A 288,358-nucleotide genomic window follows, 5' to 3' on the forward strand; every position below is an offset into this window, starting at 1 on the left:
GCTCATCCTCAGATGGTCCTGAGATGATCTAAGCCTGTCTACCTGGATTCCCTCGACCTACAAAAAGACCAGTTTGCTGTGTGTTCACTTCTCAGTAACTCCTTACTTTTATTCTTTCCAAAGTTATCTTTCAAGACTATCTTCCTACACTCTGGGGTACATTAAAATAGTTCCCCTCTCTAGGAGAGATTCTCTAACTGCAACAAGTCTCCACTTCGTGTCCCGTTTAGCAGGAAGTAGTAAATGATCTGATGTCTTCGACCCAGTCCCCTAAAGCAGTTAGAGTGTCTTCTCATGAGAAGGAGAAATAAAAGGGAAATAGACTGTCTATACCATACGTTCCTGTTGTCATAGATAAAGTTTCTATTATCAATGACTCCTTTATATATACTAAAGCCCCTAGTAACTCCTATCTTGCTTGTTCCATGGGGCTGACTCCCTTTATTGTCAACAAGGACTTTTTACAGACTAAGGACTATTGTGTTGTAGTTATAGTTTTGCCACGATTTTTCATTCATGATTCTGAAAGTTTTACATCTACTATAGATTAAGGCATTGCCTCGCTGGTAACCTCCCAACAGCATTTTTCACAACTCAGTGCCTTAGTGGACAGAGATCTTAACCTCATACATGAGGGGATAAAAGATCTCAAAGATTCTTTGGCCTCGCTCTCTGAGGTTGTACTTCAAAACCGGAGAGGGCTAAATTTGGTATTCTTAAAGGAAGGGGGACTCTGTGTAGCCCTCAAAGAAGAATGTTGTTTTACTTAGATAAGACTGGGCTAATACAAAATAGCCTTGATAAAGTTAAAAAAAAAAAATCTAGAGGAAAAATTGGTTTTCCACATCTCCCTGGCTAACTACTTTGCTTCCCAGTCTTTTATGCCCTTTTGTTGGATTCCTTTTGCTTATCTCCTTTGGCCCCTGGGACTTCAGATGACTAACCAGTTTCATTAAGAGTCAGGTAGATTCTGCAATCAAGCTGGTTACTACCATCGCCTCGCACAGAAGAAACATCTGCCGCTGACCTGCCAAAAGAACAAGACAACCCCCCATCTCGACCCTTAATGATGGGGTTGGGTGTTGCAGGAGCAGGCACCGGCATAGCTTCCCTTGTCACCTCCAACCACTCAGCTTAGCAATAGACAAGGATCTACAAGAGTTACAGTCAGGAGTGCAGAACCTAAAGGACTCGGTTTCTTCACTTTCAGAGGTTGTGTTACAGAATAGAAGAGGCCTAGATTTATTATTTTTACAACAGGGGGGACTCTGTGCAGCTCTAAAAGAAGAGTGCTGCTTCTATGCAGACAAGACTGGATTAGTAGAAAACAGCTTGCAGAAAGTACGAGGAAGCCTAGAACAACGCAAACGGGAGAGACAACAGAACCAGTGTTGGTATGAATCTTGGTTCACCAGGTCCCCCTGGATGACTACTTTGATCTCCACCTTGCTAGGGCCACTTATCATCTTAATTCTCCTCTTCACCTTTGGTCCATGCATAATAAATAGATTAGTTACCTTTATTAGAGAAAGGATCAGCACTGTCCAAGTCATGATACTTAAACAACAGTACCAGTCTCTTGCAGAAACTGAAATTCCATGATTGGAATTATGACAAAGAAAAGGGGGAAATGAAAGGATAAAAGTTGCCCTATTTCTGCTGCTCTGTTTTCTAGCTGCTTTGCTAACTTGCCTTTTTAAGCTTCTGTAATATGGCTTGCTTGCTACTGCACTGAATCACAGAACTGCCATTTTGCAACTGCCTCCATTTTGTAAAAAGTATGCAACTACCTCCATTTTGTAAAAAGTATACCATGAGGACCTGGCCCTTTGTATGCCCTACCCAATCAGAGGGACGCTCACGAGCCAACCTCGTGGGCCCCACCCAATCAGGGGAACCCACGACTGAAAAGCCCCTATGACTCTGCATACCTATAGTTTTCAGCCTTTATAAGCTGACCAAACACGTGGCGAGGGGCTCTTCACCTTTCCTCCTGCGAGAGGAATCTGTGTTGAGCCCCGATGCATCGGAATCAATAAACCTCGTGCGGTTTGCATTGAGAGCGTCCTGCGTGAGTGTTCTTGGGGTCCCGTAGACAGCCCTGAGCGGGGACCCCTCCGGGGAACCCCACAAGCTAACCCTATGGTGGCCATCAGCAGCCAGGGTAACGGAAAATATAAGTATAAAAACTCCAGCAAAAGAAGCCTAAGGACTCAGGTTCGATTCTCCAGTACCCACATAAGCCAGACCAGATGCACAAGGTGGTGCATGTATCTAGAGTTTGTTTGCAGTGGCTAGAGGACCTGGCGTACCCATTCTCTCTGCCTCTCTCTCAAAAAAAAAAAAAAAGAAATATATATATATATATATTGCTCAGAACCCTGTCACTCAACTCAGAGAAGCAGATTCCACATCCCTCTGTGTTGATACCAGCCACAAGTAGGAGCAGCTCAGGGGACCCCTAACAGGGAGTAGAGCAGACCGAGCAGACCCGGGCGCCCCTCCCCCGGCCAAGTGCATGTGAGTGCCCCAAGGGTTTAGGTTACTTGAGAGAATAAGGAAGGGACATGTGTGAAGAGTGAATAAAGTGTGGCAACTGAATTAACATAATCTACCTCTTTTTTTGTTTGTTTGTTTTTTCGAGGTAGGGTCTCACTCTGGTCCAGGCTGACCTGGAATTAACTCTGTCATCTCAGGGTGGCCTTGAACTCACGGCAATCCTTCTACCTCTGCCTCCTGAGTACTGGGATTAAAGGTGTGCGCCACCACGCCTGGCTCATAATCTACCTCTTGATTGAGTTTAGCACAGTTTTAATCCCTGCAGAGGAAGGAGGATCACTGTGAGTTTGAGGCCACAACCTTGGGTTACACAGTGAATTCCAGGTCAGTCTAGGCTATAGTGAGACCCTAAAAAACAAAACAAAACTGGGTATGGTGGCGCACGCACTTGGGAGGCAGAGGTAGGAGGATCACCATGAGTTCGAGGCCACCCTGAGACTCCATAGTGAATTCCAGGTCAGCTTGGACTAGAGTGAAATCCTACCTCGAAAAAAAAAAAAAAAAAAGTCCCTCAGGCTGGATGGATGGCTTAACAGTTAGTTAAGGCATTTGCCTGCAAGGCCAAAGGACCCAGGTTTGATTCCCCAGGACCCATGTTAACCAGATGCACAAGGGGGCACATGCATCTGGAGTTCTTTTGCAGTGGCTGGAGGCTCTGACACGCCCATTCTCTCTCTCCTTCTTTGTCAAATAAATAGGTAAATAAAGTAAAATATTTTTTTAGAAAGTCCCTCATGGTGAAGGCTGGGCAAAGCCACACTGTGGTGGCAGGAGTGGGAGGTGAGGGCTTGTCCACAGGGCAGCACCCAGGACACAGGGTGCCAGACAGGCGCCAGAGACAGGTCCCTTCAAAGGCCCATCCGTAGTGACTTCCTTCCACCAGCTAGGGCCCCTGTCTTTATTTTGTTGTCGTTATTTTTTGAGGTAGGGTCTCACCCTAGCCCAGGCTGACCTGGAATTCACTATGGAGTCTCAGGGTGGCCTCGAACTCACTATGTAGCTCTGACTGGCCAGGTACTTGCTATATAGCTTAGGGTGGGCTCAAACTCTTGGCAATCCCCTTGCCTCAGCCTCCAGAGTGTCGGGATTACAGGCATGCACCACCACACCCTGGCTCTATTAAATAATCTTGACGTGTAGTTCAGAATAACTTTATAATTATTCCCCAGTTACCTTTGTACTTCAGTCTGTGGCTCAGCTGGGAACCCATTATGTTGAGACACCTTCCATCATTTTGAATCCCACCCAGTTTGGTGAGTAACTCATCACAAATAGTTAATGCATAGCTTTCTCACACATTCCTATAGAGTAGTATATCTTTCTATATCATTATATTGTGACTTTACAATGTCTTGAGATTCAACTTGGTTAAACATTGTACTAAAACGTTAAAATTTGTTTCAATGAATGGTGACCTTCTGGGCCAGACACTGAGGCAGGAGACAAAGACAACCACAGTGTATGCCAAGCTGAAGCTGCAGTTTGGGGGATGGGGCCTTAAGTGGCATGGAAGTATGCAAAATAAACAAAGTTGGAGCCTCTAACATGTACCCTTCCCGCACCCCTAAGCATCCCAGGTCTTGATCTACACAGGTATGGAATTTCCTGTTCTAAAAAACCCTGGAGATATAGTTGAAATCTTTCCTTTTTCTGGTTTACTTAATCTCCAGATGGTGGCGTTGTTTGGAAGCCTGTCAAACCTTTAGGAAGTAGATCCTTGCTAGAGGAAGTGCGTCATTGAGGGGCAAGATTTGAGTTTGCAGTTCTCTCCTTTCTATTATTGATGTAACTATGTGACAGTGGCTTTCTGCCATGATGGATTCTGTCCCCTGAAACTGTAAGCCAAGATAAGCCCTTTCCTTCCTTAAGCTGCTTCTGGTTAGGAATTTTTGTCCCAATAATGAGAAAGTACATCTTGCTTGGGTCTCAGAACTCCTACCTCAGCCTCCCCAGTGCTGGGATTAAACGTTTGGGCTACCATGTCCAGCCCCTGCTTGGACCTTTTTGTTTTTGCTTTGACTCAGGGTCTCATTCTAGCCCAGGCTGACCTGGAATTTACTCTGTAGCCCCAGGCTGGCCTCAAATTTATGGCAATCCTCTTACCTCAGCTCCCAAGGGCAGGAACTAAAGGCATGCGCCACCTCAACTGGATTTAGACATATTTTATTTGGCTGGGTGTTTAGAGAAAACTTTGTCTTTGAAATTTCTTTTTCTTGTCGCAATTAAGGCAAAGGCTGTAAAGATAGTTTATTATAACATTTGGTGTTCCAGTAAACAAATATGTTCTAATGCTCTAAAAATGTAAATAGCTGTGTTAAAGTAAAACATGTGCCCCAAATTCACATTAATTATATGCAAATTAATAAAAACTTGGTGAGAAAATAAACTCTTGGGGATGTATTGCTGTTATCTGGGTGCTAAAAATATAATATCTATTATACATAAATATCTGACTCCATGGGATCACAAATTAATTAATCACTTATGTGAATTTGGATATAAATAAGCTGATGCTCAATGTGTTCTCCAGTGAGCCCATATATTCTTCTTATGTTTGGAGACTTTATTCAGGAGCAGTGAAATGTGTACAACTTTATGCAATATTAGCAGCAGCATTTAAATGACGAGAAGTGGAGGTGTTACTGGTACAGAGTCAATCTATGCTTGAGGTGATTTGACCCTGCAGAACTTTTTTTTTTTTTTTTTTTTCCCCTTTTTTCAAGGTAGGCTCTCATTCTAGTGAAGGCTGACCTGGAATTGTTTGTTTTGAGGTAGTGTCTCACTCTAGTCTGGGCTGATCTGGAATTCACTATGTATTCTCAGGGTAGCCTTGAACTCAGTGATCCTCCTACCTCTGCCTCCCAAGTGCTGGGATTAAGGCCATGCACCACCCCTCCCTAGAAACCCTGGGGAACTCTTTTTTTTTTTGTGGTAGTGGGGATTGAACCCTGGGCCCTTGCCCACACCAGGTAAATACTCTACCACTGGACCACATTCTCAGTCCCTAGAGAATTCTTTGCTCAAGACACTCAGGGGCTGGGAAGATGGCTTGTCATTTATTTGTTTATTTAAAAAAAAATTTTAGGGGGCTAAAGAGATGGCTTAGTGGCTAAGGCACTTGCCTGCAAAGGTTCCACTCTCCAGGACCCATGTAAACCAGATGCACAAGGGGGTGCATGCATCTGGAGTTCATTTCTAGTGGCTGGAGGCCCTGACATGTTCTCTCTCTCTCTGCTTCTGCTTCTATCTCACTCTCAAATAAATAAAAACTATATATATATATATATATATATATATATATATATATATATATATATATGTATACATATATATATATATAATTTAAAAATATTTTATTTAATTATTTGAGAAAGAGAGAGAAAAAAGAGAGGCAGATGCAGAGAGAATGAGTATGGGCACACCAGGGCTTCCTGCCACTGCAAATGTGGCTCACCATTTGAAGATACTTGCTTGCAAAGCTTGCTAGCCTGGGTTTGATTGTCTAGGACCCATGCAAAGCCAGATGCACAAAGTGGCACATGCATCCATGCATCTGGAGTTTGTTTGCAGTGGCAGGAGGCCCTGGCATGCCTCATACTCTTGTACTGTCTCCTTGCAGATAAGTAAACAAATAAACTATTATTTAAAAAATTATTTATTGCCAGGCGTGGTGGCACACGCCTTTAATCCCAGCACTCGGGAGGCAGAGGTAGGAGGATTGCTGTGTGTTCAAGGCCACCCTGAGACTACAGAGTTAATTCCAGGTCAGCCTGGACCAGAGTGAGACCTTATCTCAAAAAACCAAAAAAAAAAAAATTATTTATTTATTTATTTATTTATTTGAGAGAAAGAAGCAGACAAAGGAGAAAACGGGCACACTAGGACCTCTAGCTACTGCAAATGAATTCCATATACATGCGCCCCCTTGTGCATCTGGCTTAAGTAGGATCTGGAGAATCGAGGAAGGGTCTTTAGGCTTCACAGACTAGTAGCTTAGCTGGTAACCCATGTCTCTAGACCTAAAATTATTCTTTTTAAGTTCTTTGGTTTTTCAAGGTAGGGTCTCACTCTAAACCAGGCCAACCTGGAATTTACTATGTAGTCTCAGGGTGGCCTTGAACTCATGATGATCTTCCTTCCTCTGCCTCCCAAATTCTGGGATTAAAGGCATGTGCCACCACACCCAGCCTTCGAAATTTATTTTATTAAATATATTTTATTTATTTATTTGAGGGAGTGAGAGAATGAATGGGCACGCTACAGCCTCCAGCCACTGCAAATGAACTCCAGATGCATGCACCCCCTTGTGCATCTGGCTTACGTGGGTCCTAGAGAGTCAAACCAGGATCCTCTGGCTTTGCAGGCAAAGGCCTTAACTACTAAGCCATCTCTGCAGCCCCTCTAAAATTATTTTTAGAAATCCCAGTACACTTAGAAGTTAACCATCTAGGAGGAACGGCCTCCTTGGTAGCCAGCCACTGCCTGTTCTCATGAAGGATCACAGAGTGCATGACAGTCACAGGTGCTGACATTTGAGAAGATGACATGTTCAAGGACCCATGAACCCATGCCCTGGGTTGAGGGTGACATTTTATGACCACTGAGACCCCTCCCTAGAAATGCTGTATGACAACAGCCAGAGACGATGTTGTCTCCTGGAGGAAGCTTTTCCTCAGGCATTCTGTTGGGCAGAGGAACTTGGCAGAGGAAGCGGCTGCTCTGTGGAGAACAACTTCTCTCATTTCCCCTTCTTCTGGTTCTTCAGGACCCCAGGGTTAGGCTTTCTGAGCCCTGTATGATCAGTTTTGACCTGTGCTTAGGTAGTTTTGGGTGTGAGGCAGAGTTTTACCCTACTCCTCCAGACCGTCCGGGAGGTGGTGGTGTCCCCTGACTGAGGCTCAGTCCTTCCTCCTATTCTGGTCACAAGGCTTCAACCCTGGTGTACCCAGGCCAGAGCTCTTGGCCCGTGTGTCCTAGGCTCCTGCTGTGGTCTCCACCCAAGTTCTTTTCTGGTGAATTCTAGTTGTCTGGACTCATTTTGTGACTCCAGACTAATCAGAACTGGGGCTCCCTCCAAGATTCCTGTGGGCTTATTTACATGGCCCCACCTCCGTGTCCACTGCCCGCATGCTAGATGCCTTCGCCGGAGTCTTCTGCACCTCACCCAAGATGCCTCAAAGTCCCTCCCCCCATTCAGTAGCTCGTAGTTTCATTGGAACTCTGGCATCGGCATTCCCCGTCTCCAGTGACCAGTGCAGCACTGTGCATAAGAACCTGTGCTCTGGCATCAAGCTGCTTGAGCTTCAGCTGCCCGTTGCCACTTGGTGACCATGGCAACACACTTGCTCCCTTCCTGCCATTGGTAAGATGCACTTAACAATAATACCTCCAGGGATATTATGAGGACCTAGAAAGTGAGGGTTGGCCCCAGTAAGCTCCCTGATGGAGATCTGATTATTGTCTGTTTCCTAGGGCGGCCATAAGAAGGTGCCTGCAATGGTGTGGCTTAAACTGCAGGAGTTATTTCCTCAGAGGATGGAGGTTAGACGTTCAACCTTAAGGTGCCCATAGGGCTGGCTCCTTTTAAGGACTCCTCTTGGCCTATAGATGGCTATCTTCTCCTGATGTCGTCATACAGTTGACAGCGTGTGTGTGTGTGTGTGTGTGTGTGTGTGTGTGTGTGTGTGTGTGTGTCCTAACCTCATCTTCATATAAAGACCCTAGTCAGATTGGACGATAGTTCAACCATTTGAACTCATTTAAAACAAATGATCTCTTCAACAGCCCTACTTTATCTCTGTACTTGTTTTTGAGACAGGGTCTTGCATTGTGGCCTAGGTTGGCCTTGAACATGATCTTGGGCTCCTCCTGCCACAACATCTGAAGTGCTGGAATCATAGGCATGAGCCACTGCCCAATCCTGCCCCTCACTCCCTTCCTGCCCTCTGGTTCCTGTGATGGGACTGGGGCTCAGCCTTCTGTGTGGTCACCACATGCTTTACCTTTGGGCCACCTACTTACCAAGCCCTATTTTCAGATACAGCCATATCACGAGGTTCTGAGGGCAAGAAAATCAACATGTGAGTTGGGATGGGGGACAGGTCTGCTCAGAACAACTGGGCAAATAACACGTGCCTGGATACTGTCAAGCTCCACTAGCACAGACTGCATGCCTGTGATCCCCAGCCTCAGGCTGAAGCCCTGCCCGCACCCCATCACATGAAGGCATCACGAGGTGAGGCTTTGCTTGGTAGCTGGGGCTAAAGGGGATTACTGTCCTTTAGTATCCTGAGAAAGAAGACAAGGGCCATGCACATGCTCGGAGGACCCTCGCCAGAGTCTGGCCACACTTCTATTTGCTCTTTGATTTCCAAATTCCAGAACTGTGAGGAAGAACTTTCTGTTCTGTATTAGGCACCCAGTCTATGGTAGTTTGTTACAGCACTCTTAATTGGCTAAGGTGGCCATACCATTGGATTACCCTGGATGGACCCATTCACCTGCCAGGCCCAACGCATCCTGAGGCGCAGTGGCCTTCCCCATCTACCCTCCCCTTCTCTTGGCCCCGCATGGATGGCCATTGCAGAAAATGGTCCAACATTTGGTCTCTTGATGTCACAGGGAACCCAGAAGGTATCAAATAGAGAAGTCAGTCCAGCATGGGACTCCTGGTGGGTGGGTGGAAACAGTAAAGGCCTAGCCACCAGAGACATGTTGTGGCTTGTTCCCTTGGGTGCAAACAGAGATCCCTAAATAGACCCTGACAAGTACCTCCTTCAAAGACTTTTATCACCACCCTTGTAACTAGCACTTCTGAAGTTTGCAGTCTTTTCTTTTTGGTTCTTTGAGATAGGGTTTTGCTCTAGTCCAGGCTGACCTGAAATTCACTATGTAGTCTCAGGGTAGCCTCGAACTCATGGCAATCCTCCTATCTCTGCCTCCCTAGTGCTGGGATTAAAGGCGTGTGTCACCACACCCAGTTCTGAAGTTTGCAATCTGATAAGCACAGGCTTGACCATGCCCTCTGATCCCCAACATGATAAGGCTTTGTCTTCCCCGTGGGTCACAAGGTGCCTTCCCCACAGGGAAATGCCTTTATGTGGGTACCCTCTGTTGTACTAGTGTACAAAAAAAGCTGTGGTTTCAAGACATTATGGAGTCAGATGGGTGCCAGCTACCATCTGGTATATGTCTGCTTTTCTTTCTCTTCAGTACATCTTTGCCAGGTGGCACAGTCTTGCTCCAAATTTCACATCCCCATGTGATCTTGTTTCTACAAGAATCATCACAGATGCAGCCATAGTTGATGTCTGCTTACTGAACACCATGTATGTCAGGCGATGCTACCCATTTGTGGCATTTTACTGAACATTCGCAGGCCCTTACAAAAGAGCTGCTGTCCTTGGTGACTCAGGAGGACATGGAAGCTTTGAGCAGAGGTCAAGCAAGACCACACCTCTCTTAGTTCCTAGGCTGAGACTCCACCACTCTTGTTTTTTCAGTCTTCTAAATATTCCTGGCACAATCATTTGTCCACCAAGCAGGTGTGCTTGTCCTGTGTCATTTTTGGTAGCTGGGGAAGGAACCGGGGCCTCTCACAGGCCAGGCAGGTGCTTGGCCACAGAAACACGTTCCCAGTTCTTTTCTGTCCCTTTCAGCGTCACTTCCTATGTGACTTAAACTAATGTACAATGTGCCCAGGTGGACCTGCATGTCCAAACGATTGAGGCGGTGCTGGGCTAAGACAAAGCCACCAATTACTGGATCCAAAAACAGGTACTGGGAAAGTGGCATTCAGGACAATGGGATCCTTTATTTCGTTCCAGGGATTGGTTTATGCTCAGAACTGAATTGAATAAAGTCTAATTAAACTTGAAAGCAAACAATGAAATAAAATATGTAGTAAAAGTATAAAAGGCTCCAAGTAAATTATAAGGCTTTTGCCCAAAGATTTGGAAAAAGCTGGGTATGGTGGCACACACATATATTCCCAGCACTTGGAAGACGGAGGCAGGCAGATGGCCATAAGTTTAAAGCCAGCCTGTGTTTGCATCAAGTTCAGGACAGCTGTGGAATGAGACCCTGCCTCAAAGACCACGGCAACAACAGAAAGATCAGGAAAGAAAAGCCAGAGAAGGAACACTTGCCCAGACAGCTGTGCTGACAACAGCAGACACACTCTGATAGCCCCCCACCCCAAGTCATGTGCTAGCCTGGCCTTTGTGATTCTCTGCAGGATACTTTCCCATTCTAGTTATTCTTTCATTCCTTACTCAGAGGCAGCCCTCCCCTGGCTTAATCACCATAGTTAAACTCGAGCTCAGCTGCACAGTGTGAGGGTGCGTTCACAGCATGCAGGTGGTTTATGGAAAGGGCAACATGACTATGAAGCCCATAGCATGCTTTCTTGATTTCTTAGTAGCCTTTTGCTGTTTTTTTTTTTCTTTTTTAAGGTAGGATTTCACTCTAGTCCAGGCTGACCTGGAATTCATTCACTCCTACCTCTGCCTTCCGAGTACTATGATTAAAGGCATATGCCACCATGCCCGGCCTCAAATATTTCATTTTTATTTACTCATTTAGAGAAAGTCAGGGAAAGAGAAAGAGGCAGACAGAGAGAGTGAAGGTGTGTGCCAGGGTCTCCAATTAGTGCAAACAAACTCCAGACATATGTGCCACCTTGTGCATCTGGCTTACGGGTCCTGGGGAATCAAACCTGGGTCCTTAGGCTTCGCAGGCAAGTGCCTTAACCTCTAAGCCATCTCTCCAGCCCCTTTTGCTGCTTTTTAATGGGCTGGGGAAGAGATGAAGACCTTTCATTAAGTGTGTGCATGCACGCACGCGTGCGTGCGTGCGTGTGTGTGTATGAGTGCACATGCACATGTTCATGTGTGTGGGAGTGCACATGCCACAAAACACATGTGGAAGTCAGAGGACCGCTTTCAGGTCATTGGAGGCAGGGCTTCTCACTCTGGGCTCTTGTTCTGCTGCTGTTTCTTGCTGCGCTTGCCCCCATGGGCTTCTGGGAGTCTCTGCCTCCGCTTTTCACCAGCGTCAGCTTGCTGGGATTACAGAAGCCTGCCCTAGCTGCTGGCTTTAAAAAAATATTTTTTTTTTATTTTTATTTAATTAAAATATATTTATTTATTTGAGAGAGGGAAAGAGGCAGGGAGAGAGAGAAAAAAAGAGAATGGGTACTCCAGGGTTTCCAGCCACTGCAAACGAACTCCAAATATATGCACCACCTTGTGCATTTGGCTTACATGGGTCCTGGGGAATAGAACTGATGTCCTTTAGCTTTGCAGGCAAGCACCTTAACCACTAAGCCATTTCTCCAGCCCCTTTAAAAAATATTTTTAATTTTTATTTATTTGAGAGAGAGAGAAGCAGAGATGGAGAGAGAGAATGGGCACACTAGGGCCTCCAGCCACTGCAAACTCCTGATGCAGCCATCACCTTCTGCATCTGGCTTACGTGGGTACTGAGGAATCACACCTGGGTCTTTAGCCTTTGCAGGCAAACACCTTAACCACTGAGAAATTTCTCCAGCCCAGTCTTTTGATTTTTAAAGTCCTGTGTGGGGGTTAGGGTGATAGCTCAGTTAGTTAAGTGCTTGACTCACACACATGAGGACCCGAGTTCAGTCCTCAGAGCCAATTTTTAAAAATGCTAGGTAAGCTCAGCATGATGGTTCATGCCTTTAATCCCAGCACTCGGGAGGCAAAGGTAGGAGGATCGCTCTGAGTTCAAGACCACCCTGAGACTACATAGTGAATTCCAGGTCAGCCTGGGCTAGAGTGAGACCCTACCTTAAAAACAACAACAACAACAAAAATGCTAGGTAAGGTGGCATGTGCTTATATTTCCCCTGTTGGGGTGCAGACAGGAGGATCCTGGGGCTTGCTGGACAGTCAGTCCAGCCTAGGTGAGTTTCAGACTCTGAGAGACCCTGTCTTAAAAAAAGCGAATGGGGGCTGGAGAGATGGCTTAGCGGTTAAGCACTTGCCTGTGAAGCCTAAGGACCCTGGCTCGAGGCTTGGTTCCCTAGGTCCCACGTTAGCCAGATGCACAAGGGGGCGCACGCGTCTGGAGTTCGTTTGCAGAGGCTGGAAGCCCTGGCGTCCCATTCTCTCTCTCTCCCTCTATCTGTCTTTCTCTCTGTGTCTGTCGCTCTCAAATAAATAAATGAATAAAAATAAAAATAAATAAAAATAAAAATAAAAGCGAATGGTTGAGCCAGGCATGGTGGTGCACACCTTTAATCCCAGCACTCGGAAGGCAGAGTTAGGAGGATTGCCATGAGTTCGAGGCCACCCTGAGATTCCATAGTGAATTCCAGGTCAGCCTGGGCTAGAATGAAATCCTACTTTAAAAAAACAAAAAACAAACAAACAAAAAAAGCGGATGGCGCCAGGCATGGTGGTGCGTACCTTTAGTCCCAGCATTCAGGAGGCAGAGGTAGGAGGATCACCATGAGTTCAAGGCCACCCTGAGACCACATAGTAAATTCCAGGTCAGCCTGAGCCAAAGTGAGACCCTACCTCGATGCCCCCCCGCAAAAAAAAGTGGATGGTACCTGAGGAACAACACCTGACACTGTCCCCTGACCTCCACATGCACATGTGCACACACATGTGTAAGTTCACCCACACACATGTACCTGCACATATATGAATGAACACACACACACACTCTCCTGAGTGGGACAACAGGCAGTGTATTGTCAGGTAGACACACTTGGATTCAAATCCAGGTAGCTGGTGGTAGTGACAATGGACAGGTTACTTGATTTGTACTTTGTGACTTGAATTAGAAGTAACCTCACATATTTTAGGCAAGCACTATCAATATTTCATCTCAAATTCAATCAGTCATCAGAACAAGCCCCTTTGCACTTTGTCTCTCTCCCCGCGTGGCACCTCAGAGCGGGGCTGCTTCCCTGTGGAGCCCTTGTGGGGCGCGGGGATCTCAGCATCAAAGGCAAGACCTTCGCTGGGTCTAGAAACAGCCCAGCAGGAAACAGTTCTGTGATCACCCCAGTTCTCTACTGTGAAAGCAAGAACAGTCAAGGCCCCATGGAGCTGACAGAAGGGGGGCTGTACTGAGACTCAGGGCTGGGGGTGCGCCGGGCGGGGCGGGGGTGGTGGAGCAGAGTGAACCAGCATGTCCCACCTGCTGCTCCAGTGGGTCACCACAGGGTCTTGTGGTGCCTTGGATTCTTCTTGCAAAGGTGATGTCTAGTGATGGGGTTTCCTGACAGGCCACCCAGCCCCTGGGAGGGTGCAACACTTCTTCACAAACATCACAGCATGGTGTTTGCTTGGGGAAGCACCGCATGGTGCCCCAGCCTGTTCTCCACAACTGGGGATAGGAAGCGCTTCATCATCCAGGGTGTTTCCAAACACGCCCCACTAGAGGAGTGAGTTCTTAACGTCATGTTAATGATATCTAGAGTAGTCAAACATTGAGCCAATGCCAAAAAAAAAGAGGGAAAAATAACAGGGGTATTCATGATTGGTAGTCACACAACCAAACTTTTTATTGAAGTGGAACACACATACAGAAAAGCACCCAAAAGTGTGCACAGGTGGGGGGATTCTCACAAGTTAAACACATGCAGGGACCAGTAGCCAGACCCAGAGACAGAACATCCCAGAAGCCCAGCCGGGTCTCACCTCTGCACTGCCGCTTTGGGTGGAGCCCCGGTCTCTCCTCCTCGCAAGAGCTGGGATCAGTCCTGCTTGGCTTTGCACCGGAGAAGAACAGAATCGAGTGGTGGGACTTTCTCACCTCAGTCACCACAGGCTTGTGAGCAGCGCAGCACACTGTGGGTGGAGGCCAAGACCCTCTTTCTCCTGCCTTACAGTGGCCTTTCATCGAATTACCTTCACTTGCTTATCCTTTCGACCTGGGTATCTGGGGTTCTTTCTGGTACACAGGCACTAAGAACAATGGTTCAATTCCATTCTAGTGTGTTTCTTTTGGTGATTATATGTAGACATTTCTGTTGGGTATAACTCAGGAGTAGAATTGTCCGGTCACATGGTATTTACATCCAGGGGAAGGTATTTCATGGAATAATGAGCTTACTGGACCTAGCTCAGAGACTCAAGGAATTTAAAGAAAGCTAGAAGGGAGATGTACAAATGTGGGTCTCCCAGGACATTGTTACCACTGGGTATACTGTTCCTGCAGCCTGTCACCCTAGATAGTTCCCTTCTTACTATGGCCCTCCCCTGGGACCACTTCAGCTTCTGAGAAATGATTATAAACATCTCTTCTCCTGTGTTACTTTCTCCAGGCTCAAAGCACTAATCTTGGGGACCCGAGTAATCTGCCTGAGTCCGACTACTCCCTTGCAGGAATGGAGCTGGAAATGGGGCATCTGAGAAGGAGCCGATCCTACTTTAGCTTACTCAGTGGGAGGTGGGTGCCACATCTCACTAAATTCACACATGGGGAGTGGCGTCACATACAAATGTAGTGATAAAGGGACCACAGCTAGTGACCAGGATGGAACTATGAAATGACAGTGTCTAGTACAGGTACAGTCCGTGACATCAGCTGACTTTTCCTATCCACCTTAACTGACAGATGGAATGTGGTTCTCGTAGCCCAGGGGCATGCAGGTGCCTTTAAGGTAAGGATCGGAGTTCAAGTACAGTAAGGAGGAGCAATCCACAAAACAATGCCCGAGGTTTGGGAGGAAGGGGTACCGTGAGGAGAGAGAGCAGCGTGCCTCAGTGGATGTGAGGATGATAAATGGAAAATGGAGGGGTAGTAAAACAAAAACAAGGAGCAATAAAGTTTCGTGGGAGGTTAGAAGCATGTTTTTCTCCTGACCCAGTTTTGCCACCGCCAGGGCTATCCTGCTTCCTCGGCCTCTCTCACGTGTTCTGTAGCTTGCGCTCTGCTGCCTCAGGTTAATGACGCTGCCACGGACCACAGAGCGAGGGGATCCTTGTCACAGCCCAGACCACAGAGGGGCTGACGTCTTAGTCTCATGCCCCGAGCACAGCTCTGTTACCCTCTGCACTTTAAAGAGACAAAGAGCAATGTCCATGAAGGCTGCACGGGGTGGCAGTCCACCAAGGCTGTCAACGAGGGGAGCAAACCACGAGTTGCTGTGAACACTGTCATTGCCTCCAGGGAGGCATTCTTCATTCCTCTACGAAGCTACTCATCTCTTCTAACACTACAGCTTGTCCTCTGACACATGTTGGATTTAAGTGATAATCAGAGCCTCCTTGAGTTCCTCCCAGACAGAAAAGCAGGAGAAGTAATTAACATTGTCTCCAACTGGCAGGCTAGAACAGCTCAGACACACCATGGCTTGCCCTGCCGCAGACAGAAAGACTCTTCTGGAGCCAGAGAAGTGGCAGTTTCCAAATATACACAACAGGCCAAGCCACAGCTGTGGTCTGCCCTCTCCATCAGAAGGGTGTGAGTGTGCTCTGGTCATGACCTACAGGAACGTCTTGGCAAACTCCAGGACGAAATGCTGTCTAGTCTTCCTCCAGGCATCTACAGATCACATTCCACAAAAGCTGGAACCTGGGCAAAGGTGGGAGACAGGTGTGCAACCGTTGCAGCACATGTATTTGCTTCCTGATGTGCAGTTAGCATTGTGCCCGAGCACCTGCAAACATGCTCACCTGGCAGGTGTCACAGTCTAGGGGTGCAGGGAGGTCTCTGGGGCTGGCCCACCTGCATGGAAATCCTGGTTTGCCCACTTCCTGTCTGTAGCCTTGGATGGATGACATCACCATGCTGTGCCTCCAGTTCTCTAAAACAGACTGTCGCTCACAGTGTTGATTGTTAGAGGGTCAAACATGTCAACTCCATCAATGCTCACTCAGTGGATGGCACTATAAACCGCTCTAATTCACTCTTGCAACACAGGGACTAACCCTGTTGGGGCCCCAGAAGGCGGCACGATGCCCTCCATTAGAATACCAAGTAGGAGCCAGCAGGCAGGGAGAGGGGCATTTGGAATCCGTGAACATCTACAGTCAAGTCTGCCCAGTGTCTATCCCATGTGCCCTTTCCGAGGAGCACCAGCTCCAGAAAAGTCAGTAATAAGCAATTGAGACAATGGCTGTCTACAGAGCTGGGCCAAACTGCCCTGAAGACACTCATGAAGACGTCATTCCAGCCCCGTGTGGTGAAGCCCAGGCAGGAGACAGAAGCCTCCCCTGCACATTTCTTTTAGTTGAGCTGCTCTCATTTCATCCTGAATTATTGTACATGGGAGGACACTTGGGCACAAGTTTTTTGTTTTTATTTCTGTAAGCTTGGGAATTGATCTTTCAAAATTATAAACCTGTAAATCCATAATTTTACATGGAACATTTGTAATTTGGCCATAGAAATGTTTGTTTCTTTCCCTATGGATGAAGGTCACAAAAATGAAAACAGAACAGGAGAAGAAATTGAATGTCATGAGGAAAACATGATCAAATAGGACGAGCCCAGGCCATGGTTAGTTGATCAGGTATGGAAGCGGTGAGGATGGCTCTCCACAGCCTGCATGCAGTCCCTACAAGGAATTTTCTTTTACAACAGGAAAGGATGTACTTCATCACTACGGGCATTAGAGAATGGTGCAAAAGAACTTCTTCTCCCGGAAAGGGTTTTCTGATGCAGGCACTGGGATGAGGAGGGGGTCCTCCCGAACGTGGGCTTCACAGTAGGCCAGGAGGTCCGCGGCGGCCTGGGAGACCTGCAGGGACATAGCACAGGTGTGCAGTTAAGGGCAGATCAAAGAACAGGTCCACTGAGGAAGTCCATGTAGGGAGTGGCCACGCCAAAACGCAGCTGTGTGGTGGGCTTGGCCGGCAGCAAGGCCAGAAGCCTGCGGCTGGGGCTGCTCTGGAGTGCTAGGTGAGCATTCTGAGAAGTCCAAAGGCTGTGCTTGGGATGTGGCTCAGGGATAGGCTTTCTGCCTAATATGCACAAGGCTGTGGGTTCAAGCCCCATCAGTGCCAGAAAGCAAACAAACAGAGTGTGGAGGGCTGGCAAGAAGCTTCAGATGTTCTTGTCACACTCACAGATGGGGAAGAAAGACAGTAATCTCATAGTGAATAACACGGAAGCAGTACCAGGCCAAGCCCGGGGCTCATACTCAGTATTAATGGTTTTATTGCAGTTCATCCTCATGATTAAACCAAGAGAGAGAGTTTGTCCCCTTCAATAAGACTACAGTTAGCTCTTTTTTTTTTTTTTTTTTGTGGTAGCTCAGGCTGACCTGGAATTAATTAACTATGTAGTCTTAGGGTGGTCTTGAACTCATGATGATCTTCCTACCTCTGCCTTTGCCTCCCGAGTGCTGGGATTAAAGGTGTGTGCCACCATGCCGGCTTAAAAATATATATTTTATCGTGGGCTGGAGGAATGGCTTAACGGTTAAGGCATTTGCCTGCAAAGCCAAAGGCCTGAGGTTTGATTCCTTAGGACCCACATTAGCCAGATGCACAAGGGGGTACATGCATCTGGAGTTCATTTTCAGTGGCTGGAGGCCCTGGCGTGCCCATTCTCTCTCTCTTTCTGTCAAATAAATAAAAATAAATAAATAATTTTTTTTAAAATAAACTTTAGTGGGCTGGAGATGGCTTACCGGTTAAGGCATTTGCCCACAAAACCAAAGGACCTCAGTTAAATTCCTCAGTTCCCACATAAGCCAGATATACAAGGTGGCACATGTGTCTGGAGTTCGTTTGCAGTGGCTGGAGGCCCATTCTCTTTCAATCTCTGTCTCTCTCTCTCACTCTTTTAAATAAACAAAAATTTAAAAAATATTAAAAATATATTTTATTAATTTATTTGTGAGGAGAGGAGAGACAGAATGGGTGCACCCTGCCACTCTAAAAAAGTCTAGACACATGCACCACTTTGTGCATCTGGCTTTACATGGGTACCAGGGAATCAAACCAAGGCCGTCAGGATTTGCAAGCAAGCACCTTGAATGCTGAGCCATCTTTCCAGCCCTTAGCTATGTTGCACATGCTCAGGTCTTTTAATGTCTGGTGACCACTGTAAAGAGCTGCTGGTTCACACCAGGAGTCCTTTTCCTTGCATTTTCCTTCCAGACTTCCTCTTTACTTTCTTTCTTTAATTTTTTTTGTTTTTAATTAATTAATTACTTTTTTTTTGAAGTAGGTTCTTACTCTATCCCAGGCTGATCTGGAACTCACTATGTAGCTCCAGGCTGGCCTGGAACTCACAGCAATCCCTCTACCTCTGACTCCCAAGTGCTGGGATTAAAGGTGTGCACCACCACACCCAGCTCTCTGTTTTTTCAAGGTAGGGTCTCACTCTAGCCCAGGCTGACCTGGAATTCACTATGTAGTCCCAGGCTGGCCTCAAATTCATGGCAATCCTCCTACCTCTGCCTCCCCACTGCTGGGATTAAAGGTGTGTGTCACCATGGCAGGCTCCTCTCTCATTCTTATATCCTTCTCTCTCTATATATATATACAATAAAGACTAGGGCAGAAATTAATGAGATAGAACCCCCCCCCCAAAAAATACAAAGAATCAATGAAACAAAGAGTTGGTTCTTTGAAAGGATAAACAAGATTGATATACCTTTAGCAAACCTGACCAAAAGAAAGAGAGAAGAGGGGGCTGGAGACATGGCTTAGCGGTTAAGGCATTTGCCTGCAAAGCCAGAAAATCCCGGTTTGACTCTTCAAGACCCACATAAGCCAGATGCACAAGGGGCGCATGCATCTGGAGTTTGTTTACAGTGGCTGGAGACCCTGGAATGCCCATTCTCTCTCTTTCTCCTTCCCTCTGCCCCTCCCTCTCTCTGCTTCTTTCTCCCTCTCAAATAAATAAATAAATAAATAAATAAATAAATAAATAAAAATATTAAACAAAAAAAAAAAAGAAAGAGAGGAAGCCAGGCATGGTGACGCATGCCTTTAATTCCAGCACTTGGGAGGTGGAGGTAGGAGGATCGCCGTGAGTTCGAGGCCACCCTGAGACTATGTAGTTAGTTCCAGGTCAGCCTGGACCAGAGTGAGACCCTACCTCAAGAGAACACACACACACACACACACACACACACACACAGACAAAAAATTAAATAAATAAAGAGAGAAGAGACACAAATTAATAAAATTAGAGTTGAAAAGGCATCATCACAACAGATATCAGAGAAATTCAAAAATCTTAGGGACATACTATAAGAGCATATACTCTACTAGGTTTGAAAATCTGAAAGAAGTGGATGATTTCCTTGATTTATATGCCCTACCTAAATTAAATCAAGATGAAATTAGTCACTTAAATAGACCTATAACAAGTATGTAGATCCAAGCAGTTAACAAAAATCTCCCAACTAAAAAATTCCAGGCCCAGATGGATTCACTAGTGAATTTTACCAGACCTTCAAGGAAGAACTAACACCAATGCTTCTTAAGCTCTTCCATAAAATAGAAAAAGAAGGAATCCTACTAAACTCCTTCTACAAAGCCAGCATCACCCTGATACCAAAACCAGGCAAAGATAAAACAAAAATAAGAAAATGACAGACCAATTTCCCTCATGAACGTAGATGCAACAATTCTCCCTTTCTTCCTTCTTCTTTCATTATTTTTGTTTTTCTTTCATCTGCGTGTGTTTGCATGTGTACGTAGGGGTGTGTGTGCATGCATGTAGAGGCCAGAGAACAAACTTGGTGTTGTTCCTCAGGAAATGTCCACCTCTTTTGACACAGGGGCTCTCAGTGGTCCGTAGTTCACCAAGTAGCGCAGACTGGCTATCCAGCAAGCGTGAGCGACCTGCCCTTCTCCACCTCTCCAGTGACATGGGCTCCTGGGATCGAACTCAGGTGCTCATGCTAACAAAGCAAGCCCTCTACCAGCTGAGTTCAACCCAAGACTTCACTGAATGTTCACACTCCGCAATGATTCGTCAAACTGCTTCCAGAGCCCAGAGAAAGAAAGAGCTGGGGGGAGAGGATAGCATGTGAGAGGGAGATGGGGGGACCAGCTCTTCCTGCCATGGGCCTGTGTCATATGCTCAATGGATGAATGGCCCATGAGTTCACTCAGCCTCCAATTATGCTGTTCCCCAGCGAATTCTCACTGGAGGCTTGCAGGCAGGGGCATGATATGCATGCCAGGCGGCCTCAAGCCATCCACAGTACGTTCCATGGCTACATCTTCTCTGAATGATGAACATGTTTCACAGTGACCGGGGAAATACTCAAAAGGTCACACCCACACAATCTGCTTTTGAGTTTTTCATTTTCCAACGACTTGTAGACATTTTTCTGATTTCCAACTCAGAGCTGCTTGTGTTAGCAGTGGACACGATGCTACAGCTGTCAGTAGGGATATAAGAAGACTTTTTTTTTTTCCTTCTAAATAAATTAACCAGAACTGAAATGGAGAGATCAACCTGAATCAGGACAAAGCCAACATTGGCTGGGAGTGCAGGACGGAGAAATGAATCCCGGAGGGAGCTGCTTCCTGGGGTGCTGGGTCTGCGTCTCTGACACAGGATTCTTGTCCCATCGCCGTCCCTAAAGTAGCTGTGTGACCTTTGACAAGGTGACATGTTCTCTGGGCTTCACCTCTCTGGAGTGGCAGATCTCTCCGCACGTGCTGTCAGTCAGCTTGTCCGTGGTCCTGTCTTCAATAGGGTCACAGCCAGGATTTCACGTGATGTGGAATGGGAGTGTTTGAAGTTTGCAAGGTTTACAAAGACGCCCACATAGGGGCTTCCCAGGGGAAGGTCCAGTGACTTGAGAAACTGTGACAAGGGATGAGAGCACGGAGCACAGACATGAGATGACCCTGAGGCCACAGTCTCGGTGGACACGTAGGAGACACGCCGCGTGGTGGGAGGGGAGCAGTGGGGCACAGCCATGGGCTGGGGAGGAGCGGCCCGTATGCGCTTATTTGCTGCCATCTTGGGGTGAAAGCCTAGGACTCCCTGACTGCCTCAGGCATACCCCCCCACCCCACAGCTCACTCACCAGGCTCAGACACATAGAGGCTACATCATTCTCCCTCGACCACCTGGATGAGTGGTTTGACCTCACCCTGCAGCCTGCTTGGCACCCCTTAGGAGTAAGTCAATACCCACAAGTGGCCATACTGGAGCCTCTGCTTCCTCCTGGGCTGACATTGGGAGCTTCCAGCAGGAGCCAGGGAGCAATGAGCTCCCTCGCACTCCAGTTTTAATTTTCCTGTCTGTGTCCCCACTGCGACGGACTGCACCTTCAAACGGTGAGCCCAGGTACGCCCTTCCTTCCTTCATTTGCTTTTCTCAGGTGCTTCGTCACAATAGGAAGAAAACCAACCAATACACTAACATATGGGCATTAACTAACTTAAACTTCTCTTGGGGATGAATGGGAAGGTTTTCTTAGTCAGCCTTAAATTGATTTTTGTGATCGAAAGTTTTCTTTTTTCTTTGTTCCTAGAAAATATAGGCAGCAGACATGTCTAGAGCTCAAAACATCTGCTGTCTTTGAAATATAAAATAGACAATTTTGTAGACAAAATTATATCATGGTAAGAAGCTGACAGCAGCCTTGATGGTTTCTCACCAGATTTCAAATTCACTGTGATCGGATTCTCTGAGCACCCCTGCCCCTCACCTCAGTATCCAGCTGCTAGGGTTACAAGGCAGCAGATGCTGAGGGAAATTGGTAGGCTGGGAACAACTGTGGAATTTTCCCATTGCATTTCAGAGTCAAAGAGGTGATTAAAACAGCCCAAGTTAGCACATAGTCCTGTTAGTTGCACCATAATTACAAGCTTCAATGATGGGAGAAAATGCTGCAATTACTATAGTCACATTCCATGACAAGACAGATGACATAATTGCTACTCTCGCTGTGACGCCCACCACACGCGTCCTGTGTATCTGAAGTCCAGAGAGCCACACCCACCTGAACAATGTAACTTGGAATCAATTAGAGGCATCTTAGTTCCTTTCACCTGTCTCTCCCTCCACCCCAGACAACAAAGCAGCACTGTGGTGAGGGGCACAGCCGGGGGTGCCACAGAAAACAAACTCCCGAAGGAATCTTATAAGAACACAGGAATGCAACTTAATGAAATAAGAACATGAGTAAGGAAAGAGAAATAATGAAGAAACACCAAACAGAAATACTAGAAATGCAAAGCAGAGTAAGTCAAATAGAAAACTCTGTAGAAAGTCTCAGCAGCACAATGGATCAAGTAGAAGACAGAATATCTAAACTAGAAGACCAGGTGGCAGATCTAATACAGGCCAACAGAGAGAAAGACGAACTAATAGGAAGGCATGAATGGGAGTTTTAAGACATTTGGGACACTATGAGGAGATCAAACATAAGAATGTGATTCAGCATGAGACAACCATATCTTCCATAAGATCAGGCTTAGTGCACCCTCCAACAGAGGCCACCATGTGACCTTCACTCCAGCAGTACCCTCAGGACATCACAACAGCGTGCCTCACCTCTAAATTCTGGGCAGAAGTTGAAGGGGAAATTCTTCTGAATTCTTCTTCCTTCTAACACAGAAAGTATTTGAGACCAACTATTGTTACCTTCACGTTGCTGACACAAAAAACAGCACAAGGGAGGAAAAGATTTGTTATGTTGGTTCCCAGTCTCAAGGGGAAGCTCCATGATGGCAGGGGAAAGTATGGCATGAGCAGACGCTGCACGTCACCTCTGCCACAGCAGGTGGACAACAGCCCAGAGCCCATCCTAGCAACACACCTCCTCCAGCAAGGCTCCACCTCCTAAATTTCCACCAGCTGGGGATCAAGCATTCAGAACACATGAGTTTATGGGGACATCTGATTTCACATCAACATTCCAGTTCCACAGAGCAATCTCCAGATACTTATGTATCATGCCTCTCAGTGCATTCCTGATCAATAGCGGCACTGCTTAGTCATTGAGAGATGGCTTGTGTGGGGAGGGGCTCCTGTTTCCCTGATGGTCCCCAGTCACAGAGAGCCTCGAGTGGGGGATGGTATCTGGAGGTGGGTGTCATTAGGGTAATGAGGCAGATGAAAGAGCAGAACAACAGAAAGCCCCTATCTACCCTGTGAAGTTTCTCACAGTGCTTCTTCCCTCCTACCAGAGTTGACTGCACACGAGGAGGTAGATCTAAGTGCCAGGAGAGAAAGGGGTGGAAGAGGCTACACCTCTGCCTAAGGAGCTAATCACAGTGAATGGCTGCAATTTTCCTCAATGGTACAGTCATTGGTAAGTTGACCACACTCGGTAAATAGTCCATCAAGTTCACCTTAGTGACAGCTGTTATTACATGGCTACCACAGGGCCGACAGTGCCCAGCTTGTAAAACCTACACCTGACCTGCATCCACCCTGACTCAACCAAGCCCTTTCCATAGGTCAGCAGAAGTCTCAGCTGAGCAGCTGCTGAAGGAGGAGACAAACTGGGCCAGCTGAGCAGCTCCAGTACAACTCCAGGTGCCTGCCACAGCCTCCCCTCCCCCAACCGCCAGAGCTGGGGAGCCGCTGGAGAACCACCCCCACCCACATAGCACCCAGCACAGCTGATGGGAACAGCAGATCCACCAACCCAGCCTGCCTAGCCGAGCTCACAGCACAACAAGAAGAGACCCAGGGGACACGCAGCATAGGTGAGACCTGGGGCCATCCCAAAAGATGACAGGCCTCCTTACACCGGGTCGATCCCTGCCCCAAAGCCTGGTGCACAGGCCTGCAGTGGAAGTGCCACCCACACCTTCCATGTCAGGGAAGGTTATGTGCTAGATCTGACTGATGGTCAGCTTTGCCAAAACCCAAGCATCAAATTAATTCAAGATGCAAAATCTCCACATTACGTTACAAAACCCACAAACTATCAAGACAATTCCACCAAAACTTATAAATCCACCAGAAATGAACTCCAGTGAAACTGATTTAGATGAAATACCTGACAAAAATTCAAAAGAATGATTATATCTATGTTCAAAGAAATCAAAGAAGAAAACAAACTCCTGAAGGAATCTTACAAGAACACAGGAATGCAACTTAATGAAATAAGAACATGAGTAAGGAAAGAGAAATAATGAAGAAATACCAAACAGAAATACTAGAAATGCAATGCAGAGTAAGTCAAATAGAAAATTCTATAGAAAGTCTCAGCAGCACAATGGATCAAGGAGAAGACAGAATATCTAAACTAGAAGACCAGGTGGCAGATCTACTACAGGCCAACAAAGAGAAAGATGAACTAATAGGAAGGCATGAATGGGAGTTTTAAGACATTTGGGACACTATGAAGAGATCAAACATAAGAATTCAGGGTATAGAAGAAGGAGAAGAATTTCACTCCAAAGGCATAATAGGTATCTTCTTCCTCTTCTTCTTCTTTTTTGGTTTTTCAAGGTAGGGTCTCACTCTAGTTCAGGCTGACCTGGAATTCACTATGTAGTCTCAGGGTGGCCTGGAACTCATGGTGATCCTCCTACTTCTGCCTCCCAAGTGCTGGGATTAAAGGCACGTGCCACCATGCCTGGCCATGGTATGTATTTTCAGCAAAATCATAGAAGGAAAATTTCCCCCAAATAGGAAAGAGATGTCAATACAGATACAGCCTTAAGAACACCAAACAGATAAAACTAGGAAAGAACCTCTCATCATTATATTATAATTAAACTACTAAACACACAAACCAAAGAAAATATGTTGAAAGCAGTTAGAGAGAAGCATTAAGTCACATACAAAGGCAAGCCCATAAGGATCACAGCAGATTATTCAACACAAACTTTAAAAGCCAGAGGGGCTTGGAGTGATATATTCCAAGTTCTGAAAAATAACAACTGTCAACCAAGGTTGCTTTATCCTGAAAAGCTATTCTTTCAAATTGATGGGAAAATAAGAACATTCCACAACAAAACAGGCTAAAGGAATATATGACCACGAAGCAAGCTCTACTGAAAATACTTGAAGGAATCCTTCACACTGAAGAGACAGTAAAGCACACATGAGGAAACGGGAAAATAAACCATACTCAAACAGTATGTAATACAAGCGAGTAAAGGGAAAACAGGAAGCGCTACAAAACAAGAAGGATGGTGAGCACAAATACACACCTTTCAAAAACAACTTAATATCAAAGGCCTCAATGCCCCAACCAAAAGACACAGGTTTGCAGACAGGATTAAAAGGCAGTGTCCCTTTGATTAAAGGAACCATTCCAAAGGAAGACTGCAATTCTAAACATATATGCACCTAACATGGGTGCTCCTAATTTCATCAAACAAGCACTATTAGACTTAAAGACACAGATAACAGCAAGCACAATTGTAGTGGGTGACTTTAATACCCAACTCTCATTAATTGACAGGTCATCCTGGCAAAAAAAAAAAAAAAAAAAACACAGAAACATCTGGATTAAATGATGTCATAGAACAAATGGAGCTAACAGATATCTACAGGACATTTCATCCACATGCTGCAGAACACATTCTTTTCAGCAGCACATGGAACTTCTCTAAAATAGACCATATATTAGGACACAAAGCAAATCTTAACAAATACAGAAAAGGTGAAATAATTCCGTGTATTCCATCTGACCACAAAAGTCATTCTCCTTCTATCTGGTCTTGGTTCCAGAACTGCTGATCACCCTGCCCCTCTGTTGTAACAACTACCATATTTGGCTTTAGAATTTTCTAGGTGGCTTCATCAGTGTAACCATGTGTGTGTTTTATCTGCTGGAAAAGAAAATAAAAGAAAACACATTTTTTTAATTTCAAAATAATTCACACCCTAGTGGCCGTGCTTACAACACTTACGGAAAGTGCTAGAAAAAAAATAAGGGCAAGAAGTGTTAGAAGAAGTGTCAGGAAAACGTCTGAACCAAATAACTGTACAAAAAAATCATAAGCCTGATGCTCATAAACTTCACTCAGAAAACTGGATATTTCCATTTGGTTCTACCAGACAGAGACAATCCTAATATAATTGATGCTTAAATTTTTTCTTTTTTTGAGGTAGGGTCTTGCTTTTAGTCTAGGCTGACCTGGAATTCACTATGCAGTCTCAGGGTGGCCTCGAACTCATGGTGATCCTCCTACCTCTGCTTCCCAAGTGCGGGGATTAAAGGCGTGCACCACCACGCCCAACTTGCTTAATTTTTGAATGTAATTTCTTTTGAAGCAGGGTCTCACTCTAGCCCAGGCTGACCTAGAGCTCATTTTGTAGCCAAGGCTGGCCTCAAACTCATGGCAATCCTCCTACCTCAGCTTCACAAGTACTGGGATTAAAGGTATATGTCACCATACCTGGCTTGAATAGGATATTAAAAATATTATTTATTTATTTATTTTCAAGCAAAGAGAGACAGATACACACAGAAAGACATAGAGGCAATGGACACACCAGGGCCTGCAGCCACTGCAAACGAACTCCATATGCATGGGCCACTTTATGCATCTGACTTTATGTGGGTACTGGGGAATTGAACTTGTGTCATTAGGTTTTACAGGCAAGTGCCTTAACCACTGAGCCTCTCTCCAGCCCTTGAATATGATTTTGAAAGATATTTTTATTTATTTGCAAGCAGGGAAAGAGAGAATGGCCATGTTAGGACCTCTTGCCACTGCAAATGAACTTCAGATGCATGTGCCACGTTGTGTATCTGGCTTTATGTGGGTACTAGAAAACTGAACTGCTGAGCCATCTCTCCAGCCCCAATATGATTTTTGATTTTTTCTGTTTTCAATGTAGGGTCCCACTTGAGCCCAGGCTGACCTGGAATGCACTATGTAGTCTCAGGCTAGCTTCGAACTCACAGAGTTCCTCCTACTTCTGCCTCCAGAGTGCTGGGGTTAAAGGCGTGCCCAAGGATGATTTTTTTTTTTTTTTTTTTTTTAGCTTTTCGAGGTAGGCTCTTTTTTTTTTTTCTTGTTTTTTTTGAGGTAGGGTCTCACTCTGGCCTAGGCTGACCTGGAATTCACTATGTAGTCTCAGGGTGGCCTCGAACTCATGGTGATCCTCCTACCTCTGCCTCCCAAGTGCTGGGATTAAAGGCGTGCGCCACCACACCCGGCTTCAAGGTAGGCTCTTGCTCTAGCCCAGGCTGACCTGGAATTCACTATGTAGTCTCAGGGTGGCCTTGAACCCATGGCGATCCTCTGCCTCCAAAGTGCTGGGTTAAAGGCATGTGACACCATGCCCGGCTCCAAATATGATTTTTTCTTAAAAAACTATCATTTATTTGTAAGCAGAGAGAGATAGAGAGAGAGAAGAGAGACAGACAGGAAGAATGGGTTTACCAGGGATTCTAGCCACTGCAAAAGGAACTGCAAATGCATGCCATCTTGTGCATGTGGCTTTACATGAGCACTGGGGTGTTAAGCCTGGGTTAGGTTTTGGAGGCAGTCCCCTTAACTGATGAGCCATATCTCCAGCCCCCAGATATGATTGTTTTTTTTTTTTTGATTTTTCGAAGTAGGGTCTCACTCTAGCTCAGACTGACTTGGAATTCACTCTGTAGTTTCAGGGTGGCCTTGAACTCATGGCAAGCCTCCTACCTCTGTCTCCCAGGTACTGGGATTAAAGGTGTGTGCCACACACCTGGATCCATATATGATGTTTTTTTGTTTTTTTTTTTTTTAATTTTTATTAACATTTTCCATGATTATAAAATATATCCCATGGTAATTCCCTCCCTCCCCACCCCCACACTTTCCCGTTTGAAATTCCATTCTCAATCATATTACCTCCCCATTACAATCATTGTAATTACATATATACAATATCAACCTATTAAGTATCCTCCTCCCTTCCTTTCTCCACCCTTTATGTCTCCTTTTCAACTTACTGGCCTCTGCTACTAAGTATTTTCATTCTCACACAGAAGCCCAGTCATCTGTAGCTAGGATCCCCATATGAGGGAGAACATGTGGCGCTTGGCTTTCTGGGCCTGGGTTACCTGACTTAGTATAATACTTTCCAGGTCCATCCATTTTTCTGCAAATTTCATAACTTCATTTTTCTTTACCGCTGAGTAGAACTCCATTGTATAAATGTACCACATCTTCATTATCCACTCATCTGTTGAGGGACAACTAGGCTGGTTCCATTTCCCAGCTATTATAAATTGAGCAGCAATAAACATGGTTGAGCATGTACTTCTAAGGAAATGAGATGAATCCTTTGGATATATGCCTAGGAGTGCTATAGCTGGGTCATATGGTAGATCAATCTCTAGCTGCTTTAGGAACCTCCACACTGTTTTCCACAATGGCTGGACCAGATTGCATTCCCACCAGCACTGCAGAAGGGTTCCTTTTTTTCCACATCCCCGCCAACATTTATGATCATTTGTTTTCATGATGGTGGCCAATCTGACAGGAGTGAGATGGAATCTCAATGTAGTTTTAATCTGCATTTCCCTGATGACTAGTGACGTAGAACATTTTTTTAGGTGCTTATATGCCATTCGTATTTCTTCCTTTGAGAACTCTCTATTTAGCTCCTTAGCCCATTTTTTGATTGGCCTGTTTGATTCCTTATTAGTTAACTTTTTGAGTTCTTTGTATATCCTAGATATTAATCCTTTATCAGATATATAGCTGGCGAAGATTTTTTCCCATTCTGTAGGTTGCCTCTTTGCTTTTTTCACTGTGTCCTTTGCGGTGCAGAATCTTTGTAATTTCATTAGGTCCCAGTGGTTAATCTGTGGTTTTATTGCCTGAGCAATTGGGGTTGTATTTAGAAAGTCTTTGCCAAGACCAATATGTTGGAGGGTTTCCCCTACTTTTTCCTCTAGCAGTTTCAAAGTTTCCGGTCTGATGTTAAGGTCTTTAATCCATTTGGACTTAATTCTTGTGCATGGCGAGAGAGAAGAATCTATTTTCATCCTTCTGCAGATATTTATCCAGTTTTCAAAACACCATTTGCTGAAGAGGCTGTCTCTTCTCCAATGAGTATTTTTGGCATTTTTATCGAATATCAGGTGGCTATAGCTACTTGGGCTTACATCTGGGTCCTCTATTCTGTTCCACTGATCTACATGTCTGTTTTTGTGCCAGTACCATGCTGTTTTTGTTACTATGGCTCTGTAGTATAGGTTAAAATCAGGTATGGTGATACCACCAGCCTCTTTTTTGTTGCTCAGTATTATTTTAGATATTCGAGGTTTTTTATGATTCCAAATGAATTTTTGGATTGTTTTTTCTATTTCCATGAAGAAAGCCTTTGGAATTTTGATAGGGATTGCATTAAATGTGTAGATTGCTTTAGGTAAGATTGCCATTTTCACGATATTGATTCTTCCAAGCCAGGAACAAGGGATGTTTCTCCACTTTCTAGTGTCTTCTGCAATTTCTCGCTTGAGTGTCTTAAAGTTCTCATTGTATAGATTCTTTACTTCCTTAGTTAGGTTTATTCCAAGGTATTTTATTTTTTTTGATGCAATTGTGAATGGGAGTGATTCTCTGATTTCATCCTCTGTGTGTTTGTTGTTAGCATATATGAAGGCTACTGATTTCTGTGTATTTATTTTGTATCCTGCTACATTGCTGTAGGTTTTGATTAGGTCTAACAGCTTGCTAGTAGAGTCTTTAGGGTCCTTTATGTATAGAATCATGTCATCTGCAAATAATGATAGCTTGATTTCTTCCTTTCCAATTTGTATCCCTTTTATGTGTGTCTCTTGCCTTATTGCTATGGCTAAGACTTCTAGAACTATATTAAATAGAAGTGGAGACAGTGGACACCCTTGTCTTGTTCCTGATTTTAGTGAAAAAGCTTCCAGTTTTTCCCCATTTAGTAATATGTTGGCTGTAGGCTTGTCATAAATAGCCTTTATTATATTGAGATATGTTCCTTCTATTCCCAGTCTCTGTAGGACTTTTATCATGAAGGGATGTTGGATTTTGTCAAATGCTTTCTCTGCATCTAATGAGATGATCATGTGATTTTTGTCCTTCAACCCATTTATGTAATGTATTACATTTATAGATTTGCGTATGTTGAACCATCCCTGCATCTCTGGGATAAAGCCTACTTGGTCAGGGTGAATGATCTTTTTGATATACTCTTGTATTCTGTTTGCCAATATTTTGTTGAGAATTTTTGCATCTATGTTCATGAGGGAGATTGGTCTGTAATTTTCTTTTTTTGTTCTATCTTTGCCTGGTTTTGGTATCAGGGTGATGCTGGCCTCATAGAAGGAGTTTGGTAGGATTCCTTCTTTTTCTATTTCCTGGAAAAGCTTAAGAAGCAATGGTGTTAGCTCTTCCTTAAAAGTCTGGTAAAATTCAGCAGTGAATCCATCCGGGCCTGGGCTTTTTTTAGTTGGGAGATTATTGATAACTGCTCGGATCTCCATGTTTGTTATAGGTCTATTTAAGTGATTAATCTCGTTTTGATTTAATTTAGGTAGGTCATATAGATCAAGGAAATCATCCATTTCTTTCAGATTTTCATACTTTGTGGAGTATATGCTTTTATAGTATGTCCCTATAATTTTTTGAATTTCTCTGGAATCTGTTGTGATGTTACCTTGTTCATCTCTGATTTTATTAATTTGTGTCTCTTCTCTCTTTCTTTTGGTCAGATTTGCTAAGGGTTTATCAATCTTGTTTATCCTTTCAAAGAACCAACTCTTTGTTTCATTAATTCTTTGGATTGTTCTTTTTGTTTCTATTTCATTAATTTCTGCCCTAATCTTTATTATTTCTTCCCGTCTACTACTTTTTGGTTTGCCTTGTTCTTCTTTTTCCAAGGCTTTAAGGCGAAGCATTAGGTCGTTTACTTGCGACCTTTCTAATTTCTTAATATAGGCACTTAAGGCTATAAATTTACCTCTTAGAACTGCCTTCATTGTGTCCCAGAGATTTTGGTATGTTGTGTTCTCATTATCATTTGACTCTATAAATTTTTTGATTTCCTTTTTGATTTCTTCATTGACCCACTCATCATTTAGTAGTGTATTGTTTAGCTTCCATGATTTTGTGTATGCTCTATAGCCTTTCTTGCTACTGATTTGTAGTTTAATTCCATTGTGGTCAGATAGAATGCAAGGAATTATTTCAATTTTCCTGAATTTGTTAAGATTTGCTTTGTGTCCTAATATATGGTCTATTTTAGAGAATGTTCCATGTGCTGCTGAAAAGAATGTATATTCTGCAGCCTTTGGATGAAATGTCCTGTATATATCTGTTAGGTCCATATCTTCTATGACCTCATTTAGTCCAGATGCCTCTCTGTTTATTCTTTCCCTGGATGACCTGTCAATTGATGAGAGTGGGGTGTTAAAGTCACCCACCACCACCGTGTTTGGTGTTATCTGTGACCTTAGTTCTAATAGTGTTTGTTTGACGAATTTGGGAGCCCCCATGTTAGGTGCATATATGTTTAGGATTGTAATGTCCTCCTGTTGGAGTGTGCCCTTAATCAATATAAAGTGACCTTCCTTATCTTTTTTGACTAACTTCGGACTAAAGTCCACCCTGTCTGATATTAGGATAGCAACCCCTGCTTGTTTTCTAGGCCCATTTGCTTGAAACACCGTCTTCCAACCTTTCACCCTAAGATAATGTCTATCCTTTGTAGAAAGGTGAGTTTCTTGAAGACAACAAATTGTAGGATCCTGCTTTTTAACCCAGTCTGCAAATCTATGTCTTTTCGTTGGGGCATTGAGACCGTTGATATTAAGAGATATTATTGAAAGGTGTGTATTTATGTTTGCCATTTTTGTGTGTGTGTGTGTGTGTTACTGGTTCTACCTGTGCTCTCTTCTGTTAACTGGTATTTGAGTATGGCTGGTTTTTTCTAGGTTCCTTATATGTGTGCTTTTCCTTTTGTTCAGCATGGAGGATTCTATCAAGTATTTTCTGTAGAGCTGGTTTTGTCTTCAGATATTCCTTTAACCTGCTTTTGTCATGGAATGTCTTTATTTCTCCATCTATTTGGATGGATAACTTTGCAGGATAAAGTAACCTTGGTTGACAGTTGTTATCTTTCAGAACTTGGAATATATCACTCCAGGCCCTTCTGGCTTTAAAAGTTTGTGTTGAATAATCTGCTGTAATCCTGATGGGCTTGCTTTTGTAGGTAACTTGATTTTTCTCTCTAACTGCTTTCAATATTTTTTCTTTGGTTTATGTGTTTGGAAGTTTGAGTATAATGTGGCGAGGAGAGTTTCTTTCTGGGTTTTGTCTGGCTGGGGTTCTAAAGGCTTCCTGTATCTGTATTGGCACCTCTTTCCCAATTTGGGGAAAATTTTCCTCTATGATTTTGTTGAAGATGCCTACTATGCCTCTGGAGTGGAATTCTTCTCCTTCTACTATGCCCTGAATTCTTATATTGGATCTTTTCATAGTGTCCCGAATATCTTGAAATTCCCACTCATACTTTTCTATAAGTTTGTCTTTCTCTTTGTTGGACTGCATTAGGTCTGCCACCTGATCTTCTAGCTTAGATATTCTGTCCTCTCCCTCATCCATCCTACTGGTGAGATTTTCTACAGAGTTTTTTATTTCATTAACTGTGTTCTTCATTGCTAGTAATTCTGACTGGTTTTTCTTTATTATTTCTATTTCTCTATTTATGTCTTGTATTGCCTTCTTTATTTCATTAAATTGGTGTCCTGCCTCTTCTTTGATTCCTTTGATTTCCTCTTTGATTTCCTCTTTGATTTCTTCTTTGATTGTTTTCATGTGTTCTTTGACCTCTTTGAACATATTTATAATTATTCTTTTGAACTCTTTCTCAGGCATTTCCTCTAACTCTTTCTCACTGGAGGACATTTCTGATGCATTAATACTTTTAGGTGGATTTATATCGTCTTGCTTTTTAGTGTTTCTTGTGTTATAATGTCATATATGATGTTTTTATGTAGACTATTTATATAAAAATATAGTCGCTGGGCATGATGGTGCACGCCTTTAATCCCAGCACTTGGGAGGCAGAGGTAGGAGGATCGCTGTGAGTTCAAGGCCACCCTGAGACTCCATAGTCAATTCCAATTCCAGGTCAGTCTGGGCCAGAGTGAGACCCTACCTTGAAAAACCAAAAAAAAAAAAAAAAAAATATATATATATATATATATATATATATATATATATATATATATATATATATATGTATATATATTGTTATAAAATGCTGTGATTTTTTGTTTTTGTTTTTTCAAGGTAGGCTCTCACTCTAGCCCAGGCTGACCTGGAATTCACTATGGAGTCTCAGGGTAGCCTCAAACTCATGGCGATCCCCCTACCTCTGCCTCCCAAGTGCTGGGATTACAGGCGAGTGCCACTATGTCTGGCTAAAATGCTGTAAGATTTTTTTAAATTTTTTTTGTTATTTTATTTATTTTAGAGACAGACAGAGAGAAAGAGACAGAGATAGAGAGAGTGGGTGCACCAGGGCCTCCAGCCACTGCAAACGAACTCCAGACGCGTGCGCCCCCTTGTGCATCTGGCTAACGTGGGTCCTGGGGAATCGAGCCTCAAACCGGGGTCCTTAGGCTTCACAGACAAGCCCTTAACTGCTAAGCCATCTCTCCAGCCTGCTATAAGATTTTTTTTTTTATGTGAACTATTTATATGGCCATGTTTTGTGTTAGGCTTTCAGCACCTGAGAGAATGCAGTCTACGCTAGCACTGAACTCATGGTAATTCTCCTGCCTCAGCCTCCTGAGTGTGGGATTACAGGTGTCTATCACCATACCCAGTTTAAATCTGTGATCTATTACAGACAGAATCACGATTACCCGACTTCAAAGGTGGAAATTGTGAATCCAGTGAAACTGGGTTTGGAGACAGGGCCTCTGGGGTCATAAGGGTGGGGTCCTAGTCTGACAGAACCTGTGTCCTTGCAGAAGAAGAAACCCCAGGGGGCTGTTCTCCACCTCACTCTGTCTCTCCAGGCAAGCACAAGCCCAGGAGCACATGGGGACGTGATGAGAAGGCAGCTATCTGCCCTGCAGGGAGAGACCTCAACACACGCACACCACACTGGCATGCTGACCTTGGGCTTACAGCCTTCAGAACCTTGAGAAAAGAAACATGTTGCTTAAGTCCCGGTTTTGTGGTTCTCTGACGGCTGAGGGTTCTATTTACATCTGCAATCCATTTGGATAAAATGAGTGAAGCAGGCAGCTTTGTTTATTTTCCAGACTACCAGCAACATTTATTAACAACATTTAACAACATTTCCTAAAAATATGTTCTTCACTAATCCAAGACACCATCTGGATTGTACTCTAGATTCCCAATATACTTGGGTTTATTTTTGAGACTTTTTATTCTATTTCATTGATCTATTTCCAAAGAGGTATTAGAAGCTGTTGTACACCCTCATTTTATATGCTTTACGAAGTAGGAATCTTTTATTCAAATATAGACACACACTTAAAAAAATTAATTTCCTAGGGCTGGAGAGATGGCTTAGTGGCTAAGGCATTTGCCTACAAAGCCAAAGGACCCCAGTTCCACTCCCCAGGACCCATATAAGCCAGATGCACAAGGGAGCGCATGCATCTAGAGTTCGTTTGCAGTGATTGGAGGCTCTGGCATGCCCATTCTCTCTCCCCCGCCCCCGTCTCTCTCACTGCCTCTTTCTCTCTCTCTCAAATAAATAAATAAATAAATAAATAAATAAATAAATAAATAAAATATATTTTTAAAAATCCTGGATATTTGCACACATTTTTCCATCTAATTGAACTTTAGGATAATTTTAGGCTTGCTTTCCTCAAAATCCAGAATAGGTTTTTGACTACACTGAATCTAAATATCAACATAGAGACAATATTTTCAATGCTATCTGCTTGTTCTAGAATAAGGTATCCTGTTACTCAAATCTTCTTCTAGTGTCCTTTACGATAAATGCATTTACATATGGCATTCTCAAAGTCATTTTACTTCTATTAGTTGCTTGTTAGTTAGGCCTAGCATAAAAGTATCTTAAAGGGAGGCTGGGCGTGGTAGCGCACACCTTTAATCCCAGCACTCGGGAGGCAGAGGTAGGAGGATTGCCATGAGTTGGAGGCCACCCAGAGACTACATAGTGAATTCCAGGTCAGTCTAGACTAGAATGAGACCCTACCTTGAAAAAAAAAAAATTTATATATATATATATATATATATATATATTGGTTAAGCAACATGTTTCTTAAAGGAGGAAAGCTTAGTTTTGGCTCACAGTTCCAGAGGAGTTAGTCCACGGTCACGTGCCCCACATGCCTGGGCACAACAGCATGCATCACGGAGGCAGGGGTGTGTAGCGCGGGGCGTTCTCCACTTCATGGAGGACAGGAAGCGCAGAGCAAGGGCGCCCCCACTGACCCACTTCCTCCGGCGAGGCCTCGCCTCCCAGCTCTCTACAGCCTTCTAACAAAGCACTGCTGCCTGGTGACCAAGCACTCAAACCATGGGCCTGTGGGACACGGGACACCCGGGCCATGGCAGCAGCACTCAGGGGATTCGCGACGGGTCCTGAGGCTGACGCTTGCTCCCACTAAGCATGTTGCACTGAACGTGACCTGAACTCCCATTGCCTCATGGGATGTGCTGGGGCTCCATGAAGGACGCTCACGAGAAGTAGCCTTGCTATGTTCTGGATAAGGAATTTTGCATCTTCCCCGCCCCCCCCCCCCACCAAGGTAGGGTCTCTAGTGCAGGCTGACCTGGAATTCACTATGTATTGTCAGGCTGGCCTCGAACTCATGGTGATCCTCCTACCTCTGCCTCCTGGTGGTGCATGCATCTATCTATAGGCAATGGTGGCTTCGTCTCCCTGCAGAACTCCCAGTGGGAAGAGGCCCGAAACACTATTTGACACGTAGGCTTGTCTCCATATTTCCCCCCAGCAATGTCCCTGCAATGATGTACATGATGTCTGTTGTCAAACTCACTGTACCACGAGAAACACTGTGACTGATCGCATGGCTTGACTTTCTCATTTCTAGGCATGACAACACAGGTCACTAGAGCTGGGGTAGGCAGGGGTCTGTTGCTGGTGCCTCCTTGTGGAGTCCATGTACACTGTGTGCTCTGAGATTTCTGAACCCTTGGGCAGGCTCAGAACTTGTGAGCCTACCAGCTGTGTGATGAACTCAGCGTCGTCAGTCTCCCCTGGGCCTGCGAGGAGTGTGCTGGCGCGCTTACCTTCACCCTGTCCATGCAGGCTTCCATCTTCAGCTGCTCCACGGCTTTCCTGGCCTGGGAGATGCTGGTGGTGCTGTTGTTAGACATGCCTTCCTTCATCCTGCGCTCCCTGCAAGCAAGCCCAGGGGAAGGCTGGAAGCACTGTGATCCCCACGGTGGCAGCAAGGCAGGCCCCTCCCACCTGTGCCGCCTGCCTCCTGTAGCTTCTGCTTTCCAGAAGGGGGAAGAACTTCTCCCTGACCTGACTCAGGCTTATGCCAGATGGGCAAGACAAGATACTGTGTCCCGAGAAAGTGCATGACGTAGACTGGAGTCACCCATGCAATGAGAAACTGGGTGCTTGGCCTTCAGGAAGATAAGACAATAGGAAAAAAAATGAGCCAACGCCCAGAGCCATCCCAATATCACAAGGCCAATCTCTTTCTGGGACACAGAGGGGCATATTTATAAAGAAGAGGTCACCAGGGGGCCTCTGGCAGGCTGCGTCTGTGGACCCCAACTCAGTAAGTGCCAAGTTGGGATGGGAGCCAGGACAAGATGGTTCCATCCCAAGGTGATCTGACTCTGGAGAGGGTTAAGATTTCTGGAAGGGTGGGCACCATCACACCTACGACCACCAAGGCTTAACAGTGGTCCCAGGTCTGCTATGGGAAAGGAAGGAGGAGACAGACAGCAATGGTGTAAGGATCTGGCCTAATCTCAGGGGCCCTGAGTCTCTTCCTCCTCTGCAAAGACCCTGTTCCTGGGCAGGATAAGCCCACCCCCTCGCCCTTACCTGCTGAAAGGTGGCACAGGGACAGGCTGGGCAGGAGACACAGGCTGGAAGCAGTGGCCACTAGCTGTCAGAAGAGGCTCACTCAAGGTCTTGCTGTGGGGCTGACCTGAAACACAGGCGGATGTGTTGTCAGCAGGGTGTCCAGTGGGTCCCTTGGGTGCCCTGGCCTGAGCTCAGTGGCTCTCCCTGCGAGTCTGAGGACTCTCACATTGGCCTCTAGAGAAGATGGCGAGCAAGAGAGGACCTCCGAGACGGCACCGAGCAGACCTGAGACACAGCCTGCAGTCAAGGGCAGTGTAGCCTCACCAGACGGACCACTCCCTGACCACTGCGGGCCCCGTTGCTCTGCCCCCCCTTCTCTTGCTGTTCTAGCTGCAGCCTATGCCTGGCACATGGAAACAGCAGGTCTTTCCTTCTTGTGTGTGAGTGTGCGTGCATGTGTCTATGCATGTATGTGCTCCACGTGTGTGGGTACACACATGTATATGCATGTTCCATGTGTGTGGACACATGTGTGTATATGTGTGCTCCACGTGTGTGGGTACATGCATGCATGTTTGTTCCATGTATGTGGGCACATGTGTGTCTATGCATGCTCCATGTGTGGGCACATGCACGTGTGCATGTTTCATTTGTGTGGGTACATGTGTGTATGTGTGTTCCGTGTGTGTCGGCACATGTGTCTATACGTGTTCCACGCGTGTGGACACATGTGTCTATGCATGCTCCATGTATGGGTGCATGTGTGTGTGTGTTCCATGTGTGTGGGTACATGTGTGTATGTGCTTGTTCCACATGTGTGGGCACATGCGTGTATATGCATGTTCCACGTGTGTGGGCACGTATGTGTCCTTATGAATATGGATGCTAGAGGACGATGATGCCAGGTGTCTTCCTTGATTATTTTCTCCCTTATTTTTTAAAAATATTTTTTATTTTTGGGCTGGGGAAATGGCTTAGAGGTTAAGGCGTTTGCCTTCAAAGCCTAAGTACCCCCGTTTGATTCCGCAGGACCCACGAAAGCCATATGCACAAGGGGGCACACGTGTCAGTGGCTGGACGCCCTGGTGTGCCCATGCTCTCTTTCTCTCTACCTCTTCCTCTGTCTCTCTCTCAAATAAATAAATTTTAAAAAAATTAAATATTTTTTACTTTTATTTATATATTTAAGAGAGGGGGAAAGAGGCAGGTAGAGAGAGAGAAAGAATGGGTGTGTCAGGGCATCCAGCCACTGCAAATGAACTCCAGCCATGTGCGCCACCTTGTGCATCTGGCTTTTGTGGATTGTGGGTCACGTATTGTGGGGGCAGCAGTCAGTTATGGGGGAGTGGTAATGTCTCTGTGCATAATGTTCCAACTTGTAGCTCTAATAGAGTTGAGGTCTTTCTATATAAAGATAACCTGTAAACTTATCATCCCCCTGATACAGCCTCCAAAATTCTGGGATTATAGGTCAATGCCAACATGTCTAGCTCATATATCTTTATAACAAGAAGAAAACATGTGATGTATGAAAATATCACAGTGAAATTCTATTAATTTGTACAATTGACATGTATTGATAAATTTTTAATTTAAAAAATTTAAATCTTATTTATTTGCACATATGAGTGTGCATGAATAGATGTCAGAGAAAGGTAATCATACACTGCAGGCTTCATGGCTTCTGAATGTGAGGTGGGGGTGGAGGCCCCTGGGCCTTCACTGTTTAGGCCTGACTGTAATGAAGCCACTGTAAATGAACTCCAGATGCATGTGCCACTTTGTGTATCTGGTTTTATGTGGATAGTGGGGAATTAAACTCAGCTCATTAGGGTTTGCAAGCAAGCTCCTTAACTGGTGAGCCATCTCTCTAGCTCTAGACTTAATTTTTTGTTTTTCAAGGTAGGGTCTCACTCTAGCTCAGGCTGACCTGGAATTCACTACGTAGTTTCAGGGTGGCCTTGAACTCATGGCAATACTCCTACCTCTGCCTCGTAGGTGCTGGGATTAAAGGTGTGTGCCATCACGCCTGGCTCCACATATGCTTTTTTTTTTTTAATTTTTATTAACATTTTCCATGATTATAAAATATATCCCATGGTAATTCCCTCCCTCCCCACCCCCCCACTTTCCCATTTGCACATATGCTTTTTTATGTAGACTATCCTGACATTGCAGTTGGTCAAGCTTAGACTCCAGAACTTGACGTCATGGTCTCCTCCTGAGACAACCCGTAGCCAGACCAATCATCTGTCTCTCTTGCTTACTGGATCTGGAAGGTAGAGCCCACCACCATAAGATTATAAATACAATTGTGAGGGTAAAACAAGGTCTCTGGGCTGCCTGACTGCTAGTGAACCTCCAGCTTCTGGTGAGTTCCTCCTCAGCTCAGCCTGACTGAGCCCGACCGGGCTGAGCTGAGGGGAGAGCCCCCAGCCCTCACTCTCCACATGGGCTCTTCACCCCTCCTGCTCTCCACATGGCGGGAGCTCTTTGGACGTTTTCCCCTGTTCTCTCCATGGTTATTTCAGGCCCTCCATGTGGGTTCTCAAGCCACAAGGGTACCCTTCCCTTGGCTCTGTACTTCCTTAAATAAAAATAATAATTTCATAATTATCCTTGTGTCTTATTTTATTCAATTCTTTGGTTAAAAGTATACACAAGGGCTGGAGAGATGGCTTAGCAGTAAAGGTGTTTGCCTGAGAAGCCTAAGAACTCATGTTCGAATCTCCAGGTCCCACATAGCCAGATACAATGATATAAGCATGCCATGTTGCACATGTGCCATAAGGGGGCACAGGTGTCTCACATGTGCCATAAGGGGGCACAGGTGTCTGGAGTTTGTTCACAGTGGCTGAAGGCCCTAGTGTGCCCATTCTCTCTCTCTCTGTAAAATAAAAATAAATGAATTTTAAAAAGTAGACACAAGGGTTGGAGAGATGGCTTAGTAGTTAAGGCACTTGCCTGCAAAGCCTAAGGACCCATGTTCGGCTCCCCAGAACCCATGTAAGCCAGATGCATGTGGTGGCGCATAAGTCTGGAGTTTGTTTGCATTGGTGCATCCATTCATTCTTTCCCTCTCTGTCTTCAAATAAATAAATAAAATATTAAAAAGAGAGAGAGAGACAAATGATCCTGTTTCCATTTAAAAAGAAGTACACATGAACCCAGGGCTTGGGGTTCAAGGACCTTCCTAGACCCCAGCACCCCGTTACAAGATGACAATGAAGTGATAAATGGGCAGGTAGCATAGACAGCGTGGAGAAGCTGGGTGAGGGCGTGTTCATTCTCCAGGTGGGACACCGCAGGGTGGAGATCAAGGGAACAACCTGAGGTGGTTTGAATGTGAAAGGTCCCCCATGGCCTCATGTGTTTGTGATTAAGCCTCATACCCCATCCCCAGCTAGTGGCAGTTTGGGAGGTGGAACCTCGCTGCAGGAGATGTGTTACTGTGTTACAGGAAACTGAATCACACAGAGAGGGCACCAGAGAGTGTGGAGAATCAGAAAATGTATTCATGTTGACAAAGACTCAGGGGAATAACTTCCAAAACCTGAGCTCTGATAGCTTGAGGTTTTATAGACGGTACGGCAGGCAGTCTGACGTCACCTTGAATTCTTTACACTATTGGTAGGTTACCTGATTTTGGAGGCACAAACAAAAAATTCCTTAGCAATAAATCAGTGCTAACAACTGGTGGTTGACTTTGAGGCTTATTAGCTTATTACCAGTGTTAGCTAGCTCCCATTCTTGGTGCTACCTGCCAGCTGCTGTGGCAAGATGTGATGCCCAGCCTCTGCTCTGCCATGTTTTCTCCACCGTGATGAAGCTTCCTCTCCAAACCGTAAGCCTGAGCAAACCCTCTCCTCTCGCCAGCTGCTTCCTGCCAGGCATTTTGTCCTGGCAACAGAAGGGAAATGATATACGACTAAATGCTGAGGGAAAACCACCGCAGTGTAGTTTTCATTCAGTATTCAAAGAATTGATAGCACTAAACGACAACTTAAAGACAGCTATCTTAGCAGAGTGCCGTCCAGCACTGTGAGTCACCTGTTACACATGTAGCAAAAGAGCTGTCAAAGGTGGCTACCCTATCTGAAAATAGTCATTTGTGTTGTTCTAATCTACCACGCATGGAGAGGAAATTTTAACAGGGGGGGAAAAACAGGATACATGGACTAAGCCTAAAAATCATCTGGATATTTCCCAGAAATGATGTAGAAACTGACATTATTGTTTCTTTAAGGTGTGGACAGCCCGATTCAGGTTGTGTGACAAGGCTGTTCACAGTGACTTGTCCCTGAGTAGAATGGATGGTGGCCAATGGCAGGCTGGGCCACAGGCAAGCAAGGACAAATCCCAGCCCCTCCCAGCAGCCAGCAGAGTCATAGATGGCCACAGCATCTGGCCTCCGTGCCAGCACCTGAGTGTCACAGCCATGCTGCCGAGCAAGCAGCTGGCCAGGTGGCCTTCCTCTTCTGACCAGGTGTTAGTCTGTGTATCATTCCCGTGGTTAAACACCCAAGGGAAACAGCTTATTCCATTTAGCTCAGAGTTCAGTTCATCATGGCAGGGAGGGTGGAGAGAAGCAGACCACATCATGGCAGAAAGGAAGCAGAGAGGGAATTTATGAAGGGATCAGAGCCAAGATGTACCCCCAAAGAAACATTCCCCAAGTGGCTTACTTCCCCACCTAGGCCCTTCTGCCTAGCTTTACCACACCCCGATAATCCATCATTTTATGAATCTTTAAAGGGATCAATCCACTGATTAGCTCAGCGCCCTCAAGATCTAATTGTCTCCGAAATGCCCACGGGGACAAACCCAGAGATGCGCTTCACTAATCCCCTAGGCATCCTTAATCCAAGCAGGTTGATAACCAGCATTAACCCTTTAGCACCATGTGGCAGTCAAATGTCTCATGGGTGACTGATGACTAGTTGTGATTCTGTGTCCCTCCACTAAGCCTGGTGGGGAGGACTGCATCTGGAGTCCCCAGCAGGCAGAGCCCCGCTGGAGGAGGTCCATCCCTAGGGCCTTGAGTCCAGCCACTGCGTGTTCACAGCCAGCTGCGTTTGCTCTTCTCTCTCTGCTGTGGACGTGGGGTGAAGTGAGCCAGCTTCCTCCCAAAACTGCACACCGAAAAAATTCCTTTCCTTCCATAAGCTTCTTTTGGTTGGATGTACTAGGAAGGTAACTGCTACACCACACATGTGCACGACATCTTCAAAAGACCTCAGCTTTACTATAATAGTGTTTGTACTGTGGTGGGTGTGTGTACGTGTGTGCTCAATGCATGAGGCGGTCAGAGGGCAACTCAGAGTGTCAGTCCTATCCTTTCCCCCTTGCTTTTGAGACATGGTCTCTCTTGTTTTGCATACTGGAAAGGCCAGTCTAGCTGGCCCATGAGCTTCAGGATTTTACTGGCTCTGCCTCCCCTTGTTATAGGCACGCTGGGATTGTAGATGTGTGTGCCACTTTTGTGTCTGGCTTTATGTGCGCACTAGGGATCAAACACCAGTCAGCAGGCTTGTAGGACAAGTGCTTTCAGCCCCCGAGACAGCTCCCTTACCCTTAGCTGTAGTGGAACCTCCTTGTTGGCTTTTGAAGAGGGGCACAGGAGGTCATGCCTGAAAGGGAAGATCCAATCCACCATGATTTGAGAGAGAAAAAAAGTCACCTCGCCCTCATGAATACGCCACCACTTTATACATGTGTTCAAGAACTTCTTAAAAATCTACCATGAAGGGGCCTGGAGAGATAACTTAGTGGTTAAGGTGCTTGCCTGCCAAGCCAAAGGACCTCGGTTCGATTCCCCAGGACGCACGTTAGCCAGATGCACAAGGTGGCGCATGAATCTGGAGTTCATTTGCAGTGGCTGGAGGCCCTGGTGTGTCCATTCTCTCTCAATCTCTCTCTTTCTCAAAAGAAAAAGAAAGAAAGGAAATCCACAGTGCAGAATCGAGGGGGCTGCTCCCCGTCTTGGGTTAGCCTTCTGTAACCACACTCTGCACATACTTTAGCTTATACTGTTTCTCAGCTGACCTTTCCTCTGAGAGGAAATAGCAGTAACAGGAGGAACCTTCAATTCCTCTCTAAAATGCAGTCCTAGCTCAACTGGGCATGGTGGCACACCCCTGAAATCCCAGTGCTGAGGTGGTGGAGACTAAAGGATCCCTCGGGCTCACTGACCAGCCAGTCTAGCCGACTTGACAAGCTCCAGACCCACGAGAGACCAGCCTCAGAGAACAAACAGGGCTGAAGAGATTGCTCAGTGGTTAAAGGTGCTTGATGGCAAAGCCTGTTGACCCAGGTTCCATTCCCCAGTATTCCCCAGTATTCACATAAAGCTGCATACACAATGTGGCCCATGTGTCTGGTGTTGTTTGCAGTGGCAGGAAGCCCTGGCATGCCAAGACTTTCTCTGTGTCTCTTCCTCAAATACATAAAATATTTAAAAAAAAAAAAAAAGAACAAACAGGGCTGGAGAGATGGCTTAGCAGTTAAGCGCTTGCCTGTGAAGCCTAAGGACCCCGGTTCGAGGCTTGATTCCCCAGGACCCACGTTAGCCAAATACACAAGGGGGCGCACGCGTCTGGAGTTCATTTGCAGTGGCTGGAGGCCCTGGCGCGCCCATTCTCTCTCTCTGTCACTTTCAAATAAGTAAATTAAAATAATTTTTTTAAAAGAACAAACAAATAACTTCTCCTCTCCCAAAACCGTGGGCGGCACTCCCAAGGCTAGCGCCTGAGGCTGCTCTCTGGCCTCCACATGCACACGCATGAACAAGCGCGCGCGTAGATATACACGTAGAAGTAAACAAATTAATTGCACGTCCTGAAGGCAGGGGTTTTGCTTCCTCCTCCATTGCCTACTCTTTGGCCCCTGCAGCGTCACTGAGTTTTCGAAATGGGAGCATGGGCTGGCCCGAGACGCGGGCATTGCATTTCACACCACTTCACGACAACCACAGGGCTCCACGAGCGTGGCGGGGATCAGGAGGTCTGTGTACAATGCACACTGAAAACTCCCGACATGCGCACCCTCAAGGTCAATAAACTAATTCCCCACCATACAAATGAAGTGAGAGAGACCAGTGCTAGCAACATGGAGCCAATTCCAGGAGCATGAAGGGGCCAAGGGAGTCACAACCTGAGGCTGAAGTGCCACTGCCTGGACACACAGAGTGGGTCATCCAGGAGAGCGTGCCTGGCGGGGCGGCTGTGATTTGCAGAAGCTGGTGGCGTGGGAAGGGAATGCCAGGCTCCGCTCCCTTCTAAAGGAATCCAATGGGAGAAAGCCAGGCTGGGGAGAAGCAGGCATTTCACAGACTATTTATTCATTTTCAAGTAGAGAGAAAGACATGCACAGAGAGAGAGAGAGAGAGAGAGAGAGAATGGATACGAGAATGGGCATGCCAGGGCCTCCAGCTGCTGCAAACCAACTCCAGATGCATGTGCCCCTTTGTGCAGCTGGCTTTACATGGGTGCTGGGGGATCAATCCCGGGTTGTTAAGCTTTGCACCTTAACCACTGAACAATCTCCCCAGCCCTCACAAGACTTTTGATCTACCCTAGGCTCCGTATCTGTGTAGGGCTGATGTGCAGTGTACCAGGTGCAGGCTCTCTGGATAATCTCATGCAGTGTGGCCTCACCTGGCACCCACTGTTCCCTCCTCCACTCTGTCCAGCCAGGCCTCAGCTGAGCTCTGGAGGACTCATATGACCCATGGATACCACCGGTTCCCTTGGCAAGTCATAAAACCCGGACACACTGTCATTTGGCCCAAACGGGAAACCCTTGTCTCCGGAAGCCAGTGGTTGTCGACTCTCCATTTTTGACCAGACAGAGCCAATGGTGAGGTGGTAGAGCATTCTCAGGTCCTCCTCCCCACCTCACCCCTCATCCTGAGCTGTCGCACACAGTAGCAAGCAGGCACATCCAGCACTTGCCCATTCTTCACCCAGTGAGTAGACATTTTGCATGCCATGGAAGACTTCATGGTGTGGCTTAGATCCACCTTCCCACTCAGAAGGCTCAGAGCCCGGGCACATGCTGACCACCCCCTGCACAGAGAGGCACACTGCTTTCATATACCACTTGCCTGTGAGTTATGCATTGATGGGGTAATGGAGGTGTGGTCATACCACCTTCTTCATCTTTCTGTTTGTGCATAGGCATGTGGAGGCCAGAGCATACCTCAAGTGTCAGTCCTCAGGAATGCTATCTCTCTGCAAACAAACTCCAGATGTACGTGCCACTTTGTGCATCTGGCTTATGTGGGTCCTGGGGAATCGAACCTAGGTCCTTTGGCTTTTAGTGCTGTAAGTGCTAAGCCACTTCTCCAGCCTCCACCTGGTCTTGTTTGGAGTGCAGTCTCTTCACTGATTCCAGAGGTTGCAGGGCTCTGATGTTCTCGGGCCTCTGCTCCCTTGTAGGCCTGGATTTGCAGGCACATGTGGCCATGCCCAGCTGTCAGTGTGGGATTTAGAGATTTAAACTGTAGTGGGCTCAGGACCCCTCAGCCCTCGTGGTTACACAGGAAGCACTTTAACCACTACACCTTATCTCCAGCTCAAGCATCCATGCCCCACCCCCTTTTTTTTTCCGAGGTAAGAGTTTCACTCGAGCCCAGGCTGATCTGGAATTCACTATACAGTCTCAGGGTGGCCTCAAATTCACAGTGACTCTCCTGCTTCTGCCCCCCAAGTACTGGGATCTAAGGTTGTGCCACCACACTAGGCATCCACCCTCTTTTTTTTTATTTTTATTTTCATTTTTATTTATTTATTTGAGAGTAACAGAGAGAGAAAGAGGCAGGTAGAGATAGAATGGGCGCGCCAGGGCTTCCAGCCACTGCAAATGAACTCCAGATGCATGCACCCCCTTGTGCATCTGGCTAACACGTGGGTCCCGGAGAATCGAGCCTCGAACTGGGGTCCTTAGGCTTCACAGGCAGGCGCTTAACCGCTAAGCCATCTCTCTAGCCCATCCACCCTCTTTTTTGAGGCATGGTTTCTCTGTCTTGGGCCTCAAGTAGGCTAGACAGGCTGTCCAGCAAGACTCAGGGATCCACTTGTTTTTGCCTCCCCCATATTGGGACTACAAATGCACATGACCATGTCTGCCATTTTTTTTTTTTGTATTTTTTTATGAGAAAAGAGAGAGACAGAGAGTGAGAGAGTGAGAGAATTGGTGCACCAGGGCCTCCAGTCATTGCAATCAAACTCCAAACACGTGCACCACCTTGTCTTGTACACATAACTTTGTGTGCTTGCATCACCTTGTGCGTCTGGCTTATGTGGGATCTGGAGAGTTGAACATGGGCCTAAGGGCTTTGCAGGCAAGTGCCTTAACTGCTAAGCCATCTCTCCAGCCCCTGTCTTTTTTTGTTTTTTAACATGTGGACCAGGGGTTGAACTAGTATGGCAAGCACATTAGCACCTTACCATCTCCCAGCCCATGCCATTCCATCACTTAGAACACCTGGTGAGAATAGCGTAGGGTTTCAGCACAGCAGCAGTTAACACCCTACCACGGTGTGGTCCTCACCCAGCCTTCTAGAAATTCAGCTATTGCTTCCAGCAATGTGAAGGTATAGAGAAAGTCTGTCACAGCACCCAGCAATTGACATGAACACGCTCAGAGCTGTAACGTGGAGGAGAGGTGGCAAGGCCAGGCAACTGGGAAGACAGACAGCAAAGGTGGAATGGGCCCCTGAGACCAAAGCCTGGGACAAAGAAAATTCTGTTTAACAAAAACAGACTGCATGCCAGCTTCCTGCAGACACTGTGCTGTGGACCGTACTAAGGAGTGGGTTTGGAAAGACAGGACTGGCCACAGCAATCTGATCCATTTTCTTTTGTTTTTCAAGGTTGAGCCTCACTCCAGCACAGGGTGACCCGGAACTCACTCTGTAGTCCCAGATTGGCCTCGAACTCACAGCAATCTTTGTATCTTGGCCTCCTGAGTGCTGGGATTACATGTGTGCACCATCCTGCCTGGCTGATCTGGTCCAACTGGAGCAGAGTGGAGACGGTGGGCATGGCTGGAAGGGAGAGTGGAGACGGTGGGCATGGCTGGAAGGGAGAGTGGAGACGGTGGGCATGGCTGGAAGGGAGAGTGGAGATGGAGGGCATGGCTGGAAGGGAGAGTGGAGATGGAGGGCATGCTTAGTGGGTTTTAACCTAGTGTGCATGGGAAGGACTTTCCTTGGATAGGTACAAAGACCACTTGGCAAGAGGGGAAGGTGGTGAAATACTAATTGCAATTGGGGGCTGAGGTGGTTTGATTCAAGTATCCTCAAAAAATTAGGCATTCTGAATGCTAGGTTCCCAGCTGATAGAGAGTTGGAAATTAATGCTTCCTGGAGGCAGTGTATTGTTGGGGGCGGGCTTATGGGTGTTATAGCCAGCTTCCCCTTGCCAGTGTTTGGCACACTCTCAGGTTGCTATGGTCCATCTATTGTTGGCCAGGGGGTGATGTCCACCCTCTCTGCTCACGCCTTTATTTATACCTGCCATCATGGAGCTTCCCTTCGGGTCTATAAGCCAAAATAACCCTTTTCTCCCACAAGCTGCTCTTGCTTGGGTGATTTCTGCCAGCAGTGCGACAGGGGCTCATAGGTGTGGCCAGCCGAGGACTGGGGTCTGGTGGGAGTGGGTTCCCAGGAGGTGCCAGCACCTTTGTCCACAGTAGCTGAAGAGGGAGGAATTAAGTGGCACTGAGGAAGGGCAATTTGTGGATCTAAACCTTCCCCTGTCCCAGAAATAAGTCTGAGGACAGCACCCCTTTGTGGATTCTTTTGCTATTTCTCTTGAGTTCTCTTGGGGTTTCTACTCATGGCCCCCTCGCCCTCCCATCCCCCCCCATGCCACTCCCGCACTGCCCTGCATAGCTAGGGCTCCTGACCGCATCGCGCCACCAGGGTAACATTTGCTGCCCTCTCATGCCACCAAATACACCTGCAGGGCTTGTTGGCCACACCGCTGTGACTGCAGCCCCCCACTCCCCATTCCCCAATAAGGGCAGTGACCCAGCCCCTGCAGACCCAGGGGGCCAGGGGCTGAGAGCCCACAGCTGAGCACAGACGGAAGGGGATCTCCCAAGATTGCTGATCAGAGCCTAAAGCCGCATGGGACTGACTCACACCTGCCTAGCGTGTCACAGGCTGTGGTCCTTCTGGATGTTTCCACCCAGCACTTGTCTGGCAGAGTGCAGGGCTACAGGGAGGGATTCCCAACCAGGCTGGGAAGACCGCAGGGAACACCAGCTCTGCGCATGTCTGGACTCCCACACAGATCGGGAATGGGGAAGGGGGGGGCACTGTCAGGTGGGCACACATAGGAAGAGGCGTGCAAACGGCGGTGCACGCAGGCCGTGGCCGCAAGAGCCCCCCGGCGGTGGAGGGTTACGAGGTGTGCACAGTTCTTTCCCAGGAGAGCCAGATCACACTGGAAGCAAGTAGCTCCATGCTGTGTGGCCATGAACAGAGCAGCCAATGTTCTTGCCTGACTCTGTGCCAAGCGTCCAAGTGCCTGACCCCTGAGAATGCGGTTTTCACAAGGGGCATGGCCACCCCTCTGCCACCTCTGTCCTGGCTTGTTCAACAGCTTCTGAGGGTGGTGGAACCACCGACCTTGGCTTTGTTTCCCACCCTGATCCATTTTCCCCTGGCTCCTCCTTTCTGTCTCCTAAGCCCAACCCCCCCCCCCCATTTGGACCTCCATCCTCGGGTGCTCTGGGGGCAGAAATCTGTTTTGCATATCTGTGTGACACAGCCTCAGAAGCAGTATATGAGGGTGAACTTGGCTGCGGGGGAGTGTGGGATGTTAGCATTTTCTCAGGTTGACCTGGAATCCCTCCCATCCTTGTGCCTCAGCCTCCCAAGTGCTGGGACCACAGGCACTTGACCCTAAGCCTGGCAGTGAACACCTTCCCAAGCAGGTGGAGAAGCACCTCCTCAACCGCACTCAGGAACTCACCGTGACTTCTCTCCTCCCCTGCTGCCCGAGCCTGTCTCCTGGAGAGTGACCCAGGCGAGGCGAGGCGAGAGAAAAGGCTCAAAGCCGCACCTCCCCTCCAGCCACCATCACAGCGGTGCCTCAGGGGCCAGACACCATTTCCAGGAGGACGCACAGCAGGAAGGGCAGAGGCCCAGACAGTTAAAAGCCTGCGGGAATTGTGCCCGTGTGTTGGGGGGAGACAGTCTCTCGGGCCCCAGAGAGACACTTAAAGCATCTCTCTTATCTCTGGGGCCCCTTCACCCAGGAGGAGCATCTTCCCCTTTGGGAAAGGGCCATTTCCAGCCCGGGGTGGGGTCACCACCCAGTTGCTGGCTGTTTTCTACAGCTCCATCAAGTCCGCTTGCTTTAGTAAGCATCGAGGCCGGACACCCCGCGCTGCCCGAGGACCCAGCCAGCCTGCCCCCGTCCGGCTCCCGCGCCTGGTTTCTCAAAACTGAAAATGTCTGTCGCCTCAGGTGGCCCCACAGTAGCCGCTTCCCGGGGAACGGGACAAGATCAGATGGCAGCTGCCGCCTGCAGACAACGCGGGGGGGGGGGGGGCGGAGGGGCCGCCCCGGGAGGAGGAAGCCCGGCCGCCGGGCGCCCTGCCTGGCCGCAGCCGTTCGATCCTGCGTGGGAGCATCACACGTCGTCCAGGAGCCACGGCAGGATCCCGGCCGAGCCCCCGGCTGCTCCCACCCAGCCGGTCCGCTCCCGGCCTTGCGAGACCCGGACGCGACCCCGGGGTCGCGCGACCCGCTCCCGGCGACGCCAAACTTTCCCGTTTTGAGGTTTCCTAACACCTGAGCTCAGGATGCGCGAAGCGGGATGCGAGCGCAGGCGTCTCCCGCAGCCACAGCTCCCGTCCGGTCCCCTCTTCAGTTCCCAGGCGACGACGGAAAACAATGAGCGCGCAGCCCGCCCGGGTCGGGCGGATTCCAGCGCCGCCCCGGGGACACATCGGGGTGCCCGGCGGGGGGGGGGGGGCGCGGACCCTCGCCCACACCCCGGCTCACACCGATGCTCTGCCGGTCCCGCGCAGGGGACGTGCCCGGGGCGACGAGCGGGGTCTCCCCAGCCGCACCCCCGGCCTCCCGCCCCGAGGGTCCCCGACGCGCCGCCGCCCTCCGGGGCTCGGGCCGGACTCACCGCGGCCGAGGTGCCCGGGCCCAGCGGCATCGCGCGCCGGGCGGGGGACGCGGCTCCGGCTCCGGCTCGGCGAGCGCGGCCGTCCGTGCGGCCCCGGTGCAGCGGCGACCCCGGCCTCTGGCCGCGCCCACCCGCCCGGGAGGGGCCGGGAAATCCCGCCCGCCGCCGCCCACGTCACCCGCGCGTCACCGGGGCTCCCGCGCCCAGCCCGGCGCGCACCGCAGCTCGGGGACGCCGGGCCTCATCGGAGCCGTGCGACCACGGGGAGGGGCCGCGACCCCACCCCCCGGGGCCCCACCACCCCCAACACCTGGGACCCCCGGGACCCCCACACCCCGGGACCCCCGCGTCCTCGGGATCCCACGGCTTCCCAGGGAACCCTGGCGATCCCCAGCGGGAGCAGCCGCCGGCCACGCCCCTCGGGAGCCGCTGAACGACCGAGATTTCCCGCTTGTCCTCCAACTCTTTTTAAATTTAATTTTTGTTTATTAAAGATATTTTATGTATTTGCAAGTAGAGAGAGAATGAGAGAGAGAGCGGGAATGGACATCAGATCTGCAGGTGCATGCGGACAAGCGGCGCGCTCGCGGTCAGCAGTGGAAAGGAGCCCGCGCGAGCTCCCCACGGAACAGCGCATCAGCCCCGCCCACCGGAGACATCCTGAGCGCCGGCCACCGCCTTGGGACCCCTCAGTCGACCCTGTCCCTGGACAATGGGGAGCTCAAGTGCCTCCTAGGATGCAAACGCACGGGGGCCGGAAACTCTCACTGATTTTTATTATTTTTCCCCATTTTTTGACATTTTCAAATACATGTATATAGGACGTATTTTGATATTATTCCTAGTGGCTCTTTTTCTCTTTCTCTTTTTTTCTAGGTAGGGTCTGGAGATAGGGTTTCCAGGTAGCTGACCTGGAACTCACTCTAGTTCTAGGCTGGCCTGAACCTCACAGCCATCCTCCTGCCTCAGCCTCCCCAGTGCTGGGATTAAAGGTGTGGGCCACCACATCTCCCCTAGCTCTAATGCTCCTCCCTTATTCCTCTCCCATTAAATATCGCTTTTCCCTTTCAATCCGTATCTTATTTTTGATGCCTTAAAAAAATATTTACTTTTGCGTGCGAGACCACGTGTGTGCATGTGTTTGGGTGTGCCAGGGCCTCTTCCTTCAAGTGACACATTTTGCACCTGGCTTAAGTGGGTGGCTTGGGAATTAGACTCCAAGGCCCAACAGGCTTTACAAGCAAACGTCTTTACCCAACCCTCACCTTTAAAAACATCTATTGACTTAAATTGGGGTTGCTTGCATGATCATAGGTGGAAGGTTATTGTCCCCAAATTAAACTATGGCAAAATGGCAACAACAACAAAACAAACAAACAAAACACACACTCGCCCCCCCACGGTAAATGACTATAGCAGCGGGGGAGGCAGGAAACAAGAGGAGGAGGTGTCTTCCATGTCAGGGTTGACCCTGGTCCTCACCCCACAGCACCCCTGGAGGAGTAAGCTCACCGCCCATGCGGAGCACACTGCCTGAGCTGTACCCAAGAAGCGCGCCTTGTGCGGGGAGGTCCCAGGGCCGTGGGGAACAAAGGCAGGAGAGAGGGGTGATGCTCATCTGTCCCATACAGCTGGGTTAAAAAAAAAAAATTTGCTGGCGGGGAGGGGAGATGCCCGGACTCCAGATGCATGCACCACCTTGTTTGTGTATCTGGCTCCACGTGAGCAATGGAACCCTGGTCACGCGGCTCTGCAGGCAAGGGCTTTATGGGCCGAGCTATCTCTCCATCACCCCTTCTGTAGCCCCCAGCTCTTATGGTCATGTCAGATGTATCTACAACAGAGCAAAGGTTTGAACCCTTTGGGGTCATGACTGCTTAGCGTGGCAAGAAACCCACCTATTTACGTATCTTGTCCTGTTCAAGCCCATGACTTGCAAGATATGTGAGTCAGTAAGAACTAGTGTTCCGTGCCATGAAGGTCTCGAGGCACTTATTGAATGCCCCATAGCAGTAGCAGCAGCCAGTGGGGGTTGCAGGGGGAGGGGAGATAAAGAGAAGCCAGGCTACTGCCAGGAAGCAGTTTAATTGTGTTAACACAGACTCAGCTGTTCTTAGCTAAAGGCTGAGCCCCAAACTCTGAGGGACATTGCCTTATATACATTTTAATCTGTGTCTCACATTCAGGGTGATAGTCATATATTTTTTTTTAATTTTAATTTTTTTGTTGAGAGGGTGATAGAGAATTGGCACAGTAAGGCCTCAACCCTTGCAATTGAATTCCAGATGCTTGCACCACCTAGCAGGCATGTGCGACCTTGCGCTTGCCTCACCTTTGTGTGTCTGGCTTACATGGGATCTGGAGAGAGACGGAATATGGGTCCTTAGGCTTCGCAAGCGAGCGCCTTGAGTGCTAACCATTTCCACAGCCCTGACACTTATACATTTTATTTATTTATTATTTATTTGAAAGTGACAGAGAAAGAGGCACACACAGAGAGAGAGAGAATGGGCACGCCAGGGCCTCCAGCCACTACAAACGAACTCCAGACATGTGCGCCCCCTTGTGCATCTGGCTAATGTGGGTCGTGGGGAATTGAGCCTTGAACCATGGTGCTTAGGCTTCACAGGCAAGCGCTTAACCGCTAAGCCATCTCTCCAGCCTGACACTTATATTTGGATTGATTACTTTGAACTTAAGCAGTTTCCTAAAAAAGGATGTATCATCATTGCTGACAGGGGAGGGAGGTAGGCTCAAGGATGCTGACCAGCGTGCTTCAGATGTTTCTTATTTTTCTTTTCTTCAGTTCCTCGTGCCCTGCCCACCCCTGGCACAACACAGTGACATACTATTCTAAACTTCCGGACTTCAAGGTTGCTGACATGCACACCCCCACAGCTGTCTTCTCTGTCCAGTGAGGGTCCGGGCCATCGGAAGACCAGACTGCACTGAATGTCACCTCCAAAGTTCATACGAGAGTCAGGGTTTTTGAAGCTAGGTAAAGACTCTGCACTGGTCATAGCTTCCTTTGAGTAGCTTACAATAATCACATTTTAAGAGAAATAAATCAGATAAAATGAAAACAGTGTCATGTTTCACATACATTAACACTGAGAAAAGATATGCAATATCTTTATAATGCAATAGAAAATTCAACCAGTCAAACTAGACTCATTATTTTCACTCCCAAATCGAGTTCTCTGCAATTCTTGCCCCAGTGGCACGCCTTTCCCCCAAACTGGTTGGATAAAGCAAGTCCTGTTTCCTTTTATCTCAAACCTGAATCTCAGCGGCAGGTGTTCAGTGGTGAGGGAAATAACTGTGTGTTCACATGTGTGTGCAGGCGCATGTGTGAAGCCTCCTGCAATACCTGGCTTTGTGTTTGGGTTCTGGTCTACTAACTCAGGCCCTCAGGCTTGTGTGACAAGTGCTTTTTCACTGAGCATCTCCTCATGTTCCACTTCTCCGTTTATCTTTCTAGCTATTTCCCCGTCTAGTCACCTCTGTGGCAGACCAGGTAGCACAGGCTTCTGGCGGGCCCCGACCTTGAACGCTGTCAGCTCCGCGTTCAGCCTCCAGGGACCCGTGCTGAAGGAGCGGAAGCCTTTGGGCCACATTGTGACAAAGATTCCACCACCGCCCAGTAGCAGCCACTCTGAGACTCAAGCTCTTAAGACCTGGACCTTTAGGGACACTCGTCCTCAATGTCACAGCAGGATAATTTGAAGCTGTGAAGAACTGCCTTAGAGTGATGCAAGTGCCCAGAAAATACAGGGTTACCAGACTGAAAGAGACAGGTGGCTTTTGCACATTGAACTTTTGGCCTTCAGTGGGGAACAAAGAAAGATGTTTTTCAGTGGAAACTGAAAGACATGTGCATACAACTCTACCATGCTCACTCCTCTCTTAATATCTTCACAAGAATTACTGAGATGAGTGCGGAGGAAGTGTGATCCGGCTAACACAAGAAAGGGTGTGAGAAACTGGGGGAGACAGCCTCAGTGGGGCGGGGCAGGGCTCTTCCAGGGAAGCCCAGGGAGTGTGTGGGTGAGTGCAGTTTCATACCTTGTTTTCCAAGAGAAAGGGCACCCAGGACCTGGTACTTCATTTTCAGTTGTAAGCCTTCTTATTATCTGTCTAGAATAGATCAAGACATCATATCCACACTCCCACCCCACCACCTTCCTTAGTTTAGTATGCACATAGATTATTCCAGCAATTCTGTGAATTACTCAAAACATTTTGAAATTTTCTTCTTTGGAATCACATGCAGAATCAGTTTTTCTTAACTATCTCACAATCGTGTTCTTTAGACCATTCTAGAGGATAAAACAGATGTCTAATTCTTACCCAAGTAGGAGCACGCATTACTACATTCCTACTTGGTTGTAAAAAATACTATGCAGACATTTGTGTTTGGAAACTACATTGTGAGGTTAGAGAATAAGTCATCGGCCAGGTGTGGAGGCACACGCCTTTAACCCCCACTCAGAGGCAGAGGTAGGAGGGTTGCTGAAATTCAAGGCTGACCGGGGACTACAGAGTGAGTGCCAGGTCAGCCTGGCTACAGTGAGACCATACCTTGAAAAAGAAAAAGAGTAAGTCACTTACGCTAAGGCTAATGAACCACTGTTAAAACTACATCTTAATTTTTACTAAAAACTCAAAACACACTACACCCCCCCCCAATATATTATTGGTTGTTTGAGGTAGGGTTTTACTCTAGCCCAGGCTGACCTGGAATTCACTCTGTAGTTTCAGGGTGGCCTCAAACTCACTACAATCCTCCTACCTCTGCCTCCCAAGTGCTGGGATTAATGGCATGTACAACCATGCCCGGCTACTATATGTATTTTATATGTTAAAAAATATAGATTTATATTCAATTTGGGCTCTGTGGATAAGATTAAAACTTGGGAATGAAAGAATGGCTTCTTTTCTTAATCACAAGTCTTCAGAAATTGGGGTCACACCAGTATGATCCACATTGGGAGCGGACCAGACTTTGCCACAGGACCATCTTTAAAACCCCATCTCTCATTAGCTCTTTTGAGGACACAAGATGAGCAGGGCTGGAGGCCGGGTGCCACAGTCCAATTTTTGTTTTCTTTTGCCTTGAAAGACAGTGTCTTATTACCTGTATGTACAGAGGGCTCAGTGGTATACACTCAGCCCAGCTTGGTGACAAGGTCTTTGGTCTTTTTTGCCTTTTTCCAGCTTGGCAATGTGAGCCACAGATTTTGGACCCAGGGCACTGCGCTCCCCCTTCCCCCAACACCAGTTGTTTGGAGGGAGCTATGAGCCAAACCTCGGCCATGTTGACAGAGACTGCTATATAGCAAGTTAAGTTTCTTCTTCCTCACCTAATACTCAACTACCAGAAACAATGGGATTGTACACCTGGCTAAACACTCCCCCATCCTGTGGGTAGCTGATGAAGAAACAAAGGCACTGCGGTTTAACCAGTAACTCTGTGATCTTTGCCTTAACCACGTCCCCTTCCCCCTACAACTCCTTGCCCTGACCACATCCCCTTCCCCCTATAACCTTATATAAACCTACGTGGAAAAAATAAACTCTTGAGGCTGTGACAAACACCTAGCATGGTCTCCTTCTTGTGTCTGTTTGCCTTTTCCCACCCAGGTTAGCTTCTCCTGAGTCCTTGTTCAACTCCCCGCTGGCCGGGGCAACCAGTGGTGAATTTCATCATATGTCATTGGAATTGGTCCCCACAGCTTCCTCCAGTTTATCCAGGGCTCCTTTGTCTTCCGAGGTGACTTTTGAAAGCAACAGTGGTATGTGTCTTCCTCTGGAGCAGCTGCCCCAGCCTGGCCTACCCCTAGATGATGCCGTACGGAAGCCCCATCTTGGGACACGGGGCAGGCGGCAACACTGCCAGCTCCACGGGATCCACCTCACGTGCGATCACCCCCAGCGGAGACTACTTGTTCTCCACCAAAGTCATGACAGGGTTGACCCCTGCTCGAAGGACGGGGGACGCTTATTTGGAATGTCCTCTTTGCCAGCGGGTTTTCCTCAGCCCTGGCAGCCAGCCTCCCCACCCCCCCCCCGCCTACACTGTGGGTGAGCTGCAGCGGCCCGTAGCTGCTTGGTGGTCCAAAGCTGGGTGCACTGGCTGTTGCAGGAGGCACTTTCAGCCCTTTGCCATGGCTGCCACATGTAACGGGCCATTTTGCAAAGTGGATGAGGTCCCTTGGGGGCGGAATGTCCTGTCCCATGCCAAAATTCTTGGGCCTTTCCTTGAGCAGAGGACTTCCAAGCTCTTTGGCTTCCTGTGTGTATCTCAGTAGGTGTGTCTTGTATCCAAGCCCGTAGGTACTTCCGTAACTTGTGGTTTGGAACTGGACCAGTTGGGAGGAATATCTGCTAGATACATGGCACAGAGTTATAGTCTGGGGTGCTTCTCCCGACCCATAGACCTCTCTGGCTTCCCTTTGACCTCAATGCCCAGCTGTCCTTTCCAAGGGCGACCCGAGTCCCTCTTACTGCTGATGCCTTTCTGGTGGACGGTGTTGAGCATGTCCGATTGTGAAGTGTTTTGGTTTCATAGTCCATGGATTAGAGCAATCCTCTGAAAAGAATTATATAGCTGTCCAAAAGATGTGACAAGTTGGGAACAAATTGGGACATTTTTGTCCCCCATGTGGGATCAACTGGCAACCACTGAAGGGTTAATAGCAACGGAAGGAGGACCCTGAGACAGATAGACTTTAGTCCCAACCTGGTGGTGGTTTGAAAGTTTGGCCCCACAGACTCAGGCAGATTTTATTAAGATCCAGCTTGCAGCGTGAATCTCCAGTGCGCAGAGCCCTTTGGGGAGGAGGTGTCACTGGGCCCACATCCATCCCTGCGAGGTGTGAACACAGCAGTTTGAGCTCTGGCTTCCCGTTTGCTGACATGGGGTGGTGTCTCTCTGCTATCGATCTATGGAAGTGGGCTAGCCTCTTGTGCCAAGATGGTTTCCCCTAGACTCTGTAAGCCTGAAATAAACTGTTTCCTCCCATAAGCTGCTTCAGGTCAGGTGTTTGTCCAGCAACAGAAAAGTAACTTCAATAAACCTCAACATAAATCATGCATGACTCACTTTTCTGAACACCTGCACTGTAGCTTTTTGTATCAGGATTTTAGCAAGTAAAGCAACGTAATGGGAATGGATGGCCAGGAACAGCAATAAAGGGCAGGGATGCGTCCCACCTTTTCCCTTCTCCATCAACAGCAATGGTAAACAGCCTGCAGGCAGAGAGGGGCCCCTTGGGTGGCCAGGCTTACACTGATGAAATCCTGCTCCTGAAGTCTCCTGGGGACCAGACACCATCAGTTCATCCTGAGAAGCCATGAAGGGGCACAGACGGAAGGTGAGCCATGCCAGCCAAGCTGTGGTTGGTGGAAGCGCCTGCCACTCTGCAGCCGTGCTGCCCCAAAGGCTGGGGTGTGGGCAGCCACTCCTTCCCACCCTAGGCCCGGGCCTGCTGGCATTTCAACCCAGGACACTGCACCATCTACATGTCTGCCCCTGTCTGCTCTTAGATTTCCGGTCCTCTGTAGCATAGCAAATTCCTCTGACTTAAAATTCTCCCTCCTGGAGAGAGAAGGGAGGTGCTGCAGACTCAGGTGGTCAAGTCTGGGACAACTAAAACTTCAAGGTCACATGACCATGCCCTAAGGTTATAGGAGCTGTGAACAACTGCTGAGGGTGGATTGACCAGTGTTATGAAGCAACTAAAAGATTCCCTGGGGTGGGGCAGGGAACTCAGGAGACTCAGGAAGTCCCTGCCCTACGGATAGATATATAAAGGGAAAACAAGTGCTTGGGGAGAGACTCTGACCAGCCAAGACACCTGTGGGCCATGCAGTGAGCTCCAGAGATCAGCTTCCGTGAGTTGTCCCCCGGGCTGGGCTAGGCTGTGCGGAGACACAGCTGTCTTTGAGTCTCCCATGCTCCTGTAAGCAACCCGTCCCCCTGCTCTGTGAGTGACCCCAAAAACTCATGGCTCACCAAAACTGGTTTGGTACAGTCATAGTTTGGTCTGTCATTTGAGCCTTATCTGGGGTGAGGATATGTGTTCATGTCTCCCCACAGAGTTCGCGTGACATAATTCACTAGGTTGCAAGAAAACCTTCAGTCATTGAAGAGGCTGTCTAGCTGGGTGTAGTGGTACATGCATGTAATTTCAGCCTCTGGAGGTGGAGACAAGATTGGGTGTTGTAGTCTAGACTGGAATACACAGAGAGACCTTATCTCAAAAAGCCCAGGGTGATAATGTAGCTCAGTGGTAGGAGGCTCTCTAGATCATTCCCACATAAACTAATTCTTTTTTTGTTTTCCCAAATATTTTATTTATTTAACAGACAGAGACAGGCAGATAGAATGGGTGCACCAGGGCCTTCAGTGGCTTTAAACAAACACCGTTATGCATGCACCACCTTGTGTATCTGGCTTACATAGGTACTGGGGAATCAAACCTGGGCCCTTTAGCTTTGCAGGCAAGCGCCGTAACTGCTAAGCCATTTCTCCAGCCCTAAACTGTAGTTCTGTGGTAGTCTCCCTCCCCAGTACTAGCTGCAGATTGTAACCTGCACACACTCTGTGAGCCGCCTGTAGTCCCTGCAGTGCTTCCAGGGGACAGGGACTGCGGGGTAACCTGCACACACGCTGTGTACTACCTAAAGTGGCTTTTCACCAGCCTGTACTGCTGGGGGACAGAGAACAGCTGGCTGGAGTGATGTCATATTCTTACAATAGTTTGGCACATGGCCCTAATTCTCAATGCAGATCTGCCAAAGTGGGTAGATTGGGTGCTATTCTTTTTCAGGGAGTATCTGATGGGCTAGGAAGGGGGTTCATGGGTTAAAGGCACTTCTGGAAAGCCTGCTGATACAATGTGGCACGGCCTTAGAAATCCTACCTTGCCTGCTCTGATGGGAAGACGAAAGATGGAAAGAGAGACGCCCTGAAGTTGTCCTGACTTCCACATACACAGATGCTGTAGCAAGCGTGTGTGTGTGTGTGTGTGTGTGTGCACGCACACAATAAAAATGGAAAAAATTTTAAATGAGCAGCTGATCTTGGCCAAGGTTGTTGTGTCAACTTGATTTAAGGAAAGGTTGAAACGCAAAAACCTAAGTTAAGGAGTAATAATCTTCCAGATGGCAGCTACCACCAGGGAAGCTCAAAACTCACCAAGGCTCTGGAAATGATGTGGAGTGTTCAGTACTGAGACATCTCTGTCATACTCTCCAAGATGGTGGAAAGAATTAAAAGCCACAGAAAGGGGGAGTGTCTACAATACTAAAGCAGCCATGGTATTCATGACCTCACAGTGGCTGACACTACCTGCACAAGACCTGCATAATAGCAGGAATAAATGATCAAATCAAAATAGAAGAGAGGGGCTGGAGAGATGGCTTAACAGTTAAGGCACTTATCTATAAAGCCTAAGGACCCAGGTTTGGTTCTCCAGGACCCATGTAAGCCAGATGCACAAGGTGGCACATGCCTCTGGAGTTGGTTTGCAGTGGCTGGATACTCTGGTGTAGCCATTCTCTCTATCTGCCTCTTTTTCTCACTCAAATAAAATTTTGAAAAACTTTATTTTTTTTTGGTATTTTTATTTATTTATTTGAGAGTGACAGTGAGAGAAAGAGGCATGGGGGGGGGAAGTGAGAGAATGGGCGTGCCAGGGCCTCCAGCCACTGCAATTGAACTCCAGACACGTGTGCCCCCTTGTGCATGTGGCTAACGTGGGTCCTGGGGAAATCGAGCCTCCAACTGGGGTCCTTAGGTTGCATAGGCAAGCGCTTAACCACTAAGCCATCTCTCCAGCCCTCGCTCAAATAAATTTAAAAAAAAATTTAAAAATAGGAGGAAGACTAGTTGGAAAGAAGGGGTTCAGTGGAGAGGGGAGACTTGGGAGGGGAGAGGTGAGGGGAGGGGAGGGTTGTGGGAGAGGATTACGATCACAATACACTGTGTATATATTGGAGGTTATCAATACCTTTTATTGAGGTAGGGTCTAGCTCCACCCCAAGCTGACCTTGAAGGGGGGCAGAGATGTTCCACTTAGGGCTAAACATTCAACAAACACTACTCTCAGCCCTCTGAGCAGCTGTGGTTCTCTGCAGTAAGTGCTCCCATTGCAGAGAAGCCCCTCTGATCATGACCGACGACAGCGCTTATCTACAGGTGTATGCACACTTGCTTAGAAGGCAGCTGAACGGTCCACTCAGCAAAGCAATAGCAGGTGCTTTGAGATTAGGCCTGTCAACCCCCTCTCCCCCACCCCACCACCACAGGCTTCTGACCGAGCTTAGTTACTGATGTGAACCCGCTCCTCGGAGCAGGACTAACATCCATATGGAAAGTAGTTCACTGCACCCATGATGGTTGTATCCTTACTGCGCCAGTGGACACCTCGCTGGCCTGTTGGTAGTATAGCATGGATGGTTCACAAACAAGAAAGACCACTGGAGACAGTTTTCCCTCAGCAGAGTTGTGCCTTCTGGCACTATGAGGACAAGGCAGCTTCCAGCCCAGTCTGCGCTTGACTTCTCCACGTCCTAGAGCCAAAGTGTGTGATGTCCTTGGCAATGGGGTCTTACCACCTAATTCTGGTAACTAACAGCAATGGCAATAGCCTACTGTTCTGGGGATGGCCCTGGCCAACTCCTAATGAGGCTGCCCACCTCCAAGACTGGGGTTTTGTTTTAATGACCATATGGCTTCTGAAACTGTCCTTTTTCACCCTTGCAGAATACCTTTGTTCAAATTCCTGTGTGTGTGTGAGGGCGGGCAGTGAGGGAGGGAGATATTCATATGATATGGGGTACATACATGTGTGTGCAGAGGCATGTGCCCTATGGCAGACAGAACATCAACTGTCCTCCTCTATTGTTCACCCCTGAGAGCTGCTATCCTCACCAGCTGCAACTATTCTCCAGTCTCTGGCGCCCAAGGGGTCACAGGCGCTCATGGCCATGCCCGGCTGTTTACATGGTTTCTGGGGAAGAGAGCTCTGGCAGTCTCAGGCTTCACACTTGCCTGGCAAGAGCTTAGTGCTGAATCATCTTCTCAGCCCATCTTTGTTCAAATTATTTAACTGATGCTTAGCAAAGCGTTCTTCCTGTCAGTGAACCCGGCTCCCGTGGGAGTATGGTGCAAGTGGAAGCTATCACTGGACCTGGCTTTCCTCAGCCTGGTTCTGCGCGTCACTGTTCAGGAATGAGTTCCCGTCAGCCATCCAGCCTGTCAATCAGTCCGCTGGGGGGACCCATGCGTGACACTGAGTTGGGCGAGGCTCTTGACGGCAGCCTCACCTGCTGCTCACTTGCAGGGAAGCGTCTGCAGAAGGCCTAGACAATGTCAACACAGGTAAGGGCAGGTCTGCACCGCTCACTGACAGGTACAGACCTCTGTCCGGTTTCACTCAGGACAGGTAGCTTCATGTCCTGGTCACATCAGAGCATCTATGTGCCATGGCTGTAACAGAACTGGCCTCACGTGCTACGATAACTTGTAATGTTTCATGGGCATGCGGGTGGTCTTAGCTGTTTTTAGACTGTGTTGGCTCTCCTGGGGCAGGCTTTACAAGAAGCCAGTGAGCAGCCTCCTGGGGTGCCCAAGGACAGATGCCTGGATTTTGGTAAGGGTATCTGATTCTTGGTTTCCATGGACTGCCACATGGAAAATGACCAAGGTCTCTGGGTCCCATTGAGGTGTTAGAGATTTCCTTCTACATCTGCTGTCTTCACAGTGGCTGGGCCAGCACCTGCCACTTCTCCTTTTCTCATCCAGCCAGCCACAAAGTCAGGCCTCTGAACAAAGCCAACTGCCAGGCAAGGGCAGATCGTCCCAGACCAAGGTACTGTGGTAACCAGTGCTCTTTCCTTCTCTCAGTGAGCCACAGTGGCCTCTGTCTGTCTGCACTGCTGCAGGCACCTGCTCCCGTCTGGGGCTCTTGCTTCTGCCGTACGTGCCCCAGGTGTCTACAGTGATGGACAGCGACCCTTTCGTACCTGGTCTGCTTTGCTTGCTGGTTCAGTGACTACAGAAGGAAGCTCAGTGGCTTGAGAGGACATTGTTTCTAGCACAGGCCGCATGGCCTATGGACAACAATCTCATTCTGTGACAGCTATCCGTGTGTGAGCTGGTCATAATATTGAAGCCATACAAAAGACACATGTTAAGATCTATTTTTACAAAATTTATTTCCAAACTGAAATGGCAGCATGTACAAAGGTAAGAGGGCATCTGGTATACAGGAATGTTTGCTGCAATGTGTATAGCATGATGGGTTTCTAACATGATGTACATATTAGGTCTCATGCTCAATAAATAATCCCAAGTTAATTTTTATTTTTACATAAAAATAGAATATTGCACTCATTCTAATACCAGTTATTTTGCATATTTTCAGGTAAATGATATTCATTGCCCCCATGAGGCTAGGACTGCGTAGTAAACCTAACAGGTGGCGAACATGAAGTTCTTAATAAAAAATGGAAACTGAGTAATAGCTGACAAAGTTTTTGAACAAAGCCAATCACTGAAATATGAACAGAAGCAATAGCATCTCTGGCCTTAGTGGGCCTGGGGGAACACACAGGCCATGGGAACGTGATACGAAGTCGCCCACGTGTGCACCAGGTTAAGAGCCATGTGACCCCTTGCTCCCTGTGCGTGTCCCCACATCAGAGACTCTGGAATTGCATTTGACAGGTTTTAAACAGAATGTGTTAGAAATTCTGGAAGTTACAAAAGCAGTTCTGTAAACATCGTGTGAGTTTCGCTGCCATAAGTGTTCACACGCTCCTCTTGGGCAGGAGGACATCTGCGTCCTGTGGTACGCATTCCTGAGCCTACCTGATGGTTCAGAGCCACCACAGCAGTGCCCCAGGCAAAACCCCCGCTGCCTCCTGGGCTCTAGGGTGGTCTTCCATACAGCAGCGACATGTCAGACTTCTCCACTGTCCCTAGGATTCTCTGGAGGGTGGTAGAGCAGAGTGAACATGGCCTCCTTCAAAGAGCCTTCCTGCCTTTCATGCCCGTCTCTGTCCTAGTTCTCTGGGACCGGCGCTTTGCCTCTGCTGTATTAACACTGTGCAGCCTCCTGGCTGTGGAGGGTTTTGTGGCGAAGGTTAGTGCGTTCGATGCTGCATAAAGTGGCATTATTAGTGCGGGATGCTAAAAGATTTACCATTTTGTTTAAACATTAGTCACTCAGGCAAGGTTATGCAGTACCTAGTGTTATGGATCTTAAGTGAAATTTTCATGAGGAAATAGGGTGCGTCTGAAATCCCCAGTACCTGCATTCTGGCCCATCGCTGTCAAAATTCTGGTTCTCCTTTGAGCTGAGAAGGCAAGTGGCAACAATGGCCTAATGCTGAGACGCAGCAGCAGTTTATTTTCAGTGTTCAGAAGTTCCACAAAGTATGTGGTGCAGAGGCACCTACTGAATAATCTGTTTCTCAAAAAAAGCAATTACTGAGTCCTGAAAATGCTTGTTTTTTCTTTTTGAGTATAGGTATGGGGGTATCTCAGAGCAAAAACTTGTAAGATATCATTTCTATTATTTTGTACAAATAAATAGCTAGCAATTTAAATGCTACCATTTCTTTTGGAAGAAGAGTTTAGAAAAAGGAAGGAAGGAAGGAAGGAAGGAAGGAAGGAAGAAAGAAAGGAAGAAAGACACCTTTGAAAACTATGAGTTCACTACGCCCTGTGAGGCCTGAAGCTTCTGGCTGGTGCCCATGATCAGGTAGGTCTTCCTCATCTTCGTGCATGAGGGCAGGCTGTCCTCTCAAGACCGTGGGCACTGTGGGAGGGAGGGCAGGCGCCGTCATGGCCAGGCGTGGGCACTGTGGGAGGGAGGGCAGGCGCCGTCACGGCCGGGCATCTGCTTACTCGTCTGTCTCTGCAGAGGCTCGAGCGGGCTCCGCTGCCCCCGCGCTCAGCCCGCCGCGTAGCTGCTGAGGAAGGAGAAGAACATGGGCTGCTTCAGGCGCTGCTGGTCCTTCCGACACCAAGCGATCACCGTCCCATCACTGTTGGCTGTGTACAAATGGTGGCCGTCGCAAGAAAACGTAAGGCTGTGGAAAGCAAACCCATTTGTTCGTTTTAGCTTTTAAACTGTTTCAGCAGACTGCCATGGTACTGAAGTTAAGGTCTCGTCACTAGAGCAGCTCCAAGTTTCAGGACTAGAGACAACCGCTGGTGGCTGGTGCAGACGCAGCCGCTCTCCTGACAAGGCTTGGGCTCACTTTATCTGGTAGTAACCAACTCAAGCAAGATGCAAGTGCATAGAACCTGGGCATGCAAACTAAAAAATACAGTAATGTGGTTTTTCCTTAAAAGATAATGACAATTATTTTAAAGATACAATTTATTACTGTTAGATTGTGTTATCAAGTTCGGTTCATTCTATCTTAAACAGAACCCAGTGGAAATGAAGTGATTTTTGTTGGCATGTGCATGGCACACGTATGGACACGGGTCCATGAGGGGCCTGGGCTGCTCTGTGGTGGCTGCAGACATCAGGGTCCTGCTCTACTGCTCTTCTGCCCATTCTCATTTCAGTTGCAGTCTCTTACGAACCCTGGATGTGGAGTTTTGTTTTTTTCTTTTAAAAACAAGCTCTGGCAATTCTCAGGTCTCTACTTCCTTATGGGGCCGGGGTTACTGATGTGTATGGCCATGCCCAGCTGTCTCTGTGGGTCCTGGAAAATGAACTGAAGCTATTTATCAGGCCTTCTCCGACCCTCATGTATGTATAAGAAGTACTTTCTTTTTTCAAGGTAGAGTCTCACTCTAGGTCATGCTGACCTGCAATTCACTATGGAGTGTCAGAGTGGCCTTGAACTCACAGCGATCCTCCAACCATCTGTCTCTTGAGGGCTGGGATTAAAGGTGTGTGCCACCATGCCCAGCTTCAAGGAAGTACTTTTAATTGCTGAGCCCTCTCTCAAGCTGGAAAATGAAGTTATTTTAATGAAGTGTAATTTGAATATCTATGTGGTAGAAGAAATTTAACAAAGAAACCAGGCCCAGATGATAATTTAAGACACAGTTTCTATTGTACAAGCTTCACCAGGGAGACAGCATGACCCTGAGTCTCCTCCCTGTCTGTGCAGCTGCACCCTGCTTGTATGTGATCTGGTTAGTGCAGCCACAGACACAAACACCCCTGAACAAACAGTTTTCTGTTCTACATTTTTATTTTACTTATTTGAGAGAGAGAAAAAGAGACGGAGGATGAGAGAGAAAGAATATGGGTGGCGCCAGGGCCTCTAGCCACTGAAAACAAACTCCAGACACATGAGCCACCTTGTGCATCTGGCTTTAATTTGGATCCTTTGGTTTTTCTGGAAGTGCCTTAACTGCTAAGCCATCTCTCCAGCCCTGATCTACATCTGTACTTTCTTATCACTGACTGATTGTTAAGGAATATCCTGTATGTAACCTTAGAAACTTGTAACCCACCAAAGGTATGAAGAACTTAAGGTGATGTCAAACTGCCTGCCATATTGTGTATAAAAACTCTATGTTGTCAGAGCTCAGCACTAGGGCTTTGGAAGTTATTCCCCTGAGCCCATGTTGACATGAATACATTTTCTGATTCTCCACTTATCTCTGGTGCCATCTCTGTGTGATTCAGTTTCCTGTAACATCTTCACTGAGTTTTTAAAAAATATTTATTTATTTACTTGAGAGAGTGAGGGAAAGAGGCAGACTGAGAGAAAGAGAATGGGCACACCAGGGCCTCTAGCAAATGACCTATGCAGCCCCTGTGCATCTGGTTTATATGGGTCCTGAGGAATTGAACCGGGAGCCTTAGGATTCACAGGCAAATGCCTTAACCGCTAAGGCATTTCCCCAGACTCTTCACTGAGCTTTTAAAGTCAAATTTGATGATGAGTGTCAGACCCACACACCATGTGGCTACCAGTCACACGACAGTCTGCAGACGTGATGAGGAGGCCCAGCAGCTCTCATTCAGGAGGCACACGGCCAACTCGGTCTCCACTGGACACTACATTCTGAGCTCCAGAGGTCAGTGTGTCCCATGTGCTGCTGAGTAACAGATAACCTGTTGCAGGTACACGGCTGGCTTTTCATGACCCCTCTAAGCACACATTTCTTTGTGTTTATATGTTTCAGTGTTTCTCTAACAAATAGGGTTGCAAGTTATATTGTAAGAATAAAGAGGAGCATACCTTACCTTACAATAGGCTTATTTGACTTTGGAAATGTGATTTCTCTCACAGGCTTCAAGTCCCATGTGCTCCACAGCCTAGAGGAAAGAAAACTTATGATCCATTTGAGGGAGCTAACATGACACACACTGAAAAAGTCACTCATTTGTTTGTCACCAGTGGTCAAGAAGGACTATGAGCAAGAACTATTCCCTCTGGGAGGTTTACAGGCAGTTCAAGAGGGAATAAGGAGCTTTAATTCTGTATTCTAGCACACTGTATATCTTTTAGAGTGGGTACAAAACTTCAAGACTACTATCTTCATGATTTTGAAATAAAACAGGAATAATTAAAGACCTATATCCAAAAAATGTTTTCATATCTCTAAAGACTAAATAGTATGTTTAGATTACAATCTAATTTCTCAAACTGCTATGGTCCTGTGACCGGAAACAAAGTCAAAACCTCTGTCACTGTGGTGGGAGGAGAGCCAAGCTCAGGCACAGGAGAAGCCCTGTGCAGACCACTGCTGAGGCCAGCTGGAGACACACATTCAAAGAAAGCATTTGAAAAAACAACACGTTTGAGCAAAGGTCCCCTTCATGGGTGGATAAAATGGCCCCAGAAGCCATAGAAAGAGTGTAAAAGCAGAAGGACAGGAAGAGGGCTGTGGAGGGCTGTCTTCTGGATAGCACATGGTTGCTACTCTCATGAAGTCACAGTGGCTGTGGTTTTTTGTACAAAACTGAGCCTGTCAATATTTCACCATGGACGGGGGATGGATTCATAAGACCCCCACACCTTCCAGAGATTGCTGGGGGGGGGAGGTCACGTTCGTCAGTTGTGCAGCCACTGCTAGTGTGCCCACACTCCAGTAAAGAGCCTCCCCCATGCTCATTCAAGCACCCCTAACTTAACCCAGGGGGCAGGCAAAACAAACAGGGCATGAAGTCAGGTGGGATCAATTGGGAAAGGGTTCTAGTGGGATGGGGTAAGAGAGGCTAGCTAGGGGGATAAGCCAAAATACATTATATACATGTATGAAAGTATCAGAAAAAAAATTAAAAAGGAGAAATTTCCTAACCTTACAATGCCATTTTCTAAGCCCCCAGCAATGACATTGATGGACACTCCTTCGGGCTGGTTGGAGAAAGCCACAGAGCAGACGGTCTCCCTGCAGTGGACGTGCCCCACGAGGTCTCCGTTCACTGTCCAGAGTCTCAGGTCACTGCCTCCGCCAGCTGAAATCACACCAAGTTGTTGGATGGGTCCGCAGAGTGTGAGTCTCAGAGCCACGCGCACCTCCCCTCCTCCCAAGGCATTCTGCTACGGTGATGGCTGGTTAGACACGGGGAGTGCTCGTGTTCATAACCTCGCGCCTCATCACTCTGAAGACCTCATTCCCGAGGAATGGAACAAAGCCACGGTCAGGAGGAAGGACACTGCGGGTGACTTTGGGGAAGAAGATTTTGTTTCTCGTGCTGTGGATTGAATCCTGTGGACATAACATACCGAGCCCTGCAGAGTAGACCCAGGACCCAGCACAGGCTGGGCCAGGGCTCTACCACTGAGCCATAGCCCAGCCTGACACATATTTGTAATTTTGGTTTTTAGTCTATTTGGATGGGATCCAATAAGAGGTCAAGAATTTTGGTAGGATAAATTGTTTCTTCCCTTGTTGGCCTATTAAAAAAAATAGCAGCCTGGTCTGGGTCACTAACTGTAAGTTTAGTCTTTCTTTTAAAAAGTAATTTTAACAAGCTATGTTATCAGCCAGTGTGGTGGCGCACACCTTTAATCCCAGCACTCGGGAGGCAGAGGTAGGAGGATTGCTTTGAGCTCGAGGCCACCCTGAGACTCCATAGTGAATTCCAGGTCAGCCTGGGCTAGAGAGAGACCCTACCTCGAAAAGTAAAACAAACAAATGAACAACAAAAATCCCATGCTCTCTATACTAGTGCTATTTATGAACTTTTTTGTACATATATCAGGGGCCTTAAATCATTAAGAATGAATTTTTGATCAGGCTGGAAAAAAGTTTTGCACATTCCCACTATGCTACTTGCCATCCAAACACCTATTTAGTTGGTAATTGTGGGAAAAGGGATTTGGGGCTTAGCTCTCACTGGACCACCTGATATACTATCAAACATTTAAACCACTACCAGTGGCAGGGAAGTCATGAACTCTACCAAAATGAACTTGTGTGTGGTCGAGCCAAACTTTCAAATAGAACCAAAACAAGAAGATAATGTCATATCAATACTCATTTCAAGCTAGAATGAGACCCTACCTCAAAAAAACCCAAAAAAATACTTATTTCATTTTTTTCCCCATGAACCTGGATGGGACACAGTCCCCATGGCTCATGTGCAGACCAAGATCAGGGAGCAAAGTCACCAGCACTCACTCACACAACCAAAGTCACCGACACCTGCTCACACTTGCAGTACAAAGTCACCGACACCTGCTCACACTTGCAGTACAAAGTCACCGTCACCTGCTCACACTTGCAGTACAAAGTCACTGACACCTGCTCACACTTGCAGTACAAAGTCACCGATACCTGCTCACACTTGCAGTACAAAGTCACTGACACCTGCTCACACTTGCAGTACAAAGTCACCGATACCTGCTCACACTTGCAGTACAAAGTCACTGACACCTGCTCACACTTGCAGTACAAAGTCACTGTCACCTGCTCACACTTGGCAAACATAAATACGTAACAGAGTTAATATTTACTCATTGGGAAAACAAAAACTCAGATAACAATAATTTGCCTGTGTGCAAATGAAGATCTGAACACTTAGATGTATCAGGAAAAGGTCTTACAGCCAGGCATGGTGGCATACACCTTTAACTCTAGCACCTGGGAGGCAGAGATAGGATCAGTGTGAATTTGAGGCCAGCCTGGGCCTATACAATGAGTTCCAGGTTAGCCAGGTCTGGAGTGAGACCCTACTTAAAAAAAAAAAAAAAAAAAAAAAAAAGGATCTTAGGGCCAGAAATATGGATCTGTGGTTAAAGTGCTTGCCTATAAAAGCCCAAGAACCTAGGTTTGATTCCCCACTACCCACATAAAGCCAGATGCACAAGGTGGCGCTTGTGTCTGGAGTTTGTTTGCAATGGCTAGAGGCCCTGGTGTGTCTATTTTCTCTTTATATATCTGCATGTTTCTTTTCTATCTCAAGCAAATAAATAATTTTTTTTTTAAAAAAAGAAAAGGTCTTAATTGTGCCAATATTAGCTTCCGTCTAACATAAGGAGTTAGTCTTGGGCTTTCTTAGGGTCAATACATGCTATGGTGTAGTGCTTCCATCTGGAGGGACTGGAGAACACCCCAGCCAGGAGAGACCAGCTGTGCTCAGTTCTTGAGCTCACCTGAATCACACACAGTAGCGATGTCACCTGATGTTTCACTGGCAGAGACAGCTGTCACTGGACTTTTGTGTCCTGCTAGACTTTGTACATAGCACAGCCTAAAACACAGACATAAATTTGCATATGGTTATTCATAGATTATGTTCTTTTAGTTTTTTCTTTTCTACAGTACATCGTAGGTTGTATGTTCTTACTTGATATTCTGACTTTAATAAGATTACAGAGGTAATGCCGGGTGTGGAGGCACACATCTTTAATCCCAGAATTTGGGAGGCAGAGGTAAGAAGATCACTGTGAGTTCAAGGCCAGCTTGGGATTACAGAGTGAGTTCCAGGTCAGCCTGGGCTAGAGTGAGACCCTACCTCAAAAAACAAACAAACAAAAAATATATTTTGCAGAGGTAATCTTACTACATGTGTCTCATGCTTGAGTTTATAATGTAATGCCATAGTTTTAGTGTACCCGTATCCTACAGTACGATGTACAACATTTGAAACAGCCTTGCTTGTGTTGGACACTTTTATACCTGTTTAGGTCCCAAATGATGCAGGTCCCATCTCTGCTCACGCTTATCATCACGCTGTACGGCTTGCAGACCCACAGGCTCGTTATCTCCTCCGTGTGCCCGTAGAGGTGCACCTGTGACTCCATCTCCATCTCTGAGGGCTGAGACTGGATGTTTAGTAAAGGGTGAAATGAAAACCATGTACAAAATATCCCAGGGTGGCATCTCAGAAATAAACAAAAAGGCTGTGTGACTCCCTTTCTTCATGTGGTCATTATTTAATTTTTTTTAAAAAAGGGTGAAAGTAACAAAGAATTAAAAAAAAAAAACAACTAAACTGCAGCAATGACATCTGTTAAGAACCCAGTGGAGGGGCTGGAGAGATGGCTTAGTGGTTAAGGTGCTTGGCTGCAAATCCAAAGGACCCAGGTTCAATTCCCCAGGACCCACGTAAGCCACATGCACAAGGTGGCACATGTGTCTGGAGTTCGTTCACAGTGGCTGGAGACCCTGGTGCACCCATTCTTTCTCTCTGTCTCTTTCTCTCTCTCTCAAAATAAATAAATAAAAGAATAAAGTTTTTAAAAAAGAACCTAGTGGACTTCTTCACAAACAGTGATAAAGCTGCACACCAAGTTGCCTTTTGACATTATCAGGTGTCTCCATCCTGTGGTCTGGGGCCACGTGTGTCCCAGGATACATGCGAATGCAGCCCAACACATTTGTAAACGACAATGTCATGTCACAATGTTAAGAGGTGGGATAGCCCTAAAACTGGACTGTGTAATGCTTAGGAGCAAAATAAAACAACGCTTACCAATGAACTGAAAGTCTGCTTTTGGGCAACCATATAATTGAGGAGTGGTAAGTAATATAAACCCTCATAAGGTTTCCATGACTTGAAGACCAGGAGCAGCGACGTCTTGCTGTATTTAAGTAATAGCAGCTGCACCCTTGACCTGCCACACGCACAGCTATTCTGTGCACCATCACTCCTACACAAACAGCTTAACCCACTTCTCTTCAGACGGGAATGGCACGTTGCATTGGTGTGCCATTACACATGCAGACATGAGGAAAATCAAGAGTAAGGCCATTCAAAGTGTTGGGAAAAGCAAATGAGGAGAAAAAAAAAGCAAAGATGAGGTTAGTTTTAAATGGTGTCTGGGCCAGGGTACCCAGCAGACAGCTAACCTAACATAAAGCTGGTTTTAAATGGTGTCTGGGCCATGGTGCCCAGCAGACAGCCATCCTAATGGCAGGGCTGGGCAGATTCATGGAGCAAGGCAACGGGGGCTAGCTGAGAAGACAGAAGGTAACAGCAGCCATGAATGGTAGAGAGGGGTCTGAGAGGTGATTTTTAGATTTTAGATTTTTGGATCCTACAGGAGAAAAATTGGCACTTTTAGATGTGGTGATACTGGCTTGGGCTCCTCAGGCGGGAGCAGGAAAGAGTGCTATGATCACACATGCTGCTGGCACAGAGCCCTGACAGGAGGTTCAGGGAAGGAAACGGAGTCACTGTGCTGGCAGCAGGAAGATGTATTTATGACAGAGCTCAGACACTGTGATGGAAAAAGATGGCTCAGGAAGATTGTGGAGAGGATTATCACCTTAAGTCGCAGCATCCTACAGGCAAGCGATTCAAGCAAGGAGACAGAAAATTCAAAGCAGTGCCCATGTCTTCTTTATCAGAATGTTTTATTTTAAAAATACCAAATCTTAGAAGTTCATTGGGTGACTTAAAAGATTTCCTCCAGTAAGGTACAAACATTAAGACAGGCCACTTAAGACTTTGCTGTCATGTAATTTTCCCAGGAAGCATGGAGATGCTAGGCATCAGGTCTCGGCATCCCCAGTGTGGACACCTTGTGGACAAGTTCCTCCTAAGCCTGAAGGCTGGGCATCAGGCCTAGGCACCCCCAGTGTGGACACCTTGTGGACATGGCCCTCCTAAGTCTGCAGGCTGGTGTGGAGGTTGCAGTGGCTCGTACTAGTAACTTCAGCACTTGGGAAACTGAGGTACTGGGGTTACCAAGAGTTTGAGGCCAGCATGGGCTGCTTAGTGAGAACCTCTTTCAAAATAAAGTCATGAAAAAGTCAACTGCAAAGTAAATCCCAAATCAAAACGTTACCTGTCTCTGAAACCAAAATATAAGATCTTTGTCATCATTTTCAAACTTTTTCATATTCCTAACAAACCTAAAATTTTCACATTCTAAGTACTGGTACGGGGAAGAGACTCAATGCTTGGGTCAGTCTTCCACAGAACGATGGCCCTTCCCATCACTCCCACATCCCTCAAGGGGCTTGGAGAGCCCGAAGCACAACTAGAGAGCCAGGACCTACCGTGCTGCTGGTGAACCTGTTGGTGTAGGCTGTGATGACGCCACACTTGCTCCCAGTGAAGAGCTGACAACTGTCAGGCACCCAGGCACAACTAGTTACCTTTGAAAGGGCGAGTCAGAGATTAGCATGTGGTCAAAGCACAGAAGACAGTTCTGCTTTCCTGAAAACTACTTAAAAAAATACTTGGTCACAAAACTTCAGGTCAACAATTTAACTGAAATGATCAAATGGTTCCAGATATAGTCACAGCATTTTCTGCATTTTCAAGCTGTTTCCTGATTAAAAGGTATACAAACATCTGTGTGCAGTTTTACATTTTATAGACATGTGGTCACTTGGTCATTAGACACTGAACAAAAGGATCCAGGATTGATTATAGCTTGAGTGTGAATGTGAAATTATGGGTGAAACACTTATTTATTTATTTTTTACTTTATTATTTGTTTACTTATTTATTTGTTTTTCAAGGTAGGGTTTCAGTCTAGCTCAGGCTGACCTGGAATTCACTAGGTAGCCTCAGGGTGGCCTTGAACTCATGGCAATCCTCCTACCTCTGCCTCCCAAGTGCTGGGATTAAAGGCGTGCACCACCATGCCCGGGGAACACTTATTTTTGAAACAGCCAAATTATGTATCCCAGGTTGGTTTGGAACTTGAGATAACCTCCCACCTTAGCTTCTGAAGTGTGGGAGCCACTACTCTAGGCATATGTATTTATAAGAGTAAATTATTTATTCGTACACACGTGTGTGTATATATGGACATGCCAGGGACTCTTGGTATTACAAACAGAACACCAGATGCTTGTGTCACTTTTATATCAGACCTTCCATGAGTGACTAGGGAACTGAACCCAGGCTGACAGGCTTTACAAGCAACCAAACGCCTCTAACTGCTGAACTTTCCTCTCGCCACCTGGCTTGTAATTTTTAACTTTTGTACTTCTCTTTGTGTTTCTGACAATGAAACAGGCTGCATGTAAACAGAGGTATTGATTGTTTCAACAGTCCTAAAACTGGCTAAGCAGGAAGAGGAAAGGAAACATGAAGGAGAAATGCTAGGACGGCCCTTTGGTTCACAACCCTCAGTCCTAACTGTGGGGACCAGTGAGCTCCACATGGCCTGACAATGCTGCCTTGGTACTGCTGAGGCCCAGCTCCCCTCCCCACTTCACGACGGGGGTAGGGAGCATCAGGTATGGACTTCTTCCTCTGTACCTCCAAGTGTCTCCTGATACAAAGTGTCCTCAAGTCAACCCCTTGACTCACAGAAGACCTTTGTTCTCAAGGCAAACCCTGTCCTGATTCAAGGTCTCTTGGAACCCTGATTCTTTCGTATAGTTTAAAATGATCTTTTCTTGAGCCTACAAATGTGTTCAAGCCTCTGTAATGCTAGAATATGACTTTCTTTGATACTGTTACTTGGCCAGGGCTAACTGGAACCCATGCACACTTTGACTTTCTATCGTCAGTTGTCCTGTTGTTAGGTTTGATGCTTTAAACTTTCATTCTTTATTTATTTTTAATATTGTTTATTTGAGACAGCGAGAGACAAAGAGGCTGAGAGAGAAGAGAATGAGCATGCCAGGGCCTCCAGTCACTGTAAACGAACTCTAGATGCATGTGCCTCCCTTGTGCATCTGGCTTATTATGAAGGTCCTGGGGAATTGAACGGAGGTCCTTTGGCTTTTCAGGCAAATGCCTTAACTGCTAAGCCATCTCTCCAGCCACTTTTATTCTTTCAAACAGAAGAGGCACTTAAAATATACAGAGATGCAGGTGAGTGAGAGAAAAAGGACACCCAATGTTCTCTATGCACATGCGTGCACAAGGTATATGCATCTGTGCACACACACACACACATACACAACACACACATACACACACACAACCCTCACATACTACATGTGCAAAACACCATGTAAAAGAAACTTGTTCTGCCTTGAAATTCCCATATGGACTCACTGAACCCTTTATAAGTCCAATATACTTCATAGGGTTTTATTTACTCTCTTCTTCATTTTTAAAATATTTATTTGCTTTTTAATATTTTTATTACTTTATAGGATTTTAATGATCTTACTTTCCTTGTGTCATGAAAGCTGTTATGTCATCATTACAGACCATTATGGTTTTTTAAAAGTATTTTTTATTGATTATTTCTAACTATGCTAAACATAAACAAAATGAGAAATGATGGGATTTCCCAGGATAATGTAATAGTAAAATCAGCTGTCACCTTTTTTTTTTTAATTTTTAATTTTTTATTTTTTAAATAAAGGTCCTGGGGCTCTGAACTCAGGTCCTCAGACTGGTGCTTTATGCACTGAGCCAGCTCCCCAGCCCCTACCTTTTGGTTTTCTTATTGTATTGTTCAAACTATGGTGTCTTCTTTCAGGAAAGCACAAACACAAGCTGAGATACCGTTTTAGAGTGTGCCTTTAGCTTTCATTGAATACAGTTTTCATTGAATACAGAATTCAGTTTTCCTTTCCTACCAAGAACAAAAGCACACTGACAAGAGAGGTGACTCACAGTTATGAGAGTCATCAGAGGACAAGAGAAGAGCCTACAGAAGTCTAGACTCTGGTGATCAGGAAACTGACCACAGAAGTTAAACCTCAAAGTATGAATCTCCATGAGATAATACCTATAGGCATTTCTGAAACTAAAGCATTAATGCAAGAATAGTAGTTCTAAAGGAGGAGATGACCTGAGAGACCCTGACATTCATCTTCCTGGGGGAACTCTATTACTTCTCAGACAACAATGACCTGAAAGGCTACACCACCTCCTTTGCTAACATGACTTGTGAGGACTCTCTCTCATTTTTCATTATGCTTGTGTGCTAAATTTTATGTTATACATAACTCTTCAATGTCCACATGGAATGATTTTGCAATGTTCACATTATATGATTTGCAATTTAATTCTACTGCTGGTTTTGCTATGATTTATGGACGCATGATTATAACATATATGTATATGAAACAGAACATTATTCAGCATCAAAAAGCAGAAATCCAGAGCTGGAGAGATGGCTCAGCAGTTAAAGTGCTTGCCTAAAAGCCTAAGGACCCAGGTTTGATTCCCCAGTACCCACGTGAAGCCAGATGTACAAAGTGACACATGCATTTGGAGTTCGTGGATGGAGGCCACTGCTATAGCAGGCGCTAAAGAGCTACACAATAAGGGACAGTGAAAGACAACCTTTCTAGAAATTTTAAGCCCAGCGTAGTGGCACAGCCTTTAATCCCAGGACTCAGGAGGCAGAGGTAGAAGGATCCCTGTGAGTTCGAGGCCACCCTGATACTACATTGTGAATTCTAGGTCAGCCTAGAACTAGAGTGAAACCCTACCTAGAAAAACAAAACAACAAAAATAATAAGCTGGCCTTGGCAAGGGAGGCTTGGGCTATAATGCCCCAAGGCCTGCCCCAAGCAACACACAGCCTCCAGCAAGGCTCCATCTCCCAAGTTGCCACCAGCTGGGGATTGGGTACGAGGCTTAATCACACATACATGAGACTATGGCGGACATTTCACAGTCAAAGCATCGTACCAGGTAAGCAAGATGGCTCTATTGAACATGACCTAGCAACAAAGATGGGGGACCCGGAAGGAAAGCAGCCTGGCCACTGACCTTCGCTAGTGTGCAGTACTGGTTCACCAGCTCACCTGGTGCTGCCGTGAACTTTGGATGAAGTTGACTGGCGGCTCGCTCTGCTTGCTCTTCAGCCGCAAGATGTTGTCGGCATACCCCCAGCTCAGGATGGCTGACCACTGAATGTCCGTGCTGTTCATGCTTCTCACACCTGGACAGAGGGTCAGAGCAGCCAGCTGTCACCACGCACCAAGTCCATGACGGTGCAGACAATGGCAGATTAAAGGTGAAACCATCCTTACTGCCCAAGATGGAGAAGACTATGTCTTAGTTTTAGGTTTTTAATACTAGTAGGACCCTAAGGGTGAAGTTATAGTCAAGCTTACTACTCTATTCATGTTCCGAGACTCTCTTTTTCTTTTTCTTTTCCAGGAAGGGTTTCACTCTAGTCCAAGCTGGCTGAAAAGTCACTAGTTAGCCCAGGCTAGCCTTGAACACATGGTGGTCCTCCTATAACGCAGACTGCTGAGTGCTGTGATTATATGTGTCAACCACTGTGCTTGGCTGACACATCTTTGCTTTACAAATGAAACACAACCACTTAAATAGCCGAGACACCTAATGTTGAGTAGTGGTTTGGACGACCTTTAACACTACAAAGAACTCTGTTGGGGAGAAGCCACTATTTCCCAGGAGGGGACAGTCTGGTCAGCCGTACAATCTGCATGGCCAGCATCACTGGAGGACGTTCTGCTCTCTTCTGTTTCTGATTACACAGGATCAGGCCCCTTGGCACCAAGACTTGGAAATGGTGAGGTCCTTTCTCAGTGCTGTGTGTCACCTGTGCCTGGCTTCTGTGAAGGTACATGCAGCACAAATGCTCTAAGTGGAAACTCGCAGTGCCATGAACTAGTTAGTATAGGGAGTTCAGGAGCACGTGCAATATTTATTCCAGAACCTGGCAGGGCACACAGCACACAGATAAGGAGCAGTAGTGTTTCTTAAAAGTTTAAGAATTCACATATTTTCCCCAAATGTAGCAGCCAAATGTTGGCATTAAGTTCTGACAAAGAGAATGTGCTCACTGCACACACTTCTATACATAGATGTGCTCACTGCACACACGCTTCTCTACACAGAGGACGTGTCACTGCACACACGCTTCTCTACACAGAGGATGTGTTCACTGCACACACGCTTCTCTACACAGAGGACGTGTCACTGCACACACGCTTCTCTACACAGAGGACGTGTCACTGCACACACGCTTCTCTACACAGAGGACGTGTTCACTGCACACACGCTTCTCTACACAGAGGACGTGTCACTGCACACACGCTTCTCTACACAGAGGACGTTGTCACTGCACACACGCTTCTCTACACAGAGGACGTGTCACTGCACACACGCTTCTCTACACAGAGGACGTGTCACTGCACACACGCTTCTCTACACAGAGGACGTGTCACTGCACACACGCTTCTCTACACAGAGGACGTGTTCACTGCACACACGCTTCTCTACACAGAGGACGTGTCACTGCACACACGCTTCTCTACACAGAGGACGTGTCACTGCACACACGCTTCTCTACATAGATGTGCTCACTGCACACACGTGCTACTCTACATATAAGCTGCTTAACGACAGAGCCAGCCATGGCTTTTGAGACCTCTCCATCCACTGCCATTTCTACAGAATTTAAGTTAGGTTATCTTCACTCCTCGTCTGGATTAGCATTTATCTGACTCAGAACGAATGTCTGGCATGTGGCTGGTATTCAACTAATCAAACTGCTCCATTCCCATTTTTTTCCTTTTTAGAAAGCAAAACTTGCCCTTATGAACAGTGTGTCTTCAGCAGGCACTTGAGAGAAAACTTTTGGCACATGTAGGTTTGGACTCAAACCTGTAGGCTCTGATCTTGAGGGGAGACAGCAAGTGCACCCAGAGACAAAGCAACTGGGCAGTTCTGAGGCACAGTTGTCAGAGGTCTTCAGAGCGGTCAGCACATATCTCAGGAGAGCTGCTGCAGTGTGCATGATGGTCAGCCAGAGCATGCTGTTTCACTCACGGCACCCAACGTGCCCAGCTGTGAATGGGCAGCTGACCTTCACCTGCATGCTGAGGTCAGTCTCCTTTCATCAATACCCCATGTGGCCCTATGATGGGGTGCCACAGCTTCTGGGCCAAGGTGGTTAACACCTGATAGATACTGGTAATTCTTAGAATGAGCCAGGTCCTGTGCCAATCTTTCCCACACATACTTGCTACCTCACAGTAAATCACCTTGGTGGGAAGATTTTACAAATCACAATGCAATACCTGAAAGGCCCTAGGTCCCTTTCTAAGGCCACATACCTACTGTGTGCAGGGCTGGGAGTGCAAACGCAGGCATTGTGCTTCAGGGGATGAAGGCAGGGGCAGGCACTTTTCTGACTACACTTAGATCCTGACCTATCCCAAACCCACTCTGCAGGAAGAGGTTCACAGAATGGGCATGAAAGAGGCGGCAGATAAAGTCCTAGATGCCAAAGATTCGATGTGGGGAGCATGAAACTGCCTCAGCTAGCTCTAACGCAAGCAGCCTGCTGACCTATGACCCAGGGGGAGCCGGAGGCTGGAGAAAGGGCTCACTTCCATCACCTCCTCAGCCCTCTCTTCTGCTAGTATGACCCTACCCCCACCTTACAAACCAATACCCGCCCCCCGCCAAATACCACCAGAGTGCCTCATGTTCCCTGAGTCCTAGGACTGCTGAACTGTGGAGCAGCCTTCTGTATGTGCCTAATGAGGTCTAAGTCTTCGCCACGGAGATTCCTATTTGCTACTTCCTTTCAAATTCGCCTCTAAACTTTTTTCTTACAGAACACATCTCTTGAAGGCACCCTAAGAGCTGGAACTGCAGCAGTGTAAATATATCCGCAGGGCATATCTGAAGTCCATGATGCTGAGTGAGAAGGGTGCTGGCACCTTGTTCATGGGGCAGTAGGCATGGAAGGTAGGGTGAACACCTGTAGAGTGGGCTTGAAGAGGTGCCCAGGCCACAGGTTGCACTCAGCTACCGAAGGGGAACACGGGTGCCCTCTGCCACTGTTTTCATGCTCTGGTGGGAATCCTCTGCATTAGAGACATGGCCATTTGGAAGGTCTGACAGGTGGCTGATGTGGAGAACACCCCAGTTCTCTAGTGTGTAGAGATACTTGGAGATGTGAAACAGCCCTTCCCCATGGTGATGCTCCCTAGAGCTGCCACTGAGCTGGAGGCGAGGAGAGAACTGCTTTTAGGACATGGCCTCAGACTCATCTCCAAGGCTCTCCTCATTCCCTCTCTTATTTCTTTTGTATGTTGAACCACAGCTGTGCCCCCGAGGCATCATCACTTTTGTGTGTTAAGCACATCACTTTAAAAATTATTTTATTTATTTATTTGAGAGGGAGAGAGGGACAGACAGAGAAAGAGGTAGACAGAGAGAATGGGTATGGCAGGACCTCCAGTTATCTTGTGCATATGGCTGACATAGGTACTGGGGAATCAATCTTGGGTCCTTAGGCTTTGCAGGCAAGCACCTTAACTGCTAAGCCATCTCTCCAGTCCTATTAAGTACATCTTATTCTATGGATTGAGAGCCTCAAAATGACCATTTCTATCAAGCTGACATTTTTATTCCTGTGAGCACAGCCATTTCACCTCTTTTCCCTCCATACCACCTTTTTTTGTTTTTTTTTTTTTGGTTTTTCAAGGTAGGGTCTCACTCTGGTCCAGGCTGACCTGGAATTCATTATGTAGTCTCAGGGTGGCCTGCAACTCATGGTGACCCTCCTAACTCTGCCTCCCGAGAGCTGGGATTAAAGATGTGTGCCACCACACCTGGCTTGTCACACCGCCTTTAACTCTCATCTTTTCATGTAAGCCAAAGATGAGTGAAACTTCACAAATCCAACCAGACAGTAGGTCAGATAAGCCAGCGACAGCAAGCTTGAGGAGCTTCCCAGAGTGGCTTTGTAACTATAGCCTATGTATTTACCTTGCTCCTTGCTGTAGGTCATCAGAAGACAGAAGTTTCGGGACAAACCACAGATGGCTCTGGTGGGCAGTGCCTGAAGAGAGCCAAGTCTTTCTCCGTGAGGCTGGCTGAAGCAGACCACAGGGACTGGGGCACTTGGGGAGCCCACGTACTCACCCCACTTCAAGCCTTTCATCCACGACAAAGGGCTCTAAAACCAAGGAGGATAGAAAGCAAGTGGTAAGGGCAGTACTAATTCCAATTTAAGTTCTAAACAGGTAAAATTATTTGATCATAATTTTTTTTTTTTTTTTGGTTTTTTTGAGGTAGGGCCTCACTCTAGCTCAGGCTAACCTGGAATTCACTATGGAGTCTCAGGGTGGCCTCAAACTCGTGGCGATCCTCCTACCTCTGCCTCCCAAGTGCTGGGATTAAAGGTGTGCGCCACCACGCCCGGCTTTTTATGGTACATATTTTGACTCTCCCAGTTTAGTATTTAGAAATGTGTTCATTATTATATTTTGCAGATCTGGCCTAGCTTGCATGAAAATGTTTGGTTACTAATTTAAAACTTGGAAATTTGAGCACAGATAACAGTTTTATAAGCTCATTTCTTTCAGGTGCATTGAAATATCTGAAGTTGACATCTACAAGAGGGTTATAATTTTTTTTGTTGTTGTTGTTTTGAGGTAGGGTCTCACTTTAGTTCAGGCTGACCTGGAATTCACTATGAAGTCTCAGGGAGGCCTCGAACTCTCAGCGATCCTCCTACCTCTGCCTCCTGAGTGCTGGGATTAAAGGCGTGCGCCACCATGCCCAGCTTATAATTTGTTTTTGTAGAATTTTGGTTTATTTATTTGCAGAGAGAGAGGGAAGAGAATGAATGAATATGAGTCTCTTGCCATTGCAAACAAACTTCTGACACATGTATCACTTTGTATATTTGGCTCTACATACTGGTGAATTGAACCTGGGCCCATCAGACTTTGCAAGCAAGAGCCTTTAATCACTGATCCATCTCCCCAGCTTTGGGGTTATAATTTGTAAGTATAACAAGCCACTAGTCCATATGACATATGAAGATACACACAGAGATCACTCAGTCACACGCTCCGGAATGAGGGCCACACCTCACCAGTGTGTCTGGAGACAGCAGCTGCTCAGTGGGAGCTCAGATGTGGATGGAAAAGCGTACTGGGCAGATTTAGCGGACTGAAACACACAGTGTTCCTGAAGCAGCTAGTAAGTTCTGGAGACAGTGTTGCCCAACAAGCATAAGGAAGAGATGGGCCTGAATAATGGGAGGAGGGGGACACAAAGGTGAGGGAAGACCAGGGAGGGCTACCCACATACCTGTCCACAGACAAGGACCGAAATGCCTCTTCCATGCAAGGAGAAAGGAACAGCAAGTAGAAAATCAAGAAGGGGAAAGAACAGTGTTTGGGGTTTTTCCTAGTAATTAGATTCTTCAATCTTTTTTTGGTTTTGCAAAGTAAAGTCTCGCTCTAGCCCAGGCTGACCTGGAATTCACTCTGTAGTATCAGGCTGGCCTTAAACTCACACTGATGCTCCTACCTCTGCCTGGGATTAAAGGTGTATACCACTATACCCACCTTCCTTCACTCTTTTTAACTGCTTGTTTTTTTTTCTCCCCCAAGGCAGGGTTTTACCCTAACTCAGGCTGACCTGGAATTCACTATGTAGTCTCAGGGTGGCCTCAAACTCACGGCGATCCTCCTACCTCTGCCTCCCCAGTGCTGGGATTAAAGGCATATGCCACCATGCCTAGCTTCTTTTTAACCGTTTAACTCTCTTCTTAATCAATTTTCTGTTTCAGATATCTAAAAGTTTAATTACTTTATTTTGAAGTTTTCAGAGGAAATGCTACATGCATCTAATGAAAATAATGTATTAAACCAATTTCAGTCATTTTCACAATGTAGTTTGCTTATGCCTTCTACTGAACGAAGAGACAAATATTACTGACTTACATACAATTGTTTTAAAAATCATGCCACTTGGGCTGGAGAGATGGCTTAGTGGTTAAGGTGCTTGCCTGCAAAGCCAAAGGACCCAGGTTCGATTCCCCAGTACCCATGTAAGCCAGATGCACAAGGTGGCACAAGCATCTGGAGTTCATTTGCAGTGGCTGAAGGCTCTGGTGTACCAATTCGCTGTATGTATCTGTTTCTTTCTCTCTATATAACTCTCTAAAACAAATATATAAAAAATTTAAAAAAGTCATGCCACTTAAGGGCTCCAGTTCTTCTCATGACCACTTAGGGGGTGGGGAAATATGCAGAATTAAGTGGCATGGAGGGTCTGACAACATGGCATATCTTGGAAGCTGAGCACCAAGACTGCTCCAAGGGAGGGAGAACGGGTAAACGAGCTCTTTCTAAAGCCTTCAGTCTATCAAGGCTCACCACACTTTATTTGTGCTTGCTCATCCATTACTGCTCTCACATGAATTGCAGAGTTTAAACTTTTATTTTCCAATTGCACAGAATATACAATTGGAAGTGATTTACAGTGTACTGAGTAAAGGCAAAGAGCTTTTCTTTTTTTAATATTTATTTAAGAACAAGAGGCAGAGAGAGACAGAGACAGAGAAAGAAAGAGAGAGAGAGGGAGGGAGGGAGGGAGGGAGGGAGGGAGGGAGGGGGGGGAAGGGAGGGGAGGGAGGGAGAGGATGGGCGTGCCAGGGCTTCTAGCCACTGCAAATGAACTCCAGACGTGTGCGCCCCCTTGTGCATCTGGCAAACGTGGGTCCTGGGGAATCGAGCCTCGAATCAGGGTCCTTAGGCTTAACAAGTGCTTAACCACTAAGCAATCTGCCCAGCCCCAGAGAGCTTTTCTTAAGCACTGCTCACAGAGCTAACCTCCACCATGAGCTTATGTTCACATGAGCACATCTGGAGACCCCTCCAGGGTACACCGTCCCTGAACGTCAGAGCTTGTGGCTATTTGCATCCTGTGGAAATGGCAACCACTGGCCAAGAAGCAGCATGTGTGGGAGGCTCCACAGGGCCTCATAAACAAAGGCAGTGGCAGAGATGTCACTACTCACAACCCAGAAGTGCAGGCAAGCCACCCTGTGAAAAGCCTGCCCAAGATGGCAGTGATCCCACTTGGAGGCCCATCCCAGGAGCTGGACACACCGTGCTGAACGAGACAGACAGCGTCTTCTTCCCCAGATGGGAGACAGACCCACCAATGGCCAAGATGCACAGGGTGTTGGGGGTGCAGGTGCGAAGCAGCATGACAAAAGAGAGTAATGGATCCTCTGGCTTAGACACTGGTCAGGGAGGACTCTCAGAGGAGATTCTCAGAAGCCTCACTAAAACATTGGAGCCAACTTGGGGGCAGATATGGGGAAGGAAGAGTCAGGGTGAAGGTCTCACAATGAGAAGGAGGCAGGCTGAAACCACTCTCCCTGCGTGCAGACTGCCAGCGCCTTTACGTACCAGCAGTGAACAACTAATCCCCGTGGGCCTGGTGGCACAGACCGGAGAGCCCAGCACTCGGCAGCTGAGGCAGGCTCATTTCCAGACAGAGGCTAGCCTGAGATATACAGGGAGACCCTGTTTCAAAATACCAAAACCAAAGGAACAACGCTCATCCTCCCAAATGAGTACTCCCACTAATTAGCCATAAATATAGTAGTGACTTAAATACCATTAATTTTGAGGGATATAGCTATAACAAAATGTAAAACGTCTAGCTTTCTAGTATAAGACCCAACATTGGTGATTTGGTTAGTACTGTTTATCATGCTAATGTTTTACATTTGACTGTAATTGAATGCACTGTATTTGCCCTGAATGTGCAGATTTGACAGATGGAGCTGTGAGCATAAAGAATTTCCATTTAAGGTTCATATCTTTACAAGCAACATTACCAAACGGTCTGTGAAACTCTTTTGCTGACAGCGGGCCACGCGTTGCTGGGCAGAGGCAGGCTGCTCACTTCCTCTGCAAGGTTTATTCCTCCCCTCCATGTGCAGTGACTCCCTTCTGCTCACTTCCTCTGCAAGCTTTATTCCTCCCCTCCATGTGCAGTGACTCCCTTCTGCCAGCCGTGGCAGCACCTGCAACTCAGGCTCCATCTACGCTGCTTCTTAGATGGAGACCGCAGCAGAAGGCTGCAATGCACTTTCCTCTTAACACCTGCGTGCTTAAAAGTTTCAATTTGAAAGAAAAGTCACATGCCTACTTACTATTCTTTCTTTTTTTTTTTTAATTCACAGATGCATTTACTAAATCAAACGTGCATGCATGCCAGTAACACCAACTGGTTTTATTTTTGTCAATGACAACATGCATGCCACTGTATCACTGCTTTTAAAATGCATTAAAATATGTTTACAATTAAGAAGTATGGCACATTAAAGAAGTCCTCTGTAAACATAACCCATTGTTAATATATTTTTCCACTTTGTTTCAGACATCAATAACTTAATCTACAAAATCATAAAGAGAACTACAGATCTTCATGGCCTAGAAATACAAGCAAATCTGAGTAAAGGAAGATCTGAGACAAAGACTCTAGTCTTCACCATGCCTTACGTGCAGTAATTACCTCCGATCCCTTACATCAGAGTAAAGTAGATCTGAGACAAGGACTCCAGTTTTCACCATGCCTTACATGCAGTAATTACTACCGATCCCTGACATCAGAGTAAAGGTAGGTCTGAGAAAAGGACTCCAGTTTTCACCACGCCTTACGTGCAGTAATTACTACCGATCCCTTATATCAGAGTAAAGGTTAAGTCTGAGAAAAGGACTCCAGTTTTCACCACGCCTTACGTGCAGTAGTTACTACCGATCCCTTATATCAGAGTAAAGGTTAAGTCTGAGAAAAGGACTCCAGTTTTCACCACGCCTTACATGCAGTAATTACCTCCGATCCCTTACATCCCTGTTTCCTAACTTGCTCTGCCAACAATAGACATTTCAGTTGAATTGGTAAACATGACAGGCATTTAAAAAATCAAAATGGCCAAAAGCCATGATTTTTTTTTGTTTGGTCTTTTGAAGCAGGGCCTCCCTGTATTGTTTCTGTACTCCAAACTGTCCTCAGACTTGTGATTGTTTTGACTTAACCTCCTAAGTAACTCAGATTACAGCCATACACCACTGTGCCTGATCAAGAGCTGAGATCTGCTGAAAAGGAGAGAAAATGGCTACTTACTACTACTAAATGTTATTAAAACCTCTTTAGCTTGTCTAATAGAAAATACTACAGAGGAGTACATGTTTCTTATACTGTCATTTTAAAGTGATGTCAACACAAGTTAAAAGTTTAAAAACCAATAAAATCAGATTAAATCCATATTAGCGTCACAAAAGGAAATAAGACTCCACTGAGATTCTGTAATAGAGCAGAACCAATCCTCATAAATTTTCTAGAATTTATTTTTAAGCCATCACTTTGATGATTTAAACTTTAAGGGATAAAAAGAATGACATGCAAAATTAGTTTTGGAAAATCATACTTAACTTCTTGATATACATCTCAGTAGTTTTTGTTTAATGAGTGGAAATCCTTACTTCTTCAGAAAACATTACCTACTTACTATTCTTACAGAGCATTTCTTTAACCTCTAAGCCCTCCCTCCAGCCCTTGGGGAGCATCTCATATCACATCATCTTGGAGGAGATGGTGGCCGGGCCCCGCTGAGCTGCGCTCTCAGCTCTACAGCTCCGGCTGCGCACCAGTCCTGTCAGCCCCTCTTTACGTAGCTTCCTGGTGAGACTTTCCCGGGCAACGTCCTCTGCTGCCCAGGACAGCTGCTGTCTGCCTCAGCTCAATGCTTCTTTCCTGAGCTCCCAAGGCACTCTCTTCGTGTCACTGAGGCACTGCACGCAGGCCACTGCCCGGGCGGTCCGCGCCTGCTCGGCCTGTGTCTGTAGGCTGGGGATACATTATTAATTTCTGCATCTCCAGAGCTGAGTGTCTGTCATAGCAGACGTTCAGCAGATTTTGCTGGATTATGTTGAAATCAAAATGACATACCGGATAAGTAATTTCTTTGACCTGTTCCCGAGTCTCCCGGAAAGCAAACTGCACTAACAAGCCCACGGCTGCTGGAAGCTCTCCTTCGATGCTGAGCTTGGCGCCAGGTCTGCTGGCGTGGGCGGTGTGGAATAGCTGACGAGGGGTCTGTCCATAGGTCTTTATCATGGTTTCCAGTGCTCGTCTCTGTACTGGATCTTCAACTGCAGAGACATCCATTCCAAAGTATGTCTACAGAGGAAGCATGAAAGGGCATGAGGTATGCAGTGTAATGTGGGACAGCAATGGGGCCAAAAGAAAACACCAGTTTGCTTCATCATTTTTTAGATGATGGTTTATTCCTGTTTTGAATGCAAACAATTTTGAAGTCCCAATCAGGTGAACTGCCACTAACCGTCAGAACAGGAGTCACTGATGCTTCTGAGTAACAAAGACAATGTGTCTTACCTGGTGCTAATCAGGTGCTTATAAAACTGTCCTATGGAAATCATGTAAGTTACTGAAGAAGATTCTTGTGTAAAGTGATATACAGGAAAGGGTAAAAGTGAGGCCACAGTGCAGAGATGGAGATGCTCAGTGAATCTGGAGAGCTCAGTGCACTGCCTCCTCTACCTAAAGTCACGTCAGCACTCGGCTGGTGTGCGTGCCCACGTGACAGCTCAGGTTCTAGCACCTCATCAACCCAGCAATCTTCCCTCACTCACACATCTAGATGTCACTCTCTGATAAATGGCAGAAGAAATTTTCAGAGACACTTTAGAAGTTATGTAGCCTTCACCACTACTGCCCTTTCTAAAATTCTAAAGTCAAATTAGTAAAAAGCATCTCAGTTCACTGAGAATTACTTTGTATGTTTCAGTCTTTAAATACATTCTATTTTTACTTGCATGCATGTATATGTCTGTACGTATATATGCATGCATGTGGATGTGTGCATGCCGCGGCACTTGTGTGGAGGACAGAGGACAACCTTAGAATGTCTGCCCTCTCCATCAAGCACTTTTGTTGAGACAGGGTCTCTCTCTCTCTCTCTCTCTTTTCTTTTTCAACTGCCAGGTGTGGTGGTGCATGCCTTTCATCCCGGCACTGGGGAGGCAGAGGTAGGACTGCCGTGAGTTTGAGGCCAGCCTAAGACTACAGAGTGAGTTCCAGGTCAGCCTGAGCTAGAGTGAGACCCTACCTCAAAAAAAAACTTAAACAATTATTTACTATAAGAGAGAGAGAGAAAGAGAGAGGGAGGTAGAGAGTTGGGGAGGGAGGGAAGGAGAGAAAGGGAAAATGGGCATGTCAGGGCTTTTTGCTGCTGCAAACAAAATCCAGATGCAAGGGCCCTTTGGGCATCTGGCTTTTTGTGGAAACTGGGGAATTAAACTTGAGCCATCAGGCTTTGTAAACAAGTACCCTTAACTGCTGATCCATTCTCCAGCCCTGAGATAGGGAATCTCTGGTTTGCCACTGAGAAGACCAGCCTAGCTTGCCCATAAGCACTGGGATCACAAATGTGTGCACCACTTTGCTTCTCACTTTCCCGTGGATGCTGCGATTGAAGAGCAAGTGCCTTTAACCACTGAGCCATTTCTCCAGCCCTACACACATACTTTTATGTGAAGTTTATATAAAGAATTTACTAAGATGGTGCAAAATGATGGGCATACTGAAGTTACCGTTAAAATTCCTCATTACTCTAAAGGCTTTGTTGAGGATCAACTATGAATGAAGTTCAAAAATTATACCTGATCCCTTGCCTTAGGACATGCTACCCTAAAACATGGACCCTGCACATGGAGTATTTTAAGCTGGAGAAATATGAGGACTGGCCTGCACAAGGGCCCTGACCTTCCCCTGAAGCTGCTCATAGGGCCTTCCCTTCAAGCAGGTAGGAAGCTCCTCACATTCCTCCTCAGGGGGAAGCAGCAGCCTTGACTGACGTCTGGTGAAGGCACAAGGACAGGCCTTGAGTTAATAGGTCTTGCCATTTCCTGTTCATTGCATTAGGCTCATGCTATTTTTACTGCCATACTTCCCCATGATTTATACCAAACAAAGTAAAAATACTCCAGTCTAACCACTGATGGCCTTCATTTCCTTACAGAAAGATTTTTACCCAGTATTTTTATGCGTAAAAATATTATTTGCAAACCAAACTGTAGTGCTGAACTTTTTTCAAAGTGTATCTCTCTATCAGAATCATTGGTGAGGCTGTCTTATTTTACCTTCTAGACTACAATACAAGGAATTAAACTTTTTACCACCTTGGTGGCATCCCCCCAAACCAGCAAAATGGACTGAAGAGAATTTTGAGATTCCTTTTTTGGAACAGTCTGGCGTAGGTGAGCATGCACACCGAGTACTGCATCACAGCTTTGCTGTGCGCATCCAGCTGCATTTGTTACAGACACACACTTGCTGGTGTCACCATCTGCAGACAGCTAGTATAGACAGCAGCACTGGACAGCAAGCCTGGGGTCACTGCCTCATGCCGTGGTCTGATAACCCCGCGCAGTACTGACCTCCTGTCGCTCCTTTCCCTGGGCTCACGGCCACTTTGCTGCCACGTGTGTGCACGCCCACCCCTCTCCTCTCTCCTACTTCTACGCACCTTGGTCACTCCTGTGCCTTCAAGACTAGCAAAGTAAATGTCCTTTAAATAGGGAAGATTTGTTTGTTTGCTTTTTTAGAGGCAGGATTTTACACACCTTTAATCCCAGCGCTCCAGAGACTGAGGTAGGATAGCAGAGAGTGTGAGGCTACCCTGAGACTCCATAGTGAATTCCAGGTCAGCCTGGACTAGAGTGAGACCCTACCTCAAAAACAAAACAAAACAAGAGCCATGAAACAGCACAGATAGAACATAACAACCCTACTTGTAGGAAACTAGAAATTACCTTAAAGAAATAAAGATGTTCATAAAGGCGTGACCTTACTTTGGAGCAGGGTGTAGCCAGTACAATCATAGAGAATGACAGCTGATCACAGGATGATGACAGCAAAGGTTATTTAAAATTTTTTTTTAATTTTTTTGGTTTTCGAGATAGGGTCTCGCTCTAGCCCAGACTGACCTGGAATTCACTATGGAGTCTCAGGGTGGCCTCAAACTCACGGCGATCCTCCTACCTCTGCCTCCCAAGTGCTGGGATTAAAGGTGTGCGCTATCATGCCCGGCTCAGAAAAGGTTATTTTTAAAATCTCTTCCTTTTGTTAGACAGACTCAGCTGTTTTATTAAAATGTGGATTTCTAGCACCTGGCTGAAGAGGTGTTCTGGGGGGCAGATCTGAATTCTGGCCTCAGGGAAGCACAGTGAGTTCTGCCTGGGTCCTGCTGCTGTCAGGGCCGTGCTTGCCCGCTGCCCTGCGGTGGCGCACGGCTATGTCTCTCTGCTCGGATCTGTGAAAGGGGGTCAGCTCTGCTTCAAATCCCTTCCTCCTATAAACCGTGTCTGGTTTGGAAGTTCATTCCAGAAGCATGAAGTTGTTATCCACAAGTCTGTATCTTAAACATTTTTGTAACAAGGCACATGTATTCCTGTCATGAGGAAAAATGATGCCATTTTAAAACAGAACATGGCATGGGACAGAATACAGAGCAGGGCTAGTATAGCAGGCGACTGCTCTCCTGGGAAAGCTCTGCTTGCCGCCTGCCCCATGGTGTCTGGAGCCTGGCTTTCGGGAGTCCTCTGACCACTCTGCAGATGGGGCGTGGCTCATTGTGGACACTGACCACCTGCTTTCCTGGGAGGTTAGCATTCAGTACATAGCAGACAGATGACGTCTAGAGAGCAGCCCCAGGTCCTGGATGATGAGTGTCCAGCTGGCCTCCCTGGAAGACACTGCTTCCTGCTGAGCAAGGGCACCTCACTTCCCCTGGACTCTGTCCCCTGCTCATCTCCTTTGGCCACTTTTGCTGTGTATCTTTACTATAATAAATGTGAGCTGCAAACTGAATCCTTACATTGTGTCTACAACATCCTGGAACTGGGGGTGGTTTCAGGGAACACCTAACACAATTATATATAAGAGACTTTTTGTTTGTTTTTTTCAAGGTACAGTCTTGCTCTAGCCCAAGCTGACCTGAAATTCACTATGTAGTCTTAGGCTGGCCTTGAACTCACAGCCATCCCCTTATACCTTAGCCTCCTGAGTGCTGGGATTAAAAGCATGTACCACCTTGCCTGGCAATCTACCAGACTTCAAAGAGAGGGACTGAGATGACAACAGCACACCAGGGCCTGCAGCCACTGCAAACGACTCCAGGTTTATACACCACTCTGTGTGTCTGGCTTACGTGGGTACTGGGGAATCACACCAGGGCCATTGGGCTTTGCAGGCAAGTGCCTTAATCACAGAGCCATCTCCTCAGCCCTCTAAGAGGGTTGTTTTTTTTTAGTGTTTAAAACAGTATTTATTATTTGAGAGCAACAGACAGAGAGAGAAAGAGGCAGATACACAGATATATAGAGAGAGACAGAGAAAGAATGGGCACGCCAGGGCCTCCAGCCACTGCAAACAACTCCAGATGCATGCGCCCCCTTGTGCATCTGGCTAACGTGGGTCCTGGGGAATTAAGCCTCAAGCTGGGGTCCTTAGGCTTCACAGGCAAGTGCTTAACAACTAAGCCATCTCTCCAGCCCAGCTCTAGGAGATTTTTAAGAAATGAAATATAAAACCTGAAAAATCTCAGGCAACAGTAATGACACCTTAGTGAGATTGCCAGTTCTCTCTGATGATGTGTGTGTTTAAAAATACTAAGCTCTGGGCTGGAGAGATGGCTTAGTGGTTAAGGCACTTGCCTGCAAGGCTTAAGGACCCAGGTTTGATTCCCCAGTACCCACGTAAGTCAGATGCACAAGGTGGCACATACATCTGGAGCTCATCTGTAATGGTTACAGGCCCCAGTATGACCATTCTCTTTCTCTATCTGCCTCTTTCTCTGACTCAAATAATAAATGAAAAATACTTAAATAGCATCCAGCTCCATCTTACATAGGCACATTTTTTTGTTTTTTCAAGGTAGGGTCTTGTTCTAGTGCAAGCTGACCTGGAATTCACTATGTAGTCTCAGGGTGGCCTTGAACCTATGGTGATCCTCCTACCTCTGCCTCCCAGGTGCCGGTATTAAAGGTGTGCACACCCATGCCTGGCTGCAGATTGTTTTAATAGTGTTACTTACAGCAGGATGGAAAACATTGATGGCTTGAACAGCAGCCTTCCCCTTCTGCTTACATCCGAACACCAAGTCCACCCAGTGACAGATGTTCTGAGACACGTGGTCTGACTCCAGTGCCTGCCGATGGATGAGGATGAACAGCCGGGGATCGTTACGAGCCCATGGGGGAAGGTTGACATGGTTAACGCGTTCTCCATTCTGACGCACGCCAAAGTCAAAGCCTAAAGGAGATTAATGCTCATGTTTAACTCTGCCAAAGCAGGCTGCATTCAGCCTGCAGAGCTGGCCTCGAGAGTTCTGGAGAACCAGTGACTGTTGCCAAGCTGCACCAAACACTCCCTGTGGTCAGCTTCACCACTGAAGGTCACCTCCTCACAACACGGTCACGTGGACCAGTGCTGTCCTGGGGAAAGCTGAGGTCTTTCAACCTTACCTTTTTTTTTTTTTTTTTAGTTTTTTAGAATTTTTAAAAATTTATTTGAAAGTGACAGACAAAGAGGCAGATAGAGAGAGAGAGAGAATGGGCACGCCAGGGCCTCCGGCTACTGCAAACGAACTCCAGACGCATGCACCCCCTTGTGCATCTGGCTAACATGGGACCTGGGGAATCAAGCCTTGAACCTGGGTTCTTAGGCTTCATAGGCGAGTGCTTAACCGCTAAGCCATCTCTCCAGCCCTCAACTTTACCTTTGATTGCTTTGACCAGGATGGAGACAAAGCAGAAAATCAATGCCTGTGAGTTTTTCTTTTCAAAAATTTGTATTTATCTGTTTGTGTGTTTGTGAGTGTATGGGCATGCCAGGATCTTCTGCCATTAAGAGTGGCTAGGGAACCGAACACAGGCCAGCAAGCTTTACAAGCAAGCATCTTTAACCACTGAGCCATCTCCCTAGCCCTAAGTACCCACAAATTCTAATGTTACCAATTACAAAATATTCAAATGCAGTAAGTACTTAAATATCTATTTAATTGTAAACTTGGCCAAAATCCAATTTATAGAAACATTTGTGGATTATCAGTACTTTAGAAAATTGAACACTATGTGTTTAAGAGGTATCTGCATTCTGTAGTTTTAAAACCTACTACAAGCCAGGCATGCTGGCACACGCTTTTAATCCCAGCGCTCGGGAGGCAGAAGTAGGAGGATCGCAGTGAGTTTGAGGCCACCCTGGAACTACATAGTGAATTCCAGGTCAGCCTCGACCAAAGTAAGACCCTACCTTGAAAAACCAAAACCAAAACCAAACCAAAACAAAACAAAACAAGAAGACCCTACCTACTACAATGTGAACAGTCCTACCACACCCTACCCTGTCCTCAGATTCCACGGCACGTGTGCAGGTCTGCTGGGCTTCCTCTCTACTGAGCACTCCTGGGACAACAAACAGCACAGTGTTAGCGCGGCCCCTCGCGAGGCCAGTGCGGAAGCGTCTGAAGCATTCAGCGACACCGCGGCTGGAAGGAACGTTTCCGGGAAGTTTGGCATGGCAGTGCACAGCCGTGACCCCAGCACGGGGAAGATGAGGAAGGAGAATAGGGGACCAGGCCAGCCTGGGCAGCGCAGAGGTCATAATTCAGAAAACACTTTGGGGGCTCGGGAGATGGCTCAGCGGTTAAGGGCACTTGCTACTAAAGCCAGACGTTCCGGGTTTGATCCCCCAGTGCCCACATAAAGTCAGAGGCACAAAGTGGCTTGCAGTGGCAAGTGGCCCTGGTGAACCTACATCCTCTCTCTGCTTATAAATAAAGAAATTAAAAAATTATTTGAATAGAAATGCTTTTATTTTTTCTATTGAAAAAGTATGTTCTATATTGGAATATACATTCAACAAAATAACATGATAGTGGAATAAAGCACAGTGGAATAAACATCCAAGAGTCTTCTAAATGCTGAGTAACTGCTATACTACATACTACAAAGTAAGCTGTATGTCTATGATTATGTGAAAGAGTTAGAAGGATTGTCTTAAATTTGGCAGCATTTTGAGATGATATGATTACAATATAAATTGAAGGCATGTCTAAGATTGGTACTGTGTGGAGGAGCTCTGCCATGCCTTAGAGAGCAGGGGTGGGCTGTCAGGAAAGCCTGTCTGAGAAGCTGCAGAGCTCTGGGCAGTCCTGTGGCTGGGCTGGAGGGACTGATTGTTTTTATACCAATATTTATTGTACATGTTTATTCTGACCTTTAAATATTGCTTTCTTTTCAATTTTCATTCATTTACTTATTTGTGTGTTGTGCTTATGGACACACGTGCCAGAGCATGCACGTGGAGGGCAGAGGAAAATTCTGAGGAGTCAGTGTTCTTTTTTCGTTTGAGACACAGTCTCTTGCTACCGCAAGCAAACTGCCAGACTGCAAAGAAGCAAGTGCTCAGGCCTGGGTGGCAAGCACTTATCCACCGAGCCATCTCTTCAGCCCAGAAACAAATTTACCATTGCTGTAAGTCACTAAATTTTAGGGCACTACTTCCCGGAAACGTTCCTTCCAGCCGCGGTGTCGCTGAATGCTTCAGACGCTTGAGGGGCCGCGCTAACACTGTGCTGTTTGTTGTCCCAGGAGTGCTCAGTAGAGAGGAAGCCCAGCAGTAGTGGACAGAGGAAACAGGCACTTTTAAGTACGTTCCAATCTGACAGCCACATGCAGGTCTCGCACAGCGGCCTGGGGCACTGTCATGTAAGCTCTGCGCGCTGACTAGCACTGCTGGAGCTCAGACAGGACTTTCCCCAGGACAGCAGGGAGAAGCTAGCAGATGGGTAACTGGCAATTCCCCAAACTGCCTCCAACAAACCAGTTAGTTCAGAGTAACATTCTAAGTTCACTTGCAAGCAAAACTACTTATTTAATGAAATGACCCTCTCTTATTTGGGAACTCAAATATCAAGGTTTTGAAAACTTATTTTTAGTTTTGGAAAATCAAAACATCATCACAAATCCTCAGAAATGAACTAGGCATGGTGGTGCATACTTTTAATTCCAGCACTTTTGGGAGGCTGGGGTAGGAGGACTGCCATGAGTTTGAGGCTAGCTTGGGCTATAATGAGACCTTGCCTTGAAAAAATAGAAATAAGCAAACACAAATAAGAAATGCTCTGCAGCCGTACCTTCACGGTTAACCAAAAATTCAGGAAGATAGAAAAACTCTGGAATCAGCTCTTTCACATCAGTCATGGATTCAAAAGAGGACAGGCGCCAAGTTGTATTTGTAGAATGAAAAGTTCTGTCTGGAATGTCAAAACTCTGATCTAGAAAGAAATGCAAATAATACAATTCAAACAAAGAACATATTCCATGAAGCCTCATAACTTTTGCCACTTTAAAACAATGAAAATAAGCTGGGTGTGGTGGTGCATGTCTTTAATCCCAGCACTTGGGAGGCAGAGGTAGGAAGATCACCATGAGTTCGAAGCCACTGCGACTTCATAATAAATTCCAGGTCAGATGGACTAGAGTAAAACCCTACTTCAAAAAACTGAAAAACAGGGCTGGAGAGATGGCTTGGAGGTTAAGCGCTTGCCTGTGAAGCCTAAGGACCCTGGTTCGAGGCTCAATTCCCCAGGACCCATGTTAGCCAGATGCGCAAGGGGGCACACACGTCTGGAGTTTGTTTCAGTGGCTGGAGGCCCTGGCACGCCCATTCTCTCTCTCTGTCTGCCTCTTTCTCTCTCTGTCTGTTGCTCGCAAATAAATAAATAAAAATAAAAATAAACAACTAAAAAAAAGCAATGAAAATAATGCTCGTTTTGCTTAAGATAGTATTCAAATTTCTGAAATTACATTATTTTTTACCATATATGGAAATAGGGAAATTTAAATCATCTATTTGCTAGTCTAGTGGCATCAAAGTTCCACAAGAGGGTGAGAATGGAGACGACCCACAACCAGCACACAGTTCCCAGAGAGTGAGCCTCGGACTAGCTACAGCAGCACACGGCGGGCAGTTTCACGAGAGGGTGGGCCTGAACACCACTCACACGCAGTACGCCGTGCGTAAACAATAACGGTTTCCTTCCTGAGTGAAGGTACAGTAGGAAAAATTAAAATCCAAGTAGTAAATGTTCCCTCCTCTCCATCCTGGAAGCAAAATTATCCCTTAACTTCTAGTTGTTTAGACATGTCTTCTCTTTTCCTCTTTTTTCAGGAGTGTGACTATTGCTATTTGACCCTGAACAGGAGTATGAGAGGAGCAGCTGAAAGAAGGGCCCTGGAAAGGGTGGGATGAAGCCTAACCTTACAAAATTTGGCTCTCAGAGCACTCGGGAGGCAGAGGTGGGAGGATCATGGTGAGTTAGAAGCCACCCTGAGATTATATAGTGAATTCCAGGTCAGCCTGAGCTAGAGTGGGACTGCGCCTCAAAAAACAAACAAACAAAAAACACCAAACAAGCAAACAACAACAAAAATCTGGCTCTGGCCTGTAACTCCCAGTACCAGAAATCGGTTGCTATCCACATTGACCTGTTGATCAGAGCAACCTATGAGGTCCCAAGACAGGCTTCTGTCAAAGCACTTGATTACCTGCCAGGGGTAATTGCTGCACCTACCATATGCTGCTGATACAGAGCCTGGAGAGGCCTGGCTGGAATCCACAGGAGAGCCAGTCCCCAGACAGCCCATCTAGTTCTGGAAAGTGCTAAAGGGCCAACAGTGGTGTGAGCAAGCAGGGGTCTAAGCTACAAAAGAAGCAACCAGCCTGACAAGCAGTTCACAGAGGTGCAATGGTGGCACACAGCCTTGGTGGGTGACCAATGGCTTTCTGACTGGCTAAGGCATCCATTCAGTGGAAAAGACCCATATCTGGAACTGGAAACCAGATCAGAAGCCTATGGAGACAAAGACTATGGTCTCCAACAACAAACTTCTAGTAGTCTTCGGCTAGCAGAGAGGCTACATTGATCAAACTCTCCCCAACTTAGCAATGCTTATCCTTCTTCAGAAGGTAGGAGACTAGAGAAAATAACTCAGCCCTTGCATTTCAGCCAAGGCTCAGGTTAAACCACAGAGGAAGTGGGGTGACAAGCAAGAGTGCCGCTTCCATGGTGAGCCTGACAGTCAGTGCCAGGGTGCAGGAGACAGATGCTGAGGATACTCAATGCCTACCAAAACAGAAATCCACAGACTACTAAGAGCTCAGCACTGAAACAGACGTAAAACACACCCACTAGAACTGAGGGCATTTTGTGGGAGAGGGGCACAAAGATTGTAAGAGCCACAGGTCGGGATGCCATACACTGCCGCTCTTAGTGCATAACGCACAACCCCCTGGGGAATACCAGCAACGCCACTGAGGAGGGCCCTAAGTGGAATGGGGGCAGGGGGAGGGAAAACATGGTACAACACATGATGTGGCCATACAAAGTAGGTTGGTCTTTTTTTTTGGGGGGGGGTTCGAGGTAGGGTCTCACTCTGCTCAGGCTGACCTGGAATTCACTCTGTTAGTCTCAGGGTGGCCTCAAACTCTCACTGATCCTCCTACTTCTGCTTCCAAGTGCTGGGATTAAAGGCATGTGCCATCATGCCCGGCTCAAAGTAGGTTCTTAATAATAAATAAATAAGCTAAAAAGTTTTAGTAGACTTCCGGTTAAGATGGCGGCGTAGGTACCACGCCAAAGCAGCCTAGGGGGGAAAAAGACCAAAAAAACTCAGCAAAATACACACTTTTACTAAAAAGTGAGGTGTATAGAAAATTGAGGCAGCAGCGGAGAAGTAGAAGAGTTATAGAGCATCCAGAGCCTGCACAGGCGGGAACAGCGGCTCCGGGGCAGCTCGGCCATCCGCCGCAGCCGCGGCGCAGCAGAAAACCGCCAGACTCGGCTCGAGCCGCAGGAAAAGCCAGGTGCGGGATTTTCCCCTCACACCGCGCTCTCCGCAACTCGGGAAACGTGAGGGGAGAGCGGCAGCGAGCAGCGGAGGAGCAGACCGCGAGGTAGAAGAACACGTGGAGCAGCGAGAGAACCAGAGCAGCCGCGGCTCCCTCCCCTCCCCCACCGCCTGAGCCCAGCTCCAGCGAACAGAGCAGCGGCCCGGAACCCGGCCACGCCAACTTGGGCTGACAACGGGACCCAAGCAGGAGCAGAGTTCGGCAGCAACATCAGCGGCTCCAGCACTGGTACCAGCGGCCCCAGCAGCAGCGGACCCAGGAGCGGCAGCGGCGGCAGATCCCGCAGCAGCAGCTTCAGGGGGAGCAGCGGCGGTGGTCACGGCAGCGGCAGCTTCAGCAGCAGTGGTGGCTTCAGCAGTGGCAGCTACAGCAGCAGCAGAGGCAGCAGCAGCGGCTCAGTTTGCCCCATAGGAAAAGCAAGTGCCCAGCTCCAGAAATCAGAACAGCAGCCCGACGACCCAGGCAGCAACTTGACTGAGACCAAACTCACCCAAGGTAACTGGGATTGCACCAGGGAAGGGTCTCACTTGGTCACAAGCTGACTTGGATCCCTCAACAGACCAGAAATCTAAACCTCTTTGTTGATAGAGGATCTGGTCATTATAATAACTACTCTTGCATACATACTTGGGGCTGTTTTTGATTGAATGTGTACAGTGTTTAGTTAAATTTTAGAATCTACCTGTATTTTATTCCACTCAGCCTGCCTGAATACTCCTATAGCAGGGAAACTCAACCCCTAAGAACATCTTTGTAGATACTCTGAGAGTCTTAAGAGCCACACCTAATACCTTAAGGTCCTACCCTGAAAATATATTACATCAAATCAATTGATACAGCTAAGAATACACAGCTAGCTAGAAAATCCAAGCATTAACTTAATCCAAGATGCAAAAATATATACATTATAACACAAGAAACAATAAAAAGCAAGACGATATAATCCACCTAAAAGTATTAATGCATCAGAAATGTCCTCCAGTGAGAAAGAGTTAGAGGAAATGCCTGAGAAAGAGTTCAAAAGAATAATTATAAATATGTTCAAAGAGGTCAAAGAACACATGAAAACAATCAAAGAAGAAATCAAAGAGGAAATCAAAGAGGAAATCAAAGGAATCAAAGAAGAGGCAGGACACCAATTTAATGAAGTAAAGAAGGCAATACAGGACATAAATAGGGAAATAGAAATAATAAAGAAAAACCAGTCAGAATTACTAGCAATGAGGAACACAGTTAATGAAATAAAAAACTCTGTAGAAAATCTCACCAGTAGGATGGATGAGGGAGAGGACAGAATATCTAAGCTAGAAGACCAGGTGGCAGACCTAATGCAGTCCAACAAAGAGAAAGACAAACTTATAGAAAAGTATGAGTGGGAATTTCAAGATATTCGGGACACTATGAAAAGATCCAATATAAGAATTCAGGGCATAGTAGAAGGAGAAGAACTCCACTCCAGAGGCATAGTAGGCATCTTCAACAAAATCATAGAGGAAAATTTCCCCCAAATTGGGAAAGAGGTGCCAATACAGATACAGGAAGCCTTTAGAACCCCAGCCAGACAAAACCCAGAAAGAACCTCTCCTCGCCACATTATAATCAAACTTCCAAACACACACACCAAAGAAAAAATATTGAAAGCAGTTAGAGAGAAAAATCAAGTTACCTACAAAAGCAAGCCCATCAGGATTACAGCAGATTATTCAACACAAACTTTTAAAGCCAGAAGGGCTTGGAGTGATATATTCCAAGTTCTGAAAGATAACAACTGTCAACCAAGGTTACTTTATCCTGCAAAGTTATCCATTCAAATAGATGGAGAAATAAAGACATTCCATGACAAAAGCAGGTTAAAGGAGTATTTGAAGACAAAACCAGCTCTACAGAAAATACTTGATAGAATCCTCCATGCTGAACAAAAGGAAAAGCACACATATAAGGAACCTAGAAAAAACAAGCTATACTCAAATACCAGTTAACAGAAGAGAGCACAGGTAGAACCAGAAACACACACACACACAAAAAATGGCAAACATAAATACACACCTTTCAATAATATCTCTTAATATCAACAGACTCAATGCCCCACTGAAAAGACATAGATTTGCAGACTGGGTTAAAAAGCAGGATCCTACAATTTGTTGTCTCCAAGAAACTCACCTTTCTACAAAGGATAGACATTATCTTAGGGTGAAAGGTTGGAAGACGGTGTTTCAAGCAAATGGGCCTAGAAAACAAGCAGGGGTTGCTATCCTAATATCAGACAGGGTAGACTTTAGTCCAACGTTAGTCAAGAAAGATAAGGAAGGTCACTTTATATTGATTAAGGGCACACTCCAACAGGAGGACATTACAATCCTAAACATATATGCACCTAACATGGGGGCTCCCAAATTCGTCAAACAAACACTATTAGAACTAAGGTCACAGATAACACCAAACACAGTGGTGGTGGGTGACTTTAACACCCCACTCTCATCAATTGACAGGTCATCCAGGGAAAGAATAAACAGAGAGGCATCTGGACTAAATGAGGTCATAGAAGGAATGGACCTAACAGATATATACAAGACATTTCATCCAAAGGCTGCAGAATATACTTTCTTTTCAGCAGCACATGGAACATTCTCTAAAATAGACCATATATTAGGACACAAAGCAAATCTTAACAAATTCAGGAAAATTAAATAATTCCTTGCATTCTATCTGACCACAATGGAATTAAACTACAAATCAGTAGCAAGAAAGGCTATAGAGCATACACAAAATCATGGAAACTAAACAATACACTACTAAATGATGAGTGGGTCAATGAAGAAATCAAAAAGGAAATCAAAAAATTTATAGAGTCAAATGATAATGAGAACACAACATACCAAAATCTCTGGGACACAATGAAGGCAGTTCTAAGAGGTAAATTTATAGCCTTAAGTGCCTATATTAAGAAATTAGAAAGGTCGCAAGTAAACGACCTAATGCTTCGCCTTAAAGCCTTGGAAAAAGAAGAACAAGGCAAACCAAAAATCAGTAGACGGAAAGAAATAATAAAGATTAGGGCAGAAATTAATGAAATAGAAACAAAAAGAACAATCCAAAGAATTAATGAAACAAAGAGTTGGTTCTTTGAAAGGATAAACAAGATTGATAAACCCTTAGCAAATCTGACCAAAAGAAAGAGAGAAGAGACACAAATTAATAAAATCAGAGATGAACAAGGTAACATCACAACAGATTCCAGAGAAATTCAAAAAATCATAGGGACATACTATAAAAGCATATACTCCACAAAGTATGAAAATCTGAAAGAAATGGATGATTTCCTTGATCTATATGACCTACCTAAATTAAATCAAAATGAGATTAATCACTTAAATAGACCTATAACAAACATGGAGATCCGAACAGTTATCAATAATCTCCCAACTAAAAAAAGCCCAGGCCCGGATGGATTCACTGCTGAATTTTACCAGACTTTTAAGGAAGAGCTAACACCATTGCTTCTTAAGCTTTTCCAGGAAATAGAAAAAGAAGGAATTCTACCAAACTCCTTCTATGAGGCCAGCATCACCCTGATACCAAAACCAGGCAAAGATAGAACAAAAAAAGAAAATTACAGACCAATCTCCCTCATGAACATAGATGCAAAAATTCTCAACAAAATATTGGCAAACAGAATACAAGAGTATATCAAAAAGATCATTCACCCTGACCAAGTAGGCTTTATCCCAGAGATGCAGGGATGGTTCAACATACGCAAATCTATAAATGTAATACATTACATAAACGGGTTGAAGGACAAAAATCACATGATCATCTCATTAGATGCAGAGAAAGCATTTGACAAAATCCAACATCCCTTCATGATAAAAGTCCTACAGAGACTGGGAATAGAAGGAACATATCTCAATATAATAAAGGCTATTTATGACAAGCCTACAGCCAACATATTACTAAATGGGGAAAAACTGGAAGCTTTTCCACTAAAATCAGGAACAAGACAAGGGTGTCCACTGTCCCCACTGCTATTTAATATAGTTTTGGAAGTCTTAGCCATAGCAATAAGGCAAGAGACACACATAAAAGGGATACAAATTGGAAAGGAAGAAATCAAGTTATCATTATTTGCAGATGACATGATTCTATACATAAAGGACCCTAAAGACTCTACTAGCAAGCTGTTAGAGCTGACCAAAACCTACAGCAATGTAGCAGGATACAAAATAAATACACAGAAATCAGTAGCCTTCATATATGCTAACAACAAACACACAGAGGATGAAATCAGAGAATCACTCCCATTCACAATTGCATCAAAAAAAATAAAATACCTTGGAATAAACCTAACCAAGGAAGTAAAGAATCTATACAATGAGAACTTTAAAACACTCAAGCGAGAAATTGCAGAAGACACTAGAAAGTGGAGAAACATCCCTTGTTCCTGGATTGGAAGAATCAATATCATGAAAATGGCAATCTTACCTAAAGCAATCTACACATTTAATGCAATCCCTATCAAAATTCCAAAGGCTTTCTTCATGGAAATAGAAAAAACAATCCAAAAATTCATTTGGAATCATAAAAAACCTCGAATATCTAAAATAATACTGAGCAACAAAAAAGAGGCTGGTGGTATCACCATACCTGATTTTAACCTATACTACAGAGCCATAGTAACAAAAACAGCATGGTACTGGCACAAAAACAGACATGTAGATCAGTGGAACAGAATAGAGGACCCAGATGTAAGCCCAAGTAGCTATAGCCACCTGATATTCGATAAAAATGCCAAAAATACTCATTGGAGAAGAGACAGCCTCTTCAGCAAATGGTGTTTTGAAAACTGGATAAATATCTGCAGAAGGATGAAAATAGATTCTTCTCTCTCGCCATGCACAAGAATTAAGTCCAAATGGATTAAAGACCTTAACATCAGACCGGAAACTTTGAAACTGCTAGAGGAAAAAGTAGGGGAAACCCTTCAACATATTGGTCTTGGCAAAGACTTTCTGAATACAACCCCAATTGCTCAGGCAATACAACCACAGATTAACCACTGGGACCTAATGAAATTGCAAAGATTTTGCACCGCAAAGGACACAGTGAAAAAAGCAAAGAGGCAACCTACAGAATGGGAAAAAATCTTCGCCAGCTATATATCTGATAGAGGATTAATATCTAGGATATACAAAGAACTCAAAAAGTTAAATAATAAGGAATCAAACAAGCCAATCAAAAAATGGGCTATGGAGCTAAATAGAGAGTTCTCAAAGGAAGAAATACGAATGGCATATAAGCCTCTAAAAAAATGTTCTACGTCACTAGTCATCAGGGAAATGCAGATTAAAACTACATTGAGATTCCATCTCACTCCTGTCAGATTGGCCACCATCATGAAAACAAATGATCATAAATGTTGGCGGGGATGCGGAAAAAAAGGAACCCTTCTGCACTGCTGGTGGGAATGTAATCTGGTCCAGCCATTGTGGAAAACAGTGTGGAGGTTCCTAAAACAGCTAGAGATTGATCTACCATATGACCCAGCTATAGCACTCCTAGGCATATATCCAAAGGACTCATCTCATTTCCTTAGAAGTACATGCTCAACCATGTTTATTGCTGCTCAATTTATAATAGCTGGGAAATGGAACCAGCCTAGATGTCCCTCAACAGATGAGTGGATAATGAAGATGTGGTACATTTATACAATGGAGTTCTACTCAGCGGTAAAGAAAAATGAAGTTATGAAATTTGCAGAAAAATGGATGGACCTGGAAAGTATTATACTAAGTCAGGTAACCCAAGCCCAGAAAGCCAAGCGCCACATGTTCTCTCTCATATGTGGATCCTAGCTACAGATGACTGGGCTTCTGTGTGAGAATGAAAATACTTAGTAGCAGAGGCCAGTAAGTTGAAAAGGAGACATAAAGGGTGGAGAAAGGAAGGGAGGAGGATACTTAAAAGGTTGATATTGTACATATGTAATTACAATGATTGTAATGGGGAGGTAATATGATGGAGAATGGAATTTCAAATGGGAAAGTGTGGGGGTGGGGAGGGAGGGAATTACCATGGGATATATTTTATAATCATGGAAAATGTTAATAAAAATTAAAAAAAAAAAGTTTTAGTATATAAACAATGGGTTTCATTATGACATTTATTTATTTATCTGCAAGCAGAGACACAGAGAGAGAGAGAGAGACAGAGAATGGGCATGCCAAAGCCTATAGCCACTGTAAATGAACTCCAGACACATGCGCCACTTTGTGGATCTGGCTTATGTGGGTCCTGGAGAATCGAACCTGGTTCCTTTCACTTTGTAGGCAAGCACCTTAACCACTAAGCCATCTCTCCAGCTCTCATTAGGACATTTTTATACATATACTTGGCTTACATTGTCATGTGTCAATAAAAGTTTAAAAAAGTGAGCTGCATTTTATAAACCTGGACAAGTCCATTCCGAAGCTGAAATCGGAGACAAGAGTGAGAGGACTACCTTCCTACACTCTGGAGCGGCTCTGCTGAGGGCTAGCCACAACGACGTCTCCTGGAGTTGGATGGTAAACATTTTCAATTAGCCAGTCAAGTTCTTTGTTCCAAAGACTCAGCATGGCTTTGGGGCAATAACAAAGACTCCCTTACCTTGATAGGCTAGAAACATTTTCGTGAAGGGAGGCATCCTGACCAGGAAGTGGAGCACGGTGCCGCTGTTGGAGTAGTGGGAGCCGTAGTGGTAGGGCTGCACGGGAGGCATGGGGTCATCCTCCCGGGTGCCTTTGCGGTACTCCTCCTCCAAGTACTGCAGGACACAGAACAGATTTCCCATGGTGTGCTCCAGCCAAGGCTCTCCCTCCCAACCTCTCTCACCACCCCTTTACACTATTTTTGCCCTCTCTCTTTTGTCTAGAGCCCTCAGGCTCCTTGAGCATCTAGTAATGAGAACCATCTGGTACTGTCCACCCATGCAAGCTCCCCTCACAGGCACTCTCCCGTTCTGCATCCTCCTTCCCAGCTAATGGTGGCTCTTCACGTGGAAGCGATAAGACAAACACACTGAGAGCGTCTCCCATCTGGTGGGGAGGACCTGCACTCACCGTGTTGAGCAAGCTTCTCTGGACTCTGAGACACCTCACAGTCAGTGCTAACACAGGGCACAGTGGCTTTGCAGAGCCTCTCCCATCTTGGGGGTCTGCACTCACCATGTGATAAGCAAGCTTCTCTGGACTCTGAGACACCTCACAGTCAGTGCTAACACAAGGCACGGCAGGTTTGCAGAGCAGGCACATAGTAAAGTTCTCACATGACGACCTTTCCCTGCTCTGAGCCTCCCACCACAAAGAGGAGACTCAACCAAGGACCTCATGTCATCACTGCACTCATTTCCTGCGGCCCTGCCTGTCTGGTAACAAAGTCGGCGCAGTGAATTTTCAAGTCATTCTTGACTCCCACAGACTGCACGACTTTCAAATGCACAAGAAGCAAATGGAGACAGTTTGAAGTAGTTGGAGGGATGTCTGAACTGTGACCATCTGTTTCCATTGCTCCTGTCATAATGCTGTTGTGAAGAATGAATATGAAGCACGTGAGTCTTGAATTCCCAACAGCATTAAGTTCATATTAAAGAAATGAGTAATTCGTTTCTGTTTACATAGATAATCTCATTTCTATTTTGAGAATGTAAAAACCTGGGGCTGCAGAGATGGCTCAGTGTTTAAGTGTGCCTCCTACACAAGCATGAAGGCCTGAGGAGGCCTAAGATCGCCTGAGTTCAAATCTCCAGAACCCCCGTAAAGAGCTGGGTGTGGCCACATGTGCCTGTAACCCCAGTGTCACAGGGAAGCGGAGAGCCAGGAGCTATTGCAAACTGCATGGGTGGGGGAAGGATACAGCCCTCCTGCCAGAACTGACAAACTCCAGGATCAGTGAGACCCGGCTCCAATTAGAACAGTCAGCAGAGTGGCGAGGACACCTCCCCTTGTGCTCTGCCTGCTGTGAGGTGGCTGCTGGGTGGGCGTGAGCACACAAGGTGCTGTGGAAGGGTGCGCCACCAACACAGGCAAGATTCTTTCTTTCGATTTGTTTTTTTGAGGTAGTTCAGGCTGACCTGGAATTCACTGTGTAGTCTCAGGGTGGCCTTGAACTCATGGCGATCCTCCCACCTTTGCCTCCCAAGTACTGGGATTAAGTGTACATCACTATGCCTGGCTAAAATTCTTTTTTATTTTTACTTTTTTAATGTTTGGGTTTTTTTTGTATTTTTTTTTTTATGGGAAGGAGGGAGGGAAGGAGGGAGGGAGGAAGAGAATTGGTACAGCAAGGCTTCTAGTCACTGTAACTGAACTCCAGATGCATGTCCCACCTTGAGTGCGTATGTCGCCTTATACGTCTGGCTTACATGGGTTCTGGGGAGTCAAACCTGGGTCCTTAGGCTTTGTAGGCAAGTGCCTTAACTGCTAAGCCATCTCTCTTGCCCGAAAATTCTTTATATTTTTTAAAAAAGACTTATTTATTTATTTGAGACAGGAGAGAGAGAAAGTGGGCAAGCCAGGGCCTCTAGCCACTGCAAATAAACTCCAGATGCATGCGCCACCTTGTGAATCTGGCTTACATGGGACCTGGAGAATAAAACCTGGGTCCTTAGGCTTCATAGGCATGAGCCTTAACCACTAAGCATCTCTCCAACCCCTAAAATTCTTTTTAATCTAGTGAATTTCTGTTTAATAAGCCAACACACAACTTTATGAATATGACTAATAAGTATATGGTGCAAAATAAATTTACTTATATACCATATGCAAATATACAATATATAAAATAAACATACTAGTATTTAGTATACCACAAGTTAACATAGTGGTAAATTCATATTATGAAATTATCAAATATTGCTATGTAGTGCAAATAACATCAGGTGACATGAATAGCAGGTTTCTGGAAATCTATGATTATTATAAGAAATATAATTATTATATATTTTAAAAAGTAATGAATTATTAGCTTTTAACTTATGGATATATTTTTCTTAATTCTTAGAAGGTGTTTCCAATGATCTAATTCAAACATTAACTTTAGTTTTTTTTTTTAATTTTTATTAACATTTTCCATGATTATAAAATATATCCCATGGTAATTCCCTCCCTCTAACTTTAGTTTTGTACATTGATTTAAAAAAATATTTATTTATTTGAGAAAGGAAGAAAGAGAGGCAGAGGTAGATGGGGTGGGGGGAACAGGACGGGATACCAGGGCCTCTAGCTACTGCAAATGAACTCCAGGCACATGTGCTACCTGGTACATCTAGCTTTATGTGGGTACTGGGGAATCAAATCATGGCTAAGCCATCCCTCTAGCCCTCATACAATTTTTAAAATATTATTTATTTATTTGAGAGAGTGAGAGAGGGAAAGAGGTAGAGAGAAAGAGAGAGAGAGAGAGAGAGAGAGAGAGAGGGAGGGAGGGAGGGAGGGAGGGAGGGAGGGAGGGAGAAAGCGTGCATGCGAATGGACTTTCCCGGACCTCTAGACACCGCAAATGAACTCTAGACGTATGTGCCACCTTGTGCATTTGGCTTATGTGGGTCCTGGGGAATTGAACCTAGGTCCTTTGGCTTTGCAGGCAAACACCTTAACTGCTAATCTCTCCAGCTCTCATATGATGATTTTCAATTGTCAATTAAAATGCAAGGGAAAAAAAAACAAGAAAAAGTCAGTAATACTGTAAGTTTGCAATCAGGTAGAGAGTATGTCTATAGAACAGCTACATTTTCACGCATCAAAGTAGTAATAAAAACGAAAGCTACCTTGTATGTGTCAACGTAACGATCTTCTTTTTCTTTATATTGCACAGCAATCGGCTTGGAGAGATTCCTACAAAGACAAGGATGATGGAGAAGATTTGATGGTCAGGAAAAAGCTACTTAAGACTTACGTCTGCGTCATGTAAATACGTAAGTGATCCAGAAAACACTCCACCCTCAGTGTGCTGCTTTGTCACCAGCAGTCTCCATGCACACTCTGACCCATAAACTACTGAGGAAGGCTGGGCCCGCTCTGTCCCAGCCCAGGGATTCTCAACTGCTGTGATCAGACATCGCAGTATGAGGACTGGTAAAGCCCTGGACGTCCTTGTCCTGTTTCCTGGACTTTGCCTCCCAGCAGTACAGACTGAAGGGAGGTCTAAACATATGACCTTGGTCCATGCTAAGTAGGAACCGGCTACGAGGTAGGGAAGCTGCTCTTCTTGTCCAGGCCAAGCTGCAGTCTGGAGTGAGTACTGACCATCGGCTGTCTGGTTAGATGCGCAGCGATGCTGCCCGGCACCATCATGCACTCACATATGCATGTGAGCACATTAGTACTGGTGTTCCTACTGTGCACTTCACAGGTCTTTCTTGGAGGCCAGGGAAGGCAAGAAACGTACCCTCTCTTTTACCTACTAGAGATCCTGCTAGCATCTCAGGATAGTGCTTAAAAGGGCAGGAGGGGAGGGATAGGCTACTCTGGCTAAGAGGTCATTTGGCTGGCACAGGGAAAGGACTACCTGCACTGTCAAAAGCTGGCACTGAACCTAGATGCACAGCAAGATGTACCAAGTTTCAGTTAAGTTAGCACTACATATTCAAATGTCAAAAGGCTATTTATTTTTGTTTCTCTTTAGAGCCAGAGCTTCATTATGTACACCAAGGTTGCCTTAAACTTACTGCGTGGGCAAGACTGGCCTCAAACTTGTAGCCTTTCATGTGCTTTGATCATAAATGTGGGTTACAGCCAGGAGTGGTGGCTCATGCCTTTAGTTCCAGCACTCAGGAAGCTGAGGTAGAAGGATCGGTATGAGTTTGAGGCCAGCTTGGGGCTACAGAGTGAGTTCCAGGTGAGCCTGGGTTAGAGTGAGACCATGCCTTGAAAACAACAACAACAACAACAACGACAACGAGGGCTGGAGAGATGGCTTAGCGGTTAAGGCATTTGCCTGCAAAGCCAAAGGATCCTGGTTCAACTCTCCAGGACCCACGTAAGCCAGATGCACAAGGGGCGCATGCATCTGGAGTTTGTTTGCACTGGCTGGGGGCCCTGGCTTGCCCATTCTCTCTCTCTCTTTCAAATAAATAAATAAAAATGAAAAAGTATGGGTTACCATACTTGGTATAATAAAGGCTTTTTTTTTTCTTTCTGTTTTTGTTTCTTGTTTTTCAAGGTAGGGTCTCACTCTGGTCCAGGCTGACCTGAAATTCACTATGTAGTCTCAGGGTGGCCTTGAATTCACGGTGATCCTCCTACCTCTGCCTCCCAAGTGTTGGGACTAAAGGTGTGTGCCACCATGCCTGGCAATACAGGCTTTTTGATAAATTATTTCTTAAAGATATGGAATTTAAGTGAGATTAAATGTTAATTTTGTTGATACTTCTAATTCTAAAAGCTATTAAAAAGTAGAAGTTTTGTGCTGGAGAGATGACTTAGCAGTTAAGGTGCTTGCCTGTGAAGCCAAAGGTCCCAGGTTCTATTCTCCAGGATCCACATAAGCCAGATGCACAAGGTGGTGCACACATCTGGAGTTTGTTTGCAGTGGCTGGAGGCCCTGTCACACACATTCATTTTCTTTCTCTCTAACGCTTTCTCTCTCTAATAAATAAAATGAAAAATTAAAAATACATTAAAAAACTAGAAGTTTTATAGAATGGATAGGACATTTATATCTTCAAATAGAAAAAAAAATATCTTTAAGATCCTGGCATATTTTAATTTTTTTGACAGTGACAGTGAGAGAGAGAGAGAGACCATTAGTGTGTCAGGGCCTTTAGTCGCCGCAACCAAACTCCAGATGTGTGTCATCTTGTGCACATGTGCGATCTTGCGTGCTTGCATCACCTTGAGTGTCTGGCTTTCGCAGGACCTGTAGAGTTGAACGTGGGTCCTTAGGCTTTCAGGCAAGTGCCTTAACCATGAAGCCAGCTCTCCAGGCCTATTTTTTAAAATTAATTAATTAATTTATTTGAGAGCGACAGACAGAGAGAGAAAGAGAGAGAGGCAGATAGGCAGAGAATGGGTGCACCAGGATCTCCAGCCACTGCAATCAAACTCCAGATGCATGTACCAACTTGTGCATCTGGCTTACATGGGTCCTAGGGAATCCAGCCTCCAACCAGGGTCCTTAAGCTTCACAGGCAAGTGCTTAACTGCTAAGCCATCTCTCCAGCCCTATTTTTAATTTTTGTATAAATGTTATTAGGACATCTTCTCAGATTGACATTATATTAGTTGTCATGGCTGAAAATTCAGAAATTACAGTTGAGAAAACAGAATAAGCTACAAGTCAGTTATGTTACTATTGCCCACAGGTAAAATGTTTGAGTATGTATCTACCTATATGTTTTTCTGCTTATTAATGTGTGTATGTGTTTATTTTTTTTTAAAAGAACCATTCCATGCCTATTAAATATATGCCTTTAAAAATATTTCATTTTTAAAAACATTATTTGAGAGAGAGAGAGAAAGAAAGAGAATGGGTGTGCCAGGGCCTCCAGCCATGTCAAACAAACTCCAGACACATGTGCCACCTTGTGCATCTGGCTTACATGGGTACTAGGGAATTGAACCTGGGTCCTTAGGCTTTGCAGGCAAGCTCCCTAAGTGCTAAGCTATCTCTCCAGCTTGAAATATACTTCTAAGATATCGTTTTAGTGGTTGTAATATGTATCAGCATACTCAAGTCCTACTGTTGGTCCCTTAGACTATTTCTAAATTTTGTCTATTTGACAAATGATGTAAGGAACACACTTCTAGTGAAATCTCTACATCAGTGCCAGATACCAACGCAAACAATGAGCCAGCCACAGCTGGTTTCTGCCCTTCTAACAAGTCAATGTCAGGAAAAAATAAGGAGAAAACATAACTCGAAAACCAGAGGCTAGTCTGGTTGAGTATGTGGCCTTCATAGTTTCTAAGGGAAAAAATTCCTAGAAGCTAAATTGCTCAAACATACTATACTATAGTTAAGAGTTCTTTGGCTGAGCGTGGTGTCACACACCTTTAATCCCAGCACTTGGGAGGCAGAGGCAGGAGGACCACTGTGAGTTTGAGGCCACCTTGAGACTACATAGTGAATTTCAGGCCAGCCTTGGCTAGAATGAGATCCTACCTTGGAAAAAAACAAAAAAACAAACAAGCAAAAAAGGTTTTTGACACACACTGTCAAGCTGCCTTCCAGAAAGTCCATTATCTATTTATATGAACAATGTGCCCAATGTTCCAGTGTCACCAGCAGTGTATAAAATGTATAGAAACAATGAGCCATTTGCTCCTTTTTATTTTTATTTTATTTTTTCATTTGCTCCTTTTTAAATTGACAAATGAAACAGAAAAAGTTTGATTTCTTGAGTACTGGTTTACATACATCCCAAGTAGAATATCTAAAGTCATTTTTTTTTTCTCAACAAAGTAAGGTAGTATTTTTTAAAATCAAATAAAATGTTCTCAAATGAACTGGGGCTAAATGGTTATTTGAAAATGAAGCTCATTAGGGAAAGACAATGAATGCTAAATTCTTTAATTCTGAAATTTCAATGTAAGGAATTACTTCCAATAGGACCATCTACTTTTTTTTTTTTTCCTTTCTTTGCTTTAGGTGGTGTGTGTGTCCTTAACAAAATACAAGATGAATATTCCTAAATGTTCTGAAGATCTGAGGTCCAAAACTTTTTGAGCATATGTTCAAAAATCTTTTACATTTCAGAGCACCCACATTTATAGACCTGGGTTGTTCAACTGACAAATTCTGCAAATATTCTAGAACCCTCAAAATTCATATTTCCGAATCCAAGCATATTGGATAAAGGATACTGAGACTATGAAATTATGAGTTAATATATGTATATCTATATATGTTTATATATATATATATATATGCATATGTGTGTGTATGTGTGTGTGTGTGTGTATATATATATATACACATACACATTTCATTTTAAGATGGTTTAATTACCACCTTAAGTAATTTCATTATTCTGCCTTTTTTTTTTTTCCCTCAGAGTACCCTGTTTTGCAGTGAGAGACACTTTTAAAATTATTTTACTTATTTATTTTAGAAAGAGAAAAAGGAAGAGAAAGAGAGAGAGAGAATGAGAATGAATGAATATGGGTGCTCCACGGTCTCCAGCCACCACAAATGAACTCCAGATGCATGTGCCACCTCATGCATCTGGCTTATGTGAGTTCTGGGGAATCAAACCTGGGTCTGTAGGCTTCACAGACAAGCACCTTAACCACTAAGCCATCTCTCTAGCCTGGAAGTGAGAGCCAAAACTGTATCATTTTTTTTTCCCTTGGCTTTTTGAGGTAGGGTCTCACTCTAGCCCAGGCTGACCTGGAATTCACTCTGTATTCTCAGGGTGGCCTCAAACTCAAAGTGATCTTCCTACCTCCGCCTCCTGAATGCTGTGATTAAAGGCGTGCGCCACCATGGTTGGATGACTGTATCATTTCTTTATTCTTTGACATGAGAGAGTGGAGGCTCAGACTGCTTAGTTTTCTGTTTTTTTTTTTTTTCCTAGTAAGTTTAGGAGAAACAGGTGGCTAGAAAATCACCATTTTGTAACGCCTAATGTAATAACTGATTCAAGCAATACTAGCCATGCATGAACAATCAGATACAAGTTCATTGGGCGCCCAAACCCTCAGATCATCGTAAGCGTCACCATGGTGGGACAGCATAGGCCTTCTGATGACAGCAGGTGATACACAGTTCACACCACCATCTATGAGAGTCCTTCCAAAACAAACTTGAATCCAAGTAAGCCTTTGGAAAGGGAGGCCACCCGAGCACATGACACCAGGCTGCAGCCAGAAGGTGGGATGGGGTAGCCTACAAAATAAATGACCTTCCCCCCCTCCAGTAAGTAAATGTCAGAAAAAAATAAGACAAAACACACATAAAAAATGAGAGGAGGCTGGAGAGATGGCTTAGCAGTTAAAAGTGTTTGCCTACAAAGCCAAAGGGTCCAGGTTCAATTCCCCAGGACCCACATAAGCCAGATGCACAAACTGGCACATGTGTCTGGAGTTCGTTTGTAGTGGCTATAGTGTGCCCATTCTCTCTCTCTCTCTCTCTCTCAAATAAATAAAATAAGTGTTAAAAATGTTTTTTAAAATGAAAGACCATTCTAATGTATGTTTGAGCTATATCAGTAATCAAAGGCAGAGTGGACCTGACTCTAACCAAGCAATTACAAACAGACATCTTTGGGGTGAGCAGGAGACATCTAAAAACAGTGTGGGGACTGTAAGACCTCAGGGAACTGCTATTATTTTTCTTCACTGTGAAAATGGTGCTGCAGTTATATAAGGAACTAACCAATCAAAAAAAGATGTCTGTGGTATAGAACCCAGAGGTGATGTGGCAAGATGTCTGAAACAGGCCTGGTAAGAATCTTCATCATTCACCACTGCTGGGCTGGGCGAGGAGAGCCCGGGCTCCTTGACCATTTTCCCTTTTGTGCTTCTCTGAACCTCTTCATAGCGACCACCTGAATGGCATAACTAAAAGCTGTGGGTGACCCTGGAAAGTGCTGAGGCTCTACTCACCTGTAGATCGTCGGGTCGTTGAGGTCCAGAGTCTCACTAACATAGTCGGCCAGGATGAAGGGGAACACAGGGTACTGCATGAGGTCATTGAAGGACCGGCCAGCATGCTTGTTGAGATGAGTCAAATACTCAAAGTTGGTGATCTGCCCGGTGTACCACAGGTTGGTCAGAGCAGTGATGTTGCCATACTCTAGAAGGTTGGGGAGGTTATTGGTGAGTATACTGTGGTACACATCATCACGAACCTGAACAGGAGGAGGGATAAAAACAAACACAAAACAGCACATATTTTAGGGTTACTGACACTTCTCCAGAGAAGCAGGACATTATCAACATGCTACCAATCCAAAATCCTTTGAGAAGAGACCACTGGCTGATGAGGAACTGAGATTTCACTGCAGGACTCCTTCCAGAGATGGGGTCTCAGCCACCTACTAAGCGATGACTGGGGACATTTGCTAGTCAGTTCACCTGTAGAAACTGCTAAGCATCTACTGTAAGTTCCAGGAAAGTCATGCACAGCAGTCACCCACAGATACTAAGATGACCAATAAAGGAAAAAGAATGGCTTTCTCTTGCACACATGTGGCACAGTGGAGTAGAAAGAATGTGCTGAGGGCTGGAGATGGCTTAGCAGTAAAGGCACTTGCTTGTGAAACCTAAGGACCCAGGCTCTATTCCCCAGGACCCATGTAAGCCAGATGCACAGGGTAGCACATGCGTCTGCAGTTTGTTTGCAGTGGCTGGAGGCTCTGGTGTGTCCATTCTCTCTCTGTCTGTCTCTCTAATAAGTAAATAAATAACTATTTAAAAGTGTGCCATTTTGCACTGGAGGTCTAATTGGATCAGGGCAGATCTGTTCTGCATTCCTGCTAAACCCTTTGTGCTGTTGCCACACCTGTAATGTAGGCTGATAATGTTTATCTTATAAGAATTAAATAAAATATCCTATATAAATAGGATAAATTCTCACTACTGACTAACTCCTAAGTGGAGATGGCAAGTTGGGGTTAAATATATGTGTGAGGTGCTGAGGAAAGGCCTGGGCCGTATACAGAAAGTTGTAGAATACAGATGGTGTTTCAGAGCCACATGATGGACTCAGGGAATGAACAGACACCAGGAAGGATCTGCAGACACTGTGAATGCGAAGGCGGGTGAGGGAGAGTGAAAAACTCTGGGAAGGAATGAGTCATCTGCATGCCAGATGATTCTGCTGTGGCAAGTAGGGGAGGGTCACAGAAGTAAGGGAGGGCCTCAGGGTTAGCCACTGAGGCTCTCACAGCCCTGCCCAGACTAATGGCTTGTCAGGGATGGACCACAGCCCCCAGCAATGCAAACTCCTCCTCTCACTGATGTGGAAGAATCCAAATTCAACAAAGTTTCAGAAGTCACAAAGACTCCTCATACAATGAAGGACTTGCTCAATTAGGGCTAAGAAATAAGGCAGACTTCATTTATCAGAACACTGGTTTAAGATTTAAAAGAATTAACCTTCATACGAATTAAACTTTATATAATTAGTTGCAACACTGCTCACATGATTACATCCACAGTACGTGTAACAAGGGAGGCTTTACCTTGGTGTTGTCGAAGGCCAGCAGGAGTGTCCGGCCATTTGTTAAGAAGATCTCTACTGCGTTATCTCTCAGCTGCCACCAGCGCCTGTGAACCTCTTTAATCTCCTCGTAAGTCCAGGAGAATGATGCTGGCTCAAGCTCTCCCTGAAGGCTCTATGACAAAGGAAGGGGACTAAAGTCTTTGCTTTATAGAATACTGATTATCTTAGTTTTAAATTTAAAATTGTATTAAAATAAACACTTTCTCTTTGTTCAATGGCAAAATGGTTCTTAAAATGATCCAGAAACCCTCTACTATAAAACAATTCATATACTAGACAAAATTTAGGAACTGAAACATCAAGACTACTTTTTAGACTAACTTTAGGTTTCCAACAAATTAGACAGTTTTGGCATGCAAAGATCTGACTTGAGTGTGACTTTTTTCAGTTATCTTCTGGTTAATATCAGAATGGCCAGAAAAAATGCTATTACTGTACTCAGGGCATGACTGTCAAGGTGACTTAAGGCACTCTGTCACACAAAGTGCTGCTCTCCTTTGAAAGGCAAAGGTGCTTGGCCGTGAGCTGGGAGTGACAGGGATGTTACTTGTTCTGCTGAGGAGAGCAGCGAGGAAGGAGAACACACTAAAACGACAGGAGTGCGTTAGAAGTTGACTTATAACCACGACTGCTGACATTCAGGCTGAAGGCCAGAGATGCCAGTCTCTGGTAGCTAGGCTGGGGAGATGGCCCAGTGGTTAAGACACTTGCCTGCAAAGCCTAAGGACCTGGTTTGATTCCCCAGTGCCCATGTAGAACCAGATGCAGAAGGAGGTGCACGCGTCTGATGTTCACTTGTAGTGGCAGGGGCCCTGGTGTGACTTTATCTGCCTGCTTCTTTTCCTAACTCTGACAGACAGACAGACAGACAGACACACAGAGGTATTTTAAGAAGAAGGGAGCTAGCTAAGTGGGTAATGCACTCGCCACTCAAGCCTAAGCTCCCAGTTTGATCTTCAGAGCTCATGTACAAAGCTGAAAGCTGTGGCAGGCCTATAATCCTAGCACTCTGCAGCGCAGCGGGAGGTAGAAACAGGAGAATTTCCCAGAAGCTCTTAACAAGAACAGCAAAGAGAACCAGAGCAGAGGAAGTGGCAGAGAACCCCGCCACCCATGTGGGGGAACGATGAGGACGGACTTGGGTTCCCCCCTGACCTCCACATGCACACCAGGCCGTTTGTACCTGTGGCTCACATATGAACACATACATGCATGCACACGACACACACATACAAATACACAGTAGAAAGAGGGTTCACTGAGAGGTGTGTTCAGAGTGCCAGGGGGTGAACTCTCGCCACCCATGCCCTGCGGCTCTACTTACGCAGCTCTCCATCGCATCGGAGGTGCTCTCTTCCACAAAGTACATTCCACACCTGCCTGCAGGAAGCAACGGCAAAGAATGGTTTCAGCATGTGGGCACTGCTACTACATGTGGCCACAGGTGGACTTCTGAGACCTTTGGCTTGAAAGTGAATCCAGCCCCAAGAAGCAGGTTCAAGCACTCATTAATCAAATACTTCAAACTAGTGATCATAAAAGTTCAGCCAAGGTTGCTTGACTTCTCCCTTACTTTCCTCTTTTAGAAACATGGGGTGTGGAAGGTGTATTTTTAAAGTTACTGTGACAGTTACATTAGAATAAGGCTAGGGATAGGCAGTTCACAGAGGAAGAAATACAAATGCAAACACACACTTAAGAAAATGTTCATCATCCCTAATCATCAGGGAAATGCAATTTAAAACAACAATGAGATTCCACCTTCCCCCAGTAAGGGTAGCAAACATCAAAAAATCCAATGAAAATAAATGCTGGCAAGAATGTGGAGAATTAGGAACACTCATCCACTGTTGGTGGGAATGTAAGATGGTACAACCACTTTGTTTGTTTTGTTTTTGGTTTTTCAAGGTAGGGTCTCACTCTGGTCCAGGCTGACCTGGAATTAACTCTGTCATCTCAGGGGGTACAACTACTTTGGAAAGCAATATGGATACTTCTGAAAAAGCTGACTATAGAGATACCAACAGACCCAGTTATTCCCTTACTGGGCACCTACCCTAAAACCTTTAAACCACAGTCCAGAGAGATTTGCTCAACCATGTTTGAAGCGGCTCAATTTGTAATAGCTAAGAGCTAGAATCAACCCAGATGTCCTTCACTAGAAGAATGGACAACTAAGATGTGGTATATCTACACAATGGAATTCTACACAGCAGTAAGAAAAAATGACACAATGAAATTTGAGGAAAAATGGCTGAGCCTGGAACAGATCATTCTTGGTGTGTCAGAGCCACATGTTGGGTCATGAATGCAGAAACATTTATCCTACCCATAACTGTAGGCTAACTCCAGAATGCATGACCCATATACCTCAACAAGGAGGAGTCAGGGGGAGGGGTAGGATATGGATGAGCCTAATAATGGTACCAAATTGACTGCATTTGCTGAGTACAAAACTAAAAAAAAAAAAAAAAAGAGTAAGGCGAGGGAGAAGGCTCAGTGGATAAAGTGCTTGCTGGGCAAGTAAGTGCCTGAGTCTTGGTTCCCAGAACCCACATAAAGCTGGACATTGTAGCATGACCATTTGTAATTCCATCATGCATCAGGGAGCTTCCCCTGGAAGCTCAGATAAAATAAAATAGAAAGCATACTCATGAAATCAACTTTGTAAAAACAAATTCTTTTGAGGCATGGTCTCATTGCAACTCAGTATGGCTTTCTTTAATCCTACCCCAGCCTCATAAATGCTAGGATTATACGTATCAGCCATTATACCCAGCAACTTTGTATAAATTTTTTAATCATGTGCTATTCAAAAATAAGTGTTATTTCTTAACATCCATGAGTCCTTTCATTACAATAATTCCTTCCTTAGTTCTTCTAATTCATGTGTTCATGTGTGGGGGTGCACATACGTGGGTATCTGTTCATGACTTCAGGTGTCATCCTCTCAGGTACTCAATTCCACTTATTTTTGAGACAGTGTCTGTCACTGGCCTGGAGCTCACTGATTAGGTAGATTGGCTAGCCAATGAACACCAGGAATCCTCCTGCTATCTGCCACCCCCAGCACTGGGATTACAGACAAGCTCCTTGTGGTGGTTTGAATGGATGGCCCCCAATATATTCAGTTCTTTATGGTTTGTAGTTTGCATTCTGCAGCCACCTGGCTGGAGGTGGTGTCACTGGGTGGATCTTTAGGTGTGGTGGTAGGTTTCAGATTTCAATCTAAAGATATGCAAACTGTACCTAGCTGGAGTTCCTGAAGTGTGCTGTGCTGTGTGGCTTTTGGCTTGTGCTTCTCTCTCTCTGCTTGGTCCTGTGAAGGCAGGCCAGTTTCTTCTGCCATTGTGGAACTCCCTCTGGATCTGTAAGCTTCAATAAATCCCTTCCTCCATAACTGTGTCTGGTCTGAAAGTTCATCTCAGTGAACCTGAAGCTGTCTGCTACACCCCTCCACACTCGGTATTTTTACATGGGTACTAGCAATTGGATTCAGGTCCTTATGCTTGTCAGGCAAGCACTTTACTGACTATCTTCTCAGCCCCTATGGCTTTGCTTTTAAGCCTTCAGTTACTTGTGGTCAACCACTGACTGAAAATATCAAATGGGTAATTTCAAAAAGGAACTTTAAATTGCATGTCATTCTGAGTTGTATGAAGAAGTCCTGTACTGTCGTGCTGGAGCATGCGTCATTTCTGTGCGTGCATGCTGAATACACTATCCGTCTGTTAGTCACTTTGCCATTGCCTCAGTCATCGGACTGACTGTTGTGGCATGTGCTGCTTTTTATCAAGTAACCCTATTTCACTTAGTAATGGCCCAACACACAATAGTAAGTGATGCCAGCAATTTGCATATGCCAAGAAAAGCCATAAAGTTTGACCTTAAGTAAAAGGTGAAGGTACCATGATGTACTTTAAGAGAAGGGCTGGGGAGATGGCTTAGTGGCTAGAGGTACTTTGTTGCAAACCCTGCTGGCCCAGGTTCAATTCCCCAGACACTAACATAAAGCTTCATGGGCACTCATTTGGAGAGGCAAGAGACCCTGGCATGCATGGGCATGAACATGCATGTGTGTGAGCATGCACACACATGAAAATAAATAAAGCTTAAAACTATTTTAAGAGAGATCATATATGCATAACTTTTATGGTAATATATATTGTCATATTATTATTGTTCATCTTTTTCTGTGGCTAGTTTATAAACTTAACTTTAACCTGGGCTTGTATATGTAGGTAGAGCCTTTCCAGGTAGGGTTTGGTACTATCTGTGAGCCCCTTAAGGAGAACTATCAGCTGGGCGTGGTGGCACACACCTTTAATCCCAGCACTCAGGAGACAGAGGTAGGAGGATCACTATGAGTTCAAGGCCACCCTGGGACTACATAGTGAATTCCAGGTTAGCCTGGGCTATAGTGAGACCTTACCTTGAAAAACAAATTAGTGTATGTTATATTAGACAATGTTTATCTGCTGTTAAAAACAACACTTTAAACTATCCCAGAAAAAGATGAGCGGGCACTGGGGAGATAGTTTGGTGGGTAAGCATGCGGCTGAGTTCGAGCCCCAGCACCCATGTCAAAAGCCATGCATATCCCAATAGTGAGGGGACAGAGACAGGAGGACTGCTTGTTGGTCTTGAGCTTCTTGGTCAGCCAATATAATCAAAACCTCACAAGCTCTAGGTTTTGTTAGAGATTCTGCCTCAGGAAAATATGGTGTAAGTGACAGAGGAGGAAACATACCCTCTGTGTGTGGGGTATGCAAGTCTACACACATGTGCATATACCATACCACAACATACTATGCACATAACAGAAAGAATTAAATGAGGAAGGGTGAATGTGAGTGGGGTGTCCAAAACTGACTTACCTAACAGCAATTCCCCGGCTGTCTCTCTGGATGGGGCAACGCTGATACATCTTCGATTTACTCTGTCAGAACATGTTGAAAACGACTTTGGTTAAATGTTTTGACCAACTTTAGACAATAAATTCTATTTTGTCATCTAGTAGATGATTCAAGTAGAGAACACTAGAGTTTTTAACAGCTTTGCTGTTGAAGTAGCATAGAAACCCACAAGTGGTGTTTGGATCCTGCAACCGGCACGTGGAAGGTAAGGACCCAGCTATCCGAGACCAGTGTTCTTGATTTTCATTTCATAAGGAAGCAGACACGGTTTTGTCACAACCTTCCATGTGTGACAGAGCAGTGTTTTAGGAGAAACAAGGACTTTGGAGTCTGAGTGTGTTCTGAAGTCAGTTGTCTTTTGCAGTCTAGTACTGGCTGACATTAAGCATACATGGCCACGGGATTAGATCCGCATTTGGTAAGCAGGAAACTGAAGAGAGATGCAAGTAACACGCCCAAGATCAGTCAGACAAAAGACATGGAATTTGCCCCTTAGTTATAATACTGCATCACTCCCTACACAGGGTACTACCAGCAGCTCTGGCCACTTCACAGAATTACTAAAGAGTCAACTAAAGAAATACATCATGCCCTGGGGAGAAGGCTCAGTGGGTAAAGCACCTGTCAGGCTAGTGTGACGACCCAAGTCTGGAATGCCAGCATACACATAAACATTGGGAAGTCATGGCTGCTTGCCGGCAATCCCAGTGCTTAAAAGGAGAACATGGGATCTCCAGGACAAGCTGTTAAATTGGCCACATCAGTGAGCTCTGGGCTCAAGGGAAAGACCCTGTTTCAGTAAGTATGGTGTTGATTGAGAGACTCTCCCAAGGTTATTTTCTGACCTGGACTCATACGTGTGCCCACATGTGACACAGTACATACATACGTTCTCTCAAGCAAGGGTCAGAGCGTGAGAGCTGCCATCTAGTAAGCCTCACTGTCAGGAAAGACATCTGGATTCATTCAATGTTGCCCAGTCTCGTCTCTTGTTTGGGACTTTCCTCTCTCCAGAGCACGGGGCCAAACCAACACCACACGTGCTCTGTAGTGAGTGCAGCGCTTTCACCACAGCGCAGGCGGCGGCGGCGGGGGGAGCTACCTGATGGATTCACTTGCAGCTTTGTCTTTGACGGTGGAGGAGAAAGAAGAATGAGTTTTGTCTTCAAACAGGTATGCGAGCGGTGGCTTGATCACACCTGTTGAGAAAAAATGTACTCGTGATGTTGATCAATGACCAGTTATCTGTCACAGCCATGTGATGAGAAAGAAGCCACTGTTACCTTCGGACTTCTGTCTGTCCTTGAGGAGATACTTATTGGGAATAGTTAGGTAACATCTTTGCAAACGCCTCCTCTCTCGGTTTGGCCCTTCTGTTGGATCCAACTGCCATGAAGTTGGGTAGTAGATGGGGTCATACCAGACTGCTCTGCAAGTGAAAATAAAAGGGCATTTTAGTGGCCACCAGGACTCAGACCCTTAAAATTATTATAAAGATCAAGTAAAAAAATACAATGGAACTGTTGGAAAACAGCTATTTGTGTACTCTGGGAATCACAGACACTAGATAAAAGGCTTGACATAAAAAGTGTCTATAGAGGGCTGGGAAAATGGCTTAGTGGTTAAGGTCAATATGCCTGAGAAGCCTAAGGACCCTGGTTCAATTCCCCAGGACCCATGTCAGCCAGATGCACAAGGGGACACATGCGTATGGAGTCCATCTGCAGTGGCTAGAGGCCTTGGTGTGCCCATTCTTTCTTTCTCTCTCTCTCTCTCAAATAAATAAATATCAAAAAAAAAGTATCTACAGAGCCTGGAATCCCTTTTTCCACATTTCTTCCTGAAGCAAGTTTCTTAAATTTACTCAATTTTTAGAAGGCCATACCCCCACAAAAAAATTTTTTTTTGGTTTTTTGAGGTAGGGTCTCACTCTAGCTCAGGCTGACCTGAAATTCACTATGTAGTCTCAAGGTGGCCTAGAGCTCACAGCCATCCTCCTACCCCTGTCTCCCGAGGGCTGGGATTAAAGGCATGTGCCACCACACCCAGCTCCCACGAAAATCTTATCAACACAGTACAACATACTGGATTTAACATGCTTATTAGCTAATGGAAAAACATTTTCCACTTCCACTTTAAATATTTTTTATTTATTTGTTTGTTTGCAAGGACAGTGAGGTAATGGGTACACCAAGAAACTCCAGATGCATGTGCCACTGTGTGCATCTGGCTTTATGTGGGTTTTGGGGACTCAAACCCAGGTTGTTAGGCTCCGCAGGCAAGTGCCTTGACCACTCGGCCATCTTCCCAGCCCTGAAATTTATATTTCAGATGAAGGAAAATAGTAAAATGATGATAAACAAAGGGAAAAAAAAATCACCCTTAATTCTCCTCCCCTAAGCATTCTTTCTTTTACCACTGTGCAGTTGAGTACTGTTTCTCCTGCTCTTCCAGTCTATTCACCAGCATTAGCATGAGTGATGGAGGAGACCATGTGTTCGCTGGGTTCCATACTTGGCATGCTTCCTGTAGGACAGAATCTCTGGAACACCACAGAGCCAGGTGTGCTTGTAGGTTCCTGATGGGCCTTGAAGCACCACCAAAACCCTGAGCAACACAGCGACAGCTCATGATCCCACCTGACATCCTGCTGTGGGTACTAGCACAAGATGAAAAAAAGCTTTCAAATATGAAAAGAAAAATGTTTGGTTAAAAAATATGGTTTAAGCCGGGTATAGTGGCACTCACTTTTAATCCCAGCACTCGGGAGGCAGAGGTTGGAGGATCGCCGTGAGTTCAAGGCCACCCTGAGACTACATAGTGAATTCTAGGTCAGCCTGGGCTAGAGTGAGACCCTACCTCAAAAACAACAACAAATTGGCTAAAAAAATTAAATTAGGTGCTGAAGAGTCCACATACTTGGGCTGCAAGGCCACTGAGAAATCCTGCTGGAACTGAGCTGTTAACCTCCTCCATGTAGACCAGCTGACAGAAAGCTGGAAGAAGCCATTCTACATGCAGTTCAATGGGGGAAAGAGATACCACCAGTGAAGATACTCAACAGTGGACACTGCAAGCCTTATAATTGGCCAGCCAGGCCAAATGAGCCAATGGGTGCAATAGTGGCACATCTGTCATGGTGGAAACCAGTTGCCCTCCAATTGGACTGGAGGCCCACTCTATGTGAGGGAATACATCCCTGATACTGAAAACTTAAAACAGGGGTAGTCATGAGCCCTAGGGGTGTAACATCTGCTGATGTCTGGAAAATGTATATACTATGCTTATCACACTGCCCAGTAAGCACTTCTCTTAATATTTATGCCTTTATATTAATGCTACTTTCACTTTGGGTACAGAATCTTCTCTTTTCAGATGGGACAATTCAGAAGGTATCAAAGTGCTGAAAAGAAGTGACTGGAGTACTGAGTAACATCTCAATCACACCTCCCAAGTCTCAGGATCTAATGCGGAAGAGGTGGTGGAAAGAATGTAAGAGCCAAAGGAAGGGTAGGACTCCTCTTGCAAAGCTCTGGCCTGGATTCAGTCCCTCAGTACCCACATAAAGCCAGACGCACGAAATGGTGCATGTATCTGGAATCTGCAGTGGCAGGAGGCACTGATGTGCCCAAATCTCTCTTTCTCTACCTTTTTCTCTGCCTCTACGTTTCTCCCTCTCTCCTTGCAAATAAATAAAAATCAATAAATAAAATGGCAACATGGCACATTCCTGTAATCTCAGCATGCGGGAGGTACAGGTATGAGCATCAGAAGTTTAAAGCTATCCTGAGCAATATGAGGTCCTGCTCACAGAACACGAACAAGTCAGTCTTCTGAAGGCATTCTCATCTGTTCATTAACTCCCTTTGTGTCACATCAGCAGTGTGCTATTCTTGTTTTCAAATCTGTAATTTTTCAAAATAATAAAAGTATTGCCGAGTGTGGTGGCGCACACCTTTAATCCCAGCATTTGGGAGGCAGAGGTAGGAGGATCACTGTGAGTTTGAGACCACCGAATCCCAGGTCAGTCTGGGCTAGAGTAAAACCCTACCTTGAAAAACAAAACAAACAAAAAATTAACTATCATATTTTCTGAAAATAAATTTATGTGGTTTTCATCATTAAATATACTGGTTAAAATTCAAGTTTAAACACCACTGATTTCTGCTGAGGAGATGGTTCAGTGGGTAAAATACTTGCTTATAAAGCCTGAGTACCTAAGTTTGGAGCCCCAGGCCTAAGTTAAATCTGGAAGCTATAGCATCATCCGAGCATGTGCAGGGAAAGATGGGAGGCAGAGACAGAGGCTCTCAGAAGCTCACAGACCACGTAGCCTGGCAAACGCAGTTGTGAGAGACCCTACTTCAAATGCAGAGACAGGTAAGAACCAATACCCAAAAGCTGGCTTCATACCTCCACATACGCAGCACATGTATCCCTGAATTCACACAAATGAACATACACATTCATAACACACCCATATCAGCCCTACAGATTTGTTTTCTATTTCTTTTATAGTACTTAAGTTCAGAAAGATATCTAGTCTTCAGAGGTGACAAATATCCTATATTCCTCCCACTTTGTAACCTCTTTCTTGAGTACTGGGGATTAAACTAGGGCTTACTGCATGCTAGGCAAGTACTGCACTTATAAATGAAAAAAGCATTTTTAGTTATTTGCAAGGACAAACGGAGAAAAGGACTGGGTGTGCCAAGGCTTCTTGCTGTTGCAACTGAGCTCCATATGCCTATTCACACTTTGTGTACCTGGGTTTCAGGTGGGTGCTGGGTAATTGAGCCAGGTCAGCAGGCTTTGCAAACAAGTATCTCCTCAGCACCACAACCGTTTTCTCTTTTGTGTTTATTTGGGGGGTTTTGAGGTAGGGCTTTGCTCCAGCCCAAGTAGTCTCAGGCTGCCCTTAAACTCTCAGCGATCTTACCTCTGCCTCCGAGTGCTGGGATTAAAGCCGTGGGTCACCATGCCTGGCTCTTTCCTGAAGTAATCTTATGAGCCTAAATTCTAGAATGAAAATGTTTTCTTTTTTTTGGGCATGTGTGTTGTGGTGCATGTATGTACAGTGTATGTGCATGAATGTGGAGGCCATCGAGAGTCCTCCTTTATTGCTCTTCTGCATGTGTCCTTGAGGTGGAGTGTCTTTCTGAACTGCAGTTGCCATTTTCAGACTGTTTACTACTGAGCTCCAGTGAGTCCCCTATCTCTGCCCCTGCAGGACTTGGATTACAAGTCTGTGTGGTCTTGCCCGGCTTGTTAAATGGGTACTGGGGACTGAACCAGAACCTGCACACTGATGGGTGGGGTAAGTGCTTCTAGCCACTGAGCATCTCCTCAGCCCTGGGAAGAGTATTTAGCAGCACACAGAGAAGATGCCTACAGTACAATGCCCTCACCTCTCACATGCCAGCAACATCCCCCACTGCTCACCTATCATGTGTCAGCTGTTGAATGAGCTCCTGCCAACGTCTGCCGGCACTCAGGTCTACCTTGTACATCCCTCGGATGTGCTGGATCACCTTTTTCCTCTCAATTCCCTGGGACAGAGACACTGCCTGGGTGATATCTGCAGCAATTTTAGATATATCCTTGGATTTTGAATCGAGACGCTGAAAGAGACTAAACAATATTGTTCAGAACTTAAATGGATACAGAGCACTAACTATTCATCAACATATAGGATTTTAAAAGTATACATAAAAAGTACACATAAGGGATGGGTGTGTGGCTTGGTGACACAGCACTTTCCTGCCATGCATGAGGCCCTAGGTGCCATTCACAGTAGCCGCTCCCCCCACCCCCCGACACTTCACCTCCAACACCAAGAACAACAAAATAAAGTAAGGCACACAAAACCTCTACAGCAAACCAAAACGAAAGGCTAAATGTATACACACCATCTCATAACTCCTGAAGGACAGGACATTTGACTCATAAAAACCTTACCTTTGCTGGTTATTATGAACTGTTTTCTGCCAGGAAGCTTTACTCATACTTTCTTCAGTTTCATATTTCTTTTGTTCCTAAAAGATTCATATAATAATATATACAATTTATTAATTTTCATCTAATATTGGCACTAGGCCTTACAAAGTAATATTGAAACTAAGTTAACAAAGAAAAAATTATAAGCCTCAGTAGACCAAAATGTTACAGTAAATAAGCCACTTTAAGCTATTATTTCCTTTTGTTTCTGTATAGTTTAGGCCGCCCATGGAAACTAGGACAGAACAGTTGCCTGGCCTGATGTAGTTCATCAGCTGCTGGCTTCCTGTTTCACCCTCTCAGTCACACTTGAACTCCATGAAGACTTCACCTTCCACTTAGACTCTAACTCCAGGAACACGGCACCTCGCCCACCACCATAGAGATCTCTTCTCCACTGATGGCTACAGATAATGGATGAGGGTGACCAAAAACATTAAAAGGCTCTGACAAGGCCATTTTTTCTCTCCTCATGAAAAAGCCCTAAGAGAGCATGAAAGAGCACTTCAGGATTACCCTTGGTGGTCCCCAACAATGAGAAAACCTCTCGTCACCCAGTGAGCGCCACACACTCACCTGCTGGATCACTTTAATGAGCTCCGGCTTGGAGGGAGCGCTGGGGGGCATGCACCTGTGGCCGCAGCACTTGAAAGCATTCAGTAGCAGTTCTGCTCTGCTCTGCTCCTCCTCGGTCAGCTCATCCTGGTGATTTTGTATCAGTTCTGACAAATACAAAACTAGCTTGGCTCCATGCTTTAAAAGAAAGGATAGCTTCTTAGTTATGCAGAATTTTTATTTCCTCCACTTAAATTATTTAATAAATTTAATTATACTATTAAGTTTAGTTGATTGAACCTGATTTGAATAATGAGGTACAAAAAGACATTCCAATAACAGATGAAGAAATTTAATTATGCATTGAGTAGCTACTGCCACTGAAGAATTATTGCTGATTTCATCAGCTGTAATAATGTTATGATTACAGGTTTTCTTAAAAATAATCTAGAAAATTATCATGATTTCTGTAAAGTATTTCCAAATAATTCAGAAGAAGAAGAAATGATTCAATGTGATAAAGGTATTAACAATGTTGGCTAGATTTAACAAGGTAGTCACATGGTACTCATTCCCTCATTCTTTCTACTTTCACGGACAGCTAAAAGCTTTTACTTTTTGGAACATGTTGAACAGAAGCAAGAACAGAATTTGGGGTGCATTTAGGGAGCATTTGCTAATAGAACACAGGAAACAAGCTGGGGACAGAAAATGATTTCTTAGTTCTTCTCACGGAAACACTGAAGCAAGGAGCAATCGCCCTTTAAACCTTGAAGTAAAAGCAATGTGCTAGCCACTCCTTTTCCTTTGATTTTTGATCAATAGAAGTTGTTGACATTTTAGGGACAAAAGGCTATCATTTTTTTTTTTTGGTTTTTGGAGGTAGGATTTCACTCTAGTCTAGGCTGACTTGGAATTCACTGTGTACTCTCAGGATGGCTTTGAATTCACAGCGATCCTCCTAACTCTGCCTTCCAAGTGTTGGAATTAAAGGCATGTGCAACCACGCCCAGCCAGCCAAAAGGCTCTTTAGTTTGTCAATTTTCACTACTTTCTGGGGACAGTAAAAGGTTGAAAATTAAGGCCAGTGAGATCCTGGCACTCAATTCCACACATATGTCCAGGGGAGGATTGGTGTGGGCCAATCTATGAGCAGACCCTAAAACCAAAATTAGTGTGTTTAGGGTAGTAACAATTGTTCTTCACAGTGCAAACTTGAAATCTGGCCCCTCCTTGTGTTAGGTGGCCTCTTTATGCTATCCCTGATCGCTGTGTGTACACAGCATGCTAGATAACATCTACGCCAGCAAGATAAACACACATCGCACTCTAAACACCTGCACTGACACAGCCACCACTGAGTCTGTCTTTATGGCAACTTAAACTGAGCAATATTAAGCATCAACAAACGGCTCTGGAACAATCACAACTCGGTGACTTTAAATGAACATGTCGAATAATATGTCATCCCAAAAGCGTAAGATGAACATATGCAATGGTGAAAGTAGCAACATTTATTTACCTTGATGCTGCACTTTAAATCAGCTGCTACCTGGCCAACAGAGGCAAGGCAGACACTGTGTATGTAAAAGGCTTAAGTTAAGAGTTGGCAAATGAAGAAAAATGGTAAATGGGGGTATTCCTATGTGTGTCTTAAAATATTCATTTTATAACTTTAAAAATATTTGCTGGGCTGAGAGATGGCTTAGAGGTTAAGGCACTTGCCTGCAAAGCCAAAGGACCCATGCTCAACTCAACCCACGGAAGCCAGGTGCACAGGTGGTGCATGCATCTGGAGTGTGACTGCTGTGGCTGGAGGCACTGAAGTGCCAATTCTCTCTCTCTCTCTCTCTCTCTCTCACACACACACACACACACACACACACACTTTCTCTTTCTCATAAAAAATTACAAAAACATTTGTTTAGTATTCAGAAGCATTTCAGAATTACCTTGACAAGCTATCTGAAGGCTGGGGAGATGGCTCAGTAGCTAAAGTGCTTGCTTACAAGCCTGCCAAAGCTCAAGTCCCCAGCACCCATGTAAAGCCAGACAATCTGGCACACACATCCATGATCCTAATGCACCTGCATCAATGGGATCCAGGAACATCTGGAAGCTCATGAGCAGCTAGACTGGTGCACTTACAGCGACAAAACAGCAAGAGACCCCATGTCAGAAGGTGGAAGGAGTGGACAAGTGCCCCAAGGTTGCTGAAGAGCCCTAGGGGTCCTCTTGTTTCCACACTGGGATTGCAGGCACATGACAACATGCTCCTCATTTTATGTGGGTTCCAGGAGTCAAATTCATGTCTTCATGCTGTGAGGCAAGTACTTTACAGACTGAGCATCTCCCCAGCTCCATGTTCTCCTAGTGACTGACACTTAGGCTATTTCCAGTTTGGGACCATTATTGAAATGGCTCCCATGGGTATTCTTATGCAAATCTCTTCATGAACATACATTTTTATTTCTTTTGGGTAAATACCTAAAAATGGTGCAACACAACTGTAAGTTAAATATATATTTAATTTTGTAAGAAACTGTGAAATAGCCCCTCAAAATGGTTTGATATATCTTTTATGCTATTATCTCTAAAAAATAATTAAATTTATTTGAAGGAGAGAGACGGAATGAATGAATGAATGAAAATGGGTGTGCTGGGACCTTTTGTCACTTCAAATGAACTCTAGATGCATGTGCCACTTTTTTTTACTGGGTACTGGAGAATTGAACCTGGGCTGGCAGTCTTTGCAAGTAACTGTCTTTAACCACTGAACCATCTCCACAGCCCTTATGCTATCAAGTCTTGAAATGATAGAATTTGTGTATTTTGTAATTCTCTTAAGTAGGTTGGTTTTAGGCATTACAAATAATCTTTTTATTCTACTTTAACTGTGAATTTTGTTTTGTTTTGAGGCAGGATTTAGACCAGGCTGACTTGGAACTTACTTTGTTGCCCAAGCTGGCCTTGAACTCATGACCACACTCCTACCTCAGTATCTCTAGTGCTGAGATTACAGATGTGAGCCACCATGCCCAGCTTCTTTTTATGAAGTTATTGTATGTGCTTGTTTGAGATATATTCAGTATAGATGTTTCATAGACAATAAAAACACTTTTTAAAAGGCCCGCAAATAGTACTTATAGAAAATACTTTACGATATGGGAACAAATAAGTATATAAGACCTCATAAGAACTCAAGATACAAAGCTTCTTAATTAAGCACTAGACAAATTAGGCATGAAAATACAGTTTAATTTCCGTTCCTGTTTCAAGAGACTTTATACTTCACCAAATTTTTATTTACTTCAAACACTGAGATATTTGCTACATTTTACCCAGTTTTACTTTCACAAATGCTGAGGCACCTACTTGTGGGGCTGGACTGAGACAGTCTCGCAGTATTTCCTGATGAGTCGGCTCACACACGATTTCAAGTGCTTGTTTTCTCTCTTGCACAGGGCGGGCTGGTGACAAAATATGCGCGAGCAGTCTCACCAGTTGTGTCCGGAAGGTCTCCTTACACAGCCCCAGGGCTTTAGTCCACCCCTGCTTGGCCCCGCCAGTTCTACTTGAGCCCTTATGTCAGAGTAGGAGAGACTGAGGGTCAGATCTCGTGAATAGCAAGTCATGTGCCAACATTGTACAGTCCTAAAGAAGACCACAGAGCACGTTTCCTTCCCGATTTCATACCCTCTTGCACACTCAGACACACCCACACAAGCAGGAATGTAAGAGGCAGAAATGCATTAATGCCCAAACCACATTACTCGAAACAGCCACAGGGCCATAATCTAATGGAAGAACACATAAACACATGGGATATATGCATACAAGGCGACAGTTGTTCAGCCTCTAAAGGCAATTAAGTTCTGACAGCTAATTCTATATAGAAGAACCTTGAAAAAGTTATGCTAAAGAGAATAGACCACACGCAAATGAGTATCAGATGACTTCACTTATGAGGTATCTAGAATAGTAAGTCACAGAAACAGGAAGCAGAGTAGTGATCACTGAAGGTGGGAGATAGGTAGTGTTCAGTACATAGGGACAGAATTTCAGTTAGAGATAAACAAGTTCTGGAGATAGAAGATGGTGATGATTGTATGTATTATAATAATATGAAAATACTTAACTCAATTGTACCCTTAAAATGGTTAAAGCAGTAAGTCCTATGTTATACATATTGTACCACAACTAAAAAGAGAGAAGGATAGATGATGAAGCTAATGTCCTGAGCCATTTTGAAAAGTAACCAAAGACTGAGAGGTTGTAAATTAAAAATCAAATCAAGAAATGATCATGGAGAAAAATAGAAAAAAAAAAAACAAAAAGAAATGCTCAGAGAACAAGAGTAAACAAGTCCAGCTTCATTTTGCAACACAAACGAAGGACGGTTCATCAACAACCTGAGTCAGCACCACACTGCATATCAGCCCCAAGTCTAGAGCTGCACGTAAGCCAACCACCAACTGTCCACATAACCAACGAGGCTGCTTCAACGTAGCTCTAAGGCTAGCCTGTTCTGACCCAGCCACATGCGTGGGTTAAATACTGGAATCAATACATTTTAGACTTCATCCAGAGTTTTGGAAATGACTTTCCAGGCACAAAGTGGCATCTGTTTTATTATTCAGTGTCAGGCACTGAATTATAATTTAGATTTGGAGAGGAGAGTACTGACTTGTGAGGTCTGCTCGAGTTAGATGGGCCTCTGATCCTATCTGCAGAGTGAACTGACATCTGCTCCCACAGAAACCCAAGAGAACTGACCATAAGTGAAGACTGACACCTGTCAATATTCTCTATATCATCTTGAAGGTGTTACGTATGTTCAGGCCACGACTTAAATTATAATAATTTAGAAACTGATAGTATAGTCACTTAAAATCAGGCTATTCTTTTAGTGTCAGTGATCACCAAAACTTATTTTCTGATGGTCTATTAGGTAAGTCATTTGTAGTTAATAATATTGTTATTAAATAGTATTACTCTATTATTAAAAACTCAAGCTAGGCATGGTGGCATACACCTGTTATCCCAGCACTTAGGATACTGAGGCAAAAGGACTCAGAGACTCAAGACCAGCCCAGGCTATACAGTGAGATCCTACTTCAAAATCAGCAAAAACACAAGACAAATCAGAGCTAGGTGGATGGTGCACACCTTAATTCCAGCACTTGGAAGGCTGAGGAAGGAGAACTGTAAAGAGTTTGAGGTTTGAGACCAGACTGAAGTTAGAGTGAGTTACAGGTCAGCCTGGGCCAGAGAGCCTATGTGGAAACAAACGACAAGCAAGATCTAAGCTGTATTAGCCTTAGAGAAAACGGAAAGAGAAAACGGAAATACGGCCTCTGGAAACATTCCACACAGACACACACTTCTATTCCCTGTGTAAATGAGCACCTTCCAAGTTATCAATTTACTTACAACAGACACTCTGAATGCTTCTACCAGATACGTCAACATTTCTTTCTGAAATGGATTAAAAACACAAGGCTGTTCATGATGCATATTTTCTTCAGAAATTTCAGTCTGGGAAAGTGAAGTCTTGCTTTGAGTTGCATTTTCTGGAGTTTTCAAAATGTCAATGATATCTGAATTCAATTCTGGATTTAAAAAGAAAAAAAAAATCATCAGCTCACTGGTACCTAGTCATTATAAGTGGTAATGGCCCTGGTGAGATATTCCATGTGTCACTAGCTCATGTTGCAGTGGGTACATTAGACACAGCAGACACAATATGGTGGAAAAGAACTCCTTTAAAACAATGCAGATATTGAAAGTACTTAGGTTACAAAATTCTCAATTACAGGTTTCATTGACTAGTGAAGATGAGGCACAGTGCAAGGTGACTGACATGGATTCTTGTACAAATTAGCAGAAAGAATCCATGACACACATGGGAGCTGGGTCTCTGTGGTGGTTTGATTCAGGTCCCCATAAACTTAGGTATTCTGAATGCTTCAAAATACCTGGTGCCCAGCTGATGGAGATTTGGGAATTAGCGCCTCCTGGAGATAGTGTATTGTTGGAGGCAGGTTTATGGGTGTTATAGCCAGTTTCCCCATGCCAGTGTTCGGCACATCTCCTGTTGCTACTGTCCACCTTATGTGGGCCAGGGAGTGACGTCCACCCTCTGCTCATGCCATCGTTTTCCACTGCCATCGTTGAACTTCCCCCTCGAGCCTGTAAGTCAAAACAAACCTCTTTTTCCCACAAGCTGCTCTTGGTTGGGTGATTTCTACCAGCAATGTGAACCTGACTGCAACAGTCTCCAAGGCATGTGGATGCATGCATGAGGTAACCAATCAAATGTGGTCACGTGATAACTCTGGATCAATTAAATCCCTTCACATGGTAATCCTTGCTCGATTTTGGATTTCAGCCTGGGAGTCTATTGCCTTGTTTGGCAGGCCAGGCTGACCTTGACCTTGGGACCCTTCTGCCTAACCTCCCAAACATTGAGGTTGCAAGTGTGCGTCACTGCACATGGCTACAGTGGTCTTGAGCAATTTCTGTTTGTTTTGGCATAGCTTTTTTTAGTGGTAGTCTAGCTCAACACTGACTATAAATGTACCACTGCCATAAAGTCTGGGAAATGTTCCCTGGTATTTATCTGAAAAAAGAAGATTAATGTTTGCTAAAAACCTGTGCACTGATGTTGGTAGAAGGTTTATTTGTAATAACCCCAACTGGAAGCAATGTAGATGTCTTTCAACAAGCCAGTGGTTAAACAAACTCTGGCACAGCCATACCATAGCATCATCACCCTAAGAAAGAAAAGGAAGGAAAGAAGAAAGAAGGAAAAGAAAGATGGCACAGTGGTTAAGGTGGTTGTACGCAAAGCCTAAGGACCCAGGTTCGACTCTCCAGATCCTATGTAAGCCATATGCAAGGTGACACAAGTCTGCAAGGAGACACATGTGCATTGGGTGGCGCACACCTCTGGAGTTGGATTACAGTGGCTGAGGCCCTAGTGCACTAATTCTCTCTGTCTCTGTCTCACTCTGGCTCTGTCACATTAAAAAAAAAAAGGCCAGTCTGTTGGGCTTGCGTCAAAAAAAGAAGGAAGAAAAGAAAAAGAAAGAAGGAAAGAAGAGAGAGAGAGAGACAGAGAGAGAGAGAGAGAGGGAGCGAGCGCGTGCGCATGCATATGGCATACTCAGTAAGCAGAATGAGTTTGCAGGGAATAATGCTGAGTCATCATGTGGATTCACTAGTTTTTTTTTTTTTTTTTTAAAGATTTTATTTATTAATTAGAGACAGAGAGAAGGAGAGGGAGGGAGAGAGAGGAAGGGAGGGAGAATGAGCACACCAGGGCCTCCAGCCACTGCAAATGAACTCCAGATGCGTGCGCCCCCTTGTGCATCTGGCTAACATGGGACCTAGAGAATTGAACCGTGGTACTTAGGCTTCAAAGGCATGTGCCTTAACCGCTAAGCCATCTCTCCAGCCCGATTAACTAGTTTTTGACAGCCTCACCATGTTGCCATGCTGCTCTGAAACTCCTGAACTAATAATCCTCCTTCCTCAGCCTCCTGAGTGCCGGGACCACAGGCATGCACCACCATGCCTGCCTGGCTTTTAGAACACTCAGGGCATGACAGAAATGTAGAAACAGAGGGTAAATCTGAGGTGCCTGGGGCCTGTGGAGTGGTGGAGTAGAAAACGGGTGTGGCCATGAAAGGGCAGTAGGAGAGATCTTTGTAGGGACATCTTCCTTGAGTGGACCCATGTCACACCATGATAGTGGCAGTATACTATAGTTTTGCAGGATTCTTTGGGGAAACTAGATACAGGATACACAGAATCTCTCTGTAGTCCTTCTTTTTATTTTATTTTATTCATTAATTTGTTTATTTGAGAGGAGAAAGAGAGAAGCAAATAGAGAATGGGAATGCCAGGGCCTCTAGCCAATGCAAACGAACTCCAGATGCATGCACCACTTTGTGCATCTGGCTTTATGTGGGTCCTGGGGAACTGAACTGAGGTTCCTTGGCTTTGTCAGCAAGTACCTTAAGATGGCTAAGCTATCTCTCCAGCCCTCTGTCTTATTTCTTAACAAGTACCTATGAGTCTATAATTATCTCAAAATAAAAGTTACCAAAATAGTGCTGGGGAGATGGCTCAGAGGTTACAGGCGCTTGCTTACAAAGTCTGATGGCCTGGGTTCTCTTCCCAGTACCTATGTAAAGCCAGATGCACAAAATGAGGCATAAATCTGGAGTTCGTTTGTGATGGCAAGAGGTCTTGATGCACCCATTCTTTCTCTTCTTTCTTTCCTCCCCTCTCCCTTTCTGCTAGCAAGAAAGAAAGAGAGAAAGAAAGAAAAATATTTTAAAAGAGTTACCAAAACATGTTGGACATGCCATATTGTTTCAAAACCACTGGGATAGCATTTAATTTAACACCTTACGAAAGTGCACATGTAGCTTGGCATGGGATGCACCTTCAATCCCAGTACTTGGGAGGCAGAGGTAAGAGGATGGCTGTGACTTTGTGGCCACTTTGAGACTACATAGTGAATTCCAGGTCAGCCTGGGCTAGAGCAAGACCCTACCTCAAAAAACCAAAATAAATACTATCAAGAGCCGGCATGGTGGTGCACGCCTTTAATCCCAGCACTCAGAGGCAGAGGTAGGAGGACTGCCGTGAGTTTGAGGCTACCCTGAGACTCCACAGTGAATTTCTGGTCAGCCTGGGCTACAGTGAGAATATACCTAGAATCCGCCCCCCCCCCCAAACAAAACAAAACAAAATACTATCAAGGCTATCAGTCCCAAATGAAAAATTATTCCTTTAACCATATGGACACTAAGAAAAGAAAAACAATGCTGTCTAAAAATCTGAAATCTAATCATCTTCATCTGACATCACTTCCCCTGTGATTCAACAGCCCCGGGAGAAGGTGGACTCTCAACTACCTTGGTAAACGATCCTGTTGATGGCCAAGACGGCCAGCCTCTGCAGCCTCTGGGCGAGCTCCACGTCCGTGGCCTGGCCCGGCTCCTGGCGCACCCGCCTCTGCATCATGGTGTGCAGCTCATCGCTGGCCACAGAGCGCATCTTCATCAGGAGGGACTCCGTGTGTACCAGGGGGAACTTCCAGGGACCTTCAAAGCACAAATATTACAATGTCCAAGTCCAGTTAGCAATGAGAATAAATCTACTTACTGCAACATTTAGATTACTAAACCATGAAAAGAAAAATTTATTTTTTACAAAGCTAATTTATACCAAGGGAAGAGAGAGATGGATGCTTCCCCCCCCCCCCCCTTTTAAAGAAGTGTAACAGTACTTCTGGTTTCAAGTCCAAAATGACAGGTTAAGTTAGTGTGTAGGAGATGGCCATTTGTCTAAGTTCAAATTGTCTGAAAAACTCTAGGTAGATATGGGCATAGATGGCTGTGATGTTTGATCAGGTATTTTCAGATACTGTTTCACTTCTTTGTATTAAAAAATCATCAACAGTTTTAAAGAATATCACATAATTACTGTTTACAAAATGATTGTGAAAATTGTTCACAGTGACAAAGTCAACTGGTGAAAGTGAAGAGACCATGCAGGGACAGGCCCGGGATTTGCCACAGATGACTGGCGTGTGTGCATAATTTGGAATTCAGTGATCCAAAGCGCTTCCTGAGAAACAGCTCAGACTCCACAGGAGGAGAGCTGGTCTTGCTGCATTACTGCACCTGCTCCGGGAGGTACCGCCCAGGAAGTGCATCCGGGAGACAGCTGAGGGGAGGAGTCTTGGCTTAATGGACTGAAGAAGGGCATCGGAAGTTGACCATAGGAACCAAAATGACGTCTTGGTAGGTGAGGAATAACAGAACCCTTCATTGGAATTGAACCTTTATTATGAATTGTGAAAACATATTATCAATTCTAATAAGTGACTTTACAAATTATATTCATATGACTACATTATGACAGGTTTTACTGACTTACCTTGCAGGATATTTAAAAAAACTTAAAAACATATTATTTATTTCAGAGAAAGAGAGAAAGAGAATGAGAATATGAGAATGAGAATGGGTACACCAGGCCTCCAGCCACTGCAAACAAACTCCAGGTGTATGTGCCACTTTGCACAACTGAACCTGGGTCCTTAAGCTTTGCAGGCAAGTACCTTAACCACTGAGCCATCTCTGTAGGCCTAGATATTTGAAAATTTTAGGTTGTCCAATAATCAGTTAATCTAGCTTGATGAATATAGTTTTCTTTTAGGCAAAACAGAAACATGGGCTGGAGAGATGGCATAGTAGTTAAGGTACTTGCTTGCAAAACCTAAGGACCCAGGCTCGATTCACCAGGACCCATCTAAACCAGATGCACAAGGTGGAACAGGCACCTGCAATTCATTTGCAGTGGTTTGAGGCCCTGCCCATTCTCTCTCTCTGTGTGTGTGTATATATATATATAAATATATAAAATATGTCTCTCAAATAAATAAATTCAATTATTTAAAAAACCATAAACACATAAAAAGATCATTCTTCTCTTGGATATTCAAGAACAACAGTGTCAAGCAATGTTCTTACTTCATGTAAATTCATCCTCATATCTCCTTACATATCCATAGCTTTCCTACGTAAAACCCACTGATAAATCATGATCAAGATCTATGGCAAAATAGAAAGACACTACGTAAGGAAGAGTTAGGTCTGCCCTAGAACTCCATGACTGACAGGAGGACTGCTCTAGAACTCCATGACTGACAGGAGGACTGCCCTAGAACTCCATGACCGACAGGAGGACTGCCCTAGACCTCCATGACCGACAGCAGGACTGCTCTAGGACTCCATGACTGACAGTAGGACTGCCCTAGACCTCCATGACCGACAGGAGGACTGCCCTAGACCTCCATGACCGACAGGAGGACTGCCCTAGACCTCCATGACCGACAGCAGGACTGCCCTAGAACTCCATGACCGACAGCAGGACTGCCCTAGAACTCCATGACTGACAGTAGGAATGCTTCAGCACACAAGCTCAAGCCACATGGATCTGGTGTAGCCTTGGGAACTTCTTTTCTAAGGCTTTGTTTCCTCATATTTAAGATGTATATTAAAAAATAAAACAGAGAGCTGGACAGATGTCTTAGCAGTTAAGGCACTTGCCTGCAAAGCCAAAGGACCCAGGTTTGATTCCCCAGAAGCCACGTCAGCCAAATGCACAAGGGGGCACATGTATCTGGAGTTTATTTGCAGCTGTTGGAGGCTAGCCTGAAACTATATATGGAATTCTGTATCAGCCTGGGCTAGAGAGTGAGTCCCTACCTCCACCCCCCCCCCAAAAAGAATGTAAGAGTTAGAGGATGGAGAGAAGTGTTGTGGAACTTGGTGTCTGGACATTACAAGGTCACTGCACTCATGAGCTCACATCAGATGTGGTTATCTGCACAGGATGAGGATAGCCAACTTTCTGTTAAAAATAGGGAAGGGCCTTGGGAGACCATTCCCCTCCTCAATAAATTACTTTTCTGTGGCATAGCCACTAGTAAGAGATGAGAAGAAGTACAATGAGACTGAGGGAGATAAGAGAGGGTAATGTGAGACATGCATGATCAAAATGTAACATATATCCATGAAAATGTTAAAAAAAATAGTAAAAAAAATGCTATCCTGTCTATAGTGGCAAAAGCAAGTAAAAACATTCTATTGACAAAAACTCGAGATCATAACACATCATAATATTCATTAAAAATAGGAATATTCATGTTTGCTAATATGAAAAGATATCTCTACTGATCAGAAATAGAAATCTGGTTGCAAACAGTGGGCAGAGCAGGGTGCTACGGAGGGGATTTACACCCCCACCCTGTATTTATGTCCATGATGCAGGGGCTGAGGTAGCAGACCCTCACTGTGAGACGGGAACTCAGTGCTGCTGTGAGGCTGGAGGAAGAGTATGTTGGAACTAACAGTGTCTGTTTCCTCCTGGAGGGTGACAATGAAGACCTAGGAGCAATGAAAGTGCCATAGGAGAAACAAGCCCCATCTCGCTGACCATCCTGAGGTCAAGGGTCTTTGGAGGATGTTGTGGTGGAGGCCAGCTCCAGTTGTTCTCATGACTCCTGCCGGTGGTGGCATGCAGTTGGAGATGCGTCTCATCTCCATAGCTTTTAACAAATGCCAACCGAGTTCATTTAGGAAAACATCCACCTCCCAGAACACTGGTCAGCAATGAGATCAGTGGTGGTATTTAAGTCTCTGAAGTAACAATTTAGAATCTAGAATCCACAGCAGACTGGGCTGGGTTTACAACCACATTGCTCAGAAGCAGAAGGTCCCCATGGCTTCTCATGAAGTTTTAAAAATTTGCATAGTCACTTGCTCATGACTCTCACTGCTGAGCCTGCCCACTTTTCTGAGTTCCAACTCAAAGAGTGTGACTTTTCCTCATCTTCCCCTTTCTTTCTCTCCTTTGAATGTCAGCTGAAATTCAAAGTGTGCTTGCCCTGATACTTTGGAGCCTTTCCCATTCTTTCTCAATAAACTTCCTTTGCCGCTTATTATTATTATTATTGCATTGCACACAAAGAAGGAGTACAGGCAGAAGAGATTTGGCGTTAAAAGCCTTTAAGACTGTGAGAACATGTTTACAGACACAGATCCATATGCGTGCACCTGTGTATGTTGAATATCCACTGTATGTAGACATATATACATGTGTATGGACATATATCCTGAATTTTTGGTATTTATCTTTCTGAATAATGTTTCCATAGAGAAACACCATATTTTAGGGAGAACATATGGAGACTACCGTAACTATCTGTAGTTATCAAGCTCTGATGCCGTAGGAGTTCTAACCATCTACAAGCCAGCAATGTCTGTCTTCACATGTGCAGCTGCCCCACGTGATCCTCCCCAGCCCTTGCCTAGATCACACCACGGCCACCTGTGTGACCACTGCCCTCCTCACACTCACGCCACACACCGCCTGTGTGCCCACTGCTCTCTTCTAGCTCACTCATGAAGAAGCCAGAGTTTCTTTTTAAAAAAAAAAAAGTCTTCTGATCACACCATGCCATCTTCTGAAAACCTTGACAGACTTCCCAAGAGGATAAAGCTTGGTCTGCCGACATAGTCTGTATGATTACACATGAACTGGGCCACTCTTCTGTGCAGTCTCTTCTAGCAAATAGTTCTCACTTAGGATAGAACAGATCTCCTCAACATGGTTCGTATGACACATGGACAGGCCTATCCCACTGTACAGCCACTTTTGGCAAACTTAAGAAAAACTTCCCCAGATTTTCTGAATTTTTTTAAACAAAAATGTTTAAATATATATCGCATGAGAATACAGGCAAGTCCAGTTACCTTTAATTTCTAATTTTTTCTTTCTTTCTTTCGTTTTTTTTTTTTTTTTTGGTGGTAGATCACTCTAGTCCAGGCTGACCTGGAATTCACTATGTAGTCTCAGGGTGGCCTTGAACTCACGGTAATCCTCCTACCTCTGCCTCCTGAGCACTGGGTTTAAAAGACGTGCACAACTACGCCCAGCTCTAACTTCTCATTCTTTTTTTTTTTTTAAATTCCAGTTCTTCTTTCTTTAATTTTTGTTTATTTTTATTTATTTATTTGAGAGCAAGAGACAGAGAGAGAAAGAGGCAGAGACAGAGAGAGGAGAGTGGGCGCACCAGGGCTTCTAGCCACTGCAAACGAACTCCTTGTGCATCTGGCTAACGTGGGTCCTGGGGAATCGAGCCTTGAACCGGGATCCTTAGGCTTCACAGGCAAGCGCTTAACCGCTAACCCATCTCTCCAGCCCTAACTTCTCATCCTTAAAATGCCACTTTACTACTCACCAGCAGTGCTTCTCCGCTTCTGAAGCGCGGCATGGTGGGGAGCGTAAGGCGACTGGGCTGCATCTGCTGGGTCTTCAGAGTCATGACTGGCTGTGCTCCTTATAAACTCCATAGCAGCCTGGAGAATTCTCAGCTGTAGAGCCAAAGCCATATCTAAAAGCAGATGAGGCAAGAATGTTTTCAAGCTCTGAGGTTACGAATCTTCTAACTGAACTTTATTTATCACCTCAGATTTGAACTGTAACACCCAAGCTATAATATCCATATCACAAAGATAATGAATGCTTCAAGCCAGACGGGGTGGGTTGCACATGCCTTTAATCCCAGCACTCAGGAGGATCGCCATGCGTTCGAGGACACCCTGAGACTACACAGCGAATTCTAGGTCAGCCTGGGCTAGGGTGAGTCCCTACCTCAAAAAACTACAAAATAAATAAATAAATAAATAAATAAAATAAAAGGAGCAGAAAAGAAAGAAAAGATCATACCTTAGACATAAATCAACATAGATTCTTTTCTTTTATTGGGGTGTGTGTGTTTTGAGGTAGGGTCTCACTCTAGCCCAGGCTGACCTGGAATTCCCTATGTAGTCTCAGAGTATCCTTGAACTCACAGTGATCCTCCTACCTCTGCCTCCTGAGGGCAGGGATTAAAGGTGTGTGTCACCACACTTGGCTTTTTGAGGTAGGGTTGTGCTGTAGCCAGGGCTGACCTGGAATTCACTATGTTGTCTTAGGCTGGATTTGAACTCACAATGATCCTCCTACCTCCTGTCTCCAGAATGCTAGAATTAAAGGTAATGCACCACCATGCCTAGGTTCTTTTTAAGAGTATTTATTTATTTTGAGGTAGTGTTACACTCTAGCTGAGGCTGACCTGGAACTTACTCTGTAGTCTCAGGCTGGCCTCAAACTCATGGAAATCTTCCTACCTATACTTCCCAAGTGCTGGGATTAGATGCATGTGCCACCACACCTGGCTCAATATGAGTTATTTTATTTATTATTATTTTAAAAATACTTTTATTTATGTGCAAGCAGAGAGAGATAAGAAAGAAGAGAGACAGAGAGAGAATGGGCATACTAGGGCCTTCAGCCATCACAAATGCGCCACTTTGTGCATCTGGCTTTATGTGGGTACTGGGGAATCAAATCTGGGCTGCTAGGCTTTGCAGACAAGTGACTTAACTGCTGAGCCATCTCTCCAGACCTCCTTTTTATTTTCAAAGTATTGTTATTTATTTGCAAGAAGGAGGAGACAGAAGAGAAACAGAGAAAGAGAGAATGGGCACTCCAGGGTTCAAGATCCTGAAAACAAACTTCAGATGCACTCACCACCTTTTTATGCACCTGGCTTTATGTGGATACTGGGAAATCGAGGTAGGGTCTTGTTATTTAGCCCAGGCTGACCTGGAATTCACTATGTAGTCTCAGGGTGTCTTCAAACTCACAGCAATCCTCCTACCTCTGCCTCCTGAGTGCTGGGATTAAAGGCGTATGCCACCACACCCAGCTAGTGGTTTTTTTTTTTTATTAAGATTTGTTTTTATTTATTTATTAGAGAAAGAGGGGGAGAGAGAGAGAGAGAGAGAATGGGTGCACGCCAGGGCCTCTAGCCATTGCAAATGAACTCCAGACACATGCACCACCATGCGCATCTGGTCTATGTAGGACCTGTAGAATTGAACTGGGTCTTTAGGCTTCACAGGCATGCACCTTAACCTCTAAGCCATCTCTCCAGCCCGCTATTAGTATTTTTAAACCATGTACAAGATCAAGTTAAAAGCAAACTGTAGCAATTATTATACAATTTCTTATTATACATTATTTTATTTATTTATTCATTTGACAGAGAAAGAGGGGGAGAGGGAGGGAGGGAGAGAGAGAGAACGAACGGGCGTGCCAGGGCCTCCAGCCACTGCAAATGAACTCCAGATGTGTGCTCCCCCTTGTGCATCTGGCTAATGTGGGTCTTGGGGAATTGAACTTGGGTCCTTTGGCTTTGCAGGCAAATGCCTTAACCACTAAGTCATCCCTCCAGCCATATTATACATCCCCCCCAATTTGCTTTTTGAGACAGCATCTCATGTGGCATAGGGTGTTTTCAAACTTTCTATGCAGTGGAGGAGGACTTTGAATTCTTGATCTTCCTACCTCTACCTCCCAAGTGCTGATTATGAGTGTGCATTATTATTATAGAAATTTTAATGGAAAACATTAAATCATAATTGATTTTGCTGTACATAACTGTTTTAAAAAATGTGAGTTTTGTACACAAGGCAAAGTTTAACCATAACTGTTTCCTGACGACTTTACTACCTCCCACTGAGGAAAACTACAGGCGTTACACTGCAACACAAGCAAGGGAGGAAACCCCAGCTTCTGTCAGTGATGGGCTGCCAGTGACTGCCACATCAATTCCCCCTTTTTAAATCATTTTCTTAAATTTTCACCATTTCAAAGGTACCTTTTTCATGCCCATCACTGTTATCACAGAGTTAGGACAAGCCTTTAGTAAGTGCTATTGAGAATGAAAATAGATCCAAATGCCACATTTGACTGCTACATAACTCCCCAGTGATCTGTAAACACCCATCTTACTTTGTGTCCTCTGGTTTTTGCTGTTTTGGAGATATCCAAGGAGTACAATAAGGTCTTCAATAACTCTAAAATACTGTGAGCCTGAGGAGCTGCAAGCATGAATTGTCACTGCTATGAAAAGTTGCTGTAGATCACACGCAAGCAATTTGTATTCGTTCAAAGGAATGCTGAAGATTAGAACAAGAAACATGACATTTATGAGAAAAACAGCCAGTAATTTAAGACAAGAGAACTGGTTAAACTCCTGCTCTGCCAGCATGTGTCCAACACCTGCTCCTGCCTACTCCATGGCAGGCAGTGCACATGCACATAGCAGTGGAGGAAGAAGACACAGACTTCTACCAGAAACACCTACTTGCAGAGCACTAGCCCAGCAAAGAGACCACTAGATACTACTGGGACCCATGAGCAAGTTCCTTAGCCTGTGTGAAGGGTGAGGTGTTGGAGGATGAACTGCAACATTCAGAGATGTGGAAGTCATTAGCTTTACACAGAAAGGGTTAACGGGCCTGAATGCATAACAATCACTTACACATACAGAGTAAACGCAAATCATTTACTCTGCCCACAGTTGTAACTTTAGTACTGTACCTCTAGTAGGTGACACTGGGACCAAGCACTTCTATCCATTTACTTTTTTCAAACCATTCAAAAGTTAGCAGTGCAACCATTTACAGCAGTTAACAGAATAGCGTAGGGACATCAGTAAGGACCTTTGTTTTTGATGGTCCCAGGCTGACCTCAAACTTGCTATATAGCTGATGATCTTGAACTCCTGATCCCCCTGCCTCCATCTGCCAAGTGCTGGGATTACAGACATGTTTCATCATGCCCAGTGATATGGTGCTAGGATCAAGTTCAGGGCTTTGTACTTGCTAGGCAAGCACTCTACCAACTAAGCCATATCCCAAGCCTCAGTAAAATTGATTTTTTTATAAAAAAGGAACAGCTACTTTTGGAACAAACCTGTGGGTACCTTCCCCGTTTTAGCAATTTCACGCATAGCACTAATAACAACTGTTTCTTTCTACCTCTCATAGGCCTAGTACACAGACCTCCAGCTGTAAGAGGTGCCCAGTGAAAGATGAACTGAGCTGGTACAAGAAGCAGGTTTTTGGCCTAGACATTTACTAAGGAGATGCTGTACTCGCTGTGAAAACACGGGCAAAAGTTAGTGCTTTCATGTGCAATCAGATGGTGCCTCTAAAGATTCAGTCTTCACCCCTGCTAGCTGAAATGGTGCAATGCAGAGCAGAAGTGGGGGCAGCAAAAGTACAAAAGCTAATTAATAATGTATTTAAAAATATTTTATTAATTTACTTATTTATGAAAGAGAAGGGCAGGTATATATATATAGAGAATGGGTATAGCCACTGTAAACAGATTCCAGATGCATGCACCACTTTGTGCATCTGGCTTCATGTGGATACTGGGGAATCAAACCTGGGGTCCTTTGGCTTTGCTGGCAAGCACCTTAACCACTAGGCTATCTTTCTAGCCCTAATGATTTATTTTTTTTTAAAGATGTTAAATCAACTGGTGGGCAACCCTTTTGCCATTGTACTTTTGGCTATTAGAAATTAATCTGTAGTAGTGGAGTCAAAATGTTGTCTATTATTGTAAATGTATCACAATCATTATAGTCCTTATCATAAATTAACTATATACTCACAAGCCATCATGGCTTTAAAGTAAGACAGTTCCCTCTGCTGTGTACTAGCTATGTGACAGTCACGGCCATACTGTCTCTTTAACCCTCTACTCGGGCAGGGACAAGAACCTTACAGACTATGGTGGAGGCCTGCCAAACACGCCTGGGAGTACTGCAATTTGTTCTACTTGTCTTCGAATTCTAAATACCTAAAAACAAGTCATTTAAAATCATTTAAACATTCTCTTCTTAACAATATGTTGTTGAAAGTAATACAAAACATGCCCTCTCCAAAGTAACTTAACAAATTTTGTAGAAAAGAAATTATTTGTAAGTAGTTAAAAAAAAGAGATGCTTTAAAGTAACACTACTAGTTTTCTTTCTAATATATCTGCCACATGTAATTTTAAAATGAAAACTTACTTCTTTTCTAGTCCATTCAGAGCTGCTACTGTATTACATAACACATAGAGGAGACCATTGTCCAGCAACATGTCCGCTACCTTAGAACAAGAATTTAAAACTTGCAGAAGTAGTAAAAGGGCATTGTGCAAGAGTATGTTGTCATAAAGAGAGGTCTCGATCAGTCCCAGGACTGGAATGACAGACCACTTCCGAAATAGGCCCATGTGCTTGACGTCTTCCAGGTCACATCTGCAATGCACAAGAAGCAGTGAGAGCATTAGTCACAGACTGGGAAGATGCTTTCAACTGTAGGCTGCTTTGCAAACTTTCTGTGTTCAGACTTCAGGCTTCAATAATAAAGTAAAAGCTGAAGCCACTGTCTACCCCAAGATAAATGCACTCAGAAGAAAGGCATTTTAATTCACCTCAACCACAGGCACTTGTGCTCAATGACTGCTTTAGGGGCTATACGACAAGTGTACAAGGCTGGGAAAATTGCTTCATGGGTTACAGTGCTTCCCATGTAAGCATGAGTCTGTAGGGATAGATATTGGAGAACCACTGGTGTTCACCGTTCAAGCAGACAGACCCAGAAAACAACAGCTTCTGCTTCTGTGAGAAACTCCATCTCAAGGAAATGAAGTGAAGGAGTGACAGAGGAGGACAGCTGCCACTCTCCTCTGGCCTCCATAAATATGTGCATGGGGCATGTGCATCTACACACACACAAGTGCACACATTATACATACACACACCATGCCACATACAGGCACATACATATGTGCCAAAAAGGAAGTGTACAGGGAAATTATGCTATGAAATATCTCCAAGGTAGCAAGCTAATAAAGAAAGGCTTAGCACCCAGGAATGAATCTCGTGTTCTTGATCCAATACGCCTCATCTCTGTAGTGGGCATAATTATTGACATTATCCCTGATGGTCTGTATCTAATAATGTGTATCATGAGATTTGCCCTACTTTCTTTTCAAAGCTGTTCTGAGTCTCAAATGAGATAATGCAGAAGAGTTCCCTGAAAAACTCAAAAGCTTCATAACAATGAAAACTTCAGTTAGAGTTACCAAGGCTGAGGATGTAGCTCAACTGTAGAGCACCTGCCTGGCACACATGAGGTCCTGAGTTCCATACCCAGCAACCACACATGCACACATGCACACAAGCAGTTACCACAGAATAATAAACTCCTCAAGTCTGGATTTGTTTATATCAAGGAGGCATACTTTTTTTTTCTGTCATAAACAGAAATCATAATTCCTGTCACACCTTTAGATCCAGGGAAGCATGTTCTTTGCACTTGAGCTTTACCCAGGTCAAATCTGAGCAGTCAGCACCTGCAGAGTTCCAGGGAGAGACTGGCTTCTCTGAGGGGCTGAGAAAGCCCTGTACGATCCCTCACTTGGTCTACCACTGAGAACACAAGAACTGCCTTTCTTTATGGGTAGCTTTCTCATGTCAATACTATATACCAAACTTGACTGTCACTTTCATGTGATACTACAGTTGGTTATTTCTGGTTTCTAATTAATGGATAAAATACAAAGGAGAAAGTAATATTAGAAGGAATATCACATGGAAAAAATAAACTGATTTGCCTGGAAAATGACTTCTAGCTGATTTTTTTCTTTTTCTTTTTGGTCTTTTTTGTTGTTTTTGTTGCTGTCCTATCTCTTTGGGGTGGGGGGAGGGCAGTTAAGTCAGGCTCTAGCCCAGGCTGACCTGGAACTCAGTTTGCAATCCAGGCTGGCCTTGACCGCATGGTGATCTTTCTACCTCAACCTCCCAAGTGCAGGGATTATAGGTGTGAACAACCATGCCTGGCTTTTCTGATGGTATAAAATGATTTTTAACAGTGTGTCCAATAAATTTTCTTTTAAGACAAAAAAGCTTCAATTATAGTAGAAGAACTCACTCTTCATCAAGGCCAATACGTCGTCCAAAAAACATTTCAATGAAGCAGTCTAGGAGCTCCTGGGTTCCTCGGTGGAGATACAACTGGTTGGCGAGCAAGGAAAAGCCACGGTTCTTCAGAAATCTACCTTTCTGTTCCTTTGATGCTCGAGCAAAATAGGCGTGTAACAGCTGCAGAAGAATTAGGGCAATTTAGATGTTCAAGTAACCTGCACAGACCTGCAGTGCACTGTTTTTGTGTGTGAATTATCATCTGAGTTATTCACACAGCCATCGTTGAGAAAGCTAACAAGCACGCTGGCCTTTCTAGTGACACTTCTAACTATGGTGGTGAGCGGTGGCCGCGTCACCTACTCTAACTATGGTGGTGAGCAGTGGCCACTTGAGCGGTGGCTGCTCCGTCACCTACGCTAACTACAGTGGTGAGCGGTAGCCGCTCCATCACCTACACTAACTACAGTGGTGAGCGGTAGCCGCTCCATCACCTACACTAACTACAGTGGTGAGCGGTGGCCGCTCCGTCTTGGGCATCTTAGTAACGCTGAAATGGTGTCCTTCAGCTCATACAGTGATACCAGTGGACTGCCGGCCTTTTAGCTAGCTGTAGGCAGAATACTTGCCTAATTCTGAATCAAACCTTAGTACGCTATGTTCTCCCTGCACATCTTCACACACGCCATTATCTGTCCTGTGCACAGCTCTCCCTGCATATCTACACACACACTAGTATTTGTCCTGTGCACCATCCTGAATTTCTATTTTTTACTTTTCTTAAATGCAGCATATGTAAAACCCAGTTGCTTTTCCTTCTGGACCACTTTCCATGTTCCTGACTTGGATGGATCTTAGGACTGTTCTGCAGATATCAAGGCAAGACACACTTTTGTTTGCTGTTCCTGCATGCCACATATACTTCTGAAGGCCTGCCTCTCCCTCCAGCAAGTCTCTGGAGTCTGCCTGTCCTCTGAGGTGCACTCATAAGTCAGGAGCTCCTGGTCTTCCCTGCACTGCAGGGCTGGTTGCTAACACAGTTCTCTCTTCTCCGGTTCCCGTGCTGGCTGGCTAATAGGACACTTTGGCTCCTCCCTGCAGACTCTCCCTCACAGTTGTGGAGACAGCTCTTCCCAAGTGCACATCTATTTACTACCCTCTTTAAAAAGCTTTCAGATTGCCATGAGTTCGAGGCCACCCACAGACTACACAGTGAATTCCAGGTCAGCATGGCCTAAAGTGAGACTACCTAAAGAAACACACCTAGGGCTGGGAAAATGGCTTAGCGGTTAAGCACTTGCCTGTGAAGCCTCAGGACCCCGGTTCGAGGCTCGTTTCCCCAGGACCCACGTTAGCCAGATGCACAAGGGGGCGCACGCGTCTGGAGTTTGTTTACAGTGGCTGGAGGCCCTGGCGTGCCCATTTTCTCTCAGTCTCTCTCTGCCTCTTTCTCTGTCTATCTCTTTCAAATAAATAAATAAATAAATATAAAACAAAAACATTTAAAAAAAAAAAAAAGAAACACACCTACACAGCTCTCTAAGTTGGCAGACACGGTTACTGAGGTGCACTTTGGGCACAAGCCCCTCAGTGGTCTGCTGCGCCTGTTCTTCATCAACACCACTGCCAGCCCGGCACTCACCACACAGCTCCTGATGCCTGGTGTAGCGATGACTTTCTCTATAGATTCCAACACTCTGATGCAGCCTATAAGTCCCATAGCAACCAGACCAGTGCTTTGAATTTGAACATGTGATCAAACAATGCTTATGTCTAGCCAAATTAAAGAAAGTGAGATTCTTTAAAAGGACATTTCATTCTTGGCTTGTTTTCTAAGGAAATACACTTGGTATTTATTATGTGCTAGACTGAAGCTATCCATACTCACAGAGTTTATATCAACATGAGAAATGACAAGTGCACAGATAAATTGAAAAGATAAGGGCTTAGAGATTAAGATGCTTTCATGTAAAGCCTAGGGACCCAGGTTCGATTCCCCAGAAGCCACATAAGCCAGATGTACATGGTGGTGCATGTGTATGGAATTTATTTGCAGTGGCTAGAGGTCCTGACATGCCAATTTTCCTTCTTTCTTACTAATAATAAATAATATTTTAAAAGTTGAAAAGATAAGTAGGATGTTATAATAAAATAAATAAGAGTCAGTCAGAGGGAAGCAATTCTGACAATGAGGAAATTCTCTTTGAGACAGTAACAACTGAGCTAAGAGGTAAAAGTCTCCACTACACAGAGACTTCCAACAACACATGTTCCTTGTAAATATCTGCAGAGAACTTACTAAAGAGCTATGATGTACACATATGGCAAATTTATTGAGACTGATATGTGGGAAAGACTTATAATTTGATAACATATACAAAAAGTAAGAAATAACAATAGTTCATACGTATAAAATGAAGCTATCAGTGTATTTTGATATGATACATTCAAAATCTTTAATTATACTGATATTTATTTCCAATAAATGTTGCTTTATTTAGTCTGTGTCCTTACTTTAATCACTCCTTGCTGTATAGCAGGTGATGGGTGGTTGACAAGGACCAAGAGCGTGTCTGCGTGAATAAGCTTGTCCATGACGTCTTCAAGCATTGTGTCAGGTAGAATGAGGAGGATTCCACTTAGGAGCTCATACAGCCCACAGCAGATTGGAACCAGGCAGTCTTCAGTGGCACTGAGAGAGACCAGGAAAGTCTTAACCCAGCTTCCGAGAGGAAACCACTTCACAACTACCTTAGGACGGCGATGACGGGGAAGACTAACAGGTAAAACAAGTGCCCAAAAGCTTGAAAAAAATCTTTCCTAATTTGGAATTAACAAACTTACCATCACTTTTCACTTTCTTTGTGTGTGTGTGGGCGCGTGCATGCAGGTGCACACGTGTGCATGTGGAAGTCAGAGGACAACCTTAGGTGTTATCCTCAGCAATACCGTCTACCTCTTTTTGAGACAGGGTCTCTCCCTGGACTGGAGCTCATCACTTATGCTAGACCTGATGGCCAGAGATCCAAGGATCTGTCTGTGTATACACTGCCTCTTCAGCACTGGGATTACAGGTGCATGCCACCATGCCTGACATTTATGTGGGTACTGACTGGGGCAGGCACTTGACTTGAGCTATCTCCCCTATCACTGCCTTTTATCATAGATGTCTTTAAGTAAACAGTATACTAAACACTATTCTATTCCGAACCTATGATATCTCATGCAGTTGTCACTTCCACATATGTTAAAGTATTAGACATTAAATTTGAAATTCCAGTCCTCAGCTGCACTGACATCTCAGTATACCAGAGGCCCAGGGCTGGTAGCCACAGCATTCCCATTTGTGAACAGGAATCAATCCCATCATTTCTCCAAGCTGAAATTTTTTGTTTAATAGCTATAAGGAATTAGACCACAATGAGAGCCATTTAGCCTTTGTGTGAATATGGAACTCAGTACTATCTAATATTGAAATGAGAAGAAACACACTTTTCTGTGATCGGAAGTGGTCTAAAGACGACCTTTCTGAAGTGGGTTATAAAAACATGGGTACCTGTGAGCGCTTGCAGCTCGGCTGTAGCCTGCCTCATAACCAGGAGAGAAGGCAAAGTTTTCCCAGTCATAGGAATTTCTGTCAACAAGACTTGGCCAGCGGCCAGCAGCAGCAGATCCATTCTGCGAGGGAAACGCTAACCCAAGGCTTGCAACGGCGCTGTGGCTTCGCTGGAATGAGGCCAGTCCCTTGAGGTTATCGGGTCGGCGTGGGAAGGACTCATCCCCAGGACTGTCATCATCTGACCTAGGCTCTGCTCCCAAGTCTTTAGGATCCACCTTGGCAGTGGCAAGCCCCGGTGTTCCTTTGGGGGCAGCACTGGCAGTGGCCTGGGCTAGGAGAAGAGCTTCCATGTCGCAGGCAGCTTTTGCAGACTCACAGCTGCTGAGGAGCTGCTCCTCCTGGCTTGTCTGCAGTGCACTGGGACTCCCCAGAGGCCCCTGTTTCCCCGGCCGGGAAGCATCGGAAGTGTCTATGATGTTGTGTGACTTGTCTATATCAGAGCCCAAGCTCCCAGCTAGCTTTCGGGTTTGCATCAGTGGGGAAGAAGTAGGAAATGCTGGTAGACTTCTAGAACGTAGCATGTGGGCAGCAATCTGTTGTGGAATAATATTGGAGGAACTATTTCCTAGTAAAAAATAGACAGAAAAACAATGCTTAGAATATTATCACTTGTTTTCTGCAGTGTTAAGCCACAACCATGGCAACAACCCATCTTCCTTGCACTATTAAACAATCCATATGGTTCATTTTCCTAGTAACAAAATACTTAAAAAATTCTTACATACCAAAACTATTTTTCTTTTACCTGCTTTTTAATTTTTTGTTTTTTCCAGGTAGGGTCTAGCTCTAGCACAGGCCGACCTGGATTCACTATGCAGTCTCAGGGTGGCCTTGAACTCACAGAGATCCTCCTACTTTGGCATCCCAAGTGCTGGGATTAAAGGCATGTGCCACCATGCCTGGATTTACCCACTTTCTAATTAAAACTTTTGGGTCTGATGAGATGGCTCAGTAGTGAAAGGTGCTTGCTTGCAAAGCCTGATGGCCTAGGTTCAATTTTCTGGACACACGTAAGGTCAGATGCACAAAGTAACACATGCATCTGGAGTTCATCTGCAGTGGTAAGAGGTCCTAGAATGTCCATTCTCCCTTTCTCCCCCTCTTGAAAATATATAAAATATTTCTTAAAAACCTTAAAAAAGGGCTGGAGAGATGGCTTAGCGGTTAAGCGCTTGCCTGTGAAGCCTAAGGAACCTGGTTCGAGGCTCAGTTCCCCAGATCCCACGTTAGCCAGATGCACAAGGGGGCGCATGCGTCTGGAGTTCCGTTTGCAGAGGCTGGAAGCCCTGGCGTGCCCATTCTCTCTCCCTCTATCTGTCTTTCTCTCTGTGTCTGTCACTCTCAAATAAATAAATAATTAATTAAAAAAAAAAACCCTTAAAAAAGAAACATGTCTTTTCCTATTCCGTCAGCAAAATACCTATTAGCGGAATGATCTGAAGTCATGAGGAATTAATGTTTTGGCAGTAGTGAAATTAAATGAATTAAAGTAAATTTAAATTCCTCAGGCCAGCAGTCACAGATGCGCCATGACACAGTGGAGAGTCCGGCTTTGCAGCAGACATGACTGATTCAAATGACAGCTCTGCTAGTTTGGTGGCTCTTGGTAAATAACTTAATTGTACCACATAAATTACAGTTTCTACAAATATAAAATAAGGATTCTTAATTTTCTTTCTATTAATTTGTGTATGTGTATGTATGCATGCATGTATGTATGTGCGTGGGGGTTGTATATGCAGCAATCAAAGGACAGCCTCCTCTGCCTTTACCCAGCTACTGGAACTCTCTAGAGGCTATTTCTAGATGATTGGAGGACCAAACCTACCAAAAGGCTCTACTCAGAAGACTTGAAGAATGAGGATAGAATACTATGTGAAACTGCTTCAGAACCATACAGGTGACTTAGAAATCGAACACAAGACATAGCAAAGGGCAGATAGCACTGAGGTTCCAAAGATGCTTAGAAGCCTTCTTGACCATGTCATGTCCAAGAGAGATCCTAGAGACTGGCAGGTCAAGGAGAGGGGGCAGCCCCCAGAGTCAAGGAACAGGCAGGTGAGTACGGCATCCACCTGTTCAGTGAGTTGTCTGAAATGATGGGGTTGGGTAGAAAGAGTGAACAAGGCAATGGGAAAGTCAACCAGAGCCTAATGAGAGGCAAATGGCTACAAGCAGCAAAGAAAGGAAGAACCATGGCAGACAGCAAGAGTCACGTCCACCTTCCAAGTTCTCAGATGAGCTGTGCTGGAAATCTTGTCGGGCTGCGCTCAGTACAGCACGAGCACCAGGGTGCAGGAGACTTGGTGTGCTGGTTTGAATTAGGCGTCTCCATCAACTCACGTGTTCTGGATGCTTGATCCGCAGCTGGTGGCAATTTGAAAATTGGAGCCTTACTGGAGGTGATGTATTGTTGGGGGTGGGCTTATGGGTGTTATATCCAGTTCCCCCTTACCAGTGTTGGGCACAGTCTCCTACTGCTGTTGACCAGAAGGTGATGTCCAGCCTGTGCTCATGCCACATTTCCCTGCCATCATCAGAGGTTCCCCTCATGTCCATAAGCCAAATTAAACCCTTTCCTCCCATAAGCTGCTTTGAGTCATGCTTTGTACCAGCAATGTGAAGGAAACTAGAAACTATAATCATGGGTTCTCTCTCTCTCTCTTTTTAGTTTTCCAAGGTAGGGTCTCACTGTATGTAGACCAGGCTGACCTGGAATTCACTATGTAGTCTCAGGCTGGCCTTGAACTCACAGCAATCCTACCTCTGCCTCCTGAGTGTGAAATTAAAGGTGTGTGCCACCATATGCAGCATGCTGTAACTTTTAAGTTAGTTTGGACTTCAAGTTATGCTAAACTGATTATACATTTACAATGCAATTATTAGTGAATATTTAGAACAAAAACATGTACAATATAATTATCGGTTAATATTCAAAACTAAAACGTGTATAACATAATTATAAATGAATATTCAGAGCTAAAATATGACAATATAATTATCTATGTATGTTCAGAACTAAACAGGAAAGGTTGTTAAGTTACCTTCAGATGGCGATGCAGCGAAGCCTGACGGGCTGATCACCATAAACCCAGGGCTGGGCAGGGACCTTCCTCCGCTGCTAGAATGCCTCAGATACATGATCAACTGTACTTTCTCCTGAAAGATCTTGCCATCTAGATATAAAGTGGTTTGAGACAGGAAGAGTATTAAAAAAAGATGAAATAAAAACACAACCTTTAAAACACCTTTAAAATGTCTTTTGTAATTTTTAATTATTTACTTGAGTGAGAGAGAAAGGCAAAGTTCTTTCCACAGGAATGCTCGTGGCAGGCTCATGCAGTAGTGATGTGAGCACTGACGTGGCTCCCCCCACGGGAATGCACGTGGCTCCCCCCATGGGAATGCACGTGGCTCCCCCCACGGGAATGCACGTGGCTCCTCCCACGGGAATGCACATGGCAGGCTCATGCAGTAGTGATGTGAGCACTGAGGAGGTTCTTCATACAGGCTTTGTTGCAGCTGACTGTTACCACCCACATTAACTTCTACTTTCTTTGCCCTCTAACTATACGTACAATTTTTTCTGAGGTTCAACATTTACCTGTATTCTTTCTTTCTACATATTTATGATCTCTCTAAAGAGTCTTTGCTTATTCATTCCTTGAGGTAAAACTTTGTGTAATGTTTTCAAACATCCCCATTCAGTGTATGATTCCTTAACAGAGCTTTTAGTTTAACCTTCCTTTCTAGCTTCATGAGAAATTTGGACCTTGATTTCTTACATGTAGCACACAACAGCAAACGCACACTTTTCTGCTCTCATTCATTCCTCCTGCTTGTTCTTTGGTGAGCCTGGGAAAATTGTTTCCCTTCCTTCCCCATGGAGAGCTGGCTACTGCACAGCCTTCCACCACCCACATGGTCAGGTTCTACTGATGGGACCTCTGCTTTCTTTTTCTTTTTCTTTTTTTTTGGTTTTTCGAGGTAGGGTCTCACTCTGGTTCAGGCTGACCTGGAATTCACTCTGTCATCTCAGGGTGGCCTTGAACTCATGGCATTCCTCCTACCTCTGCCTCCCAAGATTTAATCCTCCTGGGATTAAAGGTGTGCACCACCACACCCGACTGGACCTCTGCTTTCTTAAACTCTCCTCTTGCTATGGTGCTGAAATACAGGTGTGACCAACTCTCCACCAGGTTAGTGTCACTGGGTTCTGAATGTATCCTGTGGAATGCCTTGTCCCCTCACATCTTCAGAGCTCCCAGAACTGTCAAGCATCAGCTATGACTTTCTGTTGCTCCTTCACACTTGGATAATGTTTGAGCTTCTTGTACAAGAACCTCCATGGTTCACTTTGGTCTCTCTCCTGTAACCTTCCCTGCCTATCCCAATGCCAGGATGTAATTAAAACCACTTCCAGTGCTAAGAGGACATTCACTGAATAAATGTGGATCATTTGGAAGACAAATGAGACACTTAGGACCCAACAAAAACTACCATACCTACCTATATGCAAAGAGAAGTAAAAGTTCGTGGGGTTGTGACAAACATAAGTATTAGTAGGAGGGTGAACTGCTAAGAGGAAGTTGAAGATGATTGTTAACAATTCCAAGTCTGGGGGAGATCCAAGAACTTCTGCAATGATCTTCACAAAGGATCTGCAAACCTCTCGGGGCATGGACGTAAGCTGTCCCTCTTTGTGTTCCTGGAAAACAAAAGCCCAACTCTTTTTAGCATTAAAGAACTGTTGAGTAACATCTTTAATTTAAGCAAGATGACAGAATTCTGCTCGTTTACTACTCTACTCCCATTACATTTACCACTAAAATGTGCCATTGTTTTTTAACTTAAGTTGTCTTACCATTAAGAATTCATTAAGATGGATGGTGATTTAATTCTAGCTCTCTTAACTTAGTTGGCTGGGGCCAAGTCATACCGTAGTACCATAAGCACGGACAGCTGTGTGATCACAGGTCTGGTATTTAATACTGCTATGCTTCTATTTCTTTGTAACATGGGAATAACGCTAACATTACTTAGTATAGGATTCGGTGGCACAAATTGTCTTAAAATAAGTAAGAGAGAGTGGGGAGATGGCTCAGGGGCAAAAGGGGCTTGCCTGGGAAGTCTGATGGCCCAAGTTCAATACCCCAGTACCCACCTAAAGCCAGATGTACAATGTCGCATGTGTCTGGAGTTCATCTGCAGTGGCAGGAGGCCCTGGTATGCCCATATTCACACTCTGTGTCTGTCTCTTTCTCTCAAATAAATAAATAAATAAATAAATAAATTTTTTCCTTCCGGGCATGGTGACGCATGCCTTTAATCCCAGCACCTGGGAGGCAGAGGTAGGCGGATCACTGAAAGTTCAAGGCTACCCTGAGAATACAAAGTAAATTCCAGGTCAGCCTGAGCTAGAGTGAGACCCTACCTCGAAAAACAAAACAAATAAACAAAAAAAAATCCTATAGTTCATATAGTCTATATATATATATACATGTTTTTCATTAAAAATATTTTCTGTCAAAAGGAACTGGTACCTGGATTTTAAAACATTTAAACAGGGCTGTAGAGATGGCTTAGCAGTTTAAGACACTTGTCTGCAAAGCTACAGGACCCAGGTCAATTCCCCAGAACCCATGTAAGACAAATGTACAAGGTGGCACATGTGTCTGGAATTCATTTGCAATTGATGGAGGCCCTGACATGTACATTCTCTCTCTCTCGAATAAATAAAAATAAATTTTAAAAACCCAAAAATCAAGCCGGGCGTGGTGGTGCACACCTTTAATCCCAGCACTTGGGAGGCAGAGGTAGTAGGATTGCTGTGAGTTCAAGGACACCCTGAGACTACATAGTGAACTCCAAGTCAGCCTGAGCTAGAGTAAAACCCTACCTTGAAAAATAAACAAACAACAACAACAAAAAAGTGAAGTTTTGGCCTAGAGAGATGGGTTAGCAGTTAAGGCACTTGCCTACAAAGCCCTAGGACCCAGGTTTGACTACCCAGTACCCATGTAAGCCAGATGCATATGGTGGTGCATGTGTCTGGAGTTCATTTGCAGTGGCTAGAGGCTCTGACATACCCATTCTTATTCCCTATTTCATCTGCCTTTTTCTCTCATTCAAATAAATAAATTAAAAAAAAACACCTGAGTCTATGAGGAACATACATTCAAACTACCACACCATTATTTCTAAGAGTCAGTAAAAATAATTTTTAAAAATTTAAAGAATTGCTTTTATTTATGAGAAGAGAGGAGGAGGGAGGATGGACACATCAGGACCTCTTACTTCTACAGACAAACTTAGGCCCATGGGCCACTTTATGCATCTGGCTTTACATGAGTACTGGGGAGTTGAACCTGGGTCAGCAGACTTTGCAAGCAAGCAATGAGCCATTGTTCCAGATCCTTTTTTTTTCAAGGTAGGGACTCACTCTAGCCCAGGCTGGCCTGGAATTCACTATATAGTTTCAGGGTGGCCTTGAACTCACAGCAATCCTCCTATAAAGGCATGTGTCACGATGCCCACCTCAGATTCAACATTTTTTATTTTTTATTTTTTATTTTTTTTAGATTCAACATTTTTTAAAAGAATTTTTATTTATTTATTTTAATTAATCAATCAATTAATTAACTAACTTGAGAATGACCGAGAGGGAAAGAATGAGAGAGAGAGAGAGAATGGGCATGCCAGGGCTTCCAGCCACTGCAAACTAACTCCAGATGCATGCGACCCCTTGTGCATCTGGCTAACATGGGTCCTGGGGAATCGAGCCTCGAACCAGGGTCCATAGGCTTCACAGCCTTAACCACCAAGCCATCTTTCCAGCCCAGATTCAACATTTTTATAAATAGTATGGGAGTAAAAATATTTTCAAAAGATTTAGAGTATCACTCGCTGCAAACTGGCCAATAAATTTGAACATAAAACATAAACAGAGCAGAAGAAAAGGAAACACAAATGATTCACAGACCATTCAGCCAGTCAGGAGCCAGAGAGAATACTGCACTACATTTCTAAAGACAATAATCTAACTGGCCGCTGGGGCCAAGGAGGCAACGCCATCATTCAGCAAGTGTTCATCACGTGTCTACATGCACCTGGTGCAGGGAACTGCAAGGTCAATAAAAACGTATCTTGGGGCTAGAGAGATGGCTCGGTGATTAAAAGTGCTTGCTTTCAAAACCCAGCAACACAGGTTCAATTACCCAGTACCCACCACACAAAGCCAGATGTACAAGGTGGCATGTGTGTCTGGAGTTTGTTTGTGGTGGCTGGAGGCCCTAGTGTGCCCATTCTCTCTCTGTAGCTGCCTTTTTTTTTTTCTCTTTCTCTCTCTCAAAGAAAGACAGAAAGAAAGAAAGAAAGAAAGAAAGAAAGAAAGAAAGAAAGAAAGAAAGAAAGAAAGAAAGAAAAGAAAAGAAAAGAAAAGAAAAGAAAGGAAAAAGAAAGAAAGAAAGGAAAGAAAGAAACAAAGAAATTAAAAAAAATTAAGCTGGGTATGGTGGCACTTGCCTTTACTCCTAGCATTTGGGAGGCAGAAGTACGAGGATCACCGTGAGTTTGAGGTCAGCCTGGGCTAGAGTGAGACCCTACTCTGAAAAATCAAACAAATTAAATTAAATTAAAAAAAAAAAAGCCTCTTGGAAAATATCCCATTGTACTAACCAAGCAGATAAAATGGCACCTATGACATATAAAAACATGCAGGCGGAAGCCAGATCACAGCCCAGACACTTCAACACAGCTGGGGAAGTCAGTACCACTATTTTACGTAACAATTGTGATATATTTCCAAGTTGGAAATATATCAAATTCTAGCACAAAAATAGACCTCTAGCACATGATAGTTCTGAAAAACCCATACACATGTAGGCTGTTGTTTAAAACTGTAATAAGTTAGGGTTCATCAACTATCGCTGGTGTTCAGGAGATTACAAAGTTACCGCTTTGCAATGTAGAGAAATATGTAGAAATTAAGTGGTAGTTCTCTGTAATGTGTAAGACACCAGTGAAGAACAAGGACAGGACCTGAGAGAAGACAGCCACGCAGAGTCGGTGAGAGAGAAGACAGAAAAAATTACCATGGAAAGTCCTGCCAAATTTTAATGTTCAAGGTAGTAAGCCATTAAACAGGAGCAAGTGTAGGGAACTCTCTTCAGAGACGCTAATGAAAAGTACCTGCAAAACCTGACACGTCAGTAGGAAGCGATGAACCACTTGAGCTTTCAGGAGCTGCTGTATGTTAAACTGCTGCTGCGGGTGCTCGGCCCGGATGAGGACTTCTAGAGCCGAGAGCAGAGTCTCCCACACACCTTGCTGAGGACAGAAACACAGCCTGGTTAGCACACCGTCAGGGAGAGACATGCTATGGGCCTTTTAGAAAACTTGCAATATAGCTGGGCGTGGTGGTGCACGCCTTTAACTCCAGCACTTGTGAGTCAGAACTGCCGTGTGTTTGAGGCCACCCTGAGACGACACAGTGAATTCCAGTCAGCCTGGGCTAGAGAGCAAGTGAGAGGCAGCATAGATTTTAATTCCAAGATTAAATTTGTCTTGAAAAGTCCCAAAATTTATCTCTTTAAGCTCATTATCACCTGAGGCAATTCAAAACCTTTTGCAGGAAACCAACCTCCAGATTTCCATCTGTAATTCACAGTGCAATGACACAGCAAAATCATCCATTCCTTGAGACAACTGTACTCACCACAGCTAAAATGTGAAAGGAACCCAAACATCCCCTGGTAAGTGAGTGTCTGGAAAGTCAGAATATACCTATTATATTACAGCATTATTGTAGGGGTGAACATACCCAACCCAGAGAGGAAGGAAATCCTGACTATGCACATCCGGATGAGCCCCAAAGACATAACACTAAGCTAAGTGTGAAGAAAGAGACACACTGTCATTCAACTTATGCGAAACACCACAATAATAAAGCCAAAAGACATGGTGGTAAGGCAAGGGTTTGGAGGAGGGGAAAATGGGGAGTTGCTCTTTAATAGGTACAGTCTGGGCTTTATAAGATGAAAGGAATTATGGGAATAAATGTTAGTGATGGATGTACAACATCTGAACGCACTGAATGATTCTGAGCTATACACTTGAAGATGGTGGAGAGTGTAAACATGGATTTTACCACAATAAACAAATTAAAAAAGAACATATTACACACCTCTGCTTTATTCCATATCTTCCAGTCGAGGAGTAGCTCCTCCAACAGTTTAACATCTTTGATTATAGCACTGGACTCTACATCCAACTTCAAGTCTCCGTTCTCGCTGGTAAGGATGACATCCTCACCACAGCAACCTTCCAGAAGGGTCTACAGAAAATGAGCGTTACTATATGATACAGAAATATGGATTAATGAAATAATTCAGCAGAAGCATTAAGCTTTCAATCTTAGGAGTCATAACATTGAATTCAAAGGAAAGTTAGTAACTAATTCATCATTTCACCAACAATTCAAACAAGTAGAAAACCTCAAAATTTCAAACATAATAACCTATGTTTTTGTTTTTCTTTTCTTTTCACAGGACTAAGGATGAAAACCAGGGCTCTGCGACCAAGCTATATCCCCATAAAGCCGCAACCCGGGTCCTTGTTTTTATTGCTCTCCTTTTTGTTGTTTTGAGTCACCTTGAAATGTTTACTAACATGTGATCTTCTAACAGCTCTCTATTCTATGCTTTTGTTTCTATCTGCAGCACATGAAAGAATACAAACAACTCTATTTTCAGGTGGAAAGAGTGCAAACTTCAGTCTCTTGAGCCCTGTGATATAGAGACTACTGTGCCTGTCTCCTTTTTATAGATATGGAAGCTGAGGCTCAGGTAGGTGAATCCAGCCCTTGATTTTTGGAGACAGGGTTTCCCTATGTAGCCCAGGCTGGCCTTAATTCTCCTGCCTCAGCTTTCAGAGTGCCCCATTATAGGTCTTTGCCTGAACACTGTTTTTATTTTTTAAGTTGACTTAGACTATTAGCAGTAAGGGTTCCTGCCACAAATGCAGAAGCCTGGTGGTCTAAAGAGGTGGTTTAAGGGTAGAAGGGTCATGTTTTGCCTACTTTCAAGAAGTTAACACGTGTTGTTGGCCAGAAAAGCATCCAAACAGATGACAAGGACAGGCTCATAACAAAAACAAGTGCAGGTCTTTAGAACCAACTGTGGTAACCTTGCCTGTGGTAGTGCTCTCTGCACAGCTGGGTTCTCTCCTGCATGGAGAATGAGGCAAACAAGTTCATCAGTGCACAGGGTGGTGGCTGGCCTAGAAGACATCTGTGGTGGGTCCAGATGTCAAAATCTCTGAGGCTGGGGCTATGGCACGTGTGAGGCCCTGGGTTCAATATCCAGTGCGTAGACACAATTCTTTGAGTTTATTTTTTCCCTTTCTAACATAAAGGATGGAAGTAACTCCCAAAGCACCTGGGCTTGATTAAATATAGTGTCACAGCTACCTTTCACCTTCTTCAGGAGTACTGAAACACGAGACTTAGGGAGAATCTGAGGAAGCAAGAGCAGGGCTGCAGAAACCACACATCATACCTTCAAAACGTGAAAGCCAACAATGCATTTCTGCTTGATTAGCACCTGGTGAATCATAGCAAGTCCATTACAATTCTCCAGTTCACAAACTCTCTGTTGGTTGTATTTAATTAAAGACAGTATAACCTGCAGTGCCAATGCCTGGGTTTCTTCAGAGGCACTGAGTTCAACAACCTAAAAACAAAAAGTAAATATATTTTTCTCCTAGTCTGGTGAGAGTATTTATTTACTATTATGTCATTCAACTTATTAGTTTCCATGAAAGTAAAATTTTTAATACTCATACTATAAGAATTGTAGGTAAGACTGAAAGAAGGTATTAATTCAATGTTCTTCAGTCTCCTGGATCCCCCACAAATGAACGTAAGTAACACAGACAGCCTTAATGGTCAGTAGCATCTTGTGCAGTGGTCTGAAATGTCAGCGCAGGGCCGAGTCCTCCATGGTCAAAAATCAAGCTCAGCGATTGAGAACATGGCTCGGTAGTTAAAAGCCTGACAGTCTGTATTCAATTCCTAGAACCCAGGTAAAGCCAGACACAAAAGGGCACATGCATCTGACAGCCTGTATTCAATTTCTAGCCAGACACAAAAATGGCACATGCATCTGGAGTTCATTTGCAGTAGCAGGAGGCTCTGGCACAGTCATTCTTTCAAATAAATTAATTTTTAAAAATCAGGCTCAGCATCCTTTGCAAGGGGAAACACAAAGAAGCAAAGGGATGATGCAGCCCACTAAAGACACCTGTGTGGGAAAGAGACCAAGACAAAGCAGGAAACAAAATGTAGTTCAACCTTGACTCCTGACACATTCCACTTACAGGAGAGATTATACCTATTTTAGGAAAAAAGGCAAAGAAGACAAGAGGAACTTCATTGCAGCACCCACTTTTTACCCTTCTCTGCTGACTTAAGGAAGACTGCACAGAGGAGTCATTCTGGAAGGAGAGTCAAACCCTGCCTGGAAAGTGGGCTAAGGGGGATGGGGATGGCCCTGTTAGAAGGTCACACATCTACCCTGGAAGTTCATAGTACAGCTGAGGGGGCTATCCACACACTCTTTTACAAGCCTAAGAATTTTATTTTATTTTATTTTTAAATTTTTTGGTTTATTTTTATTTATTTATTTGAGAGCGACAGACAGAGAACGAGGCAGAGAGAGAGAATGGGCGCGCCAGGGCTTCCAGCCACTGCAGACGAATTCCAGATGCATGCACCCCCTTGTGCATCTGGCTAATGTGGGTTGGAATCGAGCCTCGAACCGGGGTCCTTAGGCTTCACAGGCAAGCGCTCAACTACTAAGCCATCTCTCCAGCCCCCTTTAATTTTATTTTTCAAGGTAGGTTCTCACTCTAGCCCTGGCTGTACTGGAACTCACTCTGTAGCCCAAGCTGCCCTTGAACTCGTGGTTATCCTCCTACCCCAGCCTCTCAATTGCTAGGATTATAGGCATGAACCACCACACTCAGCTTTTGTTGGTGAGATTCTACATGTATCACAACAGAAATCTAAATCTTTTCTAAGACTCAATTTTATACTCAATACCTGGATGCAAGAGGAAAAACCAAGTTATGCATTCTGAAATCAAATCATAAAATGCTGACAAGGAGTTATGTGAAGGGCTTTCTTTCCTTGTGACAAAGGCCATTCAGAAGGAAGAGAAGGCCGGGACAAGAGAGCACTGACACTAAGGAGGGCGGACACCAGCCAGATGCCCACGTTCCCTGACAGCAGCAGTGCGCATCTGCTCCTCTGCTGCAAAGCCAGATGCACGGCAGCCCCTCCAGAAAGCAAGACAGGGGAGAGGTGCTGGCATTGGCAATGAGGCACAAGTTATTCTTGTGGATAACCATCCTGGGGGTAAAAGAAGGTCAAGGTTGCTTTAATTAAACAGGGACATAGGTCTAAGGAAGTAGAAAGCATTTGTACCAAAATAAGGTTATTTGTAGGCTTATTACAGATTTCAGTAATTCTGAAAATAATCAAGATGTAATTATTGACAGCTCACTCCATATTGGGAGAAAGATGGCTCCTAAAGAGAACAGGTTTATTCTAAATGGTTTATTTTAAAACAGTGCTTATAGTCTGAGTCAAATCTTTTCTAGATCTCCTCTTTAAACAAACAAAAACAAAAACCACGTTCAAGTTCAAATAAACTTAGATTATTTTCATTTATTTATAGACCCTTGTTTTTTCCCATGCATTGAGAAGTTTTATGAGTTAAGGCTTCATAAGTTTCATTTAAAAATATACTTATTTCCAAAGGCAATTTAAAAATCTTATATATTTACTTGTGCCCATGACATTGATAGATAATGGAAAACTAAAAACTTTACAAATTAGAAGTCTTAATAACCTGTGGCAGAAAGACTGGTTATCATTCTTAAAATGTGATTTTTATCTAATTTTTTTTGTTATTTTTATTTATTTATTTGAGAGCGACAGACAGGGAAAGAGGCAGAGAGAGAGAAAGAGAGAGAGAGAGAGAGAGAGAGGGAGGGAGGGAGGGAGGGAGGGAGGGAGGGAGAGAGGGAGAGAATGGGTGTGCCAGGGCTTCCAGCCACTGCAAATGAACTCCAGACCTACGTGTGCCTCCTTGTGCATCTGGCTAACGTGGGTCCTGGGGAATCGAGCCTTGAACCGGGGTCCTTAGGCTTCACAGGCAAGTGTTTAACTGCTTAGCCATCTCTCTGGCCCAAAATGTGATTTTCAGTTTTAAGAGTTTAATATAGTTGAGAGTAACTTTTTTTTTTTTGGTAATCTACAAGTCCTTCCATAGTCAATAAAAAGCAGTTTCCTTTAAGCAAAACTACAGTCATGGCTCTTACCCTAGCAAAAAGAAAAACAAATATGCCAATTCCACCAATCTCATGCAGGATGCCCTGGATGGTTTTGCACTCAGAAGGCTGCAGGCTCCGCAGCTGCGTGGGCTCCAGCGCAATGCTCTGGATGTCCTTGGAGCTGAAGGGCCTCTGAGAGAGCTGGGTTTTCACTTGACCCTTGAGTCGGATCACAGGCTCATAGATGGTGTACTGAGCAGGACAGTGAGTTGAATAAACCACCGAGAGACTTTCCTGAAACACAAATGTTTTCCTTCACTGACAAACACAGCTTAAATGTAAGCTAGCAACTAGCAAATACTCCAGTGAAAAGATCCCACTACTTGGCCTTTCTTTCTAACAAGACAGCTTCGACTCTAGTCAAGGCTGAACCCCACTAAGGACAATCACCAGTGACATGAGGCACAGCTGAGGAGGGCTTCTGCTTCAGTCCATCTGAATGACATGAAAGCATATTCACCCTTGCTCTAACAACAGCCGTTTTGTTGTTGTTTTCGAGGTAGGGTCTCACTCTAATCCAGGCTGACCTGGAACTCACTATGTAGTTTCAGGGTGGCCTCAAACTCACAACGAGCCAAGTGCCTCCCAAGTGCTGGGACTAAAGGCATGCATTACCACGCCCAGCACAACAGCTTTTTTTTTTGTCACTCTTTAGAGAATATTTTGTTAAGTCTATCATCAATGCCACACAGACATGACCTCACTTACTGTATCCCAGGCACTTTTCCAAACACTTAAGAATATTGGAACTCTGTCGATGTGCCAAAATAATTTGTTTTGGATTTGCTGAGCTTGCAACTTACTTAAAAGTGATTCCAAACAGATCTATTAGCATCAGGTTCTGTACGTCCTCACATTCCAGTCAACAGTCTCAGCTGAAAGTTGCTTCCACCAGCACTGGCTTCCTGTCAAGCTCCTCTGAGGTGCTCCCCCCAAAGTCAGAGGGCATGTCCAACTCTGGAATTTACAGCCCACAGCAGTTTAAGGGCAGGTCGTCAGACACACCACTGGGCTTAACTGCACCAATGAAGCCAGCAACACTGCCTGGTTACTGATTGTTGCCAGTAATTAAAGAAAGGACCACCAGTTGTTCCTGACTGTATAATGGTAGAATAAACTACTAAAATTATGTGAAAGGAAAAACAATAGCTAGGCATGGTAGCACATGCCTTTAATTCCAGTACTTGGGAAGCCGAGGTAGGAGGATCCTTGCGAGTTCAAGGTCACCCTGAGACAACATACTGAATTCCAGGTCAGTCTGGGCTAGAGCGAGAGTCTACCTCAAAAAACCTAAATGAACAAGTAATCAAATGAATGAATAAAGAAATAAAGTCTCTTACTAGCAGGATACTTGGAAGGCAAAATTCTCCTCTTTTTAAAACTGATATTGAAGAGTAAATTAATCTAAAGCCTGAATACTTGGGGTTGGGAAGACAGCTCAGTTGCTTGTAAGGACCTGGGTTTGATCCCCAGTACCCACATAAAATGCCTAAAATGTGACAGCGTGTGCCTGTAATCCCAGTGCTGAGGAGGCGGAGATGGGCAGATCCCTGGAGCTTGCTGGTTCACCTAACTGGCGAGCTCCAGGGCAATGAGAGACCCCATATCAAAAAGTGGCAGACAGTGTATTGGAAGAACATCAAAGGTTGTCCTGTGGCCTCACACACCTACGCACACCTACATGTATACCTGCACATGTGTGCCCACACATATATGAACACACACACACAACAGTAAATAGGTAAACCTAAGTACTTGTAATTAAAACTCATATTATAAATGAATTAGTATTTATTTTTAAGTATGAAAAGAAAACAATTGAGTGATTCTTTTAAAGAGTACATCTAAAATGCTATGATTTCAACATTTCCTAAATATTTTTCCTGAATAGTTAATAGGTATAAAATTAACCACACTGATAAACTGTATATAAATATAATTGAAAACGAAAGAGAATATACATTTAAAGCATGAAATGAGTTGAAGAGGAGGTCAAATTATTTCAAAGTTTATTAGAAAAGACATTCTATGAAAAAAATGTCAAGGAACAAACTAGAAAACGTTAGAGATCTAATTCATTGCTAATTATACATTTCAATAAATATGCCTGTGCAAGCTTATTGCAAAGTTAATACTGACAAAATTAAAACTTACAATTAAGAGACCAACATCCACCTCTTCCGTGGTCATAAAAAGTTTTCTGACTTGTTCACATTGCAGAATGTCCTTATCAATGTATTTGGAGTACTCAACCACTGGCTTGCCATATTTACATGGCATAACGGATGTGTAGTTGGGTCCACAAGCAAACAGATAAAATGCCTCTTGTGAGCCAATCTTAGCTCCTGAATAGCAGAAAAATAAAGTTAGTTATTTAAAACTGACCAAAGTAGAATTTTCATAAGACACGGAGGTATGTGGGGGTTTTGTCAAATTCTTTCACTTGCTCACTGTTTGATAAAATTCATAAATCCTCAATATCCAAATTAGTGTCAGGAGAAAATAACCTATGCCAACTATGATGGAAGATGAATTAATATATACAAAGGTAACTGTGAAGCTTGTTTTTGTTTGTTTTGAAGCAGAGTCTGTCTCACTTGAGCCCAGACTGACCTAGAACTTACTCTGTGATACTTTTGATAAAATAAGTTTCCCTTTTTTCCCTATGCTGGTTAATTGTGTGTGTGTGTCTGTGCAGGTGTATGTGCAACAAGCCCCAGGGATTCCCTGTTTCTGCCTGCCCAGCACCAAGATTATAGGCACACACCACCACACAGCTTTTTAATTGTTTTTAATTTTTATTAACATTTTCCATGATTATAAAGAAAATCCCATGGTAATTCCCTCCCTCCCCCCCGACACTTTCCCCTTTGAAATTCCATTCTCCATCATATTACCTCCCCAAGCTTTTTAATTTTTTACCATGGGTACTGGGGATCCAAACTTAGGTCCTTATGAAACCTTTCTTGGTACATTCCATTTTTAGATGAAATCTGAATTTATACTTTTATTCTTTCCCATCTATTCAATAGACAATGAATACATACTATCTGCCAGGTTTAATATTTTAAATGAAGTATTTCACTGTGTGTTCCTTAAAATTTGGTATTTGGACAGGATGTACTAAGATTAAAAATAAGAAAGAGACACCTATTCTAAGTTTACTAGTCATAATACCACATTTCCAGGATTGCAAAGTAATGTTAATATGTGATGGGGAGAGGATGCATCTTTAAAGTATATACTGATAGTAAGATATAAGTATGTAATAAATGAAAAATATTCCAAACGTATGCCTTAGAACCTTCATTCTAAGCATAAAGAAGGAACAGAGGGCAATATCTTTTCCATGCTGATTTATGTGGCTCAACACTTGGTAAATTAAAAGAAAAGCTTGGCAATGTCTCGAAACTATACCATTGAAGAGGAGCACATTTCCCAGGCCCCATTTTCCAGCCAACTGCAAACATTCTTCTTGGGATGATAAGCAATGGCCAATCATGCAGAAGGTTTTATTGCTGTCTGATGACAAGCTGGGTTTTCTTGGAAGCATAAAATCCAAGATGACATCAGGCTTCCTACATTAACAACAAAGTTAAGTCAGTAACTTCAGGGAGAACTGGAAGAAGGGCTTCTAGAGTATGAAGTTTAGCGACCAGACATTCCTGAATACTTTTCTTGACTCTGCATTGGACAGCTGGTGATGAGAAGAGGGGAGGCCACGCTTGCTGCCTCCTGGAAGAGGCGCTGTGGCCCACAGCCATAGGTGGCACCAGCAGAACAGATGCCTGGGGGACCCACATGTGGCCCCCAGGAAGTATGGCTGGATCTCTACTGGAAGTCCTCTGCCATCTGATTTCCTTCTGAGGTGCCCCTTGGTGCTTCACAATGCAAGCCATTATCTCCTCATTTTATCAAGAAGTCCCTTATTTGGGCCAAACAACTCCTAAAACTTCTGTTCCTAATCAGAATACCAGTGGCCCCAAGTCTTGCTCTGTCACTGAGCTGCCAGTGCTTCTGTTTTTTTTTAAATTAATTTGTTTACTTGAGAGACAAAAAGGTGTGTGTGGGGGTGGGGTGGGCGTGCCGGGGCTTTCAGCCACTGCAAACAAACTCCAGATGCATATGCCACTTTGTGTATCTGGCCTACATGGGTCCTGGGGAGTCGAACTTGGGTCCTTTGGCTCTGAAGGCAAGCACCTTATTCATTATGCTATCTCTCCAGCCCCTGCTTTTATTCAAGATGCTAAGGAGTACAGAAGTTTTGTTTCTTCTCCTCATGTTATTTATGGACCAAGGTTGATCAGGGTGCTTACACATGACAGAGCAGAAAAGGAAAAGGAAGGCTTCCTACAGAGACACAGAAGCTAGGAGGCATCATCACCTGGTGCCACTGCTAGTCCTGTTTTAGGAATGCCGTGAGGTGATGAAGGTAACCAATCAGGGCACAGTTTAGAAGATGAAGTACTGGATAAGCTAACATGGTCAACTCCTTTTGAGACATTCAACTCTGTGTGTATTTATTTGAAAACTTTACTTCTGTGCATGTATGTCTCCAGTATATATGTATACATGTTCATGTATGTGGGTACACATGTATGTGCACATGTGGGGGATAGAGGCTGATGCCAGGTATCAACTGTTCTCCCCTTTATTTATGGAGACAGGGTCTCACCTGAATCCAGAGCTCAACGACTCACTAGATCAGTTAATCAGCCTGTCCTGGGGACTCTGTCCCCATCTCCTGAGCCCTGGGAGTAGGCTGGCATTGGTGGACATTTGAACTCTAGTCCTCACGTTCATGCGACAAGCACTTTACCACTGAGCCACCTTTAAAACTCTCTAAAAACCTTAAAGCTTCCTGTTTCATAATTGATATATAACATAAATTATTTTAATAATACTTTTCAGTAAAAAACAGATAATCTTTCATCATTTTTGTGGACCAATAAATGGTAACAAGAAAACAGTACCGCCACCTAGTGCCATGACGACTTACTTAAAATATATATTTTATTTATTTATTAGAGAGAGGGACAGAATGGGCACATCCTTTACTCTGAACATGTGATCACGAGAGTGTACTTACTACACTCAGAACTAACCAGGGTGATAACCCAGTTCTTCACTCTGAACGTGTGATCACGAGAGTGTACTTACTACACTCAGAGCTAACCATGGTGATAACTCAGTCCTTCACTCTGAACGTGTGATCACGAGAGTGTACTTACTACACTCAGAACTAACCAGGGTGATAACCCAGTTCTTCACTCTGAACGTGTGATCACGAGAGTGTACTTACTACACTCAGAGCTAACCATGGTGATAACTCAGTCCTTCACTCTGAACGTGTGATCACGAGAGTGTACTTACTACACTCAGAACTAACCAGGGTGATAACCCAGTTCTTCACTCTGAACGTGTGATCACGAGAGTGTACTTACTACGCTCAGAGCTAACCAGAGTGATAACCCATTCCTTCACTCTGAACATGTGATCATGAGAGTGTACTTACTACACTCAGAGATAACCATGGTGATAACTCAGTCTTTCATTCTAAATGTGGCACACGGCAAGTTTATGGTTGTCACACATGTCAGATGGCCTTAAACAGCAAAGCCTGGTAGGCAGCACAGGAGTCAGCTTAAAAGGCAGATCCAGCTAGGCTCAGGTTTCACCTCTGTGCTTTGTGTGCAGCATGGCTTTGGGGGAGTTACCTTACCAACCCTGGGTCTTCGCTGATACATGTGAAACAGAAAACATACCTACATCATAGTGTATCAGGGAGGGTGCAATGAGGTACAATGTCCTGCACTTGTTTGAGAAGCCCAAGAAACAAGGACAGCATTCAAGAAGAGGCTGTCTGTCCATTCACAGATAGCCCTCACCCCTTCAGCTTAAGGAATTTAACTCACAGTCCTGCAAACAAACTTATTGGCTGGTTACAGCTGTCATTCAGGCTTAGGCAGGGGCTAAGACTGAAAACTTTGCACAGTAAGCATTCTATTTAGAATATGGTAACGGCTTCAGTTCTGTAATATCTTGCATTTTATTCAATGAATAAAGTTGAACTGGTTTATCTTCCTGCAGCAGATACTATAGGCTGGCTATCTTAAAGCCATGTGAGAAGCCTTTCTCCTCTGCCAGTCCAGTGAACTTTAGAGCTGTAAGCACACAGTGTTAGCAGCCTCCTGCAGCAGAGCCTGGCACCCAGGGACTCCTCAAGTACCTGGCAGAAGCTGGTTTATCTGCACCAGGAGTAATTTGTTGAGGAACCATATAGTGCATCTGGCAGAAGGTCTGTAAGTGACAAGTACACAACTGATAGTGGTCCGCGGAAGCAATCCAAGTGCGTCAGCCGGGCACTCACACAGTCGTGTATTTCCATTGGTCTATTCATTTTCATTTCTCATTATTCACCTTAGACTCTTCCAGCCACCCTGCTCCTCTGCTATGATAAACTCATTTTGGGCTCTACTTCTTTATGCTATTTTACTTAGCACCTCTATTTTTAAAGCTTTTAAAATTTATTTGCATGTGTATGTATGTGTATGGGTCTATCAGGGTCTCTTGCTACTGCAAATGAACACCAGATTCAGGCACCTACTTTTGCATCCAGCTTTACATGGGTGTTGGGGAATAAACCCAGCATGGCAGGCTTTGTAAGTAGATGCCTTTAACCACAAAACCATCTTCCCAGCCCTGAACACTTCTTAACTCCCTCAATTGTTCTTCACCTTATTTATTACAAACTCAAAACACCTTACAGTTTATCCAGGTTTTTTTTATTTGCACGTGCACGAGTGCGAGTGTGTGCACGTGTGTATGGGCACACTAGGGTCTCTTGCTACTGCAAACAAACACTAGACCTATGTGCCACTTCTGTCCCAGCTTTATATGGATGCAGGGGAACTGAATCTGGGCCAGTAGGCTGTGCAAGGAAGTGTCTGTTAATTGCTGAGCCATCTCCCCAACCCCAGGGTTAAATTTTATAATAACAAAGTCTACAAAATGTTTATTAGTTTTACCCACAATTCTCCTGTGTGGAAAAAGTAACATAGTACCCTACTTTATCCTGTTACTTGACCCAATCTAAGTCTATCACCTGAGACATTGTCTTACATTCTTCTCTAGTTAACCTCATTTCTTTCAAAATCTCAATTTAATTCAGTATTAGCCTCACTATCCAATTAATGTAGATAATTCCTTGTAGACTCATTTATGAAATATATGAGCTTGGGAGACCATGTTAGAGATTCTCAATACTTGACCTTATACACATTGTACATAAACCTTTATTCAAAATAGTAAATTTACATAAAACCTACATACAATCCTCTTGAATACTGTAAACCAGGCATATCCAATCTATAGCCTTGGGCCTCAAGCATCCCAGGATAGCTATAAATGCAGCTCAATACCTTTGTAGATGATATCATATTACAATGTCAAAAGACTGTACACACCAGCTTTAAACCATCTCTGGGTTATTTATGGCACCTAATCAAATGAAAATGCTTTGTAAATAGCTGCCATACTATATTGCTTAGGAACTAATAGTAAGAAGCATGCTCATCATCTATGCAACCCTTTTTCTCACATATTTTCAATCTAAGCTTGAATCTATAGGTCCAGGACCCATGGAATTGGTGAGTGACTATTAAATTTCAACAATCACTTCTATGGAAGATTAATTATATACACAAGTGAGAAACAGAAAAAAATCTAACTCTGACATAGATTGTAGATAGTACATACATATTAAATTTTATCTGACTTTCTATAATCTGTTTCAGGAGTCATGATGGACTGATTCAAATTGTTACAAGGATTAACAGCATTTGCTAAAACTACTTCATACCTCTGCCCAGAGACCCAGATGGAGATTGTCCCATGGATGTTCTTTTTCCCATGAGGCTCCTGGAGGTAGGTGACCACTAGATGTTGCCATTTGCTTGGGAAGAAAATATTCTCCTGTGACTCAGCCTGTCCTAGGAAAACAGCTTTTGCATCATCATTTGAATCCACGCACACACTGCCAAAAGAAAGGAGGTATAGGCTGGAAACAGGAAATCCTGATGGAGTTCTTAGCACATGGATAGCAACTGTAATTTTCAATATTTAAGTGACATTAAAATCAGTTCTATTTTAAAATAAACTAGTTGAGATGGATAAAAGGATGAAAACAATGTAAAGGAAATCATTAAAGGTAAGACTCAAAAAATGATTTGGGACTTTTTACTCCCCGCCCCCAAATAACATACTTTTGTGTTTGTTAACTAATAAAGAAAAGCTACTGGAAGAAAAAAAAAACTAAACTAGTTGAGAAAGTTAATAGGTCTTTGTTTTATACCATATCTGCTTATTTTGTTATCTAGCCAGGCATGGTGGCTCACACCTTTACTTCCAGTACTCAGGAGGCTGAGGTAGGAGGGTTACTATAAGTTCAAGGCTAGCCCTAGACTACATTACAGGTCATCTTGGGCTACAGTAAGACGCGACTTCATGAAATGTATCACATTATCTCCACTTATGAACTAAAATAGATTGTGCATATTGGCTGGCATTAATAACTTAGGCAGTAATTCTGATAACCAGTCTGTAAAAAATATTGTTGTAGCTAGGTACTACCTTCTGCTAAATTGCAGTATAGTACCTGGTTCACAAAGAAATTAATGCATGTTGTAATAAATGTCTAAACATCACAATATTCTGGGTGCCTAACCTACTTTGAGAGATTACTGAAGGAGTGAAGAGATGCTTAGAGGAAACACTCCACAACATGTACAATGCTTACAAAATATACACTTTTAAATAACATGTTAGCTTTAATTCTGAGATGCTGTTCATACTAAGTCAAACACATACAAACACTTCCTAATAAAGTTTGGAGACAGGTAGCAAGAATGGCCCAAACCTACTAGGTAATGGCTAGTAAATATGTGGAAAATACCCATCTGTTAATAACTGTACCAGGCGTGGTGGCACACGCCTTTAATCTTGGCACTCAGGAGGCAGTAGTAGGAGGATTGTTTTGAGTTTGAGGCTAGCTTGGAACTACAGAGTGAGTTCCAGGTCAGACTGGGTTAAGTGAGACCCTATCTCAGAAAAAGAAAAATTTAGGGGGCTAAAGAGTTGGCTTAGCAGTTAAATGCACTTGCTTGAAAGCCTGATGGCCCAGGTTCAAGTCCCCATTTTCCACACAGAGCCAGATGCACAAAGTGGCACATGCATATGGAGCTCGTTTGCAGTGGCAGAAGGTCCTGGTATGCCCATGCTCATTCCCTTCCTCCCTCCCTCTCAAATAAATAAATGAAAATATTTTTTTAAAGTAACTGGTAGGTATGTCCATAGAATAAAATTTCTGTGGTGCATACTTCTGTGTGGACCAGCACTGGGGAGGTAGAGGCAGGAAGATCAGGAGTTCAAAGCCAAGCTCACTACATAGTGAACTGGAAGCCCGCCCAGGCTACATCAGATTTCCCATTTCAATAAACAAAAAAAGATAAAATTCTGGCACGGTGGTGCATGCCTGTAATTCTAGTACTTGACAGGCATAAGCAGAAGGATCACTGTAAGTTTAAAGCCAATTGGTTACAAAGCAAGTTTGAGTTCCAGGTCAACTAGTACCAGATTAGCAAGAACCTGTCTCAAAAATAAAATAAAATAAAATAAAAATCTAAAATGAAAACAATTTTTTGGTAGAATAACATACTTTTGGCAAGATGGTGCTAATAAGTGTTAAAATGTACTTTTTCTTTTTTTTGAGTTAGGATCTTATTATGACGCCCAGTTTGGCCTCAAACTTGTGATCCTCCTTACCCAGGCTCCTGAGGATCGGGGTTACAGGTGTGTGCCACCACACCTAGTCTTGAATGTTCTTCTCAGAATAAGATTTCCCCTTTTGTTACAATGAATATGAATAGAATTCATATTATTCTTAAGATTATTACTCAATTTCTTTTATAAAGTATTTAAATACATAACCTATTTGTTAGGGTTAAAGATAATCAATACCGAAAGATAAAAGTGCCACTGTGGGGTTCAGCCCACATTTGGATCATCAGTGCTTTGGAGCCCACTGAAATCAGATGAATGCAGCCTTCTTCTATGAGTCTGTAGCCAGGATTTATGGATTCTACCCCTTCTGGTCTGTCGTCTTCTGAGAAAAGAATATGACAAGGTCATTAGTCATAAAAGCTGAGTGAAAAGTGAGTTTAAAAGAAGACAAAACACGTGGGTTCATTTTTAACAGATCACTTATCCTGAATGTCTGAACCACAGGGGGGCTGGAGCGATGGCTCAGCAGTAAAGGCACTTGCCTGCAAAGCCTAATAATCTGGGTTCAGCTCCCCAGTACCTACATAAAGCCATATACACAAACAGGCACACATATCTGGAGTTTGTTTGCAGTGGCTATAAGCCCTGGTGTGCCCATTTTTATTCTCTTTCTCTTTCAATGCAAATGAATAAAATACAATAAAGAAGAATACAGTGGGTAAAAAATTAAAACACTAACCAACTGCTTTAAAAGTTATTAAGTTGGGTTGGGGAGCCAGCTTTGTTGGTAGTTTGCCTGCAAACCTGGAGACCTGAGGTGCATGCATGTAATACCAGTACTAGAGAGGCAGAAACAGGCAGATTCCTGGAGCTTGCTGGGCAGCAAGTCTAACCTAACTGGTGAGCTCCCAGCCAATGAGAGACCCTGCCTTATAAAGAGGAGGGTGACATACCTGAGGATGACACCTGAAGTTGTCCTTTGGCCTCTACACACACACACACACACACACACACACACACACACACACACACACACACTAATGTGCATGTATACCTGCACACATGTGTGTGCACCCACCTATGATCATTTATACCCACACACAATAAAACAGAAAACAACAAAAAGTGATTGGACGTTTTAAAGTGTATTATAACTGAGGGTATTTGTGTTGAGGAGTGCTGAATGTCACTGTGATTTCCACCTACAATTTGCAAGCAAACACCTTTAACCGCTGAGCCACGGTCCCAACTGACCACCGAGAATCTGTACCAAGCTTTTACTTCAGCTAGACCGGGCAGTTGTAACACCAGTGAGCCTGGCACAGAGCGCAAACACCATCACCACATGCTTCCCACTACTAAAAATGGCATAATCTCTGATACACAGGTCATATTAAGTAACTGGTACTTGAATACCATCACAATTTAGACTCAGAGATGTTATTTTTGCACGTCATCGCTAAATGACGCCGAGACTTCATGGCGGTGTCTTTGTGTCAAGACGGGGAACCACTTACAGGCTTTGGCTGTCTGATTATCCCGCACAGCTTGTCATCGTACCCACCGGAATCTCCCACGACCTGAGTACGTATGATGAGCTACTTGTCACTATGGAGCAGAGACTGTATTAAATACCCAGGATGCCCCAAAGCGCACAATGAATGCCCAAAGCTCAGGCTTTTCAAGAAGTGGAGCACCAGCACTCACTGGGTCACACAAACAGGGGGTGTGTGTCCTGAGAAGAGTGCTGAGCACGAAGCGGGGAGTCACTATTTTGAGATCTACTACCTACACCGATGCTACACAACGAATGTACAGAACTATCTGACGTAATGTTTAAAAGCTGCTTCCATGCCAAACCTTAACTTGCACAAATAAAAGACAGAACAATACCAGTGCAGCCAGGAATGGCGGAGTAGGGATTTTACAAATATTTCTTAACCTAATGCTCGTAATAATCTTACAAGATAAATATGACCATCCCCACTGAGGGGAGGGAGTGCAGCAGAACTGAGGTGCTGACAGGTTAAACACCTAGCTCAAATACGAACTGTTTAAGGCTAAAATGTGATATTGCTGCATTATTTTCTCCATTTCTCTTCAGAAGTTTTATTTATGTGTATTTCTTTAAAATGCCCTCTTTAGTGCTTATGAAAAATCATCTTTCCAGAATATGTTTTCCAGTACATCTTTAAAATTAAAGCAAAGAAATCAGGACTGGGGGGATAGCTGAGCAGTAAGAGAGCCTGTCACACACAAATATGCAGACCTGAGTTTGATTCCCAACACCCCTGAATGCCTGTAACCCCAGTCCTGTAGGCAGTGAGGTCGGGAGGATCCCTGGACTCACTGGTCAACCAGTCTGACCCAAAGGCAGCAGTCCATGCATGGTGAAAGCCTCCGTCTAGGGAACAACATGGAAGGGGACAGATATCACTCTCCTGCCTGTGCAGGTATGCACACAGAGCATGCATCTGCGCACACGTGCATCAACTACACATACACACAAGCCAAAATGACTTTTCTTGAAGCAGTCTCACTAGCCCAGGCTGACCTGGAATGCACTCCCAGGCTGGCATTGAACTCATGGTGCTCCTCCTAGCTCAGCCTCTCAGTGCTGGGATTAAAATCTAACCCCCACCCCACAAAAACCTTAAAAGTTGAACTGGAACTTTCTCAGCCCTGGTGTATATTTATGCATTTTAACAGACTGCCTCTGCTAGGACATGAGAACAGTCTGCACAGCTCCAACAGAGCAGAGACGCTGATGCTCTGCAATTACACTCAAGTAGGGTTAAGCCCTTTCCCGCACTTGGCTGTGACTCGGTGTGCTGCCTACTATCACCTGTCAGCGTGGGGAGCACGAGAACTGCTCTCAGAGTGCAAACTCCGAGCGGAGTGGCATGGCTGTTAGGCAGCGGCAGCATCAACGCACGCACGCACACACGCACACACACACACGCATGCACACATGCACGTGGCAGCAAGGCCTCAATGCTCTAGTCTTAGGTGGCTACATTGGATCAGTGCAAGAAGCAGCATGCCACACTAGAGGCTGGCACTTTTTAAAGTTTAGCTTCCTAGGCTAATCTATGACAGCACGTAAGTAGCATGCTACGTTAATAACTTGGAAAGTGCCTCAAGAAAAGTCACTTCAGATTCCAATTGTGGCTTTATCGGATGGAATTTGCAACCACTGTAATCCACACGGCATCACGTGGAATCATTTTCCTTTCCCTGTGCAGGTCAGGAAGACCAGACACTGGTGCAGGCCCACCCATGTCCTTGGTCAGACACTCCAATGGGCAGGAGAGAGTTATGAAATGAATGATTCAGTCTTGAGCTCACATAAAACATTCAACATCTGTGTCATCTGGTCATTTTATTTATACCATTGGCCCCAGAACTACCTACCTTTATTTCCACGGGCTGTCACCTACCTTGTGTGTGTGCTGCTGGGAGCGGACACCAGCACAGCTCACTACTGAGAGCTGCCCCAGCCCTAAACTACTTCTGCATAAACAGCTTCTCTCTGCCACAGTCACGTGACAGACAAGACGTACTTCCGAGGCAGTACCCCTACAGCTCCAGCAGCAGTTGTGTATTTGGGTCCCCCCACTTCCACAGCAAAAATACAGGAGGAAATGGTGGTTGTCTGAAAACTCAGGCTTTGGAAATTCAGCACTGCAATCTTTAAGTATGGCTATTTAGAAGATGTTAAGGAGCATGCTGGGCTGGACAGATGGCCTAGTGGTTAAAGCGCTTGCCTGCAAAGTCAAAGAATCTTGGTTCGATTCGCCAGCACCCACATAAGCCAGATACACAAGGTGGCACATGCGTCTGGAGTTTGTTTACAGTGGCTGGAGGCCCTGGCATGTCCATTCTCTCTCTCTCTCTCTTTCTCAAATAAATAATTTTTTAAAAGAGCATGTTATAAAACCCTGCCTCCCCCAAAATACACCAAACAACCCACTATTATATATGCCTACAGGTCAACCAAAGTAGCCTTTTAAATAAATCTTTAGGCCTGGGGAAATGGCTTGGCATTTAAGGCGTTTGCCTGCGAAGCCTACGGTAAAATTCCCCAGGACCCACGTAAGCCAGATGCACAAGGGGACACATGTGTCTGGAGTTCGTTTGCAGTGGCTAGAGACCCTGGCGTGCCCATTCTTTCTCTCTCTCGTCCTCCTCTGCCCCTCCCCCTCAAATAAACAAACTACTGAAGAAGCAAACAAACTCTTCATGAACAAACTAGAAACCCCATTGCATACCTGTGCCTTCGACACTGCTGTCTGGTAGAACTGATGATCTGTTTGTTCTTTTTATCTTCCTGCCTCTTCCCACAGCACTCTCGGGTTCCTGGCTACACTCCACGTTAAACCACAGTGAAACACTGAACCCTTCTGAGAGGTGTGGCCAGCAGTTCTGCCCCAGCAGTGGCAGGTGGATTGGGGCTATGTGCCAAGAGGAGAGCAGCCGATGGGGAAAGCTCTCTCTATCGGCCTCTTTCTTGCCCCGAGAAATTCGTGCTCTTCTCAGTAAGCCCAGGGCTTTGCTGTTCAGACTCCCAGGACACTTCTGTGATGAGACACCACCGCTCACACTTGGGGAATGCAGCAAAGGGAAGGTGAGGTACTGCGCAGGGCTCATAGCAGCGTCACTCTCAATGATGTGCAGGATGCCCAGAAGAAGAATGTCCTGGAGACAAAGAAACACAAGGGGATGTTCACTCACACATCATAACCTCAGAAAGTGAGAAGAGATGCCAGCTTTCCTCTTTAAATGTCAAGTCTTTGGTTGAACTAGTATATGAAAGGTAAGAGAGGAAACACGCACATAATTAAACACAATGACTAGCAGAGGCTAAGTACAAAGAGAAAGGTGTAGCCTATGCAACGCACTACTAGTGTAAAATGACCTCTAATGCTGACTAGGAGGAAACCAGCATCAGGGGCATTCTGGAAAGAGTCAGCCAGCTCTCAATGACCCATACTGGACTTTTGTAGCTCATGTTCCACAAAGCTTCCAAAGGCCATGGGGCTGGAGGGCGTGGTAAGGTTGACAGGCTCTGAACACCCAGCGCTGCCTCATACAAGGCACTATCCATTCTGTGTTTCACTTGCCTTCCAGTCAGCATTCATTACAAAATGGGTTCCAAGCAACTGAGCTATACCAATGGGTAGGAAGACAAAGAACTTAACTGAAGCATGGATAAGGATTATTTGTGAAAGATATCTATAGGACAGTTGTCCTGACTCATGACTATGGCCTCCTTAAAGGTCATGGTCACGGCAGTCCTGACTCATGACTACAGTCTCCTTAGACTGTCGCAGCATTTCTTAAGTACAAAGGATGGTGGTGTCAAGGACTGTATGTATTTATTAAAAACCAAAGTGGGGGCCTGGAGACATGGCTTAGTGGTTAAGCGCTTGCCTGAGAAGCCTAAGGACGCCGGTTCGAGGCTCAGTTCCCCAGGTCCCACATTAGCCAGATGCACAAGGGGGCGCACGCATCTGGAGTTCGTTTGCAGAGGCTGGAAGCCCTGGTGCGCCCATCCTCTCTCTCTCCCTCTATCTGTCTTTCTCTCTGTGTCTGTCGCTCTCAAATAAATAAATAAAAATTAAAAAAAAAAAACAAAAACCAAAGTGTGGTCAAATGCACACAAATAGTAAAGTGTTAGGCACTTTGCATGTAACAATGTGGTTTGGTGAGTTATAAAAGGAAAAAGTAATTCTATTATGTATTAACAAAAAATGGGGGAAATGCTAGCATATTTACTGTACAAGGAGATTTCTCCAGAAATGTTCTCAAAAGAAGGGTCAGCTCTTCTGAACATGTTCTTGAACTCATCAAAGATACCAGAAGATCCATCAAGACTCTCTGGCAATCTAAATTTTAAAAAGAGAAGAAAATTAGGCCAGCACACACTTAATTAAAGGAAATTAATACACAATTTCAGTGAAAGAAATCAAAAACTATTTCCACATTTTCAATGGATTATAAACTAGTTTATAATCATAAAATTTATGAAGAAATAAGGTAACTAAAGGCAAACCAACCAAAACTACTGATAGCAGTAGCGTGGTTCTTAAAGCTTGGGTAGTTGTAAGTAAACTGAAGTCATTGCTAAACGAAGCAAAAATCACCACGGTCTTTGTCAGAGAAGCTGACCCTTTCACACTGGGAAGTACCCTCACCTCCTCATCATGAAGTGTTCAAAGTAGAACTATAACTACCACCACTGACTGCTTGGAAAATTCAAATGGCAAGTAACAGAGGAAACAGCAAAGACTATGAAAATAACTAAATATCACTATTTGAGCTTGACCGTTTCATTTACTCTACTGAGGGGTTTAGCATAAAATATAAGCAATGGTACACAAATTCATAAAATTTTCTCAAGTAAAAAACTATTCTTTATGGAACATAGTAAAGTGCCCCAAGTATATTTTTACATTTATCCACTCAGCTGTTCCTCACCTCAAAAGAGAAACTCATGAATCGTTATCTTCACACAAAAATAAACCAGATGAAAAACCTGAAATTCATCTTAAAAGACCTGTGGCTTTGGAAGACATAGAAGTTAGAGGACAGGACTAGACAAATGGCTTACCAGTTAAGGCGCTTGCCTGCAAAGCCAAAGGACCCAGGTTTGATTCCCCAGTACCCATATAAGTCAGTTGTATTAGGTGGCATATTCAGCTAGAGTTTGTTTGTAGTGGCTAGCACATGCCCATTCTTTCTCTATCTCTTTCTCTTCCCCTCTCTCTCTTTCTCTATTGAATAAATGTATATTTTTTTAAGTTAGGGGATAGTAATCAAGGTAAGCAGCCTAGTTGTAAAAACAGTGAACAGAGGAGGCATATATGGGAAGACAACTGGCAATGAGATGATCATTCGCTAACATAGACTTCATCCTGAAAGTACCATAAGCCCACAAAAAGGCAATCAAAGCACAATAAATTGACTTTAGTTCAAAACTAACAGATTTAAATTTGAATGAGGGAATAGATATATGTTCACATATGTAAACATCTACATGTGTGCAGACACAGACAGATAACAGATATATTAGTTTCCGTATACTACTAAAAATTCAATGACCCGAAGCACAGAACTACAGAAATGAAGTAGCCCATAATATAAAAAAGGAGGGGGCAATAAGCACTTGGAGGCTCATCAGGGAAGACTGAAAACTTCTTGAAGATGGTGAAACAGGATGAAAGGGGTAGCTGTAGCCCAGAATTCCTGAGTCAATGAAGGGGCTCAGAGCAGTGGGAGCCAACATGTCTGTCTAGAGTCAGGAGAGGAAGTGGGAAGGCAGCAGGAAAGAGAAATTAATGGATGATCAGTCTGCCACTATCCACCTCTCTCCCTTTTCTGGGTTCAAAGCACAGGTAGGTAGCACAACCATTACTTTTAGGTCATAAACCTAGTTACCCTGCTACAAAGAACCAGAACAGACCACCAGGCAAATGCTAAAAAAATACAGTGTGATGTCAGCTTCAGGGCACTAAGCTTACTGCCATCTATGAGCTGGTCAAGTGGCTATCCAGAGAAGGTCAGAAATGAAACCTGAAGGATACTGGCTAAGCTGTGGCCTGGTTCAGGGCTGTGTTGTCTAGGTGTGGAAAAAGATGTCCTTCTCTTAGCACAAAGGCCCGATTATACAGCCAAGCTCAAGGTGTAGAGGATGCTTTTTCTAGTATGTACAGATGATCCCATGGTAACTAATGGTTCCCCAAAGTAAATCTCTACTCTTAAGATTGGGGAGCCCTTCACTAGCCACTGGCTTGCCCACTCAGAGCTTATGAACAGAATATTCACTTAGGAAAGGGGTCATAAGGGAAAAGTTTACTCCCACATTACAGGAATTCTATAGCTATTGTTAATATAAGTAGGCCAAAAAAAGTTCACAAAGTATTTCAGAATCAGTGATCTAAAAGCAATTTCAAGATATAAATAACAAATAAATTGATAAACTGACCCTAAAAGGAAGTAATTTAGGAGATAAAATCAATCTTTGTGCAATGTTAATTACAATACTCAGATGTACTCAAGAAGGATATATTACACATGTGTATATAAAGATATATGTGTTGTCCTTATATAAAAGGAATAATGAGAAAATCAAGCAAAAGGCCTCAGCTATTAAGTGGATAATAAAACTGAACAAAAGGTTGGAATAGAATTTTTAAAAGCTTGCAGAATGTAGTGATGTGGCGCAAAAAAGAAAGAAGTACAAGACACAAGACACGGGTAGGATCAACCCTACAGCCGAATATTACAATTAATATGCAAGGGAAAAAGAGTAGAGAACACAGGGAGGAAAAATAATTTTTAGAAAGAACAAATCTTGGTGATTTTGGATCACTTTCCTATATCTGACACCAAAACAAAGGAAAGAGACATTAGGTAACAACAGGAAAATCTGAGTAAGCTGTGAGCTTCAGCTAATAGTATGCTGCCCAGTAACATTAACTGGGACACGTGTGCTCTAATGTTAGACACTAATAGGAAACTGGTGGGAGAGATGTGACTCAGTGTAAAATACCCACATGTCCAGTAAGCAATACTGTGCACCACATACCCACGCTCAGAAGGTAACGCTGCACGTCACATACTTGATAAATACATGGAGAAAAGGAAGCTTTCCTTGCCATACAACTCCAATTAGCAGATGTAGAAAGAATGACAGAACACTACTGGTAAGCACTACAGAACTGTTAGGAGGTAAAAATCACAATGGGTGCTAAAGACCATGGATAAAGCATGATGAAAAAGGGTAATTTCTCTATCTGCCTCTTAAGATACTTGTTAATGATGAAGGGCAAATAGCTTTATGATGGAGAAGCCTGGTGGCGCATCCTATCCATGGACCAACACTATCATCACTAGTATAAGACACAGACATCACAAGCCTTTCTATGACGTGTTTATCAGGAGCCTGCACCATTCTAAGTATTCCTGCCAACATGGGTTAGTTGAATTTAATCCAGGGAAACAGCACATGAATCAGTGTTAACATTCCATGTATGTTGGTCTTAATGTATCAAGTATAATTTTGAGTTGCTGTGGTTAGAAATCATTATTAATATCCATTATAAATTTCCCAAATGTCTGATAAGTACCAAGCAGAGAACAGACACTATCAAATAATAGTAGTTTTATACAGGGTTACAGTCTCACATGCTGCTGAACAACTTGTCTCAGGTCTGGAAATCTTTAGTTTCCTTCTGTTTAATAAAAACACACTTACACTGCATTTCACTGAGTGAGCGTGAGGAACAAATGAGATGACACATGGAAAAGTGTCTGGAAATCAGAGTGCCATTCCAGGAGAAGCCGTGTCACCTCTTCTCACAGAAACACAATACAAGTTACATGCTTAAAACTAACAGCTTCAACTCACCTTGAAAATCAGAATCAACCTGGGTTAAGATACCCAAGAACCCTCCTAGAAGATTCTTCACAGCTCCCTAAGGTTGAAGAATGAAATGTAAGAAATTAAATATCTTACCTCATGAAGGATTGCAATGCAGTAAGTTATTTCTAGAGTGTCTCTCTCTCTCTCTCTCTCTCTCTCTCTCGTGTGTGTGTGTGTGTGTGTGTGTGTGTGTTTCTTGAGTTTTTGAGGTAGGGCCTCACTCTAGCCCAGTCTTTCTCCTGACCCGGAACTCACTCTATAGTCTTAGGCTGGCCTCCTACCTCTGTCTCCCAAGTGCTGGGATTAAAGACATGCACCAACACACCTGGCTCTGTTTGTATTTTGAAGTGACTGGAAAGAATACTATGTTGATTCATACAGTTTTTCATACTGTCTTGGATATTCTGAAAAGAACATGTATTATAATTAAATATAATTTTTAACATCCATTCCCAGGACACATTACTATGTATCCAATAGCAATATTGATTTTATACTACTTAGAGAAACAGAGAATGAGCTCTTGGCCCTCTCACTGTCCCGGTCCCTAACTGTCTTGGTCCTTGCTTTGGTAAAGCTTTCTCTTCCCAGCCTGGCTGGAATCTCCTTCCTGCCTGGGTATTTCCTCCTTTTTTCTACAAGTGTTTTGTTTTTGACGCTTTCTACTTTTGCTACATATGTGATCTCTCTAAGCGCCGAGTCCTTTACCATCTCTTAGTCCTTCCTGACCAGGCCCCTCTGTGAGGGGATCTTTTAAGAGACTTGGGCTCTCAGACTTTGTGTCACCCGCCACTCCATGTGTGTCTCCAGACTTCTCCCTGTGTGGGGGACCGTTTCTCAGACTTCCTCCCCCTTCCCTTCTCAGCCAGGTAGGGAAGGGAAAACCTTTCCTTGACTTGGGGCTTCCTTGCTAGCCTTCCCCTGGATCCTGACTCTCCTCAAAATAAACCTCATAATTCAGGGACTGGAGAGATGGCTCAGTGTTTAAGACACTTGCCTGCTAAGCTTAACAACTCAGGTTTGATTCTCCAGTACCCACATAAAGTCAGATGCACAATGTGGCCCACGCATCTAGAGTTTGCCATGGCTAGACACCCTGGCACACCCATTCCTTTTCAGTGTCTGTGCTTGAAAATGAACTTAAAAACTTATAATTTATAATTTACCCTTCTCTGAATCTGTGTTTTCAATCCTTTGCTAACTTGGATAAGAACTCAAAAGTTGAGGACCATGGGCCTGAGATCTCCTGCATCTTTATGGAATTTATTCCTTCCCTGGACCCAAAATCCTGTATCAGGTCTCATTCTCTCTCTCTCTTCACAAATACATATATATCTTAAAATTTAAAAATGGAAAATTAGGTAGTTTAGAACCACTTGGCTAAAAGATACTTCTGGTATTGCAAAAAATAAGTAATCATCTCAACTAAGTTTCTGAGAAGTTGGATTATAAATAAGGAGATCAACAACTAGCAAATGAGTGGTAAATACTGATTAAATTAAATGCTTCTATTACCTGTTGCATGAGCAAAAAAATGTTCTTTTCGTTCTGCCTGACAATTTTCAACAAACTCTCAAATACATGAGTAAGCACGTCAAGTTTAGCTTTGCTAGTAGAAAGCAAGTTTAATTCCAGCATGCAAATCTCAGGGTAGATTATTTCTCCTTGAGCGAGGTTTTCAAGTAGGTCATTTGGACCAATTAATGCACTGAAACCTTCTTCTTCAGGCTTTAAGTCTACTCCTGAAAAGGAAAAGAGAAAAGAATGTTTCATCCCCTAAACACTGGGCAAATATTTCATCATGTAGAGGACATAGCAAGGAAAAGTACGGCTGACATGGATGCTCACAAGCCTTTTCCTATGACCCCCTGTGGGTAAGGGTCCACATCCTGAACAACTGACCTCGGATGTTCCTTGTGGGTGAGGGTCCACGTCCTGAATAACTAAGGCTTATGGAGGGTTTGAAGCTTAAAAGGAATTCTGATCTTCAGGGAAATATTACCAACAGATTTCATAGACATGTGATATAGCTTTAATACATCCTTTTTTTCCCTTTTTTGTGTTTCAAGGTAGGGTCTTGCTCTAGCCCAGGTTGACCTGGACTTTACTATGTCATCTAAGGGTGGCCTTGAACTCACAGTGATCCTCCTACCTCTACCTTCAGAGTGCTGGGGTTAAAGGTATGTACCACCACACCTGACTTAACACGTCCTTTTAGCACAATTGGAAAAAAAAAATCCCAAACTTCTGACCCCCAAATATATAAATCACAGGGTAGTTTCATTTGTCCATATTTCTGTACAGTTATGTATTAGGCCTGGATTTTGGTTGGCTGTATTTGAAACTTTGTCTCTTTTATATATGTCTATCTTAGTGATTATTATACTTTGGAAAACTTAACTGATCTTTTAAAAACATTTATTTGCATGTGTGAGTGGGCATACACACATGCAAGCTAGGATCTCTTACCACTACAAACAAACACCAGACCTGTGCCACACTTTGGAGTGTGGATTCTAGCTTTTTTAACACGGGTGGCTCAGGAATTGCACCCAGGCTGCCAGCTTTGCTGGCAAGCACCTTTAACCACTGAGCCAACTCCTCAGCCTCAAAGTGATTGATCTTAAAGGGGAGTATTGTAGTCTTTTAAAAATGTTCATGAACTGAAGACCTTTATAAAACTACCTGGACCAAAATTCTTTAGGCTGAGATGCAAAAGACAAACCTTACCACTGTAAAATAATACCTAGTCATAATGACCCAAGCACTAAGATAAGATATTTTCCAAAAAGCAAAGATAACCTGGAAAATTGCTCAGTGGTGAAAGGCACTTGCCTGAAAAAAAAAAGGCCCAAGTTCAACTCCCCACTACCCATGAAAAGCTAGATGCACCAAAGTGGTGCATGATCTGGTGTTCATTTGCAAGAAACCTTGGTGTGCTCATACATAAAAATGCACACAAATAAATAATTTTTTTTCAAAAAAGCAAAGACCACAGGTGAGTTCATTATACCCCTCAACTAAAACATCAGTGATTACTCCCATTCCCTTTCTGGGAAGAGAAAATCAAGTCTGAGGCAGATATTCTATTGTAAACTTGGTGAAGACTCACAGCCCTGGAAAATCCTTGAGATCAATTAGTATACAGAAAACTCTTTTGGTTCAAAGAATCCATCTTCTCTATCTACCTGAGTTGTGAACGCAGAGAAAAGGTCACATGAGAGAGCACACGTGATGCAGTTCCATTTTAGCGGCAGGCTGGGCTAAGGTAAACCATGAAGAAACCTATGCTCCGGTGCCCTGGACAGCACCGAGGATGCCTGCACCCCCTGCATTACTTACTCTGTAACAGACTGACAGATTCTGGCTCCTCTCTACTGAAGCCATGATGTACCTACCATGTGATCGCTTCCCAGTGACATCGCCCGCCTTTACATTCCTCAGGTTGCTTGTTTTGGGTTCTTATCTTTCTTTTCTACGAGAATTTCTTCTTTATCTGCTTTGAGGCATTCAATCAATGTCCATACAACAAAAGTCATCTAATTGTTTTAGACAACTAGAATAAGAATCAATCATGCCCAGGGCCCTGGGCTTGCCAGGCAAGTGCTCTACCACTGAGCTATGCCCCTGGTTCTTGATCTCACTGTTTAAAATTGCTTCTATAAATGCCACACTTGTAGTGAAGATCAAATCAAATGATAACGTACAAGCAGCACAAAACTTTCAAGTAGCATGACGAGTCAGTTTTCTAACTCCTACTCTGACCTCCACTCCAGTCACAATCAAATGTAACAGGAACATTTACCGTCATCCTGGATCCCGCCATCATCAGGACTGCTTTCGCTGTCTGCTTCATAACCTTCTTCCTCACCCACAAGTTTAAGACCACAACTCTGAGAATCCTCAGCTTCTTCCGAGAAATCTCCAGGCTGAGATGACAACTCTTCCTCAGACTGATGACTCTGTAATACCAATGGAATTCAAAGGTAACAGTGGAAGCATTCACTCGTTGTTTTAAAATTTTATTTATTTGAGAGAGAGAGAGAGAAAGAAGGAGAGAGAAAGAGAAGAGCCATACACAGAGAGAGTGGGTATGGGCACACCAGAGCCTTCTGTCACTGCAAACAAACTCCAGATGCATGTACCACTTTGTGCATCTGCCTTTACATGGGTACTGGGGAATCAAATCCAGGCCATTAGGCTTTGCAAGCAAGTGCCTTTACCTGCTGAGGCCTCTCTCCAGCCCAGCATTCACTCACTTTTAGTAACACAGCATCTATCACTCTAACATCATTAAGGGTAGTGTCAATATTTTCTTCAAGAAAAAAATCCTTAATAACAATAAATTTTATACAATTACTACATAAATAACTATATAATTCTTAGTAGTAGACACTTAAAAATCAAGAAATTCACTCAGAAAAACTTCCCAAACCCTTCCACCCAACTCTACACCTTAGTAAAAGGTGGTTCTCGGGCTGGAGAGATGGCTTAGCAGTTAAGGCATTTGCCTGTACAGCCAAAGGATCCTGGTTCGATTCTCCAGGACCCACGTAAGCCAGATGCACAAGGTGGCACATGCATCTGGAGTTTGTTTGCAGTGGCTGGAGGCCCTGGTGTGCCCATTCTCTCCCTCTCTCTTTCTCTCTCTCTGCTTCTTTCTATCAAATAAACATTTTTTTCAAAGGTGGTTCTCAGCTGGGTGTGGTGGCGCACACCTTTAATCCCAGCACTTGGGGGCAGAGGTAGGAGGATCACCATGAGTTTGAGGCCATCCTAAGAATACAGAGTGAATTCCAGGAAAGCCTTGGCCCTACCTCAAAAAACAAAACAAAACAAAACAAAAGGGTGGTTCTAAGAGAAAACCATTGGTCATTTCAGTTTCACTGAACAATAAAATCTTGTGAGAAAGTTTCACCCTACTTACACAATACAGAATGAATGAAAACCACATGAGATAATAATATACTGTACATAACTTAATTCTAATAATAAATATACAGTACTTTCACATATTTGTTAATGGGAAAATATTTTCCCAAATGCTTTTTAATTAAATTAAATGTCTTACAAACTAGCTAACTGGAAATAAGGATTTCAGAATGCAATTAACTCCACATGGCCATTTCAGAGATCAGGAGTTACAGTGCTACCTGTGGCAAAATATTTTCTTTCCTCTGTGCTGGGAAGATTGCTCATTGGTTAAATCCCCTTGCAAAGCCTGCTGGCCCAGGTTCAATTTCCAAACCACCCACATAAGGACACAAAATGTGGTACAAACATTTGGTTTTCTGGTTAAGAGGTCCTGAAACACGCGCATGCGTACACACACACACACACACACACACATAATTTTTAAAGACATTTTCTTTCCAAATAAAAACACCAGTGTCACCTTCACATTAGGATACACTTGCTCTTACAAAAGCTCAGGGAACTTTTTTTTTAATTTTTTTTTGTTCATTTTTTATTTATTTATTTGAAAGTGACAGAAAGAGGGAAAAAGACAGACAGAGAGGGAATGGGCGTGCCAGGACTTCCAGCCACTGCAAACAAACTCCAGACACGTGCGCCCCCTTGTGCATCTGGCTAACATGGGTCCTGGGGAAATAAGCCTCGAATTGGGGTCCTTAGGCTTCACAGGCAAGCACTTAACCGCTAAGCCATCTCTCCAGCCCTCAGGGAACTTTTATCATTGCAAGAATAGTAGGAGATGGCATAAAGTAGGTATTTCAACATGTTACACCGAGCCAACTGACTGAGTAATAAATTGAAGGTATTTCAGTAAACAAACAGTAACATAAAATATTATAGCAAAAGATTATAAAACATATATATGTTGTAAGGCCAAAGGGTTAAGAGAAGTTTCACCAAGATAAAGGTTAGCAATAATCAACCAAAGGTAAAAGAAACAAGACAGCTGGGTGTGGTGGCTCACACCAGCACTTGGGAGGTTGAAGGAGGAAGACTGTTGTGAGTTCAAGGCCAGTCTGGAACACAGAAGGAGTTCCTGGTTAGTTTGGGCTAGCGTGACCCTGCCTCAAATAAAAAATAAAACAAAACACTAGCTGGGTGTGGTGGTGCACGCCTTTAATACCAGCACTCAGGAGGCAGAGGCAGGAGGATCGCTGTGAGTTCAAGGCCACCTTGAGACTCCATAGTAAACTCTAGGTCAGCCCGGGCTAGAGTGAGACCCTACTTCAAAAAACCAATAAAATAAAATAAAATAAATAAAACACTAAATAAAACACTAAAGAGAAATGAGCTAAAGTACAAATCACAAGTTTTAAGAAAAAAAATTAAATAGTTGCTTTAGAAAAACTGTTAATATCAACAACTCAAAAACTACTGCTGCTGTTTTCTATATGAGAAATAGCTACTTTCATGTTGAGTGATTTAAAATCATACCAGATAGGACTGGTGAATACCACTCTTGAATTATCGCTTAATAAATTATAAATACAGTTCCAGATTAGACTATCAAAATTGCATCTTACTGCTACTGTTTTCTGAGGCAGGATACTGCAGACATACCTTCCATTCCAGATGGTGGAGAGTGACCCACGTAGCTCACCGTATGACAATTCTGGTTCCTGTGCTCCAAAGCAGTGTCCTAGTCCCATCCCACACTCCTGCCTCTGCTAGTCACAGACCATGACACATCACATGGAATCCATACCTTCTCAGCCACAGCGTCATCGTGAGCAGAATCCACTGAATGGTTTCCCAGGGCTACTCGGAGCAGGGCGTCAAATAATGGCTTTGCTAATTCTGTTTCAGTCACTTTTGACTGGGAGAGATGGTCCTTCATTTCACACAATATATTTTCCACAGAAAAGTTCTACGGTAAAATAAGAGAGACTAAAACTATTAATAGTATGCTTTTGATAAAGTGGTAACAGAGTACTTAACAAGTAGAAAATAAGTCCATTTATTTATAGCTGACATGAAGATAAACTGTACACATTTAGAATTCTTACCTAAATATCCTACTGTGAACATTGATAATTATTGGGCTGGAGAGATGGCTCAACGGTAATGTGCTTGCCTGCAAAGCCTAACAACCTGGGTTCAATTCCCCAGTACCCAAATAAAGCCAGATGCACAAAGTGGTACATGCGTCTGGAGTTCATTTGAACTGGCCAGAAGCCCTGGTGCACCCATTCTCTCTCCCTCCCCCACTTGCAAATAAAATAAACTTTTATAAAGCCAAAAGTTGATTATTCAATTATCACATATATTACTCATTTGGTCTTAAATTTCAATGCGCTAGAAATGAATTGAATCACAAAAAAACTTCTTTGAAATTTCAAAGTTTTAGTTAGCCTTCCCTAGAGCTTATAAGTTCCTTATTAGAGATCTTTAAGATCTCAAGGAGCAATTTTGTCTTTTCTCTCTCTCCTTCCCTTCTGCCCGTGAAAGCAACTCTCCATGCTTGAATACAGAGGGTAAAAAACGCTTCTCATCTAAAGAGTTCTCAGTCCTATAAGTGAAGCAAATAGGCCAAGTGTGATGATGGCCATGCCTGAGCTATAAACAAAGGTCAGGGATGTAGGCAGGGTACCACATGATACCATCCTAAGATTATGACCCTTGAACTCTGAAATCAACATTCATAATCATTCATCCAACACCAAATGCATAATCTGTTTCACAGGATGCTTTTGCATTGAAAAGTAAATTATAAGAGTCTTTTGGATGAGAATGGGGATCATGGGCTCTTTGTGTCCCCATAGGACCTGGTACCATGCTAATCATATAGGAGCTTCTTGAAACCTAAAAGCTGTTGTGAAATAAAATGACAAAAATATTAAGCTGAGCTGGGCAAGGTGGCTCACGCCTTCAATTGCAGCACTGAGGACGCAGAGGCAGGAATGCTGTCAGTTCATGGTCATGCTGAGATTGTATCGTGAGTTCCAGGCCAGTCTGAGCTTAAGTGAGACCCTACTTTGAACCCCCCCCCCAAAAAGTATTAACCTATAGACATATAAGGCCAGATATGGTGGCTCAGTACTATAATCCCAGTACTCAGTAGGCTAGCTTTGAGTTTGAGGCCATCCTGGACTACAGAGTGAGTTTATATAGGCGGCGTGGGGGGTGGGGGGGAGGGGGAGGGCACATGTGCGGTGGCCTATGGACAAAGCATCACCTGATTCGGCAGCTCCAGTTCCATCTTCTGCTGGCTGGTTCCAGCACTATGAAGACAAATGGCCAGAAGGGCTTCTAGAAGTCGTATGTTCTGAAGCGAGGTCTCACTTTCTTGACTGGGATAAACCTCTGCTTCCTCGGGAACAGCTTCAGTATCTGAAATTTGCTCTACATTTGTGGAAGAAACACGCGGTAACTTTATTTTACCTAAGCTGCCAGCACTCTGTTTTAGACTTCCCAGTTCTGACGCTGTGGGCTCTTCTACAGTTAAAGATGACAAGTCTTCCCTGAATGTCGTCTCATGTTGAGATGTTCTGACTAATCCTTGGTTTTCATTCACGTTCATTTCTCCCTGCCTTTTTCCTTTTTCCTCTTCACGACTTCTGAACAGTTTCTGGATGATCATAAATATTAATTTATGGCATACTCGGAAACCACCAAGCCTATGGAACTGTTTCTGGAAGACTGAGCTCACCATGTAGATACGGCGGCACATGGACCAAATGTCTGCTGCCTGGTGCAAGCGCTCAGGGGAAGGCAAGACGAGGCTCCCGAGAGACGGACTCGGCAGCAAGCGAGAGAGCGGCTCGCTGGCGGTGCTGTCATAGCCAGAAGTGTCTTCTGACTCGCTGGCCGCCTCCCTCTCAGGCTCTGCTTCCTGACTGACACATAAGAATGCCACACACAGGAACAGGTTGATGGTGTTGATGTGCACATCCTGTTGCACAGTCTTCCATTTCTTTGCGTAAGCTTCCTTGAGACTGACATAAAATTTGCTGAGGCTCTGCGGAGAATCTGAACAAGCCTGCTGGCTGTGAAAAGAAGGATCCGCGCTGGAGGACGGCAACTCCTTCCACTCTACATCCAGCCCGTCCATGCCAGGAACAGAAGCATCTTTCTGTTGTTCCCCTAGGCCGATTATCAGAGTTTCAAATGCTTTGAGGGAATGGCTTCGAATCCCATCTAAGTAATTTAATTCAATTATTTGGTTTACTCCATTGTAACTTAAAAACAAATCTCTTATGACCCTGTGAAAGAGGAAAAAAAAAACAGAATTACATTTTACATAGTGAAGCCTCATTATAAATACATATGCTGTGTAAATACATCACTGTTGCATGTAGCATATTCTAGACACCACACTGCCTACCTTGATTCATTGTTTGGCTAGTTCTAAGAGACTGACGAAGGCCTCACATTACATTCTAATTACTCCCACATCCTTCTTCCAACACTGCACATATGGCTTTAACCATACTGCAAAGACTACAGACAGCCCAAATTAAATGAAGCAATTCAGGAAATATTTTTTCATGTAAACTCTACATACCACACCCACCCGCACTCTGGAGAGGTATCTGAGGGCAGTGGGAATCCATCGATTTATCTATCTGCTCACTTGTTCATCTACCTGACGGTTTCCTTGGGCCTTTCCATCTGTTTTGTATTTGCACTCCATGAAAGGAAAGAATGACACTACAGAGTTGATAACCTTGGAAGGTTTTTCCCTTATGTGAAGGGTTAGCATCTTTTGTGGTTTGACTATAATGTCCACATAGCCTCAGGTGTTTTGATTAAGTGGAACAGTTATCAGGTAGAGGCCTGTTGGAGGAGGTGTGTCAGTGGAGGTGGATCAGGAGACCAGCCTGAACTCTAGATGTTCTCTCTCTCTGCTGAGGATGTATGAAGTGAGCCAGCTTCCTGCACCATGATAAAGCTTCTGCTGGAAACTGTTAGCCTGAACAAACCCTTCCTGCCATCAGCTGCTTCTGCCAGGTGTTTTGTCTCAGCACTGAGAAGATAACTGTGGCTGTATCACATGAGCTTCTCTACAGTTCTCATGTGTCTACTTGACAGAATCGATGGTCCACATGTTCAAAAAGAGCACAGAGCCAGGCGTGGCAGTGCACGTCTTTAATCCCAACACTCAGAAGCAGAGGTAGGAGAATCACTGTGCGTCTGAGGCCACCCTAAGACTACACAGTGAATTCCAGGAAAGCCTGGGCGAGAGCAAGACTCTACCTCAAAAAATCAAAAGGCAAAAAAAGAGTATACAGAGTTTAAGTTGGGGGTAGTATCAATACTAGTTTGAAAGTAGTGGTATACGGACGGGCCAAAAAGTACTACACATGATGATAATGACAACTTTCAGTTTATGTTATTTTAAAACTGACACATGCATTAACTTAAAAGACCCCTCTACCTTTCAGAAGAAAGCTTTATTTATAAAAGGATTTTTTAAACCCATCAGACTTAATAATTCTAAAACCTGGAAAATATAGTGATGGAATTACAAATAATTTAAACAACTTATTGCTTATCTGTATTTCTAATTTTTTTTACTTTGCTTGGGTAAAAAAATGTAACTTTCATACTTAATAAATACTAATATTAGCCAGGTGTGGTGGTGCACGCCTTTAGTGCCTGCACTTGGGAAGCAGAGGTTGGAGGACCGCCATGAGTTCGAGGCCAGTCTGAGACAACATAGTGAATTCCAGGTTGGTATGGGCTACAGTGAGACCCTACCTTAAAAAAACATAGAAAGCAAGCATGTACACAAGAAATCTTAATGCCACTGCCTTGATAATTACCATTATAATTATTAATAATTACCATTATTACCATAATTAGCATTTCATTTTCACTTTGTACATGCTTTAACATAGTTGCAAATCAGTGAATGTTATTCTAAATTTTCTCTATTTTACTTATAAACTAGTATAAGCATTTTCTCCTGTTTCAACATGATCCGTGACTAGATGTTTAATAGCTCATAATATTTTACCTGGTAAGCATAAAGCAATTCATCTAAACTGGCCTTTTCTCTTAGATGTCTTTGTTGCATTTATTTTTTTCTCAGAAATATACCCATAAAATTACCTTTCTTCCACTAAAATGTTAAAACCAATGGCTCTATTCTCTTCTCCTAAACAAAAGGTTGGAACCCGACAGAAGCTGGAAGCTTTCTCTGTTGATAAACTGCATCCTGGGAAAGAGCACTGCAAACAGAGTCAGCTAGGAGGTAGGGCTATGGAGACTTCAGGGTTAGAGATCGAATGCAGACGCTGTCACAGGTTCAACAGCACCTGCGAGCTAGTTGGGAAGAAGGGGGTTAGTGCGAGTGCGAGGAGGCTAAGAGAGTGTGATGAGAGTGAATACACTCAAAATACACACTGTGCGTATGTGAAATTATCACCAACAGCCACACGTACTCATACATACATATATACACACCTGGATTTCAGCAGGACGGGCAGAGTTTTTATGTAAATCTGAAGCACTTCCTGAGGCAAGCACCGTTTAGGCTGGCTGCACGCGTGTGTCTGAGCTGAAGTGACACTGAGGTATTGACAGTGACGCACTAATTCAACTCCTCTTTGGAGCACAGGATTAAAAATGTACTTATAGAGTTTCCACTGAACAACCACATTGCCTTTCTGAATTAAGCTGCAAATGTGATTTGCAATCTGTATATTATGTAATCTGTCTTCTTCAAAGACCAAGTTCTGATAAGCCTCTAGTGCATCCCATTTCCACAACAAGTCCTCAGACCCACTGCTGGGCAGGATGCCCTGAAACCTGTACGAAGGACTAAGCAAGCCTGAGGAAGGGCCTGCATCACATGAGTGGCCCTGCAGCGTCTCTTCTAACTTAGCCAGTTGGTCGGCATCTATGGTACAGATGTTGCAAGCTGCTTTTTGAATTTTCTGTGGCATCTCTGCTCCTCCTAACTGATCCAAAAGGAGTTTGTTAAGGATATTCAGTATGTGCTGCTGAAAACTTTTCAGTGCTGGCAACTTAAAAGCATGGAGCAAAGGGATGATGACAGACTTGGGATCCATACAGCAGCAGATCCCCACACTGTGAATACCTGACAGGATCTGGACGCAGGTGCTGCTCAGGGACGCCTGCTGCAGCAAGCGCAAACACTGGTGAGCGCACACCGCGATGCAGCAGCACCGCTCTGGGTACCACACGTCGCCATCTGCAGTCTCCTCAAAAGGATTTTTGGAAAGCTGGCTTTTAAAAGCCGAAACCAGAAGCCCTGAGAGATCTCGGTGGTGATGCATGAAGTGGGAGTACTCACAGCGCCGGTGCCTCTTCCTCATGCACACGGAATGGTGCAGCTGCTCCGACTTTACTTTTTTGACGGTGTTCATGATTTTCATCACACTGCTTATAAGGGCTTTCAGGTGTGTGGCGGCCTCAGGAGGAATGCCATCTCTGGAAACCAGCCACTCCATCTGAAGCACTGCTGTCTCAAAGAGGCTGAAGCCTTGGTGCTGGATGAACTCCTGAACCAAATCCATGGCCTGGCTGAAGTAGAAGGGGTTCGAGGCTGCACTGTGAAGACAGCAGATCAGGATCTGAAGAGTGCCCTCCAGGAGCTCGGGCAACAGCAGGGCTCGGTGCCGGTACTCGGAATAAACAAAGCCCTCCTGGACTTCCTGAAGCGTTTTCTTTTGTCTCGGGGCAAAAGGATCAGGCTGCTTTTCCAAGCAAGCTCTGATTCTTAAAGCTGCCCTAAGCAAATCGGTTAAGTTTTTTCTAAGGCTTTCGGGCATGGCCTCCGCAGTGCTGACATCCACCGACAGAAGATGCAGCACCGTCCGAAAGAGCATCCGCTGGACCAGAGCCACCGGCTCCTCTGTCCACCCTGCAGAAACCACCTGGCTTTCCAGGCCGCCACTCAGGCTGCAGCAATCCCCAAAGCCTGCGAGGAATTCTGTCAGCGTGGGCACCACGCTGGCTGCCAGGGCAGAGTTATGATTCAAAGCAATGTCGAACTTACAAACTTTTTCCAGCAAAGATAACAGGACATGACACAAGTCAAAGGGCGAGTTATTCATGTGACTGAGGATAGACAAGGCAGCTGGCTCACTTAGTATATCACTCCCTGCCTCTGGTCTCAGAGTGATCTCTCTGGAGTATTCCAGATCCATGGTGTTAGGAGGCCCCTGCTCTGCAGTTGGAAAGGACTCACAGTTGGCTGAAAGGTGGTCTTCCTTAGGAGGCCGTGTCGTAAGATGCGGCAGCACATGGGGCCTCCTGCGCTTGCTCACCACGGCGCCTCTCTCATCTGAGTTGCCTTCCGAGTCGGAGGTGGACAGCTGTGTCTTTCTTGCATCTCGTACAGAGTAACGATGGGTACTTTTACGCTGTCGCTTGCTTTTTCGAAAAAGGTTTACTTTTGCAGAAACCTGACCAGATGGAGCACTTCCTTCTGAATATAATTTTCCCTGAGTAGATCTTTGCAAATCTGAATTCTTTTCTTTGGTCAGGATTATATCAGATGCCAACGGCAGGTCAAAATCTACTGAAATGAAGAACAAAGGCTTAGAACTTGTCAGCAGCAGCTAAACCTCCATTTGTGTGGGTGGCACCTCCTGCGCATCACCCATGTAAGGGGTGAGAGGTCTTGGCACAGTTTTACCGCAAGGCTGCTTTTCCTCAGTTATGTCTCTGGGTCACTTCCTCCCACACACATCCCTCTCACTTTAAATACCAGATGGCGTCAGCTCAAAGGACATACATCGATTGTGAAAGCTACAAAGAGCAGAATCAGCACACTGAACCTGACTTGAAACCTGCATCCTAACTGCACACCGTTTGACAAATCTCCACAAGGGCTACTTGGACACCCAGAGAGCAGCACAGACTCTTCAGAATATCAGTCTTTGCCCCACACAAATTCAAAAGCACACAGTATAGAGCAAGTGTTTATGGTGACTGAGGTCAAGAGTTCTTCATTCAAATTATTGTTCCAAGGACTTGGGCCATGAACTAGGTGTGCTGTAGAGAAAGCACTGGTTCATCCTGGCTCTCCAGAGCTGGGACAGAACTCAGTGTTACTTGTTTTTTTTGAGAAATGAAAGACTCCTCCTTACTAAGAAAATGATTAAATGTATTATTCTTTTTGCACTAGCATGTAATAAGAGCTATATGAAAAGTAGAATTCAGGGGAGTAAGTAGGAGTAGTACTCAGGAGATCTGGCCTTTAATTAGGAGAGAAATGAAAGCAGAAGCAACAAGCTAGAAGTCTGATCTCCTAGTGCCACACAAACACCAGATGCCTGCAGTGAAGACCGCTTCCCTGAGAGGGTGGAACCAGACTTGTTCGAGGACTAATGTGCTTGAGTTCCACAAAGTCAGAAAAAAAGAGACAACAACAGTTACTGATCAGTAAATGAGCCAAAAAAATAAAACAAGACCTTAAATATCTTTCAAAAAAAGCTCCAACTGGGTGTGATGGCATACACCTTTAATTCCAGCACTCGGGAGGCAGAGGTAGGAGGATACTAGTGAGTTTAAGGCCATCCTGAGACTACATGTGAAATCCAAGTCAGCTTGGGCAAGCTCCTACCTCACCCTCCCCAAAAGACTCCATATAAGATATGCACAAAAATATAAACCAGGTATTAAAATATAACACAGCAGAGCTGGAGAGATAACAGTTAAAGCCATCTGCCTGCAGAGCCTAATGGCCCAGGGTTCAATTCTCCAGTACCCATGTAAAGCCAGATGCACAAAGTGGGGCATGTGTCTGGAGTTTGTTTGCAGTGGCTAGAGGTCTCGATATGCCCATTTTCTCCTTCCCTCCCTCCTTCTTTCTCTCCTTGTAAATAAAAATAATTTAGTAAATAGAATACAGTGGTACTATTTTTTTTGTTCTTTTTTGGTTTTTCGAGTTAGGGTCTCACTCTGGCTCAGGCTGACCTGGAATTCACTATGTAGTCTCAGGGTGCAGTGGTACTATTTTTTAAACTGAGAGATTCTAAAACTATTTACAACTCACATATTCCAGCAATACTCTGGGGAGGGGGTGTTAATCTTTCCACTGAAATATTTAAAATTTCATGTACTTATATTTTTCAAAATAAGAAATTAAAAGTATGTATCTATTGGCCTCATGTGTCATAATTCCACCAAACCTTGAAATAAATATAACTTCAAATTTACCCTTCAAAGGCAGCATTAAAAAAAAAACCAAACTAGGGCTGGAAAGATGGCTGAGCAATTAAGGCGCTTGCATGTGAAGCCAAAGGATCCAGGCTTGATATTCCAAACCCACGTAAGCCAGATGTACAAGATGGCACATGCGTCTGAAGTTTGTTTGCAGTGGTTAGAGGGCCTGGTGCGCCCAATATTCTTCCCTCCCACCTCTTTCTCTCCCTCTCAAATAAATAAATGAAAAAGAAGAAAGAAAAACTAAACTAAAACAATACTGCAAAGGTCATGTGTAAGCAAAGGACTTTAATTTCTTCCAACTTCACTATCCATTTTCCTGATATTATGGCCCATCTAGGTTTACTCCTATTGATAAGTGTTCTGCTTTTTCATATACTTCCCCACCACCATTAGGTTTGTGTAATCCCCTGAGCAGCACCATGGCTTTTATATTACCAGGTGAAAAAGAACTGTGCAGGTGGCCTACTGAGGTTGTCACACTAAGTTTACAATAAACCATGATGGCACACACTGCTCAGAATCTGAAGCTGCAGTACCCACTCAGTGGGGTCAGAGGATTCTTTGGACTCATGGTGAGGGAAACGTACCTGCTGCCTGCTGCTCCTGGATGGGGATCTTCCAGACCAAGGGAAGGAGAGACAGAAGCAATGTCAGGAGTTCTTCTCTGCATGTCAGGGCCTGTGTCAGAAACAGACCCAAGACATGTTACTTCTAACATGTAAAGTTAACCTGAACCAAAGTCCTTTAAAAAAAGAACAAAACTGAAAAGCTGCCTTTGGGAAAGCAAGAATCAAACTAATCTATCTTTAAGTCCAATTTAAACTTTGATTCTTTTCAATTTATAAGCCTTTCCCATGACAGAAGAATGTAAGAGTATGTGGCGATATTTCACACATTCTTGCTAAAATTTCTATAAATAGCTGTTATTGCCACCATGCACATTGCAAGAATTCCTCACCTATGAAAAAAATCAGGCTTGTTACATAAAAACAAGAAGTTAAGGTGTATAAATTAGCATACAAGTAATACAAAGCTACTAGAAAAATGTCAGCCTTCATGCAGTTAAATATAAAACTCAGACAAATTTCAAAAGAGAAAATGGTATGATTAATAATATATAAGGCAAGATTTATTAGTAAGAGTAATCCAATACATTTATTGGCTGTACACTTTATCCAGAAAACTTCTTGCTATCTTACCCTTTCTGAAGTAAATGGTCCAAGCTGGAGAAGGTGGGTCCCCTCCACATGATCCATAAAATACACACAGACAAAAATAACAGAAGGCACGTGGTATGAGTAAGTTCCCTGGCATGGAACTGGTATTCATTTTAGAAGATCAAGAAAAAGAGCTATCATCATAGTAAGTGCTGAATAGGACTGGAACTCTAGACAGAGGACACCTGGGGCATACATGGTGGTCAAGGAGACAATGACCAAAACATGAGGAGTTATTCCTCACACCCATCTGTGGAGAAAAGGTCTGAGTGCTACGATGTGCTGAATGGAACGGAGGTAACAGGAGCAGCCAGTGTTAGCAGCAGGGTCACTACGAGAGGTGATGCGTACTGAAGTCCTCTGACAACAAACGGACGTGTTCAAGAAACTGTAAGGTAGAACTGAATGGGCTCAGAGTTCCTTTCCTATGAGGTGTACAGGAAGAAATAATCTAAAAAGACTCCTCCCAGGTTTCTGGTTTAGGGAACCAGGTAGCTAATATTTTCACACAAACAAGAAGCCCAGGAGGAGTTTGAAGTTGGGGTAAAGATGATAGATTCACTTTTTTTTAGACATATGGACCCTCAGATGCTAATGAAATGACAAAAGAAAAACAGGAGCTGGGACAATGTCTCAGTTAAATGTTAAAGGTCAAAGGCACTTGCTTATAAGGTGTGAAGATCTGGGTTTGAGCTCCTGGAAGCTACAGAAAGCAAGATGCAAGAAGTGGTGCATGAATCCAGAGTTTGCAGTGGAGTACCCATTTTCTCCCCTTTTTCTTCTCATAAATAAATAGTTTTTTTAAAACAGAGACAGCCATTAGTAGACAGATTGATAGGCGTGGACCTTGAAAAAAGCTGTGAATGAAGGATCTCAGTGCCACCGGGGTGACTTCAAGAACACACGCGAGGAACCGAGAGCACAGGCAGAACGAGGAGAGGCCTGAGACCACAGGGCTCAGACAGCACGGAGGACGGGGCAGTGCCGAGGGAAGCCTGGGGAGCAGGTGGAGAAGCAGAATCGCCACAGAGAAGTGAAACCAAGACACCAAGGAAGAGAACAGTGCAAACAAGCTGCTGTTCCTGAATTGTGTAAGACGAGGGCATCTGGAGGCCTGGGGACCATCACAGTCACAGGCCCAGCATTAACGGCGCCATAATGGAACAGTGATGCTTTACAAGAGGCTGAAGAGTCAAAGGAGCGCAAAAGTCCCCCGTCTAAAGTGCAGCGTCACTCGGGAACAGTCCTCGCAACCAGAATCTTCATGCAGGGCCTCCGGGCAGCCTGCTCCAGGTGCTGGAGGTGCCTCACTGCGCCAGGAGACTACGCTACAAGCAGCTGTCCTAGTGAGGGAGGGAGGACAGCACACAGTTCACTCTTCTAAATGACACTTGCAATAGCATCAACTCTTTAAACAGATTTAATCTAAAACATACATGATCTCGAGATTTAAAGCCCATTAAATGTAACCGAGAAATCAGACAATCCAAACAGAAGAACTTAACATTGTTAATTCTTTCCAAACTGATTCATAGATAGATTCAACACCACTCCATCTGAAAGCAGATTGCGTACTTTTGTAGAAATAACAAGCTGAATAAAACATGGACATGCCAAGGACCAAGAATGGATGTGACTGAAAAATAGGAATAAACCTGGAGAATTTACACCCCAGATTTCCAGACTTGCTTTTATCCGAAGCTGCAGAACTCAAGCCAGATGGTGCTGCTGGAAAGGCAGAAGGCAGGCCATGGCCTATGAGCAGAGTCCAGAGACTGACGAGAGGGCTTTCATCAAAGATGCCAATGCTTTTAGCAGGGAAAGAAAAGTATTTTTAAAAATATTTATTTGAGAGAGAGGAGCAAGAAGGTCCTCTTACCTCTTCCTTCCCGTTTACGCACATACTAATTCTGGTTAATCCCCCCGCTCCACAGCAATGCTGCCTAATGAGAAGTGCAAACAGAATGCCCATAGCAGTTTTGTCAATAATAACCAAGTGTACACAATACAGATGTCTATGCAACAGGGAAACGGCCACACTGTGGTGTATACATGCAACAAAGCCCTAATCAGAGTATTTAACATACCAAATAACCAACATGCAATGTCACTGTCTCTTAGTCCAGTGACACAAAGCTCTGGGGAAGCAATGTAATGAGATACAGGCAATGGGCACAGCATTGCCTCCCAGTGGGGAAAAAAGAGAGAGAGGCTTCTGAAAGGGGGCATAACAGAACACAGACTGTGTGGTGGTGGTTGCATGGGGACATATATTTGTCAAAATTCTTCCAATTCTATACCCAACATCTGTGCATTTACTTTATGCTGCTTAGACTCCACAAACAGCCTGCTTAATTCTTTATGTTAAGTATTAGTAACAATAAAGGTGTTCTAAAATTGGCTGTGGTGACAGTACATATACCTCCGAGTCCCCTAAAAACACAGATTAAACCAGCGTGGTGACGCATGCCTTGAATCCAAGCACTTGGGAGGCAGAGGTAGGAGGAACACTGTGAGTTTGAGGCCACCCTGAGGCTACACAGTGAATTCCAGGTCAGCCTGGACTAGAGCAAGACCCTACCTCAAAAAAACAAAAAAACAAAACAACATAACAACAACAAACTCAGCCTGGTACGCATCAAATGAATAATGGTATTTTTTAAACTATTATAATTTAGACTGAGACTATACTGGCATGCATAGATTTATTTGAAAATATTTATTTTTTTAAAGACATGAGTATTGATTCTTTAAAGACATGAAAATTACACAATTCTCCACTTATTTGGGTGTTGTTAAGTTCCTGTTTTCTAGGATCATATGTAAAAGAACTGCACATACTTTGGCTGGAGGGACGGCTCAGCAGTTAAGGCACTTGCCTGCAAAAACTATGAGTTCAGTTTCCCAGTATACACATAAAGGCAGATCCACAAAGTGGCACATGCATCTGGAGTTCATGTACAGTGGCTGGTGCCCTGGCGCACCCATTCTCTCTCTGCCTCTCTGCTCTCTCTGATTGAAAATAAATAAGTATTTTTTTTTAAGAGAACTGCACATACTTCACCAGATTTATCCCTCGGTATCTTTGGAAGGTGTGTGATGTGATAGGTTTGTAACATATGCATGTCTGTGTGCGCAGATGCGAGTACCCCGTGTGTGCACCCCATGTGCACACACAGTCAGAGGAAAAGATCAGGGGATTCTCTATCACCATCTGCATGTCTCCCTGAGTTCTGACTCAATCCAGAACTGCTATTTCAGTCATTGAGTCAGTTATTCTCCAGCACCAACCCCTGCAGACAGGGGTTATAGGTGTTTGTCCATGCCTAGCCTTTTTTAAAAAATATATTTTTATTAGAGAGAGAGAGAGAGAGAGAGAGAGAGAGAGAGAGAGAATATATGAATGAGTGAATGAGAATGGGCATGTTAGGACCTCTAGCCACTGCAAGGGAACTCCAGACACACATGCCATCTTGTGCATCTGGCTTAGAATTGAACCTGAGTCCTCAGGTTTCACAGCCAAGTGCCTTACCCACTAAGACATCTTTCTAGCCCAAGCTTTAAAGGGGAAGGTGGGGGGAGAGAGGGCATTACCACGGGATATTGTTTATAATCATGGAAGTTTTTAATAAAAAAATTGAAAAGAATAAATAAATCTTTAAAAAAAAAAAAAAAGCTTTGGTTCCAGGGAACTGAACTTAGGTGGTCTCGGGCCCTCATGCTTGCACAGCCAAGATGTCTAACCCACCAAGCCATCTCTCCAGCCATAAGTATCTTATTTTTCTGTGCTACTTAGCTTTAAAATAGTATCTTTACAAAGAGAAACCAGGGGGCTGAAGAGATGATGATGTTGCAGTCAGGTTCACATTGCTGGCAGAAATCATCCAACCAAGAGCAGCTTGTGGGAAAAAGGGTTTATTCTGGCTTACAGACTCAAGGGGAAGCTCCATGATGACAGGGAAAATGATGGCATGAGCAAAGGGTAGACATCACCTCTTGGCCAACATCAGGTTGCCAACAACAGCAACAGGAGTCTGTGCCAAACACTGCAAGGGGAAGCTGGCTATAATACCCATAAACCCGCCCCCAACAACACACTGCCTCCAGGAGGTGTTAATTCCCAAATCTCCATCAGCTGGGAACCTAGCATTCAGAACACCTAAGTTTATGGGAGATACCTGACTCAAACCACCACAGATGCCTTAGTGGTTAAGGCATTTGCCTGTAAAGCCTAAGGACTTATGTTCAACTCTCCAGGTCCCATGTAAGCCAGACATACAAGGTGATGCAAGCATGTGCAAGGTCACACATAAGCACAAGATGGTGCATGTGTCTGTAGTTCTCTCTCTCTCTGATAAAAAAGAGAGAGACAGAAAGAGAGAAGCCAGGCATGATGGTGCATACCTGTAACCCCAGCACTTGGTTGTCTGGAGTATGGTCAATGGAGGGAGACACCCAATGTTCTCCTCTAGCCTCCACACACTAAGATGTGTGCATTTGCACATACACCATACAAACTACATACACAGAACACATAAAATACAAATAGAGAAATAGCAATAACAAATTTCAAAATAATTCATTATGTATGGTCTAACAAATATTTTGACTTTAAAATTTATTTGTAGAAAAGTCATATGAATAAAAAAACTGACACATTTAACAAGTCAAATTAAAAAAAAAAAAAAGAATACAAGGGGATCCAAGAATACAAAGGGGCTGAGGAAATGACTAAGTGGTAAGAGCCCTTGCTGTATAAACATGAAGGCCTGAGGGCTCGAGTTCAAATGCAGTCGTATCAAAAGCTAGCCACGGATTGTACCCAGAGTCCTGTGGGGCAAAGTCAGGAAAACCACCTGAGCTCGCGGCATAGACGGCAGTACTATAGTACATAGACGGGTGTAGTGAGACTCTGTCTCAAGAACAATGTGGAAGAGTGATGAAGGAGGGCATTTAATGTTCTCCTCTGGCTTACACACACACACATACACACACACACACACACACACACACACGAATCCACATATATGCACATCACACATGCCAAAAAATACAAATACACAAAACCTGCATGTATACTGGAAAATTCCATGACAGATGGGCACCACAATCAGTGAATGCTTCTTGATTAGTATTTGCTAGGTTCCAATAAGAACTGCAGCATCACTTAGTTTTCAAATTTTTTTTTGTTTATTTTAATTTATTTACTTGAGAGCAACAGACAGAGAAAGAGAGAATGGGCATGCCAGGACCTCCAGCCACTGCAAACGAGCTCCAGATGCATATGCCACCTTGTGCACCTGGCTTACGTGGGTCCTGGAGAACTGAGCCTAGAACTGGGGTCCTTAGGCTTCATAGGCAAGTGCTTAACTGCTAAGCCATCTCTCCAGCCTGCATTACTTAGTTTTAAGTCTCCATATTAATTCAATAGATATGTCTAGCAAAATGCACTCAGAATAGTAATATTTTATTTAGTCAAGACTAAGTACCTCTCTAAAGCTGGTAACAGTCAACAGGTTAAAAATACCACACTGGTGGCCCAGAACCCAGAACATTCCTTCAAGGTAAATGAAGGCTCAGTTCATTACATTAATGAGACCCTGAAAGCAGACTGTAAGGTTTACCTTTTTAAAATAGCTATTTGTTTTCTATGGAAATGAAATGAAAGATTGTGCTTCAAGATAACTTGGTGTGACTTAATGTTTCTCCATCTCAAGTTTTTTCATTAATTAAAAACAAGGAGAAAATATCTTTCTGTTCCCAAGTAGCTTTCAAATTATTGATTCTATAATAAACAGAAAAGCCATATAAGTCATATCATATTTCAAACAAAAATAACTATAAATGGACATGGTGGCACATGGTATAATCCCAACACAGAGCCTCCTAAGGCAGGGGGATCATGAAGTCTGGGCCAGTATGAGCCACATAGTAAGACCTTGTTTCAAACAACAAGAAATGCAAGAAAAGAAGCAGAAAGAAAAGACAGAAAAGTTGCATACAAAAAAAAGATGAACACAAGATGAAAGCTTCTGTTTCCACTCCAGAATGAAACTTTTCAAATATACATGTGACCTTTATTAAAAGTACAAATTTTAAGCCAGGCGTGTTGGCGTATGCCTTTAATCCCAGCAGTCAGGAGGCAGAGGTAGGAGGATTGCTGTGAGCTTGAGGCCACCCTGAGAGTACATAGTGAATTCCAGGCAGGCCTGGGCTAGACAGTGAGACCTTGCCTCGAAAAACAAACAAACAAACAAACAAACAAAAAAGTACAAATTTTGAACCAAAACTAAGGACATGTGAAGAATAAGCCATATGGAAACCTAGTACTTGGTAAGCCAACTTAAAATACACATTTAAGGCTTAGCAGTTAAAGGTGCTATCAATTCCTAAGCCACCCTCATAAGCCACCATGGAAGTGGCACAAGCATCTGGTGTCTGTGTGACACGAGCCCCGGTGCATGTGCACATACACACACGTATGCAAATAAACAAGCACTTTCTAACAAGTGTTGAAAGAAAGGTCCCCTACATTTGTGAATAAAGCTGCTCTCAGGAGCCATAGAGTACTAAGTGAAAATTCCAGTGCCAGAGATAATATACCACCGGGTGAGTTGTTGGTCAGGGAGGCCATAGAGGTCCCTAAAACAAGACACATTGTTCTTGGTTCTCCACTAAAAGCCGATGGTTCCTATTGCTGAAAGTAACACATGCTTTGACTGTAGGATGTAAAGAAACCAAGGGGGGCTAGGGAGACAGCTCAGAGGTCAAAGATACTTGTTTGCAAAGCCTGCTGTTCTGAGTTCAATTCTTCATCACCCATTAAAAGCTAGAAGCAAAAAGTTCCACATGTCTAGTGTTTGTTTGCAGCGGCAGGAGACCCTGGTATGCCGTGAGTGCATACAAGCTCACATGTGCATGCACACACACATACATGTATGCAAATAAATAAAAATTTTCTTTGGGTTTTTCAGGTAGGGTCTCACTCTAGGCTGACCTGGAATTCACTATGTAGTCTCAGAGTGGCCTTGAATTCACAGTGATCCTCCTCCCTCTGCTTCCCGAGTGCTGGGATTAAAGGATATGCCACCAGGCCCAGCTAATAAAAATATTTTTAAAAAAAGTTGCAAGCTGGAACTGAGCTGAAAGCTTTTTTCCCTGCTCAATCTTCATGCCCAAAGGTGCTATGCAAGCTGCTGGGTTGAGGACCCTGTGTATTTCTGCAAGGCAAACTGAGTCTACTGGTGCAAAAACTACTCTAAAAGTGGATCTGAGACCTGCTTCAGAGGAAGAACATCATGCCTGCTGTCTACCTGGCAACAAGCCTAGCTAGGACTCGTGCCTAGGAGAGAACCCAACATTGTGCTTAAGTTAACTGGACAGCATGCCAAACTACCTTCTAAGTATCTACATATGTTCCCATAGATGGGGACTGCTGGCAGCCTCACACAGAGTGTCTTTATGCATCGAGCAGAGGTTATGGACACATGCAGAGCTGGCAAAGTCACCAAGAATAAACTACAGGATGTGCTCAGCCCTAAACATGTCATCTACACCACACCATTCAAAGTTCAGAACCTCACAGAAGAAGGGTGGCAAAATATAGGAACAGGAGGATAGGCAGTCGGGCTGAGGAATGCTGTCTTCTGGACATGACAAGGCCATTACACTCATGAACTCACAGCAGATATGGTTCTTGCACAAGACTGAGCCTGCAATATGTCGTCTTAAACGAGGGAGAAGTCCACAAGATCCCATGCCTCCCAGAGTAGCTGGTGGCAGATGGTCAGTGATAAGAGGCGCAGTTGTGTCCATCAGTGGTGTAGCCACTGGTGGGTTGCCCATTCTCCAGTGAACACCCTTCTACCCATGATCATGCACGTGACCCTAATATAACTCAGTGGGTCAAAAAGACATGTCAGAAAAGCAGGACAGGGCTGGAGAGATGGCTTAGTGGTTAAGCGCTTGCCTGTGAAGCCTAAGGACCCCGGTTCGAGGCTCGGTTCCCCAGGTCCCACGTTAACCAGATGTACAAGGGGGCGCACGCGTCTGGAGTTCGTTTGCAGAGGCTGGAAGCCCTGGCGCGCCCATTCTCTCTCTCTCTCTATCTGTCTTTCTCTCTCTGTCTGTCGCTCTCAAATAAATAAATAATTTAAAAAAAATGTTTTTTAAAAAAAAAGAAAAGCAGGACAGATGAAACAGGATGCAGAAGGCTTTAGTGGGAGGGGCATGGGGGTGAGGAGTACTAGGGGGAAGGGGATCAGAATGTGTCGTAAACTGTATGAAAGTTTCAAAAATAAAAAGAGAAAATTCATGTATTTAAATTCAAATCTTTAGAATTCCTGTAAATCTCACTGATATTAGGATTTAGTGTGTGTGTGTGTGTGTTGTGTGTATAGGTACATATATACACACACACAATTTTCTTTTTAAGTAAAGCCATTTATAATTCAAAGATTTTCAGACAATTTGAAAAGTATACAAATATATAATATGATCATAACTGGGCTACCTTTCATGAGAGTGGAGTGAGTGATAGGACTTTATCTCAAAGACACTCTCAGATACTCTGTAATCAAATATAATGTATACTAGTGAAAAATTACTTGATATGACAACATTACCTGATCAATAATGGAATTTAGCTTGGTCAGCAACAGAAACCCTCGGCCATGGACAAGGTACTGTCCAAGGGTCGCCATGTGTGTCTCCTCTTCTTCCTCCTCCCTGGCCTCAGCCCTCTGGACCACCGCATTGCAAAGCCGGTTGACATCAATTAGAAATTCACGTGCCAATGAGTTACTGTCTGTGCTCATGACAGAACTAAAAATGAACAGGACAAAAGAGATTAGTATTTCCTGTAGACCTATGGGTTTTGTTGTTTGCTTTTATCTGAAGAATGACTTAAAGCTATGAGGTATTGTCTTAAGCCCTAATCAAATGTGCCTTCCAGAATCACACATGACAGTCATCACACAGGACAGAATCACTGACGACAGTCATCACCGCAGGACTGAATCACACGACAGTCATCACCCCAGGACAGAATCACTCACGACAGGCATCACCCCAGACAGAATCCCTCACGACAGTCATCACCCCAGGACAGAATCACTCACGACAGGCATCACCCCAGACAGAATCCCTCACGACAATCATCACCCAGGACAGAATCACTCACGACAGTCATCACCCCAGGACAGAATCACTCACGACAGGCATCACCCCAGACAGAATCCCTCACGACAATCATCACCCAGGACAGAATCACTCACGACAGTCATCACCCCATGACAGAATCACTCACGACAGTCATCACCCCAGGACTGAATCACTCACGACAGTCATCACCCCAGGACAGAATCACTCACGACAGTCATCACCCCAGGACAGAATCACTCACGACAGTCATCACCCCAGGACAGAATCCCTCACGACAGTCATCACCCCAGGACAGAATCCCTCACGACAGTCATCACCCCAGGACAGAATCACTCACGACAGTCATCACCCAGGACAGAATCACTCACGACAGTCATCACCCAGGACAGAATCACTCACGACAGTCATCACCCCATGACAGAATCACTCACGACAGTCATCACCCAGGACAGAATCACTCACGACAGTCATCACCCCAGGACTGAATCCCTCACGACAGTCATCACCCCAGGACTGAATCCCTCACGACAGTCATCACCCAGGACAGAATCCCTCACGACAGTCATCACCCAGGACAGAATCACTCACGACAGTCATCACCCCAGGACTGAATCCCTCACGACAGTCATCACCCAGGACAGAATCCCTCACGACAGTCATCACCCCAGGACTGAATCCCTCACGACAGTCATCACCCCAGGACAGAATCCCTCACGACAGTCATCACCCAGGACAGAATCACTCACGACAGTCATCACCCCATGACAGAATCACTCACGACAGTCATCACCCCAGGACAGAATCACTTACGACAGTCATCACCCAGGACAGAATCCCTCATGACAGTCATCACCCCAGACAAAATCCCTCACGACAGTCATCACCCCAGGACTGAATCACTCATGACAGTCATCACCCCAGGACTGAATCACTCACGACAGTCATCACCCCAGGACTGAAATCACTCACGGCAGTCATCACCCCAGGGCTAAAGTGAAGCTCTACCTCAAAAATCCAAAAACAGTGTATTTTTCCTCTCAACATTGTGTTAGTTTCACTAATTGATTTACTTATGAGAGAGAGAGAATGAGCACACCAGGGCCTCCAGTGGCTGCAAACAAACTACAGATGCATGCACCACCATGTCCATGTGGCTTTCATGGGAACTGGGAATTGAGCCTGGGTCCTTAGGCTCTGTAGGCAAGCGCCTTAACTGCTAAGCCATCTCTCAACCCCCATTCCATCAAGCTAGTTGTAGCACGTGCTCTAAAAATAAACATAATCAACATATCCACCTGTACTAGGGGAAGTCTAGCTATTTTACCTTGGGAGTTTATTAATAGCAAAGTTTTACATTGAATTGAGTTTTTGAGTGCAAATATTTACTTTATTAGATACTTACCAGTCTTTCAATACTTCTGTAACATGTAGAGCCTATGCAGCTTTGGTTCATAAACTAGATCTTAGATCAAAGCTTCTCCTAGAAAAAAATGCAACTATGTTAGTGGCAATAATAAACTGCAAGTAATATTAACAAATAAAATTCTGACATAAAAGCAGCAGGCATCCTTATGTGATATATGGAACCACTGTGGGGGTTTGAATGTCGACGTCCCCTTCAGCATGTGTCTGTGATTAGCCTCATACTTAACCCCAGCTGGGAGAGCCTTTGAGAAGTAGAGCCTTGTTGGAGGTGGTGAAATACTGGGGTAGACCTTGAGATTATCAGTACTTTATAATCTCAAGAGGACATTTTAAAAAGAGAAGAAAATATTTTTAAAACGGGGTGCTGGAGAGATGGCTCAGCAGTTAAGTCACTTGCCTGCCAAGCCTAACAACCCCAGTTTGAATCTCTAGTACCCACGTGAAGCCCGATGCACAAAGTGGCGTATGCTCCTGAAGATTGCTGCAGCCGGAGGTCTTGGCGTGCCCATTCTCTCTGTCTGTCTCCTGTCTCTCTCTCTCTCTCTTTCTGCTTGCAAATAAATTAAATTATATGGGCGGGGGGAGAAAGGTAGCTGATGGACTGAGTCCAGAGACAGGAAGGCTCTCAAGAGGGCCATGGTCTTAGTGTTCACTTTGTAATTTTGCTCTCCCCGCTCCTACCGTGAGGTAAAGTAAGGTGGCCCAAGGAGCACACAAGGAGCAGCGAGCACAGCAGTCTTCCCAGTGCTGACCCTAGCAGAGGAGAATACCACCTGCATACAACTCCAAGTATTGTTCTCCCGAAGACAGCTCCAACGGCAGAACCAAGTAATGAATAATTCCTACCAAACTGCATGTCCTTGAAGCTCTTTCCCTGATTTATTTTAAATGAATTAATCTTCTGTACTTAATACAATGACAGTTATTTCTAGAATTCCAAGGGGAAATTCTACAGCTAGGACATCATGTAGGATGCTTCTTTTTATTGTTATTTATTTATTTATGATTTTTCAAGGTAGGTCTCACTCTAGCCCAGGCTGACCTGGAGATTCACTATGTAGTCTCAGGGGGCCTCAAATTCATGGTGATCCTCCTGCCTCTGTCTCCCAAGTGCTGGGATTTAAAGGTGTGCAGTACCTATGCTTCCTTCTCAATATTTAAAAAAATATATTTTATTTTTATTTATTTATTTATTTGACAGAGAAAGAGGGGGAGCGAGAGAGAATGGGCGCGCTAGGGCCTCCAACCACTGCAAATGAACTCCAGACACGTGTGCTCCCTTGTGCATCTGGCTAACATGGGTCCTGGGGAATCAACCCTGGGTCCTTTGGCTTTGCAGACAAATGCCTTAACTGTTAAGCCATCCCTCCAGCCCACTTTCTCAATATTTTTTACCAGAAAAAAAAAGAAAACAAAAATGTTTCCTTGGCAAACTTATGAAACTTATTTTTTTAATGACAAGATGTGAGGTGAGAGTGACCTTTACTTCAAGGTGCTTAAACTCTGGAGAAGCGTTCTGAGTTAGCTCACAGATTATTCTATGTTCTTGAACATCAAGCAGGCAGGAAACGGGACAGAGCCATGTTAAGACTACAGAGAGCTTTGTGTGAACTAGGTATTGAAATGCCCTTTTCAGAGGGCCTCACAGCTATCAGCGTAGGCTAGCCTTTAGTCCCACTTGCTGCGCTGGATGCCCACCAGTGCCCATGGCACTGCAGCATAGCGTCCCACACAGCACTCTGCTTCAAATCTGTATCATCCTTCTCAAAGGTGGACACTAGCCAGAGTGAATTTTTCCTAAAGAACCCACATACCTTTACTGCTCAACTTTTTCTTCTGTAAGTATTTGTCAAAATTCTACAAATGACCTCTAGAACATTTTGTGGAGATAATAAGCAGCTCACTAAAATCTGCCTCCACATTTTACAACACTGCCCTTCCACGGTCTCTTGCAAGTTTTCACATGTATCCTAATTACTCAAAGATCCAGTTTGGCAAAGACATTAACACTTCTTCTCGGAATCTGACCCTGAGATGAGAGCTCAGTTAGACTAGTCAGAGGTTCTGGAACCATCCTGCCCCCATCTTGGGCTTCAGTTTTCTCTTATTACTCTTCCTAGTTCCCTCTCTTCAGCTTGCACATTCATCTCTCTCCACATCAGAGAAGACAGACAAGACAAGCTGAGAACTGCCATGTATGATCTGTACCTGATTACAGAGTCAGTTGTTAGTAAGACTCTATTATTTATTTGCACTTTTCATTCTATATACAAAGTGAAAAGGGCTGTTAACCAGTTTCAAAATCCCAGCTCAGTTCTCTACTGGACCATGTCCTCATCAATACACATTATGTTTATACCGTGGGTTCACACCCTTTCCTCCTTCTCCAAGGCTGCTTTTCCTCTCTCATTCCTTCACATCTCAGTTCCAGTGGCCCCACAAAGGCGATATTTGTGGCTTCCATACAGTCACTATTGCTTCCAGAGTCTGTCAGTGGCATCTTACCTAGCTTTTTTGCTAAACTTTAACTCTATAAGTTTTTTTTTTTTTTTTTTTTTTTTCATAGTAGGGTCTCATTCCAGGCTGACCTAGAACTCACTTAGTAGTTCCAGTCTGGCTTTGAATTCACAGAAATCCTCTTACCTCCATCTTCCAAGTGCTGGCATTAAGGTCAAGCACCATCACCACATGGAGCTATGAAATCTATTATTTTAATTCTGTATGTCCTGGCTGTGATGGTTTATCTTGTCAACTTGATTGGACTAAAATATAACACACCCACACCTCTCAGTATATGTGAGGACCTTTCCAGGAGGATTAGGTCAGGAGGGTCTGACCCAATCAATCGCTCAGTCTACTACCACCTCCAGCCTATATGGAGGAAATGGGCTGCTGGGACATGCCCCTGAAGGGCAGATCTCAGCCTGGCCCTTCTGCTTGTTACCTCTGCTTCCTGTCTACCAAGATGTGAAGAGCCTCTCCCTACCCCATGCTCTGGCTGCCAGGATGTTCTGCCTCACCTTGGGCTCAAAGCAATGATGCCAGCCAACCATGGACCAAAATCTCTGAAGCTCTGAACCCAAACACATCTTTCCATCTCTTATATTGTTTCTCTAGGGTATCTGCCAGTGACAAAAACAAACACCTGATTTACCATATCAGTTGTCCTTCCTATGCTTCTTCCTGATTATTATTCATTTGACTGATATTTACAGAATGGCCACTGTGTGCTGGGTTAAGAATACAAAACACAGAAAAGGAAACTCAGTCTCCTCCCCAGGAAGTGATATGATGGCAGCAAAGGTAAACCCACAAACTGCTAAGGGCACCTGACCCAATTAGGATAGTGTGGCAGACAACAGCCAGATGGTGAAAGGCTTTGGGCTTTACACTAAGAACACAATCTGCTGGCTAGTGGATTTCATAAAATCACTTGGAGTCAGCCAGGTCTACCTCAGAGACTCTAGTCCACCAAGATGTAGAAGGCACTAAACATCCATGCTCAACAAGCTTCCCGAGTGATTCTGGTGAGCGTGACTCAGAGCCCGATGCAGGTAACAGGAAGCCCACGAGTTACTTGAAGCATGTGAGCACCACAGTCAATCCTGAGTAGGCAGATCATTCTAGTGACAAAATGGAAGACTGACTCTATGGGCCGGGGTGGGGGGTGGCTCAGCAGTTAAGGAGTGCATGACATTTAAGAATGAGGGTCTCTTGGGCTACAGACTCCCAAATTCAACTCCCCAGAACCCACATAAAAAGCTGAGTGTGGCCATACACGTCTGTAACTGCAGTCTATGGGGGAGGAGACCAGAGAATTGCTGGGGCTCGCTGACAGGCAGCAGCTCCAGATTGAGGGGGAGACCCAGTCTCCAAGGATAAGAGAATACCTGATCTCCTCTGACCTCCCCGTGCACATGCATGGGGTGTGCACATCTGCACACACACAAAATAAAAGGAAAGACCGATTTTAGAAAATGTAGCAGCATGATGTTTCAAGTAAAGGCAAGAAGGCCTCTGCTTTTTTTAAAAAAAATATTTATTTATTTATTTGAGAGCGACAGACACAGAGAGAAAGACAGATAGAGGGAAGGAGAGAGAATGGGCGCGCCAGGGCTTCCAGCCTCTGCAAACGAACTCCAGACGCGTGTGCCCCCTTGTGCATCTGGCTAACGTGGGACCTGGGGAACCGAGCCTCGAACTGGGGTCCTTAGGCTTCACAGGCAAGTGCTTAATCACAAAGCCATCTCTCCAGCCCAAGAAGGCTTTTTTAAGCAGTAGAAGAAGGGTATGATCAATGAGTCCAGCTGGCATACAACTGGGCTGCGGAGAGAGGGAGGGTAAGGACAGTTCTCTGAATGGCTAACCTGAGTGCTGGTGCTGTGCAGGGGCCTTACACACTAGGACATCCAGGGCATGCAGAACTCGTGGGGCAAAACCACCCTGGCAGATGAGCTGAGTCCTTTGTCCCTTGGGCCACTGATGAACTTCTTTTCAGTGAGACTAAGACTAAATGCACTGTCCCACACATTTTAATTCCAGCAGTCCTCAGTATCTTTCCAATGACCATGCCATACTTACCAGGGTCGTGAGCAGTAAGCGCAGTAGGAAGATAGTGGAGGTATTAGTGCCTCTTCTGAGAAGGTGGGGCTGGGAAGGAAAAGGAAAACTGAGAAGGGGCTGAGAGGCCACAGATCAAGGTTTCTGTTAGTTGTTGTTGCTGAGTGGAGCAGGGAGGTGGGGGTGAGGGGCTAGGCAAACTGACCAGTTATTAGGAGACAGTCACCTAGGACAGAACAGTGATGGAGAAGCAGGACTAACAGGTGGGCATGGGCCCACGTGAGGCTGAAAACCATGCATTTCTGGTGGTGGTGGTTTTCTTTGATACCTCAGGTCTAACTAAGCAGGATGCAGCAGTCTGGGCCTAAAGGTAGAGAATGCAAACCCTATCACTCATTTGGAACTGGGGGTTTGGTGGGTTGAGACAACAGAGCAGGTGTGAAAGAGAACCAAAGGTAAGATGGGTGAGAGAATGGCCCACTGCACTAAATGGGACACAGGCCAGGTAGGGCAGAAAAAGAGGCCAGGCAAGTGCTGACTGGCAAGGAATCTGTAGGGAGTGGAGACAGTGCCATGCCTTTGAAATTGAAGGATATTAAATTTTGTATTTCTAAAACAAGTACTTCCAGATGATGGCAGCATCTTGAGCATGGCCCTCCAAGTTACTGTCTAAGCAGGAATGTCCAAACTGGCCCAGGAGGGGCTGGAGAGACGGCTTAGTGGTTAAGTGCTTGCCTGTGAAACCTAAGGACCCCGGGTTGAGGCTCAATTCATTCCCCAAGACTCATGTAAGCCAGATGCACAAGGAGGTGCATGCATCTGGAGTTTGTTTCCAGTGGCTAGAGGCCCTGGTGTACCCAATCTCTCTCTCTCTCTCCCTCTCTCTATCACTCTCAAATAAATAAACAAAAAATTAAAAAAAAAAAAAAAACTGGCCCAGGATAGCTGTAAGTAAGGCCCAACACAAAACTGTGAACTTACCAAATTGTATTTGTGTGATATAAAAAAATTTTCAAATTCATCTGTGTTGGGGTGTGGTGGATTGGGGTGCACGTGCCACAGCACACAGTGGAGATCAGAGCCTACCTTCTCTGAGGCCTGGTTTCTTGCAACTGCAAATGAACTGTCAGATTGCAAAAGAACAGAGTGGCTGGCCTGGTAGCTTCACTTCAGTCTCCTGGCTTTGCCTCCCACTATTGTGGGCTTTGGAATCACAGATGCATGTGCCACTTTGCATCCAGGTTTATATGCGTGCTCAGGAATTGAACCCAGGCTAACAGGCCTAGCAAGCAAGTACATTTAATTTCTGAGCCATCACCCCAGCTTCTTTTTTTTTTGGTAGCTAATTGCTCAGTTCTCCATCATGAATTTTGTAGATGATGTTGTGTTGCAAAGTCACACAAAACACACTTACATGTACTTTTACAACCCAAAGGCCATGGGTTAGACACCCCTGTGTGACCGTAATTCCTTATACAATGTAGCCAAGAAGCTTAAAAAGAAGTGAAAGAAAGATAAGTAACCATGAGGCTAGTTTTCCAAACAGAACACTATTATCATTTAAAATGAAAGTTCCTTAATAACAGGGATTCTTGTCTGCTGTATTTGCTGCTAGCTCTCTAGCACCTACGCAGTGCCTGGAAGGCACACAGAAGGCATTCGGCAGAACTCGTGCGCTGGACAAAAGCCATGGCCTTTCTCTTTAGGAGCCCCGCTGTGTCCACATGTCTGATGAAACCCTCACAGTAGGTCAAAACTGACATCAGAATATCAGCTGCCATGAAAACTTTCTTCACCATGTGTGCATGAGACATACACTAAAGTCAGTCAGTAATGAGAGCTCTGCAGACTTAGTGAGCCTGCCTGCAGACATGTGGATGCCGACTTCTATGTGTTCATGCTGTTCTGGTTCTGTGATTAATTTTCACAGCCTACTATCATCTAAGAGATCTTAGAATTAGCCCACACATTCAGCGCGTGGATTTTCAGTCACCTTCTTGCTCTTAGGACTGCTTTATCTGCCTCCCCGATATAAGCCATGACCCCCACACATTCTTCAGCATAGAGGGTTACTTCCTCACAAACAGCATTTAATGTATGTGTGTGCTATGCATGCATGTTCGTGTGTGTGGGTACACGTGTGTATAGAGGCATGTGGAGGCCAGAAGCTGACATTTTAGTCTCACTCAGTCTTTTGAGACAGTGTCTTACATTGAACCTATTGCTTATGGATTTGGCTAGACTAGCTAGCCAAGAAGGCTCCTGTCTCTTCCTCCCCAGTACAAAGATTACAAGTGTGCACCACTGTCTCCAGCTTTTACGTGGACGTTAGGAATTCAAACCCAGGCCTACATGCTAATGTAACAATTATTTACCCACTGAGCCATCTCCGCAGCCCAGGATAGCATTTTTTTTAACGTCTTATCGCTTGTGTTCTAGTCATGGCTACTAAGAGTATTATACTTATCACTGAACATAAAAACCTGAAGGCCAACAGTTGGATTTCCCTCCTTAAGAAACATCAAGCTGGGCTGGAGAGATGGCTTAGTGGTTAAGGCGCTTGCCTGCGAAGCCTAAGGACTCATGTTCAACTATCTACGTCCCATGTAAGCCAGATGCACGTGACGCAAGCATGAAAGGTCACACATGTGTTCAAGGGGGCACACGTGTGGAGTTTGACTGCAGTAGCTGGAGGCCCTGGCACACCAATTCTCTTACTCTTACATTTAAAAAAAAGGCAGTCTATTGGGCTTGCCTCAAAAAAAAATAAACAAGAAGAAACATCAAGTAGACAAGGCGAGGTGGAAGGGGTTCCCTGTGCTAACCGTTTCCTTTACCACACACTTAATTCAACTCATTTATCCTGGGTTAATCAGCAGTTAAATATTTAAACAGATACATACTAACCTACTTGCTTATTCTCTTTGCTAGTTTCTTCCTGTTCTTTGTTTTTAGGGGACAGGGGTTTCAAAGTAGGGTTTAACTCTAGGACAGGCTGACCTGGAATTCACTATGTATTCTCAGGGTGGCCTTGAACTCATGGTGGTCCTCCTACCTCTGCCTCCTGAGTGCTGGGATTAAAGGCGTGTGGCACAACACCTGGAAAAATAATTTTTTTTTAAATATAGAGTCAACTTGGACAGTGGTGACAACAAAAGGCCCAAAGGCAGCAGCTAGAAATCTAACCACACACGGTAGTCCTCACCACACACGGTAGCCACACAGAGCTGTGTGAACCTCACCACACACGGTAGCCACTCAGAGCTGTGTGAACCTCACCACACACGGTAGCCACTCAGAGCTGTGTGAACCTCACCACACACGGTAGCCACTCAGAGCTGTGTGAACCTCACCACACACGGTAGCCACTCAGAGCTGTGTGAACCTCACCACACACGGTAGCCACTCAGAGCTGTGTGAACCTCACCACACACGGTAGCCACTCAGAGCTGTGTGAACCTCACCACACACGGTAGCCACTCAGAGCTGTGTGAACCTCACCACACACGGTAGCCACTCAGAGCTGTGTGAACCTCACCACACACGGTAGCCACACAGAGCTGTGTGAACCTCACCACACACGGTAGCCACACAGAGCTGTGTGAACCTCACCACACACGGTAGCCACACAGAGCTGTGTGAACCTCACCACACACGGTAGCCACACAGAGCTGTGTGAACCTCACCACACACGGTAGCCACACAGAGCTGTGTGATGGCATGGCTCCTCTTCCACAAAACATCCGTCCCATGCTTGTGTAGCCTCTAAAAGATGATATAACATCAAGGCTTGTCTTTGGCAACCTGCATAGTTCTAAACACTTAGCACTAGCTGAACATGTTATGACTGAGACTGCCATCTGCAGGAAGAAAAAGGTCATTGCAATCTTCACTCAGCCTAACTGGTGAGCTCCAGGCCAGGTGGACCCAGTCCCAAAGAGGTGGACAGCTCCTGAGCAACACCTGAGGTTGTCCTCGGCCTCCACACACACCTGTGTGCCCCCAAGTGCAAACACACACACTCACACTCACTGTCTCTCTCTCTTTCTCAAAAAAGAACTAGGGCTGGAGAGATGGCTTAGTTAAGGCATTTGACCCAGGTTTGATTCCCCAGGACCCAAGTAAGCCAGATGCACACAAGGTGGTGCATGCATGTGGAGTTTGTTTGCAGTGGCTACAGGCCCTGGCGTGCCCATTTATTCTTTCTTTCTCTTTTTTTCTTTCTCACTCTCTCTCTAAGACATAAATAAATAAAAAAAAAAAGAGTATGAGAGAAAAGCACTAGTCTGCTTTTACCATACAGTTCCCAAGATGGCAATGAAAAATAAATGCAAAAAATATCTGTACTTTCCACTTTTTATCTGACCATGGCTTCCACAGAAAAAAAGAAAAAGATCATTATAATATCCTTATTCTTTATTATTTTTATTTTATTTGCAATTAGAGAGAGGGAGGAGAGGTGTGCCAGGACCTCCTGCCACTGCAAACAAACCCCAGATGTATGTGCCACTCTGTGCACATGGCTTTATGTGGTACTGGGGAAACAAGCACCTTAACCACTGAGCCATCTCTCCAGCCCAGTGAGCTATATTACTATAGCCTAATTAGAAAGCAATACCCAGAAGACTCAAGTTAAACTCTTTCACCAAATAACACAAAATCCTGGTAAATTGTTTTCAAATAACATGTCTTTGTTGAAACAACAACAACTTCTTCTTCTCCTTCCTCTTCTTCTTTTGTGATTTTTCAAGGTAGAGTCTCACTCTAGCCCAGGCGGACCTAGAATTCACCATGTAGTCTCAGGGTGGCCTGGACTCACAATAAACCTCCTACTTCTGCCTTCTGAGTGCTGGGACTAAAGGCGTGTGCCACCATGCCTGGCTGAGACTTCTTAATTACAGCATTATTAGAGAATCAACAATGGAAAGATTTTTTTTTTTGAAACATTATGCACCAAAACCAAAACAAAACAGAACAGACTATACCACAGGGTTAGTATAAGAATTAAATAACTCTAATGCATAAAATAATAGGCGCCTGATAAATTCTGTTGACAGGGAAGCCACTTTCTTGAAAATGAGAGGTGGTGGTGGAGTCACTCACTATGCTGGTGGGTTATGCACTTAAATATGCTGGATCTCATTGATCAACTAATCATCAACTTTCCCATAGATACCACATAGTCTTTACTAATTACCAGCTTTCCCCAAATCACCTGCATGTGTGACACATCACTAGTAACCATGACTCCTTAGGACCCTAATTCCCTCATTTATACCTTTCATAAGTGGCATGAGTAAGGGAAGGGACACGAGTAAGCTCATGCATTTTCATAGTGGCAGAAACTACAAACCTCGTGTTGGGGACAAACGCTGAGGCCCACAGGTGCAGGGTTACAGAACTGTCTGGGCCTCTGGGCTGCCTCCTTCCCTGCTGGCTACCTTGGGTTATAAGGAACTTCTGTGCCTAATTAACTAGAACTGAGATAACTGAGCTCAGAACACACAAACTTTCTTCTCTGTCAGGTCAACTAAAAATTAAACGATGGATAAATAAATTTCCTTAACAATAAATATGGCCTCTAAATGTGATCCAAAGCCTTTCCTAAGAGCACAGTATGGCAATCTATATGCCTGGATCCAAGATTTAAAAGCTTGCAGTATCAGAGATGGAGTGCAGGGACAGAGCACTTGCCTAGCATGTGTGCAGCCCTGTGTTCAATCCCCAAATTGCGAAAACAAACAAAAAAAGTAAAAAGTTCTATTTCTAACTAGAGCACACATTTTCAAAATGTGAGAAACTTAAGGGGTCTGGAGAATGCGGTGAACCTATGAACTCGTTTTGTTTGTATTAACACACTTCTCTTTAAAAAATATTAAAGCATTTTAATTGGGTTAAATTCTGTACAACTTAAGCTAAAGAATATCTGTTAAAGCTATACCTTGTAACTTTTTGGTCAATACTTGATATGTTAATAGCTATCAGACACATTCCCAACTAAGGAGTCAAACCAGAAAGCACGTAAGAACTTTACATGTCACAATTTTATTAGCATAAGCACCTCGAAGTCTTTCTTCCTTCCAGTGGATGCTTTGAAATGGCCCCACAGGCTCCTATGTTGAACACTTGGTCCCCGTTGAGGAGCTAGATGACAGGTTTTAGAAACTCTAGGAGTAGGGCCTAGTTGCAGGAAATAGGTCACTGGGGATGTGTCTTTGGAGACTGTTGCTTAACCCAAGCCCCCCCCCCCCCCGACCTATTCATCATCTCCTCTAACACAGGTTCTCCATCACCAACTCGAGCACATGAGACCAGGCAGCTGTAGACTGAGTAATCTCAAACTGCAAGACAAACAAAGCTTTCCTCCTTAAGAATGTTTTCTGGGGCAGCTGAGCTGCAGCTATGAAAAGCTGTCACAGAAAGAGCATCAGAAAGGAGCAGGGCTGTTGCTGTGACTAAGCCTTTGTAACTGGTGTGGAAACAGAATGAGGAAATGTTTGCAGGTGTGAACTAGAGAAGCCCAGGAAGTTGTAAGCACAGCTTACCAGGTCATTTCGGCGGGCGCTGCAGAGCCCAGAACAAGTAGAATGAGGATTGTGAAGGCCAGGCTCACGGAGACTCCTTTGAGAATTGGAGTAGAGGCACCACAGCTCCGACCTGGCAAAGAATTTATCTACATTTTGTCTGTGTCCTGGGACTTATAGAGTGTGGCCGAATTGAAACGCAATGGATCAATTCTTTTTTTTTAAATTTTTTATATTTTTTGTTGTTATTTATTTTAGAGCGACAGACAGAGAGAAAGAGGCAGAGACAGAGAGAGAGAATGGGCGCGCCAGGGCCTCCAGCCACTGCGAAGGAACTCCAGATGCGTGCGTTCCCTTGTGCATCTGGCTAACGTGGGTCCTGGGGAATTGAGCCTTGAACCAGGGTCCTTAGGCTTCACAGGCAAGCGCTTAACCGCTAAACCATCTCTCCAGCCCGGATCAATTCTTTTGACTGGAACACAGTCAGGTTGTGTCTGGGTTCCTGCTGCCTGTTCTTAGTTTCCTAGTGAGAATCGGAGGGGGAAAAAAACCACAGTGGAATATTTGAAAAATATGTAGTCTGGGCTGGAGAGATGGCTTAGAGGTTAAGCACTTGCCTGTGAAGCCTCAGGACCCTGGTTCGAGGCTTGAGTCCCCAGGACCCACTTTAGCCAGATGCACAAGGGGTGCACGCATCTGGAGCTCGTTTGCAGTGGCTGGAGGCCCTAGTGTGCCCATTCTCTCTCTCTCTCTGTCACTCTCAAGTAAGTAAAAATAAACAAAAAAAAAATCATTTTTTAAAAAAGAAAAATATGCAGTCTGGCCAGAAAAGGAGTGAGCTGAATGTTTAGGACAAGGAAGGTGTGGTTGTTAGACTGATGGCCCTAAAATAAGAAATCAAGTACTTTGTATCAAAACAACAGGAAAGATGCCTTGAGAGAATCTCTGTAATTGGCAAGACCCCACCCACTGCAGGATCAAGAGTAGGTTGCTTTAAGAGGGCTTGGAAGCCCCAGCACACACAGGGCTATACAGAAAGTTCTTTCAGGCCTGGAGAGATGGCTTAGCAGTTAAGCGCTTGATGTGAAGCCTAAGGACCCCTGTTAGAGGCTCGATTCCCCAGGACCCATGTTAACCAGATGCACACAGGGACACATGTGTCTGGAGTTCATATGCAGTGGCTGGAGGCCCTGGCGTGCCCATTCTCTCTCTCTCTCTCTCTGCCTCTTCCTCTGTCTGTCTGTCGCTCTCAAATAAATAAACAAAAAAAATTTTTTTAAAGAAGATAAAAAGTTCTTTCATTCACCCACCTAGGCATGCAGATGGCTCCAGCTGTGACCTCTAAGGGTTGTGGTAGGTACTGTTCAAGCTGGTAACAGACATTGGTATCATCCACCATGATGCTAGAGGATGCAAGAGTTGTGGGGTCATAGAAACTTTCATGGGGGGCTGCAGAGATGGCTTAGCAGTTAAAGCACTTGCCTGTGAAGCCTAAGGACCCAGGTTGGTTCTCCAGGTCCCATGTTAGCCAGATGCACATGGTGGTGCATGCATCTGGAGTTCATTTGCAGAGGTAAGAGGCCCCGGCGTGCCCATTCTTACTCACTCTCTCTGTTTCAAATAAATAAATAAGTAATTAAAAAGAAACTTCCACAGGGATTTCAAAGATTCCTACAAGGCCTATCAATATGTTGTAGGATCAGATCCCCTGAGAAGGTGAAGCTACAAGGGTCAGTCCTAAACTTCAGCGGAGACCCCAGGATACTGAAGATGCCAGGATGTGTACCTGCCAAAGAAAGCTGCAGGAGAGACCCAGTATCAGGATGCAAATGTCAAAGCCATGGGGGCGGGGCTACACAAGACCCCGCAACACGTGCCGCAACACGGTCCGAACATAAGACATGGAGCTGTGGGAGTCAGCATTGGCACTGGCCCTACTGGGGTTTAGGCTTGCTTTAGTCATCCTCTTTTTCTAAGTTATTTAAAAAAATATATTCATCCATTTATTTATTTGAGAGATAAGGAGAGATGGAGAATGAGAGAACGGGCATATCAGGACCTCCTGCCACTGCAAATGAACTCCAGATGAATGCACTACTTTTGTGCACCTGGCTTTATGTGGGTAATACAGAATCAAACTAGGGCCCCAGGCTTTGTAAGCAAGTGCCTTTTAACAACAGGGCACCTCTCCAGCTCCCTTTTATTTTATTTTTTGTTTTTTTGAGGTAGGGTCTCACTCTAGCTCAGGCTGACCTGGAATTCATCTGTAGTCTCAGGGTGGCCTCGAACTCACAGTGATCCTACCTCTGCTTCCCGAGTGCTGGGATTAAAGGTGTGCTCCACCATGCCTGGCTCCCTTTTATTTTTAAAAAATATATGTTTAAATTTTTATTTATTTGCATATACATATACCAGAGTCTCACTGCTGCAAATGAAGGCCTGTCCAACTTTACATGGATCAGTGGAGAACTGAAACCAGGTCTGCAGGTTCTTCAAGCAAGCATTTTAAAAAAATGTTCAGTATTTATTTATTTTAAAGAGGGAGAGAACGGGTGTATTAGGGCCTCTAGATTCCAGATGTATGCACTTATGAATTTGGCTTACTTGGGTACTGGGTTCAAACCTGAGTCCTTAGCTTTGCAGGCAGGCACCTTAACTGCTAAGTCATCTCTCTAGCCCACAGACAAGCATTTTTGACCACTGTGCCATCTCTCCCTAGTCCCTCATCCTTCTCTTCTATGCTTCCATTCCTCTCCTTTGAAATGGAATGTGTACTCTTTGTCATTATATGTCAGAAGTATGTGACTTGCTTCTTGAATTTACAAGAGTGCACAGCGAAGAATGTCATTGGTCTCCGAAACTTTCAACTGTCTATGGAGCTTGCTGGACCTGTTAAAACTCTGGTGACTCTTGGAAATGGACCAAATGCAATCTGAAGTATGAGATGGCCGTAAGTCTTTGAGACAGAATGCTATGGTGTGATATGAGATGTCCCCCATAGGCTCATTCGTCGAGTGCTTTGGCTCCAGCTGGTGGTGTTATTTCACCAGAGTTCTGGACACTTCAATAGGTAGGGTCTTGCTGGGAGGTAGGTCACTGGGCCATTTCCCTGGGGTCTGTATCTTCCTAGTCTCTCTTTCCTTGTTGTCCCACTCTGCTTCCCATCCACAATGAGGCAAAGATTCTCCTCTGCCACCCCCTTGAAGTTCTGCTTAGGGCACAGGACCAGCAGTCTTGACTGAACCCTCTCAAGCCATGAGCCCAAACCCACCTTGCCTGCTTTTTGAGTGGGTACGTCAGGCACTCTTTCACGGTGATGAAAACAGTAACTAGCACAGGAAACAGACACTTCTCTGCAAGAACTGAGACACAAGTTGCAGTCACTAAACTTGAGACATTAAGACATTCTAACATACTTCTATAAAATACTTGAAACTTAAAGTGTAGGTCAGGGAAAGCTAGAACACATTAGCAAAGTTACAGATTATATAAGGCAATCCATGAAATCCAGTTTAGCAATAAGAAAAATAGTTTCTTAATTGATATCTCCCACAAGACAAATCACAATCTAGTAATTATTGACAAGTCACTACACTTTGGGACATGTTCAACGGGCACTGAACCAACTAACTTCGAAAGACGTGATGGCAGTTTTGAGCACAGGCCCTTCTTAACGAACACTGAACCCAATTCTCCAACTGTACATTAAGAGGCCTCAGATTGGAAGTCAGGATGTCTAAGTTGTTATAAAGCTGGGACTCGAGCTCTTGCACTCCTCAGCACAAAGAAGGAACACTTCAGGAAGGAAGTGCTGTTAGCTCTCTGACCTGCCGAGTCCAGTAACAGCATACACCACCACGGGAGAAGGATTCCAGGCCGCAACCCGAATTGAAGCAATGGATTTTGCCCCGGCCTCCACCGGCAGCCTGCCTGTCATGCAGGGCGAGGAGCTGTGCTGACCTGGGGAAGGGCTCCCAAAGTGGGTACAGCATGAGAGGCCAACAGCAGACAATTCACTACACTTTGGGGGACATCTAAGATCCCAGGGCCCTTTCCCAGAGCCCATTCAGACCAATCATAGTTCAGAGGGCCTGGAGAAGGAGCCCTATGGATGTCACACACACGTGACATTGTCCATGGGAGAAGTCTTTTGCCTTGTGACCAGAGCATTTGGAACAGAGTATCTAGTAATAACTGCCACACCCAAAACAAGCATTTTTAACTAATTAAGGTAAGCAACAAGCCACCAGAAGAGAAACACTGGCAGTTTGCATTCAGTAACTTTAGAACAAGTATTATTCTACAGTCAACACTCAGAGAGCCAAATGAGCTAGAGGTTAACATCCGTGTTACCTCCTTCAAATGCTTAGACTCAGGAATGGTGAGGCAGACGGAGGCCAGTTAAGTTCCCCAGTCATGGGACTTGCAGCTAGGTCTAATAATACATGAATGTGGGGGAGACTGCTCTAATAATACATGAATTTGGGGGAGATTGCTCAGTCAAGCTATGTCTTTCAGAATGCCCCTGTCTAAGCAGCTGAGTGACACCACAAGCCACTGCCCACACTTTCAGCTTCTTGCTGAGGGTTCCTATTACCTTCTCCCCTGCGCGGTGCTCACTTATACTGGCAAGAACATGACCTGGAAAGATGCTGCTCCTCTCGGAATGAAGTATTTGCACTTTAACAAGAGTAACACCTGCAGCTCCAACTGTGCTTTCAGTGTCACAGGGTTTGTAGAAGTTGGCAGTGACCTAGATGAAAAATGTGCAACTACACCAACTCTTTTTTAAGCAGGAAATGTGAACTAAATGGCTATCCTGTTCCTACATTTATTCTCTAGTAAGTCAAAGTAGAAGTATGTAATAAAGTATTTTCAAATTATGTAGGACTGTGTGGGCTGTTCAAATAAAGAACACTTAAAAGAAATGTATTATAACAGTGTTTTAGGGAAGGTAGAAGTTTAAGAAAGCAACAGCCCCAAAGTATGCCTACTACTGATGTCGGTACACAATTCTGCTGGTCTCTTTGCCCATGGCATCTTACACAACCCTCTCCATCCCAGAGACCTGGAGCTGCGGTTGTTCTAGTGAAGAAGGCTACTCTCTGGGAGCTGTCTGTGAAACAGAAGAAACCCAGGGACAGGGCAGCCAGGCAGAATTTTAGCAGAGAGTCAGAAAGTCATACCAAAATGCATTAGGCTCAGACCCTTCAACAAGTAGTTCACCTTCCTTAAAACAAATGAATCTGACAACCAAGTATGTCAGGAAAAAACTTGTTTGACCCTAACCCCACAGAAGATGGAAATGGCTCAGCAGTTAAGGTGCTTTCCTGCAAAGCCTACCAAACCCAGTTCAATTCCCCAGTGCCACGTAAAGCCGACACATGCATCTGGAGTTTGTCTGCAGTGACTGAAGGCCCTGGTGTGCCCATTCTGTCTGTCTTCTATCTCTCTCTGCTTGAAAATAAATTAATTTTAGGAGAAAAGAAGGTGGAAATTCTGAGACAGTGGTGCCAGTAAGGAGTTATGAAGACCCACCCAAACCATCCACCATAGAGAGTAAGACCCCAACACTTTATCATCAGAGGATGCAATACCCTCTAGCATTTAGCTATTCCGATCCCATGTCTCCTAGCAGTATAGTACAATACAATTTCACATTTGCTTACTTAGTGTTAATGAGAGAGAGAACTGGCACACCCAGGCCTCTATTCACTGCAACTGAGCTCCAGACACATGCACCACCGTGTGCACGTGTGACCTTGCACATGTGTCACTTTGTGTGTCTGGCTTACATGGGACCTGGGGAGTCGAACGTGAGTCCTTAGGCTTCACAGGAAAGCGCCTTAGCCACTAAGCCATTTCTCTAGCCCTTGCTCATTTTTTAACCATGTCAGTTTTGCTATGGAAATTCCTACTTGTTTTCTTTTCTTTAAATATTTTATTTGTTTATTTGAGAGCGAAAGAAAGGGGCAGATAGAAGAGAATGGGTGTGCCAGGACATCCAGCCACTGCAAGCGAACTCCAGATGGATGTGCCACCTTCTGCATCTGGCTTACATAGGTCCTGGGGAATCGAACCTGGGTCCTTAGGCTTCATAAGGCAAGCGCCTTAACCAAGCCAAATCTCCGCCTCCTACTTGTTTTCTGTCTCTAGCTCAACACTCATCTCAGGATTGCACTGCTTCTTTACAAACTGAATGATGCTTTAAGAAGGACCATTAGGTCCTATTTGTTTAAAGATTTACAAGTACCTAACAGTGCTACAAACAATGAGAGATGACTCCTATTATTCTCATTAACATTTTGGAAAACAAAAACTGAGTTAATTTAATTTCTACTACTCTCTTTGGATTGTGAACTTTTATGACAGTACAACATTCAGAAAATGTAGTCTGCATCAAGATTCATTTCCAATCATGTACTTTCAGATGTTTCTTCAATATGTACATGACCAGATTTTTGTCAAAATGACATTATTGGGCGCAAGGAGATTGCTCAATGGTTAAAAGCACTTGCTTGCAAAACCTACTGGCCTGATTAATTCCTCAGTACCTACATAAAGCCAGATGCACAAAATGGCACAAGCAGCTGGTATCTGCAGTAGTAAGAGACCCTGGCATACACATACACACAAATAAATAAAAATATTGTTAAAGCTGGGCATGCTGGTGCTCACCTTTAATCCAAGCACTTGGGAGGCTAAGACAGGAGGATAGCAGTGAGTTCAAGGCCAGCCTGGGGCTACAGAGTGAGTTCCGGGTCAACTTGGGCTAAAATGAGACGCTACCTTCAAAAAAACCTGAGAATATATATATATAACTTTCTTAAACGATATTACAAGGCTGGCAGTGTGGTTCAGTGATTAAAGGCACTTGCTTACCAAGCCTGCTGCCTCAAGTTCAATGTCTAAGTCATTCATATAAGCAAGATGCAAAAAGTGACACATTTGATATTCTAGTTCTGAAAACATAAATGCAGAGTGCTGGGCATGGTGGCGCACGCCTTTAATCCCAGCACTCAGGAGGAAGAGGTAGGAGGACTGCCGTGAGTTCAAGGCCACCCTGAGACTCCATAGTGAATTCCAGGCCAGCCTGGGCTAGAATGAGACCCTACCTCGAAACCCACCCCCCGCCAAAAAAAAGTTTATAAAAAAAAAAGATGCAGAGAAAATTCATGTATGCAGTGTGGAAATAATGACTTTAGAAAAATTCTCCAAAACATGTAAATAAAGCTAACAGAAGAAAAAAAAAAAACTGCAAGAATTACCAGCACTGCCTTGTTTGGAAGCATCATTAAGAGGAAATTCAGGAAATGACAGAGCATTTTACTCTTAAGGAACCCCAAGGCATAATGCAGTGAAGTAAAACATCTAGGTCCACGGATGTGCGTAGCAGCGAGCTGGCAGCTGCCACTCAGGTTCCGCCAGTAAAGCCCTTGCGGCGGCCAGGACTCACTGTAGCCCACACTTCAGAGGACGAAGAAGCAGAAGTTACGACAACTGCATCTCATGAGCTGTTAAATATGTTTTCCTGTCCTTTCAAACAGGCCACTTTATTATGATAAAAAGAGGAAATCATTCTTACTATTGTTCTCACATTCACCCAAATTTCGTGTAATAATTATGCTGCAAAATAAAATTTATGCACTATGACCATTCTTCTCAAACTAAGGCAAGTGAACTGCAGAACAGTAGGACTTATAGCAGATCACCTTTTGAAAAACTACTTTTATTTGCAAGCAGAGAGAGAAAATGAGAGTAGAATAGCATCTAGCTACTGCAAATGAACAAATAAAATGGCTTTACATGGGTATTGGGGAATCAAACCCGGGCCATCAGGTTTTACTAGCAAGCATCTTTAACCACTCAGCCATCTCTCCACCTCCTGCAAAATAAATTTTCATTAAGTCAATTTCAAAGAAAGAAGAGCTAGGAAAAATTAACATACTATTACTGTTATGTAACAGTTCATATTTTTAAAAGCCTACAGATTTGTGCTAAAAAATAAGAGAAATTATTAAACACTGAATTCATTAAGAAACCAAATGCTACAGCAAAAACTCTACATACACTTATCCAGAAAATATTCCTAAAGTACAAAAACACAGTTTTAAAAGAAAAGAAATGAACCCAGGTTTGATTTTCCAGGTCCCATGTAAGCCAGGTGCACAAGGTGGGTACATGCATTTGGAGTTTGTTTGCAGTGGCTGGAAGCCCCGGCACACCCATATTCATTCCCTCTCTCTCTCTCTCTCTCTCTCATAAATAAAAAATGAAAAAACAAAATAAATCTTCTTAGCCAGGTTTGATAACTCCAGCACTAGAGAAAAGGATTCCAAGTTGGAGGCTAGCCTGGGCTACATAGCAAGTCCCTGGCTACCTCAAGACTACAAGGCCAAACCCTGTTTCAAACCCTCTTACTCTCATCCTTGCAGTGACCACGGAAGTATTCACGAGACACTACACATGCACTTCTGGCTCCCTCCCAGTTTAACCCTCACCTGTCCTGCCAAAATTTAAAAGGGATCCTGCAGACACTCTTCTTTCAAGATCACTCACATGTACTTTATAATGGAAGCTCTCTTCCTTCACCTCTCTGTGCACTGCAGCTTGGCTTGCATACACATGATCCTTTACCGAAACTACTCAGGCCAAGGTCAACAATAACCTAATTGCCAAATTCATTCCAATAGGCACGTTCCAGTACTTATCTGATTTGAACTCTCCATGGAACATGAAGCAGGAGACCATTAATCATTCAGTTCTTAACCCTCTCTTTTCTTCTCAGTCTTGGGATCACACACAGCTATTTATAGATCTTGAGTCTCTTCCCCTGAGGACTGCATCTCGTTTCCTTGACTGGACTCTTCTCTCACTCAGTTCCTCATCTGCGGAAGCTCAGCTTCTCGCCTCTGATGATTTCAGCCACTTCTGAGGCTTCCATTCCCACTGACAAGCTTAGTGACTCCAAGGCATTCACCTAGCCGTGGCTGCCTTCCACGAGGTGCAGGTACACTCCGTGCATGCGCCTCATTTGGGCTCAGTTCACTCCTCACTATCTACTCCCCTTCCAGCACAGTTCCTCTGCTTATTGATACCAGTGTGCCCAGACATCTCTATGCCAGAGTAACAACTCATGACACCCTTTACTTTCTCAAAATAGCATCCGTCTGGCCAATAAATTACATGATTGCCTACCTGACTGCCCATCCTCAGTTTTCATGTCCAACTGTGAGTCCTCCCCATGTTCTCTCTCCCCCTGTCCTTCTCTCCCTCCCTCCAAGTCAGTACTTACCTGGGTTCCAGGCTGCCTTGTACTCACTCCCTTGTATCTCCTCCTCAGAGTTCTCTCTGTGCTTGTCACCTACTGACTCCCTTTGAGATGGTCATCACCATTTACTATGAACAGTCATGTGTCTGTCTTCCTTTCCACACACGAGCTGACCTTCTGATGCTCATTATGCACAAGATAAGTGACCCCAACATACCAGACCTAAACAACCTTTCCTGTTTTTCCCCTTCCTCTTCTGTGATGGCTTCCACTCTGCAGCAGGTCAGTGTAGTTTAGCAGTTGGCCACACGGGCTTTGGAGCCAGACTGGCTGAGGTACTTTGCAGAGCACTCTGGGGAAAGTTACTGTGCTTCACTGAGTCCCAGTTTCCTCATCTATAAACGCTGGGGCTCATCCATGTCTCACAGTATTGTTGTGAACTGTGACATACTGTGAAAGCACGTAACGTTGTGACTGCTGCTAGTGCTACTGTAGTCTGGCTACCTACCATCAGCAGCTGTATTTTTTTGTCCCTTATCACCTGAAACTGCCCCAACCGTAAAACCTTAAATTGAGGACTCTGGTATCACATGCAGCTTCTGTTCCATCTCTAGTACTCAGTGACTGCCATTAAGCCTTTCTCGTTGAGTCTTCGTCCTCTTCAACATCCACAGGTCTGGGCCCCAGCCTGGCCTGGCTTTTCTTCCATAATCAAGCAGGGGCCACATGGCTCTGCCCTTCAACCAGCCACCTCATTGTCACCCTCCATTTTCTGATGTCATACAAGCCTTCTTCTCAAAAGCATCATGTGTCCCTTCCTAAACCTGTCCAGGTTCAGTCTAACCATCTGCTTTTACAATGTAGCAGGTAGCTCTGAGAGAAAGCACCTTGAACATTCCGACTGCCATCTTAGACCACTAAGATTTCAAGCCTTGGAGAACAATCATCACTATTCGTAGCCAGGCCCTTTGCCCCACACTTAAGCCCTACTTCTTTGGGACATGACTGTCTTCCTTTGCCTAAAGAGATGATCTCCTGGGGGCTGGTTAGTCATAGAACAGGCAGCCCCAACACTAGCTTAAAGTGCAAAATTAACTGTAAAATTTTAAATTGAAAACTGTATATAGGTATTATTATCTTTGAAAAAGGTAGCATGACATTAGATTAATATGACTTGTTCTTAAAAAATAAATGAAATTTGGGTCTTAGTAATCAGTGCTTTCCTTTGTTTTTTCTTTTGTGTGTGTTGTTTTGTTTCTTGAGGTAGGGTCATCATGCTCTAACCCAGGATGACCTGGAGCTCACTGTGCAGTCTCAGGGTGGCCTCGAACTTGTAACGATCTTCCTACCGCTGCCTCCTGAGTGCTAGTATTAAAGGTGTGTGCTCTTTTTAAAAATACATTTATTGCTGGGCGTGGTGGCACACACCTTTAATCCCAGCACTTGAAAGGCAGTGGTAGGATCACCATGCCTTCAAGGCCACCGTTTCACTTCTGCAGCCACCGTTTCACTTCTGCAGTGCTTGCCAAAGGACTACCAAGCTGTCAAGAGGGTTCCATGCCATGTGTACTAGGATAACCCTACTATAAGAATCTATTTTTGCCGGGCATGGTGGTGCATGCCTTTAATCCCAGCACTTAGGAGGCAGAGGTAGGAAGGTCCTCAGAAGTTCGAGGCTACCCTGAGACTACACAGTGAATTCCAGGTCAGCCTGGAATGAAACCTAGAGTGAAACGCTACTTCAAAAAGAAAAAGAAAAGAAAAGAAGAGAGAGAGAGAAAAGAATATACTTATTTATGAGAGGGAGAGAGAAGAAAGGAAGGAGGGAGGGAATGGGCATGTCAGGGCCTTTTGCCACTGCAGACCAACTCCGGATGCATGTACCACTCTGAGCATCTGGGTTTATGTGGGTACTGGGGAATCAAACCCTGATGGGTTGACTTTGCAAGCAAGCACCTTTAACTGCTGAGCCATCTTTCCAGCCCTCTAATCACAAATCAATCTGGCCTATCAATTTTTTTGCAAATCAGGGTCAGAAGTTTTGATGTCTAATTTCAGGGCCTCAGCTACCCCTTTTTCAATTTGAAAATGTAAAAGAAGTAAATGTTGCTAGGCATGGTGGCACACCTCTTTTTCTTGAGGCTGAGGCAGGAGAATCACAGGTTTCAGGCCAAACTGGGCTACACCATAAATTTCAGGCTTGTCTAGACATCACTGATATACCGTATCTCAAAACAGACAAAAAGATACAGTTCTTGACAATTTCTGACAAGAATCTTCTACTGTCCTCTTTTTTTTTTTTTCCAAGGTAGGGTCTCACTCTAGCCCTGGCTGACCTGGAATTCACTATGGAGTCTCAGGGTGGCCTCGAACTCACGGCGATCCTCCTACCTCTGCCTCCCGAGGGCTGGGATTAAAGGCATGCGCCACCATGCCCGGCCTTTTTTTTTTTTTTTTAATACAAGCTTTAGTCTAAGAGTTGAATTGAGTTCAAAGCAGAATTTCCACATGTACAACCTCCCTGGCTATAAACATCCCATATCACAGGTCCTCATTCCAATCTCACAGTTTGTACATCTGACAGCTTCTGACACATGTATAGTGGCCTACCACTGCAGTGGCTCACAGAAGAGTTTTACTACACCTAAAGACTCTATATTCTCCACCCATTCTTTGTTCCATTCCCTCATTCCCTCAACCCTTGACAACCACTCTTCTGTTTTTTTTTTTGTTTTTTTGTTTTTTTGAGGTAGGATTTTGCTGTAGCCCAGGCTGGCCTGGAATTCACTATGTAGTCTCAGGGTAGCCTCAAATTTATGGCAATCCTACCTTTGCTTCCCGAGTTCTGGAATTAAAGGTGTGTGCTACCATGCCTGGTGGCCACTTATCTTTTTACTATCTCCAGAACCCTGCCTTTTCCAGAATGTCATAGAATTGGAATCATAAAGTTATGTAGTGCTTTTTTTCAGGCTGGCTTCTTTCACACGGCAATATGCATTTAAGATTACTCTGCATCTTCTCATGGTAAAGCTACTTTTAAGTAACAGTTGTTAAGGCATAATTAACATCTAACACTTTGCACTAATTTACAGTGTATAATTTGGTAAGTTTCAATATATGCATACAACCATGAAACCTTGGTCACAATCAAGATGATGAACTTCCTTGGAGTTTCCTAGCACATCTCTGCTATCCCGCCCTTCTGGACCTCCTCCCCTTCTCTGTGCCCAGCCTACCACAGATGCGCTTCCCGCCACTGTACACATAAAGTATGTAGTGCTAGTGGTTTTCCTTTTTGGTCTGGCTTGCTCTTTTTTTTTTCTTTTTTGAGGTAGGATCTCACTCTAGCCCAGGCTGACCTGGAATTAATTCATTATGTAGTTAGTCCCAGGCTGGCCTCAAACTCACTGTTCTCTCACTGGGATTAAAGGTGTGTGCCACTATGCCCACCTTGGTCTGGATTTTTTCTATTGAATGTTCTGATATTTGTTCATGTCATGGTATGATTTATTGCTCATTTTTTCTAAAAAAAAAAAAATCTTTTTAGGGGCTGGAGAACTGAACTGGCTTAGTGGTTAAGGTGCTTGCCTGCAAAGCCAAAGGACCTCGGTTTGATTCCCCAGGACCCACATAAGCCAGATGCACAAGGTGGCACATGCATATGGAGTTTGTCTGCAGTAGCTGGAAGCCCTGGAGTTCCTATTCTCTCTCTCTCTCTCATTCACTCTGCCTCTTTCCTTCTCTCAAATAAACAAATAAAAATATTTTAAAAACTTTTAAAAAATATTTTTTATTTGTTTATTTGAGAGAAACAGGCATCGAGAGAGAATGGGCACACCAGGGCCTCCAGCCACTGCAAATGAACTCCCGATGCATGCACTGCCTTATGCATCTGGCTTACGTGGGTCCTGGGGAGTCAAACCTGGGTCATTTGGCTTTGCAGGCAAGCACCTTAATGGCTAGGCCATCTCTCTAGCCCTCATCTATTTGCTCTCTACTATTTAAAACATCTAGTTTTCATTTCCTCCCCCATAATGGGTTTCGGTTTCAAAGACTCACATCTGATGGAACAATGAATGACTAACTAGCATTTTGGAAAATCATTTTCTCTTTTTGCCTAATTAAAATGATAGGTTTTAAGTTTTATTATTTTATGTTGTTAAGTAAGAGTTTTCATAAACATTCAAATTTTTTCAAATGTGAGGCCGGAGAGATGGCTCAGCAGTCAAAGGTGCTTGCTTGCAAAGCCTGCCAGCCCAGGTTCAATTTCTCAGTACTTACACAAAGCCAGATATCCAAAGTGGTGCATGCATCTGGAGTTGTTTGCAATTGCATTGCAACAGTATGCCCATTTTCTCTTTCTTTGTCTCTTCCACTTACAAATTGTCAGACCTCTCTCTATTACTGTAGGCAAGGCCATAGCAGTTAAAGGAGAAACACTGCTGAGAAGCAACAGGGAGGAAAACTAGTGTCAAAGAGAATATATTGTTCCAGTGGTCTCCAGGTCAGTTTATGATTCGTTGTTAATCTCACAGATTTATATTTTTCCTAACCTATATTTATTGAAAATCCATTTAAAAATATTAGCTTATTTCCTGATTGCTTGATACTACAGGCAGACCTTAAAGTGTAAGAGCCATATAGTTTTGTTCAAGTTTTTTGCTGTAGTTTGCAGTACAGGAGATTGAACCCAAAGCCTTGGACATGTCAGCCAAACACTACCACTGGGCTACACTCCAGGTCTTTATTATTATTATTATTTTTATTTGTGAGTTCATGTGTATGGGCACACATGCCATAGTGTGCACATGAAAGTCAAAGGACAGGGTGTCTTGATGCTCCAAGGGAATGTGAACTAACTTCAGACTAGCTGGTCCCCAAGCCTTGGGTTCTCCTGGCTTTACCTGCCTTTGTCATAGATGCATGTGCCATTTTGCATCCTGTGGCTTTATGTGGGTACTGAAGAACTGAACCCAAGCAGGCAGGCTTTGAAAACCAGGGCCTTGAACACTGAGCCATTTCCCTGGCCCCTCTATTTTTTTATTTAAGAAGTTTTTAGATAGGGTCTGACTAAGTGGCTCCTGCTGGCCTTGAACTTGTGATCCTCCTGGTTCACCCTTCCAAGTATCTGGGATTACAGAACTGCTCCACCAAGCCTGGCTTTGACCCAAGTTCAAGATCAAAGTATATCACTCTAATACTATATACACTTTGATGTTTAAAAAAAATTCATATCACATGTTATAGCACATTTATTTCAAGCTATCTGTAATAAAACAAAAAAAATAGAATAATCTCTATGTTTTACTGACTTATTAGTAAAGTATTAAAATTCAGGTCGTTTCCATTAATTTCACAAATGGCCAAGAGAAGCCACATTTGTTAACATTTCTGGGGCTTACAGTTTGTTTTTTTTTTAAAAAAACAGGCATCTAAAGGCAATTCAGAAAAGGATAAATCCAGTGAAGGTGTTCACACTAACTATAGCAACAGTCTAAAAAGCTGCTCTGCAGTTTTGAATTACATGTTTTTTCTCCAGAACTAACAAACACATGGCCTGAGTTTCAGCAAACAAAAACAAACCACTGTGGAAAAGAAGACTGCTTCAAAAGAGCTAAAAAGAAAATGAGAATGAAGTTGGGGATGTACCTCAGAGGTAGAATGCTTGCCTTAGCATGGTCAAGGCCCTAGGTTCAATTCCTAGCACTCAAACAAAAGTGATCATGAAATGAAAGTTGTCAGTTTATAGACAATATTAAGCCCCTGAAAGTCAAGATACCATTAAAAGTTTCTGCAGGGCTGGAGGGATGGCTTAGCGGTTAAGGTGTTTGCCTGCAAAGCCAAAGGACCCAGGTTCAATTTCCAAGGACCCACATTAGCTAGATGCACAAGGGGGCACATACGTCTGGAGTTCATCTGCAATGGCTTTAGGCCCTGGCGTACCCATTCTCTCTCTCTCTCTCCCTCTTTCTCTGTCAAGTAAATAAATAAATAATAGTAAAATAAAATAATAAGTTTCTGTGATACTGGGCTGGAGAGATGGATTAGCAGTTAAGGTGTTTGCCTGCAATGCCTAAGGACCCATACTTAACTCTCCAGACCCCAGTAAGTGGGATGCATAAAGGTGAGGTAAGCTCAAGGTCACACAGGCCCCCTAGGTGGCTCAAGCAGAGGCCCTGACGCACCAATTCTCTCTCTCTAGAAATAAATAAAAAAGTTTCTGCAGAACCAAGTCACTAGTGCCTACTATGAATAATCCTACCATATGTCATTTTATTGTCTTCTAATTCCTAACCTTCTCACCAAACCTACTCAGACCCCCAAATCTCATCTCAGTACTTTATTCTATTGTTCTTGCTCAGGACAAAAATGTTGGTTTCTTTTACATCATTACCCTCAATTTATGATCTCTCACCACAGCCAACTGCACTGTGCTGGATGGAACCTCCAGCGTTTCTGGAGAGCATTATGTCAACAGCCCCAGCTCGGCCTGTGCTCCTGCCCAATCCTCACCCTTGTATTCTTCAGCTGGCCATGGTAAGATCTCCCTGAACACAAAGTCTGACAGAATTCTTTCTTATTCAAAAGGATGACTCCTGGGGGCTGGAGAGATGGCTCAGTGTCTAAAAGGCCCTTGGCATGCAGGCTCCAGGATCAATTCCCCAGACACCCACATAAAGCCAGATGAACATCTGTTGCCGCAGCAAGAACACACACACACACAAAACAAACACGAGCAAATCAAAGGATGTCTCCTCTCTCCCCACTAAGACCAGTAAGGTCTTCCCCAATCGGATTTCTCCCACCTCCAACCTGCCGGTCTCTTGTTTTGCAAATCTCACTTAGCTAGCTCTACTTGGGCAAAATCAGCCTAGGCTGTCCTCAGACTTGCCCAACACACTCTGGCCTCAGTGCTTTTGCAAGTGTCTTTCCCTGTGCACACCCTTCCCCCCTCATTTCCTTCCGGCTGATCAAATGTCATCTCCAAGAAGGCCTTTCCTGACTACCTCTAATCAAATTGCAACTTACTCCTGGCTCCGTGTTCTCCCCCCCCCCCCCCACCCGCCTGCTTTTCTCACTAGTTCTTAACACCATCCGACAAGCAAAATTCTATTCATCTGTTTATAATCTGAGGCTCCCCCAGTAGAATGTTATGCTTCATGAAGGGATAGTTGTCTGTTTAGAAAAATATATGGCACAGAGATATTCAATAAATCATTACTGAATACATATAATTTTACAGTCTACAACCTACATTACAGTAGCTTATTTTCTTATGCCCTCTCTCCAAATTCTCTCATATTTTCACTACCAATATGGATAGCAAAGAGCTATCAGTAGGAAAGTTTCGTGTAAAGCTCTTTAAAACCCCTATTAATCAACTACACTTACAGAACGAAGGCGAAGACTCAACACCTTTACTAGCGTAAGGTTTCTAGGTGTGGGAGTTTAAAGTCATAGCAAAGGGACCAAGAACCCTTCAGCAAGAAAAAGCTTCATTTAGTTCGTCCAATCAAGCGGTTGGCTAACAAACCCTGGAAAAATGCGAACAGAATTCGATCCTTCAGCAAAGAGCGGCTGGAATTCAACATGGACGTGGTGGAGAGCTCAGTCAACCCCTCGAAATGTTCTCCCGGCTCGAAAGAAGCCCAGCAAGCCATGCAGGGACGCTCCGGGCCACGGGAGAAGGGCGTCCCCGGAGCTCCGGCCGTCCGCACCAGCCCCCGCCCGCCTCTGCGCATGGCCGCGGCGGGGTCTCAGCCCGGGAGGCTCGGCTCGCCGGCGTCCAGGCCACGGATCGGTCACCGCCGTCCCGTCAGGGGTGAGCCCGGCGGGTTGGGGGCGCCGCCGCCCCGGGACAGGACCGTGAGGACGCGACCCACCGCCCCCACGGCGCGGAGAGGACGCCAGGCACAGCCCCCCGCGGACCACAGAGAGACAGAGCTGGCCGGCGCGCGGCCCGAGGGCCGGGCGTCCAGGGCGCCGGGAGACCCCCGCCCGCCCGCGCGTGTCGGGACCGCCGCCTTCCCGGCAGGCCACGCTCCCCGCCCCTTACCTTCTCGGTGGCCGCCGCGCGTTCTCCCGCTCGCTCGCTCTCCCCCGGAGGATTCCGAGTCGCAGCCCTAGCGGCCAGCGCCAGATCCCACCTCCGCCCCCGCCCCCGCCCCCGCCCTCGGGTAACCCGGGAAACCCAGAACACCACGCCTTCCTCCCCCGCCCCAGCCAAACCCGAGCCTCTGCGCCTGCGCCCCGCCCCGCCCCGCGCGGCTCGAGCCCGCACCAATAGGAGACACGCTAGGTTCGCCGACGTTGACGAGCGGAGTCCCTGAGCCAATGGGAGGGAGGGGGCGGGACAGCCGGGACGGGGCGGGGCCACGGGGCTTCCCTGGGCCTCGCCGCTCCTTCCCGGCGCAGTAGTGGCGCTCTGGAGCGGTGGCGGGCGCATGCGCGGCGTCCCCGTCCTGCTGAGAACTCTTTGGGAAAGCGACGTCTGCGCTGCAATTCCTCACGGTGTTTGAGTCGCTAGAACTTTGTTGAGACAGCGAATGTTGCCCAGCGGGAGCCAGAATTACTTGGGGCTGTCTTTAGGCGATTCAGTAAGCCATTTATTACCGAACTCTGTCTTACCTAACTTCTTGGTGACTGTTAGATAAAACAGCTTGAAATAGTTAGAATTAGCAGACGGCTAGTCTTCCAGCAATGCTAAAACTAAGGATGTCATCAGCTGGGGATTTCCCCGCTTTCTTATAACCTGCCGTCCCCGCCACTGTATTTCTTTTTTAAAAAAATATTTTATTTTTATTTATTTGAGAGAGAGAGAGAATGGGCGCACCAGGGCCCCCCAGTCACTGCAAACGAACTCGTAGCTTACGTGGGTCCTGGAGAATCGAACCGAAGTCTTTTGGCTTTTCAGGCAAGAGCCTTAACTGCTCTCTCTCCAGCCCACCACTTAATTTCTTTAAAAAATTATTTGCAGCCTGGCGTGGTGGCACATGCCTTTAATCCCAGCACTCTGGAGGCAGAGGTAGGAGCACCATGAGCTCAAGGCTACCCTGAGACTACATAGTGAATTCTAGGTCAGCCTGAGCTAGAATGACACCCTACCTCGGAAAAAATATATATATATTTGCATACAGGGGAGGGGCTGAGAGAGAGAGGGAATGGGTGAACCAGGGCCTCTAGCCACTGCAAACGAACTCCAGACACATGCACCACTTTGTGCATCTGGCTTTACATGGGTACTGGGGAATTGAACCTCGGTCAGTAGACTTTGCAAGTAAGTACCTATAACCACCGAGCCATCTCTCCGGCCCACCACCACCACTGTATTTGACAAGTTTATGGAATGATGGCTTTCTTTTGTTCTATGACTGTTGGTCATCATATAATCCCTCTTCCACAGTATAGTATGTGATTGAGAGCAATGTGAAGCCATGTTCCTGAGCAGTGTTACCTCACATTTGGCTCAGAATAAACTCTTGTTTTTAAGTTAAAAAAATTATTTGCAAGAGAGAGAAAGAATGGGCACACTGGGGCCTCCTGCCACTATCAACAAACTTCAGACACATGTGCCAGTTTGGACACTTTACATGGTTATTGGGGAACTGAGCCCAGGACATCAGGTTTTGCAAACAAGTGCCTTTAACAAGTGAGCCATCTATCCAATCCTTTTAAAAACGTTTTTTATTGACAACCTCCACACATATGCACAACATACCATGTTCATAATCCTCTCCTACCATCCTCCCTTTTCCTCCTCCCCTAATCCCCCACTCCATACACACACTGAATCCCTTCTACCTCAGAATATAAACTCTTAATCCATTTGGAGCAAAAGCTGTGTTTTTCCACCAAAGCTCAGGGACTGTTGCAGAGGAAGGGGTGCAAAGACTGTAAAAGCCACAGGGTGGGTAGGAATATCCTGAGGCACAAGCCCTCCCCCAGAGGTCCTCATTACCCTACAGTGAATAACAAGGACCCTAAGGGGAAAAATGGGGGTGACTATAATCTATGTAAAACATCATTCATCATACACACACACACACATGTTGGGAAATAAAATTTGTAAAAGGCTGTGTTTCGCCTGGGTACTATGTTCAACAGACTACTACCATGTTGTGTTAGGGATCAAAAAATGAGAAGAGGGCTGGAGAGATGGCTTAGCGGTTAAGCGCTTGCCTGTGAAGCCTGAGGACCCCAGTTCGAGGCTAGATTCCCCAGGACCCACGTTAGCCAGATGCACAAGGGGGCGCATGCATCTGAAGTTCTTTTGCAGTGGCTGGAGGCCCTGGCATGCCCATTCTCTCTATCTGCCTCTTTCTCTCTCTCTCTCAAATAAATAAATAAAAATGAACAAAAAAAAAATTTTAAAGATGAGAAGAGAAATGGGAATATGACAAGAGAGGAGGAGAGGGAGGGTTTCCCAAGACAAACCGCTGAAGTCTGGGAAAAGCTGTATTGTAGGGTTACCTTGGGCTTCTTTCAAAAACCAGACAGAGCCTTGAGGAAAAGCCCTGTTAAGCATATTTGTATGCAGAGACCGTGTGACAAACTTCAAGCCAAACTTTAGTCACCCTTTTGAACTTTTCCCTTGGCCCCTGTATGTGTCTTTGTAAAATCCAGTTTTTGCAATTGCCAAGGCAATTTTGCAAGAAGCCTACACCCTCCATATCTAATCAAAATGCTTCCCTCACCTTTAATATTTGATCATGCCAACCCGTCTGCCTTCAGCAGGAATCCTGTTAGGTTGGTATGACCAGAATCACCCAACTTACCAACTCCATGTCTCTTCTTGGTAGACTTTACCCACTGAGCCATCTCTGCAGCCTTAGCATTAAAACTTAATGTACCAGTCTCTCCAGAACATGGAAGTCACAAGTGAAATAAAAGCATGTTTTAGCTGTATCACTGGCAATCTGACCAAGGGTAGTGTGACAGCTCAGGAGCCACCCTTCCTCACCTTCTATCACTATGAGAAACCTCATGAGGTGTCAGAGGTGCTGGGAGAGAGTCTGAGCAGTACAGGTGCAGGTATGTTGTATGGCAGCTTCAAGTCCTGTCAAACAGCTCAGTTTATATATAAGCAGAGTCCACAACCGACTGTGTGCAAGAGAGTGAGGCATCAAGATAAGCACATTAGGGCAGCTGGGGAGAAGCTCAGCAGTTAAAGGTGCCTCCTTGAAAAGTTTATTGGCCCAGGGTTCAATTCCCCAGTATTCATATAAAGTCAGATGCACAATGTGGCCCATGCATCTAGAATTTGCAGTGTCAAGAAGTCCTGGAGCAATCATTTCTCTCTTTCTCCCTTGCTCTCATTCTCTCTGTGGTACAAATAGATAAATACTTGTTGAAAGAGAGAGAGGGGGAAGGGGAGGAGAGAGAGAAAGAGATAGAGAATTGGCGCACCAGGGCCTCAGCCACTGAAATCAAACACCAGAAGCTTGTGCCACCTAGTGTGCATATGTGACCTTGCGCTTGCATCACCTTTGTGCATCTGGCTTACGTGGAATCTGGACAGATATCAAATAGGGGTCCTTAGGCTTCACAGGCAAGCACCTTAACCACTAAGCCATCTCTCCAGACTGATAAATACTTTAAAAATATGAACATATTAGACAATGTGGTGGCACATGCCTTTAATGTCAACACTCAGGAAGCTGAAGTAGTATTGCCATCAGTTTGATTCCAACCTGGGCTACAGAGTGAGCTCCAGGTCAGTCTGGGCTACGGTGAGACCCTGCCTCAAAAAGAGAAGAAAGAGCTGGGCGTGATGGCACATTCTTTTAATCCCAGCACTTGGAGGCAGAGGTAGGAGGATCTCAGAATTCGAGGCCACCCTGAGACTACATAGTGAATTCCAGGTCAGCCTGGACTAGAGTGAGACCCTACCTTGAAAAACCAAGAGAGAGAGAGAGATTGGGGGTGTGTGGGGAGGAAGGGAGGGAGGGAGGGAGGGAGGGAGGGAGGGAGGGAGGGAGGGAGGGAGGGAGGGATAGAACTCCTGATGTTACGCCAGAAGGCTATTGACCAAATGCAATTTTTTATTCTTCAACTCCCATGTGACCCAAAGGTAAAGCTAAGCACACAGTTGTCCTTTGAAGCGGTCCGAAGGGGCTCTCTAGGAAAATTCCTCTTTAAAATAACTTTCTCTGACTCTGATGTTTTATCATTAGCAGCTCATATCTTTAGACAAAGGTTACCCACTTCCTGTGGCAGGCAGTCTTTTAAAATGCCAATACTCTAGAGGTGGGCAGCATAAGAAGTTCCTAAGAAGCTAATGAAGGATGCCAGGAAATGGGCACTCACTCAACAACTCTGCGCTGGGGACTCTGCCAGACAAAGGAGAGGCTTTCCTGCTTCTGAAGTCAGAGGAAGAATGAGACAGACTTGACCTATTTTGTAATTTATACCTAAGGTTGAATCTACTCATATCTGTCCATCAAAGCTCGCTCACCAATCTTACAAACTCCTTTTTTAATAAACAATAACAACAACAAAATCACAGAAATGTCAATTAACAAGTTATTTTCTGTTTCCCTTGAACAGAAGATAATCGATCTTATGAAAGCACATGAGGTGGGCTTGATGTAACCATGGCACACATTTGGCCCTCAGAGTATTCTTAATCATAGAAGCCACAAAGTAATAGCATTTGAGACATTTTTCCTCTACGTGTCTAAATCATAAAGCATTTTAACCAAGTTACAATAGATAGTGCCTACTTTGTCTGAGAGTGTAGTACACACCTGTCATCCCAGGACTCGAAAGGCTAAGGCAGGAGGATGACCACAAGTGTGAGGTAAGCCTCAGCTACATAGTGAATACCCAACCAGCCAGGTCTACCCAGCAAGGTCCTGTCTCAAAAATAAAATGCATGGGGCACGGTGACTCCTACCTTTAATGGCAGCACTTGGGAGCAGAGGTAGGAGGATCACCATAAGTTCAAGGCCAGCCTGGAACTACAGAGTAAGTTCCATGTCAGCCATGCTAGAGTGAACTCTTCCTTGAAAAACAAAAAGAGAACATTTCTATCAAGCATAAGCATTAACTGAAACTGAATTTTAAAAAGTCCAAATGATTATCAAAAGGTAATTGAGAGCATGCAAAGAAGAAAAATCTCCAACAGAAACAAGAGACATAGAAGGAAACCCTACTCATGTGTGTTTACTTAGCATACTGGACAGCTTTAAAAGTGGTAAATGCTCCAGATAATTTAATCCTAAAATGAGATTATAAAATCAAAGCTTAAAATATGCAGTGTAAATGTACACATTTTCACATTTAATTATTTCTTAAATACCTTTGTTGCAGTCCGGTTCGCATTGCTGGTAGAAATCACCCAACCAAGAGCAGCTTCTGGGAAAAAGAGGTTTATTTGGCTTACAGGCTCGAGGGGAAGCTCCACGATGGCAGGGGAAAACGATGGCATGAGCAGAGGGTGGACATCACCCCCTGGCCAACATAAGATGGACCACAGCAACAGGAAGGTGTGCCAAACACTGGGATGGGGAAACTGGCTATAAAGCCCATAAGCCCACCCCCAACAATACACTCCCTCCAGGAGGCATTAATTCCCAAATATCCATCAGCTGGGAACCTAGCATTCAGAACACCTAAGTTTATGGGGGACACCTGAATCAAACCACCACAACCTTCAAATATTGTCTGTGGCTAAGTGGATAAGTAACTCACAGATGGTATGAGGATATCCCGCTTCAGAAGAAAGGCAAAAGCCAGAGTCCTTTTAATGGCTTCCAGAGTCCAATCCCATCTGCCCCCTGGAGCTTCCCTCTTCTCCATTGCAGACTGACCTCCTCACTCTTAAGCAAACACACCCAGACGGGTTTCTGCTTCTTAAGGCCTTGCATTGCCCGTTGCCTGGCCCTGGCATAAAGTGCTTGCTCCACACACAACTGTGATGATGATGACTACTCAGCCCCTACCTGTTTGAGCTCTGATTTCCCCTTTCAGTGGGGACAACTCCCAGCATGCCTTGGAACCTTGACAATAAGCACTTTAAATAAACTTTTCTTTTTGAGAGGGAATGGATATGCAAGGGCCTTTAGCTACTATGAATGAACTCCAGATGTGTGTGCCCCCTTATGGCGCATGTGTGAAATTGCATGCTTGCGTCGCTGTGCATATGGCTATGTGGGACCTGGAGATTTGAACATGAGTTCTTAGGCTTTGCAGGCAAGTGCCTTAACCGCTAAGCCATCTCTCCAGCCCAATAAGCGCTTTTTGCACTAGCATGCTTGACAGGCCTCTACTTCTGCAAACAAGTTCCAGACACTTGTGCCACTTTTTGCATACAGCTTACATAGGTGGCTTGAGAATTGAACCCTATCCAGCAGGCTTTGTAAGCAAGTACCTTTAACTGCTGAACCATATCTCCAGCCCAGGAATTTCCTATTTATTTATTTATTTATTATTTGTGAGCAGAAAGAGAATGGGAATGCCATGGCCACCCTCTGCACAAACCTACCCCAGACCCATGTGACACCCTGTACATCCAGCTGTACATGGGCACTGGAGAATCAAACCCTGGGCCAGCAGGTTTTGCAAGCATGTGCCCTCAACTACTAGGCCATTTCCTTAGGTCAGGAATTTCTTTTATAATGGCCCTGTAAATGAAATTCTATCTGTCCTGAAGAGCTGTTTTATACCTATTAATTCACATGGCAGGCCCTATGAGTAAGCCTCCTGGCACCTTGGACAGTAACTGTTTGCCATGTGCACAAAATGTGATGTGATACTTGGCCAAAAGAGAACCAAAACCTGAGGCTTCCAGAAAGCCACACCTGCGTTACTAGAATTTTAATGACCACACTGGCAGGATGGCTCAAGGGCTAAAGGTGCTTGCTTGCAAAGCCCATCAGTGTGGGTTAAATTCCACACTACCCACATAAAGCTAAATGCACAAAGTGGCACATTCATGTAGAGTTTGTTTGCAACTGCAGGATACCCTGGTTTGTCCTTTCTCATCTCTCTCTCCTCTCTCCCAAATAAATAAGTATGTATACTTATTTATTATATATATATACATATATATACATACATATATATATATATATATTTACATATATATATAAAATTTTTCAATGACTAAGTCTAGCAATTGTGAAGAGTTAAATCTTACAAGTCTGGAACCAAATTTTTCTTGGGCTATAATTAGCCTTTTAGAATGGCCAAATTGGCAAGGTGTGGTGGTGCACACCTTTAAGCCCAGCAATCAAGAGGCAGAGGAAGGAGGATTGCCATGAGTTCAAGGATACCTGAGACTACATAGTGAACTCCAGGTTAGCCTGGGCTAGTGCAAGACCCTATCTCAAAAAATCAATCAATCAATAAGTGAAATAACTGCTGAGAAATAAAAATGAGTTACAATTTCAAATCAGAAACAAACAAAAAAACACCGCATAAATAAAATAGCCAATTTGTACTGGGTGTGATGCCATATACCTTTAGTTCCAGCACTAGGGAGCATGAGGTAGGAAGATTGCTGTGAGTCCAAGGCCAGCTGGGTGACTGCGTGAGTTCCACGTCAGCCTGGGCTAGAATGAGACCCTGCCTCAACTAAAAACAAAATAAAATAGCCAATTTGCTTTTCCTTTTTTCTTTGGAGAATGACTTTGAATCTCTGTGACCAAATGAGACATCTCATGATCTGCGTTATAGAGTTCTAGACATATTCCCTTTGAAGATATACTTACGTGTGAGACATGGCTTTTTCCTTTAAGGTAAAGTCATTTTTTTTGTTTTACAGTACTCAGTTTACAGAGAATTTTCTATTCACAAATAAAATGAATGAGACTGCCACTGCTGGGTTACTGGTCTCGTGTAAAATTATCAACATCATGAGTGTGACTGGTACCACTGGTGTGGCGGTGTCATACAAGATCCCCTGTGTCATGAGTGAGACTGTACCGCTGGTGTAGTGGTGTCACACCAGATCCCCTATGTCATGAGTGAGACTGTACCGCTGGTGTGGTGGTGTCACACCAGATCCCCTATGTCATGAGTGAGACTGTACCGCTGGTGTGGTGGTGTCACACCAGATCCCCTATGTCATGAGTGAGACTGTACCGCTGGTGTGGTGGTGTCACACCAGATCCCCTATGTCATGAGTGTGACTGTACCGCTGGTGTAGTGGTGTCACACCAGATCCCCTATGTCATGAGTGAGACTGTACCGCTGGTGTGGTGGTGTCAGACAAGATCCCCTCTGTCATGATTGTGACTGTAGTGCTGGTGTATGGGGTCATACCAGATCCCCTGTGTGATGAGTGTGACTGTACCGCTGGTGTGGTGGTGTCAGACAAGATCCCCTGTGTGATGAGTGTGACAGTACCGCTGGTGTAGTGGTGTCATACAAGATCCCCTGTGTGAGGAGTGTGACTGTACCGCTGGTGTAGTGATGTCACACAAGATCCCCTGTGTGAGGAGTGTGACTGTACCGCTGGTGTAGTGATGTCACACAAGATCCCCTGTGTGAGGAGTGTGACTGTACCGCTGGTGTAGTGGTGTCACACAAGATCCCCTGTGTCATGAGTGAGACTGTACCGCTGGTGTAGTGGTGTCACACCAGATCCCATATGTCATGAGTGAGACTGTACCGCTGGTGTGGTGGTGTCAGACAAGATCCCCTCTGTCATGATTGTGACTGTAGTGCTGGTGTATGGGGTCATACCAGATCCCCTGTGTGATGAGTGTGACTGTACCGCTGGTGTGGTGGTGTCAGACAAGATCCCCTGTGTGATGAGTGTGACTGTACCGCTGGTGTAGTGATGTCACACAAGATCCCCTGTGTGAGGAGTGTGACTGTACCGCTGGTGTAGTGATGTCACACAAGATCCCCTGTGTGAGGAGTGTGACTGTACCGCTGGTGTAGTGATGTCACACAAGATCCCCTGTGTGAGGAGTGTGACTGTACCGCTGGTGTAGTGATGTCACACAAGATCCCCTGTGTGAGGAGTGTGACTGTACCGCTGGTGTAGTGATGTCAACAAGATCCCCTGTGTCATGAGTGTGACTGTACCGCTGGTGTAGTGATGTCAACAAGATCCCCTGTGTCATGAGTGTGACTGTACCGCTGGTGTAGTGGTGTCATACAAGATCCCTGTGTGATGAGTGTAACTGTACCACTGGTGTGGTGGTGTCATACAAGACCCCCTGTGTCAAGAGTGTAACTGTACCGCTGGTGTGGTGGTGTCATACAAGATCCCAAGTGTCATGAGTGTGACTGTACCGCTGGTGTAGTGGTGTCACACAAGATCCCCTGTGTCATGAGTGTGACTGTACCGCTGGTGTAGTGGTGTCATACAAGATCCCCTGTGTCATGAGGGTGGCTGTACCGCTGGTGTAGTGGTGTCACACAATATCCCCTGTGTCATGAGTGAGACTGTACCGCTGGTGTAGTGGTGTCATACAAGATCCCCTGTGTCATGAGTGAGACTGTACCGCTGGTGTGGTGGTGCCAGACAAGATCCCCTCTGTCATGATTGTGACTGTAGCGCTGGTGTATGGGGTCATACAAGATCCCCTGTGTGATGAGTGTGACTGTACCACTGGTGTGGTGGTGTCATACCAGATCCCCTGTGTGATGAGTGTGACAGTACCGCTGGTGTAGGGGGTCACACATGATCCCCTGTGTCATGAGTGTGACTGTACCGCTGGTGTAGTGGGGTCCCACAAGATCCCCTGTGTCATGAGTGTGACTGTACCGCTGGTATAATGGTGTCACACAAGATCTCCTGTGTCATGAGTGTGACTGTACAGCTGGTGTAGTGGTGTCATACAAGATCCCATGTGTGATGAGTGTGACTGTACTGCTGGTGTGGCGGTGTCACATAAGATCCCCTGTGTCATGAGTGTGACTGTACCGCTGGTGTGGCGGTGTCATACAAGATCCCGAGTGTCATGAGTGTGACTGTACCGCTGGTGTAGTGGTGTCACACAAGATCCCCTGTGTCATGAGTGAGACTGTACCGCTGGTGTGGCGGTGTCATACAAGATCCCATGTGTGATGAGGGTGGCTGTACCGCTGGTGTAGTGATGTCATACAAGATCCCCTGTGTGAGGAGTGTGACTGTACCGCTGGTGTAGTGATGTCAACAAGATCCCCTGTGTCATGAGTGTGACTGTACCGCTGGTGTAGTGGTGTCATACAAGATCCCCTGTGTCATGAGTGTGACTGTACAGCTGGTGTGGCGGTGTCACACAAGATCCCCTGTGTCATGAGAGTGACTGTACCGCTGGTTTGGTGGTTTCACACCATATCCCTTATATCATGAGTGTGACTGTACCGCTGGTTTAGTGGTGTCACACCAGATCCCCAGTGTCATGAGTGTGACTGTACTGCTGGTGTAGTGATGTCATACAAGATCCCCAGTGTCAAGAGTGTAACTGTACCGCTGGTGTGGTGGTGTCAGACAAGATCCCCTGTGTGATGAGTGTGACTGTACCGCTGGTGTAGTGATGTCACACAAGATCCCCTGTGTGAGGAGTGTGACTGTACCGCTGGTGTAGTGATGTCACACAAGATCCCCTGTGTGAGGAGTGTGGCTGTACCGCTGGTGTAGTGATGTCACACAAGATCCCCTGTGTGAGGAGTGTGACTGTACCGCTGGTGTAGTGATGTCACACAAGATCCCCTGTGTGAGGAGTGTGACTGTACCGCTGGTGTAGTGATGTCAACAAGATCCCCTGTGTCATGAGTGTGACTGTACCGCTGGTGTAGTGATGTCAACAAGATCCCCTGTGTCATGAGTGTGACTGTACCGCTGGTGTAGTGGTGTCATACAAGATCCCTGTGTGATGAGTGTAACTGTACCACTGGTGTGGTGGTGTCATACAAGACCCCCTGTGTCAAGAGTGTAACTGTACCGCTGGTGTGGTGGTGTCATACAAGATCCCAAGTGTCATGAGTGTGACTGTACCGCTGGTGTAGTGGTGTCACACAAGATCCCCTGTGTCATGAGTGTGACTGTACCGCTGGTGTAGTGGTGTCATACAAGATCCCCTGTGTCATGAGGGTGGCTGTACCGCTGGTGTAGTGGTGTCACACAATATCCCCTGTGTCATGAGTGAGACTGTACCGCTGGTGTAGTGGTGTCATACAAGATCCCCTGTGTCATGAGTGAGACTGTACCGCTGGTGTGGTGGTGCCAGACAAGATCCCCTCTGTCATGATTGTGACTGTAGCGCTGGTGTATGGGGTCATACAAGATCCCCTGTGTGATGAGTGTGACTGTACCACTGGTGTGGTGGTGTCATACCAGATCCCCTGTGTGATGAGTGTGACAGTACCGCTGGTGTAGGGGGTCACACATGATCCCCTGTGTCATGAGTGTGACTGTACCGCTGGTGTAGTGGGGTCCCACAAGATCCCCTGTGTCATGAGTGTGACTGTACCGCTGGTATAATGGTGTCACACAAGATCTCCTGTGTCATGAGTGTGACTGTACAGCTGGTGTAGTGGTGTCATACAAGATCCCATGTGTGATGAGTGTGACTGTACTGCTGGTGTGGCGGTGTCACATAAGATCCCCTGTGTCATGAGTGTGACTGTACCGCTGGTGTGGTGGTGTCATACAAGATCCCCTGTGTCATGAGTGTGACTGTACAGCTGGTGTGGCGGTGTCATACAAGATCCCCTGTGTCATGAGAGTGACTGTACCGCTGGTTTGGTGGTTTCACACCAGATCCCTTATATCATGAGTGTGACTGTACCGCTGGTTTAGTGGTGTCACACCAGATCCCCAGTGTCATGAGTGTGACTGTACCGCTGGTGTAGTGATGTCATACAAGATCCCCAGTGTCAAGAGTGTGACTGTACCGCTGGTGTGGTGGTGTCATACAAGATCCCCTGTGTCATGAGTGTGACTGTACCGCTGGTGTAGTGGTGTCACAAGAGATCCCCTGTGTCATGAGTGTGACTGTACCGCTGGTGTGGCGGTGTCAGACATGATCCCAAGTGTCATGAGTGTGACTGTACCACTGGTGTGGCGGTGTCAGACAAGATCCAATGTGTGATGAGTGTGACTGTACTGCTGGAGTGGCGGTGTCACATAAGATCCCCTGTGTCATGAGTGTGACTGTACCGCTGGTGTGGAGGTGTCATACAAGATCCCAAGTGTCATGAGTGTGACTGTACTGCTGGTGTAGTGGTGTCATACAAGATCCCAAGTGTCATGAGTGTGACTGTACCGCTGGTGTGGCGGTGTCAGACAAGATCCCCTGTGTGATGAGTGTGACTGTACGGCTGGTGTGGCGGTGTCACATAAGATCCCCTGTGTCATGAGTGTGACTGTACCGCTGGTGTGGAGGTGTCATACAAGATCCCAAGTGTCATGAGTGTGACTGTACCGCTGGTGTAGTGGTGTCATACAAGATCCCAAGTGTCATGAGTGTGACTGTAACACTGGTGTAGTGGTGTCATACAAGATCCCCTGTGTCATGAGTGTGACTGTACCGCTAGTGTAGTGGTGTCACACAAGATCCCCTGTGTCATGAGTGTGACTGTACCGCTGGTGTAGTGGTGTCATACAAGATCCCCTGTGTCATGAGTGAGACTGTACCGCTGGTGTGGTGGTGTCATACCAGATCCCCTGTGTGATGAGTTTGACTGTACCGCTGGTGTGGTGGTGTCAGACAAGAACCCCATTGTCAAGAGTGTGACTGTACCGCTGGTGTAGTGGGGTCACACATGATCCCCTGTGTCATGAGTGTGACTGTACCGCTGGTGTAGTGGGGTCACACAAGATCCCCTGTGTGATGAGTGTGACTGTACCACTGGTGTGGTGGTGTCATACCAGATCACCTATGTCATGAGTGTGACTGTACCGCTGGTGTAGTGGTGTCAACAAGATCCCCTGTGTCATGAGTGTGACTGTACCGCTGGTGTAGTGGTGTCAACAAGATTCCCTGTGTCATAAGTGTGACGGTCCCGCTGGTGTGGCGGTGTCATTCAAGATCCCGAGTGTCATGAGTGTGACTGTACCGCTGGTGTAGTGGTGTCATACAAGATCCCCTGTGTCATGAGTGTGACTGTACAGCTGGTGTGGCGGTGTCACACAAGATCCCCTGTGTCATGATTGTGACTGTACCGCTGTTTTAGTGGTGTCACACCAGATCCCCTATGTCATGAGTGTGACTGTACCGCTGGTGTAGTGGTGTCACACCAGATCCCTTATGTCATGAGTGTGACTGTACCACTGGTGTAGTGATGTCACACAGGATCCACAGTGTCATGAGTGTGACTGTACCGCTGGTGTAGTGATGTCATACAAGAACCCCATTGTCAAGAGTGTGACTGTACCGCTGGTGTAGTGGTGTCATACAAGATCCCCAGTGTCATGAGTATGACTGTACCGCTGGTGTAGTGGTGTCACACAAGAACCACTGTGTCATGAGTGTGACTGTACAGCTGGTGTAGTGATGTCACACAAGATCCCCTGTGTCATGAGTGTGACTGTACCGCTGGTGTGGCGGTGTCATACAAGATCCCGAGTGTCATGAGTGTGACTGTACCGCTGGTGTAGTGGTGTCATACAAGATCCCAAGTGTCATGAGTGTGACTGTACCGCTGGTGTGGCGGTGTCATACAAGATCCCCTGTGTCATGAGTGTGACTGTACCGCTGGTGTGGTGGTGTCAGACAAGATCCACTGTGTGATGAGTGTGACAGTACCGCTGGTGTAGTGGGGTCACACAAGATCCCCTGTGTGATGAGTGTGACTGTACCGCTGGTGTAGTGGTGTCATACAAGATCCCCTGTGTGATGAGTGTGACTGTACCACTGGTGTAGTGGGGTCATACAAGATCCCCTGTGTCATGAGTGTGACTGTACCGCTGGTATAATGGTGTCACACAAGATCCCCTGTGTCATGAGTGTGACTGTACCGCTGGTGTAGTGGTGTCACACAAGATCCCCTGTGTCATGAGTGTGACTGTACCGCTGGTGTAGTGGTGTCACACAAGATCCCCTGTGTCATGTGTGTGACTGTACCACTGGTGTAGTGATGTCACACAAGATCCACAGTGTCATGAGTGTGACTGTACCGCTGGTGTAGTGGTGTCATACAAGATCCCAAGTGTCATGAGTGTGACTGTACCGCTGTTGTAGTGGTGTCATACAAGATCCCCTGTGTCATGAGTGTGACTGTACCGCTGGTGTAGTGATGTCACACAAGATCCATAGTGTCATGAGTGTGACTGTACCGCTGGTGTAGTGGTGTCATACAAGACCCCAAGTGTCATGAGTGTGACTGTACCGCTGGTGTAGTGGTGTCATACAAGATCCCCTGTGTCATGATTGTGACTGTACCGCTGGTTTAGTCGTGTCACACCAGATCCCCTATGTCATGAGTGTGACTGTACCGCTGGTGTAGTGGTGTCACACAACATCCCCTGTGTCATGAGAGTGACTGTACCGCTGGTGTGGCTGTGTCATACAAAATCCCCTGTGTGATGAGTGTGATTGTACCGCTGGTGTAGTGGTGTCACACCAGATCCCCTGTGTCATGAGTTTGACTGTACCGCTGGTGTGTTGGTGTCAGACAAGAACCCCATTGTCAAGAGTGTGACTGTACCGCTGGTGTAGTGGTGTCATACAAGATCCCCTGGGTCATGAGTGTGACTGTACCGCTGGTTTAGTGGTGTCACACCAGATCCCCAGTTTCATGAGTGTGACTGTACCGCTGGTGTAGTGATGTCATACAAGATCCCCTGTGTCATGAGTGTGACTGTACCGGTGGTGTGGCGGTGTCACACAAGATCCCCTGTGTCATGAGTGTGACTGTACCGCTGGTGTGGTGGTGTCATACAAGATCCCCTGTGTCATGAGTGTGACTGTACCGCTGGTGTACTGATGGAATACAAAATCCCCTGTGTCATGTGTGTGACTGTACCACTGGTGTAGTGGTGTCATACAAGATCTCCTGTGTCATGAGTGTGACTGTACCGCTGGTGTGGTGGTGTCAGACAAGATCCACTGTGTGATGAGTGTGACAGTACCGCTGCTGTAGTGGGGTCACACAAGATCCCCTGTGTGATGAGTGTGACTGTACCGCTGGTGTAGTGGGGTCACACAAGATCCCCTGTGTGATGAGTGTGACTGTACCACTGGTGTAGTGTGGTCATACAAGATCCCCAGTGTCATGAGTATGACTGTACCGCTGGTATAATGGTGTCACACAAGATCTCCTGTGTCATGAGTGTGACTGTACAGGTGGTGTAGTGATGTCACACAAGTTCCCTGTGTCATGAGTGTGACTGTACCGCTCGTGTGGTGGTGTCATACAAAATCCCCTGTGTGATGAATGTGACTGTACCGCTGGTGTAGTGGTGTCACACAAGATCCCCTGTGTGATGAGTGTGACTGTACCACTGGTGTAGTGGGGTCATACAAGATCCCCTGTGTCATGAGTGTGACTGTACCGCTGGTGTAGTGGTGTCACACAAGATCCCCTGTGTCATGAGTATGACTGTACCGCTGGTATAATGGTGTCACACAAGATCCCCTGTGTCATGAGTGTGACTGTACAGCTGGTGTAGTGATGTCACACAAGATCCCCTGTGTCATGAGTATGACTGTACCGCTGTTGTAGTGGTGTCACACAAGATCCCCTGTGTCATGAGTGTGACTGTACTGCTGGTGTAGTGGTGTCACACAAGATCCCCTGTGTCATGAGTATGACTGTACCGCTGGTATAATGGTGTCACACAAGATCCCCTGTGTCATGAGTATGACTGTACCGCTGGTGTAGTGGTGTCACACAAGATCCCCTGTGTCATGTGTGTGACTGTACCGCTGGTGTAGTGATGTCACACAAGATCCACAGTGTCATGAGTGTGACTGTACCGCTGTTGTAGTGGTGTCATACAAGATCCCCTGTGTCATGAGTGTGACTGTACCGCTGGTGTAGTGATGTCACACAAGATCCATAGTGTCATGAGTGTGACTGTACCGCTGGTGTAGTGGTGTCATACAAGACCCCAAGTGTCATGAGTGTGACTGTACCGCTGGTGTAGTGGTGTCATACAAGATCCCCTGTGTCATGATTGTGACTGTACCGCTGGTTTAGTCGTGTCACACCAGATCCCCTATGTCATGAGTGTGACTGTACCGCTGGTGTAGTGGTGTCACACAACATCCCCTGTGTCATGAGAGTGACTGTACCGCTGGTGTGGCAGTGTCATACAAAATCCCCTGTGTGATGAGTGTGATTGTACCGCTGGTGTAGTGGTGTCACACCAGATCCCCTGTGTCATGAGTGTGACTGTACCGCTGGTGTGGTGGTGTCAGACAAGAACCCCATTGTCAAGAGTGTGACTGTACCGCTGGTGTAGTGGTGTCATACAAGATCCCCTGGGTCATGAGTGTGACTGTACCGCTGGTTTAGTGGTGTCACACCAGATCCCCAGTTTCATGAGTGTGACTGTACCGCTGGTGTAGTGGTGTCAGACAAGAACCCCATTGTCAAGAGTGTGACTGTACCGCTGGTGTAGTGATGTCATACAAGATCCCCTGTGTCATGAGTGTGACTGTACCGCTGGTGTGGCGGTGTCACACAAGATCCCCTGTGTCATGAGTGTGACTGTACCGCTGGTGTAGTGATGTCATACAAGAACCCCATTGTCAAGAGTGTGACTGTACCGCTGGTGTAGTGGTGTCATACAAGATCCCCAGTGTCATGAGTATGACTGTACTGCTGGTGTAGTGGTGTCACAGAAGAACCCCTGTGTCATGAGTGTGACTGTACAGCTGGTATAGTGATGTCACACAAGATCCCCTTTGTCATGAGTGTGACTGTACCGCTGGTGTGGCGGTGTCATACAAGATCCCGAGTGTCAAGAGTGTGACTGTACCGCTGGTGTAGGGGAGTCATACAAGATCCCAAGTGTCATGAGTGTGACTGTACCGCTGGTGTGGCGGTGTCATACAAGATCCCCTGTGTCATGAGTGTGACTGTACAGCTGGTGTAGTGGTGTCACACAAGATCCCCTGTGTCATGAGTGAGACTGTACCGCTGGTGTAGTGATGTCATACATGATCCCCTGTGTCATGAGTGAGACTGTACCGCTGGTGTAGTGCTGTCACACAAGATCCCCTGTGTCATGAGTGTGACTGTACCGCTGGTGTAGTGATGTCATACATGATCCCCTGTGTCATGAGTGTGACTGTACCGCTGGTGTGGTGGTGTCAGACAAGATCCACTGTGTGATGAGTGTGACAGTACCGCTGGTGTAGTGGGGTCACACAAGATCCCCTGTGTGATGAGTGTGACTGTACCACTGGTGTAGTGGGGTCATACAAGATCCCCAGTGTCATGAGTATGACTGTACCGCTGGTATAATGGTCTCACACAAGATCTCCTGTGTCATGAGTGTGACTGTACAGGTGGTGTAGTGATGTCACACAAGTTCCCTGTGTCATGAGTGTGACTGTACCGCTCGTGTGGTGGTGTCATACAAAATCCCCTGTGTGATGAATGTGACTGTACCGCTGGTGTAGTGGTGTCACACAAGATCCCCTGTGTGATGAGTGTGACTGTACCACTGGTGTAGTGGGGTCATACAAGATCCCCTGTGTCATGAGTGTGACTGTACTGCTGGTGTAGTGGTGTCACACAAGATCCCCTGTGTCATGAGTATGACTGTACCGCTGGTATAATGGTGTCACACAAGATCCCCTGTGTCATGAGTGTGACTGTACAGCTGGTGTAGTGATGTCACACAAGATCCCCTGTGTCATGAGTATGACTGTACCGCTGTTGTAGTGGTGTCACACAAGATCCCCTGTGTCATGAGTGTGACTGTACTGCTGGTGTAGTGGTGTCACACAAGATCCCCTGTGTCATGTGTGTGACTGTACCACTGGTGTAGTGATGTCACACAAGATCCACAGTGTCATGAGTGTGACTGTACCGCTGGTGTAGTGGTGTCATACAAGATCCCAAGTGTCATGAGTGTGACTGTACCGCTGTTGTAGTGGTGTCATACAAGATCCCCTGTGTCATGAGTGTGACTGTACCGCTGGTGTAGTGATGTCACACAAGATCCATAGTGTCATGAGTGTGACTGTACCGCTGGTGTAGTGGTGTCATACAAGACCCCAAGTGTCATGAGTGTGACTGTACCGCTGGTGTAGTGGTGTCATACAAGATCCCCTGTGTCATGATTGTGACTGTACCGCTGGTTTAGTCGTGTCACACCAGATCCCCTATGTCATGAGTGTGACTGTACCGCTGGTGTAGTGGTGTCACACAACATCCCCTGTGTCATGAGAGTGACTGTACCGCTGGTGTGGCGGTGTCATACAAAATCCCCTGTGTGATGAGTGTGATTGTACCGCTGGTGTAGTGGTGTCACACCAGATCCCCTGTGTCATGAGTGTGACTGTACCGCTGGTGTGGTGGTGTCAGACAAGAACCCCATTGTCAAGAGTGTGACTGTACCGCTGGTGTAGTGGTGTCATACAAGATCCCCTGGGTCATGAGTGTGACTGTACCGCTGGTTTAGTGGTGTCACACCAGATCCCCAGTTTCATGAGTGTGACTGTACCGCTGGTGTAGTGGTGTCAGACAAGAACCCCATTGTCAAGAGTGTGACTGTACCGCTGGTGTAGTGATGTCATACAAGATCCCCTGTGTCATGAGTGTGACTGTACCGCTGGTGTGGCGGTGTCACACAAGATCCCCTGTGTCATGAGTGTGACTGTACCGCTGGTGTGGTGGTGTCATACAAGATCCCCTGTGTCATGAGTGTGACTGTACCGCTGGTGTACTGATGGAATACAAGATCCCCTGTGTCATGTGTGTGACTGTACCACTGGTGTAGTGGTGTCATACAAGATCTCCTGTGTCATGAGTGTGACTGTACCGCTGGTGTAGTGGTGTCACACAAGATCCCCTGTGTCATGAGTGTGACTGTACCGCTGGTGTAGTGGTGTCACACAAGATCCCCTGTGTCATGAGTGAGACTGTACCGCTGGTGTAGTGGTGTCACACAAGATCCCCTGTGTCATGAGTGTGGCTGTACCGCTGGTGTAGTGGTGTCACACAAGATCCCCTGTGTCATGAGTGTGGCTGTACAGCTGGTGTAGTGGTGTCACACAAGATCCCCTGTGTCATGAGTGAGACTGTACCGCTGGTGTAGTGGTGTCACACAAGATCCCCTGTGTCATGAGTGTGACTGTACCGCTGGTGTAGTGGTGTCACACAAGATCCCCTGTGTCATGAGTGTGACTGTACCGCTGGTGTAGTGGTGTCACACAAGATCCCCTGTGTCATGAGTGTGACTGTACCGCTGGTGTAGTGGTGTCACACAAGATCCCCAAGATCCCCTGTGTCATGAGTGTGACTGTACCGCTGGTGTGGCGGTGTCACACAAGATCCCCTGTGTCATGAGTGTTACTGTACCGCTGGTGTAGCGGTGTCACACAAGATCCCCTGTGTCATGAATGAGACTGTACCGCTGGTGTAGTGGTGTCACACAAGATCCCCTGTGTCATGAGTGAGACTGTACCGCTGGTGTAGTGGTGTCACACAAGATCCCCTGTGTCATGAGTGTGACTGTACCGCTGGTGTAGTGATGTCATACATGATCCCCTGTGTCATGAGTGAGACTGTACCGCTGGTGTAGTGGTGTCACACAAGATCCCCTGTGTCATTAGTGTGACTGTACCGCTGGTGTAGTGATGTCACACAAGATCCCCTGTGTCATGAGTGAGACTGTACCGCTGGTGTAGTGGTGTCACACAAGATCCCCTGTGTCATGAGTGAGACTGTACCGCTGGTGTAGTGGTGTCACACAAGATCCTCTGTGTCAAGAGTGTGGCTGTACCGCTGGTGTAGTGGTGTCACACAATATCCCCTGTTCATGAGTGAGACTGTACCGCTGGTGTAGTGGTGTCATACAAGATGCCCTGTGTCATGAATGTGACTGCTTTTGTGGGTGTAGTGGGTCATACAAGATCCCCTGTGTCATGAGTGAGACTGGTTCTGTGGGTGTAGTGCAGTCATACAAGATTCTCATTGTCATTGGTATGGATTTCTCTCACCATGGTGGGTCAGTCTACTTCCCCATTAATCTTATGCAATTCATTTCTGCAGACCCAATTCCAAATGGCTTCAAAAATACCTGTTGTCAAAATGGACTTCTGTTGTCATTTCTCAATAATAGTTTTGCCTCTTACTTGAGAAGTCTTCTGTGCAGCCCATGATAACCTGGTTCTTCCAGACCACCCTTCCAAATATCCCGTGAATGTCCTTTTCCTCCTGATGCAAGAAGCAGAAACGGGCTTCTGACTTAGACCTCTGACTGGCGACCCATCCATATCAGTCAATGCCCCAATTATGCACGAGGAAGTTTAAAGATGTGATCATATTGTCCTTCATCCCCTGAGGCTTCCCCTCCCCTTTCCTATAACATGCTCCCGCTATTGTGGTTTATTTTTTTTTTATTTAAAAAATATTTATTTTAGTTATCTACTAGAGAGAGAGAGAGAGAGAGAGAGAATGAAGCAGATAGAACAATGGGCATGCCAGGGCCTCTAGCTACTGCAAACTCCAGATACATGCACCACCTTGTGCATCTGGCTTATGTGGGTACTTGGAAATTGGACCTGGGTCCTTAGGCTTTACAGGCAAGCACCTTAACCGCTAAACCATCTCTCCAACCCTGTTCTGGTTTATTTTTAGGTAAACCAGAGGTTAGAATGTAAGAGTACTTGAGGTCTCTCCCTTCTTCTACTTGCAGTCATCTGCTGTTATGATAACTTAGGGTACCTCCAGGGGTTGAGAAGGGGGAAATGCCACCACCCCAAGTTGTTACCTCAGCACATCATCCAAGGCCTCTCCCTCACACAGCACTTTCCCTCCTCCTCTTCCCATCACTCTTAAAGCCTCTCTCTGTCTCCCTCTCTCTCAGTTCCTTCGGCTCTCTCTCTGGCTCTCTCTCTCCCTCTCTCTTTTCCTCCGTTCTTTCCTCCTCCCTTTTCTTTCACCTATAAACCTTTGGACTTAAAGAGACAGTTTGTCTTAGGGCCTCTATCTTTTACCCCAAATTTAACAAATGCCTGTGGATATGGCCTTTCTCCTTTCTCATCTGTAAGCTTGAAATTGTCTGGGAATCTCACTAGAAATCCCATGTAGAGAAAACACAAATCTTAAACCTGTGTGTGCCTTTATGATCTATGCTTTTACCTTATCTGATTTTAATCCCATCCAGAGCAACTCTGGGGCTTCCCTAAGATCTCATGTATCAAAAAGAAGAGGAGGGCTGGAGAGATGGCTTAGCGGTTAAGGTGCATGCCTGTGACGCCTGAAGACCCAGGTTCTATTCTCCAGGTCCCACATAAGCCAGATGCACAAGGTGGCCCATGTGTCTAGAGTTCCTTCACAGTGGCTAGAGGCCCTGGTGTGCCCATTCTCTCTCTCTTTTTCTCAAATAAATAAATAAAAGTAAAATAAAGAAGGGGAAAGAGGGCCAGCTAACAGTAGAATAATCCTGTAGTCCTTCCAGTGTCCACTAGTGGCTGACCAGCTCTCTCTCTCTTTCTATCTCTGTAGCTAAGGACAAGTTATAGAGCTGATGACATCCCTGAGGACCTAACTTCTGGCCCTGACAGAGTAGGAAGATAGCCAACTACAGTTTCCCAACTCCCAACATCCCCTGACTTTTTCTCATCAGTGTGTCAGGAAAATAGGGACTTGGGTGAGACTTCAAAGTCAACATATATAAGGAGGGAATGAGATAGATGTGGTGACAAACATCTTTAATTCCAGCATTTGGGAAGCTGCAGTAGGAGGCTCACTGTCAGTTTGAGGCCAACCTGGCTAGAGTGAGATACGGCCCTCAAAATGCAAATGCAAGAGAAGTGAGTGCTCATAGTGACCCAGAAAGTACCATGGAGCTTGTGACCTGGGGCTTTGGGGTATGTCTTCCTGGCTAACTGCTCACATCCCATTCTGGGGAGTTGCTTTGTCCTCAGTGAACTGACTCTACTTCTATTATATCTCCAGTTCAATTCCTTATTCTGGGACACGAGAATCTAGAAAGTCTAACCAGCAACATGTGCCCTCCAAACTTGGCCCCTTCCCAGATAGCATTAGCAAAACTGAATCCTTTTCTTTTCCTCCCCTCCTGTCTGGAATCATCTTGGGAATTGTGGGATGAATGTGGGGAGTTCTCAGAAGAAACACTGCTCACCCTGGGGGTAGTTGCAATGTGATAGCGGAACTGTCTGGCCCATAAACTTGTGTGTTTTATTAAAAGTGAGCTTGTGGGCTAGAGAGATGGCTTAGTGGTTAAGCGCTTGCCTGTGAAGCCTAAGGTCCCCCGTTCAAGGCTCAATTCTCCAGGACCCACATTAGCCAGATGCACAAGGGGTCACACGCGTCTGGAATTCATCTGCAGTGGCTGGTGGCCCTGGCGCGCCTATTCTCTCTCTATATATATCTGTCTCTTTCTCTCTGTTGTTCTCAAATAAATAAAAAATAAACAAAAAATTTTTTTTTAAAGTGAGCTTGCAATTTAGCCCCTAACAGGCATATCCCTGCTAGGGGGGCGTGTCATTGGGGGCGGATCTTGGAGTCCAGCCCTGTGGTGTGTTTTAGGGTGGATCTCAGTGGGCAAGTCTATTAAGTGGGCAAGGCCCTTCTTGGCATCCATGTTCCCGTCCTGGGAAGCTTTCCCTGTCCTCAGCTCCATAGTCAGGGGAGATCACCCTGCCACGTGGGCTATCTACTGCCTCCCACCTGCCACTGGCAGGGGCTCTCTGTACTTCCTTGTCATCCACTTTCCCTTCCTCGGGCCTGGAACCCTACTCTGCCTCTCCCCAGACCCCGTGGGTGATTCCACCTTCCCTTCATTATCGGACCCTCCCACTCCCTCATCTCCCTGATATTCCTGAATAAAAATGTAATGGTTTATAAATTGTCCTTCTCGGTCTGGTTTATCCAACCCGTTCGCTATAAATAGATACAGACTCAGGGGTTGGAGTTCAAGAACCTTTCCTGAACTCCCCAGGCCCGTCCCATTACAGAACCAGACTGAGTGACCTGGGCCTCAGGCGTATTTGTCTCAGGCATTTAACACTAGGTGGCAGTCGCTTACCTGCACATCGGGAGCACTGGGCGCGTGGTGAGCCCCAGACCTGAGATCTGGCACTGGATCACTCGCCAAGCCTTGCTTCCCGAGTCCCACAAGTGAGGCACCCGACCCAGCGCTCCAACTTGTTTATTTTGAGCTGCAGCACTGTCTTCCCGGATTCTCTCGTGGGCATGGCTCCAGGGTGGGATTGGGGGTCCTGCTGGGGTGACCCCTGCCAATCAGTGTTAGAGTAGCGCTGGTTAAAGGTCATCTCCGACGTGTGCATGCCCACCCCAGCAGAGCTCTGTCTAGCCAGGCCTCAGGGGTTGTGGAAGGCCCGCGAGCAGGCCAGCCAAGAGTCCTACGCGGAAATCTGTTAAGAGTCCCCCCAACCCATCCCCTTTCTCCCTCCTCCCACCTGGCCAAGCTCAGACTAGGTCTAGGGTTCCAGAACCGTCTGCTATTATGGTGAGTAGCCTAGGCTGAGAAGGGACACATGCCTCCTCCCTCAGTCACAGCAGGCAAGGGCCCTCCTTGCAAGGTGGTCTCCCTCCTCTTTCCAACCCTTTAAAGCCTCGCTCCTTTCCCTCTCTCCAGCTTTACTGCCTCCCTCTGCCCCTCCCCAGCAGGTTGAAACTTCTTGCCCTCTCTGGCTTTGGTTTCCACCACTTTCTCCTGGTGGTAAGGTAGAGTCTTAGGCCTCAAGAAATGGTTTGTCTCGGTCCCTCTATCTTGAGGAACGTGACACAGTCCTAACCTGGAGGAAAGCCTGTCGCCTGGAGGGAGAACAAAGGAGACCCTTTGTGTGGTGTAAGCACTTCGAGACCCACACCAGAGTCTCTCTTTCTGGGTTCAACCCAGTTCTGGTGTTCTAAGAACCTTAGCTGATGTAGGTACTTTGTCCTTACTGGAGGAGCCTGCTGCACCCCAAGCAGGGAGGCTGAGGGTCACTGAACTGATGGTTCACATCCACATCACCCAGGGTTTCCTCCTAAGAGAAAGGACAGGAAAGGCAGTTTTACTAGAAAGGAAGGATAGGGCCTGGTCATGGGTTCAAGAAGGGCCTACCCTTCTTGTGACAGTGGCGTTAGGGTTTCAGCCAACATCACATCCCATCTCCCCAAGAGTGGATCTCTGCAAGGTGTAGAGTGTGGGGTAAGCAACCATGAATGAAGATCCCAATCACAAATCACAAACTGCTGATCTGTCTCCCAAGCCTGGGCATACTCAAGGTCTCACCTCTTTTCAAGGCAGGAACTGGAGTGTGTTTACTCCACGTCCCTTGTGCTTCCAACGTGGTGACTGAGAAATGGCTCAGAGAAGGTAAGGACTGGCTTAGGGTCACAACAAGTGAGCCAACCAGGAAGAGGTGGATCTGGGCACCTGGTCTTCCTGTGTTATCAATTTTCTGTCTCTGGTTGAGTTCATTGCTTTAAGAAGCTTTTTTTTTTTTTTTTGGTCAAATATTTTCACAATTTGTTTCTGATTTTTTTGTACAAACTTCCCAGATACTTTCAGATTAAAAAATAAAGTTGATGTTGCAGGTGTCGGTCAGCCTTATTTATACTCTTGTACCTAAGCCTCTGTGTAAAAAAGAAGCAATGAAGCACTCTCTGCCAGGACCTGCTCCCCAACTCTGTGGTAAAAATTTGGAACGCCTCACACGAATTTGCGTGTCATCCTTGTGCAGGGGCCATGCTAATCTTCTCTGTATCGTTCCAATTTTAGTATGTGTGCTGCCAAAGTGAGCACGCTTTAAGAATCTTTAAGAATGCAAAAAATAAGCCGGCCGTAGTGGCACATGCCTTTAATCCCAGCACTCGGGAGGCAGAAGTAGGAGGATCACTGTGAGTTCGAGGCCACCCTGTGACTACATAGTGAATTCCAGGTCAGCCAGAGCTAGAATGGGGCCCTACCTTGAAAAACCAACCAACCAAACAACAACAACATCAACAAAAAAGACCCAAGAAATAATTTTAAAAAGGTATAAAATGATGTATCTGTTTTTCAGTTAAAACCTGTATCTTTACCTCCTTGTGACCTGTGTGTAATCAATCCTTTTGTAATAAGGCGCTCGGGGTTCAGAAAAGTCCTTGAATCCTAAACCCTAGGTTTATGTTTAATTCTAAACCAAGAGTTTCATAAGATAAGGCTGAGAAGGATAATTATTAAATTATTATATTTATTTATTTTAAAAATATTTTATTTTTATTTATTTATTTGACAGAGAAAGAGGGAGAGAGAGAAGAGAATGGGGGCACCAGGGCCTCCAGCCAGTGCAAACAAGCTCCAGATGTGTGTGCCCCCTTGTGCATCTGGCTAACGTGGGTCCTGGGGATCCGAACCTGGGTCCTTTGGTTTTGCAGGCAAATGCCTTAACCACTAAGCCATCCCTCCTGCCCTAAATTATTATATTTATTGAGAGGAGTACAGAACCAAGGAAAGACAAGCATGTGGCTTGACAGCCTATGTGGAGGGTCTGGGAAAACCTGAGAAAAGAGATAAAAGAAAAGAACCTGGAAAAACTGTGAAAAGGACAGAAAAGAAAGTTCAAAGAGCTCCTGCCACGGGGAGAGCTGGAGGAGGCAAAGAGCCCATGTGATGAGTAAGGGCTGGGGCCCTCCCCTTGGCTCTGCCTAGTTGGGCCAATCGCAGGGGAACTCACCAGCAGCTGGAAGTTCAGGAGAGGTCAGGCAGCACAGAGAGGGACAGCAGATTGGTTTGGGCCAGGGGCTGTCTCAGGACTCCAAGTTCTGGAGGCTGAACTTTATTTTCTGGTAATGTCTCACTCTAGTCCAGGCTGACCTGGAATTCACTATGTAGTCTCAGTCTGGCCACAAACTCATGGTGATCCTCCTACCTCTGCCTCCCAAAGGATGGGGCTAAACTGGGGGCTGAACTTTGATTAACCACAATGTTGGAGGCTAGACTGAAATCCTAGGAGATAGCTCCCTCCCAGGAGGGGCCCAGGTTGTGGAAAACAGATCTAGGTAAGAGATAAGAAGCCAGATCCTGCTTTATCTCTAGCAAAGTGGAGACCTCAAAGATAGGCCCAAAGACATTCCTGCTTTTTCTTTCTTTTCTTTTTTTTTTTTTTAATTTTCAGGAGCCCAGTCCCCCTAAATGCCTAAAAGAGCTACCTGACCCCTCTCACTTGGACATTGTTTGTATTTAGGGCTTATCAGCTTGTACACCTGTGCAGTTCATGTCACAAGGCACGTAAGACCTCATTTACTGAGGAGCAGTTCCTTAGACTCAAAGTAAATGGATCCAGCCAAGCAGGCTGGCTCATGGCTGTTACCCCAATGTTGGGGTGGCTAAAGCAGGATTATTGAGAGTTTGAGGTCAGCCTGTAAAGGTAGTGAGTTCCAGGTTATCCTGAGCTATATACAGTGAAACCTGTCTTTAAAAATATTCAAAGACGGGCCAGGCATGGTGGCGCATGCCTTTAATCCCAGCACTCGGGAGACAGAGGTAGGAGGGCTGCTGTGAGTTCAAGGCCACCCTGAGATTACATAGCAAATTCCAGGTCAGCCTGAGTGAAACCCTACCTTGGAAAAAAAAAATATTCAAAGATATGCTGGAGAGATGGCTTAGCAGTTAAGGTGCTTGCCTGCAAAGCCAAAGGACCCAGGTTTGACTGCCCAGGACCCACATAAGCCAGATGCACAAAGGGGTGCACGCATCTGGAGCTCATTTGCAGTAGCTGGAGGCCCTGGTGTAACCATTCTCTCCCTACTTGCCTATTTCTGTATCTCTCTCTCTTAAATAAATAAATAAATATCCAAAGAGGGGCTGGAGAGATGGCTTAGCAGTTATGGGGGCTTGCCTGCGAACTCTAAGGACCCATGTTCAACTTTCCAAATCCCACATAAGCCAGACACACAAAAGGTGAGGCAAGTGCAAGGTCACACATGCCCATTAGGTGGCACCAGCATCTGGAGTTCGATTGCAGTGGCTGAAGCCCTGGCACATCAATTCTCTTTCTTTCCCTAAAATAAAAAAAATTTAAAAACAAAAATAATAAAAATATTTAAAACTATCTGAAGAATAAAATGAATGAAATCTACTCAAATATTTGACTTAATCTTTTTAAAATCTTAATCTTTTTTATTTTATTTATTTGAGAGAGATAGAAAGAGGAAGAGAAGAGAGAGAGAGAGGGAATGGGCACACCAGGGCCTCCAGCCACTGCAAACAAACCCGATGCATGCACCCCTTTGTGCATCTGACTTACGCGGGTTCTGGGGAATCGAGCTTGGGTCCTTAGGCTTTGCAGGCACATGCCATAACCACTAAGGCATCTCTCCAGCCCTTACTCAATCTTTTAAATGCTTTGCATAATGTAATTTCAAAAGCCACCCAAACTCTGTCTATGTGGCAACCATGAGACTGCAGCTTCCTCTCTTGAGAGACTTGAAGGCTCCTCTCTAATTGCCTGCGCACAACTAACCTTTCCCTAAGCCGCCCCCATTGCCTCTCTGCTTTCTCCCTCTTCTCTTTTTTCTCTCTTCTCTTTGCGTCTCTCTTCTTAGCATCTCTTCAACTCTCTTCCTTGTCTCTCAACTCTCTACCCTTCCTCCCTCCCACTTTAATCTATAGTTAAAGCTTTTCTTGGGCTGGAGAGATGCCTCAGCGGTTAAGGTGCTTTCTTGCAAAACCTAAAAGGCTGAGTTTGATTTCCCAGTACCCACATAAAGCCAGATGCACAAAGGGCACATGCATTGAAGTTGTTTGTAGTGGCAAGAGGCTCTGGTGTACCCATTCTCTCTCTCTCTCTCTTGCTCTCTTTCTCTCTCTCTCTCCCACTTTTGCTCTCTCTCCACTTACAAGTAAATAAAAATTTTTAAAAATTGTTTTAAGTCAGGCTGGAGAGATGGCTTAGTGGTTAAGCGCTTGCCTGTGAAGCCTAAGGACCCTGGTTCGAGGCTCAGTTCCCCAGATCCCACATTAGCCAGATGCACAAGGGGGCGCACGCATCTGGAGTTCGTTTGCAGAGGCTGGAAGCCCTGGTGCGCCCATTCTCTCTCTCCCTCTATCTGTCTTTCTCTCTGTGTCTGTCACTCTCAAATAAATAAATAAAAAAATTTTAAAAATTGTTTTAAGTCTTCTCTTGGGCTAGAGATTGCTCTGTGGTTAAGGCACTTGTAAAACCTGATGGCCCTGGTTCAGTTCCCTAGTACTCAAGTAAAGCCAGATGTACAAAGTGGCACATGCATCTGAGTTTCCTTTACAGTGGCAGGAGACCCCGGCACACCCTTTCTCTCTCTCTCTCTCTCAAATAAATAAACATATACAATAAATAAAAGCTTTTCTTTTTAAAAAATATTTTATTTATTTATTTATTTATTTGAGAGAGATTGGTCATGCCAGGGCTTCTAGCCACTGCAAATGAACTCCAGAAACATGTACCACCTTGTGCATCTGGCTTTACATGGGCACTGGAGAATTGAACTCGAGTCCTTAGGCTTTTCAAGCAAGTGCCTTATTGCTGAGCCATCTCTCCAGCCCATAAAAGGGTGTGATGCCTCATGTCTGTCAGTTTGGCATCTGAAACTTCTAGCATGATTTTCACAATGGAGACTCCCCCGCCCTCATTTTCTCTGAGGTTATCGCCATAGTCTGCCTAATAGGTCTGTTCAAAGGACTTCAGGGCCTGGTTTTGTTTGGTTGTTGTAGTTTTTTGGTTTTTTTTTTTTTTTTTTTTTGGACATAGGGTCTCATTCTGTAGCCCAGGTTGTCCTTGCCAGCGTGACAAGGGGGATGGAAATTTCACTTTCAGTCACCCTCCACCTTAACCAGCCCATCCCGGTCCAAGCTGCCTGTGGAATTCCTTTTCAGGGATCTCCACTCAGTCAAATACCCAGGATTCTTGGCGTCAGATGCTAAAAGGAACTTTAGGTTGAGTGACTGGAAAGCAGAGCTGCTCACATCATTGCTTGGTAGAGAGAAAAAGGTGAAAGTGGTGCATGCATCTGAAGCTCGTTGGCAGTGGCAAGAGGCCCTGGGATCTCTCTTTCTCTCTCTCCTCTCAAATAAATCAAAAATTTTTACAAATTAGAAAGAAAAAGGTGCTCCAGGAAGGACAAAAGGAGAGAAACATACAGGTGTAGGCTTCTCCAGAGTTTGAGTCATGTAGGGAAAGGAAAAGACATAACCTTGACTCTGGACACAGGTACCTCAAGGCAGCATTTCAATTATCCTTGTAATGGGTGCATATGCAGATTTGGCGACTCTCAAGTTACATTTCTAAAGATTGCTGAGATAGCCCTCTCTTTTCTTCAACAATTTTAAAGAATATTCCTTGCAACAAGATTAAAAGTTAAAGAACTTTCCTTAGTAAGCAAAGTTGAGGGTGGATTTAGGAAGGGCACTGGGATGAGGCCTAGAGTGAGGGGTGGCAAGGACTCAAGGTTCTAGATCATTTGAGCCCTAAGTAAGCACAGCCTAATTCCTGTGGGTGACACTCTTGACCGATGTGTCTCTGGGAATGCATCATCTGGCCCCAATGAGCACAATTTATTTATTGTCCTTGGCAACATACCTTTGGAAAACATCATCTCAGTGGGCTATTTGGCCTCTCTCCCTCAGTGGTGTTTGAAGTCATTTGAGGTCTGAAGTTTTCTATTTCCCTCTTATCAGCAAAACCAGCCCAGGCCCTGGGATCCTCTCTCCCTTGTCCCTCTTCCCCTTCCAATCTAATAAGTTTCTCCTATCTTTCTCTCCTGCCTCATTTTCCCCCTTTGAGACGTTGATCCCTTAGTCCTGAGGTCTGCAGAAGGTTGAAAATCTCATCTTCTTCTTCAGAGCTGAACAGGGGCCATGGTCCTCAACTACCTGGGGATCAAAAATCTCCACTCATCGGGTCTAAGAGAGTCAGAATTTGGAGACTGACAGGCCATCGTTTGATGGAAATTTGGAAAAGAGGGTATTATTACTTGAGACATCAAGCCACATAAACAATCAGGCATGTAGTAGATTGTTAGGACTAAAATTAGTACTAAAACTAGTCAGGCCTCTTTATCATGAGATGTCTGATGACTATAATGTTAGTAAGTAATTACAACTCAAGGAAAAGACATATTTTCCTAAAATATATATATGGAGAGAGAGAGAGAGAGAAAGAGAGAGAGAGTGTGTGTGTGTGTGTGTGTGTATTATACTTTAATAATGGTATAGGTTCCTCCTCATGTTGTTATCAGAATATTAAAAGCCATCAGGTCTTGTAAGATAGTTGTTCTCATATTGGGTATGGTGGTGCATGCCTTTAATACCAGCATTTGAAAGACCAAGGTTGGAAGATTGTTGTGAGTTCGAGGCCAGCCTGAGACAAATTCTAGGTCAGCCTGGGTGAGATCCTACCTTGAAAAAACAAACAACAACAATAACAACAAAAAACCCACCAAAACCAACCCAGACAGTAAAAATGTACCAAATCTATGTGCTGTATTTTTACTAAGTGGCTTATTTTTAATGTTTTTTTCTCTTTCTCCTTCTCCTTTTTTTTTTTTTTTTTTTTGAGGTAGGATCTCACTGTAGTCCAGGCTGACCTGGAATTCACTAAGTATTGGCCTTGAACTCATGGAGATCCTCTTACTTATGCCTCCCAAGTGCTGGCATTAAAGGCATGCGCCACCACACCTGGCTTTTCTTTCTTTCTTGTCATTGCAAATGAATACCAAACACGTGTACCACTTATGCATCTGGTTTACATGGGTGGCTGGGGAATTGAACCTGGACTGGCAGGCTGCCTTTAACTGCTGCGCCATCTTCCCAGTCTGCCTCAATTATTTTTTGTTCCTGTATAAGATGATAAGAATTACATTTAATTTTGGAAGAGTGGTTTCAGAATCATATTTATAGTCTTAAAACATTATTTTAAGCTGCCATGTTAGCTATAGACAGTAGTAACTTGCTTGGGTTTTAGACACTCTCCTCAGCATTAGTTATTACATAAAGTTGTTTAGAAAGAGGTTCTGGGACGTGGATTAAGGTACAGAACAAAGTCCCTGTATTGCAAAGGGCGCATTTTTACCTGTCACTCAGAATTAAGCAAGGTTGTTTGGAATCTCGCCAGTGGGCGAGATTGGTGGAGGTGAAGGCCTATGGCTGGAGGGGGGCCACTGTGGGGGTTTGAATCAGGTGCCCCCCATAAACTCATGTGTTCTGAATGCTTGGTCCCCAGCTGGTAGCAATTTTGGAGGCGGAACCTAGCTGGAGGAGGTGTGTTGGAGGTGGTCTTAGGGGTGTTATAGCCAGCCCCTCTTGCTAGAATCCAGCTCACTCTCCTGCTGCAGTTTTGCTGAGGCAGGGTGATGTCCAGCCTCTGCTCCCACAGTGCTGTGCCTTGCTGTCATGGAGCTTCCCCTCTGTAAACAAGACTGGAGACCAAAATAAAGCCTTTCCTCCCATCAGCTGCTTTTGGTCAGGTGCTGTGACCCAGCAGTTACAAGAGACATCATGTTCAACAGTAGTCCCTTGTGTGTGGGGGGGTGGGGGGGGGATGTCAGGGCCCTGTTCTGTTGGAACTCTATTTTTTATTATTTTATGCTTGGTTTCCCATAACTGTTGCCCCTTTAGAATCCTTGCCTTAAAAGAGGCAACCTACAGAATGGGAAAAAATCTTCGCCAGCTATATATCTGATAGAGGATTAATATCTAGGATATACAAAGAACTCAAAAAGTTAAATAATAAGGAATCAAACAAGCCAATCAAAAAATGGGCTATGGAGGGCTGGAGAGATGGCTTAGCGGTTAAGCGCTTGCCTGTGAAGCCTAAGGACCCCGGTTTGAGGCTCAGTTCCCCAGGTCCCACGTTAGCCAGATGCACAAGGGGGCGCACGTGTCTGGAGTTCTTTTGCAGAGGCTGGAAGCCCTGGTGCGCCCATCCTCTCTCTCTCCCTCTATCTGCCTTTCTCCCTGTGTCTGTCACTCTCAAATAAATAAATAAATAATGAACAAAAAAATATTTAAAAAAATGGGCTATGGAGCTAAATAGAGCATTCTCAAAGGAAGAAATACGAATGGCATATAAGCATCTAAAAAAAATGTTCTACGTCACTAGTCATCAGGGAAATGCAGATTAAAACTACATTGAGATTCCATCTCACTCCTGTCAGATTGGCTACCATCATGAAAACAAATGATCATAAATGTTGGTGGGGATGTGGAAAAAGAGGAACCCTTCTACACTGCTGGTGGGAATGCAATGGTGGGAATGGCTGGTGGTCCAGCCATTGTGGAAATCAGTGTGGAGGTTCCTAAAACAGCTAAAAATTGATCTACCATATGACCCAGCTATAGCACTCCTAGGCATATATCCTAAGGACTCATCTCATTTCCTTAAAAGTACGTGCTCAACCATGTTTATTGCTGCTCAATTTATAATAGCTGGGAAATGGAACCAGCCTAGATGTCTCTCAACTGATGAGTGGATAATGAAGATGTGGCACATTTATACAATGGAGTTCTACTCAGCAGTAAAGAAAAATGAAGTTATGAAATTTGCAGAAAAATGGATGGACCTGGAAAGTATTATACTAAGTGAGGTAACCCAGGCCCAGAAAGCCAAGTGCCACATGTTCTCCCTCATATGTGGATCCTAGCTACAGATGACTGGGCTTCTGCGTGAGAATGAAAATACTTAGTAGCAGAGGCCAGTAAGTTAAAAAGGAGATATAAAGGGAAGAGAAAGGAAGGGAGGAGAGTACTTAATAGGTTGGTATTGAGATGGGGAGGTAATATGATGGAGAATGGAATTTCAAAGGGAAAAGTGCAGGGGGGGAGGGAAGGTATTACCATGGGATATTTTTTGTAATCATGGAAAATGTTAATAAAAATTGTGAAAATAAAATAAAAATAAAAAAATGTTTAAAAAAAACAGCAAAATGTCAAAAAGCAAAGCAAACAAACAAACAACACCCCCCCCACCCAGTATTTTACATAGCATTTCCAGAAGTGATCACAGGGATGGTGCTTTATTTATTTATTTTGAATTTTTATTTCCAGAAACAAGGGTCTATGACTGTGATGAGGTAAGACTATACTTACATGTTAGGAAATTTATCCTATAACATGTGAACCTTAACTTATAAGACTTGTTTGGTTTCTTAGAAAAGGTAAATATCCTTTTTTCTAATTGGCATACAGATTTAGCTATTATTCACATTGTCATTTTCAAGCACAATTTTTTTTGGTTTTTCGAGGTAGGGTCTCACTCCAGGCTGACTTGGCATTTATGTAGTCTCAGGGTGGACTTGAACTCACGGCAATCCTCCTATGTCTGCATCCTGAGTGCTGAGATTAAAGGCGTGAGCCACCACCCTGCCTTCAAGCACATTTATTTTAAAATTTCTTCTGCCCTTCTGTTTCTCTTCTCCTGTTCTCCTCAGGTTCCATCTCCTATGAATTACATGTGTAAATGTCTTTTTGATTCTAACATTGAAGACTTTTAAACTTGATGGAATTGTACTTCTCATCTTCTCAAATCTTATGATTGTTACATTTAAAATTATAGCAAGTTGGATTTTGCACATTTCTCACAGCTTCATTTGACTTAAAGTCATAATATATGATGCCATCCTACCAAAGAGAAGCAAAATAATGCCTTCTAAATATCATGTGTATATGAAGACACTAATTCTGTACTAAATTCTTTTTTAGTGTTTTGTTTATTTATTTAAGAGAAAAAGAGGCTGATAGAGAGAGAGAATGGGCACACCGTGGCCTCCTGCCACTGCAAACTAACTCCGGACACATGTGACACCTTATGCATCCTGCTTTATGTGAGTACTGGGGAATCAAGCCTGGGTCCTTTGGCTTTGCAGGCATACACCTTAACAGCTGAGCCATCTCTCCAACCCCTACGTTCTTTCTTAAAAATATTTTTATTAATTTATTTGCAGGGACAGAGGAAAGAGAGAGAGTGTGTGGGCATTCCAGTGCCCCTTGCCAATGCAAATGAACTCCCGATGCATGCACCAGCTTGTGCATCTGGCCTTACATGGGTACTGGGGGATCCAACCCGGGCCAACAGGCTGTGCAAGCTAACGCCTTCAGCTGCCGAGCGATCTCTCCAGCCCCTAATTTCTTTTCTTAATTAATTACTATTTGATAATTTTGTACATGTGTATACTGTACTTTGAATACATTTGTTCCCCATTACCTCCTCTTATCCTCCTCCCCGCCCCATTGAACCCTTCCTTCTCCCCAAGTAGTCTCCCTTCCACTCCATCTTTGGTTTTTGGTGACTTTGTACTAAACTCTTTAGTCACCATTTTTACTTTTCTCATACAAAAAACCCAAAAAACAAAAACAACCAATCTTATTCTTACAAATAATTTACCTGTTTTAATTGACAAACTAAATTCTACAACCCTATCAACATTCATACAAAATAGTAATATTACTCAAAGAATTTTAATAAAATATCTGCTGATCACACTCAACTGAAGCACATCTCGCTGAAAACAGAAGTTTAATTTTATTCTGAGATGTCCCTAGAACTCTTTGGTAGTACTTGTTACTTTCTCCTTACTATGAACAAATACTTAAATTACTTTGGCTTACAGATTTTTAAAATTTATTCAGTTATTTGCATAGAGAGAGAGGAGAGAGAGAGAGAGAGAATGAGCACACCAGGGCCTCCTGACTCTGCAAACAAACTCCACATGTGTGTGCCACTTTGTGCATGTGGCTTTATGTGGATACTGGAGACTTGAACCTGGATCATTAGGCTTTGAAGGCTGAGCCATCTTTCCAACTCATGGCTTATAGTTTTGAGGGAAGTTTCATGGAGTGTCTTTTTTTTCTTTGCTTTGGCATTTTGTCTTTTAAGAATTTATTTTGTACTTTTTAAACTTTTTATTGACAATCTTCACATATATATATATATATATATATATATATATATATATATATATATATATGTATTATATGATTATGATAAGGGTACATTATATGTATGTACCCTTATCATAATCTCCTCCCACCACCCTTTTTGGTTTTCCATCCTATGTCATCTTCTGCTCAACTCCCTTTTTCCCAACTAGTCTCCTTCTTAAGAGAGGACAGGTTTCAATAGGGGCATGCTCTTGGCGCAGTTATTCAACAGGAGAGAAGATTAAAAAACGTAAGATCTAGACATGTCAGCCCGGCATGGTGGCATATGCCCAACACTCGGGAAACTGAGGTCAGCCTAGTTACAGAATGAGTTCCAGGTCATTTCATAAAAACAAAACAAAAAAAAAGATCTAGTCAGGTCAACCAATTCTGCATACTTTGTATCATGGAGTTGTAGTCATATCAGAACATGTGTGTTTTCTGCATACTCAATTATATTTTACTTTACAGAATTCTGACATGATATTAGCAATTCTTATTATTGTCTTAATGCTTTTTACAACTTTTTTTTTTCCGAGGTAGGGTCTCACTCTGGCCCAGGCTGACCTGGAACTAACTGTGTAGTCACAGGTTGGTCTCGAACTCACGGCAATCCTCCTACCTCTGCCTCCCGAGTGCTGGGATTAAAGGTGTGTGCCACCATGCCAGGCTCTGTCTTAATGCTTTTTAGTGTACTAGAATATTTTTGCTTTGTTTTGTTTTTGAGGTAGGGTCTTGCACTAGCCCTGGCTGACCTGGAATTTACTCTATTGTCCCAGGCCGGCTTCAAAGTCACAGTGATTCTCCTACCTCTGCCTTTTGAGTACTGGGATTAAAGGCATGCGCCACTACACCTACCTGTATGAGAGCATTTTATTCCTCAACAAATATCCCTTTACTTAAACAATAAATTACATCCTGTATTATAGTAACAGAGTTTGTAATTTATAAATCAGGATCATTTTCCTGGGTGGTATTGTTTTGGACCAGTATTGATCTTTCCTTTTCTGTTAGGATGCTTTAAAGACTATTTAATATGTAGGAATTCCGTGTGATTAACAAGGAAGGAGACATACATACACAGCTGGTACTAGCATGTAAGCTGTGTGGTTAACATGGAAGGAGACATCACACACAGGTGTTACTAGCGTGTATGCTGTGTGGTTAACAAGGAGGGAGACATTACACATGGCTGTTACTAGCGTGTACGCTGTGTGGTTAACAAGGAAGGAGGCATGCACACACAGCTGTTACCAGGGTGGTGCATGGATTTGGAGTTTATTTATGGTGGCTAGAGGCCCTGGTGCACCCATTCTTTCTCTCCTTCCCTCTCTATCTCTAATAAATAAATAAAAATAAAAACTTTTAAAAGAGAGTTGGGCTGGAGGGATGGCTTAGCGGTTAAGCGCTCGCCTGTGAAGCCTAAGCACCCCGGTTCGAGGCTCGGTTCCCCAGGTCCCACGTTAGCCAGATGCACAAGGGGGCGCACGCGTCTGGAGTTCATTTGCAGAGGCTGGAAGCCCTGGCGCGCCCATTCTTTCTCCCTCTACCTGTCTTTCTCTCTGTGTCTGTCGCTCTCAAATAAATAAATAAAAAATTTTATAAAAATGTAAAAAAAAAAAGAGTTAATCATTTGGCCTGTCAAGAGAGGACCCCTCCCCACCCCTCCCTTAAAGACATGCTGAGGAAGTGGGAGGATTGGTTATCTCTTTAATGAGATGATGTATTTGTACCCTCCAAAGGCGCTCCCTCAGTGCAGCTGCTTGTACATTTCACTGCTAAGCCTGCAGGCTTTTCTGAGTTCTAACTCGAAAAGAGTCATCTTTTTCTTTTCTCTTTGGATGCTGGCCAAAATCCGAGGCATGTTTTCCCTGCCATTCTGGGGCTTTCCCACCTTTCCCTCAACCATCTCCTTGGCTCTAATCACTCACTCCTCATTGTGTGCCTAATCATTTGTGGTCATGAGACAAAAGACTTGAGGACAGCTAGAATCCTTGTCACCATAAGGTCACCAAGAACCACCCTGAAGACGCAAGTGGTCCAGGAGAGGAGGGATGCTGGGCCAGGCAGTGGGCATTCTCTCCGAGGGCACTGGCAAAAGTGGTACAGCGTTAATGACCAAGTCGTGCTGAGCATGAGTGGGGCTCCCTGAGATCACTGGGGCCACGGGACCTCTCCGTACTCTGGCTATCTGCAGCTGTCACAGGCTGGGAGCATCCAGGCTGGATGGCGAAGGCTCCCAGTTTTCTTTTCAAGGAAATGTGCACACCTGCTCTGAGGAATTCAAGAGGTTTGACACTGTGGAAATGATCACAGGGGCTCTATATTTTGCAGAACAAGCCAGAGAATTATATAAGCAGCTTTATTCCTCCTCAACAGTAAAATAAATCTGGCAGGAGAGGACACTGGGGATAGAAGTGGCAAGTGTCAGAGAGATAAAAGACTCCATAAAGCATGTAGTATGAGTCAGAGAGAAAAGATTTGGAGACTTTACCCACTTTTCCTCCCTCTCATTGAATCTTAATTCTCCCCTCTATTATCATTCACTTAGAATGAAATTCCCCAGAAGGGACTTGCACTGGAGGAACTGTGTCCAGAAGACCCTTCCCGGGACCCACTCCACCCAAGTACATCAATCGCCTGGATTGCTCCTTAAATTCACAACCCGCTGAAACAGCCAGGAGAAGGATGGTTAAGTGGTCTCTGGGGGAACCCATCTACACTGCTGCTGAGTCATTTACATAATAATTCCATGGATTCTCCTCTTCTTATACGTCTAAGACATGATTATAATGTTTCAGATATCTTTAAAACTCAGAGGGTGGGGGAAAGGTAGGGCAGAGGGAAAGAGAAATCATTAATTTCTGGAGAAGCCACAGGTTTTCTGCTCTGTTGCCTTGACCATCTCCTCGTGTGTGTGTGTGTGTGTGTGTGTGTGTGTGTGTGTGTCTGTGTGCACATGCATATGGGGGCCAGAGAACAACCTTTGGTGACATTCTTCAGGTGTCATCCACCCTTTTTGGCCTTTCTCTGTCCTGAAACTTCCTGGCCAATGAGCTCCAGGGATCATCCTGGGTCCTCCTGTTCGGTGTTGGGATTATAAGCACTACTGAGGCACTTTAAGGGTAACAACCCCCCAAGTACAAGTGAGGAATGTACTTGCGTCTGCCCTTGAAGTCTCCACTTTGCCAGAGGTCAGAGAAGGATCTGGATTTTTCTTAAAGGAGTTTCCTAGACCTGTTTTCCCTTAAACTTAATCTGAACCCTCCCTAGACAGGAGTCTCCATTCCTGCAGGATTAGGGGTCCTGGAAGGACTAAATCCAATTCCCTGCTTAGAAATTTGGCCCCGGGGCTGGTTAGATCCGCCCCTAGTCAGAACCTAGAAGACTCCCCTTTGGCTCTCTAGATGGACTTTATCCACTTCTGACCTTCTCATAGATAGGAGCCCTCTGGACGCTCTCCTTCTCTTAAATTCTGGGCTTCTTACCGGGCGTGGTGGCGCACGCCTTTAATCCCAGCACTTGGGAGGCAGAAGTAGGAGGATCACCGTGAGTTCAAGGCCACCCTGAGAATACAGAGTGAATTCCAGGTCAGCTTGGGCTAGAGTGAGACCCTACCTCAAAAAAAAAAAAAAAAAAATTCTGGGCTTCTCCATTTCTGATGACCCCAATCAGGCCTCCTTTTGGGCATGAGCTCTGTCTTTTTTCCCTCTCTCAAATTCTACCTATAATAAAACTGCTAACTTCACCCACTGGTCTGTGGACTTCAATACTTTGAATTCATATGACAAGAATCTGGAACCAGTCATGGTGGCGCACACCTTTAATCCCAGCACTTGGGAGGCAGAGGCAGGAGGATCACATGAGCTTGAGGCCAGCCTGGGGCTACAGAGTGAGTCCCAGGTCAGTCTGGGCTAGAGTGAGACTACACCTTGGGGAAAAGAAAAACAAAAAGAATCTGAAGGCTACAACAGTATAAGTTTTGCATGACCAGGACAGTCCAACACCCTAGCTCCTGGGATACAGCCCACCCAAGAGCTGAGAAAGGCTGTCACTCTCAATGACACCCCAAATTCCTGTATCATGTGGTGCATTCGCAGAGAACACCAAATCCTGTATCACTGCCACCATATCTGACGTTCTTTTTACTAACCTGGGTACTGGGGATTGAACTCAGGTCCTTATGTTTGCAAGGGGAGCACTTTACTGGCTAAGTCATCTCCTCAACCACTTTACCACCTCACTGGACTGGAAAAATGCTGTACATTTAGTCCATTTGGTCTCCAGTAGCCTGTGGGCCCCTCCTCTGAGCTGTCACTCACCTTATCTCGCTCAACTATGCTCTGGGCCGCATAATTTATTTTTCAATACTTCAGCATAGATACGGGGATCATGCCATGCATTAAGTTACATCCCCTAACACCGCCAGGTAAAGGGGTTGCTTCATTTGAAATCTCTGATCAGAAATCCACATATCATAAGCTTTCAACCAATTAACACCGGAGGGCTTCCTGAGGGCTTACAAGATGCTGGGCGTTCTTTTCCATCACTGGGACTATATGTTCAAGGCATATGGATTGTCTATAAACATTGATCAAGCGCTCTGGCTTGAACAGGTCACCAGTATGTCTTGCTTGCAAAAGATACAGCTTCCTAACTCAACACCGTGACCCACATTCTTGTGTCATTATGTTCCATGCCAAGTGCAGCCCACCTTCCTTATGCACCGTGACGCTTCTGACACCCAAAGGGAATTTTCCGTTCTCTCCTCAGCTCTTCAGTGCCCTGTGTGGAAAGCACTGAAGACTGTCACCACCACTGGGAACCCACAACCCGCTCGCTCCTCAGAACGAGTCCTCCAGCAGTCACCTCTACTAAGGACCCGGGCCTTGCTCACTTGTCTTGTGAAATGTACTTACGTGCTTGCCATATTTCCTTCACACCCTCCTTACAGGTGGTGAGCCTGCTGAAATGGGGATGTGTGAAATGTGAGGGAGCAGGGCCCAGAGGGTGTGTTTCTCTGGGAATAAGAGAGCTCCAGAAAGTATCCTTTAATTGTCCAAGGGAGGGGGACCTCCAATAGTGCCAAGCCAGCCCACAGGCCAGGAGAGCCTGCCTCACATCTCAAACATTCAGAGATTTGAAATTCATCGAGAACGTCTGAGTCCACTTCCATGAGCTGCTCACTTACCCTTGTCACAGGTGAAGATTAGTGTCACCTTTTCTGAAACATGCAGGGATGCTGGTCCAGGTCTCTTGAGAGAGAGCCCGACAAGTCCAGGACTTAGAAGGAGCGGGGTTTTCTTTCCACCCAATGACACAGGTGGTTGGACTCTTGCTTCTGGGTGGAACTCCACTCACATGGGTTCTTTAATTCCTTCTTGACTTGTCTTGAATATGAATTGATTTGCTGATGTTCTAGCAGAATAAAATTCCTAAGTACACATGAGAGGTGGTAGACAAGGAGGCCCTCTCTTTTCAGAAACCTGTGTGAGCACCTTTTCATTCCCCCCAAAGGACAAAAAAAAATTTACTTATTTAAGTATGAGAGAGAAAGAGAGAGAGAGAGAGAAGAGAAAGGGACAGATACAGGGAATAGGCACACCAGGTGCCCTTGGCCACACGAGTGTCCTCTTGTGTATCGGGCTTGCGTGAGTCCCAGAGATTTGAAATGGGGTCCTTTGGCTTCAGAGTCAAAGGCTCTAACCGCTAATTCATTTCCTGGTTCCCATGCCTTCCATGGCTTTTCTTCTTTTCCCTTTCTTTTGCCAGCTAGGCTTGAATTCTAGCCTGGGTGACCTGGAATTCAGGATGTAGCCACAGGGTGGCTGCAATGTCATGCTCATCCTCTTATATTTGCTCACAGTAGAGGTGCCTGCCATGCCTTGGAGCTACTGTTTTTATGATACTCAACTGCTCTGATCATTGAAAATCGGAGACAAAATAAAAACCATGCAAGATGGGGCAAAGGTTACAAACAGGCCTCAATGTTTGTCCTTCAACAGGGATACCCTAGAAAGAAATATGTATATGACTTTCATTTGACATTGCTATCATTTTCTGGCAAGTAAAGATATCATTCCAGTGCATCATATAAGAACCTGTTTGGAAAACTGGAGATGCTGGGTGCAGTGTCGTCTACAATGTCACCATAAAGCATAGTCATGCCTGCTCTTTTTCTTCCATGTCACATGGCAATTTCTCATGATTTTGAGAAGCATGTAAGGCCACAACAAATTCTAAGTGTGTTCACAGTGAACCGTGTATTACATACTTACTGTATTTTCCTTGATATCTGTGGACATTACTCAATGAACAAGGGGAACGTCCATAATTTTCCAATACTTACCCTTCTGGACCTTCATTCCACCTGCATCCATTGTCGGGTCAGGATGGTTCCTGAGAGCTGGCAAATGGGTACACACACCCTCAGAATGCATGTTTGCACCCCGACACTCCTAATTCCTTCTGGCCTGGCTTCAGCAATTTTGCCCTGGGCCTATAAGGCATAAAGAATGTTGATGCTTGCTTATGGGTTTTAAGTTACTCATATTTTCTTTCCCCTTTCGAACTTGGGAGACTCCTGTGTGTCTACTGCCTCAAACAAACATCAGTCCTCCTGCTAGAGAGGGGCTCAGGACTCATTGGTAGTGTCTTGCTTCACCTGTAAGCTCTGCATGTCCCATGCATATGTGACCACTTAAGTCACATGTGTGTCAGGGGCCTCCTTTCCCTAGCACACAGAGATTCCCTGCATCTTTGTGGCATTCCCTTGGACCTAAAAGCTCCCGATTCTCAAACCTAGGGTGAGAGTGAAGCTATCCAATCCACAAAGATGGCTGATGCATGGCCATGTGCCAGCCCGAGTCATTCTTGTTCAAAGTAAGCAATTTTTTCGGGTTCAGCCCCTCACTTACAAGTGGTGAGCCTACTGTAATGGGGATGTCTGAAATGTGAGGGAGCAGGGCCTGGAGGGTGTGTTTCTCTGGGAATAAGTGAGCTCCAGAAAGTATCCTTTAATTGTCCAAGGGAGGGGGCCTTCACGAGTGTCCAGCCAGCTGATAGACCAGGAGAGCCTGCCTCACATCTCAAACATTCAGAGATTTGAAATTCATCGAGATCGTCTGAGTCCACTTCCTTGGACTGCTCACTTATACTTTTCATAGGTGAAGAATAGGTGTCACCTTTTCTGAAACTGCAGGGATGATGGTCCAGGTTTCTTGAGAGAGAGCCTGACAGCTCTAGGACTTAGAAGGAGCAGGGTCTTCTTTCCATCCAAAGACCCAGGTGGAAGGGCTCTTGCTTCTGGGTGGAATGCCACCCAGATAGGTTCATTAACTCCTTGTTGACTTGTTTTGAATATGAATTGATTTGCTTACTTTCTATCAGAATAAAATTCCTAAGTACACATGAGAGGTGGTGGACAAGGAGACCCTCTCTCTTCAGAAACCTGTGTGAGCACATTTTCATTTCCCCCCTCCGAAGGGGAAAAAAAGTATTTACTTATTTAAATATGAGAGAGATAGAGAGAAATTGAGAAAAGAAAGGGACAGATACAGGGAATGGGCACACCAAGTCCCCTAGCCCACAATAGCGCCCCCTTGTTCATCGGGCTTGCGTGCGTCCCGGGGATTCAAAGCGGGGTCCTTTGGCTTCAGAGTCAAAGGCTCTAACTGCTAAGCCATTTCCCAGTTCCCTTGACTTCCGCGGCTTTTTTTCTTTTCCCTTTATTTTTCAAGCTAGGTTTGAATTCTAGTACCGGGTGACCTGGAATTCAGGATGTAGCCACAAGGTGGCCGCAATGTCATGCTCATCCTCTTACCTCTGCTGGCAGTAAAGGTGCCTGCCATGACTTCAAGCTCCCTGTGTTTATGATACTCAATTGCTCTGATCATTGAAAATTGGAGATAAAATGAAAACTATGCAAGATGGGTCAAAGGTTACAAACAGGCCTCAATATTTTTCCTTCAACAGGGATCCCCTGAAAGAAATATGTAAAAAATTAAAAAAAAAATGGGCTGGAGAGATGGTTTAGCAGTTAAGTGCTTGCCTGTGAAGCCTAAGGACCCCGGTTCGAGGCTCAGTTCCCCAGGTCCCACGTTAGCCAGATGCACAAGGGGGCGCACGCGTCTGGAGTTCGTTTGCAGAGGCTGGAAGCCCTGGCGCGCCCATTCCCTCTCTCTCCCTCTATCTGTCTTTCTCTCTGTGTCCGTCGCTCTCAAATAAATAAATAAATAAATAAATATATGTTTATGACTTCCATTTGACCCAAAGACATTGCTATCATTTTCTGGCAAGTAAAGATACCGTTCTAGTGCAATATACAAGAACCTGTTTGGAAACTGGAGATGCTGGGTGCAGTGTCATCTACAATGTCACCATAAAGCATAGTCATGCCTGCTCTTTTTCTTCACATGGCAATTTCTCATGATTTTGAGGAGCATGTAAGGCCACAACGAATTCTATCTATGTTCACAGTGGACTGTTGGTTACGTACTTACTGTATTTTCCTTGATATCTGTGAACGTTACTCAATGAACAAGGGGAACGTCCGTGATTTTCCAGTACTTACCCTTCTAGTCCTTCTTTCCACCTACATCCATTGTCGGGTCAGTATGGTTCTTGAGAGCCTGCGAATGGGTACACAAACCCTCAGAATACACGTTTGCACCCCGACACTCCTAATTCTTTCTGGCCTGGCTTCAGCAATTTTGTCCTGGGCCTATAAGGCATAAAGAATGACGATACTTGCTTATGGGTTTTATGTTACTCATATTTTCTTTCCCCTTCCGAACTTGGGAGACTCCTGTGTGTCTACTGCCTCAGACGTTGATCCTCCTGCTAGAGAGGGGCTCAGGACTCATTGGTAGTGTCTCACTTCACCTGTAAGCTCTGCATGTCCCATGTAGATGTGACCACTTAAGTCACATGTGTGTCAGGGGCCTCCTTTCCCTAGCACACAGAGATTCTCTGCATCTTCGTGGCATTCCCTTGGACCTAAAACTCCCGATTCTCTAACCTAGGGTGAGAGCGAAGTGATGTATCAGAAATCAATTTGTAGATTACTCAATTTTTCTAGCAAAATAAAAAGGGGTTATTAGGGCTGGAGAGATGGCTTAGCAGTTAAGGCATTTGCCTGCAAATCAATGGACCTCAGTTTGATTCCCCAGGACCAGAGTAAGCCAGATGCTCAAGGTGGCACATGAGTCTGAAGGTTGTTTGCAGTGGTTGGAGGCCCTGGCGTGTCCATTCTCTCTTTTTGTGACTGCCTCCCTCTTTCTCTTGCTCACTTTCTGAAATTGAAAATAAAAAAAGTTATCAGCTGGCTGTGGTGGCACACACCTTTAGTCCTGGCACTCAGAAGGCAGAGGTAGAAGTATCACTGTGAGGCTGGGGCAGCAGGGTGAGTTCCAAGTCAGCCTGGCTTGGAAGGAGCCCCTGAGACTCCAGAGTGAATTCCAGGTCAGCCTGGGCTAGAGTGAGACCCTACCTCGAAAAAAACAAGACTAGCTAAATAAACAAACAAATAGAAAGAGAGAGAGAAGAAGGAGGAAAACAGGATTTATTAGGCTGGGGAGATAGCTCAGCAGTGAAAGAAAGGCACGTGCTTGAACCTGCCTGGGTTCAATTCCCCACCACTCACATAAAGCCAGATGCACAAAGTGGCGTATGCAGCTGAAGAGCCGCTGTAGCAGTAAGAGGCCCATATTCCCACTCAGATAAATAAATCAAAAAAGAAGTGGCTTAAGCCGGGCATCGTGGTGCACGCATTTAATCCCAGCACTTGGGAGGCAGAGGTAGGAGGATCCCTGTGAGTTCCAGGCCACCCTGAAACTACATACTGAATTTCAGGTCAGCCGGGGCTACAGGGAGACCCTGCCTTGAAAAATAAAACAAAAAAGTAGATTATGTTTTTTTTTTAATTTTTATTAACATTTTCCATGATTATAAAAAAAATCCCATGGTAATTCCCTCCCCCCCCCACGTTCCCCTTTGGAATTCCATTCTCCATCATATTACCTCCTCCCAAAAAGTAGATTATTTTTAACACCTCACTCATGTGTAAGGCGGCTCCTAAAAACTCCTGGGGTGCCAAACAAACTACCGCTCCCTGTTATATTCCATTTTGGTGAGAAATCAAGTGACAACAAGGCCTTCCTCGTCCACTGTGCCTTAGTCCCTGTTCCACCTGGACGATTTTTGAGAACCCCCCCCCCAATTTAAATTCATTCCATGAGCAATCTGGCCGGTTAGCTCGGTTGGTTAGAGCGGGGTGCTAATAAATTCCTTCAGTTAGGGCTGGGGGTGGAGCTCAGTGGTACAGCAATCCCCCCACTCCAACGTATGAGGCCTGCAATTAATAATTAATAGCTTACGGGACAAAGGAAGGGGGAAGGTGTGGGTAAGCTAGACTCACAGCCTTCAGCTACCTGTGGATGGAGGAAGGAAAGGAGGAGGGCGGGAGGATGGACGCCCCTGTTTTCTCGGGTTTGGACAAGGTTTTCTCCGATACGAGAACGGGTCGGGGAAAGACGCGCTCAGACAGACCAAAGCACCGGTGCGGGTGTCACCTGGGCGGCTCCGGCAGGTGCGGGGCGGGGCGGCCGGGAGCAGCTGCCCGCGAGCCCGAGCGAGCGCAGCCCCGGGCGGGCGGGCGGGCGGGCGAGGACCGGGGAAGCCGCGGCGGGCGCGGACGGCCGGGCGGAGCCGGCGGCGTCTGCTCCGCGGCCGGGATGTAAAGCAGAGGGCGCTCCTTGGCGCCTCGGCACCATTACCTTCAATTATGGTAATTGGCGCCTCGCTCTCCGGCGGATTCACCCCCTCCCCCGGGATCTCTCGCTGGTCCTCCTTCCCTCTTTCGGTCGTGCGGTCCTCTGGGCTCTCCTTCTGTCTCCCATGCTCGCTGTCCGCCCTGTCAATCATTTTAAACTCTCCCTGGGTGGGTGGGTGTGGGTGTGTGTTGGGGGGGGAGGGAGTCCCCTAAATAGGATTCTAGTATCCCACCGGTGGAAACAAATGGCGATATGGCAACTTTTGGTACTTTCAGTGAAAACTTAGACGAACCACACAAGCAGTTATTTTATGCTGCAAACACTTCTCTACCTGAATTCCAATAAGCCTGAAACCAGTAAAGGGGGAGGAGGCGGGGGGATGGAGAACCTGAAGTTCTCCATGAATGCTGTCCGTCTGTCCATCCGGAAGATTCACCCTCCTGGCTGACACAAAGCCTTTCTCTCTTCCTCCTCCCGCTGGCGCGGGGCGCTCACTGGGCGATGGGAAGATTTGAGAGCTGAAAAGCTTTGGGTTGTACAGCTGGGCGTTATCCCCACAAATCTAATACACAGGCTCCCGTCTGCGTTATGGGGATTTACTAAGGGGCCACTTCCGCAAAAACGGAAGATCTTGGAGGATAACTTGAAGGATAAGGAAGAAACACTATCAGTTCCCGCACTCACCTTTTTCTACAAATCTGCCTTACAATTAGGCAGCGTGGGACTCGGTGGTGAGTTCTTCCTAGCATGGTATGAGGTGATGGGTTCAAGCACCCACGTCACACCAAATAAAGTAATAATTAAACAAAAGTAATGGTATGATAAAATTAGGTTGCTCCCTTAAAGAAGGCAGGTAGGGGCTGGAGAGATGGCTTAGCGGTTAAGTGCTTGCCTGTGAAGCCTAAGGACCCTGGTTCAAGGCTCAATTCCCCAGGACCCACATTAGCCAGATGCACAAGGGGCGTGTCTGGAGTTCGTTTGCAGTGACTGGAGGCCCTGGTGCGCCCATTCTCTCTCTCTCTCTCTCTCTCTCTTTCTCTCTCTGCCTCTTTCTCTCTCTATCACTCTCAAATAAATAAATAAAATAGTAAACAAATAAAATATTTGAAATTAAAAAAAGAAGGCAGGTAGATTATGAGCATTTTGAGGGCATGAACCTCTTCAACGATTTTATTGATTGCCCATAAAAAAATAACTACAGCTAGGATAAAACTATTGGTAGAGTGCTTGCCTAGCATGCATGGAGCCCTGGGTTCAAGTCCCAGCATGCCATAAACCAGGAACAGTGGTGCATACATGTAACCCTAGTACTCAGACATGGAGGCAGAGGACCAGCTCAAAGTCATCCTTGGCCACCTAGCAAGCTGGAGGCCAGCCTGGGCTACATTTTTTTTTTTTTTTTTTTGCCTCTCACACACAAAAAGAACAGCTCAAGAGGACAGTTCATAACAAGTACATCCATAATTAATCAGGACTTTATGGGGTAATGCTTCTGTCTGACAGTGAATAGGCAACACGATATTTATTCATTTAACATTCGAGGCAGGTGTTCCAAAGGATCACTGCTGCAGGTGGCAGACACCCCTTGTGTCCCCAGGAGAGGGGCACGAGTTAACAGTTGCTGTGAACAGGTCAACTTCTTGCTTAATGGTAAGTTAGCTGACCAGTTTGCCTTGCCAGGTTCTTGGAGTTACCACCAGCCATGAGAGCAAACCTTTGCCCACAAGACCCATGCTGCTTACGGCACCATCACCCTGCCCAGGCTGGCGGCTAGGCTGGCAGAGGCTCAGAGCACAGTTCAAATCTTCAGCTCCGGGGAAGAGAAAAGTCCTAAAATTGCCTGGGAAGTCCCAAAGCCATTAAGCGTATGTTCAGATGATTAAAAATAGCCTGGAGGGATGGAGAGGTGGCCCAAATTTGATTTCCCAGGACCCACATAAGCCAGATGGACATGATGGCACATGAGTCTGGAGTTTGTTTGCAGTGGCTAGAGGCCCTGGCATGCCATGCCTATTCCCTCTCTATCTGCCTCTCTTTCTCAAATAAAAAAATAAAAATACAAAAAATATTTTTTACAAAAGAAGAGAAACAATTTTTCATATTCCTATAGCATTCCACAGGTAACAAAACCCATACCATGGTCTAAATATTCTCTTACAGTCTCAAAGGCAAAGAGGCTGCCCACTACTGTGGTGTTCATTTACTGGAAGAGGGGTAACTGATTAGCTCTTAAAGCACACTGAGTCACAAAATATGGATGTAAATTCAGGTTTTTCCATTTCCTACTTTTAGTTCCACATCCACGAAGTTGTGTTTGTTCCATTCAATTCACTTATTGATATTCGTTCATCCAAAGTAAAATTTATCTTGTGCAACAATGTGAAAAACATTGACAGGAATAGAATGAGGGATTGTGTGTGTGTGTGTGTGTGTGTGTGTGTGTACACGTGCAGGTTTAGGGAATAGACTCAAGGCTTTGTGTTTACGAGGCAAGTACTTTACCAATGAACTGCACCCCCAGCCTGAGAGTGGAGGGGTTTATAATCTCTTTGTGACGCCAACTAGGAAAGGGAGGTAATGTTCCCGAGCAAACATCTTCTTTTTTTCTCCCTCCTGTGATTTTATGAGGTCTAAGTGGTATGGGGTGGGGCAGAGGCTGAACCCTAAGGAAGGGAGTGACTGCTTAGGTTTCTCGGCTGTGAAGCTGATGCATTTTGCTCATGTGTTACATGAAGGCTGGAGAGCAGTGTCTTTTGCTCACAGACATACAGGCACCGTGCCCGCCCCCTAACTATACCTGTGGAGAAAAGCCAGAATACTCCTGCACCCCGAGCACCCATCTTCTTCAGGAAACATGTGGGAAACTCTTTCAGTTACTATAGTAGACTAAAAAGGATGCTCAGGATTGTTGACAGCAAAGCCAATCCACATGTCCACAGCGGTCCTCAACTCTGGAAAATTCTGAGTGTGCAGCTTCTTTTAGATGATGACTATGGCAAGCCATGAAATAATAAAGTTACAAACACAAAATTAGTAATCTGAAAGGAAGGGTTTTAATGCCACTTATATTTTCTTTTATTTTTTCAAAATATGTACATTTATTTGATAGAGAGAGAGAATGAGCAGGCCAGGGCCTCTTGCCACAGCAAACTCCAGATTCATGTGCCACTTTGTGGGTCTAGTTTTACATGGGAGCTGAGGAATCAAACCCAGACCAGCAGGCTTTGCAGACAAGTGCCTTTAGCCACTAAGTTTTTCTCTAAAGGGCACTAAATTTGTACACAGGCAGCCGGCTCTGTGTTGCAGCCTACCCATGTCTTCTTACATAGTTTTCCTGACTCAGCTTTGTAGCAGCCATGTTTCCCATCACCCTAGATGACCAGGCCTCAAAATGGACATTTTAGGATGGTCTCTCCTTAAAAAACTTCCTGCATAGCTTGAGTGTCAGATTCCTCTTCAGGACAGGGAACTGGAAAACTGAAAGGTTAAAGGCTAAAAGCTGCCAGGAGACAGAATGGCCATAGAAAGGGCCTATGAAGGCTGGAGAGATGGCTTAGCAGTGAAGGCACTTGCTGTGAAGCCTGAGGACCCATGTTAGACTCTCTAGGTCCCATGTAAGCCAGACACATGAGGTGACACAAGCGTGCAAGGTCGCACATGCGCAAAGGTGGCACATGCACCTGGAGTTCGTTTACAGTGGCTGGAGGCCCTGGTGTGCAAATTCTCTCTCTCTCCCCCTCATATAAAAGGAGGGCATGCTGGGCATGGCGGTGCACACCTTTAATCCCAGCATTTGGGAGGCAGAGGTAGGATGATCGCTGTGAGTTTGAGGCCACCCTGAGACTACACAATTAATTCCAGGTCGTCCTGGGCCAGAGTGAGACCCTACCTTGAAAAACCAAAAAAAAAAAAAAAAAAAAAAGGAGGGTAGTCTGTTGGGCTTGCTATACAAAGAAAGAAGAAAGGAAGAAAGAAAGAAAGGAAGGGCCTAGGGTTGGGTAAAGGCAAGCAAAAGGTGTCAAAGCAAAAACCTAGAAACGAAAGAGTTGTTTTTTTTTTTAATATTTTATTTTATTTGCACAAGAGAGAAGGAGGCAGATAGAGAGAGAGAATGACCACATCAAGGCCTTCAGCCACTGTAAACGAACTCCAGACATATACACCACCTTGTGCATCTGGCTTACATAGGTATTAGGGAATTGAATCTGGGTCCTTAGACTTCACAGGCAAGCACTGACATAACTAATTGATGCTGAAAGCCAGTCTCTGGGGAACCAGAAATGAACAGACTTGTGTCTCCTGTTCTTGGGGCTGTCTCCACTTCTTGCCATTTTGTCATCAAACTCTGT

The 288,358-nt window shown here is 44.9% G+C and overlaps 2 protein-coding genes, 1 non-coding gene and 1 pseudogene across 6 annotated transcripts; all 4 read right to left on the minus strand.

The window, feature by feature from the left end:
• Positions 1 to 14,066: 14,066 nt before the first annotated feature.
• Gng4 (G protein subunit gamma 4) lies at positions 14,067 to 50,637 on the minus strand. Its single transcript, XM_045151020.1, has 4 exons — positions 50,586 to 50,637; positions 37,450 to 37,555; positions 36,675 to 36,783; positions 14,067 to 17,281 (listed from the first exon to the last, which is right to left on the minus strand). The coding sequence occupies exons 3-4, from the start codon at positions 36,771 to 36,773 to the stop codon at positions 17,153 to 17,155; spliced, it is 228 nt and encodes a 75-aa protein (XP_045006955.1). The 5' UTR covers positions 36,774 to 36,783; positions 37,450 to 37,555; positions 50,586 to 50,637; the 3' UTR covers positions 14,067 to 17,152.
• A 5,116-nt stretch (positions 50,638 to 55,753) lies between these two features.
• LOC123460601 lies at positions 55,754 to 57,126 on the minus strand (annotated as a pseudogene).
• Positions 57,127 to 62,793: 5,667 nt separating this feature from the next.
• On the minus strand, positions 62,794 to 238,340 carry Lyst (lysosomal trafficking regulator). 4 transcript variants are annotated; one of them, XM_045150387.1, is made up of 54 exons: positions 238,321 to 238,340; positions 209,887 to 209,964; positions 207,947 to 208,145; positions 198,693 to 198,783; positions 194,371 to 196,453; positions 191,138 to 192,164; positions 189,668 to 189,829; positions 186,794 to 186,950; positions 184,504 to 184,730; positions 182,974 to 183,040; positions 179,340 to 179,449; positions 177,833 to 178,259; positions 173,799 to 173,943; positions 171,643 to 171,816; positions 167,199 to 167,359; positions 165,936 to 166,126; positions 163,770 to 164,015; positions 160,943 to 161,116; positions 159,571 to 159,720; positions 158,577 to 158,714; positions 154,896 to 155,094; positions 153,431 to 153,562; positions 150,324 to 150,951; positions 149,282 to 149,459; positions 146,778 to 146,947; positions 144,869 to 145,099; positions 142,795 to 142,961; positions 140,195 to 140,347; positions 136,071 to 136,229; positions 135,300 to 135,488; positions 131,803 to 131,981; positions 129,745 to 129,951; positions 126,391 to 126,567; positions 125,776 to 125,852; positions 125,260 to 125,448; positions 121,101 to 121,246; positions 120,920 to 121,016; positions 119,779 to 119,840; positions 116,226 to 116,281; positions 114,861 to 115,013; positions 113,281 to 113,525; positions 107,502 to 107,568; positions 104,345 to 104,501; positions 94,926 to 95,066; positions 91,824 to 92,041; positions 86,657 to 86,887; positions 80,660 to 80,849; positions 76,708 to 76,844; positions 73,033 to 73,131; positions 70,705 to 70,844; positions 70,179 to 70,276; positions 67,879 to 68,035; positions 66,821 to 66,892; positions 62,794 to 64,691 (listed from the first exon to the last, which is right to left on the minus strand). In XM_045150387.1, the coding sequence occupies exons 3-54, from the start codon at positions 208,136 to 208,138 to the stop codon at positions 64,553 to 64,555; spliced, it is 11,562 nt and encodes a 3,853-aa protein (XP_045006322.1). In that variant the 5' UTR covers positions 208,139 to 208,145; positions 209,887 to 209,964; positions 238,321 to 238,340; the 3' UTR covers positions 62,794 to 64,552. The 4 variants fall into 4 exon arrangements, with proteins under 4 accessions (XP_045006322.1, XP_045006324.1, XP_045006323.1 ...); XM_045150389.1 differs by lacking the exon at positions 136,071 to 136,229 and having other exon boundaries at positions 70,705 to 70,850; positions 194,371 to 196,450; positions 238,321 to 238,339; XM_045150388.1 differs by lacking the exon at positions 136,071 to 136,229 and having other exon boundaries at positions 70,705 to 70,850; positions 238,321 to 238,339.
• A 24,660-nt stretch (positions 238,341 to 263,000) lies between these two features.
• LOC123461072 lies at positions 263,001 to 263,109 on the minus strand. Its single transcript, XR_006637390.1, has one exon. It is a non-coding gene; the product is annotated as a U6 spliceosomal RNA (small nuclear RNA).
• Between the last annotated feature and the right edge of the window lie 25,249 nt (positions 263,110 to 288,358).

Source organism: Jaculus jaculus, chromosome 5 (assembly GCF_020740685.1).
Source record: "Jaculus jaculus isolate mJacJac1 chromosome 5, mJacJac1.mat.Y.cur, whole genome shotgun sequence".
Taxonomy (NCBI): Eukaryota; Metazoa; Chordata; class Mammalia; order Rodentia; family Dipodidae; genus Jaculus; species Jaculus jaculus.

What these genes read in the sequence shown, in the direction of transcription:
- Lyst (XM_045150387.1), bottom strand. Translation starts at nt 208,138, where the DNA reads ATGAGCACAGACAGTAACTCATTGGCACGTGAATTTCTAATTGATGTC. An exon ending in GGACAGACAGAAGTCCGAAG is followed by an intron (nt 121,017 to 121,100) that starts GTAACAGTGGCT and finishes TTTTCTCAACAG; the next exon opens with GTGTGATCAAGCCACCGCTC. An exon ending in TCAAATAAGCCTATTGTAAG is followed by an intron (nt 64,692 to 66,820) that starts GTAAGGTATGCT and finishes TGCTTTCCACAG; the next exon opens with CCTTACGTTTTCTTGCGACG.
- Gng4 (XM_045151020.1), bottom strand. Translation starts at nt 36,773, where the DNA reads ATGAAGGAAGGCATGTCTAACAACAGCACCACCAGCATCTCCCAGGCC. An exon ending in CCTGCATGGACAGGGTGAAG is followed by an intron (nt 17,282 to 36,674) that starts GTAAGCGCGCCA and finishes ATGTCCCTGCAG; the next exon opens with GTCTCCCAGGCCGCCGCGGA.